Source organism: Manis pentadactyla, chromosome 3 (assembly GCF_030020395.1).
Source record: "Manis pentadactyla isolate mManPen7 chromosome 3, mManPen7.hap1, whole genome shotgun sequence".
NCBI classification, from domain to species: domain Eukaryota; kingdom Metazoa; phylum Chordata; class Mammalia; order Pholidota; family Manidae; genus Manis; species Manis pentadactyla.
The window spans coordinates 134,285,101-134,550,196 of record NC_080021.1 but is presented as its reverse complement, the minus strand read 5'-3'; the positions used below and the strand labels follow the sequence as shown (position 1 = coordinate 134,550,196).

Sequence of the window (265,096 nt, the reverse complement as noted above, 5' to 3'; positions counted from 1 at the left end):
TCCAACATTTAAAAATGTAGATCTGTTCTGATAAAGACATGAAAAACAAAAAAAAATTCATCTGAGTAACTTTTAAAGATTTTACTGGCTTTATTCAACAACTCATTGAATGGGGCAGCATCCCATCTAGCAGATAGAAAGGAGCTCCAAAAAGCTGTACAAAATGAGACTTTTACAGTGTCTTGCCAATGGGTTTCAGCCCTGGGCGAGTTCACTGTGGATTCAATGAGACTGAGGAATGACAATGGAACATTCTTGGGGTGAAAGGGTTTATACCCAACTTTATTCCCATGGTGGCAGGTCAAGCATTAGAATCCCATCCACTCAGAGCAAGTCTGCATGAAGCAAGCCAGTCTCTGCCCCCACAGCCATCTCAGTCTCTGTCTTCAGCACTGCCACCACTCCAGTCTCTGCTCTCCTGCAGCCATGCGGCCATGCCACCGTGTCACCCAGAGCACAGGGCAGAGTTCTTTATATAGAGTCTGTAACAACATATTGCCCGCACGTGTGTGTAGTGAGCTAGCTGACCAGGGCCAGGTGAGAATCCTGGCCATAGGAACCTTCACTTTATCCCCATACAGGTGAAGAGTGAAACAAGGAAGTTAGTAGCAAAGACTAGGTTGTTTGTGGCAAGGTCCCCATCCTTTAGGGGATGGCAGGGTTCTATCAGACAGATTAGCTCAGTGGTGCTGACCAGGTGATTCCAGAATGACTGGTGTAAGATTGCACTCTTGGGAGAGAGGTTGAAACTACAATTAAATTAGGTGTTAAGTCTCAGTTTGGTGACATAGGGCTTAGCACAAGTGACTCCATTTTTGGCCTGTTGTCTCTTTTTAAAAAATATATACCTCAGTGCTTCTCTTTAAATGTATTCTAAAGTTTCACTATTAAATAAAATCTGAATAAAACAAAGCAATAATTTTTTGTCACTTTGAAAACAGAATATCAAGTGCATTTGAAGCTGCTTGATTGCTGCAAAATCTTCTATCCTGATTAGTGTGGGAGGCTTAGCACAACATAAATCTTTTTCAATTATTTGTCTTCACAGCTAAAAGTGCAGGTAAAACAGCTTTGCAAATAGATGTCAATGAAATGGGATGTAATTGCCTGATCACTTGTTTTGAAATTAACAGGAAAATATTTTACCATAAAAATGCTCCAAAGCAAAAACTGAAGGAACAAAACAGCAGTAGACTCACAGAACTCAAGAATGGACTAACAGTTACCAAAGGGAAAGGGTCTGGGGAGGATGGGTGGGAAGGGAGGGATAAGGGAAATAAGAGGCATTACAATTAGCACACATAATATGGGGGGGCCTGGGGAAGGGCAGTAGCACAGAGAAGACAAGTAGTGACTCTATAGCATCTTACTATAGAGAGCCTGGGTCCTTCTCTCCCCAAGGAGGAAAATCACCCATTAATCAGAAACACTGCTTTTGGACTTAAGAGAAAAATTAAGTTTTTTCATGTTTGAGCCATCAAACATTTGGGAATTTATCTGTTTCAACAGTTGGAGTTACCATAATTCACTTGGAGAGATTAGAAAGGGGCTAAGAACAAAAGCCATCTATATCCCACTTATCCTGGACACTGAGAACTGAAACTACTTCACACACACAGTCACCCCCCACACACACACTTACCTTATTCTCTGCCTTAGCATAATTTTTTATTCCTCTATCTTTATTACTTTTCTGGGAGTTTCTTTCCCTGGGAAAGTCTTGACAGCTCATCACAGGAACTTCCCACAAGAAACTATCCAAAGGAAGGTATCAACAGGCAGTGTGTGCCCTATGATTTTGAGTTTCCACCGATCCTGAACTCTTATCTGACCCAGTCTGATCAAGTCCCTTTATTGAAAGATCTGCCTTAAGCCAAACTTCAAATTCTCAATAAATTCTAACCTGACCTTCCCTGCTTTGAGACTTTGCCAAAGCTCTGTGGTTCTCCCTCACCAGCATAAGCAAGACACTTAGCTTTATTTTATCAGTAGATTGTTTTGGTGATATTTGGGAGCCATCACCCAAGAGAGCTAACAAAATACTACTATATCCATAAGCTGCTTAGTAAATAGGGTGAGTAGAAATCAAATAAATTGAGAGCATACAATAATTTATGTGCTTGAAACTAGAAGGCTGAAATCATGACCTTCCCTCCTTCCTAGACAGCATATGACCTTGGCCAAGAACTTAATGAAGGACATACAAGCACAGAGCTTCAGCTGGTCTAACAGAGCTAAGGGAGCAGCCAGTAAAAGGCACAGTTTGTGGGCTAGCAATAGGGTGGTTTTGTTTTCCTAGAAGACTTGGCAGGTCATTATTTGAAAACAGTAGGGAAGGGGAGACAAGGGAAAAGAACCAATACTGCTCATATTATAATGTCTGGTGAATAATGTGCAGTTTCCATTGATCAAGAGGTGGCTTTTAAATCATGAGTCAGCAGGAAAATACTTTTCCTCTTCATGGTTACTTCACTACTTCAGAGAATTAAAATTTGTCCTTTGGAGATGGTATGATGAACGTGATAATGTATTTGAAGATGGTATGATGAACTGATAATGCTTTATCAGTAGTTAGCCTGGATAGTCCAGAGAATAAAAGATACGTTTAACTCCCACTAATGGAGAGACTTCCAGACAGACAGACTTTAGAGTTACCCACAGCTACTCTAAAATGCTTGAAACTTGGAGAAAGTGTTCTCTCATTCCCATGCCTAACTGTTCTGTAGGACGTGGGGGGGCCACCACCAACTCGTTTTCAGGCCCTCTTCCCTGGGGTGTGATTCTGATCCAGACTGAATAACTCATACTTGAGGACTTAACTGCTAGGAGAATGTGTAGATCCTGGGAAAGACCAGTCCTTATGTGTAGGGACTAGGGTTTCTTGAAAAGTGGCTGGGGCAGGGGGGCACCTGTCTGATAGGGTTGAGAAGGAGGTACTTTCACAGGAAAAACATGGCTTTGACAACAGAGAACCCAGGGATTTGAACAGGAATGAAGAATGCCTGTGGAGCATTGACTTCCTGAGTCATACCTAGGACATGAGGAAAGTGACATTTAGTTGCATCCTTTCTAGTTTCTCCTCTCCTGTGCAATAATCCCCAGCATTCCATAAGACTGGGACATCCTCAGAGGCATATGTGGTAGTCTGAGGGACAGTAAGGGACAAGGTAGAAAGGGAAGTCTGGCTGGCCCCTCGCTCACTCTCTAGGCCTGTGTGGAGAGAGCAGCATTCCATCCAAGAGTCCAGGAGTTCCCGGTGGTGACTAGCAGAAAAAAGGACAGAGCTGATGGCAGGGAGGGACAGCAGATGAGGACAGCTCAACACGGCTTAAAAATAAGATCCCTACCTATAATAAATATTCTTTTATATTTTAACTGTGCATGTATAACTGAATAGATAGTTGAAAAAACAGGTTGGTGAATGGATTACATATTTAGTTGAAGATCAAATAAGTTATGAAATCAGACATTATTTGCAGAGGAAGACATCAGGAGGGTTCCACAATGCTATAAATATTTTGTGGTATTAAACTGCCCTTTTTACAAATTTTTAGAGACAGAAAATAAATTAGTGTTTTGACTTGGGCCAGAGGTGGAAACAGGATTGACTGCAACTGGGCAGAGGGGCCTTCTGTGGGGGAAGGACAAGCTCCTTGGGTTATAGTGATGAGTACACAACTCCATAAATTCACTAAATTGAATTGTGCACTTAGACCAGAAGAATTTTGTGGCATGTAAATTATAGTTCAATAACATGATTTTTGACAAAACCCCAAATTGCCCTTTTCAGTTGAAAGGGGTACTTATTTAAAGCCTTCATATTATCATATTAAAACCTTCATATGCACATGTATCCTAAGAGCCCTGGCCTTCAGAGAGGAAATTAAAGAAAAAGATAATTCCAGACATTCCACTTGAGGTGTCAAATTAATGATTTAGCTGAAAATACCATAATACATACCAACTTTTAAACAAACAAATAAATCACACCCACTTCTGCCATCAGTTGTGAAACATCTACTGATGCAGAAAATTGTCAACTATATATGTACAATTTGTTGTTAAAGCACCTCTAAAATGAACTGTTATTAACACTATGATTTTTTCAGGCCTTGGGAAACAGCTAATGCTGATGTTATCTTTGAAGCTGCCTCAACATTTTTCAAAGCATGTGGTCTGACTTGGTTCTTCTCTCTGTTGCCTGTCCGGACTGTCCTGGCTGAAGCTGACAAAGCCAGGAGCAGAATGTGGAAGCGGGTCCGAGAGAGCCAGGCTACAATGGAACAGGTATGTTGATGGGCCGTGCGGCAGTGGTCTGCCACTTGGGTGGAGAAGAGAAAGAATCAAGAGAGAAGACAAAATCCAATCCACAGAGCCCACCAAGGGTTGATCTGGAAAGGATGTGCTTCATGACCTGCCCATCGCCCTTCAGCTCCCAGAGGCGGAGCCTTTTCTGAGGCCCAGCTGCATTTCCGCCCAAGGGTTCCAAAAGACACCAATGTTTCTGCTACTTGCAGCCAAGAAGTCCTAACTAAAGCAGAAGTGTAACTACAACATAGGACCAACTGGGAGGATGGAAGACAGTCACCCAAACAGCAGCACTGGTTCTTTCCAGACAGTCGAATTGCTGCTGATATTTATTTTCTTCTTGTGCTTATATTCATTTTCTATAATCAAAGATTACTAATTTGTAATAAGGTTACATTTTGTATTGTAAAATACAGATAACATAAAACTGACTGTTTTAATCATTTGACAGTGAACAATTCACTGGCATTTAGTACACTCACCATGTTGTGCAGCCATCACCATGACCTAGTCCCGAATATTTTCCATCACGCCTGTAGGAAACCCAGCACTCGTGAAGCAGGTCCTCCCTGTTTTACCCCCTCTCCCTAGTCCCTGGCAAGCATTCCTCTGCTTTCTGTCTCTGTGGATTTGCTATTCTAGAAGGCTACTATTTTTTTTATAAATTCTAACATGTATAAAAACATTAGCTGACCCCTGCAGGTTTGTGGCTGCCTTGCTAACCTACACCCAAACGCCTCTGACATTCAAAAGCACCACTGTGGAAGTGTCTGATCTCTTATAACATTACCTTTATATTAGGTGTTAAGTTTCAAAATTCTCTAAGTAGAAGGCACAGAGTGAAAGAATGTTACAGGTAATTTAGTGTCACACTTATTTTCAAATGTACACAAGCCAAAAGAGGAAAAATTATTTCCTAAAAGTTACATCGCAGACTCTTTTTGAAAGACCTTTGTCTGTACTGCCAACACTTGTGTGGCTTCATGGAGTGGAAGCTTTGAGCTTAATAGGCTTTATGCTATTGTCTTTTGTCTGTATCTGATTTAAAAAGTATATGACATGCTGATGGACAGTAAATGTAATGGGGGGAATCTAGTAACCATAATGTTGCTCATGTAAGTGTATATTAAGGACACCAAAATAAAATAAATAATTAAATAAAATAATGAGGTGCGGAAGAAAAAAAAATATGACAAAGTTTTACTGTTATTTAGAGGTTCTAAGAGTTTTCTTTGGAATCAGTAGATTCATTAAAAGGACTATATAGGGCAATATCTAAGTTTCAAGGGAAAAAATAGAATGATTTAACAAAATTTACAGTAATAAGAGACACAAGAGAAAACCATTTGCTTAAATAAACCTTTAAAATAAAAAGCAAAGAATTTCATTAACATGTTAATCATCAAGCCTATTGTATGGCAGCAGTTCTTCTACTTGTAAAGAGAATTTATATAAGTGAGCAGACACCACCACTAATTTAACTCTGAAATATGGTCTTCGTGCTAGAAACTCTATAAACCCTGGTTACATAGAGATGAAGTAAGTAGACAATTCCTGGTTTTTAAAAAGATTCAGTAGCAATGCACTTCAGTTTATCATGACAAACCAGAAAATGCTTATTTATTTAAAGCAATCCAGTTATACTCAAAAGACATTTCAGGAAAAAACTAATGCCTACCTCAAGATTGTATGAGGAATAAATGAGATAAAGTGTGTGGATTTTGGTACAATGAATAGCTTTTAAAAGTAAAATCAACTCTCTTTTGCAAGTCCTTGCATTCTACATAGCACTGTATGCAATACTCTTCAGTGAACACGTGACTTAACTATATAAAGCATGCCAGAAAATTATGAAGTAACATACAGTGTGTCACATAATTGAAATTCTTTATGATGTTAACAAATTCTGCAATCAGGAATGATTCTGGTATGCATAAAAGATCTTGCTGATGGTCTATCTAAAATATATTTCCTTTCATTTGTTTTTATGAAAAAGTTTTTATTGTGGTAAAATATACATAACATGAAATTTACCATTTTAACCATTTTAAGTGTGTGATTCATGGGCATTAAATATATTCACAATTTTATTCAACAATCAACACTATCCATTTCCAGAACTTTTTGATCATCCCAAACAGAACCTCTGAACTCCATTCCTCTGTCCCCAGCCACTGGTAACCTTTCTTCTACTTTCTGTCTCTGTGAATCTGCCTAATCTAGGCACCTCACAAAAATGAAATCAGCTTTCATTTGCTTCTAACCAGAGAAAAGAAAAATAACCAATGTGGTCTTCCTCCCACAAATCCATATTCCTACTCTAACCATGGGGAAAATATCAGACAAAATCCAATAGGAGAGCATCTTACAATATATTTTTCCAAAATGCTTCAGAAATGTCACAGTCTCTAAAAGACAAGGAAATTCTGAGAAATTGTGACAGCCAAAAGAGCCAAGTTTCCTTGAAATGATAATTAAGTGTAATATAGTATATTGGATGGAATCCTGGAATGAAAAGAACATTAGGGAAAAACCAAGGAAATCTATTTAAATAGACTATGGTCTTTAGTTAATAATAATGTATCAATATTGGCTTATTAATTGTAACAAATGTGTCATACTAAGAATATAAGATGTTAATAATAAGGGAAATTGTGTGCAGTATTTTGAAACTGTGTACTGTCTGCTCACTTTTCTTGGGAATATAATACTGTTCTAGACATTAAAATCTATTAATAAAAAATACTATTTGCAATAACATCAGAAACATGAAATGTTTAGGATTAAATTTGACAAAATTTATGCAAGACCTATACACTGATAACTACAAGACATTGTTTATTAACATTTAAAAATTTTGAAATTTTGAAAAAACTTTCAGAAACAAGAAATGGAGACACTGAGAAAAACAAAAACAGCATTTTACACTTATTTTAGGCAGTTTACAAGTAAGCAAATTACATTAAGACATAAGGATTGCTTTTCAAGCATCCAAATGAAATGGTGGGAGGTAGAGGGAATAGTGATCTGCATATAATTAACTTGTGTTTGTGGACTGTTCATTCAATAAAGATTTTTTAATTTTCTCTAAAAAGCTTAGAAACATAACAGATTATGATTACTTTACTTTCCCAAGATTCTGGGGTTAATACATACTTAAGAACTAACCAAAAGAGGAATATCTATGAGTGGTCGCCAAAAACATTTACTAGAAAGTTTTTTAATGTTATGGCTGCCAGAGGTGACAGTTAACAATTAAGTGTAATGTAACAGTTGGAGCAAACAAAAGACTACCCAAAAAGCTTAAAAGGGAAGGCTCAAAAGTGAGATGTCCATACAGACTTTGAAGCTCTCTGGGGTTCCTGGGAATCTAGAAGGTCAGGCAAATGTGCAAAGCTGTGTACATGGTCAGGAAAGACCTGAGAAGACTTAGGTTCTTCACCTCTGTCTAACTTTGAGCTTTCATAAGCAGAAAGTGAAGCCTAAGGCAGAGTGCTAAACTTCATGACAGAGTGTTGAAGGTATGCACCAACACACACAGTCTCCTTGGTAAAGATTGTAGATATGTTGGTTCTAGGCATTTAAGAAAATCTCTGTCCAATCATTAACTGATCACAAAGCTAACTGAACAGAGGCTTCAGCAGCCACATGTGACAGAGTACACAGACTTTATAGAATCCACTCAGGAAAGTCACTAAACACACAACAACTAAAACAAGTAGTAGCAACAAAAACTCTGGGGAGGTCTGGTTCACAGAGTTATCACATTATTTTAAATGTCTAGTTTTCAATAAAAATTAAGAGATAAGCAAAGAAACAAGAACATATGGCCCATTCATGGGGGAAACAAAACAATCAATAGAAACTCTCATTGAGGATGTACAGATGTTGAACTTACTGGACAAACACTTTAAATCATCCATTTTAAATACGTCCGAAGAGCTAAATGATACCATGTCTAAAGGATTAAAGGAAAGAATAATGTCTCACCAAGTAAAGAATAAAAAGAGATTGAAATTAAAAGAAAGAACCATAGAAATCTGGAGCTAAAAAGTACAATAACTGAAATTAAAAACTCACTAGAGTCCTTCAACATTAGATATGAGCTGGCAAAAGAATCAGTGAACTTGAAGACGGTCAACTGAAATTATGCAGTCTAAGAAACAGAAAGAAAAAAGAATGAAGAAAAATAAACAGCGTAAGACACCTGTGGACAACAATCAAGCATACCAACATATGCATAATAGAAGTCCCCAAAGACAGAGAGAGAAAACTGAGCAGAAAGAATATCTGAAGAATTAATGGTCACATTTACTGGAAAGCATTAAATCCACGCATGTAAGAAACTCAATGAGCTACAATTAAGATAAACTCAAATATATCCCCACCTACACATATTGTAATTGCACTGTCAAAGGCCAAAGACAGAAAGTCTTGAAAGTAGCAAGACAGAAGTAAATCATCATGTTAAAGGGATCCCCCAAAACATTAATGCTGACTTCTCATCAGAAACCATGAAAATCAGAAGGCAGTGGGATGACATTCAAAATAATGAAATTAAAAATGGTCAACAAAGAATTATGTGTCTGACAAAATGATCCTTCAAAACTTTAGAAGAAATTAAGACATCCTCCAATAAACAAAAATTGAGAGAGCTTGTCACTAGCAGACCTATAAGAAACACTGAGTAGAATAAAATTTACTTTCTCATAACTACTTTTTTCCTGACTTAAAAGACAGCTTTATAAAGTAATAACTATAAATCTATGTTGATGGACACATAATGTACAAAGATGTAATTTTTGACAGCAATAACATAAAGGGGGAGGGATGGAGGTACCCAGAAACATATTTTTGTATAAAATTGAAATTAAGGAATTATTAATTAAAATTAGATTGCTATAAATTAAAATGTTAATGTACATGTACAGTATGCTGTAATGTACAGTAGGGTGACTATAGTTAATACTCTATGGCCTATTTGAAAGTTAAGAGAACTTCAAAGTTTGCATCACAAGAGAAAAACTTCTGTAACTATGAAAAAAATGTTGATGGTAATCCCCAGGGTGACCAGTAAGAAAATTACTCAAGATATATAGTAAAAGAAATGACAAGGGAATCAAGTAGGTATACTAGAACTATTTAACACAAAGGAAAGCAGTAATGAAGAATTTGAGGAATGAAAAAGATATGACATAGAAAACAAATATCAAAATGGCAGACAAAAATATTACCTTATCAGTAATTACATTAAATCTAAATGAATTGAGCTCTCCAATTAAGGCAGACGTTAGCAGAATGAATTGTAAAATGTGATTCAACTATATGCTGTCTACAACTGACTCCTTTTAGATTCCTCAACATAAGACTAGCAAACCAAATGCAGCAACATATAAAAAAGATTATTTACCAATGCCAAGTAGTATTTCATCCACAAATTCAAGGAAGAAAAAGATTATCACATGATCAGATTCTGATAGGCACAGAAAAGGCATTTGACAAAAGCAATTCCTGTCAAAAACAAAATTAAAACAAAAAAACCTGACAAACTAGGACCAGAAAGGAGCTTTCTCAATCTGATAAAGGGCACCTACAAAAGCCCCTTGGTAATATCATACTTAATGGTGAAACACTAAAAGCTTTCTCCCTCAGACCAGGAATGAGATATGATTATTCACTACACCTATTTTTATTTATCATTTATACTAGGGGTTCTAGCCAGAACAATTAGGCAAGGAAAAAATAAGATTGGACAGGAAGAAGTAAATCTCTTTTTCAGATGATATGATCTTATATATAAAAAAACAAATTATCCACAAAAAAAACTGTTAGAGCTACTGAAATGTTAAGCAATATTGCAAGATAAAGGTCAGAATAATGCAAAAATCAATCATTTTTCTGTAATTAGAAGTGAGCAATCAGTGTATGAAATTAAGAAAATAATTCCATGTGTAATACATCAAAACAGCAAGACAATTAAGAATACATTTAATCAAAGAAATCCAAGAGCTGAACATTGAAAACTACAAAACTTGTTTTGTAACACCTTTATTGCTCACATACCATAAAATTCAGCCACTTAATGTGCATAATTTAGTGGTTTATAACATAATCACAGTTATGCAACAATCACTGCAATCAATTCTAGAACATTTAATCACATAAAAAAATAAAATCCATACCCTTTACTTATCAACCCCAATTGTCTATCTTATCCCCACTTCCCAGTTCTAAGCAACCACTGATCTACTTTCTACATCTATAGACTTGCTTCTACTGAATATTTTATATAAATGGAATCATATAATATGTGATCTTTTGTGGCTGGCTTCTTTTACTTAGTAAAATGTTTTCAAGTTCATTCAAGTACAGCAGGTATCAGTACTTTATTCTTTTTATGCATGACTAAGAATGCATTCATACACCACATTTTGTTTATCTTTTTATCAGTTGATTGACATTCAGGGCATTACAAATGATGCTATTATGAACATTTATGTGCAAGTTTTTGGTGGACATATGTTTTCATTCCTCTTGGAGTGAATATATACCTAGGAGTGAAATTTCTGGGTCAAATGGTAACTTCATATTTAAATTTTTGAGCAACTGCCAAACTGTTTTCCAAAGAGGCTGTACCATTTTATATTTTCACCAGCAGTGTATGAGGGTTCCAATTTCTCCACACCCTAATTAACACTTGTTATTGTCTGAATTTTTTTATTATAGCCATTCTGGCAGATTTGAAGTGGTATTTCCCTGTTGACAATATTAAGCATCTTTGCATGTGCTTATTGGATATATCCCCTTTGGAGAAATATCTATTCAGATCTTTTGCCATTTTAAAACAGAACTGTCTTTTATTATTAGTTGTAAGAGTTCTTTATATTATATATATGTCCTTCATGAGATAAGTGATTTGCAAATATGTTCTCTCATCCTGTGAGTTGTCATTTACTTTTTTTGATAGTGTCTTTTGAAGCACTTAAGTTTTTAATTTTGATGAAGTCCAATGGTGAATTTAACCATTTTTAAGTATATAGTTCTAGTTATATTAAGTACTTTCATATTGTTATGCAAACAATTGTAGAATTATTTTCATCTTGCAAAACTGAAACTCTCTGTGCATTAAACAACAACTCCTGATTACCCCGTCCTCCCAGCCTCTGGCAAGTACCATTCTACCTCCTGACTCTTATCAGTTTGGCTACTCTGTGTACTTCATGTAAGTAGAATCACAAAGTATTTGTCATTTTGCAACTGGCTTATTTCATGTAGCATAATGTCCTCAAGGTTCACCCATGTTATAGCCTGTAGTAAAATTTCCTGCCTTTTTAAGGCTGAATAATATTCCATTGCGTGTGTGTGTGTGTACACATATATATACACATCCAATATAATCTCACATTTTCTTTATCCATTCATCCATCAATGTATGGTTAGGTTGCTTTCACATTTTGGTTATTGTGAATAAGGTTGCAATGTACAAAGATACACAAATACCTCTTTGAATTCCTGCTTAAATTCTTTTGGGCATATACCCAGAAGTAGAATTGTCAGATCATATACTCATCCTATTTTTAACTGTTTGCAAAATTGTCATCCTGTTTTCTGTAACAGCAGCACCATTTCACATTCCCACCAAGACTGCACAAGAGTTCTGATCCCTCCACATTGTGACCAAAACTTGTTATTTTCTGAAACCACCCTAATGGGTACAAAGTGGCATCTCCTCCTAGTTCTCACTTGCATTTTCCCTAGTGAGTAGGTAAGTGGAACATATTTCCTTATACTTGTTGGCCACTTGTCCATCTCCTCTGGAAAAATGTCTATTGAAGTCCTTTGCTCTTTTTTTAATTGAATTGGGGTTTTGGAATCTAATTCTGGTTGTTGATGAGAGTAGGAGTTCTTCATATATTCTGATTAATAATCCCTATTAGATACATGATTTTCAAATATTTTCTCTCACTTCATAGGTTGCCTTTTTGCTCTGTTGATTGTGCACTTTGATGCAGAATTTTTCATTTTGATCTAGTACAATTTATCTATTTTTACTTCTGTTGCCTGTGCTTTTGGTGTCATATTTAAGAAATAATTGCCAAATCCAATGTCCTGACACATATTCCTCTATGTTTTCTGCCAAGAGTTTTATAGTTATAGCCCTAACATATAGGTCTTTAATCTATTTTGTTTAATGTTGTATACAGTATAAGGTAATAACCCTATATTTTCTTTCAAGAGTTTCATAATGTTAAGACCTAAATTTAGGACTTTGATCCATGTTTCATAACTTTTTTATATAATGTGAAATATGAGTCCAGCTTCATTCTTTTGCAGGTGGATAACCAGTTGCTCAGAAGTGTTTGTTGAACGGTCTCTGTTTTCCCCACTGAGTGAATGGTTTTTGCACCCTTGCTGAAAACCGATTATGTTCCGTTGATCTATGTGCCTATCATTATGCCAATACCACATTGTCTCTATTACTGTTGCTTGGCTGTAATTTTGAAACCAGGAAGTGTCAATCCTCCAACTTTGTTCTTCATTTTGAAGATCATTTTACTATTCTGGGTCCATTGAGTTTTCATGTGAATTTTAGGATCAGCTTGTCAGTTTCTACAAAGTAACCAGCTGAGACTCTGATAGGGATTGCATTGCATCTGTTTGCATCAGCTGGGGGAGTACTGCCATCATGACAATATTAAGTCTTCCTGTCCAAAACCATGGGATATCTTTCCACCTATTTGAGATCTTTAAGTTCTTTCAATAATGTATTTTCGGTTTTTTGGGGGTTTTTTTTGGTAGATAACTATTTTTTATTGAAGGGTAGTTGACACACAGTATTACATTAGTTTCAGGTGTACAACCCAGTGATTCAACAGTTATATACATGATAATTCTAGGTACCAGCTGTCACCATACCAAGCTGTTACAATATTTTGAATATCTTCCTCATGCTATACATTACATCCCGGTTACTTTTTTATTTTACAATTGGAAGTGTGTACTTTTTGTTTGTGAGGTCATCTCTCATATTTATTGATCAAATGATTGTTAACAACAATAAAATTCTGCATAGGGAAGTCAATGCTCAATGCACCATCATTAATCCACCCCAAGCCTAATTTTCGTCATTCTCCAATCTTCTGAAGCATAATGAACAAGTTCTTACATGGAGAACAAATTCTTAAATATTGAATAAGTTACATGGTGAGCAGTACAAGGGCAGTCATCACAGAAACTTTTGGTTTTCCTCATGCATTAGGAACTATAAACAGTCAGTTCAAATATGAATACTCATTTGATTTTTATACTTGATTTATATGTGGATACCACATTTCTCTCTTTATTATTATTATTTTTAATAAAATGCTGAAGTGGTAGGTAGATACAAGATAAAGGTAGAAAACATAGTTTAGTGTTGTAAGAGAGCAAATGTAGATGATCAGGTGTGTGCCTGTAGACTATGTGATAATCCAAGCTAGACAAGGGCAATAAAACATCCACGCATGCAGAAGATTTCTCTCAGAACAGGGGGGGTGAGGTTCTAAGCCTCACCTCTGTTGATCCCCAATTTCTCACCTGATGGCCCCCCTGCGACTGTGCCTGTCTTAGGTTGTTCCTCCCTTGAGGAATCTTACCCGTCTCTGGCTAACCAGTCATCTTCCGGGGCCATACAGGGAAATGTAAAGTTGGTAAGTGAGAGAGAAGCCTTACTGTTTGAAAAGGTTAGCTTTTTACTTCTTTGCAGATTTATGCCCTGTGGCTTCTATGCCCAGCATTTGTCTTGAGGTATCTTTACCACTTGGAAGAATTATGATACTCGGTAAATTTGATATGAGGCACGAATTATATTTAAGGGTTGTAATTAGGAAGGAAGAAGAAAAGCTATACAAGTAGCAGGCAGAAGAAAACATGGGAAGATTGATTATTTCTTTGACATATCTTCTTGTAGAGTAACTTCAGCATGTATAGGTTTTAAACTACTAATTAAACTGCGCACACACATTAACATAATAGGAGTATAGTTACATAACCAAAGCATACCTGTAATTACCAGCCATCTCCAGTGAAACGAAGAAAACCAGTTAGGCATCTTAGGCATTTGTGAAAACTTATCTATGATATGGTGGATATTGTCCAACTGAGCTTGAACAGTCTGAGAGAAATCAGACAAATTAAAACAACCCATTCCTGGGGAATGTTCACATCCCATATGTTCTTTTAACAGTAAATAGTCTGTAGTTGTAAGATTTTGGAGCGCTACAGTTTGCACTTCTCCGAATTCTTGATTGAGTTCCAACAGTATAGATCCAGTCAAATTTGTTGTTTTACTGTATGCACAGGCCAGCTTAGATATCTCCTTCTTCATTCCCATGGCAAGTCCAGGAACTGGTGGGATGAGTGCATCTACAGCTGTAGCAGTGCGTGGATCTTTGTTGGGGTTTTTTGATGATCATCTTCTGGCATGAGTCTTCCAGACAGTGCTGATGTTGGAAGTTCTTTTTCATATCGTACCTTAGTTCATTTTCGGGGTAGCCCAATTAGGCTTTGATCCTCTGTATAAACACAAACAGACCCTTTGCCTACACTTTTATATGCCCTTTATACCCTTGTGTAGGACTCATTGGAGGTCTCAACACAGGAACTGCCTTTTTTTTTTTTTTGGTATCATTAATCTACACTTACATGATGAATATTATGTTTACTAGGCTCTCCCCTATACCAGGTCCCCCCTATAAACCCCTTTACAGTCACTGTACATCAGCAGAGCAAAATGTAGAATCACTACTTGCCTTCTCTGTGTTGTACATCCCTCCCCTTTCTCCCACCCCCCATGTATGCTAATTTTAATACGCCCCTTCTTCTTCCCCCCCCTTATCCCTCCCTACCCACCCATCCTCCCCAGTCCCTTTCCCTTTGGTACCTGTTAGTCCATTCTTGAGTTCTGTGACTCTGCTGCTGTTTTGTTCCTTCAGTTTTTCCTTTGTTCTTATATTCCACAGATGAGTGAAATCATTTGCTATTTCTCTTTCTCTGCTTGGCTTGTTTCACTGAGCATAATACTCTCCAGCTCCATCCATGTTGCTGCAAATGGTAAGATTTGCCCTTTTCTTATGGCTGAGTAGTATTCCATTGTGTATATGTACCACATCTTCTTTATCCTTTCATCTATCGATGGACATTTAGGTTGCTTCCAATTCTTGGCTATTGTAAATAGTGCTGCGATAAACATAGGGGTGCACTGATCTTTCTCATACTTGATTGCTGCATTCTTAGGGTAAATTCCTAGGAGTGCAATTCCTGGGTCAAATGGTTAAGTCTGTTTTGAGCATTTTGATGTACCTCCATACTGCTTTCCACAATGGTTGACCTAATTTACATTCCCACCAGCAGTGTAGGAGGGTTCCCCTTTCTCCACAGCCTCGCCAACATTTGTTGTTCTCTGTCTTTTGGATGGCAGCCATCCTTACTGGTGTGAGGTGATACCTCGTTGTAGTTTTAATTTGCATTTCTCTGATAATTAGCGATGTGGTGCATCTTTTCATGTGTCTGTTGGCCATCTGTATTTCTTTTTTGGAGAACTGTCTGTTCAGTTCCTCTGCCCATTTTTTAATTGGGTTATTTGTTTTTTGTTTGTTGAGGCGTGTGAGCTCTTTATATTCTGGATGTCAAGCCTTTATCGGATGTGTCATTTTCAAATATATTCTCCCATACTGTAGGGTTCCATTTTGTTCTATTGATGGTGTCTTTTGCTGTACAGAAGCTTTTCAGCTTAATATAGTGCCACTTATTCATTTTTGCTGTTGTTTTCCTTGCCCGGGGAGATATGTTCAAGAAGAGGTCACTCATGTTTATGTCTAAGAGGTTTTTGCCTATGTTTTCTTCCAAGAGTTTAATGGTTTCATGGCTTACATTCAGGTCTTTGATCCATTTTGAGTTTACTTTTGTATATGGGGTTAGACAATGGTCCAGTTTCATTCTCCTACATGTAGCTGTCCAGTTTTGCCAGCACCACCTGTTGAAGAGACTGTCATTTTGCCATTGTATGTCCATGGCTCCTTTATCAAATATTAATTCACCATATATGTCTGTGTTAATGTCTGGATTCTCTAGTCTGTTCCATTGGTCTGTGGCTCTGCTCTTGTGCCAGTACCAAATTGTCTTGATTACTATGGCTTTATAGTAGAGCTTGAAGTTGGGGAGTGAGATCCCCCCTACTTTATTCTTCTTTCTCAGGATTGCTTTGGCTATTCGGGGTCTTTGGTGGTTCCATATGAATTTTTGAATTATTTGTTCCAGTTTATTGAAGAATGTTGCTGGTAGTTTCATAGGGATTGCATAAAATCTGTATATTGCTTTGGGCAGGATGGCCATTTTGACGATATTAATTCTTCCTAGCCACGAGCATGGGATGAGTTTCCATCTGTTAGTGTCCCCTTTAATTTCTCTTAAGAGTGACTTGTATTTTTCAGAGTATAAGTCTTTCACTTCTTTGGTTAGGTTTATTCCTAGGTATTTTATTTTTTTTGATGCAGTTGTGAATGGAGTTGTTTTCCTGATTTCTCTTTCTGTTGGTTCATTGTTAGTATATAGGAAAGCCACAGATTTCTGTGTGTTGATTTTGTATCCTGCAACTTTGCTGTATTCCGATATCAGTTCTAGTAGTTTTGGGGTGGAGTCTTTAGGGTTTTTTATGTACAGTATCATGTCATCTGCAAATAGTGACAGTTTAACTTCTTCTTTACCCATCTGGATTCCTTGTATTTCCTTGTCTTGTCTGATTGCCGTGGCTAGGACCTCCAGTACTATGTTAAATAACAGTGGAGAGAGTGGGCATCCCTGTCTAGTTCCCGATCTCAGCGGAAATGCTTTCAGCTTCTCGCTGTTCAATATAATGTTGGCTGTGGGTTTATCATAGATGGCCTTTATTATGTTGAGGTACTTGCCCTCTATTCCCATTTTGCTGAGAGTTTTTATCATGAATGGATGTTGAACTTTGTCAAATGCTTTTTCAGCATCTATGGAGATGATCATGTGGTTTTTGTCTTTCTTTTTGTTGATGTGGTGGATGATGTTGATGGACTTTCTAATGTTGTACCATCCTTGCATCCCTGGGATGAATCCCACTTGGTCATGGTGTATGATCCTTTTGATGTATTTTTGAATTCGGTTTGCTAATATTTTGTTGAGTATTTTTGCATCTACGTTCATCAGGGATATTGGTCTGTAGTTTTCTTTTTTGGTGGTGTCTTTGCCTGGTTTTGGTATTAGGGTGATGTTAGCTTCATAGAATGAGTTTGGGAGTATCCCCTCCTCCTCTGTTTTTTGGAAAACTTTAAGGAGAATGGGTATTATGTCTTCCCTGTATGTCTGATAAAATTCCGTGGTAAATCCATCTGGCCCGGGGGTTTTGTTCTTTGGTAGTTTTTTGATTACCGCTTCAATTTCGTTGCTGGTAATTGGTCTGTTTAGATTTTCTGTTTCTTTCTGTGTCATTCTTGGAAGGTTGTATTTTTCTAGGAAGTTGTCCATTTCTCCTAGGTTTCCCAGCTTGTTAGCATATAGGTTTTCATTGTATTCTCTAATAATTCTTTGTATTGCTGTGGGGTCTGTCGTGATTTTTCCTTTCTCGTTTCTGATACTGTTGATTTGTGTTGACTCTCTTTTCCTCTTAATAAGTCTGGCTAGAGGCTTATCTATTTTGTTTATTTTCTCGAAGAACCAGCTCTTGGTTTCATTGATTTTTGCTATTGTTTTATTCTTCTCAATTTTATTTATTTCTTCTCTGATCTTTATTATGTCCCTCCTTCTGCTGACCTTAGGCATCAGTTGTTCTTCTTTTTCCAATTTTGATAATTGTGACATTAGACCATTCATTTGGGATTGTTCTTCCTTTTTTAAATATGCTTGGATTGCTATATACTTTCCTCTTAAGACTGCTTTTGCTGTGTCCAAGAGAAGTTGGGGCTTAGTGTTGTTGTTGTCGTTTGTTTCCATATATTGCTGGATCTCCATTTTGATTTGGTCATTGATCCATTGATTATTTAGGAGCGTGTTGTTAAGCCTCCATGTGTTTGTGAGCCTTTTTGCTTTCTTTGTACAGTTTATTTCTAGTTTTATGCTTTTGTGGTCTGAAAAGTTGGTTGGTAGGATTTCAATCTTTTGGAATTTACTGAGGCTCTTTTTGTGGCCTAGTATGTGGTCTATTCTGGAGAATGTTCCATGTGCACTTGAGAAGAATGTGTATCCTGTTGCTTTTGGATGTAGAGTTCTGTAGATGTCTTTTAGGTCCATCTGCTCTACTGTGTTGTTCAGTGCTTCCGTGTCCTTATTTACATTCTGCCTGGTGGATCTATCCTTTACAGTGAGTGGTGTGTTGAAGTCTCCTAGAATGAATGCATTGCAGTCTATTTCCCCCTTTAGTTCTGTTAGTATTTGTTTCACATATGCTGGTGCTCCTGTGTTGGGTGCATATATATTTAGAATGGTTATATCCTCTTGTTGGACTGAGCCCTTTATCATTATGTAGTGTTCTTCTTTATCTCTTGTTACTTTCTTTGTTTTGAAGTCTATTTTGTCTGTTATTAGTACTGCAACCCCTGCTTTCTTCTCGCTTTTGTTTGCCTGAAATATGTTTTTCCATCCCTTGACTTTTAGTCTGTACATGTCTTTGGGTTTGAGGTGAGTTTCTTGTAAGCAGCATATAGATGGCTCTTGCTTTTTTATCCATTCTATTACTCTGTGTCTTTTGATTAGTGCATTCAGTCCATTAACATTTAGGGTGACTATTGAAAGATATATACTTATTGCCATTGCAGGCTTTAAAGTCGTGGTTACCAAAGGTTCAAGGTTAGCCTCTTTAGTATCTTACTGCCTAACTTAGCTCGCTTATTGAGCTGTTATATACACTGTCTGGAGATTCTTTTCTTCTCTCCCTTCTTATTCCTCCTCGATTCTTCATATGTTGGGTGTTTTGTTCTGTGTTCTTTCTAGGAGTGCTCCCATCTAGAGCAGTCCCTGTAAGATGTCCTCTAGCGGTGGTTTGTGGTAAGCAAATTCCCTCAGATTTTGTTTGTCTGGGAATTGTTTAATCCCACCATCATATTTAAATGATAGTCGTGCTGGATACAGTATCCTTGGTTCAAGGCCCTTCTGTTTCATTGCATTAAATATATCATGCCATTCTCTTCTGGCCTGTAGGGTTTCTGTCGAGAAGTCTGATTTTAGCCTGATGGGTTTTCCTTTATAGGTGAACTTTTTCTCTCTAGCTGCCTTTAAAACTCTTTCCTTGTCCTTGATCTTTGCCATTTTAATTATTATGTGTCTTGGTGTTGTCCTTCTTGGATCCTCTCTGTTGGGGGTTCTGTGTATTTCCGTGGTCTGTTCGATTATTTCCTTCTCCAGTTTGGGGAAGTTTTCAGCAATTATTTCTTCCAAGATACTTTCCATCCCTTTTCCTCTCTCTTCTTCTTCTGGTACCCCTATAATACAGATATTGTTCCTTTTGGATTGGTCACACAGTTCTCTTAATATTGTTTCATTCCTGTAGATCCTTTGATCTCTCTCTATGTCAGCTTCTATGCGTTCCTGTTCTCTGGTTTCAATTCCATCAATGGCCTCTTGCATCCTATCCATTCTGCTTATAAACCCTTCCAGAGTTTGTTTCATTTCTGTGATCTCCTTTCTGGCATCTGTGATCTCCCTCCAGACTTCATCCCATATCTCTTGCGTATTTCTCTGCATCTCTGTCAGCATGTTTATGATTCTTATTTTGAATTCTTTTTCAGGAAGACTGGTTAGGTCTGTCTCCTTCTCTGGTGTTGTCTCTGTGATCTTTGTCTGCCTGTAGCTTTGCCTTTTCATGGTAATAGGAATAGTTTGCAGAGCTGGGACGAGTGACGGCTGGAAGAACTTCCCTTCTTGTTGGTTTTTGGTCCTCCTCTCCAGGGAGAACAGCGACCTCTAGTGGCTTGTGCTGGGTAGCTGCACACAGACAGGGCTTCTGCTTCCTGCCTGGCTGCTCTGGAGTTAATCTCCGCTGTTGCTGTGGGCGTGGCCTGGCTCAGGCTGGTCCTCCAAAGTGGTGGAGTCGTGTTGGAGGGGGAGCGGCAGGGAGGATATTTATCTCCATAAGGTGCCTCCCTGCTCCCTGCAGCCCAGGGGATTAGGGTGCCCAGAGATCCCCCGATTCCCTACCTCTGGATTAAGTGTCCCACCCTGGCCCTTTAAGACTTCCAAAAAGCACCCTCCAAAACAAAACAATGACCACAAAAAAAAATTTTTTTTAATTAAAAAAATAAAAGATAAAAATAAAAAATGGCTGCTCGTTTTTCTTTATTCTCCAGCACCAGCCTCAGTCATCTGCTCACCGGTCTTGCTGCCCTGTTTCCCTTGTATTGGGTTCCCTGTCCCTTTAAGACTTCCAAAAAGCGCTCGCCAAAACAAAACAGCAAGAAAAAGAAAATAATAGGCCGCTCACTTCTCTTTTGTTTTCCAGCGCCAGCCTCTGATACCCGCTCGCTGGTATTGCTGCCCTGTTTCCCTAGTATTGGGTTCCCTGTCCCTTTAAGACTTCCAAAAAGCGCTCGCCAAAACAAAACAGCAAAAAAAAAAAAAATAGGCCGCTCACTTTTCTTATGTCCTCCGGTGCCAGACCTCCGGTACCCGCTCACCGGTCCTGCTGCCCTGTTTCCCTAGCATCCAGGGCCCCGCGCACGCATTGTGTCTGCGCTCTGGCCTGGATGCCTGCAGCTGGGTGTTCAGCAGTCCTGGGCTCCGTCTCCCTCCCGCTCTGCCTCCTCTTCTACTGCCGGGAGCTGGGGGGAGGGGCATTCGGGTCCCGCTGCAACGGGCCTTGTATCTTACCCCCTTTACGAGGCACTGGGTTCTCGCAGGTGTGGATGTGGTCTGGATGTTGTCCTGTGTCCTCTGGTCTTTATTCTAGGAAGAGTTGTCTTTGCTATATTTTCATAGATATATGTGGTTTTGGGAGGAGATTTCCGCTGCTCTACTCACGCCGCCATCTTGGCTCCCTCTCAATAATGTTTTATAGTTTTCCAAGAATAAATTTTACACTTGTTTTCCTAAATTTATTCATGAGTATTTTACTGTTTTGATGCAACCCTAATTTCATTTTAGGGTTGTTCATTGCAAATGTGTAGAAATACAACAAATTTTGTATATCTCATCATGCAACCTTTCTTTCATTTTTCTTGTGTAGATATCTAGGAGTGGAATGGCTGGGCTATGTGTAAGCACATATTTGGCTTATTTAAACAACTGCCAACCAGTTTTACAATGGGCTTATCTATTTTACATTCCTACCATCAATACAGTCGAGTTTCAATGTCTCCACACTCTTGCCAACCTGGTGTAGTCAGTCCTTGTATTTTCATTAGGCTTTTTACTAAATATATAATGGAATCCCACAGTGGGCTTAATTTATATTTTCTTAATGACTAATGATATTCATAATCTTGTCATGTGTCTATTTGCACCCATAGATCTTCTTTGGTGAGGTGTCTTCACATCCTTCCCCAATTTTATTGTGTTGTTAGTTTTCTTATTTCGTTTTGAGATTTGTTTATGCATACTGGACACAAATTCTTTGTCAGAAGTGTGATTTGTGTTTTCTTCCCATTCTCTTTTTTAAAATTCAGATATAATTGACGTAAAAACATTATATAGTTTCAGGTGTGCAACATAACAATCTGATACTTGTACACACAGGCAGACCTCAGACACTGCAGGTCTGGCTCCAGACCACTGCAATCAGACAGATGTCTCAACAAAGCAAGTCAAATGAATTTTTTTGTTTCCCAATGCATATAAAAGGTATGTTTACACCACACTCTAGTCTATGAAATGTACAATAATAGCATTATGTCTAAGAAAACAACATACATTCCTTAATTTTAAAATCCTGCTAAAAATGCTAACCATCATCTGAGCTTTCAGAAAGTCATAATTTTTTCCTGGTGGAGGGTCTCGCCACCGCGTTGAAGGCTGCAGACTGATCAGGGTGGTGACTGCAGAGGGCTGGGGCGGCGATGGCGATTGCTTAAAATAAGAACAATGACAGTTGCCACACTGATGGACTCTTCTTTCTAAAATGATTTCTCTTTAGTGTACAATGCTGTTTGATAGCATTTTGCCCACAGTAAAACTTCTCAGAATTGGAGTTAGTCCCCTCAAACCCTGTGGCTGTTTTATCAACTAAGTTAATGGAACATTCTAAATCCTTTGTTGTCACTTCCACAGTCTTCATAGCACCTTCACCAGGAGTAGATTCCATCTCAAGAAACCACTTTCTTTGCTCTTCCATAAGGAACAGCTCCTCATCTGCTCAAATTTTATCATGAGATGCAGCCACTCAGTCCCATCCTGAGGCTCCACTTGAAATTCTAGTTCTCTTGCTGTTTCCACCACATCTGCAGTTATTTCCCCCACTGACGTCTGGAACCCCTCAAAGTCATTCATGAGGACTGGAATCAACTCCCCCCACACTCCTGTTAATGTTGATATTTTGTCCTCTTCCCATGAATCATGAATGAATGTTCTTAATGACTTCGAATGAATGTTCTTAATGGCTTCTAGAAGGTTTTTAATTGGTTTTGCCCTGATCCATCAGAAGAATCACTGTCTAAGGGAACTATAGCCTTATTTCTTAAATAATAAGAGTTACGAGTTGAAATTATTCCTTGATCCATGGGTGGCAGAGTGGACATTGTGTTAACAGGAATGCAAACAACATTAACCTCATACATCTTCACCAGAACTCTTGCGTGACCAGATAAATTGTCAATGAACAATAATATTTTGACATGAATCTTTTTTCTGAGCAGTGGGCTTAAACTACTCAGTAAATCATGTAAACAGCTGTGCTGTCATCCAGGCTTTGTTGTTCCATTTACAGAGCACAGGAAGCATAGATTTAGCACAATTCTTAAGAGCCCTTTTTGTACTTTTTGGACTAGTAAATGAGCATTGCCTTCAACTTAAAGTCACCAACTGCCTTAACAAGAGAGTCAGTGTGTCCTTTGAAGCTTTGAAGCGAGGCACTGACTTCTCATCTCTAGCTAGGAAAGTCCTAGATGGCATCTTCTTCCAATAGAGGACTGTTCAGTCTACACTGAAAATCTGGTGTTCGGTGTGGCCCCTTCATGAATGATCTCAGCTAGGTATTCTGGATAACTTGCTGCAGCTTCTCCATCAGCACCTGCTGCTCCACCTTGCATCTTATGCTATGGAGATGGCTTCTTTCCTTAAACCTTGTGAACCAGCCTCTGCTAGCTTCCAGCTTCTCCTCTGCAGCTTCCTCACCTCTCTCAGCCTTCATGGAACAGAAGAGACTCAGGGCCTTGCTCTGGATTAGGCTTTGGCTTAAGGGAATGTCTGGCTGGTGTGATCTTCTGTCCAGACCACTGAAACTTTCTCCATTATCAGCAATAAGCCTGTTTGCTATCTTATCATTCACGGGTTCCCTGGAGGAGCACTTTTAATTTCCTTCAAGAACCTTTCCTTTGCATTCACAACTTGGCTAACTTAACTGGTGTTAAGCCAGTCTCACTCACCATTCCAAAACTTGTCTGTTTGGCACAAAAGACTTAGCTTATGACTTATCTTGGCTTTCAACATGCCTTTCTAGCCAAGTGTAATCACTGTTAGTTTTTTATTTAAAGTGAGAAACATGTGAAAACATGCACAACATTTATTAAGCTCACTGTCTTATAGAGGGCCTGGCTCATAGTGTCCCAAAACAATTACAATAGTAACATCAAAGATCACTGATCACAGATCACCATAACAAATATAATGATGATGCAAAAGTCTGAAATATTGCAAGAATTACCAGAATGTGACACAAAGACACAAAGTGAGCAAATTCTGTTGGAAAAAAGCTGCCAATAGACATGTTCATTACAGGGTTACTGCAAGCCTTCAGTCTGTAAAAAACACAATATCTGCAAAATGCAATAAAGCAAAGTTCAGTAAAACAGGGTATTGCAAAATGATCCCCACAATAAGTCTAGTTAATATCTGTCACCATACATGGTTAATATATTTTTCTTGTGATGAGAACTTTTAAGATCTATTCTCTTAGCAAACTTTCAAATATGCAAAACAATTGTTTTAACAATAGCCACCATGGTGTACATTACATCTCCGTGACTTACTTATTTTACAACTAGAAATTTGTACCTTTTGACCTCCTTCACCCATATTTGCCCACTTCCCATCCCCCATCTCTGGCAGCCACCAGTCTATCCTCTGTTTCTATGAGCTCAGGTTTGTTTGGAGATTGGGGAGGATGCTGTATAATATTCCTGTGTGTGTGTGTGTGTGTGTGTGTGTGTGTGTGTGAGTGAGTGCTCTACACCAAAATATCTTTATCCATACCAAATTTGCTTCCATGTCTTGGCTATTGTGAATAATGCTGCAATAAACATGGGGTCCATGTATCTCTTTCAGTAAGTGTTTGCATTTTCTGTGGATAAATACCCAGAAGTGGAACTGCTGGGTCATATGGCAGTTCTATTTTTAATTTTATGAGGAACTCCATACTGTGATGCACAGTGGCTGTACCAGTTTGCAATCCCACCAACAGCGTCCATGGGTTCGCTTTTCTCCACATCCTCTCCAACACTTGTTATTTCTTGTGCTTTGGATAGTGGCCATTCTAACAGGTGTGAGGGGACACCTCAGTGTGGTCTTGATTTGCATCTCCCTGAAGTTCAGTGATGTTGAGCACCTTTTCTTGAACCTGTTGGCCATCTGTGTGTCTTCTTCAGAAAAATGTCTTTTCAGGTCATCTGCCCAACTTTGAGTCAGATTGTTTGGGTTTTGTTTGTTCTGCTTCGTTTTTGGTGTTGAGCTGTATGAGTTCTTCACATATTTTGGATATTAATTCCTTATCAAATACATGGCTTGCAAATATTTTCTCCCACCTGGTAGGTTGCCTTTATGTTTTATTGATAGTTTCCTCTGCTGTGCAGAAGCCTTTTAATTTGGTCATCCCACATCCCACTTGTTTATTTTTGCTTTTACTGCCTTGGCTTTTGGTGTCAAATACCAAAAAATAATTTGTCACTGATAACAAGAAATTTTTTCTTCCAAGAGTTTTATGGTGTCAGGTCTTAAGTTCAAGTCTTTGATTCATTTTGATTTAGGTTTTGTGTGTGGTGTGAGATGGGGGTCCAGCTTCATTCTGTTGCATGTGGCTGCCCAGTTTTCCCAACACTATTTATTGAAGAGACTGTCCTTTCTCCACTGTATATTCTTGGCTCCTTTGTCATAAATTAATCGACCATTTCTGTGTGGGTTTATTTCTGGCCCATTGACCTGTGCATCTGCTTTGGTGCCCTTGCTGTTTTGATTACTTGAGCTTTTAGTATACTCAGAAATCAGGTGTGTGGTATCTTCAGTTTCTCTCTCTTAACAGTGTATTTTGAAAGAGTTCTTAATTTTTATTATGTCTAATCCATGTGTTCTTTTATGAATTACGGTCTTGATTTTATACCTAAAACCTCTTTACAGAACCTAGGGTCACAAAGATTTTCTTTTGTTTTTATCTAGAAATTTCATTGAGAGTCCCTTTGGCTTTTTTATTTTTTTTTCTTTGATTTCTGCTTCATTCTTTATTATTTCTTCTTTTTTGTTTGCTTTGGGTTTTGTTTGCTCTTCTTTCTCTGGTTTTGAAGTGGAAGCTGAGGTCATGCAGGTACATTTAGAGTTGGAAAACTTCATTTTGATACTCAACTAAGACCAATTATATTACTAGCATTGTGTGTGTGTGTGTGTGTGTATACCAAGTATTTACACCTTCTGCTCATCTCCATTCTGTTTTTTGTAAAAGGACAGGGAGGATTTCAGAGAAAGAGGAATAGTAAATGTCTTCGCAAGTCTGTTTCATAACACACTTATTACTTAGGGGATATTTGGTTACCAGTCACTGGTTGCTGGACATTTGAGTTATTTCTACTTCTTGGCTATTATGAATAACGCCATGAGCATTCACACACAAGTTTTTGTGTGAACATATGTTTTCAGTTCTCTTGGATATACGCTTAGGAATGGAATTGCTGGGTCATACGGTAACTCTACAGTTACATTTTAGAGGAACTGCCAAACTGTTTTCCACAGAGGCTGCACCATTTTACAGTTCCACCAACAGCATCCCAATATTTTCATATCCATACCAACACTTTTTCTAATCCTATTTAAAGCCATCCCAGTAGGTGTGATGTGGTATCTCACTGTGGTTTTAATTTGCGTTTGCTTGATGGCTAATGATGTTGAGCACCTTCTTGTGTGCTTATCAGCCACTTCTATATCTTCTTGGCATGCAGTATTTCTCAATCAGTAAAGTTAGGTCTCTTCCTTGCAATACATTAAATAGTAAACGTCTAGTGCTGGAATTGTCCTTGCCGTGACCTCAGACCCAGTACATTATTGTTGAGATGGAAACATAAAAGTCTGTATGATGTGCATTTTAGTTGGCAAATAGAAATGAGGACCTATTACAAAGAGGAAAATATTATATTAAAGTCTCTTGCAGCTTCTTGCAAATAAATCATGTACTAATTCAGCAAGAGCCCATAGTGGGCTACAGAGAGAATGCAGGTAGGTCAGGTTTGCAGGCTGGCCTCAGCACTAAACTCACCTAGGTGGAAGTGGTGCTGAGCCTTGCAGAATCAGCTCTTCTGAGGATAGCTCAGTGCAAAGCAGCAGTAAACACAGGAAGTTGAGTATATCAAGCCAGCTACCCTCCAGAGGAAAGTGGACTGGAAAACTGGCTCATAATGTGTGTGTGTGTGTGTGTGTGTGTGTGTGTGTGTGTGTGTGTGTTTCATTCATTCACTTGTTTATTTGTTCATACCTGAGTAAGAGAAACTCACTTCTATGTGTCTCCTTTACTCTCACATACTACCACACTCACAATACTTCTGACACCAGAAGTATTGTTTCCCCACACCACGCAATTCTGTAACACCAGCTGGGTGTTCTACAATTTTACTCAATTCTGACACTGTCTACCAGGAGATGTCCTGGATGTGACCTGTGCTCCTGACCCATGGGCTATAAGTCAGAGGTTCCCACAACTCCTCCTCAATTTCAATTAATTTGCTAGGGCAACTTACAGAACTCAGGGAAAGAGTTTACTCACTATTTACCAGTTTATTGTAAAAGGTTATGATACAATAGTTCTGTAACATCTTTCTATGCTCACATATAGTAACCAAACTAGTGGGGGTGAGGATTTAATAATGTATATGATTGTTGAATCACTATGTTGCATACTTGAAACCAACATAATATTGTGTATCAACTATACTTCAATAAAAAAAGAGAATAAGGTATGGGATACAGATACAGGATACAGAGAAAACATCCAGATGGCAGAGATGCAGAGGGCACAATGTGTGGGAATGGGAGTGGAGCTTCCATGCTCTCTCTGGGCCTGCCTCTCCCCCAGCACCTCCATGCATTCAACAACCTGTGAGCTCCCCAACCCCAGACTGCTGGGAATTTTATGGAGACTTCATCACGCAGGCATGCTCAGTTACCAACTCCATTTCCAGCCCCTCTCCCCTCTCTGGAGAATGAGGAGAGGGGCTGGAAATCTCAGGTTCTAATCATAGCTTGGGTTTTCTGGTGACCGGCCCCCACCGGGAAGCCCAATAAGTTACCTCATTAGAACAGAAGATCCTGCCTCAGGAAATTGCAAGGGGCTCAGGAGCTCTGTGACAGGAATGGGGAGCAGCCAGGGTCAAAGACTAAATATTAGAACAAAAAAATTCCCCTAGCATATATATATCTTATTGTTTCAAATTATTTCACAATATCTCAATAAAAAGAACTCTCTCAGGTAGACTAGAAGCCAATGAGTAAGGAGTTAAACTTCTAAAATAAAATAATATCATAGGTATTTGTAACAATTTTTCTAACTTCCAAACTTATGGACTTAAGATTGATGTTATGTTTCTATGTAAACTTCTTTCCTTGTCCACTAATTTTCTTGAACAAGACAAAGTCAGTCCAAGACTTCCTGCCCTCCCCACACAACCAGTAATAGCCCAACACACAGCCAACCTCTGAGCTCAGAATTCTCCCTAAAATCATCAGGAATTCTGACTGCAGTCTAGTTCCGGAGTCCCTTTCTGTCTGGACAGCACCAGCTGGTCTGCTGAGCACATCAACACCGCCATGCCCTTCCTATCTGTGCTGTGTCCACTGTGTATTTCTGTCCCGCTTTTTCTGGGACTGTGTCTTGACTTTTTCTCTGCTCACCTACCCTTCCCACCTCTCTCCATTCACTCATTTCTTCAGTTTTGTTTCTGGTCTCGCAACTCCTGTGAGACTTGATCTTCAAAGGTCATCAATGATTTCCTGATAGCAAATTCCAACGGCCTCTTCAGTTCACATCCCCATCCCCAGAAATAATCTTTGCTGTTAGTTGAGTAGTATCTTTCCAGACTTCTTAAAGCATACTTACAAACATGTGCATATAAAGATTCATAGTACATTTTGTGTCCTTTCTTAAAAACATAACTGAGATTAAACTGTTCTTAATGTTCTGCAACTTGCAGTTTCAGTTAGAAAAATACGTCCTGGAGAACTTTCCATGTTACACGTTGAGTTTTGCCTCATCCTTTTTATTCACTGCATTGTACTTCATGGTATGTATTAACAGCATAGCTTGACAGTATTGCTCCACATCACTCTTCTACTGATGGGCATTCAGAATTTTTAAATTTTTCTAATAATTTAAGCAATGATGCAATGAACAGTATGTATGCAAAAATGTTGATGGGTTGGAAAATTATCGTGTTGAAAACTATAGACAAAATTTAACTGATAGGTAGGGCCAAATTATCCTTTGGAAATACTGTGACATTTACATTTCCACCAATGTATAACAGAGCACCCATTTCCTCACATTTACTAATACTGAACATTATAAATGTGTTTTACTATTGCCAAACTAATAGGCTATTACTTATATTTGATTATGTTGCCTTTGAGCACCTTTTCAACTGAGTTTAAAATGGCATGTGACTACATACTCTAAGTAATACTAATCTGGCTTGTTAGAATAAAATCCAAAATAGATTTAAGTGAAGCAGTTTAATTAGGGAAGCTGATTAATAATACTTTAAACAAACACTTAAATCTCTTAAGAGGTCATTGAACTGACTCGGTATGCTTTCCATTTAGTCATACTTAAGATCTGGAGGGATGTTGGGTGCCCCAGTTATAAGTTGTAACCAAAGGTAACCAGTATATTCTGTATCTATGGAAACTTTCTGTTGTGGCTTTTCATCTTAACAATTGCCCCTTCCTTAAAGTAAGCAAGGAAAAACATATTTTTAGTTTAAGTTCTATTCCTCCTCACTTCTGGTATCAGAGTTTATCTTGGGAGAATGGGATCAATCATGGTTGATATTCTTTTTTTTAATTCAGAGCTCATATTGAATTTACAGAAAAGTTGCTAAGATAGTCCAGAGTTTCCATATATCCTTCACTCAGCTTCCTCAAATGCTATAACTTAGCCAGTTATCAAAACCAGGAAACTAACATTAGTACAATACTATTAATTAAACTACAGGCCTTAAAATTTCACCAGTTTTTTTCCACTAATATCCTTTATTTCTTCCAAGATCCTCTCTGGATCTCATAAAACATTAGGCTGTCATTCATCCCTACGTGCCTCCAGTCAGTAGTAGCTCTTCAGTGTTTCCTTGTTCCTCAGGATTCTGACACTTTTGAAAAGAATTGATTGGTTATTTTTGTTTGAACATCTCTGAAGTTGAATTTAAGACTGGCTTCTTTCACTTAGCGTGTTTTAAAGGTTTATGCATGTTGTACTATAAATCAGTATCACTCCTATTTATGGCTGAATAGTATTCCACTGCACAGATCTATGTCATGTTTGTTTTTTTCACCCATCAATTCATGTACATTTGGATTATTTCCACTTTGGAGATATTATGCAGAGTAGAGTTATGAACATGCACATACAAGTTTTTATGTAGCTGCATGCTTTTATTTCTTGTGGATAATACCTAGGAGTAGAATTGCTGGATCATATGGCAACTGTCTGTTTAACTTTTTGAGTAATTGCCAAATTGTTTTCAAAAGCAACTGTGCCATTTTACATTCCCTCCAGGGATGTAAGAGGACTCCAATTTCTTCCCATCCTTGTCAATCTATCATCTGTCTTTTTCATTACAGCCAACCTAGTGGGTGTGATGTCCTTTAATTTCTAAGAGTTTTTTATGTTTTAGAATATTGGCCTTTTGTCTATGGAGCATGTTCTGAATATCTTCTCCCAGGTTGTCAATTGTCTTGACTTGATTCATGGAATTATTGCTGTGCAACTTTAGTAGAAATTTAATCTTTACAAATATATGATTTCACTTATATGTGGAATCTAAAAAACAAAACAAAAACAAACAAAAAAGAAATAGACCCATAAATTCTAACAACAGATTTTTGGTTACCATAGGAGAAGGAAGTGGAGGGATGTGTGAAATGGGTGAAGGGGATAAAGAGGTATAAACTTCAAATTGCAATATAAATTAGTCATAGCAGTGGAAGTACAGCATAGAGAATATAACCAGTAATATTGTAATATCTTGGCATGGTAGAGGGAGTAATTATACTTACCATGATGAGCATTTAGTAATGTGTATAGTTACCAAATCACTATGCTGTACATCTGAAAAATACAATGTAAGATTGTATATCAACTATGCTGCAATTTAAAAAAAGAAATTTATCTTAAACTTAATGATTTGTGATGCTATCTTTGTCATACATTGTTTCCATATATATTTTGGTCTAATTCTAACTTTCTGGTCTATTTGCCTATTTATGTACCATACTGCTTTGATTATAGTGAATAATAAGTTTTAATTGTTTTAATTATATTGACTTATTTGCCTTAAAACCTAGTGAAGCTAGTCCCCACACAGTTTTTCTTTTTCAGTGTTTTCTTGGCTATTCTGGCATGCTTGTTTTTCTATGTGAACTTTACCGTCTACTTGTCTGACTCTATAAAAATGGCTTCTTGGTATTTTTATTGGGATTGTATTAAATTTATGAATTAACTTAAAGAGAACTTAAATCTCTATAATGTTCAGTTATCTTATCCAAGAACAGGAGATGCCTTTCTATTTGTTCAAGTATATTTTCATATCTTTCAGTATGTTTTAATATTCTCCTCACACAGCTCTGGCACAGTTTTTTGTAAATTTAATCTGAAGTTCCTAATCTTGTTTGTTGCCATGGTAAATGGGGTTGTCTCTAACACAATGTCTTTTGTTTATTGTTTGTGTATATAAAGACAATTGATTTTTGCTTTAATGTTATATCATGCTACTTCATTGAATTCTTTTATGTTTAAATTAATTTTATCATGATTTTTCTGGGGGTTTCCAGGTATACTATTATATCATCTGCAAATATAGTTTGACTTCACCTGTACCCATTCTGACACCTCTAATTGATTTATCTTGTCTAATTGTGTGGGCTAATACACCTATTACAATGTTGAATGGGAATGGAGAGCATGCATCCTTGTCTTGTTTCCATTCTAGAATAATTTTGCCTGCAGTGTTTGCCCACTAAAAGTAAGGTATCTATACAACATATATACACCATATATATAAATATTTTACCATATATATATACTGATATATTTATATTATATATAATATATGCCTAGTTATATATATATATATGTATATATATACCTAGAATACATATATTCATTCTATCATGTCAAGAAAGTATGCTTTAATTCCTATCTTCCTGAGTATTTTTATGATAAATAGGTATTGATTTACACAAAGGCTTTCTCAGCTTCTATGGGGATATATGATCCTTTTTCTTAGATTTATTATTATGGCATATGACGTTAATTTATTTCTAGATATTAAACCAGATTTGCATTTCTGGAGTAAATCCCACTTAGTCATGGCATTTTATTTTCTTAACATAGTATTAAAGTCTTTTTGCTAATATTTTGTTTAAAAATTTTTGTCAGTATCCATGAATGATATCAGCTAATAGTTTTCTTTGTACTTTGTTTAGATATCAGTGTTATATTTTCTTCATAAAAGAAATTAGGTAGTTTTCCTTCCTTTTTTGTTCTCTAGATTAATGGTTGGTAGAATTCCCCTGTGAAATAATCTGGGACTGGTCCTTTTTCTTAGGGAAGTTATATAATAATTTTCTGTTTCCTCTATGGAAATTGGTATCCTTAAATTTTCTGACTCTAATGGGTTTGATTTTTCTAATCTGAATTTCCATAAGAAATTATCAATTTGCTCTGTTTTTCAAATTCATATGTACAGTAGTCTGCAAAGTAGTCTCATACAGTTTTAAATTTTTTCTTGTCTCAATGGATATTTCCCCCTTGTGCTATTCATTTAAAGTGTATTTTAAGAGAAACTTAATGTGATGGGTGAAGGAGTGGAAGGAGGCTTTCTTCTTTCTCTTGATACATTTCTATATGCCACTTCTTTTCCAGGTGAAATATTCATGTAGTACTTACATAATTTTTTTAAAAGCAATATGGACAATAGAATAAAGCCCAAAAGAACACACACATACAGAGTGTTCTCTAATTGATCAGTGTCTACTATACGGGGGTCTATGGCTCGTCAAGTCCCCTTTGAGATAATTAACATGTCAAGCTACAATTTGAGTCAGCCAAGTCTTTCAAAATCTGCAATTTGGAAATGGTTGTGTTATTAGTTAGATGAGAAAACTTTTAATGTGTGAGCTGCCCTCTCTCCCTCCAGCTAAATGGAAAACCTCTATGTGAGCTTAGGTGTAGACTTCCCCCACAGCTCCAGCAGAATCTGCTGACATGACTGATTGTTACTTTGGCATAATTAGAACACCTTACATTTTCATGATCCTTTTCAGATGTTCAAAGCACTTCTTCATATTTTCTTATTTGACCCTCATGATACCAAGTCAGGTAGACTTGGCAGGGTATCTGCATTTTCCTGCCAAAGAAAAAAATCTCAAAGAATTAAGAGGCTCTGCTAAGGCCATGTGGCTGACGTGGGATGTGATTAGGATGGGCACTAGGTTCACCCCTCTTCCCTTTATGCCACAGTGCATAGCATACAGCCTGACTTCTCCTAGAATGCATTTTAATGGTATGCCCATCACAGCATGTGCTGGGATGTAATGATAATAGCAGAGATGTTATATAGGCAAAACAATTTAGAGATTACACTTTTAAATGCTCACTCAGCCTTAACAGGGTAATTATATAATGACTTAGGAAATCAATCACTTTACAAAACTTATGATAATGACAGAAATGATCTTGGATGCTCAGCAAAAGAGTCAAACACACTGTATTGCTGAGTCTTTCTTTTTAGCTAAAAGTACAGGTTTTTAGACATTCTACCCCCATTCATTCAAAAAATAATTATTGAGTGCCAGGTATGTGCCAATCACTGTTCTCAGCATTGAAGATATGGCAGTAAAGAAAGGAAAGTCTCTGTTCTCAGAGCTTATGCTCTAGTGGAGGGAGAAAAACAACAGACAAATGGAAATACATGGAGGAAGATAAAGAGGGAAATAGGATTTTATGCGGGCCAGTTGCGGGAGGTCTCTCTGATAAGGAGACATCTGAGCAGGTAGGCAAAAGAATTCAGGGAGTGAGTCACATTAGGAAAACAGCTCCAAGCAGACAGAACAAGTAGAAAGGTCCTGGGGCAGGAAAGAAAATTCTGTCTTTCTCAGAAGTGTAGAAGAGAAAACAAAGTAACTCATCTCCAGTGATGCACAGAGAGCCACCAGAGCCCAACACTTACCTAAGATCAGAGAATTAGTATGAATAATGTCTTGCATCTAAATGATTGCTTTTATTTAAAATAACATTTCTAAAAATATAGTAAAGACTGCTATGTCTCTGTTGCCTGAACAAAGTTAAATATTTTTTAAAAGAAAATATTGGCCATTTTATTTATTCACGTATTTTTATCGTCTTGTCTTCACCACATAGAGACTGTCTTTAGCTTTTTTTAAAAAATTAATTTAATTTCTACCTAAAGAATTTACTTAAGCTGCAGCTTGAGGCTTTTGAAAGATTTATTTGACCAGGGAAAACAACAGAAGAAATGCCTTTTTAACTGGACAGTTGTGGAGCCGAACTGCCCTTTGTGTTATGGAAACACTTCTCCTGTAGTAACATAACCTCTTTGGAATCATGATGGGTTTTTTTGCTTGGATTTTTGCTCAGATGTTTATTTACCTTCTGCTTATATTTTTCTCTGTGCTAGGGAAATATCCAGGATAGTTGGTGTCTGTGTTATTAAGCCCACAGCCTACTGCCCTCCAAGCCTCAAAACTCAGTGACTTAAAAGAATAACCTATTATCATCTTATGATTTTGTGGGCTAACTGAAGGCTGGGCAGTTTCTCAGGCAGTGACTGTCACATGGTTGGAGGGCTGTGGGTGGAATCATCTGGAAGCTCACCAGTGGTGCAAGAGTAGTTGAGTCTTTCTCCTTCCCCACATCCCCTAAGGCTTCTCCCCCTCCGTGCGGATTTCCCTCTGGCTGCCTGGGTTTCCTCACAGGGTGGCAGCTGGGCTCCAAGGAGAATTCCAAGCAGAGGCAAATGGAAGCTGGCTGCTGTTCCTCTCAAAGGCCAGGCCCAGAATTGACACAGCGTCATTTCCACTTCATTCAGTGAGTTAACAGGGTCAGAGCCAGTCCAGATTCAGTGACGGAGGGAGGGCACACTGGCAAACGTAGTCCATTGACAGCATCTTCAGAGACCAGTTCTAACACTCCCTCATCCTGCATTATCACCGTGTGTGTTTACTTCTGTCAGACAACCGGATGGAGAGACTGGAAGACACACTGGTGCAAAGCGCTAAACAAACACAGAAAAAGGAGTGGACAACACTTCCTGGTGGAAGAAAACGGCCTTGGAAGGAAGGAGACGCTCTTGTTTGAACAGGCATTGGAGCCCGTCTCCGAAGCTGGCTGTCAGGGAGCCGTGCCTCCTGGTATCTGTGCCCTGGAGCTGCCCCCTTGCCCACTGAAGCTGGGCAGGCTCTGGCCCTCAGCTAATTCACCACCACACCATACCTTGGTCTATTCTCATGTTGTACCCTGGGATCCTGGGCAAGTCACTTGGCTTCCCTTACCTTGGTTTCTTCTCCTGCAGTAACATAACCTCTTGGAATCATGATGGGAATAAACACATTCCTGCCAGAGCTGCCATAACAAAGTACCACACAGATTGGCCAGGGCAGCAGAAATTGTTTTCTCCCAGTTCTGGAGGCTACAAGTCCAAGCTCAGTGTGTGGGCAGGGCTGGTCCCTCCCAAGGCCTTTCTCCTTGGCTGGTCAATGGTTGTCTTCTCCTGTGTCCTCACTTGATCTTCCCTGTGTGTGTGTCTGTGTCCTAGTCTCTTTAACAGGGACACCACTCACATGGGATGAGGGCCCCTTCTAATGACCTCATCCTTAATTTAATCACCTCTTTGAAGATTCAACCCCCAAACACGATTACATTCTGGGGTGCTGAGGTTAAGGTTTCAGCACACAACCTGAAGGAGACACAGCTCTGCCCACAGCACATAGAGTGTTTGCAATGCACTAAATATTCAATAACTGAGCTATTACTGTTATTACCATGATCTTTTATATATATGATGAAGTATATTCAAGACATAGTTTTACCTGAAGAGAGTTGCTGAACAATGTTTGATATGATCCCCATTTGATTAATTATTTAATGAGTAAGCAAATAACACTGTGCACCTAGGGAAAACCTAATCTTAAAAAATGCCCATCTGAAGAGGCCACATGCAGTATGATTCCAGCTATATGACATTCTGGAAAAGGCAAAATGTGGGGACAAAAACGAGATCAGTAGTTGTCAGAGACTGGGGGTGAGGGATGACTAGGTGGAGCACAAAGGATTTTTAGAGCAGTACAACTATTCTGCACGATACCATAATGGTGGATACATGTCATTATGCATTTGTCAAAATCTGTAAAATGTGTAACACCAAGAAACCTAATGTAAACCACAGACATTGGGTGATAACGTAGGCCCACCAATTTGTAGACTACATTTTCTACTCTTCCTCTGTAATATATCCCAAATTTGTGAATCTAAACTGTTAATTTAAAAAAAGGTTTATTGAAAAATTTTAAAATAGGAAAAAAAGCCGAATTGTTCATGATTGTTTTTGGAGGGGGGAGGGGCTGAGGGACAAATAATGAGGATATTCCTGTTGTGTTTTTCCATGATGTTTGAGGTTTTTATTTTGCATGTCTGTAAATTTACAATCAGAAAAACATGCACAAGTAAAGGATAGCCAGTCCGTTTGGGATGAATCACCAAAGACACAGGGGTAGAACCCACACCCTGTGCTTCTGCCTCCTGCCGGGCCCTGACACACAGCTGATGGTCTGCAAAGCTAGTGAGATCGTCACTGCTGGCTAACAGTCAGCCAGCATGATGTCCCTGAGAGATGCTGGTGAAGGGAAGGGCCAGCCTGTCTGAAGCAGCCACTGTCTTTTGCCAGTAACTCCCAGCTAGTACTGAGCAGCCCAAAGGCAAGAATGGTGACTGAGGGACAAAGACCTCTGAGGGCCCACGGAGAGGTGTCCAGGTACCCAGAGGAAGGGTCCCTGAGGACAGTTAGCCACCAGGGAGGGGGTGGGACCGGGACTTCTGCAGGGGCCTGGAGAGGCCATGGGGAGGCTTTCTGAGCCTAAGCAGACTCTGCAAGCCTTCTGGGCCCTTTCCCCTGTGGCTAATACATGACAGCAGTGTGGACTGGACCTAGGGTCTGGTTTCCGATCCTAGCTTTACCACTAGTTACTTCTGTGACCTTAGATAAGTCCTTCATGCTTTTCCCCTATAATTTCCTCCATTAGAAGTGGATAAAATGGTGATGGTAACACCTATCTTGCAGGATCCTTCTAAAGATTCCCTGGCATAATGTGGGTGCTCAGATGATTAGTGGAGTGAGGTATGTCTGTAAGAAGTGAACACCCACAGGGCACATTTGAGGGATTAATAGGTAGGGTCTGTGGTGGGGAGGGGTGGGAGAGAGGAAGGACAGGGCTTCCATGCAGCAGACCAAGTGCCTCAGGCTTTTCATTCAGTTTTCAAATATCAATAAACAGGGAGTCCAACATAACAAGACACATTCTAAAATATTCCCAAGGAGGATAAGCACATCTCCCAAAGGTGAAAACAACAGACCTCTCAGGTGCCAAGTAAAGAAGGAGCTGGAAAGGCCCTGGGGTCCTGGGGGTGGCAGGTAAAGGTCTGTTACACTGGGGAGGCCTGAGTGGCCAAGAGCTTTGATGAGCACTCACAGATGGCAGCTGAGACCTGGGATATGGAAATTTCTTAAATAGAGGTTCTCCTGGGCAGCTATGGTGATTCTTTACAGAGCAGCTGTGGCCAACCCTGGGGAAAGCTGTTGGCCATGGGAGAGACCCAGGCCCCAGCTGATTGCCACAGCAGTTCCCCAGTCAACTATTGCTTTGATTGACTGATCCAAGAATGGGTTCTAAGTCTCATGTCCATGTCCTCGATTTAAAACTTCCTTCTAATAACCATTCAAGTGTAAAAATATGCCTGTGTTGAGTCGTGAATACCAACATTGTTGAAAATGGTGACACATAGGAAATACCGAATTATTCATCAGTAGAAATCTGATTAGGTATACTATAGTGTGCCAGTTGTTGACTTATGCCGCCCAGCTCCAAACTCATTCTTCATTGCCTGCTTAGCAAAATGGATCTGAGTCCTTTAAATCACTTCCTTTGCCAGCAGATGTTCAGCTCTGTCTGCTAGTCTTCTGCTTTTTCCAGCTCTCAACAGGGGCAGCGGCAGGATAGCCAGGCCCCAGAACGCAAGCATCTGTGTCTCTGCTCAGGTGGCTGCTCCCAACACCCTCTTCTCTGCCCCCTGAGTGCGCACACAAGGGCCCTGTCAGGCTGGCCATGTGGTGAGCCAGCCACCTGCACTTCGTTCCATGCAGCGTCCTGGAGCCTCCCCCACCCCAGCTGCACATAGTATGCTGGGTTCTACAGAGCTGTACTGCCCCCCCCCACCCCCTTTTCCAGCAGGGTCAACAGGGGCAGCTGAGTCCCTCTGCACACCTGCCCCCATTAGCCTTGACTCCTCTGAGCCCTGAGGCGTGGGCTCTGCTCTCCCAGGGATTGTGGACTGTGTCTGGCCTGACGACCCAGCAAACATCACCATCCAGGAGACTGTCACCTCATCTTCCTTGATGAAGTCTGAATTCCCTGCCTGCCTGCTTGGGCACTCTCCCTCAGCCCTAAGGTATCCTTTAGAATGATTTTTCCATCTCCATAGTTACTCTGCTATCATAGCTTAATAATTCTCTTTTATTAAGTTTCCCCTGTTTAACTTACTGTGTGTTTCTGTCTTCTGATTGGACTTCAACTGATATATAAAGTATTTATATAAAGTATTAGCATACAGTGGAATAGGGGGTGGCTATTAAAATGATGACATAGATGTATATGTCTATGATATTTTTGAGTGAAGAAAGATATATGAAATTATATGTGTGTAACTAGAAGGAAGTTTGGAAAATATCAGTGGTTATTTCTGAGCTGTGGAATTTCAGATGAGTTTTACCTTCTTTTGCTTTTTATAGTTTTCATTTCTTTCCATGAGATGTATAATTTCACCCCAAGCGATAAAGTTAATTCCTCTCAACTCTCATAAAAACCCTAGTGAGATGCCCTGGGTCTTTTGGTGATGGTACCAATCCCATTGTGGGTGGGGAGGGGTTCCCACACAACACCAAGCAAAGCTCCAGACACCAGCATTTAGGGGGTGATTGCAATGAGACAGCAGTGTGGGCTGGTGATCTGCACCTGGTTGATCAGGGAATTAAATGCCTTTTGCCATAACAACTAAGTTAAAGGTGTACCCATGACCCAAGACAGGCCAGCCATTCAATCCTGGGACTTCTGTACCAGTGTTGGCAAAAGTCCTCTTTCTATTCCTGCTGGACTTACAGCTCTAAGTCTTTAAACATGGCACTACAGGACCATCGATGGAGAGAAACTGGCCAAAGGGAAACCTACACAGAAGACAAAGTGGCGGTGGGGGGCACAAATCATGAGATCAGCTCCTGAGACGGTCTGTCTCGGATCCAGCTAAGCCTTTTTTCCTGAGCCAAAAAAAAAATCCTTTGTTTTACTTATTCCAGACCCATATCTGTTGCTCACAATTGGAAGGATTCAGAATAAATGTTGAACTAAAAAGCTCTAAATTCCAAATTATTCTATTCAGCCTTGGTTAAAGTTACAACCAAGATCAGTATTTTAATGTTAGGGACTCTGAGAGAATGAAAAACTTGTTTTAGCAGTGTCTGAGGCTGCTAAGAACTGTGCTATCCAGTAAGTAGCACCTCTCCATGAGAGGGAAAGTGGAAAGAACATCAATGACACCGAGGACACAAGTATTAGCAGGTCTCTTCTATGTCTGAATATTCTGTATCCGGTGGTCATGCATGGATTTTCTTTTACTGGAAGTTCTCCTGCTGCATCCTGGTTGTGAGTGGTTTATGGTCCCACAACCCCTAACTTGAAGACTGTGTACTTGTTTTATTCATTTGCTGTGGGAAACTGAATTTGAATTCACTTCTCAACCTTGTAACAACTACACCATGAACCACCATTGCATGAATCTCAGCGCAATTGACTCCACTGGCATAAGAGGCCAGATGCTTTTGGAGTCAGAAAAATATTTTGTTCTTTCATATATATATATATATATATATATATAAACAATTGTAAAATAGTGTAATCTTCTTTACCTTTTTCAATTTACTCTTTTGTCTTTCATTTTCCTGTCAACCACATAAGAAACAAGGACCACTTGCAATCATCCTAATTTTATAGATGAGAACAGGTAAGCCAGAAAGTAGCAGTAATCCGTGGCAAGTGGAAACGCAACTCTTTGGCAATTCACAAAAACTCACACCCTTTACAAGTCTGACTGGCCCCGCCTACCTGGCTCTCACCCAGGAGTTGCCCCCTGCGTGTCATTACAAGTAATAAAGCTACATGTTTCTAAATCCTCAGTTGATCTTTCTGTGACTTGTCCAAGTCAATCTGGGAGATTTTAATGTATTTTATTTTATTATTCCTAACAGAACTCACACACATTAAGTAACTCAAGGTAATTTACATTTTGTATGTAGTTAAACATCATGGCATTTCCACTGCTGCTAATAAATAACTGTGGAGGTGCTGGTGGCATTATTCAGCATCCACACCTCACTGATCCTTTGGTATGTTTTATTTTCTAAGCTATATGGCTGTGAGTGTGTGTAATTTTTTTTTCTGTTTGGTATTTGTGGATAAAATGAAAGTTCCTGTGGCCAGGATTCTCACCTGGCCCTGGTTGGCTAGCTCACTACACATGTGTGGGCAATATGTTGCTACTGACTCTATATAATAAAGAGCTCCACCCAGCAGTCTGGGTGACATGGTGGCACGGCTGCAAGGCTACAGGAGAGCAGAGCAGAAGCTGGAGTGGTGGCAGCACCGAGGACAGAGACCTAGAAGACAGCTGTGCAGGACTCCTGTGCAGGCAGAGAGGCCCAGAGGACGGCTGTGCGAGCAGAGAAGCCCAGAGGCAGAGACCAGCTTGCTGCATGCAGACTCGCTCTGAGTGAACGGGATTCTAGTGACTGACCTGCCACTGTGGAAATAAAGTTGGGTATAGCCCTTTCACCCCAAGAATGTTTTACTGTCATTTTCTTTGGTCATGATGAATCCATAGTGAAGTTGCCTGGGGCCAAAACCATTGGCAAGACAGTATTATAATTACTAAAGGTAGTTTTTATATTTCGGATTTTTAAAAGATCAGTCTATTAGCTGACCACATTGAACACTGTGTTGCCAATAATTCATGCTAATGTAGCGTTCTCTTTTAGGAATGCATTTAGGGGTGTGATCTTTCAGAAGAAAAGTGGTCGGGAAGAAATGTGAGGCTGCTTACTTAAGTTACCACAGAAAGTTCTACAGTAATCAATAGCCTTCTAAGAAACCCATGGCCAGCTGATACCAACTAGAGGTTACTCAGCTCTATTTCAGTGGCCCTACAGGCGTCCTTAATCCTGAAGCATCCAGGATTGGGCGACTCACAACTATTTTAGGCAGTTGTGACTTGGAGATAAGGATGGAATGCTCACAGAGCATGCCTTAAGAATTGCTGTGGTTGGCTAAGTTGAAAAGAAATAGGAGGAAAATGGAAGAGTGGGCTGTCTCCAGATGTCCCGTGGGAAGACGACAGGCCTAGCTCTTTGGTGGTAATGGTTCTGTGGTGGTGTGGCTTGGCAATGGGCAGCTTAAAGATGCCAGAGGCAAACATTGGCTTGAAGGAGCACTTCTCCAAGTATGCTTTCTGGGACATGTGGTGATTCTGGTGCAGGAAAAATCTTTGGAAATTTCATTTGTCTCATAATTATGAAGCCTTGTTATGATTCTATGCATCTTAAGCCTGATTCAAAAACATGAAGATGATCACCTGAAACTAATATAATATTATACATCAACTCTACTTAAGCAATGATGGTACTAGTAATGTTGATAATGACTGTTATTGAGGATATACTCTGTGCCAGCCACAGAGCTGCATGCTTCATGTGCATTGTCTGACCCTGTCCTCCTAATAACCCACTGAAGGAGGCACCATTATTTTTCTGTTTTACAGATGAGAAACCTGAAGCACAGCAATAACACACACCAAGGTCACAAAGTGAATCAGTAGCGGAGCCAGGGTTCAAACAGTGGTCTAACTCCAAAATGTACGCTTTTTAAAAAGTATGGTAAAATACATATAAAATTTATTATTTTAACCATTTTAAAGTGTATAATTCAGTGGTATTAGTACATTCACATTTTATGCAACCACCACAACTACCCAGTTTCAGAAAATTTTCATCCCAAAGACAACCTCATGCCCATTAAGCAGTCGCTCTTCATCCCCTTTCCCCTGAACCCCTGGCACCACTCATATGCTTTGTGTCTATGGAGTTCCCTTTTCTAGACATTTCTTATCAATGGGATCATACAATAGGAAGCCATGTGTGCTGTCTTCTTTCACTTGGCATAGTGTCTTTTAAGGTTCATCCATGTTGTAGGAGGCATCAGTACTTCATTCCCTTAGCCAAGTATTAATCTGTTGTACTGCATTTCGTTTATCCATGTATCAGCTGATGTACAATAGTGCTACTATTGTGAGTAGTGCTTCTGTGAACATACAGGTACAAGTTTTTGTTTGAACATCAGCTCTCAATTCTTTTGGGTAAGAAATACATAAACCTCTGCTAACTCCAAGGAGATGACCAAATATCTGAAAATCTACAGTCATTCAACAAACATGTACAGCTACCTAGAATGCTAAACATCATCATTGTCTTCCTCCAGAACAACAGGAAATTGAATAAGTGAGTAAACACAGATCTGGCAGCAGTTGGAGTTAAAGGTTCCTTTGCCATTTGCTATTAAAGGAAAGTAAAAGCCAGTAATGACAACCTGAGCAAGATGCTCTATCAGGATGCAAGAACCAAGGGACAACCAAAAGGAGATTAAACAATGATGGCATTTATCATCTCACCTAATAATAAGTTGACATAGGAAAGTTCCCAAGTGGGGTAAGTCAGCTGGTCAGACATCAAGGAACTAAGCTTTCTCCAATATGCCTGTTCTGCCATCCTCATAGTCCCAATAAGGGACAGCAACTCTATGCATCATGTCCTCCTCACATACAAGGACCAACGAACAGAAATGAGAAGACGGCAGAGCCCTTCTCAATCCCTTTTTAGGTACAAGGAAAATGCTCCCAGAAGTCCTCCAGATATATTAACCCTCAGGTCTGTTCTGCCAGATTTGCACCACAAGCCTATTCCTACACCAGTCATGGGCAAGGGAATGGAATTATAATTCACGATTGCGGACATTTTAAGATTGGGTGTGAGACTGTTAAGGCACCCAGCTTCCCCAGGGGTATACAGCCACCTTACACCCTAATGAAATTCAGGTTCTGGGAAAAGGTAAAAAGGAAAGGAAGGGATATAGCATAGGCAACCTTGAGTGCCTGCACCAGTGTGCAGGCAAGACTTCCTGGAGGACAGTGAAATTCAGGGTCCTCTGAGCTCCGGCCCCAGTTGAATTAAAAACAACAAAATCGAAACCTCAAAATGTCCAAGACTGAACTCATAATCATCATCAAAATGGTCTCTTCTAGGGCTCTATTTTCTTGTGCATAGCACCACCATTACCCCCGCACAATAGGAGTCATCATACCCTGATCTTTTGTCTTCATCGCTCATATCACCTAGTCCTGTTGAGATAACCTCAAAAATAGCTCCTCAATGTACTTCTCTCTTCACCTCCATTGCCACCATTCTCATCCAAGTCACTGTCAACCATTCCCTGGAGCTCTACAACCATCTGCTCGGTATCAATTCATCCATTTTGATCTCCCTCCAAACTAGTCCACCTTGCAGCTGGTGTGGCCTTCTCAAATACCCGCCCATGCTCAAAATTTGATTCCCACCCGAAGAATAAAGGCCAAAAGAAGGCCCTCCTCCAACTCTTTGCAATCAGTTCCATTGGTTTCCTTTGAGCTTGAATGAGTTCTGCTCCATCCCATCTCAAGACTCCTGCACAGACCCGTGGCTGCGGCCCCTGTCGTCCTTCAGATCTCCACTTAACCGTTGCTTCCTAGGGAAAGCCTTTCCAGGCTTCCCAATTAGACCAGGTCCCTCCGGACAGGCGCGAAGAGAAGTCTGCCTTTGCTTCAGGGCACTTTCTGTCTGCAGACTGTAAGATGTGTGAGAACAGGGAGCTAGGGACTCCTACAGTGTAACGCCCTGGCACATAGTGTTTACTCTGGGCTGCTGAAAGACTAACTGAATATAGAAACTTCAAACAATTGTTGCCAATAACGAATGAAGACCCAGTCCCAGGAAGAACACAAAAGACATCCACGATCCTCCGCGAAGAGGAGCCGCGGGGACCACAGGACTCGTTGCTCCTCCCATTAGCTCCGCCCCTGACTCCGCCCATCCCTGCTGTGTCGGGGGAGCGGCATAGAGGTCGCGTGACGTGACAGCAGCCGGCCGCTGATTGGGCTTCCAGGACGACCGGCTCGAGAAGGGGGCGTGTCCACGCGCGCTGATTGTTTGGCGGGCGGGCGCTGGGCGGGCGCTGGGCGGGCGCTGGGCGGGGCGGGGTCTGTGGGCGGGGGAGGGGCGGCCGCGGCGGGCGGGTTGGGTTCTCGCCGCCGGCTGTGCTGGGGCTCGCTCGCGTGGGCTGCGCGGCGGGCCCGCAGTGGCCGCGGCGGCATGAAGGGCGCCCTGGGCAGTCCCGTGGCTGCGGCCGCCGCAGGCGCTGCGATGCAGGAGAGTTTCGGCTGCGCCGTGGCCAACCGCTTCCACCAGCTGCTGGACAACGAGTCAGACCCGTTCGACATCCTTCGCGAGGTCGAGCGTCGGCGCCAGCAGCAGCTCCAGCGCAAGCGGCGCGATGAGGCAGCGGTGGCCGGAGCCGGCAGTCGAGGTGGTAGGAGCCCGGCCGGGGCCTCGAGCCACAGACCCGGCGCGGGCGGCGGCCGGAGGGAATCCCAGAAGGAGCGCAAGAGCCTCCCCGCCCCCGGCGCGTCGCAGCCGGACAGCCCCGGGGGCGGCCCGCAGCCGCCCGGTACGCGCTCCAGTGGGCGCGGGGGCTGAGGGCAGGGGGCGAGTCACGGAGGTCACCCCCTCGGCGCCTTGGGAGGCGGGGGTCTCGGTCGGTCCTATCCTGGTGGGAGCCCCGGGGAGGGTCCCCGCGGCCGAGGAAGGTGGACGGCGGCGGGCGTGTCACGCGCCTTCTGGCCTCGGCCGGTCCCTACCGGGCATGAGGAGCCCGGGCGCGGGGTCGGGGGCGCGGGGTCGGGGTCCCGGCCCCGGGGCGGAGCCTGCACAAGTTGGACAAAGTTGAGGGGTATCGCGGGGGTGCTGTGCGGATCTATGCACCAGAGCAGGCGGGGACCTTCCCCATCCTCCATCGCAGACTCTGCGGGATCGGGTCGGGAGGCCGAGAGCGGCCGGGAGGGCGCCGCGGGGGCGGGCTCGGGCCTGTGACGGAGGGAGGCCCGGCGGCCGCGGGGGCGGCTGTGACGTCAGGACCACGGTCCCCGGCGCCTCGCGGGCGCTGTGCCTTCACCCGCACTCGTAGCAGACAGCGGGTGCTGTGGACGGGGTGAAACTCGTTAACTCGGGCTGCTGTAAGAAAAGCGTAACCTTTTCAACAAGAACGTGCAAAGTTGCCCGCCGCCTGGTTAGCCAGAAGGCCGCTTGCATAGCTCTGCTATTCTGCTCTCTGCATTGAGGGCGGAGGGTGCCTAGGGGACCTTCCCCATCTGAATCGCATCAGTGGCATAGTCTGCAAGACTCCACCTGTGTTTCCTTTTTCTCTAAAATAAGGCAGCGGCCCTAAGGTTTCCCGAAAAAGTGTTAAAATTAAGATGTGCGTGGTTTGACCACTCCTGCCAGCGCTTGGCAATGTATTCAATTCGGTTTTACTGGCTTGGTTCTTGCTTGATAAAACTTGTGCATACCAGCCCAGATTTCAGTGTTGGGGCTTTGACTCCTGCAGCTAGGTAATGTTTACCTTTATCTGTGAAAAGTTCAGCAATAGCACTTTAGAGTCAGAAAATAAAGTCACTATAGTAAAGGTGTTGAAAATTATTTTAAATGCTATTGGATATCTCAAGACCCCTTGGTAGGCCAGTACGTTTATCAGCATGTTTAAACAGTAAGTGATACTGGAGATATGTTGTTCATTTTGTATTCTATTGTTTCTCAAATTTATTTAAATATAGTTATAAAAATTGAGGGAGGCTAAACTGTTCTCCCTTTTTTAACAAGTGAAAGTAATGTATTTTATCCTTTAGAATAGTGTGAAACTGCATTTAGTGCTGTTAATAAATTACTTTTTAATCTTTAATATTAAGAATTCACACATTTTGTTAGAAAAATTTTAACAGTTCAGAAATGTATATAGTAAAGTGAAATCCCCCTTTTTCCTTACTGTTAACATCTTGCATTTATATATGTAAATGCACAGAGCTATTTCTCTTTTTTCTAAATTTAAATGTTATAAACTCGTTTACAACCTGCTGCTTTCACTTAGAATTGTAATCTAGTATGTTTATAACTTCTTGTCTGTCAGCTCATGATCCAGGTGATCTGACTTTGAGATCTATATTAAAGACTTTCAGTTAATTTTGTAGTTAGAGATCTTGTCATTCTAGTTCTTTTTCCAGTATGTGTTATTTCAGCAGCAAACAGTTCATTAATTGTCATTTATGTAGTTACTGTACTAAATTTATAGAGAGCTACTCTCTCAAGGTTTTGTAGCCCTAATTGATAAGGACTGAATTTTTCTAGTACTCAAAATGTTTAGGATATTGTAAGTGAATGTTTAGAGACAAGAATCAAAGTCAAAACATGGTTGACATATAATGAAAACATTTATTAATCTCAAAAGGATGTGGAAATTATAAGAGTTTCCCCTGGAAACAGAGGTTTTTAATGTCCTTCACTATTTAGCAATATACATAGACCCTGGGTGAATCTTGCTCAGTAACTCATTCTTGAAGTTCTCAGAGGCTGTTTTAGTTCTCCTTTCCCTAGCCTTTCAGAACTGTTGTCTCTGAGTCATATCTCAACTTTTTTAGGAAATCTCACTATAAATTTTCTTGTACTCTGTTCCTTCATATGGGCGTAGGTTTAAATCAGTGATTGGACTGCATGTGTCAGCCCTTTGTTGGAAAGGGCTAGAGAAATTCATTGTTTGCATTATCTACTGGAAGCTGCTGAACCAGCACAAAGAACAAGGCAGGTTTGGTTGCAGTCTTGACCTCTTAGTACTCAGCTCTGGGGGAAAGTGGATGCCTGTTACCTTGTGTTTTGGATTTAGAGGGAGAATGAAATGTTTGCAGGGTATTGATAATTATTGAATAAGTCATAAAGATGGTCATATTTAATAGTTTTCACTTTACATACAAACCTGGGAAGAGGTTTTAATACAAAGTATTGCAGTAATGTCATTTAGGAGTTGAATGATGAATTCCAAATTTAATTGATACCATTCTAGAAGCAAAAAGAAGGTGGGATAAGCTCCTAAGTCATTCTATAGTTGAATGGAGAAAAAATATTTTTTTAATTAGTGATTATAAATAGGAAATTTGAAGCTGTATTAAAATAACTTCTTACATTGAAGGAAAAGTATTAAAAAGTGTCAGTAGTGTTGACATATTGCTAATGGCTGTGTGTCATAGTGTATTACAGTTCTCTAATAGTATTTTGCACCTTAGTTTTCAAGTACCTCTTCCAAATTTGGTCCCTGGTAGCAATATTTGTGCCCTCAGATCTGAGGTTGCATATTTCTGGGATGTGTGTCAGCCTGTTTTGTTTGTGCCATAAAAGCATAATGCTCTATGATACCATCTTCCCTATATCCTAAACATGTTCCAAGCTCAGACTGTGACTTCAGTACGGGGTGTAGGTCTGATTTAAGCATTTCTACGTTATAGGACATTAAGATTGAACTTAGATTTGTTGTGCAACTTTTCACATATGGAAAAAAGTACTTTATATTAACAAGTAGCAAATTGCACGATTTTATATTAGTGGTGTCACAAGTATGATTTTTGCTTTAGAATGAGATTGTGAGGTTTTGGAACTTTGTCAGTATTTACATGTGCCCAGTTTATAAAGTTTAGATGGAAAATATTAAGTAGGGAAAGAGAAAAATACATTCAGTGTGTTTCTTTAAAAGTCATGTTTATCTGTCTAAGTAGGAATCCAGCAGTTAAAAGAATACTCATAATTTTAAAATGTCTAATATTTTTATAGCCATAGAACCAATGTGAAGCCATAGAACTTTATACCAAGAAAAATCAAAGCTATATAATAAAAATTGGCCATCATATTTTGAGATGGAGACCTTTTAAGTGTATACAAAGAGAAGATAAACACTTTGGGAAGATGATTTAAGAAGTGACAAGGTTCTTCACGACATATCTACCAAGTATTAGGTACCTTCAAACATAGACTCTGCTTACTATTGTTCAAGGATCAGAACTAAAGAGGAGCACAGTGAGAGGGCAGACTGGGGTGGCCCAGCTGCTCCCATGCCCAGGCTAGTGCTAGCCTGTCCATGGCTTCTCCCTGGGCAAACGATGCCCCTTCCATGCTGACTGAGGGCATTGAAAAAGATAGCAGTACAAACTATTTAAAAACCTTGGTGGCTAATGATAAACCAACCTAGTTGGGGTTCTAAAAGTATGATGTGAAATGCAGGGTTTTTAATACTTTAGCTTTCTGGATGGAGCTTAGCTCCCATGTTTTGATAAAGCTGCTATTGTGAAATGTCGTTTGTTTAGCAAAGATGTATGTCCATAGCTGTCACAGGGTCCTTGGGAGATACCTATAATTATAACTTAGTTGGTATAGTATATCTTCTTATACTTTCCAGGACATAAAGGGAAACATGATTCAATAGTAACTTCAAAGTTCTATTAACAAGTAGTTCACTCTGGGCAGTAGTGTGAGCAACTTTTTCTCTTCTAAACTTTTCCAAATTTCCCAAATTGTCCTTTGTCACTGATGTCTAGGGAAGAGGGAAATTTACAAGTACCTGTAGCTGTGCAGGCGAAGACCTCATGTGCCTACTCTCCCTCTGATTTTTCACTGGCAGGCCAGAAGCGGACTCCAAGGAGAGGGGAGCAGCAAGGATGGAGTGATAGCCGGGGCATGGAGGTGACACTTGAGAGAGCAGAGCGGAGACCCTACAGGGAATGTCGACCCTATGAGACTGAGAGGCAGGCAGACTTTACACCTGAGAAGTTCACAGATGAAAAGTACGTCCTGCAGACCTTGGTGTGTGGGGGGACAGGCCCCAGAGTGTTCTCTGGGAGCTGCTAGCCTGTGGGACCTCTTGGTGGTACAGCCCTGGGAATATTTTGCCCATTTAAGAAGCAAAGCATCCTACTTCAGGTGACACAAGAAGGAGCTTTCATTTATCTCAGGGATGACCTTATGCCTTGATTCAGGAAATGATTGTAAGGGGAAAAGTGAATTAGTTATACCTAACAGAAAAGCACTCTCATAAAAATTACACTGGAGTATATTAAACTGGTTAGATAGTCTGTTGAAGCTTAGGCTAGAAATAAGTTATGTTTTTGGTTTAGCATTGCTAATTTAGACTACTAACAAACTTACATCTCTAGCCACACATCAGGTCCATAGGCCATCATGAAGGCATCCACAGGAAAACTAAAACAATGTGTAACCCCCATTTCCAGCTCCCAGACCTTCTCTGGGAAGACAGTGTGGGGCTGGTGCAGTCTGACACCCCTTCTGAGGGATGAGGCAGCGCACAGGCCGTGTGCCCCCTGACACACACACACACAGGGGTAGCAGTTTCTCTTGTCAGGCTTGGCCTTAACGAGACAGATGCTGGATGCCTGAAGCTTCTTTCAGTTGTTAAACCTGCAGAGCACTGAGTTTAGATTAAACTGAAACAGCTTGTGAATCACATTTAAAGGAAGATGAGGTAAAAAAAGCTGAGGGAGACAAGAATAGTGTACGATTTGATGTCAAGGGAGCCATGATACCCGAAGTCTTTGAACTTCCTGACTACTAATTCCGTTTAGGATCCTGGCTACAGGTTTTAACTAAAGAACATGGCTTTGTAAACCCGCACTCTGGAGTCCATTAAAACAAACTAACCCAGAAAGAGCCTGGCAGAGAAAGCTCAGTCCGGGAGAGCCACGCAGGTGGGGTCTGCAGATCATTCCCTAAGTGCACATCCACACATCAGGACAGTGGAGGGCCAGGGTCGGAGAACGACTGAGTTCTGCTGTGTGTGTGTGTGATTGCTTCAGATTTGCTGTGTAATGGCTGCAGTCTGCTTGGTTACAAAAAGCCTTCTGGGTCAGAGCTGCTTATTTTGGGAAGCATTTGTGGTTTTTTTCCTCCTTACTTAAGGGATTTATCCTGTGGAAATAAAGAAATTACAGCTCAAAAGCATGAATCCATGTTTCTAGTTTTTTTCATAGCAAAAACTATGAATCTCTTAAAAGGATAAGATAGGTCTTTATAAGTTAACATGAAAAGTTGCCTGTTAAGTGAAACCATACAGTGTATGAGAGGGTAGGGATGGGGTGGGATACAGGATTATGGAGGATTTCTTCTTTTTTCTTTAGAAATTCTTTCATATTTCAGACAATTGCAAGAATTATGTAAAGAATTCCCATATGACCTTATCCAGATTCCCACCACATTTGCTTTATCCTACCCCTTCCTCCCTCTTTCTTCCTCTCTCTCTCTCTCTCTCTCTCACACACACACACACACACACACACACACACACGTTTGCTAGGGTACCAGATGTCTCTTTATTCCCTGGATACTTTAAATGTGTTTCCTAAAAACATGGTACAATTATCAAACTCATTAACATTGCTATAATACTACAATTCTCCAAATTGTATGATCTACACACTAAGATTGTACCAGTTGTCCTAATGATGTCCTTTTAGAACAGTCCAGAATCTGGTTTTGTCTGTATCCACTCCCTGGACAGGGTTGTATGCTTTGCCGGGAACAACAGCACGAAGTCTGATGTCCTTCTCAGTGTGTCGCATTACAAATACACATTGGGGGATTTTTACTTTCGAGGAAATTTGAAAAATTTTTTGATCAGCCATGTGCTATCAGAAAAGGTATGTTCCTTAGTTTCTTAAACAGTACTCTTCTATTAATCAAGGTCCATAAGATCTTTAATAAAAATGAAGTTACTTTAAACAATTTAGAAAATACATAAAATATAAAGAAAATTAAAACTGTCTATTTACCATCTAAGATGATTACTCTTCCTATCTGGCCTATTTTCTTCCTTTCTTTTTTATACATAGGATGACAGTACATATACACTGAACACTTTATACTCTTTCTTCCCACTGACTTAGCAGAAGCCTTTTCCATGTCATTCACAATGTTTGGTAAGCATTTTAATAGTTCTTTTATGTCTGTTGTTTGGATGTATTATGATGTTACCATTCCTTTAGTGTTAGGCCTTTACTCAGCTTCCAGCTCTTTATTTTATAAAAATACCCAGTGAGCAGCTGTTTATATATGTAGGGACTTCCCTGGATGGAGATCTGGAAGTGGGAATCCCAATGAGGGTCCCAAAGCAGAGTTCCCAGCAGGGTGTCATGTACCCACATCAGTGCAAGGGCAGATAGGAATATATAGCATAAAAACAAAAATCAGGGCCAGGGGCTGCTGAGACCTAGTGACAAACACTATCCTGGTAATCTATTGACTTACTCTATCACTAATAATCTGTAAGAACATTTCTCATAGCACTGTCTTTAGACTTGAATATAATAAAGTTTGATCTTATTTGATAGTGAAAAATAGTACCACCTTGCATTTCTACGATTCTGTGTATGTTTATTGGACAGAATTATAGAACCTTGTCAGTCTTAGCAGACTAATTCAGTCCTCTTGATTTGTGGAGGAAACAAAGACCGAATGTTTCAGTAATGTCTACTCTGGTCACAGCCATGTGACACGGATTTTTTTCTGCTAAGGTGAAACGTGTTTTTTCACATAGAAGCAGTATCATAAATGGTGCTGAGAATAACTAGCCTTGTGGCTCAAGTGTGGAATCAGCCACATACAGTCTGGGCATGCAGCCCCTGGGCTTAATGCTGTAGGCATTTCCTTTAGGCGCCATATGATGAACTTAAGGGAACTGTCAACACAGACTCTTAGGAAGTTAGTCTGCCTCTGTCTAGATACATTTGGCTTTTTGTGTGGTTTACTGCTGGTCATTTCAAGTCATACCCAGTAATGCAGGAATCACTTATTAGGATATTTAAATTGTTTTCCCTCTTCATAAAGAAGCATTTTTCAAAATTGTAGTAAAATATACATAACATAAAATTTACCATTTTAACCACTTGACCAGTACAAGTCAGTGGCATTAAGTACCTTTACATTGTTATGCAGCAGTCACGACCTCCTGCTCCAGAGCTTTACCATCTTCCTCAGCTGAAACTCCTTACCCCTTAAACACTAGTCCCATTCCCACCCCTCTGTGAACCTCATTCCCTTTACACAAATAAAACAAGTACTTGTGTCTGCTTATTAGAATTGTGCCCTTGCAAAGCAGGACACTGGCTCAAATGCTGGTTTGCTTCTGTTTGCTTGTGAATATGTCACAAATAAAACTTGCTAAGTGTAGTACAGGATTCCCCAAAGCTCACCAACCTGTAAAAAAAAGAGGATATAACTTATGAGAAGACGATTACAAAGAAGCAATTGAGAATATGTTTAATTGGGGGTAAGGGTGGGGGTGAACCTGTGGAGTAAAGAAAAAGTGGTTTAAGGGATTAAAATACACTGGAACACACAGCTATTTGTAAGGTCGATTTCAATTACATTTTTAATGAATTTGTATGTTTTAATTCCTGATCTAGATTTCATGTAAATTTAAACCTGACTTTGATGGTTGGCATGGTTTTCCATGTATGTCTTTCATTTCCTCTCAGTTTTTAGGTAGACTTTTTTCTTTTATGGCCTGTCCAACTTCCTAGTTGAGAATCTCCTGTTCCTTTTGCCATTGTTTTATAACTCTGATTTAGATATTTACTGTAATGTGTAATAGAGTTTACAACAATTTCTATTTAAATTTTCCTTTTGGTCAAGGGGGTGTAGGAGACAAAAAAGCCAAGTTGGAGAATTTATTTAGGATGGTGCTTCTTATAAGAGACTAGGCTACAGTATGACCAGTGCATCTGAATTTATCTTTTTGAGCAAGGAGAACTGTGAGTTTTCTTGCATCTTTTTACTGGCTATCGTATGCTAGGTTTTTAGTGTAACAGTCTCATCCATAAAAGTAGATGTTTGGGTCACTAATGCCACTAGATTCCAGTAGGTCATTTGTTGTCATTTTAAATGTTTTTCAAAGCCTTGACAAATTGAAAAATATAATTCATATTATTAAACTACATTTATAACAATGAAAAAGACTGGTCCTCCCTCCAGGAACTTCATGTCTAGTGGAGGAAAGGCAAGTACTCATAGGAAGTGCTGGTGACCAGAGAGAGAAGTGGATGGGCCCTGGGTCCAGGTTATGTGGCAGGGAGAGGAGGGAGGCATGGGGAGGAGACCCGGTTCCCTTGGGTGCTCTTGTGTTGGGAATTAGGGACCATAGGAGAAGCAAGGGGTTGGTGTCTGGCATGCATCTGCAGGGGCGGGGAGATCCAGGAGGTAACTGGCTCTGTGGCCTGGAATCGGAACTCCCCGAATGAGACACACAGGGTCACATGACTGAGGATCATCTCGAATTAGTAAAGAGATGAGGACGATGTGTGCAAGGGGTGGGCAGTCAGGAATATGCCCCATAGCACTTCAGGACAAACAGGTCCAGAAGACCAGGGCAGTGCTGCGTGCAGAGCACCAAGACACAGGATGTGCAGACAACATTGGAAAATTAGGATGGTGCTTCTTAGAAGAGACTAGGCTACAGTATGACCAGTGCATCTGAATTATAGGTGCAGAGCTTCCCTTTGTGTGACGGAGCAGCTGCCTTTGAGGAGTGGAGGGTGACTTGAGGGGCAAGGGGATCTGGTGGTTTTTCAGTGTGTTGGAGTATTGCCTATCACAGAGTTAGTTTTTTGCAAACAGGCAGGGAAAGAAAAACCAGAGGGTTCAGAGGAAAATCAGTGGTCAGCCATGTCAGATGATGAATAGGGCTCCCATGACTTAAAGACAAACGTTGCTGCTGGACCTTTGGGAGATCCTTGGAAGTTTATGTGGAGCAACTGGGGTGGAAGGCAGGTTATAAGGTTTCCAGCCCCAGACATCAGTGACTGGTTGTATGTTTGGGAGAGGGAGATGGGCCTTAAGTATCAGTATTAGACGTTTCTTTACCTAACCTCCTCATTTTATGAATGAGAAACCCATCCTGAGAGGGGTGCCACTCTGCAGACAAGCAGAGACCTGCCCAGTCCCTGCTTCTCCTGCAGGCTCCCCTGCAGCTGCTGGGACCTGGGCAAGTCACCTACCTCCTAGGTGCTGTGGTTTGTGTGTGAGGTGCTCAGGACGACACCAGGGATAGTGTGCGTTTAGTAAAAGCTAACCATGAATTTATTACTCACACCACCATTCTTTCCAATACACTGTAGCCATAATGTCCTACTTTTTTTTTTCCTCAAAAAAGCCTTAGCCTTTCAGTCCAATTCACCACCTTTTATTGCACCCATTTCTTCCTAGACCAGGGGACAGGTTTGACCGAGAAAGACCACTGCGAGGCCGCGGAGGCCTGAGAGGGGGCCTGCGAAGCAGAGGCAGAGGTGGTCCCAGGAGCAGAGCTTTTGACAGTTTTGACCAGAGAGGGAAACGAGAATTTGAGAGATACGGTGGGAATGATAAAATGTGAGTCTCTTTGTAAATTTCTATTTTGCCTTTAAGATCTTGGTGATACATGTTATGAATCCGCTGCATATTCGTATTTAGTCGACTTTTTATTAGTATTTAGTTTGCTGTTCTTCCTAAGGGGGCTGATTCTGGGTCAGCTTTTCTGATTTGGAGCTTGGAGATCAGCTTCCAGCCTAAGGGAACATTCTTTATTTCTCTAGAGTAATCAGAGCTGAAGACAACTTGGGCGGATGTGGAGTTCGCACCTGGGGGTCAGGTAAAAATACCAGGTATGGTGCAAATGTGTGCCTTCTGTGAACTTACAATTAAACGGAACCCTCTGGATCTTTATCTGCTCTTCTTGAAAATTACATCCTCTGTGTTGTGCTTGCAGTGTCTTTATACTTATGTGCCCTTAAGCAGAGATTGATTTTAGACTTTTGTTTAGTATGATAACTTTTTAAAAAGTATTTGCTGTGTTGCAATTAAATTTGAACACTGCTTTTAAAATCCTTTTATTTTAGCCAAGCAGGTTTCTGTCTTTGCTGATGCACCAGGCACATAGCACTCCACATTTGCATATGCCTCAGAATAGTTTCTAAATTCCAGGCTAGTCTGTATTTTTCTATGACCTTCCAAGTTCTTATATACATTGCATTTTGAGTTTCTGAAATCATGGCCAGATTGAACAGCTCAATGACAAGTTTCATCTGAGGTACAAATTTAATGTTTCTCAGAGGCTTCCTGGTGCCTCAAATCTGTGCCAGTTTTTTTCCCTGGAGGAGGTGCCTGATTCTGCTGTTTCACAGCTGCAGAGACATGCCTTCCTGGTGTCTGTGAAGGAACAGGCAGGGCAGGGCAAGGAGTGGGTCCCCAGAATGTGTTTCCTGGCAGGCTTCCCTCAAGTTTGCAGGCTTGAGGGGGTCCAGAGTTCCACTTTCTTTCTTTTGAAGAACAAAAGCTTTCTGTAGGAACTTATTTTTCTTAAATTGTCTTTAAAGACTAATGTGCAAAACAATATCAAATATAATATTAAACTTACTACCATTGCACATATATGTTGTCCTTGAAAGGAAATTTGTTGAGTGTTTCTCAGTCTGGGGTTCCACAGGATCTTGATTACAAATCCTTTAATCTTGTTTTATTTTGCTTTAGAAGCCCCACCATCTGAATCATCTCATTTGCCCCCTTATCTAAAACTATCACTCCATATCAGTTTACATTTGAATGAAAAGTCATTTTGGCTCCAAATGCTTATGTACGTACCCTAAGGGGGTCATCACTGGCCTTATGACATGGAGAGGGGACCACATTTTCCTGGTGGACTGACATCTGCTGATGCCAAAATAATATATATCCTGTACCATTTGGATTGGTTTATGAATTACAAAGTCAAAGCTCTTAGGTGTCAATAATTTGTAATTGAAAATTTTTCATAGAATTAGACTTGAATTTCTTATTTTACACAGGCCTACCTTGGAGATACTGTGGGCTCAGTTCCAGCCCACCGCAGTAAAGCAGATAGTGCAATAAAATGAGTCAAATGAATTTTTGGTTATCTGGTGCATATAAAATTGTGTTTACACACTACACTCTAGTCTGTGAAGTATGCAATGGCATCATGTCTAAAAAACAATATATCTTAATTTAAAAATATTTCATTGCCAAAAAATGCTATCACCCAAACTTTGAATGAGTCATAGTCACTGATCACGGATCATCATAACAAATAAAATAATGATGAAAAAGTTTGAAATAGTGTGAGAATTACCCAAGCGACATAGAGACAGTAAGTGAGCAAATGCTGTTGGAAAAATGGAGCCAATGACTTGCTGGATTCCGGATTGCCCCAAACTTTCAGTTTGCAAACAGCACATTATCTGTGAAGCACAGTAAAACAAGGTGTGCATCTCAAGTGAGGTTTTGATTTTGGTCCCGATAACAGTGCCGTGTGGTGGGGTTATGTGGGTTATGTGCTCCATTTGATCACTGAGAAAGGAGCAGAGGGGAGCCTCACACAGTAAGTGATGTGTTCATGACTGGCAAGTCCATATGCTGCATGGAGCCTCATAGGTGTGAGGGTTTGGTCCACAGTTGGTGTTTCTGTTGGAAGGCATTGGCAGTGAGAGCTGGATTCGCAGACAAGATGCTAGCGGGTAGCGAGACCGAGCCAGTCCCTGCGTTACTGGTTTCTTTCAGCAGTTTGACAGCGAACGCCTGTGTTGAACACTGAATTGTCTCCATCCTCCCAAATTTTGCTATGAAGAGCAAGACAGGTTTATGCAGTAAGCAGGCAACATTTGATTGAAATCTGTTCTCTGCCATAGATTTGGTTAAGTGTGACATCTGATGGATTTGAGCTAGATAACAGAGCCTGGAGGTGTTTAACACCGTGTTGTGGAACATCTTGCACACACAGGCATTCTCAGCCTTAGCTTAACTGAACTCAAAATACAGACTTGGCCGCAGGGCTCTACTGCTCCAATAAATCCAACATGGGCAGTTTACATTCAACAGAGTAACAATCTGACTGAATTAATCGTTGCTAATTTTGAAACTTCATTTTTTTGTAGTTTTGGTCGTAAGAGCTGTAAGTACAACATTAATTTTATGTTAATTCATAAAATAACTAGGTCAGTGCAGGAGGAAAATCTGTGATTTTTCTTTTCTTTAAAATCAGATCCTCAAGATTAAGAAATTCTGGTTTTTATAGAATTTCTTTTATATTCTGCTGCTTTTTTCCTTCCCTATATCTTCATAGCCTTCTTATGATTTGAAAGCAGTGAACTGTGTTTTTATCTTCTTGGTTTATTGGGTGGCCAAGGGCATAAAGAGGAAGTCGGAGCAATTCAGCACCGCCAGCTGGACCTTGGGGCTTCTGGACGCTAACATGTCCCTGCCCGGCTCAGGCTCACATGCAGAGGCAGCCTTCATGAGTGGGCCTCGCCAGGCAGTCTTCCTAACAGAGTGCATTTAATTTAGGACCTTTCTTTGAAGTAAACTTTAGTCATTCAAATGTGTTAAAAGAACTGACTTTTTTTTTTGTAAGTCGATTACAATAGCTTTGAGTTGAGAATAAAACAAATTTTAATGTAAAAAAGTCTATTCCATTACTACAGTTCAATTTGTTACCTTTTTACAAAATCCTGCTTTATGAAGCTTTTTCCTGAAGCTTTTTTACTTTTCCTGACAAGTACCCGGCTCCATATGTAGAGTTTTGTTCATAAGATATGACCAAATATTTCTAATGGATATACTTATATTGAGTAATTTTAGCATTTCCTGAAAATGAGATTTTGCTGGGATAGTGGGTTTTTTTTTAAGTAATGCTCAGGTGAGATAAATTTAGCATATGTGGGTAAATTGTAATATTTCCAGAATATCCCTGCATATCCTCAGGGGTAAAGAGAAGTTCATCTCCATATCAGTGGGTAATTACCTGGGCAACCTAGGGCTTATGGGAACCTGAGAGGTTAGGAGGAGGTCCTTGCTTCTGCTGGAGCAGGAGAGAGAGACGGCCCAGACTGCAGTTTGTAAGCAATAAACAAGTTTTAAACTTTATTTCTCCCATTGACTGATTTTGGTTTTTAGAGGTATTTTGCCCTGGGATTTCCTCTCCCTGGGCTTACATCTGGTGTTAGTCAGCAGGATTCCACTGAACCTGAAATCTGTCGTAATGCATGCGACCTTTGGGAAGGCTGCTCCCACAGATGACGGGAGATGCCAGGAAGCCCCCCTGTGGATGGTGGAGAGGCCCCAGTGGATGCAGCAGTAGAGGTGGCAGCTTCACCTGTTATCCCCCCAGGTGTGGGTCTTCCAATTTGGGAGCCCCTAGTGGGGAATTGGTGTAAAGTACCTCCTGGAGGGGTGGGACCTTCCCAGAACTGGGGAAGGGTGGAACCACAGGAAGCTGCAGAATTAGCCCTCCCTGAGTTGGAAGACTGCTTGGAGACCTTAGGGGGCCATGTAGTAGCTGGCATTGTAGGGTCTCTTTTCATCGAGATAGTGGAAAATGTTGTGCAGGAAAAAGAGGATTATCAAGAGGGTTAGCGAGGAGAGAGAGGGACTTTGGCAGGAGAGAGACACACTAGAGCATCGCTTGGAGGAGCTGGGCGATAACCTATGGGATGCTGTTAAAGAAGAGAGACCATTACTGAAAAGGCAGGTCACACTCCTAGAAGATTCTTCAGCAGCAGTGAGGGGGGTGACAGGAAAATCCGCATTGCAGGAGGCTTTGGGGGAGGTGGAGGAAAGAGAGGTGCCTTCAGCCCCAGACATGGTGGAGGAGCTGTTCGTGGAGGAGCCCAAAGGAGAAGAGGAGGAGGCGTGGCCATGGGCGGATGCCATCCTCTCTGCTGTTTTAAAGGCCTGCCCAGCTGCAATTAAGAAAATAAAAAAGAAATAACTGAGGGCTCCTCAGGGGGAGGAGCCGCCCCCTCCCCAGGTTGTGGAGCACTCCATGCTCCCCCCCTTTACCCAGGATGAGCTGGTGGACATGAGCGTCTGGTATAGGCAGAGGCCATCGGAATCTCTGCCTACATAGCTTTTACATCTCTGGAATATGGGGGTGGAAAACATTGTTATGTCGGGTACTGAGATGAGTAGAATGGCTTCCCAGATGACTCACCCTTCCCTCTGGCAACGGTTGCAAAATGCCCATCATGCCTCAGGGAATCAGACACCCCTGGAATGACTGACAGCTGCCATCAGGGTAGTTTGACCTCATCAGGATGATTTACCATATTTTCCCAGTAGTTGGAAAACGTAAGCAGAGCTCCAACAGGTACTGCAGGAATTGGGTATGAAAAATGTCATCTCTAATATGGACCCCCAGGTCCCTGATGAGGAGGTGCACACTCTAGGAATGAAAAATCTGGTGCTGCATACAGCTCCCACATCTCTCTTTGAGTCCCTAGTGACTACTCTTGCCCCCCACATAGGGCAACCCATAAGTGAGACTACTCGTACTTTAGCAGATCTGGGGGAGGTTGAAACAATAAGGGCACAGAGGGAAGTGCAGGCCACTACTGAAAGGAGAAGTACAAAGGGCTCTGTGAAGGTCTCGAGGACCCAGATGTGTGTTGATTTGATAAGGGCCAGGGTAATGAAAGAAAAACTTGATGGGCAGCCCAATAGAATATTGTTAGAACTGTGGCAGCAATTTAAGCCAGAGCAGCAGTTCCAGCTGCTGAGGTCCAGGACCCAGAAACCAAAGTCAAGGCCTCAAGCCCGGCCTGTGTCCCTGTAAAACTTCCTGGGGGACAGTACTCAGGATTCGCCTGAGCCCTCATCCCACAGGAGGATGATTGGGCATTGCAGTTCGACTAGGGGGTAGTCAAAAGTCCCCACCTTTTGGGATGTGGTAGGGACTGGAGGCCACATGTAGAATTAGCTATTCATTGGTCCCCTGTGAATATACAATGTGTCCTGGTGCTGGTGGACACAGGAGCTGAGTGTTCTCTGATTCATGGCAACCCTGAGCGTTTTCCTGGGACCCCTGCTGTCTTAGATGGCTAAGGGGGTAAGGCAATTAGAGTGAAGAAAGCCCAAATCTCATTGGGGTTAAGGCGTTTACCCCCAATGGAGTATACTGTGTACATTTCTCCCATCCCTGAATATATTTTGGGGGTAGGTATCCTGCAGGGCCTGTGGTTACAGACCACTGCAGGTGAGTTCAGACTGAGGGTATGTGTGGTAAAGGCAGTTCTGAGGGGACATGCTAAATACCCACCTGTAGCTTTGCCTGTACCTCAGTGACTGACAAATATTAAGCAGTATAAATTGCTTGCGGGGCACAAGGAATTTGGAGAAAGTCTATGGGAGTTGGAGAGGGTGGGGATCATAAAGCCCAATCATAGTCCTTTTAATTCCCCAATGTGGCCAGTGAGAAAGCCAGACGGCTCCTGACATATGACTGTGGACTACAGGGAATTGAATGAAGTCAAACCCCCTTTGCATGCTGCTCTCCCCTCTATTGCAGACATTCTGGACACCCTCAGCCATGAACTGGGAACGTATCATTACCTATTAGATCTTCCTAATGCTTTCTTCTCTATTGACATAGCGCAGGAAAGCAAGGAACAGTTTGCCTTCACATGGGAAGGCCAGCAGTGGACAGTCACTGTCCTTCCACAGGGATACCTCCACAGTCCCACCATCTGTCATGGACTTGTAGCCCAGGTCTTGGCCACATGGAAGAAACTGCAAACAGTACAGTTGTATCACTACATTGATGACATTATGCTCACATCTGATTCCCTTTCAGATTTAGAAGGGGTAGTTCCTAGACTGTTGTAACATCTACAGGAAAAAGGATGGGCTGTGAACAGCACCAAGGTTCAGGGATCTGGTTTGTCTGTGAAATTCTTGGGGGTTGTATGGTTGGGTAAAACTATAAAGTTATTCCTGAAGCAGTCATAGACAAGGTCGAGGCTTTCCCCACCCCTACCACTTGTGGCAGTATTACAAGAGTTTTGGGGTCTGTTGGGCTGCTGGAGAGTGTTTATCCCATGCTTGGCACAGATTCTGAAGTCCTTATACCGGTTGGTACGAAAGGGCATCAGGTGGGACTGGGATGAGGCATGTGCAGCTGCTTTTACTGCTACCAAGTGGGCAGTCAAGACCCTACAGGCCTTGAGTGTAATGGACTCATCAAGGCCCCGTGAGCTAGATGTTCATGTAACTGAAGATGGTTATGGATGGGGTCTTTGGCAGTGGCTTGAACGGACACACCAACCTATTGGATTCTGGTCACAACTATGGAAAGGAGCAGAGGTCCAGTACACCTTGATAGAGAAGCAAATGGCTGCTGTGTACCACCCCTTGCTGGCTAGGGTTACAAAGCCCATTGCTGGGACAGCTCCAAGGTAATAACCATCTATCCCATTGTGGGGTGGGTGCAAGACTGGACCCAAAGGCCATGGAATGGCATGGCACAGACACCTACACTGGCCAAGTGGGGCGCATATTTACAGCAGCACAGTGCCCTCTCTACCAGCCCCTTATGTGGAGAACTCCAATGCTTATTGGGGCCAGTTACCTATACCAGTGAGAAGCAGGAAGAACTTGCTTTTGAGCCATTGGTAGCCGAGACTCCTTATCAGGAGGGAAAAGCCTCTATACCTGAAGATGCTTGGTACATAGATGGCTCCAGTCATGGGCAGCCCCCGAAGTGGAGGGTTGTGGCTTTTCATCCTAAGACTGAGACAATATGGATGGAGGATGGAGAGGGGAAGAACAGTCAATGGGCTGATTTGCAGGCAGTATGGCTCGTGATCACCCAGGAGCCTTCCCCCATAGTTGTCTGCACTGACAGCTGGGCTGTCTATTGTGGACTGACCCTGTCTGTAGCTACCAACATGGTATCATGCCAACTGGATGGTTGGTCACTGGCCCCTTTGGGGCAAGAGTTGTGGCAAGACCTACGGGCCTCTGGTCAGACTAAGACTGTTACCATATATCATGTGACTGGCCATTTGCTTTTGGCATCCCCAGGGGATGATGAAGCAGACACATTGGCCCAGGTGCATTGGCTAGAAGGAAAGCCTGCCTCTCGTGTGGCCCAGTGGCTACACCAGTCTTTGTTTCACGTGGGGCAAAAGACAATGTTGGACTGTAGCCCATCGGTGGGGCTTGCCATTGACCTTTGAAGAAGTCAGCTTAGCCCAGAAGGAGTGCCTGTGTGCTCTAAGAGGGACTTACACCGAGTTCCACAGCAACATGAGACAATAGTAAGGGGGCCAATACCCCTTGTCAGGTGGCAAATAGACTATATCGGGCCTCTGCCCATATCAGAAGGATATTGGTATGCCATCACTTGTGTGGACACAGCTACTGGACTATTGGTTGCTTTTCCTGCATGTCGTGCAGGTCAGCAAACCACCAAGAGGGGCCTGGAGGGTCTCTGCAGCCTATGGCTGGGCGGAGGTGATTGAGAGTGATCAAGGCACCCACTTTACTGGACAGGAGCTCTGAGCCCTGTGGATATGCTCACACACCTTGCTGCCTCTCCTATACAATTGTATGTCCAAAGCAAAGAACAGTTATTGAAGCCAGAATATGGCCAGTGGAGCAACATCCTGCTGCCAGTCCCTACTGCATTAAACCCTGGAGACACTGTTGAACGAACCTGGCCCTGGACATTTCGACACATGGTCCCAGCGATGGCTGGCCCTTCTGGCACCTTGGGGGAAAGGCCTGGAAGCTGGCCTCGTGTGTATTTCTGGAGTAACAGCTGAGTGGCCCTCAGAGATCATGGTAGTGTACCCAAAACGTCCAGGAGGTAAGAGTATGTTGCAGGGAAGTTTTGTTTTATCTTTATGGCCAGTGCATGTATCTCTCATAGCCCTGTATATTGACCCATCTGTAACTCCCACAGGAAGGGGGTGAAAGTGTGGTATACTAGACCAGGATGATCCCACTCCTGCCACTGTTGTATCACATGACTATTCTCTTGAATGTATCCTACCTGATGGACAAGATTTGCCTATGCTGGTGTCATTAAAGCAAGTATCTTATCGCCCTTAAGGTTATTTTCTCCTACAGTCCTGTGGCCTGAATGCGCCCCCCTGGCTGCAGCTGTTGCATGATGGTTGCTCTGAACCCTCGGCTACTGCTTGCCTATGGAATGGACAAGCTATGGACTTAATCTGCATAAGACTTTGAACCTAGCTGAATCTTCCAGTTTGAGGATTAAATCATTGAGCAATGATTTTATTGCTGTTGCTATTGTATGTCTTTAGTCTTGTCACAGTGCTCCAGTTTTCTCGCCCAGGGACCATTGCGGAAGAAGGGGAACGAGTAGATTGTAAGGCGAGATTTCTGGAGGGGTGGCCTGTGGCTAAAAGTGTAATATTTCCAGAATATTTCGCCTGGCTTTAGTGCATCTGCATATCCTCAGGGGTGGAGAGTTCATCTCCATGTCAGTGTGTAATTACCTGGGCCACCGAGGTTGTGTCTGAACCTGAGAGGTTAAGGGGAGAGGCTTGCTTGCTTCTGCTGGAGCAGGAGAGAGAGACGGCCCTGGACTGCAGTTTGTAAGCAGTAGACAAGTTTTAAACTTTATTTCTCCCTTTGACTGATTTCAGTTTTTAGAGTTATTTTGTCTGGGATTTCCTCTCCCCAGACTTACAGCATAAAAAGGAAAAATTAAGATCACATGTATTAAAATTCAAGTCGGGTTTTTTTGTGCCATAGTTTTCACACTCATTTTTGTGGGATGTTTCCACTTTCTGACAGTTTTCTAAAAGCTTGATATAGCATTTTGTAAGTCAGTTAACACATGTAGGGTGAGAATTTTTATGGTCCCTCTTAATGTTTAGAATTTCATAGGATAGCAAGAGTTTTGAGTAATTGTTCTAGCCCTTTACAGTCCATTTTTAATTTTAGGACATTCCTGGGTATGTTTTCTCAGCAGACTTTTCATGTTTTTTTAAATAACTTACATGGATTAGCAATTAAGAGTGTTTTAATTTTGATATGGGTCACCTGTATGTGTATGTAATTCCTTCAAGGATATTTACTTAAGAAAAAGGACATTGAGATGTGTGTTTTCCTACCTGGACCTATGAGGACACTGATGGGAACCTGTACCTCTCGCTCTCACTGCTTTTCAGTGCCGTGGAGCAGACGGCGCCGATGGAGGAGACCACAGCCGTGGACGAGTCCCCAGGCCCCCTGGATGAGGAGTCTCCAGCCAAGTGGGTGTTGCATTCATTTTCGCCATTGAATTGTTAACTCTTTCTCCTAAGATTCCTAAGAGCTCCTCACAGGAAGTTCAGCCTTTCATCATAACACGGAGAGTGATGTATTAATGAATATCTGATCTAATAATTCAAATAACTTCATGACTATTAAGTTTAGTTATTGAGTTAAATTCAAATATTCTGCCCTGTGCCCATGCCCCCTGTGGCCGTGTCTCTCATCAGGACTGTCTCTTGCCCTTACTGTTGGCATAGCCTCCCTATTTGCTTTGAGAGCTTTGGGTCCCTGGAACATGGCTAGCACCCTGGGCTGGTCTCTGAACAGCCAAACCCCCTGGCTCTTACCTGCCTTCTGCATGACCACTGAGCAGGGCTGGCAGGAGCCCTGCTGGGTCTGCGCCCCAGGACTCCACTGTGAGCCCTCAGCATGCCCAGCAGTCCCCACTCTTGGCCTCACTCCCCATCCCCTGCCATGTCACCTCGAAGCCCTGGCACTGCGCCTGCTCCCCCACAGCTCTTCCCTTCCCCCATGCCCCCCTGCACCTGTCTACATTTTCTGGGTGCAGCTTTGCGTCCTGTGTCACAGAGACATTGGGAGCCCAAGATGGGACTTGGTCATTTCCTGTCCCCAGAGGTACAAACCTGCCAGCACCTGCAGTCCCAGGAGATAAGGCCCGCCCTCCTGGCCCTCGGCAGGCGTGGTCCTGTGTCCTGCAGCCCTCACTCTGGCTCCCCCCTTCACGCCTTCCTTCCAGCCTGGCCTTCAGGCAGCATTTGGAGCCTGCGCAGGCTCTCCCTTCAACCCCACTCCCCCTTGCCGTGTTCTCACTGGGCTGCCTTGTCCAGGGAGTCAGGCGCCCTTTCTTCATTTCCTCCCCCTGCCTGGCCCCCACACCCCCGGACCTCCGTGTTCAGGTCTGCACCTTTCTGCACCCCTCAGAGCTTTGGACTGTTCATTTCTCCCTAAACACCCCGCCCATTGCCTTCTGTGCCCTCCCTGTGCTTCTGGCCTTCCTCTGGCCTCTCAACTCCTCTGCACACTTATCCTTCTTTCTGGTCTTTTTAAATGTGCAGCTCCTCAGACTCTGCCTCAGGCCCTCTTCTCTTTCCCTGGTATCTCTTTATAGGGTCTGATTGACCCTGAAACTTGAATTGTCATTTGCACGCTGACTCCAGAATGTTTGCCTCCAGCTCCAGCCTTCACCATAGGCTCCAGGGCTGTGTGTCCATCTGCCCACTGGGCACCTCCCTGGACATGCCAAATGCTCCTGGTGCTCAGGGCGCCCACCCAGAACTGGAGCTTCTTGCTGGGTGTCTCCACCGAGTGGAGCAACATCACCAGCCATCTGGCTGCACAAACCAGAAACCTAGGAGTCAGCCTGGAGACCTGCAGCTGCTTCTCCCCACAGCCAGTCTGTCACCCTGGCCTACTGATTTGTACCTTCCGGGGGCCGCGCACTCCACTCCCCACCCTGCAGCTCCTGTTAGTCTCATCTCTCACTGTAGCTGCTAACAGCCAATTCTTACCTTGGGCCCACCCGTTGTGCCCCGAGGTGCCTTTCACACTGGCATTGATCGTCATCCTCCACCCCTGGAGTCAACGCCCTGGGGCCTTGCTGTCCTTTTCCGGTCCTTGTGCTGAACCGCAGGGTCCACGGCTGTCCCAGCTTCTGTGCCTTCTCCGGGTTATGGTGGCTGTGCTTCTGTCCTCAGGCCCCCTTTCCCAGCCCTCCCTCACGCTGCCATAGGCCTGTTGCAGGTGCCATGACCTCCTTTGTGTGTGTCTTCTCCACATCCTCACCCTGTTCTTCCTTCTGCCAAGAGCAGGGTGTCTGTTGGTTAGGAGCACAGCCCCTGAGCCAGTATGCTGGGTTCACATCGCAGCTCTGCCACCTACTGGCTTGGGCAAATTAATCTCTCTGTGCCTTGGTTTTCTTCATCTGTAAAAAGGGAATAATAATAGTACCTCCACTAGAGGGTTGCGATGGATCTGTTGGGGTGTGTATGTGACATGGAGTGGGGCCTGGCATGTAGTTAGTGCCTTATAAACATTTAATCATGTGTCGAGATGCTACATGATTGGTGATTACAAAAGCTGTTGAATTACTACTCAGAACAACTAAGAAATCTGTTTAAAGAAATATATGAACAGTTAATATGAATATTTAGACAGTTAAGGTGATAGAGTAACAGTTTATAGGAATGTTGAGAAAGGGAGTTAGTTACCTTTAGGAAAAGTTATAACCTTTTTGAGTCAATAAGCCATTTATACAAGTTGAGGTAATATAAGGCAGAATAATAGAGGTAAATTATAGCATAATTTTAATCTATAGACTTGATTAAGGTACTCCTGCATTCATAATATTAGATAGTCTTTCAGTTAACCAGTCACTCTGAAAGAGAAAGCAATACATGGTGATCTGATGGCCTTGACCTGCCTCCAGTGTCCTGGCAGAGTGAGCCAGTGTCCTCTCTCCTCTGCTGACTGCAGTGGTGGGCATTAGAATGGCAGGAGCTAAGCTGTTGAGGTTGCCCGAGACCCTGGTGGCTAACTGAGCTGAGAAGTTCATGTCTGTGCTGCCTTGTCTGACTTTGAAAGTATTACTAAAATTTCTAGAATGCAATTAGTTTTTTGATAATCTCAAAATTAGGCTCATATTTGAGAAATAACATTTGATGATGGTGATGCTCTCTGAGCTCAAGCTTTCAGCATTCAGCCAAAATGTATGTTCCGTGAACCTCTTGGTTTAAGCATCTTACTAGATGAATTTAATGTACGTCACTGTCATCCAAACATACATGCCCAAGAGCCACATATGTTGCTGGGTCCCTGCGCTGTGCCCTGCCTTCCTTCCTTCCCCCTCCTCGCCTTATAGAAGTAGTATGTTCCTTGTCACACTGTTCTCTGGGTCTGAGGATGCCTTTGACAACTTCCTGTGAGTATATTGCTTTAAGAATAAACCCAGCATTTGTGTGCCAGGAACTGCTCTAAGTGCTTCCCTTAGAGTCACTCATTTAACCTTCTGCCGCCCATGTGGAAGACGACACCGTTACTCATACACTGAGAATGGTTGGCTGACTTGCTAACGAGAGGCAGAGCCAGACTTTGAGCCAGATACCGCGGGACAGACATTCTTGCTCTTAACCACGGTGAGTGGTGGGATGGCTACAAGTGCCACTAGACTAAACTAACCTGCTGTTAAGAATGGAAAAAGATGCTGGTTCTTTGAGCAGGGGAAGAGTTCCTTCAGTAACATGGAACGACAACTCCCGTCCTCAAGAGAAAGAACCATGAAAAGAGAGCGTTGAGGAAGCACTGTTACAAAGTACCTGCAGTGAGTGGTTTTCACTGGAGTTTGATTCCCAGTGTATTTCCTTAGATGGGGAAGATTGTTCTGCACTGTGTTGTTTTAAAGCAGGACAACACCTCTTTAAAATTTGTATAGCAAATTGTTAAGGAGTTCAAAGTGCATCATGAAATGCACTTCCCATTCAGTACCTTGGAAGGAAGTAGGAGGTAATTATTTACATGGTAGGTTAAATCTACTTGCCTCACCTAAGGATCCAGTTAGTAAACATTTATTTTTAGGACCCACTTTCCTTGATTCACTGCACCCTTTCATATATTCAGGTGAAAAGGTATTGCCTGAATGGAAATTTGGACCATTGAATTGACGTTTTGTTTATTTCCTCTGTCCATATCTTGTCTGTCTTCCATCTAAGCATATTCTCTAAAGAGCACAAGAAGTTGAATGTGGCCTTTGGAGATAGAATGACTGGTTGTGAAATTTGGCTCTTTTATTTGTTAGCTATATGACCTCTCCCAGCCTCTATTTCCTTCCCTATGAAATGGAGCTGTTAATGGGCTCTAACCTGGGGCATCAATTATCACGAGCAAATTAACATAAAGCACTTTGAGTAGCATCTGGTACCTCACAGGCTTACTAGGAAAGCACAAATATGAGCATTGTTAACCATTTATTTCTAAATAAAGGTAACTTGTTAAAACAGTTTTATTTCTTCTGTAATTTCACCCATTTAGAAACAGATGTATGACTATCAAATTTGCATGCAGCATTTTTCACATTACAAGTCATAGATTTGACCACCTTATACCTATTAGCAGCTCAGATGAAAAATTCTGCCCTGAGACTTTTGATAAGAAACCAAGAACTGAGAAGGTTTTTGAATTACTCAAAAGGAGGGTGTTAAAATTTAGAGTGATAGGAATTGTAATGCCTTTATAACTGTTGGAATTATACCTGCATTCATCTTTCATGGAACTGAGGGATTGGTTATATAACTTCCTATTGAATATCCAGTCTTTGCTAAAACTGCCAGTAAAAACTGCATTCAGTGCTAATTCAAATGAAATGGAATCAGCCTCACAGAACTGCCGTAGAACGTGTAATAATTTTTGCTCAGTGGGGAGTAAGGTTGAGGATCCTGTCCGTGGTGATTTTAGACTGCCCCCACCTGGCTTGTGGCAGCGCAGGTGATGCAGGAGAAAGCATGGAGCTGCTGTACATACACGGTAGGAGGAGGTGCCCTGAGTGAACTTTCAAGGAGGGTCTCACTTGTGGCAAATGCTCTATTCTGAACCCCACTGTCTGCTTTTGGGTGTCTGTGTAGCACTTCAAGGCTACATTTCTCACATACCTTGGGCTTGTTTGTTCTAGTTCTTTACATGTAGATAGGATGTTCTTTATGACAAGTAGGGTACTTTGTGGTCTTAACCCAAAAGTATTCTTATGAAACTTTTTGGAATTTATCAACTCCTATTAGGCTCTCTTAGTTATGAAAGAATCCCCAAATTCATAGCTTGAGTTCTAGAAAAGTGTCGAAATATAACTACATTATTTTCTATAATCAGAATATCATCATAGAAACCAGTTCTGCTGATTTCCTAATTCTGTCACAAATAGACGAAAGAACCTTTGATTCCTTAATACTTCTTTCTTTTTAGCTCTATATTAAAAGATTATATTATTGAAAAATGTATATAAAATAAGAATAGCATAATGAACCTCCATGTAAGTTATTAGCTTAAACTACTATCAAATCATGGCCATTCTTGTTTCAAATACTTTTCTACCCACTTCCTCTTCCCTTAGGATATCATATGTCATCCAGAAGTGGTTCAGAATATGATATCTAAGACAGTCTTTTGCAAAACAACTGGAATACTATTACCCCATTCAAAAATTTTAACAGTTCCTTACTATCACTAAATATTGAGGCAGCTTGGCAATTTCCCTTATTGTCTCAAAAACTTTTTTTTTTTTTTGTAGATAATTATTTTTTATTGAAGGGTAGTTGACACACAGTATTACATTACATTAGTTTCAGGTGTACAACATAGTGATTCAACATTTATATACATGACAATTCTAGGTACCAGCTATCACCATACCAAGCTGTTACAATATCTTGACTATATTCATTACATCCTGGTTACTTATTATTTTACCATTGGAAGTGTGTACTTTTTTGTTTGTTTGTTTGTGAGGGCATCTCTCATATTTATTGATCAAATGGTTGTTAACAACAATAAAATTCTGTATAGGGGACTCAATGCTCAATGCACAATCATTAATCCACCCCAAGCCTAATTTTCGTCAGTCTCCAATCTTCTGAAGCATAACAAACAAGTTCTTACATGTAGAACAAATTCTTAAATATTGAATAAGTTACATGGTGAGCAGTACAAGGGCAGTCATCACAGAAACTTTTGGTTTTCCTCATGCATTATGAACTATAAACAGTCAGTTCAAATATGAATACTCATTTGGTTTTTATACTTGATTTATATGTGGATACCACATTTCTCTCTTTATTATTATTATTTTTAATAAAATGCTGAAGTGGTAGGTAGATACAAGATAAAGGTAGAAAACATAGTTTAGTGTTGTAAGAGAGCAAATGTAGATGATCAGGTGTGTGCCTGCAGACTATGTGTTAATCCAAGCTAGACAAGGGCAATAAAACATCCACGTATGCAGAAGATTTCTCTCAGAACGGGGGGGTGAGGTTCTAAGCCTCACCTCTGTTGATCCCCAATTTCTCACCTGATGACCCCCCTGCGACTGTGCCTGTCTTAGGTTGTTCCTCCCTTGAGGAATCTTACCCGTCTCTGGCTAACCAGTCATCTTCCGGGGCCATACAGGGAAATGTAGAGTTGGTAAGTGAGAGAGAAGCCTTATTGTTTGAAATGGTTAGCTTTTTATTTCTTTGCATATTTATGCCCTGTAGCTTCTATGCCCAGCATTTGTCTTGAGGTATCTTTACCACTTGGAGGAGTTATGATACTCGGTAAATTTGATATGAGGCACGAATTCAATTTAAGAGTTGTAATTAGGAAGGAAGAAGAAAAACTATAGAAGTAGCAGGCAGAAGAAAACATGGGAAGATTGATTATTTCTTTGACATATCTTCTTGTAGAGTAACTTCAGCATGTAAAGGTTTTAAGCTACTACTTAAATTGCGCACACACATTAACATAATAGGAGTATAGTTACATAACCAAAGCATATCTGTAATTACCAGCCATCTGCAGTGAAACCAAGAAAACCAGTTAGGCACCTTAGGCATTTGTGAAAACTTATCTATGATATGGTGGATATTGTCCAACTGAACTTGAACAGTCTGAGAGAAATCAGACAAATTAAAACAACCCATTCCTGGGGAATGTTCACATCCCTTATGTTCTTTTAACAGTAAATAGTCTGTAGTTGTAAGATTTTGGAGCGCTACAATTTGCACTTCTCCTAATTCTTGGTTGAGTTCCAACAGTATAGATCCAGTCAAATTTGTTGTTTTACTGTATGCACAGGCCAGCTTAGATATCTCCTTCATTCCCATGGCAAGTCCAGGAGCTGGTGGGATGAGTGCATCTACAGCTGTAGCAGTGCGTGGATCTTTGTTGGGGCTTTTTGATGATCATCTTCTGGCATGAGTCTTCCAGAGAGTGCTGATGTTGGAAGTTCTCTTTCATATCGTATCTTAGTTCATTTTCGGGGTAGCCCAATTAGGCTTTGATCTTCTGTATAAACGCAAACAGACCCTTTGCCTACACTTTTATATGGCCTTTATACCCTTGTGTAGAACTCATTGGAGGTTACCACACAGGAACTGCCCTTTTTTTTTGTTTTGTTTTGTTTTGTTTTGCTTTTGGTATCACTAATCTACACTTACATGACGAATATTATGTTTACTAGGCTCTCCCCTATACCAGGTCTCCCCCATAAACCCCTTTACAGTCACTGTCCATCAGCATAGCAAAATGTTGTAGAATCACCACTTGCCTTCTCTGTGTTGTACAGCCCTCCCTTTTCTCCTACCACCCCATGCATGTTAATCTTAATACTCCCCTACTTCTCCCCCCCCTTATCCCTCCCCACCCACCCATCCTCCCCAGTCCCTTTCCCTTTGGACCTGTCAGTCCATTCTTGAGTTCTGCGATTCTGGTGCTGCTTTGTTCCTTCAGTTTTCCCTTTGTTCTTATACTCCACAGATAAGTGAAATCATTTGGTATTTTTCTTTCTCCGCTTGGCTTGTTTCACTGAGCATAATACCCTCCAGCTCCATCCATGTTGCTGCAAATGATTGGATTTGCCCTTTTCTTATGGCTGAGTAGTATTCCATTGTGTATATGTACCACATCTTCTTTATCCATTCATCTATCGATGGACATTTAGGTTGCTTCCAATTCTTGGCTATTGTAAATAGTGCTGCGATAAACATAGGGGTGCACTGATCTTTCTCATACTTGATTGCTGCATTCTTAGGGTAAATTCCTAGGAGTGCAATTCCTGGGTCAAATGGTAAGTCTGTTTTGAGCATTTTGATGTACCTCCATACTGCTTTCCACAATGGTTGAACTAACTTACATTCCCACCAGCAGTGTAGGAGGGTTCCCCTTTCTCCACAGCCTTGCCAACATTTGTTGTTGTTTGTCTTTTGGATGGCAGCAATCCTTACTGGTATGAGGTGATACCTCATTGTAGTTTTAATTTGCATTTCTCTGATAATTAGCGATGTGGAGCATCTTTTCATGTGTCTGTTGGCCATCTGTATTTCTTTTTTGGAGAGCTGCCTGTTCAGTTCCTCTGCCTATTTTTTAATTAGGTTATTTGTTTTTTGTTTGTTGAGGCGTGTGAGCTCTTTATATATTCTGGACGTCAAGCCTTTATCGGATGTGTCATTTTCAAATATATTCTCCCATACTGTAGGGATCCTTTTTGTTCTATTGATGGTGTCTTTTGCTGTACAGAAGCTTTTCAGCTTAATATAGTCCCACTTACTCATTTTTGCTGTTGTTTTCCTTGCCTGGGGAGATATGTTCAAGAAGAGGTCACTCATGTTTATGTCTAAGAGGTTTTTGCCTATGTTTTCTTCCAAGAGTTTAATGGTTTCATGACTTACATTCAGGTCTTTGATCCATTTTGAGTTTACTTTTGTATATGGGGTTAGACAATGGTCCAGTTTCATTCTCCTACATGTAGCTGTCCAGTGTTGCCAGCACCACCTGTTGAAGAGACTGTCATTTTGCCATTGTATGTCCATGGCTCCTTTATCAAATATTAATTGACCATATATGTCTGGGTTAGTGTCTGGATTCTCTAGTCTGTTCCATTGGTCTGTGGCTCTGCTCTTGTGCCAGTACCAAATTGTCTTGATTACTATGGCTTTATAGTAGAGCTTGAAGTTGGGGAGTGAGATCCACCCCTACTTTATTCTTCTTTCTCAGGATTGCTTTGGCTATTCGGGGTCTTTGGTGGTTCCATATGAATTTTTGAATTATTTGTTCCAGTTCATTGAAGAATGTTGCTGGTAGTTTCATAGGGATTGCATAAAATCTGTATATTGCTTTGGGCAGGATGGCCATTTTGACGATATTAATTCTTCCTAGCCACGAGCATGGGATGAGTTTCCATCTGTTAGTGTCCCCTTTAATTTCTCTTAAGAGTGACTTGTAGTTTTCAGAGTATAAGTCTTTCACTTCTTTGGTTAGGTTTATTCCTAGATATTTTATTTTTTTTGATGCAATTGTGAATGGAGTTGTTTTCCTGATTTCTCTTTCTGTTGGTTCATTGTTAGTATATAGGAAAGCCACAGATTTCTGTGTGTTGATTTTGTATCCTGCAACTTTGCTGTATTCCGATATCAGTTCTAGTAGTTTTGGGGTGGAGTCTTTAGGGTTTTTTATGTACAGTATCATGTCATCTGCAAATAGTGACAGTTTAACTTCTTCTTTACCCATCTGGATTCCTTGTATTTCTTTGTTTTGTCTGATTGCCGTGGCTAAGACCTCCAGTACTATGTTAAATAACAGTTGGGAGAGTGGGCATCCCTGTCTAGTTCCCGATCTCAGAGGAAATGCTTTCAGCTTCTCGCTGTTCAATATAATGTTGGCTGTGGGTTTATCATAGATGGCCTTTATTATGTTGAGGTACTTGCCCTCTATTCCCATTTTGCTGAGAGTTTTTATCATGAATGGATGTTGAACTTTGTCAAATGCTTTTTCAGCATCTATGGAGATGATCATGTGGTTTTTGTCTTTCTTTTTGTTGATGTGGTGGATGATGTTGATGGACTTTCTAATGTTGTACCATCCTTGCATCCGTGGGATGAATCCCACTTGGTCATGGTGTATGATCCTTTTGATGTACTTTTGAATTTGGTTTGCTAATATTTTGTTGAGTATTTTTGCATCTACGTTCATCAGGGATATTGGTCTGTAGTTTTCTTTTTTGGTGGTGTCTTTGCCTGGTTTTGGTATTAGGGTGATGTTAGCTTCATAGAATGAGTTTGGGAGTATCCCCTCCTCCTCTATTTTTTGGAAAACTTTAAGGAGAATGGGTATTATGTCTTCCCTGTATGTCTGATAAAATTCCGAGGTAAATCCATCTGGCCCGGGGGTTTTGTTCTTTGGTAGTTTTTTGATTACCGCTTCAATTTCGTTGCTGGTAATTGGTCTGTTTAGATTTTCTGTTTCTTTCTGGGTCAGTCTTGGAAGGTTGTATTTTTCTAGGAAGTTGTCCATTTCTCCTAGGTTTCCCAGCTTGTTAGCATATAGGTTTTCATTGTATTCTCTAATAATTCTTTGTATTTCTGTGGGGTCCGTCGTGATTTTTCCTTTCTTGTTTCTGATACTGTTGATTTGTGTTGACTCTCTTTTCTTCTTAATAAGTCTGGCTAGAGGCTTATCTATTTTGTTTATTTTCTCGAAGAACCAGCTCTTGGTTTCATTGATTTTTGCTATTGTTTTATTCTTCTCAATTTTATTTATTTCTTCTCTGATCTTTATTATGTCCCTCCTGCTGACCTTAGGCCTCATCTGTTCTTCTTTTTCCAATTTCGATAATTGTCACGTGAGACCATTCATTTGGGATTGCTCTTCCTTTTTTAAATATGCTTGGATGGCTATATACTTTCCTCTTAAGACTGCTTTTGCTGTGTCCCACAGAAGTTGGGGCTTAGTGTTGTTGTTGTCATTTGTTTCCATATATTGCTGGATCTCCATTTTGATTTGGTCACTGATCCATTGATTATTTAGGAGCGTGTTGTTAAGCCTCCATGTGTTTGTGAGCCTCTTTGCTTGCTTTGTACAGTTTATTTCTAGTGTTATGCCTTTGTGGTCTGAAAAGTTGGTTGGTAGGATTTCAATCTTTTGGAATTTTCTGAGGCTCTTTTTGTGGCCTAGTATGTGGTCTATTCTGGAGAATGTTCCATGTGCACGTGAGAAGAATGTATATCCTGTTGCTTTTGGATGTAGAGTTCTATAGATGTCTATTAGGTCCATCTGCTCTACTGTGTTGTTCAGTGCTCCCGTGTCCTTACTTATTTTCTGCCCAGAGGATCTATCCTTTGGGGTGAGTGGTGTGTTGAAGTCTCCTAGAATGAATGCATTGCAGTCTATATCCCCCTTTAGTTCTGTTAGTATTTGTTTCACATATGCTGGTGCTCCTGTGTTGGGTGCATATATATTTAGAATGGTTATATCCTCTTGTTGGACTGAGCCCTTTATCATTATGTAGTGTCCTTCTTTATCTCTTGTTACTTTCTTTGTTTTGAAGTCTATTTTGTCTGATATTAGTACTGCAACCCCTGCTTTCTTCTCACTGTTGTTTGCTTGAAATGTTTTTCCATCCCTTGACTTTTAGTCTGTACATGTCTTTGGGTTTGAGGTGAGTTTCTTGTAAGCAGCATATAGATGGGTCTTGCTTTTTTATCCATTTTGTTACTCTGTGTCTTTTGATTGGTGCATTCAGCCCATTAACATTTAGGGTGACTATTGAAAGATATGTACTTATTGCCATTGCAGGCTTTAAATTCGTGGTTACCAAAGGTTCAAGGTTAGCCTCTTTAGTATCTTACTGCGTAACTTAGCTCGCTTATTGAGCTGTTATATACACTGTCTGGAGATTCTTTTCTTCTCTCCCTTCTTGTTCCTCCTCCTGGATTCTTCATATGTTGGGTGTTTTGTGCTGTGCTCTTTCTAGGAGTGCTCCCATCTAGAGGTGGTTTGTGGAAAGCAAATTCCCTCAGCTTTTGTTTGTCTGGGAATTGTTTAATCCCACCGTCATACTTGAATGATAGTCGTGCTGGATACAGTATCCTTGGTTCAAGGCCCTTCTGTTTCATTGTATTAAATATATCATGCCATTCTCTTCTGGCCTGTAGGGTTTCTGTTGAGAAATCTGATGCTAGCCTGATGGGTTTCCCTTTATAGGTGACCTTTTTCTCTCTAGCTGCCTTTAACACTCTTTCCTTGTCCTTGACCTTTGCCATTTTAATTATTATGTGTCTTGGTGTTGTCCTCCTTGGATCCTTTCTGTTGGTGGTTCTGTGTATTTCCGTGGTCTGTTCGATTATTTCCCCCCCAGTTTTTGGAGGTTTTCAGCAATTATTTCTTCTAAGATACTTTCCATCTCTTTTCCTCTCTCTTCTTCTTCTGGGACCCCTATAATACGGATATTGTTCCTTTTGGATTGGTCACAGAGTTCTCTTAATATTGTTTCATTCCTGGAGATCCTTTTCTCTCTCTCTATGTCCGCTTCTATGCGTTCCTGTTCTCTGATTTCAATTCCATCAATGGCCTCTTGCATTCTATCCATTCTGCTTATAAACCCTTCCAGAGTTTGTTTCATTTCTGCGATCTCCTTTCTGGCATCTGTGATCTCCCTCTGGACTTCATCCCATTTCTCTTGCGTATTTCTCTGCATCTCTGTCAGCATGTTTAGGATTCTTATTTTGAATTCTTTTTCAGGAAGACTGTTTAGGTCTGCCTCCTTCTCTGGTGTTGTCTCTGTGATCTTTGTCTGCCTGTAGCTTTGCCTTTTCATGGTGATAGGAATAGTTTGCAGAGCTTGGACGAGTGACAGCTGGAAGGACTTCCTTTCTTGTTGGTTTGTGGCCCTCCTCTCCTGGGAGAACAGCGACCTCTAGTGGCTTGTGCTGGGTAGCTGCGCGCAGACAGGGTTTCTGCTTCCTGCCCGGCTGCTATGGAGTTAATCTTCCCTGTTGCTGTGTGCGTGGCCTGGCTCGGGCCGCTACTCCAAAGTGGTGGAGTCGCGTTGGAGCAGGAGTGGCTGGGAGGCTATTTATCTCCGTAAGGGGCCTCCCTGCTCCCTGCAGCCCAGGGGTTAGGGTGCCCAGAGATCCCCGGATTCCGTACCTCTGGATTAAGTGTCCCGCCCTGCCCCTTTAAGACTTCCAAAAAGCACCCACCAAAGCAAAACAACGACCACCAAAAAAAAAAAAAAGAAAAAAATTTTAAATTAAAAAAAAAAAATTTATTTTTGATTAAAAAAAAGGTGGTCGTTCGTTTTTCTTTATTCTCCGGTGCCAGCCTCAGGCCTCTGCTCACCGGTCTTGCTGCCCTGTTTCCCTAGTATTGGGGTCCCTATCCCTTTTAGACTTCCAAAAAGCGCTTGCCAAAACAAAACAGCAAAAAAGCAAAAAAAAAAAATGGTCGCGCGCTTTTCTTATGTCCTCCGACACCCGGCCTCCAGTGCCCGCTCACTGTTCTTGCTGCCCTGTTTTCCTAGTATCGAGGGCCCTGCACTCTGGCCCGGATGGCTGGGGCTGGGTGTTCGGCAGTCCTGGGCTCCGTCTCCCTCCCGCTCTGCCCACTCTTCTCCCGCTGGGAGCTGAGGGGAGGGGCGCTCCGCTCCCAGCGGGCTGGGGCTTGTATCTTACCCCCTTCGCGAGGCGCTGGGTTCTCTCAGGTGTGGATGTGGTCTGGATATTGTCCTGTATCCTCTGGTCTTTATTCTAGGAAGGGTTGTCTTTGTTATATTTTCATAGATATATGTTGTTTTGGGAGGAGATTTCCGCTGCTCTACTCACGCCGCCATCTTCCGCCCCCATTCTCAAAAACTTTTTTTAAAACAACTTATTTGTTTGAATTAATGAAATATACATCTCAATTGTTATGGCTCATCTCTTTTTAGAAGTTTTATTGAAACATAATTCACATCCAGAAGGTGACACATACTTAGTTTCATGAGCTTTGATATCCTCATACACTTAGGACACCATTACCACAATCAAAATAATGAGCACACCCATCAACCAAAGAGTTTCCTTCTGTTGCTTTATAATCCCTCCCTTCTCCTCTTTATCCCCAGGCAACCGCTGGTCCCTTTTTTTTGTCAGTAAAGATGAGTTGGCATTTGCTATCGTTTTATATAAATGGAATCATGCAGCATGTTTCTTGATCTGCATTCTTTCCCTGAGATACTGATTTTGAGATTCATCTGTTGCTACATGTGACAGTAATTCATTCCTGTTTTATGGTTAAGCAATATTCCACAGTACTCACAGGCCAGTTTATTTGTCTGTTTACCTGAAGATGGTCACTTGGGTTATTTCCAGTTTTCTATTACAAATAAAGCTGCTGTGAACTTTTTTGTTGTTGTTGTTATCATTAATCTACAATTACATGAAGAACATTATGTTTACTAGCTTCCCCCTTCACCAAGTCCCCCCACCAAACCCCATTACAGTCACTGTCCATCAGCATAGTAAGATGTTGTAGAATCACTACTTGTCTTCTCTGTGTTGCACAGCCCTCCCCATGCCCCCCCCACATTATACATGCTAATCGTAATGCCCCCTTTCTTTTTCCCCACCCTTATCCCTCCCTTACCTCCCATTCTCCCCAGTCCCTTTCCCTTTGGTAGCTGTTAGTCCGTTCTTGGGTTCTGTGATTCTGCTGCTGTTTTGTTCCTTCAGTTTTCCTTTGTTCTTATACTCCACATATGAGTGAAATCATTTGGTATTTGTCTTTCTCCGCTTGGCTCATTTCACTGAGCATAATACCCTCTAGCTCCATCCATGTTGTTGCGAATGGTAGGATCTGTTTTTTTCTTATGGCTGCGTAATATTCCATTGTGTATATGTACCACATCTTCTTTATACATTCATCTACTGATGGACACTTAGGTTGCTTCCATTTCTTGGCTATTGTAGATACTGCTGCAATAAACATAGGGGTGCATCTGTCTTTTTCAAACTGGGCTGCTGCATTCTTAGGGTAAATTCCTAGAAGTGGAATTCCTGGGTCAAATGGTATTTCTATTTTGAGCTTTTTGAGGAACCTCCATACTGCTTTCCATAGTGGTTGAACTAATTTACATTACCACCAGCAGTGTAGGAGGGTTCCCCTTTCTCCACAACCCTGCCAACATTTGTTTTTGTTTGTCTTTTGGATGGTAGCCATGCTTACTGGTGTGAGGTGATATCTCATTATGGTTTTAATTTGCATTTCTCTGATAACTAGCTATGTGGAGCATCTTTTCATGTGTCTCTTGGCCATCTGAATTTCTTCTTTGGAGAACTGTCTGTTCAGCTTCTCTCCCCACTTTTTAATTGATTATTTGCTTTTTGTTTGTTGAGGTGCGTGAGCAGTTTATATATTTTGGATGTCAAGTCTTTATCGGATCTGTCATTTATGAATATATTCTCCCATACTGTAGGGTACCTTTTTGTTCTATTGATGGTGTCCTTTGCTGTACAGAAGCTTTTCAGCTTGATGTAGTCCCACTTGTTCATTTTTGCTTTTGTTTCCCTTGCCCGGGGAGATACGTTCATGAAGAAGTCGCTCATGTTTATGTCCAAGAGATTTTTGCCTATGTTTTTTTCTAAGAGTTTTATGGTTTCATGACTTACATTCAGGTCTTTGATCCATTTTGAATTTACTTTTGCGTATGGGGTTAGACAGTGATCCAGTTTCATTCTCTTACATGTAGCTGTCCAGTTTTGCCAGCACCATCTGTTGAAGAGACTGTCATTTCCCCATTGTATGTCCATAGCTCCTTTATCATATATTATTTGACCATATATGTTTGGGTTAATGTCTGGAGTCTCTATTCTGTTCCACTGGTCTGTGGCTCTGTTCTTGTGCCAGTACCAAATAGTCTTGATTTCTGTGGCTTTGTAGTAGAGCTTGAAGTTGGGGAGCGAAATTTCCCCCACTTTATTCTTCCTTCTCAGGATTGCTTTGGCTATTCGGGGTCTTTGGTGTTTCCATATGAATTTTTGAACTATTTTTTCCAGTTCATTGAAGAATGCTGTTGGTAATTTGATAGGGATTGCATCAAATCTGTGTATTGCTTTGGGCAGGATGGCCATTTTGACTATATTAATTCTTCCTAGCCAGGAGCATGGGATGAGTTTCCATTTGTTAGTGTCCTCTTTAATTTTTCTTAAGAGTGTCTTATGGTTTTCAGGGTATAGGTCTTTCACTTCTTTGGTTAGGTTTATTCCTAGGTATTTTATTCTTTTTGATGCAACTATGAATGGAAATGAAATTGTTTTCCTGATTTCTCTTTCTATTGGTTCATTGTTGCTGTGAAGTTTTTGTGTATAAGTCTTTCTGTGGGTTCAGATTTTCATTTCTCCTGAGTGAGTGCAACTAGGACAGAGTGTTGCATTATGGCATGCGTATATTAACTTCTTAAGAAACTGCCAAACTCATTTCCAAAGTATTTGTTCTAGTGTTTATAATTTTTAGCTATTAAAATAGATGTGTATCTCATTGCAGTTTTAACTTGCATTTCCCTATTGACTAATGATCTTGAGCATCTTTTCATGGGCTATTTGCCATCTGTATGTCTTTAATAAGATACACAGTCTATCGAAATTGTTTTCCCACTTTATAATTGCTTATCACTCTGTTTCCACAGTTCCTCACATATTCTAGATTCAAGTCCTCTATCAGATACAGGATTTAAGATATTTTCTCCCAATATGTGGCCCATAATTACATTCTCTTGACAGTTTCTCTTGAAGAACAGAAGTTTTTTATTTTGATGAAGTGCAGTTTATCAGTTTTTTTCTTTTATACCTCATGCTTTTGGAAATCTTTGAACCTGGTATCACAAAGATTTTCGGTAAGTTTTATAATTTGGAGTTTTATATTTAGGTCGATGATCTATTTTTGACAAATTAATTCATATTTATATGATCTATTTTGATTTTTGTATGTAGTTTGAGGTATAGATAGAAGTTCCCTTTTTTTTGCATATGCAAATCTAGTTATCCCAGCATGTGGAACACCATTGTTGAAAATTAGTTGCCCTTGTATGTGTGGGCCTGTTTCTGTACTCTCTATTCTGTTCATTAGTCTATCTTACAGTAATATCACACTATATTGATTACCCTTAAATCACTTTTAATCTCTGTGTCTTTTCTTTTTCTTGTAATTCATCTGTCAAAGAAACAAGGTCATATGCCCAAAGAGTTTCCCAGAGTTGGAATTTTACTGCAGACAGCAGTGTACTGGTAAATAGCTAACATCTGGCTGTCTGAGGAAAAAAGCCTTGACCTGTTGCACTTGCTGGTTTCTGTGGTATAAATATTCCCACCATGGCTGATTTAAAACTACCACTATGACATCACTGAATGCCAATTTGGAAAGAGATGTGCAATAGTACACTATTATGTAGTATTTCTATATACAAGAGGCATAACTAACCCAAGAGCATAGACAAAGGTAAAATGTAGTGAAATAATTTAGGAATAATGAGTTGTATTTGTTACCTTTGTTTGAAACAAAAGTTTATGTATTTAATTTTTAACAATGACCATTTAACAGCTAGCTTACAAAATTCCTGAAAATTTAGCAATCAGCTGTTACAACTTGATGCAAGCCAGTTCCAGCACAACCTTGCTTATAGGGTAGTTGAACATGTTTTTCTCTGTCCCTTATATTTCTGTGTTTCCTGAAAATTAATAGAGAAATGCAGAGGTTTGATCAAATTCAGGTTCAGCTTTTCTTGCATGATTATTTCATAGGTTGCAGAAGGCCACTGATCATCCTTGCCTTTATCCATTAATTCATTAGGGCTGCAAATAGGTGATAGTTCTAATTCTGTCATTCTTTCTTCATTTGTTATCTGGGATGATAGGTAAAGAAAATCTTACCTAGAACTAGTCCATTATACTGGGGTATCAATTCATTTAGGAAATGCAGGCTAAATAAAAGGCATTTATTGCTTACCTTACATTTATCCATTTTTCAGAGTAATGAGTTAGCTTTCTAGCACACTTCAGAGGTGCCAATGACTTTTTTGATTTGATGTGTTTAGATCCACTGAGCTTTTATTCTTATGAGTGCTTAACCTGACCCAATTTTTTAGCTAGAAGTACCTTGTTCAGTTGATTTTGGATCCTTTACACAGACACTTAGTGGTTTTTGTTTCCTTGCTCCCTAGTAAGACACTTTGTTCCTGATTTTTCACCTGTACTTCCTACCCCATATTTCATACTTCACACCAAGTCATCTTCCCAAGATATATGCCTTTAACAGAATATGGTATTTAGAGACCATAGTTTGGACACAAGGGATGCTCACTGCTACTGGGTTCTTGATTGTTTCTAGGACATTCAAGTGGACAGAACTGAGTGCACACACACACATATTTTTAAGATAAAATATATTATGAGGTATTTCCATTTAAAATTTAGGACTGCAGGATTTTTAGCTAAACTTTCTCACATTTGTCTCTCTTTTTCTTTCATGTTCAAAATCCCAGTTATCAGTAATATTACTCTTTTGCTACACACACAACAGTCACAAATAACATTACCAACATTACCTCTGATAGTATGATTAATAAAAATGTATATATAGATGAGTAGTCAAATTCATATTTTAAAGGTACTTTACTTTCTTCTGATGAGTTATATCACCAACTTGATGAACATGTAAGTTAATTTGATTAATTTTGTTTTCAAATTTCAGAGATTAAGAATTTTAATTTAGTCTATTTTGTGCTTACATAAAACGTACATGTTTCCAAAGTTCAATCTGATATGATGTTTTCCAGCTTGCTTCTATCCCTGTTCTTTCCCTGGTTTATGTTACAATTTAAGAAAATGAAATGTATATGAGTTTCCTATGCTATCCAAAGTATAGTATTCCAATAAAACATTTTGTGAGCTGAAATAGCATAAAATGAAAAAGGAATTACCATTAATGTACATGGGCAAAAATTTTTTGGGGTTTCCCATTTCCCAAAAATAACCTCTCTTAGACTTTTCTGATACCTTAGGACATGTCTTGCTAAGAGATGCACAAAATAAATCAAGGTAAAGCACAGATGCTCATAAACTCAATTCAAAGCTATGGCAGCTTGATGCTGAAATGCTGAATACCATTCCCAGTGGTGCCACTCTCACTGTCCGGGGTGCGTGCTGCTTCTACAGTGGCTCACTGCAAAACGGGTGCTGAATGCTGTTTTCACTTTTCACCTTTTTTGATAAAAGCAAAACTTCGGATTCTCTCTGCAAAACAGGTACTAATGTAGGTCTTTTGTAAAAAAGACTGCCAAAAAAGGAGGACCTACCTGTATGTATTTGTAGGTCTGTATCTCTTAGGTGAATGGTAACACACATTCCACCTTGCTTTTCTATCAGTATATCTGAGGTGCTCCGTAGCAATATAGAGAGATATTCCTCATTACTTTTTAAGTTGCTTAATATTAATGTTTAACATTCATCATTCTTTTACCAAATTTCTCTCTAGATGAGTTTGGGTTTCCAGTATTTTGCTATTACAAAGTCCTAGTGTCTTCCTATTTTTGCCAATATATATTTGGGATATATTTTAGTATTAGTATTTTTCAACATTTATAAAAAATTTCAAATCCAGCAAAGTTTAAAGAATTTTACAACTATACCCACCACTTAAACTGACATAGAATTTTTGTGAAGCGTATAAAAATAAGTGTATATTCTTTGTTTTGACAAATGCATATACTTGTGAAACCCAAACTCCTGTCAAGATACAGAACATTATCATCATCCCAGAAAGTTCTCTCTTGCTTCTTCAGAAGCAACCACTTTGATGTTTTTTCTACCATCAGCTTAATATTTTAAAGTCATTTTACAAATGTGCCTATTTTGCATGCTCTATGATTAGATTCTCTCCTGATTTTGCTTATATTTTGCATATCATTAACCTGTAATATAGAACCTTGTTACATTTGCCCTTCAGTGGAGTATTATATAGATTTGATTCCCTTCCCACTGTTTTCTTTTAAACTTTACTCAGATATAATTCCAATACTATACAATTCAGCCACTTAAATTGTACATTTCAATGGTTTTTGACACATTATTAATTTTTTAATTGTAAAATATATAACAACAAAATTTGCCATTTTAACCATTCTTAAGTGTACAGTTTAATATGTATTAGTTATATTCATATTATATGCAACCATCACCAACCACCATCCAGCTCCAGAACTTTTCCATCATCATAAACAGAAACTCTGTACCCATGAAATAACTCCCCACTCCCCCACCCCTCAGCTCCTGGTAACTCCTCTTTTACTTTGCCTCTATGGATTTGTCTGCTCTGGGTACTTCATAGTGAGGTGGAATATAATACTTGTCCTCTGTCTGGCTTATTTCACTCAGCATAATGTGTTCAGGTTCATCATCATAGGATGTACCAGTACTTCATTTCTTTCTTTTTTGTATAGTATCTTTGGGGGAGGGGGGTAAAATACACATAAAGTTTACCATTTTAATCATTTTAAAATGTACAATTAAGTGACAGCCATTCACAGTGTTTTGTAGCCATCACCATGATCTAGTTCCAGAACATTTTTAGCACCCAAGCGCATTAAGCAGTCACTCCCCATCCCCTCCACCAGTCCCAGGTCACCACTAATCTGCTTTCTGTCTCTATGAATTTGCCTTTTCTGGATATTTCATATAAATGGAATCATACATAAGCATTTTGTGCCTGGCTTATTTCACTTAGCATAATGTTTTCAAAGTTTATTCATGTCATAACATGTATCAGTTCTCCCTTTCCTCTTACAGCCAAATAATATTCTGTAGTATAACTACACTATATTTTTTTTATCCATTCATCAGCTGATGGGCATTTAAACTGTTTCCGCTTTTTGTGCATTAATAATAATACTGCTATGAATGGCATTATTGAATACTTTTGCTATAACCATCATATAAGTCTTGTGTAAGTCTTCATGTGGGCATAAATTTTCATTTATCTTAAATACATACTGAGAAGTGACATTGCTGGTCAATTAGTAATTCTGTGTTTAAATTTTTGAGGAACTGTCAGACTTTTCCAAAGTGGTCACACCATTTCATATATCTACCAGCAATGTATGAGGTTCCCATTTCTCCACAGCCTCACCAGCAGTTATTAAATGTCTGTTTTATTATAACGATCCTAGTGAGTGTGGAGTGGTGTAAGTTGTTGTGGTTTTCATTTGCATTTCCCTGATACCAATGATGCTGAGCATCTTACTGGCTATTCACAGTATAGAGCTTCTTTGGAAAAGCATTTGTTGAGAGCCTGGCCTGTTTTTCACTTGCATCATTTCTTAACAGTTGTAAGAGTCCTTAATGTATTCTAGATGTAAGTCCCTTATCAGATACATGATTTACAAATATTTTCCACCATTCTGTGGGTTGTCTTTTTACTTTCTTGACAGTGTCCTTTGCAGTACAAAAGTTTTCGGTTTTGGTGATGTCCAGTTTATATGCTTTTTCTCTTGTTGCTTGTGCTTTTGGTTTCATATGTAAGAATCACTGCCTAATCCAAAGGCGTGAAGCTTTATGCCTATGTTTCCTTTGAAGAGTTTTGTACTTCTGGCTCTTATGTTTATGGTGTAAGGTAGGGGGTCCAACTTCATTCTTTTTCATGTGGATCTCTAGTTTTCCCAACACCATTTGTTGAAAAGACTGTTCTTTCTCCTTAACCATTTTTAACCATTGAATTGTCTTTGGCACCCTGGTCAGAAAAATTATTTGGTCTTAAATGTGAGGATTTATTTATGGACTCTGAACTCTATTCCATTCATGTGTATGTCTATCTTCTGTTTTCTTTTAAAAACTCATGAATTTAAAGAGGGTGTTTACAAAAGTATGTTTTTGCCCCATTGTTTTATAATCTCTGTTTGCTGTTTCCTCTATTTGTTTGGTCCCAAAAGCGTCTCCTATTTTCTCTACAATTATATCTCATTTTGTGCATAATGCCATCTGAGAAGGGAGTGCCTGGTGGGTAAGAGGAATGTTAATGTCATTGGGATGGTGAAGTTCCCATTTTTTTATAAAGACTGCTTGAACACAGGAATCTTCAGTTGGCAATAATGGCATAAAATGATTAAAATAAGGAAGCTTCTGGTTCCAAGACTTTCTTATCTTACTTAGATTTGAGATGCACTACCATGAAAGTATGCTCAATTAATGGTTATAACTTCTCTTTGAGAAAGTAGGCATTTCAGACCTGTCAAAACTTACGATTATACTCCTTTGCAGAGCTCCTGAGTTGGAGGTAGAAGAAGAAGCTCAAGTTCAAGAGATGACCCTAGATGAGTGGAAAAATCTTCAGGAACAGACCAGACCAAAGCCTGAGTTTAACATCCGGAAACCGGAGTCCGCTGTCCCTTCCAAAGCAGTGGTGATACACAAGTCCAAATACAGAGATGATGTAAGCATGATATTTTGTATCTGGAGGCAAACCTCACTGTTAACTTACTGGAAACCACCTGGACCTCTCCACTTCTGTTCTGAAAATGGAACATTGGTAGTTGGCATTCTAGTTTCTACCTACGAGTAATCGGAGATGATGTGTGCCTAATTTTACTGTACCTTCAGGGTTCATTAAGAAACAGAATTGAAGCTTGACTTACCAGCACTTAATACAGAGCAGTGGCGGAGCACACTCTGCCCAGCCCGGAGCTGTGCTGGCCTGGGCAAATGCTCTATGTTAACTGCATTTGTTTTGTCTCAGAAGAGGTACAGGATGTATTGTGAGCATTGCCATTTCAAAGGGTAACAATCAGCATTTTCATTAGGTTGCCTCTAGTTTTCATTCTTAATAAGAGCATTTACTTGGGAGTAGTGGATCCTTTTAAACTAGTCATAGTTCTGTGCTCCTTAAAGCCTTCCTGTGTATGGCAGCCGCTCTGCCCCTCCGCACGGCTGCCGGAGCCCAGAGGGGCGGCATGAAGAGCTGGCCGCAGGGTCAGGCTGCTCCGGCCAGCTGTTCCATCAGGATGCTCACAGGGTCCCTCTCTTGTGATGACCTTATTTTTCATGGTTTATGCTCAGCTCTTTACTGAAAGTCTCAGCTTTGAAAATATCTACCAGCAAAATGGATAAGGATGGTCACTGAGTGAGTAATTTAATCCCATTGGTTAAGTTACTGAATGGGAAGGTACACTGAAGCATTCTAATTTTGAAATTTAGAATTTGCATCATTCAGTCACAACTGCTTACCTCAATAGCAGTCTGTGAGCAAACTCCCTCTCTGTTGGGGTTACTTACTGATACCCCATGTGAAACCCAGGGAATTCATTCTGTGTGGACTTGGCTGTGTCCCACCGACACTTGGGCTAGTTGCAGTCTTTGAATGAATACTTTGACTAGAGGGTCACATAGGCTCCAGAAAACCCTCCCACCTGCCGTTTTGGGCAGTGTCCCTTAGCCTCACTGATATATTCTAAGCTGTTCCACTGCATAGGGTTTTTGTACACACAGGAGGCCAGAGCCATATTCTCTTGGCAATCTCTGTGAGGTACTTTTTACAAGCCTACAGATGCTAGCTGAGCTGTTCTCTTCTTCTCCATTTCTGTTCTTTCTTGTTTCAGGGCACTGTAAATAAAACTTGGGAGTAAAACAGATGTGCTGTCAGGGTGTGAAATGTACCGCTGACATGTAGGTAAAAACAGAAGCTGTTCTTCCCTAATCCACACCAGATTCACCTCCCTGGCTCTGGAGAGAGGTCTCCTGGAATATTTGAAGCAACCGGGTTAGTTGAGTCATCAGCCTTGGTCTCAGCAAAGTACAGATCTTTGATCCTCGTTAATCTTATGGCACTGAATCTTACAGCAGTTCTGCCAGGAATTGTCCTTAAAGCAACATAAGCCAAGTCTTGGGGTCACAAGTTGCTTTGCTCTGGACACTCTAAGAAACAAAAGCACTAGAATCCTACCTCTTTGGATTAGTAAGTTCAGACTCCTGGTAGCTCCGAGCAGGCTGTGGAGTTCCCCCAGCACTCCACGAGCTTCCCTGCTCAGGCACACGGAGCTGGCAGTTTATTACCTTGCCTGTATTTTTGTGCATTTCTACCAGAGTGCAGTTCTCCTAAATTGTTCTTCCCTTTACTTTCTTAGCTTCAAGAGTCCCTCTCCCTAACACCTCTGCTTTATTTCAGTGTGAAACAAGGAGACACAAATGTTTAGCATGAAAAGTGTAGTGAACATGCAGCCTCATGGGGGTGAGGTGCTCAGGGAACCATGGTTCCCGTTCCTGGGCGAGTCACAGGAATGTTTGACATGACGGTGCTGTGGAGTCTCATCCAGGATCACTGGCATGTTTCCTGTAGGTTTATATTTTACTTAAAAGCAGGGTTTTTTTTGTTTGTTTTATCCATTATTATGAAGTAAAGTCACATCAAATTTAGAGATTTATTTAATAATTTTTAATGAGATGAAACTTACTTGACCTCTTACAATAAAATGTATTTTCTCAAAGAACTTCAAAGAAAGCATTCTTAAAAAGCAGCTCGAGCTCTTCATGTAGCCTCACACATAGCCTCAGTAGCAGCTCTCAGAAAACCATAGTCTTGTTTTGAGTCAGAACTGTTCAGTGTAAATCATGCAGTTTTTAACATACGGTATTTGTACAGTCAGCACCCACATTGAAAGGAGTTTCTTCATCAAGTTCTATTCTAGGAAGGTAATATTTCCTTATTTATCAAAGCATTTGTGAATAAGCAAAACAAAAGGCAGAAATTAAAACTTTTTAATTTCAGCAAAATACACCTAGATATATAACATGTATCTGTTCATGTCCATCCACATAGCTTACCTTGCTAAACTGATAGAAATTTGGTCTCATTTGAATAGTATGTGCAGAGTCTTGAGTATGAGGACGTGTGGCTGCAGACCACGGAGGCCACCTGTGCTGGAACCAGGGTGGCAGCGCCGTGTCCCTCACCCACTCCCGGCCCAGCCCTGTAGCCCAGGGCCCATGGCACATCAGGGAGGCCACCTTCCAGCTGCAAGGCCATCTCAGCTCCACTGCAGTGTGGCGCTGGGACACTGGCCGAGTGAGCTTGCATGGAGACCGCCATGTGCATGTGCCTGATGCTGTGCCGTGTTTCAGGTGGTAAGGGATGACTGTGAGGATGATGCCCACATCTTCCGGAAAGCGGCCAATGACATCACATCCCAGCTGGACATTAATTTTGGTGACCTCCCTCGTCCTGGGCGTGGAGCCCGAGGTGGCACACGGGGAGGCCGGGGAAGGACCAGAAGGGCAGAGAACTATGGGCCCAGAGCAGAAGTGGTGGTGAGTGTATTCTAAGTCCTGGGCTATTTTCTAAGGGATGCAAGAGGGTCGGACACCCTGGGCCTACCCAGTCTGATTTGGGAGGGTCATCAGGGTTTGCTGCCCATCCTTCTGCCTAGTGTGGGTCTGAGGTTGGGTGTCTGGAGGGCGGTGTCAGCATCGTGGACATCGCTTGGATACAGACCGTCTAGTATCCCTGGCCTCTGGGAGGCCCACCGTGTGCTGCAAATGCACTCAGCGCTGGAGAACTCACTCCTGCCCAGACAGGTTTCCCCCGCGTGGGCTCAAATCAGATCGCCTGACAGTCGCCTTCTGACTGTGACCGGATGGCGTGCCACCTGCCCTTGTGCTGAATTTCAGGGAAGGTAGAACCCCTCCCCGGGCTCCAGTGTCCTTGGGCCTCTGTGGTTCTTCCCGCTCCTTGGCCAGCATGGCTCTGCCTCTAGTTCCACCGATGAGAGCGCCCTGCCCCGTGGGTGTGTGCACCTCTGGGCCTTCTCCACCCCTTTGCCTGCTGGAACCTAGAGCAACAGGTCCTCTGATCTCACTTCCTCAGGGAGGGCCTCTTTGGCCTCATTTCCTCCCACACCAGGTCACATTGCTTGAGCAAAGAATTTTATCTCTTTTCCTTGAAGCATTATCTCCATTTGTAATTGAATCCTTGCTGGTGTGATTATTGATCAGCGTCTGCCATCTTTCCAGTGGAGGCCATGCTCGTAGTGAGTTCCCCAATGCCTAGCATAATGTAAGCATATAGCTGGCACTTCACCTATGTTCTGTGAACAGATATATGGGTGCCTATTTAGTGGGAGTTGGGCACAATGCCCTGTTAGTAGAATGGGCCACCGTATAGTCCTGGAGATTCTGGGGCAGTCCCTGCTCTGTGGTTGGTCTTGGAAGTGTTCCCTTTGCTGCCCGATTCCCTCACTCCACAGGGTGGCCCCTGACAAGTGCCTCTACTTTGTTGCCCTTCAGCAAGACAAAAACACGTTTTTTTCTGGGTAGAATTGAGGCCAGGTTGGAAAAAGGATCTGTTGTGGAATAGAAAATACTCGCTCCTTTCCAATAGCAGTGCTCCAGCCTCCTGCAGTGTGTGGCCTGTGCAGCGTGGTGATCTGGTGCATCCCTGCCTCTCTGCTGTCTGTCCCTCCTGCCACCCCCCTGTGCCCCTCCAGCTCAGGACCACCCCACACCCAACCCCTCCTGTCACGCTGCTGTGATTCAGGGCTGTGTCCTCTTTGCTCAGGACTGAGGCTTATCTCCAGGACCTTCTCTTCAGAAAACTATACCTGACCGTGATGTGTACTTTACCACCATTGCAGAGGCCGCCCTGCTGTGGGTGCTCATTCCCAGGCCATCTGTGATGCTGGGCACACTGGAACTCTCAGTGTTTCCTCCCCAGCCCTGGGAGCTCCCCGAGGGTATGACCTGTCTTTAATCAACCATGTGTCTCCATATAGTAAACATGCTGTGGCATTCATTGGATGAGGGAAGTGCAGGTACAAAGGGTTACTCCGTAAGGACTGGAGTGGGGAGGCAGCGAGGCAGGTGCTGGCAGCCCTTTTGCAGAGGGGACAGCAAGCCTGAGAAGGGAGACACACCTCTGTGGCGTGCGGGCAGCATGTGGCTGCCGCTCAGAAGCAGCGCCCACGGGTGACCCTGTGCCTCTCTCCTTCCACAGGGACCTGCCTCTGCCCTGACTGTTCGGGCTGCACCCCGACTAGCTTCTCCCCTGGGTGAGGGCAGGCCCCGTGCCTCACAGGGCACTGTCAGAGTGGGAGTGGGTGAAATGGCAGTTGGTTTCAAAACTTTTCTTCTTTAGACACAAGACATTGCTCCAAACCCGGATGACCCCGAAGACTTCCCTGCTCTGGCCTGAGAGAGCCCTGCATCCCTGGCAGCTGACAGTAGCATGGGCCTACCTATGAAGAGACTTTTCTTGCTGTGGGGAAGAGAATCAGACTCTAAGAACAATAGATGTTGCTTTTTCCCCCTATAGCATGAATTGGTTGCACTTTTTTGGCCTGGGGGTGTGGACAGGGATTTCCCCAGATAAGGAGCAGCAGTTCCGGTCAGGGCCTTAGCCTGGCACTTTCCCAAGAAGATGAGGAATGGTGATTATTTTTTTATCTCAGGAATTCCAGTTGATATTGGGAATCATATCTAAAATGTGTGCACAGAGATTGTATTGACTCATCCACAGAAGTAACGTAATTTCTAAGATAGAACCTACTGACTCCATAAGTTGTACAGGGAATGGAAGGCTGCGTCCGTTAGCAGTAGAGGAGATGAATATAAATTGGACCATTAATTTAAAGCAGTCACAGCCTAGTTTTCAGAGACCAAGAAATAAAAATGCAGTTGTATTTACTGTTTACTTGTAAATGTTATCTTCTCCTATAATTTTTTGAGTTCTTGTTTTAATTTAACCAATAATTCTAAGCGGCTGTTTGCAGCTACTGGTCACCACTCTGTGACAGAATTGGGGAAGGACTCACTTTTTCAACAGTGATTTAAACCTCGTGGATCCTGTGTGTGTGTGTGTGTGTACACACACGCACACATGCTTAGTGTAAATGTGCATATCTAGTGTTGGGTGGATTTTAAGGTCAGCATTAAGCATATGATTTTTAAAATCACATTATTTAACCCACCAAATGAACAGGGTCCCCAGCAATATTACTACCAAATCCTTTTCTTCTTCTAAACTAGCATCTGAACTCAATAGGTATATACAAAGGCCCTCTGTCCGTGTCCTGGGCAACAGTGGTGGTTAGTGCCCAGCTGGCTATCACTGAGCACCTCGGTGTGTTCTCGCTGCAGCACCCGCAGTCCCCAAGGTTAGGGGCTTGGGGTCGGGTTGGGTAAGTCCAGAGCTCTCAGCACCACCCCTGTGAGGTGGCCAGCTGGGGGCCAGGCCGGGGCAGTTGTCACAGGTGCAGGAGTGGGGCCAGCAGCTCCCCCACTTTGCTTAAGAAACTGTGGGGAATGTTTGCCTGTCACACAGTAAACATGCCTGTTTGGAATCTGAAGCTTGGCCACAGGATCTATGCTTTTTCCAGCTTTGCTAAACTGTCTCAGATAGCTCTGAACGGGAACCTGAGTGTAAATAAAGGTTGGTATTTCCCTCCTAACTGTGTGTGTAGAAAGCTGAATCCTTTTCAATCACACCCAGATGAAGAGGAGAATGGGGGTAAGGCCCCAGTGAGAAGAGTGGTGTTTGTTGAATAGTCAGAGCTGAACCCTGGCTGTTCCAGCCCGTTCCAGACCTTTACTGTCTGAAACTGGGTGACAGTCTACTTTTGGACTATTGTTATTAATATCCAAGTACTACAGTATATCAACAGATTGTTTTATTCCCCCTCCCTGGAAAAGACAGTGGACCTAAGTCCCCTGATCTGAGTCTTAGCATGAATATGAATGTCAGGCTCAGCCACAATGATGAGCTGGTTCAACATGAGGCTGTCATCACCTGGCAGGCTCACAGCGTCACATTCAGTCGCTCCACCTCACCTTGGCTCTGAGGATGACAGAACATCCCTCTGAAGTCCCCTCGGGCTATAACACTTGAAAAGCCTGTGGCACTGGGTTCATGTATCTGCAAACACTTTGTCTTCCCAAACACACCGAGGGCTCCTGTACCAGGCAGCCGTCTTGGGGCCGGGTGTTTCTGAGCCTGCGGAGGGCTCCACTCGCCCATGAGGGCTACCCGTCAGGCTGGTGGGGCAGATGGATGGTGGGTTTTGTCCTGTGGGTGCCAGTCAAGACAGGAGAGGCAGAGCAGGGGAACCCTGATGTGCCGCAGGGAAAACCGGGCCGTGGGTGGAGCGTGTATTCGGGCTTCTGTGAGGCAAGGCCTTCCAGGCCCCAATGCCCCCCTGGGGAGGCCAAGCTCCTTGGAGGTGCTTGGGCCTTTGGGGCCACACTTATCATGAGGCAGGGCACATTTCCAGCTGGCAACTTACATTAAGCCAATTAGCCCCATAACAACGAGGCGGGCTCCAAGACTTGGAAAGCGAAGATAAGGATGTCTGAACTGCAAGGTCAGGTATGTGGGGCCCAAGGCTGATGTGGTCCCTCCAGAACCTGATGTCGCGCCGGCCCACCTGCCAGGGCGACAGTGCCAGGGCCTGGGCTGGGGGCGCCTCACAGGGAGGCTCCCTCCTGCCTGTGCAGGGCTGGCGATGGGGCGCCTCGGCCCTGGGGAGGGTATCTGTGTTGGAAGGTTTTACTGCCAGGCTGGGCTCCTTTGAAAAGTTCATCTTTGGCTCCGTGTTGCTGATAAGCGTTTGGCATTTGCATCGCGTGCAAGGCAAGCCCCTCACAGCCCAAGGAGCAGGACAGCTGCCTGTCCCTGGAGTGTGCACGTCTCAGTCCTTCTCTGCTCACCGGGACACGGGTACTTCGGAGGTGACGGCAGTCTTCCCCTGGCCCCACACCGTGTGGTGCTGGCAAGTCGTGGGGGCGGGCGGACCTGGGTCAGCAGCCGAAGGTCAGTCTCCCAAATAAAGCCGGGAACTACCGTCTCAGCAGCTGCTGAGGGAAGAGCCTGCCGCCCTCTCCTGGGGCACCAGCTTCCCAGCGGCTTTGCCCGGGGAGGGGCTGCCGCCGACCCCGCCCCGCCTCACCTGACCGACCCCGTCCCCCCACCACCAACGTGCTCAAGGAGAAGAGGCTTCGCCCGGCTCGGCACCAGAGCGGTCTGCATTTCTGGGGTAAAGAGCGAGGAAGGGGAAAGCAGGTATCTTTAAAATCTTTGTTGTAGAATACAGCGCAGACAAAACTTCCCGACCGCCAGCCCCTAGAAACCGCTCCCCGCGCCTTCCGAGCCCGGGCTGCACCCCCATTGGTGTTGCCCTCCGGGGTGCCTAAGCTGCCGAGCGGCCGCTGTGTGGTCCCCTTGCAGGCTGGGTCCCACTAGCACCCGGGCTGCGGTGGCGGGGAGGGGGCAGAAACCGGCTCAGCGCCCAGCCTGTGTCCTTGTCACATACCCTCAAACTTTCCAGTTCCGGGAGCAATCGCTTGGGGGAAGCGGCGGGAGAGGTGGGCAAGTCAGAGACACGTCCCTCTGAGGGGCCCTGAGCCCCCGAGCCTGCGCTGCTGTGCTGGCCACCCGGCAGAGGGGCAGGAGGGAGGCCACCCCGGCAGCTCTCCTGGAACCACAGTGGAATGAGGAGTGTCCTCAGGAAGCTTTACATGTCTCCTGCACATGCAGAGGGCACACTTCTGGGAACAAGAGACCAGGTTCAAGGTCGCCGGGGAGGAGCGGTGGGAACAGGACACCTGAGTTGAGGCTCTCTGGGGACCCCATGGAGCCTCGAGGCCCACCAGCCCCTGGGCCTCTCCCCACTCCCGCTGCTATGGGCGAGCCTCTTCCTTGGCCACCAGGTTAGCCGTGACTCAGGTGATAGGAAATCCCCAACAAAATGCCTGTCTGCTGGGAAGGAGAGGCATTGACTTGCACTTGAGCCTCCCAGGGGCTCTGCGGTCCTCAAACATCCTCAGACAGGGAGGTGGGAAATAATTCCTCAAGGACCTTCTTCCACCAGAGATGCTGCAGACCCTGTGGCCCAGAGCGTGTGCCCAGCCCTAGGAGACCTCACATGGCAGGTGACCCACACAACTGTGCTGGCGGCCCTGGCCCGCAGTCCCCACCCAGACACTGGCAGCATTCGAGCTAAGGAGGATGCAGCAAAGGAGGATGCCCTTTCTATGAGGGAGCTCTGAATTCTCAGCGACGCAAAATGATCGGAACTTGCTGGGTGGTGAGGGACAGCCAGTGGGAGTGGGCAGGGACCTTGAGGGGCTTGCGCAGCGGGAAAGCAAGGTGGGGAGAAGCAACGTGGTGGTCGGGGCCTAGCGAGGGCGGTGGGAACCTCCCCCCACCCCGCTCCACCTGAACCCAGGGGCCTGTGACCAAGGCAGAAGGGTCCCTAGGCCAGGAGGGCATCCCCAGGAGACTGGAGAACAGGCTCATTTACGGCTCACAGGCAGGGGGCGCCCTTCACACTGCATCTGCATGGACAGCGCCCCTAGGGGGCGCTTGGCCAGTGAGGCCCGAGAGGGTCTGTCTGCACCCTGCAGACATTTTCAACACTTCTGGGGAGACAGACCAGCTTCCTCCAGACACTCACAGGAGCCCCTACCTTGAGAAAGTTCAAGAAAGGCTGTCTCCCCAAGGGGCTTGGGGTTGAACACACTACTAGCGAGGGTGTCTTCCCAACCCAGGGCACCTACAGGCAGGCTCAGCCTTGGCCCTGGACTGAAACCTCAAAGAAACCCAGTGGAAAAACAAGGCAACAACTCTTTTACTGAGAGGCTGAGGTAGGGCCCTGAAACACAGGCTGCAGCTGCACGTTGGGAGAAATTCTGCAGCTGGGCGCCGGGCTGTCCAGGAGAGACCGTCTGGAGGTCTAGTCCCCGCGGAGTCCGAGCCAGATTAAAAGTCTGTCTAGAAAGGTGACAGCCCAGGACAGCCAGCCACCGCTGGAAAAGGGAGCAGATCAGCCCAGAAGCCATCTCAAGGGGTCACTGGGGGGCGAGGCCGCTTGAAGGGTGGAGAAGGGACCTCCCGGGGCATGCTCTGAACTCAGGAAGCTGCAGGTGTATTTGGGGTTGGCCAGAGCAGAATCACCCTGACCAACAGTGGTTGCCCTGCCCAACAAAGCTGACAGGCCTCCATGCTACTCAGGACGTGCCCGCTGTGCTGCCCAGCTCTGTCACAACAGAGTACGGAGACAGCAGGCGTGGGAACCCTCCAGGCTGCCACCTCAGGGAGATAAGCCAGGGCCAGCAGGAGGGCACTAGGCTTGCCCACCCAAGCTCGACCTGAAGTCTCGGGGACCCCAGTCTCGGAGCACTCATGAACCTTACTCCCAGGGTTGAGCCCTGCCACCTGCTCTGTAAGTGAAACCTTTCCTCCAGCCCCCTCCTCTGCCCACAGGGGCTTGGCCCAGAGCAGAACAAGGCGAGAACAGCACGCCCTTGAGCAAGGTCCCAGCAGTGCCCAGCAGGGGAAGCCCCGCCTCCTGGAGGGGGCTGCACATGTGTGGACACCGGGGTCACCAGGGGCTGGGGGACATGCCTGGTGCTGAGTAGGCGGCCCTGCTGGGGCCACAGACTGGCTGCATTCCCAGGAGAGCCCTATGCAAGAAATCGTCCTGCCTGAAACATCTTGTGTTATGTAGAGAAACCCATGAGAAGAACCAGTCGTTCTCCAAGTAAAACAATGCACAGAACATACTATCCTCTCCACTTTTCCCATCCAAAGCCTCTACCTGTTTAAAAATATGGGATTTGTGCATTTTAAGAATCTGTGGGGCCAAGCCCAGGACCCTGCTGGTAGCCAAGCCGCAAGCACAGGGCGGGAGGCCTCCTTACCTGGGTGTTCCAGTGTGGATGGAGCACCTGTCATCCTGAAGCATGTCAAAGTCATGCAGACTTGCTAGCAAAGAGATGAGATACAGTCAGACTCATGGAAAGGCAGCGCGGAAGGCTGTCCCTTTGTGGGCTGGGCCAGCGTCCCAGTGAGGGGCCTGGGGCTGGCAGAGGAAGCTGGGAGGGTTTGCCCAGAGGGTCCACCTACTCTCCCAGTAAGCTGAGCAAAATGAAGGGACACACCGTGCGACTACAAGACAAGAGACCCTAATCATAAGGGGGCAGCTAGAGCAGAGAGTGACAGCAACCTGGGACCCAGGGCCCTGGGGCGTGACCAGCTCATCTGTGTCTCAACAGCAGCTGGTGAGGGAGTACAGGGGGCTGCCCTTTGTCACAGTCCTGTGGGAGAGCCTTTAGGCAGTATTTGTATTTTTAAAAACACACACAATATGTGGTTTAGTATGTGCCAGGCACTTGTTCTTTGTAATGAACAAATATTAACTAATTTAATCCTTATACAACCGTATTAGCCCTAGTCATCCTGGCCCAAATCATATAGCTGATAAGCAGCAAAGGTTTGCACCCAGACAGTCTGGGTCCCGAACCCATGCTCTGAACTAGAATTCTACTCAACTGCTGTGACAGTGTACTTCAAAAGCTTAACAGTTTTGTGTATCTGTGACCTAGCAACGTCTTTTTAAAGACTTTGTCCTAAGAGGATAGAATTCCCTCAGCACCCAGTAGTTCACATCCAAGTACGGTCATGCAGCTCCAACAGTATGAAGTGAAGCCACCTACACGGGCAGTGATGGGCAGAGACTGACTGTTGGGGGTCATGGCATGAAGGTCAAGGCAACATTCTGGAGAATTCCTCCCACCACCCTGCCTTCTGATGTGCCACAGCCACACTGAGACACGTAGAAGAGAAGGACGCGGCAGATGGATGCTATGCTGCGCCCTGGCCCCGGGACCGTGCTCGGGCGCCCCACACTTTACAGCTGGACAGTGAGGGTCTGGAGGCAGATAAGGGATCTCCAGTCACAGAAAAACCAGAACTTGTCTGAGGGGGCACAGCACTGCTCCTTTTGCGTCACCTTGCTCTCACCCTACACTCGTGGGCCTCGTGAAGGGGCCTTTCCACTTAACCTGCACCCCCACCCTGCCTCCAAACAAACCACGCTCGAGACTTACCTGCAGCACCTGAGTTTCTCCCTTCAAAAAAAAGTCAAAATATTCTGACCTCTTTTAAAACACTTATACCATTACCCTTGCATGAAATTATGCTGCAGCTACCAAAAGTATCAGATACTGAGGGGCCATAATCTTATCAAAATCAGTCTTTACTAATTATCTAGAGAAAATGAATTTATCAAAAGCAATGTGCCAGATAGTTTTAAACATTTTGCATATATAATCTCATTTAATTCTCATACTGTTAAGAATTATTTTTATCCCCACTTTACTTAAATGGAAGCAGAGGAGATTAGCAAGTTGTCCGTGCAGTAGATGGGCACTGGATGGTGTGGCTGAAAACAGGAGGAAGCAAGGGGTCTCTGCAGCCTGCCCTCACACTGCACAGCCCTGAGGGCCCAGCCTGGGGTTTCATGCAAGCCTTACAAGTTTCAGGGCCCTCCAGCCAGCCTGCCTCTCACAGCACTCGTGCATCGAGCTGTGCAGCCCATGCCAACCCACTGAGCAGCAGCAGGTCAGCAGTGGACACACAGCCCATCGCCAGCCTTGGAGCAAGCCCTGGGGGAACTGGGAGATGCTGAGGCTCCCAACAGAGGGCAGAGTCTGCAAAGCACACTCTGGGGTGCTTATGCCTGGTGGGAGTGTGGACAGAGGTGGCACGGCAGGGCCCTGTGGTCTGTTCTCACATCCTGGCGTGAATCAAAGTTAACTTCCTTAGGGAACTGGACAGCTCTCCCTAACCGAACAAGCTCCTATGTCCTAGACACAACCTCTGTATAACGGTGTGGGCATCAGATCTTGGGTCCTGCCCAGTGAGAGCGCATCAAGGGGGCAGGCAGGTCAACAGCACAGTGGGTGGCATCCTGGGAAGACATGAGGACGTGGAGAGCTCCAGCCCAGTCCCCCCTTCAGTCCTGACCTTAGCAGGTAATGTGAAAGTGCCCCACCTATTATCTACAAGACCCCAGAGGTCTGATTTACACGTGTCTTGTCTTTAGGAACTGTTTCCGGAGAGCCAAACCCTGCTTGAGCAGGTGGTGGGTGTGCGGGAGGAGCCCCACCTCAGGCTTATCGGGGAAGGTGTCACAGAATGAACTATGTCCTCGACAATTCCTAGTGGAGGCCCTAACCCTCCACACCCCAGAATGTGCCCATATTTGGCGACAGGGCCTTTAAAGAAGTGATTAGTTAAAAGGAGGCTGTTAGGATGGACCCTAATACAATCTGCTTGGTGTCCTAAGACATGAGGGCAGACAGGGACTCCAGAATTAGAGCACAGAGAAGAGCCCAAGGAACAGGGCACCAGAAGACAGCCCCACTCAAGAAACATTCCTCTTGGATTTCCAGCCTCCCACACTGTGAGAAGACTAATTTCTGTTGTTTAAGCCTCCCAGTCTGTAGTATTTTACTAGCAAACTAACACAGAGGGTTGCATCTGCTTCGCATTTTAACCACTGCCCACATGACTCAGAATGGCAAGGCAATGAACCAAGACTGTTTGCTGAATACCTTTAATGTGATTATAATAACACAATTTCCACTGTTTGGTATTTTGTATAAAACCAGTTACAATACATAAGATTTTCAAACGTGACAATATGTATCAAACTACATAGATATGCAAAGTTTACAGGCCATTATGAAGCTTTTTCTTAAAAACACCTTCAGGAAAATAAACACTCATTCAACCAGGTCTCTCAGGTTTATAAAATATGATTAGAAATATACATTTTAATTTAAAAAATCAAGACATTAATTGATCAAATACTGATTAATCAGTTACATTTTAAAACTTCTAATAATCTGTACATGAGTGCAGGTTAGATAAAAGTCTGCAAATTATTAATATAAAACTGCAGTACAATATCAGATGAACTCATCTGCTGACAGTTAATTCTACTGGGCATGTAAGGAGGTAACTTCTTGCACAGAGCAGGTGAACTGTCCAGGCTCTGGAACACATCTGCGCATTTCCACTTGGTGACATGGAGAACACTCAGATTAAGGAGAAATAAGATCAGCGGCTGACCTCACCGGGACAGTTTCAGTGGGAGAGAACTATTAAAGAATTAAACCTTGTTTTTAAAAGTTGTTTTTGATAAGCACTGCTTTCCAAAATGCAATGATTACTTTTAAAAATATATGAAGAGATGCAGTCAAGCTACTTTCAGAACAAACATCAAAGGCGTGCACTGCTTGGCCCAGAGTGGGGGCTGAAGCATAGGGAAGGCCCCAGGGTTCCCGGCCACAGCGCCCAGGGACCCGGACGGGCTGCAGCACGCTCCAAGGGCAAACACATATGCCTTGAGAACACTTGGGAACTCATCCAAAACCTGTCTGGGCCCAAGAAAAGAGGTAGAAATCACCCCTTTGAGAGGGGGAAGAGGGCAGGGAAGGAAGTGGGTGGGTGACAGGCTAAGGGGTCAAGTTTAGAACAGAGAAATTCTGGAGACTAGAAGCACAGAAGGCCGCCTGGAAGCAAGTGCTGGATAAGGAAGGCTACTTGTAGCAAGGGCTGCCCAGGGCCGCCCCCTCTTCACGGACAGCTGGGAGAGAATTCTAGTTTTCTTCAGCATTATAAAACAGAAGCCTATCTGCATTTCTAGGTACCCAGTTTGGCAGACACTGGTCCTTTGGTCTATCCCCCACTTGTGATGATTTGAGCCCCCAAAACCTTCAAGGGCACCTAAAAATACTCCTTCTAATTTTAACTCCAATGGAAACTGTCTTGGGGTAGTTCCAAAGCTATTTAAGGCTCTTAAGTTTAAAGGAATCTCTCCATCTGCCAGGCCCTGTTCATATGCCACAGCAACAAGTCTTCTGTAACAAGGACTTGCAATTAAGAACCTCAGAAGATTCTGGGTGAGATGAAGTTTTGGTTGGAGGGAAAGCAAAAGTCCACTCGTGCACAGCAAGAGGAACTTCCCATTGTCAGGCCCGGGACTGCCTGGATTTGAGGTCTGTGCCGGGCAAGTTTAACCACCTACGGGATCGACACGCTGGAAGCACAATCTTAAGTCCTGTGTGTGTAAGGACTGAACACCTCTTTACCTAATCACTAGTTTCCTCTGACTCATTTCAGTGAGCCTGTTAAATACAAGCATTTTTAGAAAGAGCCACAGTGATAGGAATTCTGGCTGGAAATTTGAGCAGCCAACAAGAAAAGGCAATTTGTAAAATAAAAAGTACTGTGGTTAACACTGAAACCCGGATTTCTTCCTCTTCGCCAGGACACCAGTGGCTTATTCACCATGAGGGAGACAGTACACTGACTTGCTTGACATACGGGAAGGCCAACCGAGGATGGTTCCAACATTAGTATTTCAACCCAGATTATCTATGCAGGAGATGGCCTTTACAAGTGTCAAGGGAAGAAGAGCTGCCCTGAGAATGCAGTTTTATGCATGGGCACAGTCTGAGTATTTAGTATTGTCTCCCAGGACAAGTCAGAAAATGGAATGCTTCCCCTCCCACCCAGAGCTAAATAAAGGGCAGTTTTCCCATCAGGCAAGTGGGTCTTTGTGTCTATCCACTTCCAGAGACAGAAAACCACTGTTTCTCTGAGATCTGCCCTCAGTGTTTAAAAGCTGATGTGACCCCACCCCCACAGTGCCTGATGGGGGGCGCGGCTTGTCCGGCCAAGACAAAGGCATCTTCCACCTTCCCCGCAGAGCCAGCCCACCTTACAGTTCACTCCAGGAGGGTAAAGTCCAGAGGGAGCCCTGGCCTTTCAATTACTTTTTGCATTAACAGGCATTAATCTGTGTATTCCAGCCACTTGCTACTCAGCAGCTTTTAAAATGGAATTTCCAGCTGACCTGATGCACTCACCCCGTAATAGGAAGGCGTCTGCTCTCTACTGGCCATCAGATTGCACCAGGGCTGCCGCTGCCCGTTCTCCAGGCTAGGAGGACACACAGTCATGAACACCCTCCACTTCTTATGATGGACGCAGCCAGGGTAACTGCAAAATATTTTTGTATCTGGGGCCCACTTTTTTTAGCATCAAGTAGATTGTTTTAGCGCTTGGGTCCTGCCCAGCGAGAGCCCATCAAGGGGGCAGGCAGGTCAACAGCAGAGCGGGTGGCATCCTGGGAAGACATGAGGACATGGAGAGCTCCAGCCCCGGTCCTGCCCTTCAGACTCTGCTGTGCTTCGCACGGCCGAGGGGAGAAGACACTCTCCAGTTAGGAGCCACAGTCCCTGACCAAAGACAACGGGAGGCTCCACTGCAGACCCCTGGTACCCAGGTGCGAGAGACTCTCCCCGCAGCCAAAGGACCTGGGAACGGCTTGGGTCCATCACATAACAAGACAGTCCACAATACTGCAGAGAGACTTGAGAAAAAAGGCAGTAACTCGATTTTGTTTCCAGGGGAAACACCAACCAACAGTGTGGGTTTTTTTATGCATGGAAGAAAATGTGACTAATCTGTATGACTGGGCAACCGAAAATGGGCGGCCTTGGCGTTCTTCAGGCCCAAACCTCCCACTGGCAGCCGTGTCTCCCCTGGAGCCTCCAAAGCTCCCACTGGCACTCCTGCAGGTTCTCACTTGTATCCAACACGAGACAGTCTGAAAACACGGTTTTCACAGTCTTGTTAATAAAGCACTCTTTGGTGGAAGACAAGCAGCTTGGGTACCTCACAGTTACCATTACAACAGTATTACAAATATTACAGTGGAGATGATTAAACCAGACAGTTATCAAATTACACAAAGTACCGTTTCAGTAATGCCTGTTTTTCCTTTATAAATTTGGACACAGGGTGAACAGAAAATAAATACTTTAAAAACCTTCATAAGATCCTCAGTTCTTCTGAAGGCCAGCAGCTAAAATGATTGCCATCACAGGGACACACGTGTACCACGCAGACGAGTCGGCTCTCCTGGGAGCAGAGGGCTTTGATATTTACACCTGAGAATAAATTTACAACAGCTTTTCTCATCCTTTAACTGGAGACATTTTGACAAAAGGAGAGCTGGGCCTTCTCCAAGCCATCACTTGTACCCAAGCTCAAGTAGTTACTCAAACTCCAGTGGACACTGTCCTCATTGAATAAACTTCTTAGGTGGAAAGCAGCTAAGGCTTTTGCAATTTTGTTTGTTTCCAAATAAAGTGTGCCAAGTCCAGCTGTAGGTTTCTGTTCCTAGAATCTTCCTTCAGTTCTGGCCACAGGTTTCTACTTAACGCAAGACTGTTTTAGTCCTTGAAATGGAGGGACTACAGGAGGAGAAAAAAAAGGATTTTACCAGGAATGTCTTTAGTGGCCTGTATGTAATTATCAAAGACAAGGAAGGCAATGTAATAAAAATACTGACATGCTGAAGAGTCTACACTCGGTAAAATTCTTGAACAACAAATACTTTGGAAGAAACAGTACAATGTTGACCATAAAGTATAGACAAACGGGAGGAAGGCAGAGCAGAAAAAGGTTCCGTTCTGCAAAAAATAAAAATAAGTAACTAAAAGCAACAATGGGAGGGCAGGCAGAGCGGCAGAGCAATGAGAGTACCATAGTGCCAGTAAGGGCTTTGGTGGCAAAGCCTTCCTTGTCCTTCCTTCCCTCTGAGGAACCAGGCTGCGGGACAAGTGGGAAGAACGAAAAGATAAAGAAATGTTATCGAGGGTCCCCGAAGCAGAACTTGGTCACAGAAAGAGCTCTGGCCCCCAAAGCAGTTTGCAGGGGAGCAGCGTGCGAGAGGCCCCTTGGCTGCGCCTCACCCTCACCTCCCTTCTCCCCTTCTCCAGTTTGTTCGGTTAACGTCCAACTAAATAGCAACTCCCCAAGAAAAACTAAAGCAGAGGTGTCAGAGAAAGCCCTTCGAATCTGGAGGCGGCCCTCACGCTGCTGCCTCCGTCTCCCAGCACAGCTCATCTGTGTGGATCACTAGTTTGCAGAAACCCCAACGAAGCCCTGAGTGTAAAGGTCCAGGCAGCCGGTGGAGCCAAGCAGGAGAATTATCTGGAATTTCAGAGGGAATTATCCCAGAAGATCAGAGGTATGGATGTGCTCTGGGAATGAGACAGTAACAAAGTATTAAAGCGCATCTCGTGATGGAACAGACACTGAGATCCAAGACTCTGCAGGACAAGAGGCAGTGACAGGCATGGGGAGGTAGAAGTCACCCAGGAGACTTGATAAAGGCCAAGGATGCCCTGGGTGCAGCTACTCCCAGTGAAGAGCTTGTGAAGAGACTCACTTTCAGAAGCCACATAACGTGCCTGAGCATGTATCCTCCCCACGAGTACGAACGATTAGGTACGAATACCCCATAACAATGACCATAGGTCAGCCTGGCACGCAGAGCAGAAAGTGATGGTTCCCCATGATGCAACATGGAATAAAAGAGTCACCTGTGTATGACAGTTTTCACAGAAAATGGATGAAGTGGTACTTTTTAAAAAAGAAAAGACCACCCCAAATGAACAGTGTAAGCTTACAGCAATGTGCGTGCGGTGGGATGCGGCGGGAGGATGTGAGCTGAATGGAGTGACACCCCCATGAGGTGGAGGCAGGTTCTCAGCCGGAGATGATGAAGGAATTTTCGAGGCTCTCAAAGAGCTTTCCAGAGCATTCATGCAGCCACATTGAAAACTGGCCAATGCTTCACTGGGTTTACTCATTCCTCCGAGGAGAGACATTGAACGCAGACTCATAGCATCCCCAGCAGTGGGGGCGCCCACTTATTTACTTCTTTAGACCCGAGAAAGGGGGATGAGGCAGGGGCCACACAGGCCCTGTGCACCGAGGGCTGGCATTTCACCAGGCTTTGGCTTTAGATGTGGTTTAACTTGGTGGCCATGAGGGAATAGGAATAATCGCCCACCAGGAGAAATGGGGTGGCATTTTTTGCCAACAATAAAGATTTGTGACAATACTGGTATTTTTTCAGCCTCTACAGAACTGCTCTTTTAATGCATTTGTGGAGAAGTTCTCCAAAGCGAAGCAGGCATACCTCCAAGACCCTTCGGGGTGAGTCCCAGCATACTTCAGTAAGGCAGCCATCGCAGTAAAGCAGGTCAAATGAGATGATGTTTTCCAGGGCATATGAAAGTTATGTTTACAGACACTGTAGTCTGTGAAGTGTGCAACAGCATTATATCTCAAACAAATGCACTGACCTTAATTAAAAAACCCTTTATTGTTAAAAAATGCCAGCCATCACCTGAGCTTTTCAGCAGTCACAATCCCGGATCGCAGACCACTGCAACAAATAGAGCAATGAAAAGATCTGGAATATTGTGAGAATTGCCCAAATGTGACACAGAGACACAAAGGGAGCAAATGCTGTTGGAAAAATGGTGCCAAACAGACGTGAGCAGCCCAGGGTGGCCACCACCTCCACTGCAATGACGCATCATGAGATCAGCCTGCAGAGTCTCTCTGTGAACTGTCAAAATCTAAGGAGCCAAACTGGTGGAGGAGAGTTTAGGTGAGGTCTCCATCCTGGAAGCCTCTAAGGACAGAAGAGAAGCTGGAAGTGAAAGGCGAAGGCCCTATGGCAGATGGTGATGACCTGTGGCAGATGGTTCACGATGGTGGCCTCACAAGCGGGCCACCACATGGCTGCGTGGGCTCCCGTCACTTCCCAGAGGCAGGGAGAGGGGCCTGTCCACAAGGCATCTGCCTTTGGTGAGCTGTGCAGGCTCACAGGCAAGGTGACGTGAGCACAGGTCAGAGCCTGGCGGGAGACGGCGGCTGCCGTGCCCGGAGTTGGGGGGTGAATGCTGTGAAACCCAGCATTTTCACTGCTTTGCCCTCTAGAGCTCTCAAAGGCCCTCCTGGGACTTTACATGAAGTCTCTGTAACTGCCTGGAAACAGCTTTGGGCCATTTCAATACCCTGCCAAACACATGCAGTCTGGACTCTAGACCCCACAAAGCATCCATCCAGGGACCAGGGGCGATGCTCGTGGCCATCAGGAACCTCTGCAAGGGGCACACGCTTGGATTGCTGCATGAGACCCAGAGGGAAAGATGCACAGGCCCCGTCCCGCAGAGCCACGTGGACGGATGGCCCTCAAGGGCCTCCTCCTGGGCTCTGCCTCCTGTAACCTGAGGAGCACAATGCAGACAAGCGGAATTAAACGTACGAGACACACCCCGCTGCCACGAAGCCCAAGCCAACTGCCCCTGAACAGAGTGAGCCTGCCACTCAACAGTCCACCACCAGCAGCTGGCTTGTTCTATGGATTTTAGTGTCCAAGTTAAAATACCCCTAATTTCCCCCCATTTACTGTAGAAAAGTCAAGAGGAAAAAAAAAGGAAAAGAAAAATCCCCACTGTCCTAGCAACCCAAAGGCCTGTTAATACTATGGCATAGCTTTCTTTACTGAACTTCTGTACATATAGAGAAACTTATAACATGTCCATACATCTTGCATTTCTATGTACATAAACTATATCGTACACTTACAAAATTAAAGTACCACTTTGCTATTTTTGTGTGTCACTATTTCACTTACTACATCATGAGCATTTATTCAGGTCTTAAGATTTTCTTTAAAAATATGATTCTCAATTTTTTTAGCATGATTCCTCTTTCTCACAGTAACATTCTGCTTTTATGTTATAATGTACCTAAATCTTTGACTTTTTGTCTGTATTTCTTTTGTATTCTTCTCAAGTGGAACCAGTCATTAAAAAAAGAATAGGAACATCTGATACCTTCCTAACGAAAAACTTAAATTCCTCAGTCTTGGGCTGGTGCCCACTGCATGCTCACGTGTGTAAACGTATGAGGTTGCACAGAGGAGGAGTGAAGAGAGGAAACTGCAGAACTGAACAGTTCCTTCAAAAGCGCACAGAGCCTCGGGTACGTCAGCCTGTACCGGCTGCACCTACAGGCCCGCTCTGCCCTGAGACCACGGAGGACCAGGCGGCGAGGGCAGGGGAGCTGTGAAGGACACGTAAAGCCTGGCTCGGATTCTCTTCCAAGACGCTGGGCCCCGCGGGCCTTGAGCAGAGTGCCACACGGGCTGACCACACAAGGCGAGGATGCACTACCACCACCCTTGAGTTCTCACAGTCCCGTCACCACACTTGTTTGCTGCTGAGTTTGCACATTTACGCTGCATCTGATACACACACAGACAGACTTCCTCCCAGTCCTGACAGAGAGCTTTGGAAAACTCAAGAACTTCTAAGTACAATATTCTCAACTCTCCCACTGTATGACCCAAATACATTTCCAGTGTTGAGAATCACCTCTGAAAAATAAAACAAACCCTACATTAACATGGTCCAGATTTTCTGACATGACAGACAAAACATGTGATTAACTTCCCCTCTGAGGGCCTCTGTTTTCTCCTGTCTCCACGTCCCTCTCCAGAACATTAAACTGAGAAGCCACTGCTGGGAACTTTCCGGAAGAGGATTCTTTTCTCACCTTTTAAAACTGCTTTTCCTTGAAGCAGACCTGGTGGTCCTTTTAGTAATGCCTGCACTGCCAGAAATCTCAGGTTCAGGTGTTTTACAGCTCTGAACACTGGACTGAAGAATTACTCTGAAAACAGTTGGAAAAAAATAAGATTATATTCACTGAAACCATTTTCAAATACTTGACAGAGGAAGGCATTTTTTTGTACTTTGGTGCAAGTTATTTTACTGAGAATTCATAGGATTTTCCTCTAACACATCTGCCCAAAAAATCCAGAACACATTTTTACATCCAAGTCTTTTGAAATGAAGCATGAAGCATCTCGTTTCCCTCTGAAGGTCACGCCAAGACAACCAGAGTATCCTTTGCTTTTGGAACATAAATAACCAGGCATTTAAAGCAATTCCCACACCCAAAAAATCAATTAGTGAAACAAATGTTCATGTCCCTAAAAGTAGTTACTTGGAATTCTAGTCATGAAAACAAGAAATCATTTAAAAACCCTAAATTCTAAAAACTATGAACATAAATATCTACGTAATAATCACTCTTCAGAGCTGAAAGTATGAGCTTTTTATATAACATTTCAAATTTTAAACGTATATTCAAGCAAAAGTTGACCTTTGTCTAGATTATAACTACTTACTAAATCAGTATCAACATGAAAGTAAGACTTTAAATTTTGTGCAACCTGATTTAATTAAACACTAAAAAAACCTCCAAAAACTGATGATGATACGTATGGGAGCAGACCGCCCGGGAGGCAAAGCCCTGAGTCAGGAAGAGCACCCTCAGATGAAACCCACAGAGTGTCTTGTTCACAGTAGAGGGTATGTTTTACTTCCTCATCAAATTACCAGAGAGGGATACATCAGAAGATTTCATATGCAATTCTTTCCTTCATGACATAATGAGTGAAACCCTGAATTGCATAAACACACATTTTTATATACTCAACTTTTACTGAGTAAGAGACACTGACTTAAAAAAGACTTTCTCCTGTCATATCCCAACAGGAAGGTGAGTCAGCCATAACCAATCATGAGAACCCAGCTCACAAGAGTCAAAAGAAACCATTGCAACTAACAGGCGTCCTACATCCCACAGCTGCGTGGCCACCATGTTAGTTAGTAAACAAAGCCAGGTCCTTAAAATGCAGTGAAGATTGGTAAACTTGCAGCATCTCAATTATGACACAAAGCAGCATATCTGACACTTAGGGACATGGTAGCTTGTCAGCACTGAGAAAACCAAGGGTGTTATCGTCAGGGCTGGCATCTGAGGCCTGGGCTTTCCAACTGCTTGGGGAGCGGGGAGGCGGTGGAGGCTAGGTCCTCCGCCCCGCACCCCATCCCACGTGGTAGCTCTGAACACCGCATGAATCAGGCCTTCAACCTCAGAGGGAAACTGATCCTGTGAATTGGCCAAGGCCTGCTTCAGGATTTTTCACAATTCATCATCCTAAATATTCGGCGTTCTAGCAAAACAGAGAGTGTGCAGAGCCTGTGTGCAGAAGCAGAGGGGTACCAACTGCCCAACAAACTCCACGCCTGAAAACAACAACTTACTTTTCAGTTCTTTCTGATTCCATAGTGTGAGGGGGAAATATTAAAGTGAGTCTCCTTAAGGATGGGAATCTAGAATCTCTCGCAAAGAAAAATAAAATGGAAAAAAATGACCGTGGATGCGTCCCTTGCTGCTCTGCTTGTTACAGGACACAGTTTTTATCTCCACTTTTACAAATGGAGAATGTGAGACTCCATTTGGCTTTTTCTGAAATACCACACCTACTCTTCTAGTAATTTAAGGCTACTTATGGCCAAGAGTATAGACAGTTATCACACTGCAAGATCATTAATATGACCAAACATGCAAGCCCATATACTGCCTGCTTAGGGAACATTAAGTCCTCATTTCTTAAATTTACTGTTGACATGTTTGCACACTGGCCACACCAGATTCGAGGTGGAGGGGAAGCATCTTTTAAAAAGCATTTCTCTATAAAATTAGTGTAAATTATTCATATGAAGTAATATGACATTAATAGATAATTTATGTGGAATTTTAAAAATAAGAATATGAAAGAAATGTGGAAAGCATTCATCATACCAGTTGAGATTCAGGTCCTCAGCTATTTGTATTAAAAAGAGGGCAGTTGGTCCATCTGAAGCCTAAGCATCGATAAACTGCAAACAACGGGGCAGCTGCTCCCAGGTGAACCTGTGAGATCCTGGTGGGCGAGCTGGCCAGCTCCTGGGGTGCACTCCCACCCTGCAAGCCAGGCCAAGGCAGGCTTTGAGGAGCAGTGCTTAGCACTGACATTTGCCAGCAGTCCCTGACAGAGTCTCAGCCCTGCCCTTTATCTCCTGCGTGCTGCAGTTCACTTCCCACTCCGCAGTGGCTTCTGAGCCCTAATAATACTCAGATGGGTCACCTGCAACTTGAAGCCAACAGCAAAGCGACAAGCTGGCAAGCCAGTTCTCCCACTTCCCAAGCCCCAAAAGGCCTTGAATGTCAACATTCCACCCCAAGAAGAGAAGCTGTCAGAGCCACTGTGCACTATTCACACTGGCTGCCTACCACTCATACAAAACCAGCCTTACAAACAGCAGATGTGAGGCCGTGCAGCCCTCGGAGGCGCCTTTCCCACATCCCCCGGCCTGGGAGACTGACGCAGCCGGCGCTCCTGCTGCCACAGTCAAGCTGGCTGACACCGCACAGGCAATCATACATCACGTGCCCTTGAGGAGTCACCTATGAAGGCGACGATGAGGGCTCCATCTGCCTATGTCCTTGCTGCTGGCTGAAGCTTTTGTTCCTGTGCACTCCAGGTTCACCAGGCAGGCTAAGTGGAATACTCTGGTGTTCTAGGTGTAGAAATGCAACGGCAAATGTCAGTAATAACAGCAGAAAGGTTATACCTGACAGAGAACATTTTTCAACTTACCCTCAGAAAAACAATACATTCATGAAGTGCCCAAGTACTGTTAGCAACGACTCCACCTGTTTAGAACTCTACCCATTCACAGTATCTCTGCCACCTGGAATAGTCTGAGACCAAATCTGTGCACGTGTGATGCTTGCGAGTCAGAATGTGTAGAAATCTAAGCTTACTGAGGAAAGCGAAGGAAAAAAACACCCAAAAGGATAATCTGTACCAGAAATCCAGCATACCTGCTTGTGTGATCAGCTTGCAACAAGGAGATATCACAGAAAATGCCATAAATTGGAACATGTTAAGCAGCTTTTCCTTAATTTTGAAAAGAATGGAGTTGGATTTTTAAATCTTCTCCAGCCACCTGAAGACACTCAGTGAAATCACGGTCGGCCGCGGGGAGTTCTACTTTGGAGGACAGCCTTGAAGGGGTTTTGCATTCCTTTATAACTCCCAAGTCCAAGTGGGAACAAGAGAGGAGATCTCTGAATATATGAGCTAAAGGAGGAGTTTCAGAGAAGAAAGAACGCAGCCCAGACACGAGGCAGCAGTTAGCCAGCCTCCTGGGACAAAGCCTCCTTTCTGTGCTCTTGGTCTGAACCACCTGAGGTTCCCTGCGTACACTTCCTGCCACATTTGTCTGCCGAAGAGAAGTCTCTTCACTGTGGAGGTGCATCTGAGGATGAAAGACACCAAGGGAACACAAACCGTGCCTGCATGAACCTAACAAAGGCATCTGGGTTACTTCTGGGGAAGGAGGGAGTGAGGAGCACCCTAACATCAGGCAGAAGTGCAGGAAGGGGCTCCCACCTGCCCTGCTGCCCCCTTTTCCTTGCTCAAGTTTTGGAGACCGCACTTTGCTGTGTTCCCTGCAGGGCAGGGAGTGAGGTGAGGCGGAGAAGGAAACTCCGCATCCTCAAGACGGAAGGTGCCGCAGGGCAGCGTGGTGGCAGAGCACAGTCAGAGGCGAGCCTGGTACGGTCGGTGTTCACTAGGTGTCCTGGCCACAAAGCCAGGTATTTACCAGGGAATCAGTGGAAATGTTTTTCTGCTATTCTAGAAATGATAAAGATGTTTACTCCAGAAAACTAGAGGAAAGCTGAACAGGTAACTGATGAAAAGAAAACCACCCCAATTATCCCAATCTATTTTTTGACAAGAAAAACTATTTTTGGTGTCTTCATAAAACACTTTTCAAAAAATCTGTTAAGAGCAAGCAGAACTTAAGCATAAAGTTTGTTATTTTTCATATTCCTTGTATGGAAGGAATAGTGAAGCCCTCCCTCCCCGCCACCATCCCGTTAATGGAGAAATTTCAGAAAACAACCTTTGGACAAAGGAGAACCAGCAAGGCTGGGAGAGCTGAGTAAGAACGACATGCACCATGAGCGATAGGCTGGCGCCGGGGGTGAGCGCTAGTACAGAAACGGAAGTGGACACTTACACAACGGCTATTTGCCGAGGGGTCCTGATGGCTACTGTGTTCTTAAACCATCGAGACAGAATAGCAGGATGGGAAGAATGTAGTCACAAATAATCCACCAGATGACAACACTACACAGTGCAGAGGTCAGCACAGCTAGGGGACATCTGGAAAGGGGTGAAGGGAAAGAACAGACGTTCAGATTGGTAGGCCAAAACAATCAATGAAATAATAAGTAAATAGAGCCACAAGTGAGTTCTGGTCACCCTACAAGGTGTCTAAACAAGGATGGTGCCTCACCATGTTAGGTTGGGAGAAAATGCTGTCTTCAGTTTTAAACTGACTTGGTAATCAGTAACAAAAGATGAGACTCAATCTCTAGCCGGGTAACTGCCGCATGTTAATTGTACTGAAAATTTTAAAGAAGTATAAGAAATGCACACAGAGAAACCTCAGAGAAAGATGAGGAAAACCAAACAGAAAACAGCCCTGGACTGGTGAGGACAGCTAATGGGAGGCACAGTTACCAGTGCGCAGAGCACAGCAGAGCTACTCTCCTTGCAACGGAGGTGTGCTCTGACCATTTGGGAGTGTAAGCACATCGCACATTCTGAAAACCAGGGTACAGAAGCCCACATGACCCCACAACGGGCCACGGAGAATGAGGCAATTTCCCTTATGTCTAACACTACACAGGCTTCCTGAGGCGTTTTCCTCATGCGACCACACCTGGCTCTCACCTTGGTGTTTCTTAATTCACTGGTCCAGCCTCTCTGGTAAGGAAAGAACCTTTCCAGCTCTTACATATCCAGGTGGCCACCTGGACCAACTGTGACTGAACCAGAGACTCTACTGAACACTGGCTTTGTGCCAAGCCTCGGGCCTGATGTGGCTTCCTGTGCCAACTTCACAGCCGTCCTCATCACCTGATCACTGAACACTACGTGGCAGGCACCCTACACAGCGACAGGGATTACACTGAAGGCTGGGCCTGCAATCCAATCCAACCGCGCCCCCACAGGCTGCACCTCCACCATCTCACTTACTCCTCTGACAGGAAAACCCAATCTACTAACGTATGTTAAGATTACAGAGGCTTCATACTTACCCCAAATTGATAAATGGCCTGCAGAACTCTCCAGCCACCCCAATTTTCATTTACAGTTACTGATTTAACAGTTAGGAGATGAATGGTCAGAATATTCAGCTATCTGCCCTGTGATTTTTACTGGCTCCCCTCCTAAAGCTTATGGTCTAAGAATAATTTTCCAGTGATGAGACACACACCCATCTACACTGAACTGTTAGGGGACATTTAAGGGAGTCAATCAGGTCCACTAATGAGACCTACATTTCGACCTCACTCCCATGCAGGGTGCACCCACTCTCCACAGACACCCCAGTCTCCCTAACCAACCCGGTGGGAGGGAGCCGTCTGCAGAGGCCGGCAAGCACGGGTGGGGTGAGAAGTCCCACCAAATTCACTTTAGCACAGTCTTCCATCCACTTGCCATCTATCACACTGGAAGACCCTTTGAGGTTGGGGTGCACACAACTGACTGTCTTCAGGGTAGTCGGGGACAGACAGGCGCTCCGAGAAAATGACTGTTTCACAATTTCTACGAAACAACTCTCCCCCAATACTGACTACTGACTATTTGTAACAGAGAAACTAATAATAGTAATGATATTTTATTTGTGTACTTTCCTTTTCTTAAGAATCGCCCATACTTACATATTTTTCACTAACCTTCTCTCTTGGGAGTATTTATCTGGCTAAATAGCAGTAGCAGAGCAAGTAACTTGCCCGCAGTGAGTACGAGTCCAAAAGGGAGGACTGGAACTGAATTTCGATCTCACCCACGCTGCTACTGGAAGCTCCCTCTGAGGGGACTTATTTCTAAAGTAACAACAAAGATTTGCAAGGGGAAGGGAATCTCCAGGAGACCTCCTCTCCTGGAGCCAAAGAGCCACAGAGCAGAGCAAAAGAGATTCCAACAGCAAAGAGGGTTGGGGACAGTTGGAGGGCTACGCAAAGGGCTGTGGAGCAGGAAGGGAAATCAGCTGGGTGGGACCTGCACCCCCAGGGTCTTTACACAAAGAGTTTAGAAGAATTTTGACATTTTGCTTTTTCTTTAAAAATGTGCCCTAAAAGTTTATTAACTGTGTGCATGGGAGGGGGGACGGTTTGGGGGCTAGTCTATCATTTTTAGGATTACAATTACAATTAAAGGGGATTTTGAAATAGCTTGTCCTTTTTTCTTTCGTTTTTTACCTCTACCATTTTGCTTGATTTTAAACTTTCACCAAGAGTGCTACAGAGCAAAGAGCCAGTGTCCGTTACTTCTTCCAGCTGTAAAGTGGGGTGATGACACAACAGACACTACGGGTAGCCAGGCTGGTCTTGCCCTGTTACTTTTCATTCAACCGTTGCTGATCAGGTTTAGCTTTCATCCTGGGAGCCTCATACGCCAGGTGAATGTGACAGCATCTAGTGTCATGGAATTTCGTTCATTGTTTTCTACTACATTACCACAAACCCATGAGCTATGAAAGAGGCTTTTCTAGCCTCAACTGCTCTAGAAAAAAGTACCAAGTAATCTGAACTCTCTAGAAAACATATTCGAAAGGTAGCAGACTGAGTAACTAAAGGAAATTTCACATGAACCGTTCTCAACAGGAACATTAGACTAAGCAGACTTCCAGACTCCCAACTTGACTTAAGAACAGAATGTGAAAAGTGATTGAGAAATAAAATGACGCTGCAAATTCTTAAAAGCAAGATAAAAGCAAGACAAAAGCATGGGCATGACTAAACACCACCACAAAACCCCACATTTTCTAGGCCTTGCAAGTCAAAGTGTGGCCCCTGGACTAGCAGCTTTGGCAACACTGGGAAGCCTGCTAGAAATGCAGACTGCAGCCCACCTGAGATCCGCTACTATAACCTGCACCTTACAAGCTGCTGAGGAGCCGAGGAGCCCCGGAGCAGTGCAGGCAGAGAGGCAGGGCTGTGGGGCATGCCCTGTGCCCATTGCCATGTCCAAGACTGGTTTCAGAATGACGGCCCGGAGGGACCATAGCACTTCTAAGGTCTAAAAAGCACCATTAGACCTTGGATGAAGACTTTTAATGAAATTAAAACCAAAATGGCACCTGCAGTTAAATTATGTAAAATGTACCATTCTTAAGGCAATCTGAGTTAACTAAAGCACCACTAAGCTGCAAAGAACACCCATATAATGCCTATAATCAGTACTGACACCTGTCTTTCATGTGGCACTTCATATTGGAAAATTCCATCCTTGCCTCTGGGTCTTTTAAGAAACTCTCAAGGCAGCAGCCCCGTGATCGTATGTATTATTCTACTAAGAACTTTTGATTATGAGGAACTATCTGTGAAGAACCACCTTTAACTAAAAAGAAGGCCTGTTCTTCTCTGCCAGGAACTTCTGATCATCTCTGCCATGTTATGGTATCAGTCCCTTCCCATATCACAAGATGCTCACTGAAGAAAATGACCCGCTGCCACACACACACAAAAAGGGTGGGGTGGGGGGCCTAGAAATTTGCTAACCTACAATGAAATGGAGGTTGCCTGCAGGAAGGAATCCAATGGCATAGGGAGGAGCATTCACTGAAGAATAACCTAGAAAAAAGTACACTGGCTATGTTTTTGGATTCTACATATTTTTTGAACAATCTAGTCATTATAGGAGATTGAATCCCAAATAACACACAAGCCAAGCCCAAGAGGACACACACACACTTAGTAACTATAAAATTTCCTATGCCCATGCTAAGCCCTCTTCTGTAACTTCAAATGATTCCTCAAACATTTAATACCAAAAATATTTAATCACTGTCACCCTAAAGTAATGACATTAAGCCACTGTGTTACCACTGATTAATTCTGCAATATCAAACCATACTATCTGCAATATGGTAGTGAACTGAAACTCACAATTTCAGTAACTATGGGCAAATCCATTATTCTGCAATTTACATCTGCTGTCACTCTCTTGAGGGTGTCACATGGCGACTATCCACGGAGAAAAAGCATCCCTAATATTACTTTTCTGTCTATATAGACTAGTGAGCTTACAATAAGGGGTGGAGATAAACAAAGGAGAGCTAAGAGCTTCTTAGGTAACACCCCTAGATTTTAAATTACGTGAAGAATCATTTCAAAGTGGCATAATGGGCATGCAACTACGCAGAAAGTGTACAGCGAAAAAGGTTCATGAAGGACCTCACACGCTAAATACCATTGACCACACAAAGGAAACAAGACTCACGTGAGGGGAAGAGCGTTTGGTTTCGATTGTCTTCTGCTTTTCAGGGCCCGAAGTCTGTCCCCTTGTGTCATGCTACTGACTTCGTCATCGTCACTGTACTGTGTAAGTAAAGAAACAGTGAGCTAATGATTTAAGTTGGGCTCATGGATGCAAAAACAGCATAGCAGCTACATTATGTACACAGACACATACAAATGCACACTTCGCCTTCCTGGCTATCTTTAAAATATTTTGCTTTGGAAACAAAGCTACAGGTCATGTTTCAAAACAGCTTAACGTTGACTCTCTCAGACACAGAACCCAACAGCACTCTTGCTATAAAACATCCTGACAGTGAAGAGGTTTAATGGGTTTTCAGTATTTAAAACAATCTTTTTTAAAAATTTCATAATCTTCTTACCACCACTTAATAGGGTACGGCTACCCCCTGAACTTTTTTTTTTAAGGTTTTCCATTTGCCAACTGGTTCCCTAAATCAGCTGTCCCAAAAGGGGCAAAGGCAGGGGAGAGGGAGCTTCCCGGTCCACTGCAAGAGCCTACGTCACACGCCTCTTTTCTCCACCAGTGCTTAGTAAGTAAAACAACTAGTTCCATGGACACAGCCTTGTTGCAGAAACTGTACAGCATAAAAGGTTTATGAAGGACCTCACAAGCATAAACACATCGACCACACAAAGGAAACCAGACTCACATAAGGGGAAGAGTGTTAGGTTTGAGTAAAAAGTTCCTAGAGAGGGCTCTGTAACTATGAAAAAATTGTGATGATAATCCCTTGAAATGTGCTTTATTATTCTGATCTACAACCTCTCCATTCCCTACAGTGCCCAAAAGCATCTACAGCCATGACACTAGCATGGTGGGGGCAGCTCAGTTACCAGTTCAGGTTCCTGCTTGTCTTGATTCTTGACCCCACTGATTGAAATGTCATCAACAGCCAAGAGGAGTTTTGAGACAGCGACTCTGTGTTTTCCATTCTCCTGACCCCTTAACTTTTGACGAAAATAGTCACCTTCCAACCAGAGGCTCGTCTGTTTCCTAGAGCATTTAGATAACAACATCAAGACACAGCTTTCCAGGAAGATACACATGAACAACTTTCCCCTATTAAACTATGTGTTCTTCCTGGAGACTAAGAAAACTACTCCTTCCCCTCACCTTCCAGACCCGTGTGTCAGTCACACAAGCTCTCCGTCTACTTACATCACCAGAAACTGCTGCTGAGGCCCGATCACCGATCCAGGTCTACAGATTCTGACCCACGCGATGGTCTCAGCGGCCGTCATCCTGTAGTGCTTCATGATGTAGCAGGCAATCAGAGTGCCCGTTCGTCCAAGGCCAGCTAGGAAAACAAACAAGCCAGTGAGCCCTGGTCTCAAGCACTCCAGAATTTTGTTGGGTATGTAGAATTTTTTTTAAAAGGATTCCCATGATTCTGCTTCCCTCTACAGGGTTCTCAAGTCTGGATGCAATCACCTGGAGAGTTTAAAAAAATACCGGGTCTCACCTCCAGAACTCTAACTTAAAGTAGTACACGATCTAGACTGGACACAAGTGATCCCCAAAATACCCCAGGTAAGTCTATGATGTAGCCAAAATGGAAAATCACTTTCTAAGTGATAATTCTGAAGAAGTACAGTGTTTTCTACTGAGTTTTCCATAAATGGTACCATCATCTTTCCAAAAACACAAGCTTAAAATCTTGTACTTTCTCCCTCAGCCAACAGTTTTTCTACTGTTATATCCATTTTCATACAGATTTCTTTTTACTCTACTGCTGTCCTCCTTTACTCTCATCTCTCATTACCTCCTGGGATGGTTATTTTTACATGTCAACCTGGCATGCGTTATTTGAATAGGATTGACACAAACTGGTGGACTTTGAATAAGCAGATTGTTCTCCAAAATGTGGGTGGGCCTCTTCCAATCACCTGAAGGTCTGCACAGAACGAACAGACTGGCCTCCCCAGCAGACTGTCTTCTGATCATCTCTACCACTGGCTCTCCTGCATCTCCTGCCTGCCCACACTGTGATTCGGTGCCTGCCAGACTCCATGTTCATTTGAGTCAATTATTTAAAGAAATCTTTGTAGATACACGTCTTACTGGTTCTGTCTGTCTCTGCCTCCCTGGAAAGCCTTCACTGACAAGAACTGGACGCCGTGAAGCAGACTGCTATTGCAACAATATGGGAGTGGCTTTAGGACTGCGATTGTCAAGGATGCTAAGAGTTTCAAGGTCCACACTAGAAGAAGCTGAGAGTGCCGTGAAGGGGCTGTTGAAGGAATATGGACAGTAACAGTATTTCTGGCACAGACAGAAATAAGGAATGTGTTACTGGAAACCAGAAGAAAGGCAATCCTCACTGCAAGTGGCAGAAGACGTGACTGAACTGTGTCTCAGAGCCTTACGGAAGATGGGACTTGTGACAACCTTGGGTGTTTAGCCAAAGAGATTTGTAAGCAAAGTGTTGTTGGTGTTGCCTGGTTTCTCTTTGCTGATTATAGTAAAATGTGACAGGAGAGAGATACATTGAGAAAGGAATTTATTAAGCAAAAAAAGAACCAGAAACTAAAAATTTAGAAAATTCTAGGCCTATCCAAATTGAAAGAAGTGAGAAAGCATGCCCTGGTGAGAACACCAAGAACATAGCCAGAAAACCAATTCCATAGAGATTATCCATGGATTTAAGCAGACATCTCAACAGAGGCCAGAAATGGTGGTGGATCATACCAGCACACAGCCTAGACTACAGGAACAGATACAGATGAAATAAATGCAGGCTTCTGAACTGCTAGGATTCTGTGGACTCAACATGCCTCCTGTGTCAAGAAAAGGGAAGCATGGCTACACGGGTGATGCCGGTTGGCAGGACCACCAGTGCCACCGCAGGCCTGGGGGACAAGGCCTTCTACTCCTCAGCTTCTTGGGGCAGGGCCCATGACTGTGGGGGTGGGAGGCCACCCAGTGGGCCTCAAACAGAGAATGGCACCAGATAGCACTATTCCTGAGCCTTATGATCTAATGGCATTTGCCCTGCTAGGTCTTAGATTGTGGGGCATGCCACCCCTCTCTTTCCCATCTCTCAGTTGTACTGGGAGTGTCTATTCCCATGCCTGTCCAGTCTTGCATTTCAGAAGCACATAAACTGTCCAGTTTCACAGGTTGACAGGTGGGGAGGGACCGTGGCTCAGGAAGAACTGTATCTGGAGTGTCATCTGTACCTAGTTAGGCGACATTTAGATGAGACCTTGGACTCGGAACTGCTGCAGGAATGGGGGAAGACTTTTGCAGCTGTTGGGATGGGGTGGATTATTTTACAGGTGAAGATGTGAGTACTGGGTGACTGGAGAGCAGGAGATTGTTGCCTGAACTGGGTGCCCCCAAGCCCCTACATTTAAGTCTAACTCCCACTGTGACTGTCCCTGAAAGAGGACCTGTGTATGGAGGTGAAGCTGAGCTGAGGTCATGTGGGGGAGGCACCTGATCCAAACTGGTGGTGTCCTTGTAAGAGGAGGAAGGGACAGGAGTGCACACAGAGGACCACGAGCAGGCAGCTGTCTGCAAGTCAGGAGAAGCAGCCTCACCAGAAATCCCACCAGCACCTTGAGCTCGGACTTCTAGCCCCCACAACTCTGAGAAGATAAACTTCTGTTGTTTATGCCTAAAACCAAGATCTAATCGTATCAATCAGTCCTCCTTGGGTTTTTAACTGGTCATTCTGTCAACTTTAGGATTTCTCAACCTTAGTGCTACTCACATCAGGGCTGCCTAATTCTGTGTTGTGGGGCTGTCCTGCACACTTTAAGATGTTTAGGAACATCCCTGACCTCCACTCACTGGATGCCCATAGCACCCTCCCCCTAAGTTTTAAAAACCAAAATTGTCTTCAGACAACGCCCAGCATCCCCTGGGCCAATATACCCCAAATGAGCACCTCAGCTGAGACTCACCTCAATTGCTTATTACAATGAAAAAAGGAATAGCCAATATTCATAATGTCCAATATAACAAATGTTCGCTTTTGTTGTTTTTTAAATTACAGTAAAAAAAAAAAAAGACAAAATTTACCACTTTCACTATTTTTGTTCATGCATCATTTTCCAGATCTCATTTACTTCTCCACATTTCCTTTTAGCTCACTGAACACTTTTAAGACAGCCTTTTAAAATTCTTTATCAGGTAACTCCTAAGGTGTGTGTTTCTTGAGTCAGTTTCTAGAGATTGTTTTCACCGCTTTTAAGTGTGCGGTTTGACGGCAGTAACCAGTGTCAGCACAACCACCAGCACCCTGTTCTGTGTGTATGTGGGACAAATATGTCTTCTGTTGGGGAACAGAGCATTCTGTATGTGTCTGCTAGATGTAGTTGGTTTATTCTATTGTTCAAGCCCTCCATTTCCTTATCTTCTGGCTGGTTGTTCTATCCATTCTTAAAAATGGGAAATTGAAATTTCCAACCATTACCATACAACTGTTTATTTTTCCCTTGAATTCTGACAATGTTTCCTTCCTATATTTTGAATGTCTGTTATTAGGAATGTAACATGTTTATAACTGTTATATCTTCATGATGGACTGAACCCTTTATTAATGCATAATGTCCTTTTTTTGTCTCTTGTAATCTTTTTTGATTTAAAGTCTGTTTTATCTGATATTAGTATAATCACCTCTGCTCTCGTTTGGTTACTATTTTACATCAAGTATCTTTCACTTTCCTCTCACTTTCACACTATTTGTGTCTTTGGATCTAAACCGAGCCTCTTTTAGGCATTATATAGTTAGATTATCTTTTATTTTTAAGCCATTCTTCCAATCTCTCTTGTTTGACTGGAAACTTTACAACTGAAGTTACAATCCTCCCAGCCCCTAGAGTGGTCCCTGTATTTACTTTTACCAGAGATCCTGATTTCTTCATACGGCTTCAAGTTATGGTCAATTGTCCTTTCATTCAACCCTGGCTCGGTACTGCTTGCAGGGCAGGCCTAGTGATAACGAACTCCCTTGGCTTCTAGTTAACTGGGGATTTCTTAAATTCTCCCTCATTGTTGACAGTTTTGCCAGGTACAGGATTTGTGGTTGACAGTTTTTTCCCTTCAGCACTTTGAATGTACAACCCTCTGGCCTCCAAGGTTTCTGGTGAGAAATTTGCTTATAACCTTACTGGCATCCCTTGTATGTGGTTAAGTTGATTCTCCCTGTTGCTCTCAAGATTCTCTTTGTCTCTACCTTTAGACTGATGGACTGTAATGCACCTTGGTGTGGGTCTCTTGAATTTACCCTGCTTGCAGCATGTTAAGTTCTTTGATGCGCACATTCATGTCTTTAATCAAATCTGGAAAGTTTTCAGTCATTACTTCTTCAAGTAATTCCTCATCTCCTTTCTCTCCCTTCTCCCTTTGGGACTCCTACCTCCATACACTGGTTTGCTTTAAGGTCACAGAGGTTCCCTTGGGTTTGGTTTACTTTCCAATCCTTTTTCTTTCCATTCCTCATACTTGATCATTTCAACTATCCTATATTCAAGTTCACCGATTCTTTCCTCTGCCTGCTCATATCTACTTTTGAATCTCACCAGCATAGTTTCACTTCAGCTACTGTACACTTCAGTTCTAGAAATTCTTTTTAGTTCCCTATTTACTATCTGATATTTCCATTTTGTTACACTGTTTTCTTCACTTTGTCCACATTTGTCTTTTAGCTCCTTAAGTATCTTTGAAGACTGTTGTTTTAATATATTTGTCTACTAAGTCCATTACCTGGTTTCTCTCAGGAAGTTTCTCTTACTCATTTTTTTCCCTTAGATTTGATTTACACTTTCTTGGGATTTTTTTATGTGATTCTTTCGGTGGAAAACAGGCATTTGAATCTTGTAACGTGCTAACTTGGGAAATTAAATTTTGGCTATTCCCAATGTTTGTTTGTTTGTTTGCTTTTTACTAATGTTGGATTTTTCTTAACAAAAAAATATTCTTTGTCTTCTTAATCAACTAACAAAAGGAGAAAAGTTAAATAAATCCTAGCATATTCACAGTGTGTTCCTACACAATCACCATTCATTCAATATTTATTAAGTGCCAGGCACTGTTTTAGTTGCTAAAAATACAGCAACTTCTTAGAATATAAACTCCACAAAGACAAACTCGGAGCATCTGCTTTGCTCACTGACATGGTAGAACCTACCAAACAGCGGGAACTGAACAGATACCTGGTAAGAAGTGAATGCATTTCAACGTGATAAGCCTTTGTGAGGTACTTATGAATACAATTTAATTTACTATACTTTTCATATGACATCAGGGTTTTTTAAAAGCGTTCTTTAGAGATTCAAGATGGCGGTGTGAGAGGTGAGACAGAGAACTCCTCCCAAAACCACATAGAACACGGAAATATAGTTAATACAATTAATCCTAAAAGAGTAACATGTAAAAAGGCTGAGCCAGACTGCATATACCCGTAGAAAAGAGCGGAACTCACGAAACGGCAACATACCAAAGCCTTGATCTGGTGGGACCCCAGCCCTTCCCCCTCCCCAGCTCACCAGCAGAAGGAAGAGAAACAGAATGGGGAGGGGGTGGAAGCCTACGAATGTTGAACACCCAACTCTGGAGATCTGCTTTGGGACCACAAACCTACACTGCATGGTGCTTTGGAGAATAGTGGGGTTGGAAACCTACGACAGATGGAATACTTGGAGACTGAGATTCCAGCCATTTGTGGAACACAGGGATCCACATCAGCTCCTCTGTGACAAAGGAAAGGCGGGCGGTATGACAGGCTTCCTAGCAGCAAGAGGGCTGCTGAGGGGGCGGGGTTGCCCAGAGCTTGCTGCATGGGAGAAGGGCTAGGTGGAAAAGGCTGGCAGGACGCATTCTGCCAAGCAGGTCGGAAACTTTCGGGAGCTTCACATGCTCCATTCCCCTGGCTGGATACTTAGCTCCAAGGACCCCCCACTGTGATACACAGCCTGCTGCACCTTCCTCTTAGCTGGCCAGCACCAGCTAGCAAACTGGCAGTCCTTGCCCTGGCAACAGGCCAGTCAGAGGGAGGTCCCGCCTACGGCAGCTGCAGATACAAAGCACAGAGGCTTACACCTGTGTGCTCGGCCCACTGGTTCGACAGTGAAGACAGGCATAGCAGCCGGGAAGCAGGAAACAGCTCATTCCTCCCCCCAGGCACCAGTGCCACTCCCTTGCAACCCCAACATCAGTCCAGGGGCTGAGCAGCTCCAGAGACTGGAGTTTCTGGGCACTAGAGGGCACCACATACAAATATGAAACGCCAAAGGAACCTGGTCAGATCAAAAACCTCACAAACACCAGAAAAAGGCCCAAGTGGAACTGAATTCACCAATCTTCCTGAAACAGAGTTCAAAATAAAAATTATAAACATGCTCATGGAGGTACAGAAAAATGTTCAAGAACACAGGGGCAAATTTAGGACAGAGATTTAATTATTAAGAAATTCCATATCTGAAATGAAATGTACAATGGAGGGATTTAAAAGCAGATTAAATGTACTAGAAGACATGGTAAATGGAAGAGAAATTATAGAAGAGGAATACAAAGAAGCTGAGGCACAGACAGAAAAAAACATCTCTAGGAATGAAAAAATATTGAGAGAACTGTGTGACCAATCCAAATGGAACAATATTCGCATTATAGGGATACCAGAAGAAGAACAGAGAGAAAAAGGGATAGAAAATACCTAGGAATAAACCTAACCAAGCCCAGAAGAGAGGGGCACAATATATTTAATGCAATGGAACAGAAGGGCCTTGAGCCAAGAATACTCTATCCAGCAAGATTATCATTTAAATTTGAAGGAGGGATTAAACAATTTTCAGATAAGCAAACTCTGAGAGAATTTACCTCCCACAAACCACCCATACAGTGCATTTTGGAGGGACTGCTATAGATGGAAGTGTTCCTAAGGCTAAATAGCTGTCACCAGGGGAAATAAACCCACAGTAAAGAAAGTAGAACAATTAATTACTAAGCAGATGCAAAATCAATCAACCACCCCCAAAGTCAATCAAGGGATAGACAAAGAGTACAGAATATGATATTTAATATATAAAGAATGGACGAGGAAGAAAAATGAGGGGAAAAAAAGAACCTTGAGGTTGTGTTTGTAATACCATACTAAGTGAGTTAAGTGAGTTAAATTAGAGTGTTAGATACTATGGGAATTACCCTTGAACCTTTAGTAACCACAGATCTAAAGACTGCAATGGCAATAAATACATACCTATCGATAATAACCCGAAATGTAAATGGTCTGAATGTACCAATCAAAAGACAGAGTCACTGAATGAATAAAAAACAAAATCCATCTATATCCTGCCTACAAGTGACTCACTTCAAACCCAAAGACATACACAGACTGAAAGTGAAGGGATGGAAAAAGATATTTCATGTAACTTTTAGGGAGTAAAAAGTAGTAGCTGCAGTACTTGTATGAGACAAAATAGACTTCAAAACAAAGAAAGTAACAAGAGACAAAGAAGGACATTACATAATGATGAAGGGGTCAGTCCAACAAGAAGATTAACTATTATAAATATCTATGCACCCAACAAAGGATCACCTACATAAGTGATACAAGTACTAACAGAATAAAAGGGGGAAATAGAATGTAATGCATTCATTCTAGGAGATTTCAATACTCCACTCACTCCAAAGGACAGATCAACCAGACAGAAAATAAGTAAGGAGACAGAGGCACTGAACAATGTATTAGAACAGATGGACCTAACAAACATCTACAGAACACTTCATCCAAAAGCAACAGGATACATTCTTCTCAAGTGCACATGGAACATTTTCAAGAACAGATCATATACTAGGCCACAAAAAAGAGCCTCAGTAAATTCAAAAGGACTAAAATTGTACCAACCAGCTTCTCAGACCACAAAGGTATGAAACTAGAATAAATTACACAAAGAAAACAAAAAGCCCACAAACACGTGGAGGCTTAGTAACATGCTCCTAAATAACCAATGGATCAATGACCAAATAAAAACAGAGATCAAGCAATATATGGAAACAAATGACAACAATTCAACACCACAAAATCTGTGGGACACAGCAAAGGCTGTGCTAAGATGGAAGTATATAGCAATACAGGCCTACCTCAGGAAAGAAGAACAATCCCATATGAACATTCCAAACTTACAATTAATGAAACCAGAAAAAGAAGAACAAATGAGGCCCAAAGTCAGTCGAAGGAGGGACATAATAAAGATTAAAGCAGAAATAAATAAAATTGAGAAGAATGAAACAGTCAAAAGAATCAATGAAAGCAGGTGCTGGTTCTTTGAGAAAATAAACAAAATAGATAAACCCCTAGCCAGCCTTATCAAGAAAAAAAAAGAGTCTACACATATAAACAGAATCAGATATAAGAAAGGAAAAAATCACTACAGACACCACAGAAATACAAAGAATTATGAGAGAATACTATGAAAAATTATATGGTAACAAACTGCATAACCTAGAAGAAATGGACAACTTTCTAGAAAAATAAAACCTTCCAAGGCTGACCCAGGAAGAAATGGAAAATCTGAATAAACCAATTATCAGCAACAAAATTGAATTGGTAATCAAAAAACTACCTAAGAAGAAAACCTCTGGACCAGATGGTATCAGTGCTGAATTTTATCAAACATTTAGTGAAGACCTAATACCCATTCTCCTTAAAGTTTTCCAAAAAGTAGAAGAGGAGGGAATACTTCCAAACTCATTCTATGAGGCCAACATCACTTTAATACCAAAACCAGGCAAAGACACCACAAAAAAAGAAAATTACAGACCAATATCCCTGATGAACACAGATGCAAAAATACTCAACAAAATATTAGCATACCGAATTCAAAAATACATCAAAAAGATCATCCATCATGATCAAGTAGGATTTATTCCAGGGATGCAAGGATGGTACAATATTCGAAAATCCATCAACATCATCAACCACATCAACAAAAACCACATGATCACCTCCATAGATGCTGAAAAAGCATTCGACAAAATTCAACATACATTCATGATAAAAACTCTCAACAAAATGGGCATAGAGGGCAAATACCTCAACATAATAAAGGCCATATATGACAAACCGACAGCCAACATCATACTTAACAGCGAGAAGCTGAAAGTTTTTCCTTTAAGATCGGTAACAAGACAAGGATGCCACTCTCCCCATTTTTATTCAACATAGTTCTGGAGGTCATAGCCACGGCAATCAGACAACACAAAGAAATAAAAGGCATCCAGACTGGCAAGGAAGAAGTTAAACTGTCACTATTTGCAGATGACATGATATAGTACATAAAAATCCCTAAAGAATCTACTCCAAATAAAACTACTAGATCTAATATCTGAATTCAACAAAGTTGCAGGATACAAAATTAATACACAGAAATCTGTTGCATTCCTATATACTAACGATGAACTATCAGAGAGATAAATCGGGAAAACAATTCCAATCACAGTTGCATCAAAAAGAATAAAATACCTAGGAATAAACCTAACCAAGGAAGTAAAAGACCCATAGTCTGAAAAGTACAAGGCATTCATGAGAAATTAAACGAGATACTAATAAATGGAAACACATCCTGTACTCATGGGTAGGAGGAATTAAAATGTCAAAATGGTCATCCTGCCTAAAGCAATCTACAGATTCAATGCAATCCCTATCAAAATCCCAACAGTATTCTTCAACAAACTAGAGAGAATAGTTCTAAAATTCATATGGAACCACAAAAGACCCCGAATAGCCAAACCAATCCTGAGAAAAAAGAATAAAGCAGGGGGAATTACGCTCCCTGACATCAAGCTCTACTACAAAGCCACAGTAATCAAGACAATTTGGTACTGGCACAAGAACAGACCCATAGATAAATGGAACAGACTAGACAGCCCAGATATAAACCCAAGCATATATGATCAATTAATATACAATAAAGGAGCCATGGATATAATACAATGGGGAAATGACAGCCTCTTCAACAGCTGGTGTTGGCAAAACTGGACAGCTACATGCAAAAGAATGAAACTGGATTATTGTCTAATCCCATATACAAAAGTAAGCTCAAAATGGATCAAAGACTTGAATGTAAGTCATGAATCTATAAAACTCTTAGAAGAAAACATAAGCAAAACTCTCTTGAATATAAACATGAGCAACTTTTTCCTGAACACATCTCCTCAGGCAAGGGAAACAAAATAAAAAAATGAACAAATGGGACTTCATCAAGCTAAAAAGATTCTGTACAGCAAAGGATACAATCAGCAGAACAAAAAGGTGTCTTACGGTATGGGAGAATATATTTGTAAATGGCATATCTGACAAGGGGTTAACATCCAAATATATATAAAGAACTCACATGCCTCAACACCCAAAAAGCAAATAACCCGATTAAAAAATGGGCGGAGAATAGGAACAGACACTTCTCCAAAGAAGAAATTCAGATGGCCAACAGGCACATGAAAAGATGCTCCACATCACTAATTATCAGGGAAATGCAAATTAAAACCACAATGAGGTATCACCTCACACCAGTTAGGATGGCCAACATAGAGAAGACTAGGAACAACAAATGCTGGCGAGAATGCAGAGAAAGGGGATGCCTCCTACACTGCTGGTGGGAATGTAAGCTAGTTCAACAATTGAGGAAAGCAATATGGAGGTTCCTCAAAAAACTAAAAATAGAAATACCATTTGACCCGGGAATTCCACTCCTAGGAAGTTACCCAAAGAAAACAACTTCTCAGATTCAAAAAGACATATGTACCCCTATATTTATTGCAGAGCTATTTACAATAGCCAAGATATGGAAGCAACCTAAGTGTCCATCAGTTGATGAATAGATAAAGAAGAGGTGGTACATATACACAATGGAATATTATTCGGCCATAAGAAAGAAACAAATCCTACCATTTGCAACAACATGGATGGAGCTAGAGGGTATTATGCTCAGTGAATTAAGTCAGGCAGAGAAAGACAAGTACCAAATGATTTCCCTCATTTGTGGAGTATAGCAATGAAGCAAAACTGAAGGAACAAAACAGCAGCAGACTCACAGACTCCAAGACTAGTGGTTACCAAAGGGGAGGGGTGGGGCAGGGTGGGAGGAGAGGGAGGGAGGGAGAAGGGGATTGTGGGGTATCATGATTGGTGTGTGTGGGGTCACAGGGAAGACAGTGTAGCTCAGAGAAGACAAATAGGGACTCTATGGCATCTTACTACACTGAAGGACAGTGACTGCAATGGGGCATGGGGGGTAACTCGATAATAAGGGTGAATATAGTAACCACATTGTTTTTTTTGTGAAACATTCATAAGAGTGTATATCAATGATACCTTAATTTTTAAAAAAGCATTCTTTACAGGTACAGGTTTTTCATGTCAATTACACCTCAATAAAGTAGTTCTAAGAAACAAGTAACTGACCAAAAAAGAAGGCATTCTTTAAGAAAGAAAGAAAGTCAGCTTCATGTGTTCTGGCACATAAGGTAAATGAACATGGCATGTTTCTATATAATTACACATACATGTTTATTCTTTTTTTAGCTTTTAAATTTCACTATTTTTTCCTTAGTAACTAAAAATTGTTTCTATTGAGGTACATACAATAAAATGCACAAATCTTAGTGTACAGCTTGATGGATTTTGACACATGTATACATGTGTAAACCTTCACCCCCATCAAGATACCAAGCGATCTCACTGATTTTTCCCCTTCACCTATTGCGCCCCCCTCCTCCCGTTCCTCCCATGGCCACCTCCAGTCTGTTCTCTGTGTTTGAGTCCACTAACATTCACCAGTATTTAACCAACCTTAGAGACATACCTTTGCAATGTACTGCAATGGCACCTTCGGCATTTTCACAAATATCCAGAAATTCTTTGACTATCGAATCTGTGGGGGTGCTGCCATCCGCAAAGAAAAGGTCATAGTGATCGAAACCAGCGTTCGTAAAGCGTTTGGCATCATACATCCTTTTATTCAGGCGAATAACAGTAGTGATGTTGTGAGTCTTAAAATATGGAATATAAGCCTCTGGAGAATGTTGGTGGTAACCTACATGAAGAAATACACCAGATGAAAAAAGCAATAAGAAAACAATGGATAACAATTCTACCTGCAACTGGGTGGAAAGAGTATCTGGCCTGGGGACTGAATACCCATTTGATTATACGTGTAAAAAAGTACACACAAAAGTTAAAGTCCAGGCAGAATAACATAATAAAATGGCCCAGTATAGGTAAATCATCAACACAGAAGCTCAGTTTAAGCCTTCAGCCTCTTTCAAAAGAAACTACAGGATGGATATTTTTAATACCAAAACTGTACTCGTCATGTATTTTCTATTTTCACATACCACTTTCAAGCCTGGTTCTTGAGTGAGGACCACAGAAGGCAATAAATCGGTCTGGTATTATCCAATTTAAATCTCCATTTTCTGCTTTCTGCAAAGGGAAGACCAGCACAATTAGTTTTTAGATATAATTTCCTCTCCATATCCCTTTCTCAATACTGAGCATCTGAAGGACTTCAAATCCATTTGCTTTAGCACAAAAGCTGTTTATAAATGACCACAATTTAGAAGCTAAAGTTTAGCTTCCTCTCAGTATTCCCAGGAAATAATTAGTTAACTTTCTTTTAAGAGTTTCTCTGTGAGGGCAGTCAGCCTTTGGAAAACAGAACTGCCTGCTGCTACCCAAAATATACCTCAGTACTTTGGTTATTTTACCTGAGTAAATCCTCAAATAATTGCTGTTAATTAATAAGAAAAACAAACTTTTCTATTATGAGGGATCTAGAAACTCCCCGGCTTTCCCTGTTTCCCTGGCTTCCAATATGAGCAATCTTGACTCCTGCACTCAGAGAAAAAAAATATATATTTAAGTTCCTGGCTTATAGACAGATATTTCCAGAGACACCTTCCCATCATTTGGCTAGCTATTTAATAAATAGTAATTTTATATTAAATTTATTTAATAAAGATTTTCACTAAGCCCACCAGGAAACCTGAAATTTCAAGTCTACTGCAATCACAGTATGTCTCTAGCAAACAAACACGAATATAAACTGAAATTTAAAACACTTCCTGTTACTAAGTCCTTTGGACTGCTGAAACGTAAACACAATTCACAGTTAACAGAAATGGATACACACAGACTTAAGCAGGAAGCAGAAGGCACCTGAGAGTGAAGGAGAGAACAAGTGACAGAAACAAGATTAGCTTTGTAATCAGGGTGTGTACTGTGACACATGTGCAGGACACTAAGTAAGGAATAGGCTGAGGGGTGCTTGAACACCTACAGGCCAGGCAGGTAACGCAGAACCTGTTTACTTGTCTTAATTATCAGCGAGGAGAATTGGTAAGCTGCGCTCCAGGCAACAAGGCCCACACAGGAAAGGAAGACATGTGTGTCCCTTGTTCCAACTTTAAAGAAAAACCAGAAATCTGGAGTTTTTAATGAGAACCTTGTGGTGAGATTTCATTGAGACATAGGCATCATAGATTCCTCCTGAATTCAGAGATGTTAAAACAAGATAAAATGGGCATCATGCAGTCAATGAAGGACACCAGTCCAAACTTTCTAAATACACTGTAGGAACTAAACACAACTACCCATCGTCTGCGGCAACCTACACAGTTCCCTGTTTCCACACAATCTCACTGAAAGTAAACACCACTTGTGGGTGACGCTACTACTCCCCACAATGCCACAATTTCTTCATTAGTGAGCAGAAGGCAATTAGCACCAATATTCTTCCCTAGTAAGCATAAAGGACAGCAACGTAAAGAATAGTTTATTTTAAATATTTAACTTTGTAAGGACAAGCACCAAAAAATGGTTTTTATAATTAATTATATTCAGCAGTTTAAGATGATAATGTAATACATACTGCCAAGGAGTAAAGATAGGGCTGGACCTAATGAACTGCACAGTATGCTTTTTATATCTTTGGTACATCCAAATACCGTGGATCCTAACTCAACCCAATTCATCAGTGCAACAGTTCATTATACCTAAGAGTTTAAAAAAACAGTTACTTTAGAATTTGATTGTGAAAGAACAGTTATCTGAGGACTCAAGATACTGTGGCCTAAAGTTATGGCACCCTCCATTATTAGAGTATCTATTCAGGTAACTATAGCAGGATAACATGATACTACATGTATTGTCGGCCAAAAAGACCTTTAGCAGAGACAGCATCTGACTCATCTACTTGGAGGGTGGAATGGCAGAATCAAATTGCTTTCTCTAAAAAACCGCAGGAAAACCCCACTGCATTAAAAAATGTAGAGGACATCTGCCTGCTTGGACACTTTCTCACTCTCTCTCTTTGGTATACATGGTTTGATAGGGCTGATCGGAGCTCCAGCTCCTGGGATGGCCTGAGTATCCTCACCCACCCACCCCTAGGCATGCCAGGAACACAGCCTTGTTCAGGGCTAAGGGCATGATCTATAAACTCTCTTTTCTGATGAATGGCCCTTTGGCTGGAGCCATAAATGCTTTTTTCTGATGAGTTTGCTGAGCAGGTAAAACAAGCTGCTGGCGACCACTATCTGGGGAGGGCTGGCCTGGGAACAAAGTTTAATTAAGCTTTAGCCCAATTTCTGGCCGGTAAGTGTCTGAGTACTGGAATTGGTTATGCATTCAGTTATATCTGCTCCTGGACTTTTTATTTATGTAAGTCAATACATTTTCCTTTTCTCATGTAAGCCATTTGTGTTTACTTTCTGTCATTTGCAACGAGAAGTGTGCTGACTCCATATAAGCAAAAGGTTATGATAAAACAGACATATTCCAGAGGTAGGTAGATGTATAATGACTATTCACCTCATCAGATCCTTTGGTAAGGGCATTACTAACATTACCTCATTTAATCACTACAGAAAGTCATTAATACTAAAAACCTGAAGCAAGCATTAAGGAGCACTCACACTCTGCAGAGGTGCAGCAAATGCAGAAATCACCACCAAGAACTGGACTTCAGGAATGGGTAAGAGGATAAGGACTTGACTTTCCTACTTTATACACACCTAAATTCAACAAGGTTATTTCTGTAAGTAAAACATGAATTAAAAAGTTAAATGTGATATCCTTGAAAACTTACTTCATAATGTTCATATTCATCAAGGTTAAATGAGTTGAAATTAAGGAAGCCATAGTGCAGTGCCTAAAATCCAAAGGAAAGCTTTTAAGAACAAAGGTGCAAATAAAACAATTACCAATTTCCTAATAAGAAACATCAGGAGGCACCCAAAAAAACATTATTATATTTAGATTATGTTCCACTGAATAGTTTTCAGAGGAGATGGGCTATGTCTTTTAAATGCTTCCATTATCTGAAAAATAAGTTACAACAATATTTTAATGAGATTTGGTTATTTTTCTGCATCAACCATTCTAATCATGCAGAGCTAAATAATCAAGCCTTCCAGGTAACCCTACTAACTTATTAGATCAACACCACTCAGGCTTCAAATATAACGCACACCACATGGTCCCTAAACAAATAAAAAGGAGAAACCATAGGTTAGTTTACCCCAAACAAATCCCACACATTCCATAAATATCTTCACTGTGAAATTCTTCTGTACAGTCTTGAATTAAGGATTACTATTCCCTAAAGACAGCCCAGAAATCAATACTAATATTCAATATTGTGAGGGGGAAAATTTCTTCTCATTAAGAAAAAAATACATAAATTTTCTGTTCTTCTCTGCAGCCTCCCTCTGGGCTGCATTAAGTGAAATAAGCAGAGCATCTATATTCTAAGACACGGACGAGCTGGTGGCCTCTGAGATGCGTTCTTTCTCCCTGTTCACTGCGCCAGACAGTATGGAAAAGCAAGAATTCTTGATCAACAAGGTATTCTTAGTTCAAAAGGGGTGACTCTGTAAACCCAGTCTTCAACACATGAACTATTGAAACATGAATGAAAAATAAGGCTACAATAACAAACAGAAAGCCCTGTTTAGAAAACATAGTTACTTAAGTTCTAATTCCAAGCCCAAACCCATGACCAACTTTCTTTCTTTGAATTCAATACTCAATACATCTCATGATATTTGGACGAGAGATGTTCCTGCCACAATAAAATGTAGTTTCAGGCAATATCTACTCTCCTTTGGATTTCACAGATACTATTCAGAAGCAGCACTAAAATTAGGACATATTATGTTTGTGTTTCAGACATGCAATAATATTCAAAATCAGTCACAAATAAAAAATGCTTAAACTGAAAAAATCAGAAGCTGTTGACTCATGAATAAAATTGAATAGAGCATGAAAAGAACAATCTTTGGCCTATATAGCTCCTGCTAATTAGACTTTGGTTATAGTATCTGTTTAAAAAAAATAAGCCAAGACAAAAATAGAAACTGCTATAGAACATTACTATACCAAGACAGTACACTATACTAATTAGTCCTATCATTTTAATTCATCCAGTTTCTGTCAAAATTCTCAGAAAGCCACCATGTTTCATTGCCCAAGAAAGTAAACCTGGGTTCTTCTGGCCTCTGAAAACCCAAATCACACAGAACTTGAGATGTTGTAGAAGGCTTCTGTGACCCATGAACTACTGATTCACCATTCACCTGTGCTCCCTGCCATTCTAGAAATATGCATGAGGGGACGTCATAACCAGGGCCTGCTCCATCACCCCGCTCCAGGGGATCCCTTTCATTCAGGTGATGCAAAGGGTGTGTCCTGGAGTCAAGCTCCAAGCAGCCCTGGGTATGAACAGGGTGAGTTTTAAATCCCTTGGACCAAGCAGGAGGGGCCCATTGAGTAACAAACTAAGGGGCTATTCAAATTCTTCTGCTGAACTAGAAACTGAATGCCCTGAACATACAAAGTGCTTGATGTTTCTGTTATGGAAACATCTGTTATAAAAATGATCGGTGGGTATAAGACCCATAAAGTACATAAATCAAAGAGAACATGGAAACCAGAAATCTACTTACTGTTTATTTTTCTTTGAGATCATAATACTCAAAACCAAGCTGGCTCTAGAATCCAATCACTTAGTGACTGTCTCTTACTGTCCCGGGCTGTTCAAGTGGCTCCTCCCCTCAACTCATGCAGAGAAACACTCAGAGCAGAATAAACTGTTTTCTGGTTTGGTGTTATTCTAACATCAGTTTGGGGAAATGGGGTGCCTCTAACATCACACAGATCCTGGAAGACCTTTGGGAAAGAAGGCCTAGTCTTCCCAGGACTGAGATTTCTTTTTCCAACACCAGGCACGCCCTCTGGGCCACTCACCTTCTGCACCGCATGGAAACAGTCGAGAAGTGTAATAAAGAAACTGCAGCTCCCATAGGCGGCATCTCTGAAATCCCAAAAGGACAAGGGACACAGGCTCAGTTAATTTAATTAACTGCAGTGTACTTTACCTCAACAACAAGCTGACAAGAATTTAACGTCAAACATGCACACAGGATCAGTCTTGAAAGAAAGAATTCTTGCCTTTTGCTCTGTATATGAAGAATATGACGCTATTACAGATATCACTGCAGTTTCTACCTACTTCAGTAGATACTACTTTATGCCTGTGGATCAATAATGACCACTTCCTAAATTCCACGTCTCTCTGTAGATCATTTCTGGTTTTGATGGCTAAGCTTCAAAAGTGCCTTAAGGTCAACTAATCAATAGTATGTACCTCTCCCCACAGAAGGGCAAGCCATTTGAACTTCTTCAAACCAAAAAATACCACATCAAACTGTTACCAGGAAACAAAGACTGCTTTTTGATTCTGTATACTGTGTGTGTGTGCGTAAGTATGCACATGCATTTGTCTCCATCCATGGAGAAAAAAAAAATTGGGAAACAAGGTAATATTTGAAATACTAGGTCTGAGCTAAAGAGCACTTTGCTCCTGTCATTATATATCATTTTACAAGTTTTAATAATTTAACTAGATAACTTAATTCTGACTCTTAAAGGACAACAGTGCCCATAAAGCCACAGGACCTAAGGACTCAACTACCTTTAGTAGAGCTCCTCTGCCCCCGGGAAAGCACTACAGCAGTTTACAGGTAAGTCCACCCAAAGATGCATGGCAACTAGCAGTGATCTCACTATAAATCTCTCAGTATCAGTTAAGATTTTGTTCATTAATGTAAGGCACTTCTCCACACGCACCTACTTCTCCTCTTTGGCTACCTTGACCCATTACACACTGAAAACCTTTGGAATTAGACAAGATAAAAATTAATTTAACTGGGATCATTCTAGGCATGCCTATGTGAATGGTACCTGTGTGGAACCAGGCAGCCACTGAAGCCATCATTAATCACTTGCCCTGGTTAGGTTTTCACCGACAAGTTATAGTATTATAGTATTACTTACCTGAAAAATTAAACTGCCCTTTATAATTTTCAATTCTTACACAAACCTTAACAGACTCTTAAAGCAACATTAACTGCCAAGGGGGAAAAAGGCATCCTTTTTAGCTACACCATTTTAGATGACTGTCTGCGCTGGCTCGAACAGCTAAGGTATGTTAGCCTCATGAGAACCGGACACAAGGTCTTACAACATGCCTTTTTTGCTCCCTATTTTATTCTGAATTTAAAAGCTGTTCTAAGCTAAAAAGGGTGTCAATCCAGCCTAGAAGAGGCTTTGCCAGTAGCTGATTGGCCATTGACAGGACGGAGGAAAACATGGCCTGTGGCAGCTGTCAGGCCATGTCCCTGGGGGCATTGGCCTCACCTGCACCAAGATGCCCGTTCTCGGGCTTCACGCTAGACCTCCATCAGAAGCGCCAGGGTGGAGCCGACCAGCTTTGTTCTAACAGGCCCTCCAGACAACTGTGACACATCGTTACGTTTGAGAACCACTGACCTACAGAATCAATGTGAATACATACTATGCAGGAACACTTTTTTCATGGAATAAAGAAACATTTTATAGAGAAGCTGAGGTAAGCCAATGAAGTAGTTTACCTGAACCAAAATAAAAATTACCAGTGGAAACAGGGAGAACTTTCAAATTACACCCCAATGCTTTTAACCTTGTCTTCTCAGCTTTAACTATCTTCTTAACCTGATCATTCTTTTCCAACCAAGTTAAAGGCATATCAATTCAGTCTTATGACTTGATGCATTTACTCAATGCATACTTTTTAAGAACCGACTGCAGGCCAAGCCCTGCTCTAGTCAGTGACGGTTCGACAAGCCTGGATCCAGGCTCAGCTAAAATTCAGTCTCAAACTCACACTATCTAAACAGACAACAAGAAGCTTTGTTTATTCACTCATGTTTATTTCATGAACACCTCCAACTTTAAACACACCCGCACCTCCCCAACCCCAAGCACTCAGGTTAGACAGAAGAGCAGCTATGAATCTGGATGTTAAGTAGGCCCGTGTAGGGTGGGGGACCTTGTCACCAAGATCACCTAACAAACTTAGAAAAGCTGGCAAGGCTCAGGGAAGGAGCACTACTCAGACACTGCAAAACAATGCCAAATACTAGTTTAGAAAAATAACAGCTTCCACAACACCTTGTATTTCCAATAGCCAAACATTGCAAATAACCCAGGCATCCAGCAAAAAGCCGACAAGCAAATAAGTTGTGGGACATTCACAGAATGGAACCGAAGCAGTAAGAGGACCAGCTCCTGACACAACACAGGCAAGTCTTGCAGACATTATGCAGGTGGGTCCCAACTCTGCAGAATGCATATACTGCACAGTCCCACTTGTGATGTTCAAAGGCAAGGAAAATGGATCCACAGTGGCAGAAGTCACAGCAGTGGTTACTTGGGGAGTGGCTACTGATTGAAAAGAAGCTGAAGAGCCTCGTCAGGGGTGCTGGTGATGCTCCTGAGTCTAACCTGGATGGTAGCTACATATAAAAGTTTACTGTGCTGCAAGAACAGACCCATAGACCACTGGAACAGAATAGAGAGCCCAGATATAAACCCAAGCATATATGGTCAATTACTATACAATAAAGGAGCCATGGATATACAATCGGGAAATGACAGCTTCTTCAACAGCTAGTGTTGGAAAACTGGACAGCTACATGTAAGAGAATGAAACTGGATCACTGTCTAGCCCCACACACAAAAGTAAACTCAAAATGCATCAAAGACCTCAATATAAGTCATGAAACAATAAAACTCATAGAAAAAAATAAAGGCAAAAATCTCTTGGACATAAACATGAGCAACTTCTTGAACATATCTCTCCAGGCAAGGGAAACAAAAGCAAAAATGAACAAGTGGGACTATATCAAACTTAAAAGCTTCTGTACAGCAAAGGATACCATCAGTAGAACAAAAAGACATCCTACAGTATGGGAGAATATATTCATAAATGACATATCTGGTAATGGGTGGACATCCAAATTTTATAAAGAGCTCATGCACCTCAACAAACAAAAAGCAAATAAGCCAATTAAAAAATGGGCAGAGGATCCAAACAGACACCTCTCCGAAGAAGAAATTCAGATAGCCAACAGGCACACGAAACGATGTTCCACATTGCTAATCATCAGAGAAATGCAAATTAAAACCACAATGAGATACCACCTCATACCAGTTAGGATGGCCAACATCCAAAAGACAAACAACAGGGCGGAGCCAACATGGCGGCGTGAGTAGGACAGTGGGAATCTCCTCCCAAAAACATATATACTTTTGAAAATACAACAAACACAACTAGCCCTAAAAGAGAGACCAGAAGACGCAGGACAGTGGCCAGACTGCAGCTACACCAGCGAGAACCCAGCGCCTCGCGAAGGGGGTAAGATACAAGCCCCGGCCCTGCGGGACCCGAGCGCCCCTCCCCCCAGCTCCCGGCGGGAGAACAATAGGCAGAGCGGGAGGGAGACGGAGCCCAGGACTGCCGAACACCCAGCCCCAGCCATCCGGGCCAGAGCGCAGACACAGTATATGCCCAGGGGGCCCTGGATACTGGGAGAACAGGGGGTAGACCTCAGAGCGGGTGCTGAAGCTGATGCCCCTGTGACAAAGAAAAGCGGGGGCTTTTTTGAAAGTCTTAAAGGGACAGGGACTTAACAGCTTGACGGAAACAACCCAGGTCACAGTACAGCAGCTGGAAATTACAGGGAAAACCGGGTGCACTAACCCCCTGGGCAACAGCTCTGAGACCCCTCACGGAGGCAAACAGTCAAGCAGCCCCCCCATCCATCACCCCACCGGGCGCTGCGAAAGCAGAGAAGCAGCCTGAGACAAATTCCGCCCACAGAAAGGGAAATTTCTCCCTTCCGGCCAGGCAAGACACAAAGACCCACTCTACACGCAATTACCCAACACAAGCCACTAGGGGTCGCAGTTGCCCCAGTAAAGAAAGGCCAGTAGTAAGTGAAAATTTTGGCCCTCCCAGCTGACAGTCAATAGCACCTGTCAACATGAAAAGGCAAAAAAATATGATTCAGACAAGACTAACCCAGACAGCTTCGGCATCTGCTACATCTTCCCCTGAGAAGGAATCTGGGGAGATAGATTTAGCCAGTCTACCTGAAAAAGAATTCAAAACAAAAGTCATAACCATGCTGATGGACTTGCAGAGAAATATGCAAGAACTAAGGAAGGAGAATTCAGAAATAAAACAAGCTCTGGAAGGACTTCAAAACAGAATGGACGAGATGCAAGAGACCATTAATGGACTAGAAAACAGAGAACAGGAACGCAGAGAAGCTGATGCAGAGAGAGATAAAAGGATCTCCAGGAATGAAAGAATTTTAAGAGAGCTGAGTGATCAATATAAAAGAAATAATTTAAGAATCATAGGCATTCCAGAAGAAGTAGAGAGAGAAAAGGGGATAGAAAATGTCTTTGAAGAAATAATTGCTGAAAATTTCCCCAAACTAGGGGAAGAAATGGCCTCTCAGACCACAGAGGTACACAGAACTCCCATGACAAGGGATCCAAGGAGGGCAACACCAAGACACATAATAATTAAAATGGCAAAGATCAAAGACAAGGACAAAGTATTACAAGCAGCCAGAGAGAAAAAAAAGGTTACCTACAAAGGAAAACCCATCAGGCTATCATCAGACTTCTCAACAGAAACCCTACAGGCCAGAAGAGAATGGCATGATATACTTAATGCAATGAAACAGAAGGGCCTCGAACCAAGACTACTGTATCCAGCACGAATATCATTTAAATATGAAGGAGGGATTAAACAATTCCCAGACAAGCAAAAGTTGAGGGAATTTGCCTCCCACAAACCACCTCTACAGGGCATCCTACAGGGACTGCTCTAGATGGGAGCACTCCTAAAAAGAGCACACAACAAAACACCCAACATATGAAGAAGGGAGGAGGAGGAATAAGAAGGGAGAGAAATAAAGAATCATCAGATTGTGTTTATAATAGCTCAACAAGCGAGTTAAGTTAGACAGTAAGACAGTAAAGAAGCTAACCCTAAACCTTTGGTAACCACAAACTTAAAGCCTGCAATGGCAATAAATTCATACCTTTCAATAATCACCCTAAATGTAAATGGACTGAATGCACCAATCAAAAGACACAGAGTAATAGAATGGATAAAAAAGCAAGATCCATCCATATGCTGCTTACAAGAGACTCACCTCAAACCCAAAGACGCGCACAGACTTAAAGTCAAGGGATGGAAAAAGATATTTCAAGCAAACAACAGAGAGAAGAAAGCAGGTGTTGCAATTCTGGTATCAGACAAAACAGACTTCAAAATAAAGAAAGTAACAAAAGACAAAGAAGGACATTACATAATGATAAAGGGCTCAGTCCATCAAGAGGATATAACCATTATAAATATATATGCACCCAATACAGGAGCACCAACATACCTGAAACAAATATTAACAGAACTAAAGGAGGAAATAGAATGCAATGCATTCATTCTAGGAGACTTCAACACACCACTCACTCCAAAGGACAGATCCACCAGACAGAAAATAAGTAAGGACACAGAGGCACTGAACAACACACTAGAACAGATGGACCTAATAGACATCTACAGAACTCTACATCCAAAAGCAACAGGATACACGTTCTTCTCAAGTGCACATGGAACATTCTCCAGAATAGACCACATACTAGGACACAAAAAGAGCCTCAGTAAATTCCAAAAGATTGAAATCCTACCAACCAACTTTTCAGACCACAAAGGCATTAAACTAGAAATAAACTGTTCAAAGAAAGCAAAAAGGCTCACAAACACATGGAGGCTAAACAACACGCTCCTAAATAATCAATGGATCAATGACCAAATCAAAATGGAGATCCAGCAATATATGGAAACAAATGACAACAACAACACTAAGCCCCAACTTCTGTGGGACGCAGCAAAAGCAGTCTTAAGAGGAAAGTATATAGCACTCCAAGCATATTTAAAAAAGGAAGAGCAATCCCAAATGAACGGTCTAATGTCACAACTATCAAAATTGGAAAAAGAAGAACAAATGAGGCCTAAGGTCAGCAGAAGGAGGGACATAATAAAGATCAGAGAAGAAATAAATAAAATTGAGAAGAATAAAACAATAGCAAAAATCAATGAAACCAAGAGCTGGTTCTTCGAGAAAATAAACAAAATAGATAAGCCTCTAGCCAGACTTATTAAGAGGAAAAGAGAGTCAACACAAATCAACAGTATCATAAATGAGAAAGGAAAAATCACAACAGATCCCGCAGAAATACAAAGAATTATTAGAGACTACTATGAAAACCTATATGCTAACAAGCTGGGAAACCTAGGAGAAATGGACAACTTCCTAGAAAAATACAACCTTCCAAGACTGACCCAAAAAGAAACAGAAAATCTAAACAGACCAATTACCAGCAACGAAATTGAAGCGGTAATCAAAAAACTACCAAAGAACAAAACCCCCGGGCCAGATGGATTTACCTCGGAATTTTATCAGACATACAGGGAAGACATAATACCCATTCTCCTTAAAGTTTTCCAAGAAATAGAAGAGGAGGGGATACTCCCAAACTCATTCTATGAAGCTAACATCACCCTAATACCAAAACCAGGCAAAGACACCACCAAAAAAGAAAACTATAGACCAATATCCCTGATGAACGTAGACACAAAAATACTCAACAAAATTTTAGCAAACCGAATTCAAAAATACATCAAAACCATCGTACACCATGACCAAGTGGGATTCATCCCAGGGATGCAAGGATGGCACAACATTCGAAAGTCCATCAATATCATCCACCACATCAACAAAAAGAAAGACAAAAACCACATGATCATCTCCATAGATGCTGAAAAAGCATTTGACAAAGTTCAACATCCATTCATGATAAAAACTCTCAGCAAAATGGGAATAGAGGGCAAGTACCTCAACATAATAAAGGCCATCTATGAAAAACCCACAGCCAACATTATATTGAATAGCGAGAAGCTGAAAGCATTTCCGCTGAGATCGGGAACTAGACAGGGATGCCCACTCTCCCCACTGTTATTTAACCAAAAGACAAACAACAACAAATGTTGCCGAGGTTGTGGAGAAAGGGGAACCCTCCTACACTGCTGGTGGGAATGTAAACTAGTTCAACCATTGTGGAAAGAAGTATGGAGGTTCCTCAAAAAGCTCAAAATAGAAATACCATTTGACCCAGGAATTCCACTTCTAGGAATTTACCCTAAGAATGCAGATTCCCAGTTTGAAAAAGACATATGCACCCCTATGTTTATCGCAGCACTATTTACAATAGCCAAGAAATGGAGGCAACCCAAGTGTCCATCAGTAGATGAATGGATAAAGAAGAGGTGGTACATACACACACAATGGAATATTATTCAGCCATAAGAAAAAAAATCCTACTATTTGCAACAACATGGATGGAGCTAGAGGGTATTATGCTCAGTGAAATAAGCCAGGCGGAGAAAAACAAATACCAAATGATTTCACTCATCTGTGGAGTATAAGAACAAAGAAAAAACTGAAGAAACAAAACAGCAGCAGACTTACAGAACCCAAGAATGGGCTAACAGTTACCAAAGGGAAAGGGACTGGGGAGGATGGGTGGGAAGGGAGGGATAAGGGGAAAAAGGGGCATTACAATTAGCACACATAATGTAGTGGGGGTGGGACACGGGAAAGACAGTATATACAGAGAAGCCAAGTAATGATTCTAGCATCTTACTACACTGATGGACAGTGACTGTAATGGGCTATGTGGGGGGGACTTGATAATAGGAGGAGTCTAGTAACCATAATGTTGTTCAAGTAATTGTACACTGATGATATTAAAAAAAAAAGTTTACTGTGTGTGTTGCACACATAAGATTAGTGGATTTTTTAACTACATGTAAATTATACATCAATTTTAAAAAGAAAACAAAATAAGAGTGTTCAACAAATGTTAGCTAAGGACAGCCACTATGCCAAGTGTTTTATATGAGGATATTAATTCATCCTCACACCCCATTAGGGAGACACTACCATTGTCCCCATTGACAAACCAGGAGACTAAGGTTCACATGTGTAAAGAAGCACAGAGATACTAGTAGCAGAGACGAGAGTCAACCTCCCATCTCTCTGGTGTTAACAGCCAAGCTATTAACAACTATGCAATACTACCTACCTCTCCAGAAAACAGAAAGCAGAGACAGAAAAAAGACCAAAAAAGGTAAACTTATAGGTAATATCAAAGGACAGAAGTACATGCTCTTCATAACAGTGACCTTAAGGTATCAAGAAAATACTGAATATTTTATACTATCTTTTTGCTTAGAAATATCTAATTAAGAAATCATATATATGTATATATACATATTAAACTCAGTGGTTGAAGAATTTTATCTAAGTTGAATTAAACTAATTACATATTGCTATGGAGCATAAAATACATTTTTAACTGTAAATGAATGCTATTCTTGCACAATTCCCTGTTAGCAATTATACTTATGCACTTGAAATGGCAAGGATAAAAAGACTATATTGTAACTTCTTTCAAAATATTATCAGGCTCTATGAATTCTGATTGGCCTACCTTTTAATTAGTAAGTTCTATAGAACATTAAGGGGTGGTGAACCACCAGATTAAATCTGCCACAAGCTGATAACTTCCGAAAAATACAATAATGTTGTACTATTACATACCCACAATAATGTAAAAACCTTATTTTTGTAAATAAAAATAAATTGCTAGAAAGGTGGAAGGAAAAACACATCAAATAAGGCCCAATTCAGATTTCTCAGAAATAGCCTGAAATAATAAATTATATAAAGACTTTAAAATCTTACTCTCAGCTCCCGTACTTATCACAGGTTGGTAACAAAAAGTTCACAAACCAGGAGACCAATTCTTTACATGCCATACTTGGAGAAACAATGCTTTAGATAAATCAAGTTTTTGGCATGTGTGACTGAGCAGATTCAAATTTCACAAACCTCAACTATTTCTAGTGATGTCCTGTTTTTCTGGAGAATTACTGGCTTTTGCTCCTGGGACCAGAAGTAACCAACTTCTTAAAGAAGAAGACGCTTTAAGAACTATAAACCCAGGTATGGAGCCAGCAACACTTACCCTGGGTTTTGGTCTCTGTATTTATCAATGCAAACCCTCTTTTACATCTACAGTGTTTCATGGGTCCTTATTGGCTTAACTGCAATGTGTGAAATGCATCCTGATTGCAGGACCTTGTGTTATAAACTTTAAGAATTACATTATTGTAAAGGATTACCAATATAAAGAAGAGTTCTGTAGAACAAAATTATCACGGTGTATCAATGAATGTGCCTCTGACTCAGAGACCACAGACAAAAGCATTTCTTCTAAAGGAAATACATGGTTACTGTAATTTTATAAGTTGAGAAGAAAAATGAAGCATTCTCCAGCTTTGAAAATAACCATGGCTTCCTACCCACCACATGTAACAGATACTCACAATGATCTATGTGCTAGGGAGAAACGGAGATGCCAGGTCCACAGAATTTCTTCTAATTTGATAAACTACTAATAGACAGTCTTCACTGAGCTGAACTGAACTCTGCAGAGTATGTAACTTAACTCTGCAGACTGTCCTAGCAAATCTCTATTTCATGGAGCCCACGGACTGTCCTATGGAGTACTTGAGGAGGAGATTCTGCCTAAGGTTAGGGAGATCCACCCAAAGCTTGTTTGCAATGAAGCCAGATTCATAACCTTACATTTGAAAGGCAAGGCCATACCTTCAGAATCAGACCCTGGAAGTATATGCAACAATCCTAAAACTATCAACTAATTTATAAGCAGAAGAATAATGCAGTATTTGAAATGATCAATATAGGATGTAAAGAGTAAAACTGCTTCACGCATTTATTACCCATTAAATACCATACAAATATTTAGATTATATAGCTAAGTATTTTGAAAGGCATGTAGAGAAACTTTTATATTGATTTAAAGAAAAACAAACCTAAGTTTTTCCCAAAATACCTTCAACACAATCACTTATAAAGTCTGAGATGAGGATGAAGGTGTCATCCATTTACGTAAAGACATCCCCTGCCTCCAACCTCTGTGACAGGGACATTTGGTGTTTCTAGTAGTTGCTACCTTACCAACCTCACCATCTATACTGGCTGTGTCTCTAGGAAAAAGAGGTTCGTTCTCATCCCAGGAAGTGACTCCTGACTGTGGGGAAATCTTACTTACTAACTCCTCAGGACCCAAAACTCTCAGCAGTAGCTTTGATACCTTAACTCCAGGACTCTTATCTGATCAAACTGCTCAGTTTCCTTCCATGGCGGTGGTTCTCATGTGGACCAATTCGCCACCACCATCACCAGGGGCAGCTGGCAATGGCTGTGGAGACATTTTTGGTTCTCACGATTCACTTTGTGAGGGCAGAGGTCTAACAGGCATCTGGTGGGCAGAGGTCAGGGACGCACCTGAACATCCCACAATACACAGGACAGTCCCCACACAGAATGCCATCTACAGCATTGTTTGCACCCACCCTGAAATGATTACTCACCAGATACTCTTTTTTCAGAAACAACTACACCAAGATATTTCTGGCAAGAGCCCGATTAAATGAATCCACCATATCATTCTTATATTTACCTGAAAGGAATATAGGATGTATCTCCAAACATTAATATTCTATATGTTTCTTCTGGAGTTCTCCCCAAATATATAACCTACATTTGAAAAGAAAAGAAAAAGGAATTTACTTCTAAATGAAGATATGGTGCTGGCCCTGCAAGTTTTTATACAATTTCTCGCCAGTCAATTGAGGCTGGTTCCCCAGCCCTCCCAAGGAGCCCAAAGGCTGCCTGGCACCCCGTCGGTGAGCTCCCGCTTTGTAGAAATCTGCCACAGCAGCTCTCTGATGCCTGCAGTGACAGCCCTGGCCCCAAACTTCACAACCACCTTCTGTGGTAAGAAGTACAGAATTTTAAAAGTCACATATGCTTTTACCTCACCTGCTTCCTGAAAACAGCTGAAATGACAGTGAAGAAGTATGTAGGGGATGGACTGGGACTGGGGCTGGCCTGAGGTGAGAAGATGCATAAAAGCAGAACAAAGGTTTTGATCAACTCCATCCATTTAGATTTAACTACTTATAATAAATATTGCCCGGATTTCCTATAAAACTGCATTTGTGTCCCAGTCTCATTTGCTTCATTTATCTTCAGAACAACATTATGCTTCAGTTTTCATCTTCGAGGAGATTCTTTGGCATTTGAGGCCCGTGGCTGGTATTCCTTTCATTTCCCCAAGTTTGTTTTCTGCCCAGACATTTACTGACTGTATGTGGTCTCTGACTGGCAGGCCCCTCAACAGCTGACAGATGTCTACCGCCTTCTCATCTCTGGCGGTGTACGTGTATTTTACTGGGCTCATCTCCTCCTACTCCTTCTTATAAGTAACCCATTCAGCAATTTCACTGGCATCCCTCTAAGTTTGCTGGGACTTTCTGATCCTCATTCTGTCTGAAGGCACAAGTCTTCTCCCACCTCAGAAGCTCCCTGCAGGTCAGGGCACTTTCAACTCACATATGAAGGGATGGGAGGGGAGGCATGTGCATTAGATCGGGCACATGGATCACCAAAATGAGATTAAATTCTAAAGCACACTTGGGGGTAATGAACTTTGCGTTTTGACTAGATAGGAGCTGTTTCCTTAACGAAACTGTGAGCACTCTAAAAATTCCTGGTACATATGTTATATACAGGTCCTGATTCAATGCTTAATGCACTGAACCTAAACCAACTTATAATAGTTGGGAAATTTTTAAATAACTGATAAAAGCTTGACATAAATATAAAAATATCACTGGACTAAGAGAAATTATAGAAATAAAAGGTCCAGGAGTGGATTCAAGATGGCAGCATGAGAGGTGAGATGGAGAACTCCTCTCAAAACAACAAATAGTATAAAATGTAGTTAATTGATACAACTAACCCTAAAACAGCAACAGGAAAGAAGGCTGAACCAGACTGCATACAGACCTCATGAATAGAGCAGACCTCACGGAACAGGGTAACGGACCAAAGCCTTAATCCAGCGGGACCCAAACCCTTCCCCTACCCCAGCTCACTGGTGGGAAGAAGAGAAACGGAGCAGGGGAAGGGGTGGAAGCCTGGGACTGCTGAACACCCAGCCCTGGAGATCTGCTTTGGGAGCAGAAACTTACACTGTGTGGTGCGCTGGAGGTTGGGGAGCTCGGACAGGTGGAGTGTTTGAGAGACAGATTCCAACCATTTGTGGAGGACGGGATCCACATCCAATCACTCTGTGTCAGAGGAAAGGCAGGCGGTCTGAGAGGCTACCTATCTGAGAGAGGGCTACTGAAGGGACAAGGTTTGCACGGAGCTTGCTGGGCACGGGAGGGGAGAGCTGGACAAGGTTGTCTGGGCATGCTCTGCCCAGCTAATTGGGAACTTTGAGGAGCTTCAGGCGCTCCATCCCCCTGGCTGCCTACTCAGCTCCGAGGCCCCCCACTGTGATACACAGCCTGCTGCGCCTCCCTCCTAACCTGCCAGCACTGTTTTGCAAACCTGCAGTCACTGTGCTGGTGTCAGGCCAGCCAGAGAGACACCATGCCTACAACAGCTAGAGATGCAAAGCACAGAGGCTTACACCTGTGCGCTTCGCCCACTGGCTCTGACACCAGAGACAGGCACCACATACAGAAATCAGGAAACAGATCTTTCCTCCCCTCAGGCACCAGCTCTGCTCCCCTACAACCCCCAACCTCACTCTAGAGGCTGAGCAGCTCAAGAGACTGGAGCTTCTGGGCACTAGTGAGCACCACACAGAATTATGAAATATCAAAAGAACATGGTTCAGACCAAAATCTCACAAACCCCAGAAAGAGGGTCAAATGAAACTGAACTCACCAATCTGCCTGAAAGAGAGTTCAAAATAAAAATCGATAACATGCTTATGGAGGTACAGAAAAATATTTAAGAACTCAGGAATGAATTTAAGTCAGAGATTCAATCATTAAGAAATTCCATATCTGAAATGAAACATACAATGGAGGGATTTAAAAGCAGATTAGATGTAGTAGAAGAGACGGCAAATGGAATAGAAATTAGAGAAGAGAAATACAAAGAAGCTGAGGAACAGACAGAAAAAAGAATCTTTAAGAATGAAAGAATATTGAGAGAACTGTGTGACCAATCCAAACGGAACAATATTCACATTATAGGGGTACCCGAAGAAGAACAGAGAGAAAAAGGGACAGAAAGTGTCACTGAGGAGGTAATTGCTGAAAACTTCCCCAATCTGGGGAAGGAGATAGTCTCTCAAGCCATGGAGGAGCACAGATCTTCCAACACAAGGGACCCAAGGAAGACAACATCAAGACATATAATAATTAAAATGGCAAAGATCAAGGATAAAGACAGACTTTTAAAAGCAGCTAGAGAGAGAAAAAACATAACATACAAAGGAAAACCCATCAAGCTATCATCAGACTTCTCAACAGAAATTTTACAGGCCAGAAGGGAGTGGCATGATATATTTAATGCAGTGAAGCAGAAGGGCCTTTAACCAAGAATACACTACCCAGGAAGGTTATCATTTAAATTTGAAGGAGGGACTAAACAATTTTCAGATAAGCAAAAGCTGAGAAAATTTACCTCCCACAAACCACCTCTAAAGTGCATTTTGGAGGAACTCCTATAGATGTAAGTATTCCTAAGGCTAAATAGATGTAAACCGAGGGATAGACAAAGAGTACAGAAAATATGATTCAAAACATACTAAGAAAATCAGATTGTGGGAGGGGCGGAAGATGGCGGCGTGAGTAGAGCAGCGGAAATCTCCTCCCAAAACAACATATATCTATGAAAATATAACAAAGACAACCCTTCCTAGAATAAAGACCAGAGGACACAGGACAATATCCAGACCACATCCGCACCTGAGAGAACCCAGCGCCTCGCGAAGGGGGTAAGATACAAGCCCCGGCCCGGTGGGAGCCGAGCGCCCCTCCCCCCCAGCTCCTGGAGGGAGAAGAGCAGGCAGAGCGGGAGGGAGACGGAGCACAGGGCTGCCGAACACCCAGCCCCAGCCATCCGGGCCAGAGCGCAGGGCCCTCGATACTAGGAAAACAGGGCAGCAAGAACAGTGAGCGGGTGCTGGAGGCCCGGTGCCGGAGGACATAAGAAAAGCGTGCGACCATTTTCTTTTTTTTTTGTTTTTTTGCTTTTTTGCTGTTTTGTTTTGGCGAGTGCTTTTTGGAAGTCTTAAAGGGATAGGGACCCCAATACTAGGGAAACAGGGCAGCAAGACCAGTGAGCAGTGGCGCGAGGCTGGCACGGGAGAATAAAGAAAAACGAGCGAATACCTTTTTTTTTAATTAAAAAAAAAATTTTTTTTTTTTATTTAAAAATTTTTTTCTTTTTTTTTGGTGGTCGTTGTTTTGTTTTGGCGGGTGCTTTTTGGAAGTCTTAAAGGGCCAGGGTGGGACACTTAATCCAGAGGTAGGGAATCGGGGGATCTCTGGGCACCCTAATCCCTTGGGCTGCAGGGAGCAGGGAGGCACCTTATGGAGATAAATATCCTCCCTGCCGCTCCCCCTCCAACACGACTCCACCACTTTGGAGGACCAGCCTGAGCCAGGCCACGCCCACAGCAACAGCGGAGATTAACTCCAGAGCAGCCAGGCAGGAAGCAGAAGCCCTGTCTGTGTGCAGCTACCCAGCACAAGCCACTAGAGTTCGCTGTTCTCCCAGGAGAGGAGGGCCACAAACCAACAAGAAAGGAAGTCCTTCCAGCCGTCACTCGTCCCAGCTCTGCAAACTATCCCTATCACCATGAAAAGGCAAAGCTACATGCAGACAAAGATCACAGAGACAACACCAGAGAAGCAGACAGACCTAACCACTCTTCCTGAAAAAGAATTCAAAATAAGAATCATAAACATGCTGACAGAGATGCAGAGAAATACGCAAGAGAAATGGGATGAAGTCCGGAGGGAGATCACAGATGCCAGAAAGGAGATCGCAGAAATGAAACAAACTCTGGAAGGGTTTATAAGCAGAATGGATAGAATGCAAGAGGCCATTGATGGAATTGAAATCAGAGAACAGGAACGCATAGAAGCAGACATAGAGAGAGACAAAAGGATCTCCAGGAATGAAACAATATTAAGAGAACTGTGTGACCAATCCAAAAGGAATAATATCCGTATTATAGGGGTCCCAGAAGAAGAAGAGAGAGGAAAAGAGATGGAAAGTATCTTAGAAGAAATAATTGCTGAAAACTTCCGCAAACTGGGGGAGGAAATAATCGAACAGACCACAGAAATACACAGAACTCCCAACAGAAAGGATCCAAGAAGGACAACACCAAGACACATAATAATTAAAATGGCAAAGATCAAGGACAAGGAAAGAGTGTTAAAGGCAGCTAGAGAGAAAAAGGTCACCTATAAAGGGAAACCCATCAGGCTAGCATCAGATTTCTCAACAGAAACCCTACAGGCCAGAAGAGAATGGCATGATATATTTAATACAATGAAACAGAAGGGCCTTGAACCAAGGATACTGTATCCAGCACGACTATCATTCAAATATGACGGTGGGATTAAACAATTCCCAGACAAACAAAAGCTGCGGGAATTTACTTTCCACAAACCACCTCTACAGAACATCTTACAGGGACTGCTCTAGATGGGAGCACTCCTAGAAAGAGCACAGCACAAAACACCCAACATATGAAGAATCGAGGAGGAGGAACAAGAAGGGAGAGAAGAAAAGAATCTCCAGACAGTGTATATAACAGCTCAATAAGCGAGCTAAGTTAGGCAGTAAGATACTAAAGAGGCTAACCTTGAACCTTTGGTAACCACGAATTTAAAGCCTGCAATGGCAATAAGTACATATCTTTCAATAGTCACCCTAAATGTTAATGGGTTGAATGCACCAATCAAAAGACACAGAGTAACAGAATGGATAAAAAAGCAAGACCCATCTATATGCTGCTTACAAGAAACTCACCTCAAACCCAAAGACATGTACAGACTAAAAGTCAAGGGATGGAAAAACATATTTCAAGCAAACAACAGTGAGAAGAAAGCAGGGGTTGCAGTACTAATATCAGACAAAATAGACTTCAAAACAAAGAAAGTAACAAGAGATAAAGAAGGACACTACATAATGATAAAGGGCTCAGTCAAACAAGAGGATATAACCATTCTAAATATATATGCACCCAACACAGGAGGACCAGCATATGTGAAACAAATACTAACAGAACTAAAGGGGGATATAGACTGCAATGCATTCATTCTAGGAGACTTCAACACACCACTCAACCCAAAGGATAGATTCACTGGGCAGAAAATAAGTAAGGACACGGAAGCACTGAACAACACAGTAGAGCAGATGGACCTAATAGACATCTACAGAACTCTACATCCAAAAGCAGCGGGATATACATTCTTCTCAAGTGCACATGGAACATTCTCCAGAATAGACCACATACTAGGCCACAAAAAGAGCCTCAGAAAATTCCGAAAGATTGAAATCCTACCAACCAACTTTTCAGACCACAAAGGCATAAAACTAGAAAAAAACTGTACAAAGAAAGCAAAGAGGCTCACAAACACATGGAGGCTTAACAACACGCTCCTAAATAATCAATGGATCAATGACCAAATCAAAATGGAGATCCAGCAATATATGGAAACAAATGACAACAACAACACTCAGCCCCAACTTCTGTGGGACACAGCAAAAGCAGTCTTAAGAGGAAAGTATATAGCCATCCAAGCATATTTAAAAAAGGAAGAGCAATCCCAAATGAATGGTCTAATGTCACAATTATCGAAATTGGAAAAAGAAGAACAGATGAGGCCTAAGGTCAGCAGAAGGAGGGACATAATAAAGATCAGAGAAGAAATAAATAAAATTGAGAAGAATAAAACAATAGCAAAAATCAATGAAACCAAGAGCTGGTTCTTCGAGAAAATAAACAAAATAGATAAGCCTCTAGCCAGACTTATTAAGAAGAAAAGAGAGTCAACACAAATCAACAGTATCAGAAACAAGAAAGGAAAAACCACGACAGACCCCACAGAAATACAAAGAATTATAAGAGAATACTATGAAAACCTATATGCTAACAAGCTGGGAAACCTAGGAGAAATGGACAACTTCCTAGAAAAATATAACCTTCCAAGATTGACCCAGGAAGAAACAGAAAATCTAAACAGACCAATTACCAGCAACGAAATTGAAGAGGTAATCAAAAAACTACCAAAGAACAAAACCCCCGGGAGAGATGGATTTACATCGGAATTTTATCAGACATACAGGGAAGACATAATACCCATTCTCCTTAAAGTTTTCCAAAAAATAGAGGAGGAGGGGATACTCCCAAACTCATTCTATGAAGCTAACATCACCCTAATACCAAAACCAGGCAAAGACCCCACCAAAAAAGAAAACTACAGACCAATATCCCTGATGAACGTAGATGCAAAAATACTCAACAAAATATTAGCAAACCGAATTCAAAAATACATCAAAAGGATCATACACCATGACCAAGTGGGATTCATTCCAGGGATGCAAGGATGGTACAACATTCGAAAGTCCATCAACATCATCCACCACATCAACAAAAAGAAAGACAAAAACCACATGATCATCTCCATAGATGCTGAAAAAGCATTTGACAAAGTTCAACATCCATTCATGTTAAAAACTCTCAGCAAAATGGGAATAGAGGGCAAGTACCTCAACATAATAAAGGCCATCTATGATAAACCCACAGCCAACATTATATTGAACAGCGAGAAGCTGAAAGCATTTCCGCTGAGATCGGGAACTAGACAGGGATGCCCACTCTCTCCACTGTTATTTAACATAGTACTGGAGGTCCTAGCTACGGCAATCAGACAAAATAAAGAAATACAAGGAATCCAGATTGGTAAAGAAGAAGTTAAACTGTCAATATTTGCAGATGACATGATACTGTACATAAAAAACCCTAAAGACTCCACCCCAAAACTACTAGAACTGATATCGGAATACAGCAAAGTTGCAGGATACAAAATCAACACACAGAAATCTGTGGCTTTCCTATATACTAACAATGAACCAACAGAAAGAGAAATCAGGAAAACAACTCCATTCACAATTGCATCAAAAAAAATAAAATACCTAGGAATAAACCTAACCAAAGAAGTGAAAGACTTATACTCTGAAAACTACAAGTCACTCTTAAGAGAAATTAAAGGGGACACTAACAGATGGAAACTCATCCCATGCTCGTGGCTAGGAAGAATTAATATTATTAAAATGGCCATCCTGCCCAAAGCAATATACAGATTTTATGCAATCCCTATGAAACTACCAGCAACATTCTTCAATGAACTGGAACAAATAATTCAAAAATTCATATGGAAACACCAAAGACCCCGAATAGCCAAAGCAATCCTGAGAAGGAAGAATAAAGTAGGGGGCATCTCACTCCCCAACTTCAAGCTCTACTATAAAGCCATAGTAATCAAGACAATTTGGTACTGGCACAAGAGCAGAGCCACAGACCAACGGAACAGACTAGAGAATCCAGACATTAACCCAGACATATATGGTAAATTAATATTTGATAAAGGAGCCATGGACATACAATGGCGAAATGACAGTCTCTTCAACAGGTGGTGCTGGCAAAACTGGACAGCTACATGTAGGAGAATGAAACTGGACCATTGTCTAACCCCATATACAAAAGTAAACTCAAAATGGATCAAAGACCTGAATGTAAGCCATGAAACCATTAAACTCTTGGAAGAAAACATAGGCAAAAACCTCTTACACATAAACATGAGTGACCTCTTCTTGAACATATCTCCCCGGGCAAGGAAAACAACAGCAAAAATGAGTAAGTGGGACTATATTAAGCTGAAAAGCTTCTGTACAGCAAAAGACACCATCAATAGAACAAGAAGGATCCCTACAGTATGGGAGAATATATTTGAAATGACACATCCGATAAAGGCTTGACGTCCAGAATATATAAGGAGCTCTCACGCCTCAACAAACAAAAAACAAATAACCCAATTAAAAAATGGGCAGAGGAACTGAAGAGACAGTTCTCCAAAAAAGAAATAGAGATGGCCAACAGACACATGAAAAGATGCTCCACATCGCTAATTATCAGAGAAATGCAAATTAAAACTACAATGAGGTATCACCTCACACCAGTAAGGATGGCTGCCATCCAAAAGACAAACAACAACAAATGTTGGCGAGGCTGTGGAGAAAGGGGAACCCTCCTACACTGCTGGTGGGAATGTAAGTTAGTTCAACCATTGTGGAAAGCAGTATGGAGGTACATCAAAATGCTCAAAACAGACTTACCATTTGACCCAGGAATTGCACTCCTAGGAATTTACCCTAAGAACGCAGCAATCAAGTTTGAGAAAGACCAATGCACCCCTATGTTTATTGCAGCACTATTTACAATAGCCAAGAATTGGAAGCAACCTAAATGTCCATCGATAGATGAATGGATAAAGAAGATGTGGTACATATACACAATGGAATACTACTCAGCCATAAGAAAAGGGCAAATCCAATCATTTGCAGCAACATGGATGGAGCTGGAGGGTATTATGCTCAGTGAAACAAGCCAAGCGGAGAAAGAGAAATACCAAATGATTTCACTTATCTGTGGAATATAAGAACAAAGGAAAAACTGAAGGAACAAAACAGCAGCAGAATCACAGAACTCAAGAATGGACTAACAGGTACCAAAGGGAAAGGGACTGGGGAGGATGGGTGGGTAGGGAGGGATAAGGGGGGGAGAAGTAGGGGGGTATTAAGATTAGCATCCATAGCGGGGTGGGAGAAAAGGGAGGGCTGTACAACACAGAGAAGGCAAGTAGTGATTCTACAACATTTTGATATGCTGATGGACAGTGACTGTAAAGGGGTTTATAGGGGAGAGCCTAGTAAACATAATATTCGTCATGTAAGTGTAGATTAGTGATAGAAAAAAAAAAAAAAAAGGGCAGTTCCTGTGTGGTAACCTCCAACGAGTTCTACACAAGGGTATAAAGGACATATAAAAGTGTAGGCAAAGGGTCTGTTTGTGTTTATACAGAGGATCAAAGCCTAATTGGGCTACCCCGAAAATGAACTAAGATACGATAGGAAAAAGAACTTCCAACATCTGCACTCTCTGGAAGACTCATGCCAGAAGATGATCATCAAAAAACCCCAACAAAGATCCACGCACTGCTACAGCTGTAGATGCACTCATCCCACCAGTTCCTGGACTTGCCATGGGAATGAGGAAGGAGATATCTAAGCTGGCCTGTGCATACAGTAAAACAACAAAATTGGACTGGATCTATACTGTTGGAACTCAACCAAGAATTAGGAGAAGTGCAAATTGTAGCGCTCCAAAGTCTTACAACTACAAACTATTTACTGTTAAAAGAACATATGGCATGTGAACAGTCCCCAGGAATGGGTTGTTTTAATTTGTCTGATTTCTCTCAGACTGTTCAAGTTCAGTTGGACAATATCCACCATATCATAGATAAGTTTCCACAAATGCCTAAGGTGCCTAACTGGTTTTCTTGGTTTCACTGCAGATGGCTGGTAATTACAGATATGCTTTGGTTATGTAACTATACTCCTATTATGTTAATGTGTGTGTGCAATTTAAGTAGTAACTTAAAACCTGTACATGCTGAAGTTACTCTACAAGAAGATATATCAAAGAAATAATCAATCTTCCCATGTTTTCTTCTGCCTGCTACTTCTATAGCTTTTCTTCTTCCTTCCTAATTACAACCCTTAAATAGAATTTGTGCCTCATATCAAATTTACCGAGTATCATAATTCTTCCAAGTGGTAAAGATACCTCAAGACAAATGCTGGGCATAGAAGCCACAGGGCATAAATATGCAAAGAAGTAAAAAGCTAACTTTTTCAAACAATAAGGCTTCTCTCTCACTTACCAACTTCACATTTCCCTGTATGGCCCCGGAAGATGACTGGTTAGCCAGAGACGGGTAAGATTCCTCAAGGGAGGAACAACCTAAGACAGGCACAGTCGCAGGGGGGCCATCAGGTGAGAAATTGGGGATCAACAGAGGTGAGGCTTAGAACCTCACCCCCCCGTTCTGAGAGAAATGTTCTGCATACGTGGATGTTTTATTGCCCTGGTCTAGCTTGGATTAACACATAGTCTACAGGCACACACCTGATCATCTACATGTGCTCTCTTACAACACTAAACTATGTTTTCTACCTTTATCTTGTATCTACCTACCACTTCAGCATTTTATTAAAAATAATAATAATAAAGAGAGAAATGTGGTATCCACATATAAATCAAGTATAAAAACCAAATGAGTATTCATATTTGAACTGACTGTTTAGAGTTCATAATGCATGAGCAAAACCGAAAGTTTCTGTGATGACTGCCCTTGTACTGTTCACTATGTAACTTATTCATTATGTAAGAATTTGTTCTACATGTAAAAACTTGTTTGTTATGCCTCAGAAGATTGGAGACTGACAAACATTAGGCTTGGGGTGGATTAATGATTGTGCATTGAGCATTGACTCCCCTATACAGAATTTTATTGTCGTTAACAACCATTTGATCAATAAATATGAGAGATGCCCTCACAAAAAAAAAAAAAAAAAAAAAAAAGGACAGACTCCCAATGGTAAAATAAATTAGTAACCGGGATGTAATGTATAGCATAAGGAATATAGTCAAGATATTTTAACAGCTTTTTAGGGTGATAGCTGGAACCTAGAATTATGTATATAAATGTTCTACCACTGTGTTGTACACTTGAAACTCATGTAATGTAATACTGTGTAAAAAAAAAAAAAAAAAAAAAAAGAAATAATTGCTGAAAACTTCCCCAAACTGGGGGAGGAAATAATCGAACAGACCACAGAAATACACAGAACCCCCAACAGAAAGGATCCAAGGAGGACAACACCAAGACACATAATAATTAAAATGGCAAAGATCAAGGACAAGGAAAGAGTGTTAAAGGCAGCTAGAGAGAAAAAGGTCACCTATAAAGGGAAACCCATCAGGCTAGCATCAGATTTCTCAACAGAAACCCTACAGGCCAGAAGAGAATGGCATGATATATTTAATACAATGAAACAGAAGGGCCTTGAACCAAGGATACTGTATCCAGCACGACTATCATTCAAATATGACGGTGGGATTAAACAATTCCCAGACAAACAAAAGCTGCGGGAATTTACTTTCCACAAACCACCTCTACAGAACATCTTACAGGGACTGCTCTAGATGGGAGCACTCCTAGAAAGAGCACAGCACAAAACACCCAACATATGAAGAATCGAGGAGGAGGAACAAGAAGGGAGAGAAGAAAAGAATCTCCAGACAGTGTATATAACAGCTCAATAAGCGAGCTAAGTTACGCAGTAAGATACTAAAGAGGCTAACCTTGAACCTTTGGTAACCACGAGTTTAAAGCCTGCAATGGCAATAAGTACATATCTTTCAATAGTCACCCTAAATGTTAATGGGTTAAATGCACCAATCAAAAGACAAAGACTAAGAGAATGGATAAAAAAGCAAGACCCATCTATATGCTGCTTACAAGAAACTCACCTCAAACCCAAAGACATGTACAGACTAAAAGTCAAGGGATGGAAAAACATATTTCAAGCAAACAACAGTGAGAAGAAAGCAGGGGTTGCAGTACTAACATCAGACAAAATAGACTTCAAAACAAAGAAAGTAACAAGAGATAGAGAAGGACACTACATAATGATAAAGGGCTCAGTCAAACAAGAGGATATAACCATTCTAAATATATATGCACCCAACACAGGAGCACCAGCATATGTGAAACAAATACTAACAGAACTAAAGGGGGATATAGACTGCAATGCATTCATTCTAGGAGACTTCAACACACCACTCAACCCAAAGGATAGATCCACTGGGAATAAAATAAGTAAGGACACGGAAGCACTGAACAACACAGTAGAGTAGATTGACCTAATAGACATCTATAGAACTCTATATCCAAAAGCAATTGGATATACATTCTTCTCACGTGCACATGGAACATTCTCCAGAATAGACCACATACTAGGCCACAAAAAGAGCCTCAGAAAATTCCAAAAGATTGAAATCCTACCAACCAACTTTTCAGACCACAAAGGCATAAAACTAGAAATAAACTGTACAAAGAAAGCAAAGAGGCTCACAAACACATGGAGGCTTAACAACATGCTCCTAAATAATCAATGGATCAATGACCAAATCAAAATGGAGATCCAGCAATATATGGAAACAAATGACAACAACAACACTCAGCCCCAACTTCTGTGGGACACAGCAAAAGCAGTCTTAAGAGTAAAGTATATAGCAATCCAAGCATATTTAAAAAAGGAAGAACAATCCCAAATGAATGGTCTCACGTGACAATTATCGAAATTGGAAAAAGAAGAACAGATGAGGCCTAAGGTCAGCAGAAGGAGGGACATAATAAAGATCAGAGAAGAAATAAATAAAATTGAGAAGAATAAAACAATAGCAAAAATCAATGAAACCAAGAGCTGGTTCTTCGAGAAAATAAACAAAATAGATAAGCCTCTAGCCAGACTTATTAAGAAGAAAAGAGAGTCAACACAAATCAACAGTATCAGAAACAAGAAAGGAAAAACCACGACAGACCCCACAGAAATACAAAGAATTATAAGAGAATACTATGAAAACCTAAATGCTAACAAGCTGGGAAACCTAGGTGAAATGGACAACTTCCTAGAAAAATACAACCTTCCAAGATTGACCCAGGAAGAAACAGAAAATCTAAACAGACCAATTACCAGCAACGAAATTGAAGCGGTAATCAAAAAACTACCAAAGAACAAAACCCCCGGGCCAGATGGATTTACCTCGGAATTTTATCAGACATACAGGGAAGACATAATACCCATTCTCCTTAAAGTTTTCCAAAAAATAGAGGAGGAGGGGATACTCCCAAACTCATTCTATGAAGCTAACATCACCCTAATACCAAAACCAGGCAAAGACCCCACCAAAAAAGAAAACTACAGACCAATATCCCTGATGAACGTAGATGCAAAAATACTCAACAAAATATTAGCAAACCGAATTCAAAAATACATCAAAAGGATCATACACCATGACCAAGTGGGATTCATCCCAGGGATGCAAGGATGGTACAACATTCGAAAGTCCATCAACATCATCCACCACATCAACAAAAAGAAAGACAAAAACCACATGATCATCTCCATAGATGCTGAGAAAGCATTTGACAAAGTTCAACATCCATTCATGATAAAAACTCTCAGCAAAATGGGAATAGAGGGCAAGTACCTCAACATAATAAAGGCCATCTATGATAAACCCACAGCCAACATTATATTGAACAGCGAGAAGCTGAAAGCATTTCCTCTGAGATCGGGAACTAGACAGGGATGCCCACTCTCCCCACTGTTATGTAACATAGCACTGGAGGTCCTACCCACGGCAATTAGACAAAACAAAGAAATACAAGGAATCCAGATTGGTAAAGAAGAAGTTAAACTGTCAATATTTGCAGATGACATGATACTGTACATAAAAAACCCTAAAGACTCCACCCCAAAACTACTACAACTGATATCGGAATACAGCAAAGTTGCAGGATACAAAATCAACACACAGAAATCTGTGGCTTTCCTATATACTAACAATGAACCAACAGAAAGAGAAATCAGGAAAACAACTCCATTCACAATTGCATCAAAAAAAATAAAATACCTAGGAATAAACCTAACCAAAGAAGTGAAAGACTTATACTCTGAAAACTACAAGTCACTCTTAAGAGAAATTAAAGGGGACACTAACAGATGGAAACTCATCCCATGCTCGTGGCTAGGAAGAATTAATATTATTAAAATGGCCATCCTGCCCAAAGCAATATACAGATTTTATGCAATCCCTATGAAACTACCAGCAACATTCTTCAATGAACTGGAACAAATAATTCAAAAATTCATATGGAAACACCAAAGACCCCGAATAGCCAAAGCAATCCTGAGAAGGAAGAATAAAGTAGGGGGCATCTCACTCCCCAACTTCAAGCTCTACTATAAAGCCATAGTAATCAAGACAATTTGGTACTGGCACAAGAGCAGAGCCACAGACCAACGGAACAGACTAGAGAATCCAGACATTAACACAGACATATATGGTAAATTAATATTTGATAAAGGAGCCATGGACATACAATGGCGAAACGACAGTCTCTTCAACAGGTGGTGCTGGCAAAACTGGACAGCTACATGTAGGAGAATGAAACTGGACCATTGTCTAACCCCATATACAAAAGTAAACTCAAAATGGATCAAAGACCTGAATGTAAGTCATGAAACCATTAAACTCTTGGAAGAAAACATAGGCAAAAACCTCTTACACATAAACATGAGTGACCTCTTCTTGAACATATCTCCCCGGGCAAGGAAAACAACAGCAAAAATGAGTAAGTGGGACTATATTAAGCTGAAAAGCTTCTGTACAGCAAAAGACACCATCAATAGAACAAAAAGGATCCCTACAATATGGGAAGAATATATTTGAAAATGACACATCTGATAAAGGCTTGACGTCCAGAATATATAAAGAGCTCCATGCCTCAACAAACAAAAATCAAATAATCCAATTAAAAAATGGGCAGAGGAACTGAACAGACAGTTCTCCAAAAAAGAAATAGAGATGGCCAACAGACACATGAAGAGATGCTCCACATCGCTAATTATCAGAGAAAAGCAAATTAAAACTACAATGAGGTATCACCTCACACCAGTAAGGATGGCTGCCAACCAAAAGATAAACAACAACAAATGTTGGCGAGGCTGTGGAGAAAGGGGAACCCTCCTACACTGCTGGTGGGAATGTAAGTTAGTTCAACCATTGTGGAAAGCAGTATGGAGGTACATCAAAATGCTCAAAACAGACTTACCATTTGACCCAGGAATTGTACTCCTAGGAATTTACCCTAAGAATGCAGCAATCAAGTATGAGAAAGATCAGTGCACCCCTATGTTTATCGCAGCACTATTTACAATAGCCAAGAATTGGAAGCAACCTAAATGTCCATCGATAGATGAATGGATAAAGAAGATGTGGTACATATACACAATGGAATACTACTCAGCCATAAGAAAAGGGCAAATCCAATCATTTGCAGCAACATGGATGGAGCTGGAGGGTATTATGCTCAGTGAAACAAGCCAAGCGGAGAAAGAGAAATACCAAATGATTTCACTTATCTGTGGAATATAAGAACAAAGGAAAAACTGAAGGAACAAAACAGCAGCAGAATCACAGAACTCAAGAATGGACTAAGAGGTACCAAAGGGAAAGGGACTGGGGAGGATGCGTGGGTAGGGAGGGATAAGGTGGGGGAGAAGTAGGGGGGGTATTAAAATTAGCATGCATGTGGGGGTAGGAGAAAAGGGAGGGCTGTACAACACAGAGAAGACAAGTAGTGATTCTACAACATTTTGCTATGCTGATGGACAGTGACTGTAAAGGGGTTTATAGGGGAGACCTGATATAGGGGAAAGCCTAGTAAACATAATATTCATCATGTAAGTGTAGATTAGTGATACCAAAAACAAAACAAAACAAAACAAAACAAAAAAAAGGACAGTTCCTGTGTGGTAACCTCCAATGAGTTCTACACAAGGGTATAAAGGGCATATAAAAGTGTAGGCAAAGGGTCTGTTTGCGTTTATACAGAAGATCAAAGCCTAATTGGGCTACCCCGAAAATGAACTAAGATACGATATGAAAGAGAACTTCCAACATCAGCACTCTCTGGAAGACTCATGCCAGAAGATGATCATCAAGAAACCCCAACAAAGATCCACGCACTGCTACAGCTGTAGATGCACTCATCCCACCAGTTCCTGGACTTGCCATGGGAATGAGGAAGGAGATATCTAAGCTGGCCTGTGCATACAGTAAAACAACAAATTTGACTGGATCTATACTGTTGGAACTCAACCAAGAATTAGGAGAAGTGCAAATTGTAGCGCTCCAAAATCTTACAACTACAGACTATTTACTGTTAAAAGAACACAAGGGATGTGAACATTCTCCAGGAATGGGTTGTTTTAATTTGTCTGATTTCTCTCAGACTGTTCAAGTTCAGTTGAACAATATCCACCATATCATAGATAAGTTTTCACAAATGCCTAAGGTGCCTAACTGGTTTTCTTCGTTTCACAGGAGATGGCTGGTAATTACAGGTATGCTTTGGTTATGTAACTATACTCCTATTATGTTAATGTGTGTGCGCAATTTAAGTAGTAGCTTAAAACCTATACATGCTGAAGTTACTCTACAAGAAGATATGTCAAAGAAATAATCAAATCTTCCCATGTTTTCTTCCGCCTGCTACTTCTATAGCTTTTCTTCTTCCTTCCTAATTACAACCCTTAAATAGAATTTGTGCCTCATATCAAATTTACCGAGTATCATAATTCTTCCAAGTGGTAAAGATACCTCAAGACAAATGCTGGGCATAGAAGCTACAGGGCATAAATATGCAAAGAAATAAAAAGCTAACCTTTTCAAACAATAAGGCTTCTCTCTCACTTACCAACTCTACATTTCCCTGTATGGCCCCGGAAGATGACTGGTTAGCCGGAGACGGGTAAGATTCCTCAAGGGAGGAACAACCTAAGACAGGCACAGTTGCAGGGGGGTCATCAGGTGAGAAATTGGGGATCAACAGAGGTGAGGCTTAGAACCTCACCCCCCCGTTCTGAGAGAAAGCTTCTGCATACGTGGATGTTTTATTGCCCTTGTCTAGCTTGGATTAACACATAGTCTACAGGCACACACTTGATCATCTACATTTGCTCTCTTACAACACTAAACTATGTTTTCTACCTTTATCTTGTATCTACCTACCACTTCAGCATTTTATTAAAAATAATAATAATAAAGAGAGAAATGTGGTATCCACATATAAATCAAGTATAAAAACCAAATGAGTATTCATATTTGAACTGACTGTTTAGAGTTCATAATGCATGAGCAAAACCGAAAGTTTCTGTGATGACTGCCCTTGTACTGTTCACTATGTAACTTATTCATTATGTAAGAATTTGTTCTCCATGTAAGAACTTGTTTGTTATGCCTCAGAAGATTGGAGACTGACGAAAATTAGGCTTGGGGTGGATTAATGATTGTGCATTGAGCATTGACTCCCCTATACAGAATTTTATTGTCGTTACCAACCATTTGATCAATAAATATGAGAGATGCCCTCACAGAAAAAAAAAAAAAAAAAAAAAAAAGGACAGACTTTCAATGGTAAAATAAATAAGTAACCGGGATGTAATGTATAGCATAAGGAATATAGTCAAGATATTTTAACAGCTTTTTAGGGTAATAGCTGGAACCTAGAATTATGTATATAAATGTTTTATCACTGTGTTGTACACTTGAAACTAATGTAATGTAATACTGTGCGTCAACTACCCTTCAATAAAAAATAATTATCTAAAAAAAAAAAAAAACATACTAAGAATGGAGAATGAAGAAAAAGGAGGGGAAAAAAAAAAGTACCTATAGGCTGTGTTTGTAATAGCAGATGAAGTGAGTTAAATTAGACAGTTAGTAAGGGAATTACCCTTGAACCTTTGGTAACCAGTAATCCAAAGCCTGCAATGGCAATAAGTACATACCTACTAATAATCACCCTAAATGTAAAAGGTCTGAGTGCACTAATCAAAAGACACAGAGTCACTGAATGGATAAAAAAACAAGACCTGTCTATATGCTGCCTACAAGAGACTCACTTCAAACCCAAAGACATACACAGACTGAGAGTAAAGGAGTGGAAAAAGATATTTCATGCAACTAACAGAGAGAAAAAAGCAGGAGTTGCAGTACTTGTATCAGACAAAATAGACTTCAAAACAAAGAAAGTAACAAGAGACACAGAAGGACATTTACATAATGATAAAGGGGTCAGTCCAACAATAGGATATAACTATTATAAATATCTATGCACCCAACACAGGATCACCTACATATGTGAAACAAATACTAACAGAATTAAAGGGGGAACTACACTGCAATGCACTCATTTTAGGAGACTTCAACACACCACTCACTCCAAAGGACAGATCAACCAGACAGAAAATAAGTAAAGAGACAGAGACACTGAACAACACACTAGAACAGATCGACCTAATGGACATCTACAGAACACTCCATCCAAAAGCAGCAGGATACACATTCTTCTCAAGTACACATGGAACATTTTCAAGAATAGATCATATACTAGGCAATGAAAAGAATCTCAGTAAATTCAAAAATATTGAAATTTTAGCAACCAGCTTCTCAGATCAAAAAGGTATGAAACTAGAAATAAATTACACAAAGAAAATGAAAAATCCCACAAACACATGGAGGCTTCACAACATGCTCCTAAATAACCAATGGATCAATGACCAAATAAAAACGGAGATCAAGCAATATATGAAGACAAATGACAACAATAATTCAACAGTGCAAAATCTGTGGGATGCAGCCAAGGATGTGCTAAGAAGAAAGTATATTGCAATACAGGCCTACCTCAGGAAAGAAGAACAATCCCATATGAACAGTCCAAACTCACAATTAATGAAACTAGAAAAAGAAGAACAAATGAGTCCCAAAGTCAATAGAAAGAGGGACATAATAAAGTTTAAAGCAGAAATAAATAAAATTGAGAAGAATGAAACAATAGAAAGAATCAATGAAAACAAGAGCTGGTTCTTCGAGAAAATAACAAAATAGATAAACCCCTAGCCAGACTTATGAAGAAAAAAAGAGAGTCTACACATATAAACACAATCAGAAATGAGAAAGGAAAACTCACTACGGACACCACAGAAATACAAAGAATTATGAGAGAATACTATGAAACATTATATGGCAACAAACTGCATAACCTAGAAGAAATGGACAACTTTCTAGAAAAGAACAACCTTCCAAGGCTGACGCAGGAAGAAACAAAATCTGAATAGACCAATTACCAGCAAAGAAATTGAATTGGTCATCAATAAATGACAAAGAAAAAAACCTCTGTACCAGATGATATCACTGATGAATTTTATCAAACATTTAGTTAAGATCTAATACCCATTCTCTTTAAAGTTTTCCAAAAAGTAGAAGAGGAGGGAATACTCCAAAACTCATTCTACGAGGCCAACATCACTCTAATACCAAAACTAGGCAAAGACACCACAAAAAAAGAAAATTACAGACCAATTTTCCAGGACATTTCCCTGATGTACATAGATGCAAAAATACTCAACAAAATATTAGCAAACCAAATTCAAAAATACATCAAAAAGATCATCCATCATGATCAAGTGGGATTCATCTCAGGGATGCAAGGATGGTACAACATTAGAAAATACATCAACAGCATCCACCACATCAACAAAAAGGACAAAAACCACGTGATCATCTCCATAGACGCCAAAAAAGCATTCGACAAAATTCAACATACATTCATGATAAAAACTCTCAACAAAATGAGTATAAAGGGCAAGTACCTCAACATAATAAAGGCCATATATAACAAACCCACAGCCAATATTGTACTTAACAGTGAGAAGTGGAAAGCTTTTCCTCTGAGATTGGGAACAAGACAAGGATGCCCACTCTCCCCACTTTTATTCAACATAGTTCCGGAGATCCTAGCCATGGCAATCAGACAATGCAAAGAAATAAAAGGCATCCAGATTGGCAAGGAAGAAGTCAAACTGTCCCTGTTTGCAGATGACATGATATTGTACATAAAAATCTCTAAAGAATCCACTCCAAAACTACTAGATCTAATATCTGAATTCAGCAAAGTTGCAGGATACAAAATTAATGCACAGAAATCTGTTGCATTCCTATACAATAATGATTAACTAGCAGAAAGAGAAATCAGAAAACAATTCCATTCATAATTGTATCAAATAGAATAAAATACCTAGGAATAAACCTAACCAACAAAATGAAAGACCTATATCCTGAAAACTACAAGACACTCTTAGGAGAAATTAAAGAGGACACTAATAAATGGAAATTCATCCCATGCTCTTGGGTAGGAAGAATTAATATTGTCAAAACAGCCATTCTGCCTAATGCAATCTACAGATTCAATGCAATCCCTATCAAAATACCTACAGTGTTCTTCAGTGAACTAGAGCAAATAGTTCTAAAATTCATATGGAACAACAAAAGACCCCAAATAGCCAAAGCAATCCTGAAAAGGAAGAATAAAGCAGGGGAAATTACACTCCCTGACTTCAAGCTCTACTACAAAGCCACAGTAATCAAGACAATTTGGTACTGGTAAAAGAACAGACCCACAGACCAGTGGAACAGAATAGAGAGTCCAGATATTAACCCAAATATATATGGTCAATTAATACACAATAAAGGAGCCATGGATATACAATGGAGAAATGACAGCCTCTTCAACAGCTGGTGTTGGCAAAATGGGACAGCTACATGTAAGAGAATGAAACGGGATTATTTTCTAACCCCGTACACAAAAGTAAACTCAAAATGGATCAAAGACCTGAATGTAAGTCATGAGACCATAAAACTTTTAGAAAAAAACATAGGCAAAAATCTCTTGGACATAAACATGAGCAACTTCTTCATGAACATACCTCCCCAGGCAAGGGAAACAAAAGCAAAAATGAACAAGTGGGACTATATCATGCTGAAAAGCTTCTGTATAGCAAAGGACACCATTAATAGAACAAAAAGGCATCCTACAGTATGGGAGAATATATTCATAAATGAAAGATCCGATAAACACTTGACATCCAAAATATATAAAGACCTCACGCACCTCAGCAAACAAAAAGCAAATAATCCAATTAAAAAGTGGGAGGAGGAGCTGCACAGACAGTTCTCCAAAGAAGAAATTCAGACGGCCAACAGACACATGAAAAGATGCCCCACATCACTAGTCATCAGAGAAATGCAAATTAAAACCACAATGAGATATCACCTCACACCAGTAAGGATCGCCACCATCCAAAAGACAAACAAAAACAAGTGTTGGTGAGGTTGTGGAGAAAGGGGAACCCTCCTACACTGCTGGTGGGAACGTAAATTAGTTCAACCATTCTGGAAAGCAGTATGGAGGTTCCTCAAAAAGCCCAAAATAGACATACCATTTGACCCAGGAATTCCAGTTCTAGGAATTTACCCTAAGAATTCAGCAGCCCAGTTTGAAAAAGACAGATGCACCCCTATGTTTATCGCAGCACTATTTACAATAGTGGGGGGGGGACTTGGTGATGGGGGGAGTCTAGTGAACATAATGTTCCTCATGTAATTGTAGATTAATGATACCAAAAAAAAAAAAGTAAACTCAAAATGCATCAAAGACCTGAATGTAAGTCATGAAACCATAAAACTCTTGGAAAAAAATATAGGCAAAAATCTCTGACATAAACATGAGCAACCTCTTCATGAACATATCTTCCCGGGCAAGAGAAACAAATGCAAAAATGAACAAGTGGGACTATATCAAACTGAAAAGCTTTTGTACAGCAAAGGATACCATCAGTAGAACAAAAAGACATCATATAGTATGGGAGAATATATTCATAAATGACATATCCGGTAAGGGGTTGACATTCAAATTATATAAAGAGCTCACATACCTCAACAAACAAAAAGCACATAATCCAATTAAAAAATTGGCAGAGAAGCTGAACAGACAGTTCTCCAACAAAGAAATTCAGATGGCTAACAGGCACATGAAAAAATGTTCCACATTGCTCATCACCAGGGAAATGCAAATTAAAACCACAATGAGATATCACCCCACACCAGTTAGGATGGCCAACATCCAAAAGACAAACAACAACAAATGTTGGCGAGGATGTGGAGAAAGGGGAACCCTCCTACACTGCTGGTTGGAATGTAAATTAGTTCAACCATTGTGGAAAGCAGTACGGAGGTTCCTCAAAAAGCTCAAAATAGAAATACCATTTGACTCAGGAATTCCACTCCTAGGAATTTACCCTAAGAATGCAGATTCCCAGTTTGAAAAAGACATATGCACCCCTATGTTTATCGCAGCACTATTTACAATAGCCAAGAAATGGAAACAACCCAAGTATCCATCAGTAGATGAATGGATAAAGAAGAGGTGGTACATACACACACAATGGAATATTATTCAGCCATAAGAAAACAAATCCTACCATTTGCAACAAAATGGATGGAGCTAGAGGGTATTATGCTCAGTAAAATAAGCCAGGTGGAGAAAGACAAGTATCAAATGATCTCACTCATATGTGGAGTACAAGAACAAAGGAAAAACTGAAGTAACAAAACAGCAGCGGACTCACAGAACCCAAGAATGGACTAACAGTTACTAAAGGGAAAGGGACTGGGGAGGATGGGTGGGAAGGGAGGGATAAGGGGGAAAACAGGGCATTACAATCAGCACACATAATGTAGCGGGGGCCTGGGGGGGACTCAGGAAAGGCAGTACATACAGAGAAGACAAGTAATGATTCTACAGCATCTTACTACGCTAATGGACAGTAACTGTAATTGGGGTATGTGAAGGGGACTTGATAATAGGGCGAGTCTAGTAACCATAATATTGTTCAAGTAATTGTACATTAACGATATCAAAATAAAAAATGTACATACAAGAAATAAAAGGTCCAGCAAGGATCCTTGAGACTTAGAGAAGAACATATCCTAAAATGAGTTATGCTTCCAGAAGGCATTTACCAATTTTCTTTTTTAAGAGTCTTATATGGTAATTTTTCCTAATGTCTTGCCTGTTTCTCAATATAGTTTCATCCCATTTACTCTAAAAAGAACACAAAATTATAATTAATTCTAGTGGTTCCTCAAACATTTATCTGTCTGCAGAACAATACAAACAAAAGAAATGTGTAACAGTCCGTTCCAAGAATAAAGGAATGCTTGTTACCTAATATCAAGCAATTTTCAAGTACAGTGTTACAGACTCATGTAAGATTGTAATTTATCATGAATTAACCACAAGATCATCTATCATCTCACTCAACATATTACATTTGTCTATACATTTCTTACTCTACACATATCTTTTAAGCATCAACCTATCAACTTTCTATTTTATTACTATTTATTTGCAAAAACAGCATAATTATTTTAGGAAAAAAATTTTTAAATGTTAAATCCACCCTCTTCCACTTTTCCCTAAATTTATTCACTCGTTTTTAGTCCCCAACATGCTTCCTTTCTCTTCCAAGACTTACTAGGTAACATCCATAAAGTCTTTTCCTCAAAATCTACTTTAAGACTTCCTAGGAGACCCCCTCAAAAAAATACCTCTAAGATCAAACAAAAAAACACCTTGAGACTAATGAGAGAATAAGGTGTGTTTCATCTGTGTGTGTGAGTCTGAGTATATAGACGTAATTTAAATTAAATGAAACCAAGAGACCCCTTTCAGATTTTCCCTAAGTTGCTAATAGGACCTTCTTATTAGTATATACAAATTTCCCCTTAAGCACCAAATTAAAGATAATTCCTCCCCAAAACTGCAGTTCCTTGATTCTCTAATTACTAAAATAGCAATGGTTCTATTTCCTTCTAACTTTAAAAATAAAAAATAGTCTCTAATACATTAAATAACTATGGAAATGCAAGTTCAATCAAAGAACACAGAACAGTATAACATTTTTTTTCCAATGGGGCAACAAAACCTATATTCCTAAAGATGCACTTTTTAAAAAATATAATTTTTAAATTCAGTTGGAGACTGCCTGGACAGAAATTGATAATATTATGTACAATGAGATAATTTGTAGGAAACTTACAGATTCAGAAAAAGTGTATTTACATAATGCTCTAAGTCTGAATATTTGTGCCCATCCCCCTCCCAAAATCCATATATTGAAATCCTAAGTCCCCTATAGGTGATGGTAACAGTAGATGATGCCTTTGGGAGGTGGTGAGTCCTAAGGGTGGGGCCCTCATGAATGGGATCAATGTCTTATAAAAAAGGCTCGAGAGATCCTTGGGCCTTTCCACCTATGCGAGCGAGCCTTCACCTGACTAAGCTGGCACCGTGATCTCAGATCCCAGCCTCCAGAACAGTGAGAAATCAATTTCTGTGTATAAGCCTTCCAGTCTCTGGTAATTCACTGTAGCAGCCCAAGAGAACTAAGACACATAACTATCAAAGAAACATTACTAACAACCTAACAATTTCTTACTTTACACCCAATCATTTCCCCTAATCAAAAGGCCTTCACCAAATGAAATTACTCTGTATAACTTAAAGAGAATCCTATAAATGGCTCCTTTCTTAACACAACTTCTCAAATTAGTAAACTCGGAATCAATACAATTTTATGATCCAATTTGGAAGCTAGGTTGTTTCTCAAGTTTCTTTTGGTATAATTTCATGAGAAGCTACGTACACAGAATGGCCCTGGTAATTCCACATTGCTCTCTAAAAACAGGACACAACAAATGTGCAAGAGGGCCATTAACCAGCCATGGTAGCCGGCTTCCAGGGCAGCCCCAGTAATGCTCCATTCACGGTGTTTCCCTGCCCGTGTGGCTCCTTCCCACAATAAGCAACAGGATACTGCCTAAGTGGCAGAGTGACTCCAGAAGCCACACCATAAGAGACGAGGCTCCTGCCGTGCTTTCTCTTGTATTCCTCACTCAGGTGCACAGAGCTGTCATTCTGTGAGGGCATCAGGCAGCCCACGAGGCCTCTTTCTAAAGCCAGCACTCACCTGCCAGGCCTGTGAGTGGGCAACTTTGGCAGCAGGTGCCCAGGTCCAATCGAGCCTCTGGATGACTGCAGCCCAATCGGGCCGGAAGCAGACCCACCCCAGGCAGCCATCCTGGACACCTTCCCCACAGAAACTCTGAGAGCACGTTAGCTGTTGTTTCAGTCACTAAGTTAGTTTGAAAGGCAGCAACAGATAATAGATAGCACAGTAGACGGTGAGTAAGGCACTGATAATTCCAGTTTGTTAACGTGGATAAATAATAGATGACAAGTACAGAGATACACAGGAAAGGAAGCCTGTGGATTGGGAAACGCGGGGAGAGCTTGTCGTCACCTCCCTCTCTAGTGTAAGTAATCTCTGTGAAGCAGGACACAGAAATCTCATAGGAAGAATAAAATATTGGGCTAGATAATACTTGGGAAGTTGGCTGTTCTTTTCCAAGTCATGGTACAGGGTCTTTGCTTAACAGTACCATGGCCATTGCTAGGGCTCCTACCACCCCCATTTTTAAAATCACCTTCTGCCAGCCCAAGCCCCTGTGGAGACTTTGCCCTTGGGTCACTGGTCTATGCTGCAAAACCTGGGAGGTGCTCCAGCAGTGCTGAATGAGCTAGCAGACTGAAACAGAAGGATCACAACTCCATCACTTACAGTTTCAACCCTGACAATCCAGGTCTCAAATAAGACATCTCAATTATTTAGACACATGCTTCTTATTTCTTGGAACACTTTGAAGCTTAACTTATCTAGTTTAAAAAACCAAACCATTACACAAAGTCATCGTATCTGAGAGTTAAGAATAATGGTATGTAAATTCCACCGTCAGTATGGCAGCCTGATAAACCAGTAAACTATTTTCAAATATTCTTCATAGAAAGATGTCACAAATGTTTCCACTACTTCACTAATTTCACGTCAGCCAGATGACAGTCTTTCCTATGCCAAGAACTTGATTGATCTTTTTTTAAAAAAACACTCCCTCCAGATTAACACTGAATGTTCAGGAATCAATGTAAGTTGGAAATAAGCTTGAAAGACCCAACTGCTGAATAATAAAAAAGGTGAGCAGGGAAAAGACACAACTTTATGATAACATAAGTAAGATAAAATCACTTTCACAACTCCTACACAAATACTAGTAAAAAAAATCCTCAATCACATATAAACAAAATCAAATGGCCTTACATTTCAACAGTTTTAACTTTTTAATTACACACACACATGCACACACACACACACACACATACACACACACACTGAGTTGGTACAATTATCCTCAATTTAGATAGCAGGAAACTGGAAGTTCAGAGTGGCAAACATCTACAGCTTTCCCCGGCTACATGAAAATACAGCATTGCTAGGAAACCTCTCAAAGCTGAACAGGGATAAAAAAGAAGGGATGGCCATTAATTTTTATGGGAAAACATTTGCTTGTTCCTAAACCCGAAAAAGAAACTCTCTCGGCTTTTCTACTACATGAGGACACATCTTGCTAATGAATGAACAAAATAAACTGAGATGACGCACAGATGCGCAGACACAGTTCAGAGCTCTGCAGCAAGATGCTGAGTGAGGCCCCGGGAAGGAGCCTGGTGCCGCCACCCCCGTGCACAAGGCGGGCGCTGCCTCCACAGCTCCCAGCACAACCAATGCTAAATGCTATTTCCCTTTTTGCCTTTTTCTGTAAAAGCGGAAATCCTCTTTGAATTTCTTCCTGTTAGCAAAAGCAGGTAGGGCTTACTAATGTATGTTTTTCATTAAAGTGCAAATGGCATAATGTGAACTTTCAAAAAATGGGGGCTCCCTGCACCTGCCAAGGCCAGAGAGCTGCTAGGTGTGAGGGGCCAGCCCTGGGTAGAAGTGCCCATGGATATACCATGTGAGTGGAGTAACATTTTTTTAAGACCAAGTAAAAAGTCCTAGTCTTTCTGATGAAATCTCCTTACTTTTAAACACTGGCAAAAACAAACTACTACTTGAAAATACTTGTCACATCAAGTTATGTGAACTACTGCCCAACCTGTGGTGGTAACCATTCACTCGGGATCTCTCCAGTTGTAACTGATGGAAGAGTGCCCTACTTACAAGACAGGAAACCACACTTTGGCAAACAAGGCCTGAAACAAGGATAGGATCCAGAACTCCATGGAGCTCCACACATCCGCAATCCAAGATTGTGGATGGCCAGTGGGACATTTCTCTCTCCTTTCCCCCAACTAATACCACCGAGCAAATACAGTACCACGGGGTGGCCGAAGTGTCATCCATCAGGCTCCCAAGGGTGAGAAGGGACCTAAAGTGGCAATGGACTGTGGTGATTATAGCCGCTACCTCTGCCACAGGGCCTTTCCTGGTGGGACCCACGCTGTCCCCTTCTGGGACTCCAGCACACCTCGCCCAACCTGGTGCCATGGTCTACCACGACTGAGGGGCTACACCCTGGCTGCTCCCCACCCCGAAATCATCCTCTGGTCTCTGCTGGCCCATCCAGACTGACACGACATCCTCTCCCCTCAGGTCCCCTCACCTGAACTTCTCCTGACCCCCTCACCCTGCAGCGACACTACGCCAGCACTGACTACTCTGGATCTAAAATAATTAAGTTATTAAGAAAAAGTGGACCATGGGTTCAAAAGATCACCATTAAATAACAAATTAAGTCCCTGGGCTCTATCACAACTGTGGAAGCAATCTCAAGTTTTATGCAATTTAGGACTCAACTCACAGACTACTGAATATAGCCCTAAAATTTAACTAATATCATAACTTTCAATATAAATGTTTAGAAGCTAAGCCACTCTAAAGGCTATAAAAATGGCTTAAACATAAAAACAACAATACAGAGTGATAAATTTTGAATAGGGAATATACATGCTACCACAATTAGCTGTAACCTATTAAACCGAGGAGAAAAACAAATTTGCAGGCTAAATACCAGCAGTTTGCTTGTGTCATTTATCTTACACTCAGACTGCTTTGACCACAGAAAAATGTTAGAAAGGATGGTTAATTTTCCAGGCTAGTCCTCAAAAGTACATTTAACTTGTGAAAGAGCTAAATACTATATGTCTGCCAGAAAATATAAATACTGGGGCATCAAGATGTAACCAAAGTTGATACCAGTAAGACAGAAGGGCAACTTCCTTGTTTTTTAATATAAAAAGCAGATTTAAGGTGTAATAATGGCAGTTAGAACTAGGAAAAAGGAAGAGAAAAAGAATGACACTTACTGAATGCTCAATTCATGGCAGTTATTCTACCTAAACTGAAATTAAAAGGCAGCTCAGTGTGAACCTAGAACTTCTGAACGTCATCCACTATACACTGGCCTCTTCCAAATAACTGCTCTGCAACTGGAAATTAATGTTTGCACCTACTAGTGTAGTAACACACCACCTCCACTATAAAGTTTTATTATAAAGTTTATAAAAGTAAAATGAAAAAGCAACAATTCTATCTAAAACAAAATAGTATGCTAAAAAAACCCTCTGTTCACTAAAATTTAAGTAAGTTTAACAGTTAATGTGACTGAATATGCTTCGTTTTTTCAAATCTTGATTTAGAAGTCTAGTTGTAAGTTCAGCAATTGGATTAAAATCAAATTCTTCATTTTAACGTGTGGCATAACTAAAAAAGATACTTCACCATGAAATGTAAAAGCAAATGCAGGAAAGATTCACTCAATTTTTAACACCATCTGATAATGAGGCATGTTTAGTTAGGAAATTTCCAACTTCCCAAATGTTCATCAGATGTTAAAAACTAATGGCTAAGACTGCATACAACTGGAGAAAAGAGCAGACTTCACAGAACAGGGTAACTAACGTACCAAAGCTGTGGCCCGGCAAGAGGAAGAGAAACTGAGTAGGGAGTGAGTGGAAGCCTGGGACTGCTGAATACCTAGCTCCGGAGATCTGCTCTGGGAGCACAAACCTACATTTCATGGTGCTTTCATGATACTCTCGTGATTACGGGGTTGGAAAGCTGGGACAGGCGGAGTTTCTGGGGAGACTAGGATTACGGCCACTTGTGGAAAACAGGGATCCATATCTGGCTGTTCTGGGACAAAAGCTTATACCTGTGTGCTTGGCACACTGGTTCAGGCAGTGGAGACAGGCACAGGAGCCAGGAAGCAGGACTCTTTCCTACACCCAGGCACCAGTACCGCTCCCCTGCAACCACCGACATTGCTTCAGGGACTGAGCAGCTCCAGAGAGTAGAGCTTCTGGACACTAGAGGGCGCCATATAGAAATATGAAACGCCAAAGGAACCTGGACCAGAGTAAAATTATTAATACAACTCCCGAGAAAGATTTAAATGACATGGACCTCGTGACTCTTCCTGAAAGGGAGTTCAAAATAAAAATCATCAATATGCTAATGGAGGTTTGGAAAGACATTCAAGAACTCAGGAATGAATTCCGGTAGGAGATCCAATCGTTGAAGAACACAATGGAGGGTATTAAAAGCAGCTGGATACAGTGGAGGAGACAATAAATGAAATAGAAACCAGAGAAGAGGAATACAAAGAAACTGAGGCACAGAGAGAAAAAACAATCTCTAAGAATGAAAGAATATTGAGAGAACTGTGTGACCAATCCAAACGGAACAATATTTGCATTATAGGGATACCAGAAGAAGAAGAGAGAGAGAAAGTGATAGAAAGTGTCTTTGAGGAGGTAGTTGCTGAAAACTTCACCAATCTGGGGAAGGAGATAGTCTCTCAGGCCATGGAGGTGCACAGATCTCCCAACGCAAGGGACCCAAGCAGGACAACACCAAGACACATAGTAATTAAAATGGGAAAGATCAAGGATAAAGACAGACTATTAAAAGCAACCAGAGGGAGAAATAAGATCACATACAAAGGAAAGCCCATCAGGCTATCATCAGACTTCTCAGCAGAACCTTACAGGCCAGAAGGGAGTCGCATGATGTATTTAAAGCAATGAGGCAGAAGGGCCTGGAAACAAGATTACTTTATCTGGCAAGATTATCATTTAAATTTGAAGGAGGGATTAAACAATTTCCAGATAGGCAAAAGCTGAGAGAATTGACCTCCCACACACCATTTCTACAGTCTACCTTAGAGGGACTGCTATAGATGGAAGTGTTCATAAGGTTTAATAGCTGTCACCAGAGGTAATAAAACCATAGTAAAGAAAGTAGAACAGCTAATTACTAAGCAAATGCAAAATTAAACTAAATATTCTCAGAGTCAATCAAGGGGTGGACAAACAGTACAGAATACGATTCCTAATATATAAAGAATGGAGGAGGAAGAAAAAGGAGGAGAAAAAGAAAAGAACCTTTAGATTGTGTTTGTAACAGCTTATTAACTGAGTTAAGTTAGACTCTTAGATAGTAAGAAAGTTAACCTTGAACCTTTGGTAACCACGAATGTAAAGTCTGCGATGACAATAACTACATAGCTGTCAATCATCACCCTAAATGTAAATGGTCTGAATACACCAATCAAAAGACATAGAGTCACTGAATGGATAAAAAAACAAGACCCATCTATATGCTGCCTACAAGAGACTCACTTTAAACCCCAAAACATACACAGACTAAAAGTGAAGGAGTGGAAAAAGATATTTCATGCAACTAACAGAGAGAAAAAAGCAGGAGTTGCAGTACTTGTATCAGACAAAATAAACTTCAAAACAAAGAAAGTAACAAGAGACAAAGAAGGACACTACATAATGATAAAGGGCTCAATCCAACAAGAAGATATAACCATTATAAATATCTATGCTCCCAACACAGGAGCACCCACATATATGAAACAAATACCAGACAGAAAATAAGTAAGGACACAGAGGCACTGAACAACACATTAGAACAGATGGACCTAACGGACATCTACAGAACTCTACACCCAAACACAGCAGAATACACATTCTTCTCAAGTGCACATGGAACATTTTCAAGAATAGATCATATACTAGGCCACAAAAAGAGCCTTAGAAAATTCAAAAAGACTGAAATTGAACCAACCAGTTTCTTGGACCACAAAGGTATGAAACAAGCAATAAATTATGCCAAGAAAATGAAACATCCCACAAACACATGGAGGCTTCACAACATGCTCCAAAATAATCAATGGATCAATGACCAAATAAAAACAGAGATCAAGCAATATATGGAGACAAATGACAACAAAATTCAACACCACAAAATGTGTGGGACGCAGCCAAGGCCGTGCTAAGAGGAAAGTATATTGCAATACAGGCCTACCTCAGTAAAGAAGAACAATCCCATGTAAGCAGTCTAAACTCACAATTAATGAAACTAGAAAAAGAAGAACAAATGAGGCCCTAAGTCAGTAGAAGGGGGGACATAATAAAGATTACAGCAGAAATACATAAAATCGATAATAGAACAATAGAAAGAATCAATGAAAACAAGAGCTGGTTCTTCGAGAAAATAAACAAAATAGATAAACCCTAGCCAGACTTATCAAGAAAAAAAGAGAGTCTACACACATAAACATAATCAGAAATGAGAAAGGAAAAATCACTATGGACACCACAGAAATACAAAGAATTATTAGAGAATACTATAAAAATAATATGCTAACAAACTGGATAACTTAGAAGAAATGGACAACTTTCTAGAAAAATACAACCTTCCCAGGCTGATCAAGGAAGAAAGAGAAAATCTGAACAGACCAATTACCAGCAACAAAATCAAACTGGTAATATAAAAACCACATAAGAACAAAACCCCTGGACAAGATGGATTCACCACTGAATTTTATCAAACATTTAGTGAAGGCCTAATACCCATTCTCCTTAAAGTTTTCCAAAGAGTAGAAGAAGAGGGAATACTTCCAAACTCATTCTATGAGGCCAGCATCACTCTAATACCAAAACCAGGGAAAGACACCACAAAAAAAAGGAAATTACAGACCAATATCCCTAATGAACATAGATGAAAAAATACTCAACAAAATATTAGCAAACCAAATTCAAAAATACATCAAAAAGATCATCCATCATGATCAAGTAGGATTTATTCCAGGGATGCAAGGATGGTACAACATTCAAAAATCCATCAACATCATCCACCACATGAACAAAAAGAAGGATAAAACCACATAATCATCTCCATAGATGCAGAATAGGCATTTGACAAAATTCAACATCCATTCTTGATAAAAACTCTCAACAGAATGGGTATAGAGGGCAAGTACCTCAACATAATAAAGGCCATATATGACAAACCCACAGCCAACATCATACTTAACAGTGAGAAGTTGAAAGCTTTTCCTTTAAGATTGGGAACAAGACAAGGATGCCCACTTTCCCCACTTCTATTCAACATAGTACTGGAGGTCCTAGCCACAGCAATCAGACAACACAAAGTAATAAAAAGCATCCGGATTGTTAAGGAACAAGTTAAACTGTCACTGTTTGCAGATGACATGATATTGTACATAGAAAACCCTAAAGAATCTGCCCCTAAACTACTTGATCTAATAATATCTGAATTCAGCAAAGTTGAAGGATACAAAGATAATACACAGAAATCTGTGGCATTCCTATACACTAACAATGAACTAACAGAGAGAAATCAGGAAAACAATTCCATTCACAATTGCATCAAAAAGAATAAAATACCTAGGAATAAACCTAACCAAGGAAGTGAAAGACCTATATACCCTGAAAACTACAAGACACTCTTAAGAGAAATTAAAGAAGATATCAAAAAATGGAAACAAATCCTGTGCTCATGGATAGGAAGAAATAATATTGTCAAAATGGCCATCCTGCCTAAAGCAATCTATAGATTCAATGCAATTCCTATCAAAATACCAACAGCGTTCTTCAATGAACCAGAGAAAATCGTAAAATTCATATGGAACTGCAAAAGACCTCGAATAGCCAAAGCAATTCTGAGAAGGAAGACTAGAGCTGGGGGCATAATGCTCTCCAACTTCAAGCTCTACGACAAAGCCACAGTAATCCAGACAAATTGGTACTGGCACAAGAACAGACCCATAGACCAATGGAACAGACTAGAAAGCCCAGATATAAACCCAACAATATACGGTCAATTGATATATGATAAAGGAGCAATAGATATACAATGGGGAAATGACAGCTTCTTCAACAGCTGCTGTTGGCAAAACTGGACAGCTACATGCAAGAGAATGAAACTGGATCACGGTCTAACCCCATACACGAAAGTAAACTCGAAATGGATTAAAAACTTGAATGTAAGTCATGAAACCATAAAACTCTTAGAAGAACATAGGCAAACATCTCCTGAATATAAGCATGAGCAACTTCTTCCTGAATGCATCTCCTCAAGCAAGGGAAACAAAAGCAAAAATGAACTCATGGGACTACATCAAACTAAAAAGTTTCTGTACAGCAAAAGACACCATCAAAAGAACAAAAAGGCATCCTACAAAGGGAGAATATATTTGTAAATGACATATCTGACAAGTGGTTTACAGCCAAAATATATAAAGAACTTACACGCCTCAACACCCAAAAAGCAAATTACCCGATTAACAAATGGGCAGAGGATATGAAGAGACAGTTCTCCAAAGAAGAAATTCAGATGGCCAACAGACACATGAAAAGATGCTCCACATCACTAATTATCAGGGAAATGCAAATTAAAACCACAGTGAGATATCACCTCACACCAGAAAGGATGGCCAGCATGGAAAAGACTAGAACAACAAATGCTGGCAAGGATGCGGAGAAAGGGGAACCCTCTTAAACTGCTGGTGGGAATGTAAGCTAGTTCAACCATTGTGGAAAGCAATATGGATGTTCCTCAAAAAACTAAAAATAGAAATACCATTTGACCCGGGAATCCCACTCCTTGGAATTTACCCAAAGAATACAACTTCTCAGATTCAAAAAGACATATGCACCCCCATGTTTATTGCAGCACTTTTTATAATAGCCAAGATATGGAAGCAACCTAAGTGTCCGTCAGTAGATGAATGGATAAAGAAGATGTGGTACATATACAGAATGGAATATTATTTGGCAGTAAGAAAGAAACAGATTCTACCATTTGCAACTACATGGATGGAGCTGGAGGACATTATGCTCAGTGAAATAAGCCAGGTGGAGAAAGACAAATGTCAAATGATTTTCCTCATTTATGGAGTATAGCAATAAAGCAAAATTGAAGGAACAAAACAGCAGCAGACTCAGAGACTCCAAGAATGAACTAGTGGTTACCAAAGAGGAGGGGTGTGGGAGGGCAGGTGGAGATGGAGGGAGAAGGGGATTGAGGGGTATTATGTTTAGAGCACATGGTGTGGGGGATCACGGGGAGAACGGTGTATCACAGAGAAGGGACATAGTGGATCTCTGGCATCTTGCTGCACTGATGAACAGTGACTGCACTGGGGTATGGGTGGGGACTTGATAATATGGGTAAATGTAGTAACCACATTGTTTTTCATGTGAAACATTCATAAGAATGTATATCAATCATACCTTAATAAAAATAAGTAAAAAAAAAAAGTGTCTGAAGTGTAGAACTAATAACAATTATATTTAGAAATAAAATGATTTCTTACTGTGTATGTATAAATGTATGGGCTTAAAGGTCATTTTTTGATTTAAAAAAACTAATGGCTAAGTGCTGCATATATTAAAAACATATAGCAAATGCATTCAAAACCCACTGAAACTCTGTTTAGATTATTTTAAAGCAGGCTGTAAAATTTTGTTTTGTGGCTATTAATGTAACACATTACTTTGAAAACTAGTTACTAAAGAGAAATGACTATTCATTCTACCTTTTCAGTTGGAAATTTGCTTTTAGGGTAACCAAAGAGCCCCACCTAGATGAGAGAAAGCTCAATCCCCATGAAAGAACACCAGCTAATAAATGGATCATGAAATCATTAGAAAAAGATTACAATGAAACCCTAATAAAATTGCTTTATTTAAGCAAGTATTAATAACTGTTGTTGAAAATACTAGATGCATAGTTGATGGCAAACCGAACATATGTATAATTCTAAAATAGCACCACACAGTGTATTTCAAGTCACAAGGAAAAAAACATACATTCAGGGATTCAATTGCAAGCGCCAGATCCAGTGGTTATTTTTAGCATAATTAATGGAAATTTAGGAATTCTATGATTTCTGAAGGGATACAACATATACTACTAATGCGCAAGCCTGTAGATACAATTTCCATCCAGTTCACAAGAAATCTAAGTTTTAAAATGCCAGAAGGAGCCAGAGATGGGTAAGATTCTTCAAGGGAGGAACAACCTAAGACAGGCACAGTCGCAGGGGGGCCATCAGGTGAGAAATTGGGGATCAACAGAGGTGAGGCTTAGAACCTCACCCCCCCTGTTTTGAGAGAAATCTTCTGCATCTGTGGATGTTTTGTTGCCCTTGTCTAGCTTGGATTAATACTTAGCCTATAGGCACAGACCTGATCATCTACATTTGCCCTCTTACACACTAAATTACGTTTTCTACCTTTATCTTGCATCTACCTACCACTTCAGCATTTTATTTAAAAAAATAATAATAAGGGAGAAATGTGGTATTCACATATAAATCAAATATAAAAATCAAATGAATAATCATATCTGACTTGATTGTTTATAGTTCATGATGTGTGATCAAAACTGAAAGTTTCTGTGATATAACTGCCCTTGCACTGTTCACCATGTAAGAACTTGTTCACCATGTAAGAACTTGTTCACCATGTAAGAACTTGTTCGTTATGCTTCAGAAGATTGGAGACTGTTGAGAATTAGGCTTGGGGTTGATTAATGATTGTGCATTGAGTCCCCTATACAGAATTTTATTGTTGTTAACAACCATTTGATCAATAAATATGAGAGATGCCCTCTCAAAAAAAAAAATGCCACAAGGAAGAAAACCAGAGAAATTCAAAAGGTGGAATATTCAACAAGGTTACAGGTCTGGTCTCTTCAATAAATCAGTGTTGGTGAAAAGGGCCCCTGTGTGAGAGAGATGAAGGGCACAACCCCACCTGCAGTGTATGGCCCCAGCTCAGGTACTGGTATGGACACTTTGGGTCAACTAGGGAAATAAGAATATGATGTGGGTATGAAGATAGTAGCACACAGGCACCCCAATGGAAGAAAAGATCACTGACTGGAAAAACACAGAGGACAAACTACTGGTGAACTAAAACATGCAAAACACACATGCACAGGCAAGTGCCTGCTTCTAAAAGGGCAGGTTTTTTCAAGCAAATTTTTCTAAATTTCTCAAGGGTACAAATAGGGGTTTGTACATGTCACCATTACTTTACAGCAAAACGACAGAACAAGTTTCCAGCTTTTATTTTCAAAATACCCTCTTAGTCTTCCTAACCAAGGAAGTGAAAGACCTATACCCTGAAAACTACAAGACACTCATAAGAGAAATTTTAAAAGATATCAATAAATGGAAACACATCCCGTGTTCATGGATAGAAGAATTAATACTGTCAAAATGGCCATCATGCCTAAAGCAATATAGAGATTCAATGCAATCCCTATCAAAATACCAACAGCATTCTTCAACAAACTAGAGCAAATAGTTCTAAAATTCATATGAAACCACCAAAGACCCCAAATAGCCAAAGCAATCCTGAGAAGGAAGAATAAAGTGGGGGGGACCTTGCTCCCCAACTTCAAGCTCTACTACAAAGCCACAGTAATCAAGACAATTTGGTACTGGCACAAAAACAGACCCATAGACCAGTGGAACAGAATAGAGAGTCCAGAAATTAACCCAAACATATATGGTCAATTAATATACGATAAAGGAGCCATGGATATACAATGGAGAAATGACAGCCTCTTCAACAGCTGGTGTTGGCAAAACTGGACAGCTACATGTAAGAGAATGAAAATGGATTATTGTCTAATCCCATAAATAGAAGTAAACTCAAAATGGATCAAAGACTTGAATGTAAGTCATGAACCCATAAAACTCTTAGAAAAAAACATAGGCAAAAATCTCTCGAATATAAACATGAGCAACTTTTTCCTGAAGGCATCTCCTCAGGCAAAGGAAACAAAATAAAAAAATGAATGAATGGGACTACATCAAACTAAAAAGCCTCTATACAGCAAAGGATACAATCAACAGAACAAAAAGACATCCTACAGTATGGGAGAATATATTTGAAAATGACATATCCGACAAGGGGTTAACGTCCAAAATATATAAAGAACTCACACACCTCAACACCCAAAAGGCAAATAACCCGATTAAAAAATGGGCCAAGGCTTGGGGTGGATTAATGATTGTGCATTGAACATTGAGTCCCCTATACAGAATTTTATTGTTGTTAACAACCATTTGATCAATAAATATGAGAGATGCCCTCTCAAAAAAAAAAAAAATCTATTTCACCATCACCCCCAGTGCAGCTAGATGGGGAAGGACCACCAAGGTGGGCAGAGGGCTTCTTGAAGAAAAGAGTCTCAAGGTGTCCATGCCTTTGGGGAAACTGTGACATGCTAGAAAGAGCAATGGACATATGGAGTTGGGGCTAAGTTTTTGTCACACCTGTGTCACTTATTCTTTGTGTGACCATGGAGACTTAACCTCTCTGGATATCAGTTTCTTCCTATGTAAAAACATTTTTAAATGCCTTTCTCATTTTTTCATTCAACAGACATTTATAAAATTGCTAAATGTCAGTCATTTGCATATTGAGTATTTGAATCCACCTCCCCTAGAAAAAGGGGGAGCAGGTGGCCTGCCCCACTGTGCTGCTGAGCTAGAGTTAGAGGGCGAGTCTCTTGACTGAATCCTCAGGGCTCACTTCCCCTGCACCAAAATATTTTTTTTCATTACCTGGATTGTTTTACTCCTTTTTCTTATACAGCCTAAACTCCTACAATGTAAACATTCATTTGAATTAACAAGAATGCCAATTGTAACATGGAAATAATTGAAAGAAGAATATTAGGCAGTATCTTCTCTCATCCCTACATTTGTGTGAATTAATTAAATCATATCTTTCTTAATCTAAATGTCTAAATTGAGGTACATTATAAGAAGATTTGATGAAAGGAACTGTGATCCTCATTTGGAGCATGGAACCCTGTGAGGACAAAGCAAATTCTGTGGATTTCTTACATGTTGGCTTGAGGACTCTGGGTCTTAGCAAGGAAAAGGATATGGGGGGCAGAGGGGGAGATCAGGAACTGAGGTCAGAAGAGCTAAAATTAAACTGTCCCAATTTCAAAGTTTGCTCTAGGCTCTGGCCTGCATCCAAGAGCTATATAATAGTTATGACAGAAAAATGTTTTCCGTTCCAAACACGTTTATACAAATTTAAAATATAATTCTGTGCTCAACAGGAAGGCTAGATGTGTCACTTAATTGTAGTCACTCATTCATTCCAACACTTACTCAGTGTCTACTGTGCCCAGGCACAGGTGGTGGAAATGCATGGATAATTAAGATGTATGGTATGAATGAATTAATATAATCAATTGGTATATGTATTACGGTGGAAAAGGAGGTTAAGGAAGGGAGTAGAGATGGTTAGGGGATGCTTCATTGAAGAAATGTCTTTGAACTGATATTGAACAGTATGTACTAGGAAAAGGACAGTGGGCAGAAAGGGAAGGCGAGGTTGGAATTTTAGATAGATGGAGCCATAGAAGCAAAAGAATGAAAGAGCATGGCACATGAGAAATTGCAATGAGTAGAGCATGACTGGAGGGTAGAATAGGAAAGGGGAAGAGAGAAATCTGGATAATTATGTGCTTTTATATAATTTTACATATAATCATTTCTAGAAAAGAAAAATTTGGTTAAAAACTGAAAAAATGAGCTAAATATCTGATACATAGTTGTCCTACATCATGTTTTCAAATTTTCATCTGTTTTTAAAGATATTGAATGGTTACAATCATGTGGCAGAGTTGTAATTTGATGGTGATTGAATCCTCAAACCCAAAATTTTGTTACGTATACAATTTAAAAAACTCAGTAGTTTTTACTTTGTATTTGGTTAAATATTTTATTTTAAACATACTTAAAAACTTTTATAAAAACATATCTCTTCATTTTGTTAAAATAGCAGTTGTTAATAAAAAAAAAAATGGGCCAAGGATAGGAACAGACACTTCACCAAAGAAGAAATTCAGATGGTCAACAGGCACATGAAAAGATGTTCCACATCACTCATCATCAGGGAAATGCAAATGAAAACCACAATGAGATATCACCTCACACCAGTTAGGACGGCCAACATAGAAAAGACTAGGAACAACAAATGCTGGCAAGGATGTGGAGAAAGGGGATGCCTCCTACACTGCTGGTGGGAATGTAAGCTAGTTCAACCACTGAGGAAAGCAATATGGAGGTTCCTCAAAAAACTAAAAATAGAAATACCATTTGACCCAGGAATTCCACTCCTAAGAAGTTACCCAAAGAAAACAACTCAGATTCAAAAAGACATATGCACCTCTATGTTTATCGCAGAGCTATTTACAATAGCCAAGATATGGAAGCAACCTAGGTGTACATCAGTAGGTGAATGGATAAAGAAGATGTGGTATATATACACAATGGAATATTATTCGGCCATAAGAAAGAAACAAATCCTACCATTTGCAACAACATGGATGGAGCTAGAGGGTATTATGCTCAGTGAAATAAGTCAGACAGAGAAAGACAAGTATCAAATGATTTCCCTCATTTGTGGAGTATAACAATGAAGCAAAACTAAAGGAACAAAATAGCAGCAGACTCACAGACTCCAAAAAGGGACTAGTGGTTACCAAAGGGGAGGGGTGTGGGAGGGCGGGTGGGGAGGGAGGGAGAAGGGGATTGTGGGGTATCATGATTGGTGTACATGGTGTATGCGGGGTCACAGGGAAGACAGTGTAGCTCAGAGAAGATAAATAGGGACTCTGTGGCATCTTACTACACTGATGGACAGTGACTGCAATGGGGTATGGGCTGAACTCGATAATAAGGGTGAATGTAATAACTACATTGTTTTTCTTGTGAAACCTTCAGAAGAATGTTTATCAATGATACGTTAATAAAAACAAAAACTCTCTTAGTCTTGAATTTATTTTGAAAAGCATCTACTTTTCCACTTAATATTTCACCTTTATTGCAATGACAGGTTAAGTACCACTACCCCCAAATCTGGCCAATGTATCACCCACCGACTTACTACAGCAGGGTAGCAAGCTTATCATTTCATAAAATGACAGGGTTCACTAATATTTTTGTAAAAGAAAAACTCAGTCACCTTGTATGTTCTGCAACTCTTCTACATGAGTGGTATGAAAGATTTACAGCTTCACCCTAATTTGTTACTAAAGGTTCTCCCACTGCTGAGAGCTGGTGGTAAATCCACTCACCACGCCACCTAATGTGTAATACTCGGAAAACAGGCTAAGGACCAACAGATAGTCAGCAGGTCTTCTCTCTTCTTAGACCACACGTGGCACCTGGCCACCTGGCAAATGGAACTTTGCTGGCCTGTGCATGTCAACCTGCTTTAAGGACCTGAGTGCTTGTCAGTATTTGCAAGCGGTAACCTCTTCTGTTTTTAAAATAAAAAATAAACCAAAATACTAACCCTTTAGTCTCACACCCCCTCCCCACCCCATGTGAGCACACAAGGACGGGAGCTGACTGCTGTCAGAGGCCCAGAGTTTAAAAGGACAGAGAGATACATGGGGTCAGTTCACTTGGAATCCTTCCTTCCTGACAGCTTTTCCCCAGATTCGTTGTTTCTGTTTTAACATTACCACACCACCCTCCACGTCAGTCACTAAAAATCACACTACTTCCAAAATCCTTCAACAACTCCAGAAAAAGTATTAAGGCTGAAAATCAGTTCTTAGGGAATTCTTACTCATCTCCACAAATTTTTAATCAGAGGATTCAACAGACTTCAACCAGATCACACCTTTGCTTACAAACTTTAATTTTAATCTTTTGAGGAATCCCTATTATATCTTGATACTCCTTTACTACTATTAATAAATTTCCTGTTCTTAGAAGTGTTTCTCCTGTTTTGCCACCTAGCTCGTTACAGCTCCTACACTAGCCTGCCAGTTATGGCTGCCAAGACTTTTGCCACAGCCAAGAACTGTCAGCCTCCTGCCAAGCTGGCTTCCAACAGAGCAGAGAGGTACAAATTCAAGTCAATGTCCAAACTGCTTACCTGGCATTTCCCTAACCAATCAAATCAGGGCTCACACGAGAGCATAAAATCCTGGAAGAGTTTCTAAAACTATATTAAATATAGAAAAATTAACTTTTGCATGACAGAACACAACTATAAACAAAGTCAAAAGGCCAACACCAAACTTAGAACAAATATTACAACAAATTCTCAATCAATATGCCAAGGGGTTATTTTTATTCAACTAGCAGTAAAAAACAGCAACAAGATTTAAAAAGAGAGGTTCCTTCTTTATGAAATTATCAAGTGTTTTGTTTTTGTTTTTAAGATAACCCATTTCCCACCATGCCCGCAGCCACCCTCTGAGGTGAAGTCACTTCGCACACTGACTCACTATGTCTGGCTCCTCAAACCCCTCTCCCCCCATCTAGGGACATCTCATCTGACTGAAAAGCAGGACGGATAGAACTGTGTGCGTTCTACTGTGGAGCACAGTCAGATGGACTGCCAGAGCCACCCAGATCTAGGCAATGCGAAGACTTTCAAGTGTCACACCAAAGGCCACTTCTTCAAGGTTCCCTTTATGAACCCCAAGAATTCTGGCTGCACCCCTTTTCTGTAAAGCTGTCATGATTTCCTCTAATCCATGGGGTTCCTCTCCCTTGCGACTAGTCACATAATGGGCCAGATAAACAGCCACCTCTACATACTCTTTCTCGGGACCCTGCATAGGCTCTTTTTCTCCCCAAGGATTTTTGCTGCTATGCACAATAAACACCAAGGGAGATGGGAAGAAAAAACAGACAACAAAGAAAAATAGTGAATCTGGGTAAGCTTAAGGGATCAAATTTTATTACAGACATCATCTATAAGCCATTCATCCATTCAGAGATGATAATAAAACTTAAGTTATCTCAGAAACATTTCTCTCAACTGCTTTTGTGAGCACAAATAGGAAAGCAGGACCAAAAAAGGCCTTAAGCATTATTGTTAATGAAATACCTTAAACATAGAAGAGGAAATTATTAAATTTGGGAATGCAATTTCATTAAGAACCACCAAATTTTGGCCTAATCATTCTAAGTTCCAGGTTATCATACTATATACCAGAAAATAATTTTAAAAGGGTGAAAAGCATGCCATAAGCAACCAGAGCAAGCTGGGGGAAGAAAGAACTTAAACAACTCCAAAAACAATCCACCGAGGTGGGTGGGAGCAGAAGAAACATCCACTCACTCGCCTGGACTAGAGGAGCGGGTGCCCCGCCCACCAATCAGAGGAGCTAGCATCCACACCACCACAAAGGTTAGGGACCTGCTCTGGAGGAGCTCTTAGCTCCCTCAGGAGAAATTCCTGCAAAGGTGCTCCTGCGGATGAATGCACTAAGTACTGGATAAAACTTGACTCTAAAAAAACAAAGGTCTTCCATGATTTTTACAAATAAATGAAATTCGTAACTTGTGTACGTACTGGCCATTCCAAAGCACATTTTTCAATGACCAGATAGACCACTCCACATTATATTATAATCTACGCAGGGTGCCACCCCTTTTCCTACAATACTGACAAGCCATATCCTCCTGCAAGATGATCTAATGAGGATGGAGATAACCTTAGGAGCCCATCTTAGTTAGGAAAAAATTGCTGTAGTTAAATTACAAAGCACTGTTATTTCATGTGATGCACTTTGATATTTGTCTAAAAAAATCAATTATTGGTCCTGCCTCCACTTTCAGAACCTCAGTAAATGGATCATGAGTTAATAAAAACACAACTTTGGGGGCATTATTTTCTAACTTTAAGTGCCATAACACGTATCACAGTGGTTGGTTAATTTTCTTTTAAACAGACATTTTCTGGTGCACTTTTTGGTTCAGAAATGCAAAACTGATTAGAAGGTACAGAGATTTCCCATATACCCCTTTTTCCCCAATTGTGCACAACCTTCCCCAGCTAGTCAATTTTGAAAAGAAAAATGTTCTTTCCAGAAAGAAATTAAGACATTATCTTAGACTACCTTTATCTTACATCTACCTACCACTTCAGCATTTTATTAAAAATAATAATAATAATAATAAAGGGAGAAATGTGGGATCCACATATAAAACAAGCATAAAAATCAAACGAATATTCATATTTGACCTGATTGTGTATAGTTCATAATGCGTGATCAAAACCGAAAGTTTCTGTGATGACTGCCCTTGCACTGTTCACCATGTAAGAACTTATTCACTATGTAAGAATTTGTTCACCATGTAAGAACTTGTTCGTTATGCTTCAGAAGATTGGAGACTGATGAGAATTAGGCTTGGGGTGGATTAATGATTGTGCATTGAGCATTGACTCCCCTATACAGAATTCTATGGTTGTTAACAACCATTTGATCAATAAATATGAGAGATGCCCTCTCAAAAATAAATAAATAAATAAAATTGAAATAAAAAAAAAAAAAGACATTATCTTAGAAAAAAAATTTCACAATTCCAACCACATGTGCACATTTTCACTAATATGTTAGGAAAATAGTTAAACACTTACCATATAACATCCGACAAGGAAAGCAGCATTTGCCTGTTTTCTCTGATCAGAACCAGTAAAGTGAATAATCTTCTTCCTTATCATAGTAATGGACTGCATAAACACAAAGAGCTGTTAGCATTTTCTTTTAATTTCAGGTTTTCTAAAACTTTATTTTGTGAAGATCAATTCCAAGTCTCATCATTTATATGCATTTGTATTAACAAGACCTTGAGATTAACTTTGACCCCCAAAAATATCATGTATCTTTCCCTAAAAATACATTATTAGATTAGGATGAGTACAGTTAAAGAGAACAGATAATATCTTTAAACTAAGACTATCTCTGAAAGAATATGTAAGTGGCTGGAAAAGGGAGGGGAAACCTTCACTTTCCTTTTCCCACTGTCTAATTAAAAAAAAAATCTTTTCCCCAAACCTTTAAATTGAAATAAAAGGGTATTAAAAAAACAGGCAGAAGTAACTCTTTGCTAGAAATCGGGATAGTGAATGGGGTAGGGGGACGGGGTGAGAGTGGAACGGAAATAGCTCAGAGACCATGTTCTGGTCTTGATTTGATGATTACCCATGTATACTCTGTGAAAATCCACTGGGCTGTATACTCATGATCTATACATGTTTCTGTACAAACATTACATTTCCCAAAAAGGTTAAAAATAAAAAGATATGGAATTTAAAACTCAAAGGAATACATAATTATTTAGCTCTTCCTCACCCATACTTCATTAACAGGAGTAGAATTGAATTCAGGTAACTTAAATAAGAACAGGATATATTCAGGCATTAAGCCCATATTCTTTGGCTTCTGTGAGTCAATGATGAATGTGTCCATATTTTCCTTTAGCGTTTACATGGAGTGAGAGATCCCAGTTGATTTTTAAAAGCAAAAACAAAACCCAGCCAGTCACCAAGCGATATAGGTGCAAGACTCACTGCCCGCACAATTCCTCACTATTACTTGAATAAGCAGCAATGTATCAATCAGGTTAGATGGTCAGGGCTTTGCACGATAAAGTTTAAAATAAAAACAAAAAAGGAAAAATACATTCTTGGTTGACCCAAAGGATAAAAGCCCATAGATGGCAGAGTAGCAGGAAAACTTCCAAAATTAAAGCAAAGGAAACAAGGGAAGAGGAAATTATTTTTAGCTTCCTAGCCCTCTATGAACAAAAGACCTGTCACTGGCAACTGGAAAAAAAAAGTGGGTGGGTGGGATAGCATAAATACACATGGCCACAAATGCTTATATTCCTATTCAAGTCCAGAAAGAATAATCTCCATCTCTACATAAATCTGTAGTGAGCACATATATAATACAGAAGGAAAGGCTATGCTACAACTGCCATTTTAAAGATTAGTAATTCATGTGGCAGGTGCTTCTAACATACAATATGGAAGTTTAGGTCTAATGTCCAAGGAAAAAATATCTGCCTTACCCATGAATTTTTAATATAATTTAATTTTTTAACTGAAAATGAACTATTTCTTCCATGAAGTAGTATGGTATGTAATCAAATTAATTAACTTCTTTTTAACAAGGACCTGCACCCAAATCAAGTATTTTCTACTTAAGAATTTACAGTGACTAACTCGAATTGCTAACAGTTACATAAACACTTCTTACTATGCATAATCAGTAATTCAAAGTTTTTTTAAATAAAGGAATGGGGTTTAAGTTCAAACTAATAAGAGTGTATTTTTGCACTTTTCAGTGATACAGCCTTGAAGATACGCTGTTTGCCTTTGCTTTCCCTACTCCTCCATTGTATGTGTAAAAGGTCAAAGGGAAGAGCCACAAGTGGTACCACATCACAGGAGATTAAAGATGGAATGAGAGAGAGTAGGAGGAGCCACCCTCTCTGGATTCCTTAGCTGGCACTCCTATCAGAGCGAAGGCAGAAAGCACCATGACTAAAGAAAACATGGGAAGCTTCTGTTAGGTCACACAATTAAGAGGTTCACTTTATCAACCAGTTTTCACTTTGGCTTTGCAAGTATCTGAGCATCTCTAATTCAAACCAGAACCAAATGATCCTAACTTAAATCATGTAGTCAAATCTCTGGAAAACAAACATACAAACACCAAGACTTTATGAAATAAAAAAGCATGTGTACGTCCCAAACATCACTGCAGTGAAAAATATGACAATCTCCTTTGAAAAACAAGATATGTTTTCCTTACTTTACCCTCCCCAAGATCAGACTAACAATGATTACTTAAGTCAAATCTTTAAAAAGACTTTACCTTCAATTTCTTATTTATCTTGCAACAATATCTGTAGACCATTGCCAGATTGAGTGGTCCAAAATCTGCATAGAAGCTTGAAAAATGAAAAATGAAAACATGTACATTCTACATGCTCCACATACAAATGCCTTTTTGGAATTACAAGATCAAATTAGTATAAGAAAGCATACACAAATTGTTACCGATCGTACACCTTAGAGGTATTGCTTTAGTACTGGAAGAAATATTCCAGTAAACAATCCCTACAAAAAATGGGACAAGTGCTACAATGCCTAAGTCTAACCTCAAACATATGAAAATACCTTCTGAATTAAAAGGCATTCAACATACATCTTTACACTAGCAAAAGACATCTTACTTTTAGTACAATAATTTATATCTCATTGTATTGTAAACTGTTTCAAATGTAAATTGTTAAATTTAGAAAGGTTCTTTCATTTTGAATTTTTCCCCTAAGGATCTATTTTATTACCAAGGATTTAAAAAGCATCTTGCAATTATCAATCAACAGATTTGTAATTTTTCAAGGCTACAGTATTTTAAAACATACCTCCAGATTCTTCAAAAAAAAAAAGTTACTAGCAATCTTTTCAAAAGCAATACTTACTTCTCATATTCAAGTTCATTATCTATGCTGAAATAATGTACATTTGATGAACTCTTTGGTCTGCTGTAGAGAATGGCAAAACAAAGGCGATCTGAAATGGAAAAATTGCAATGTTCCTTCCTTCAGGTTATTAAGAAACATTTCATATATCATGATGCAACTCTTTTCAGATACAATTGTTTATTTTTTTCTATGCATGTTTCAGATGGTAAGGGTGCCAACAGATAATTTCAAAATGTTCTATTTGATCAGTAAGAGTAAACACGCAATTTTTTTACAGGAGAAAGTGCCTTTAACTGTAAGTCTCAAGCGATAAGTGCCTTTCCACATAGCAGTATGTTCTGATCCCTGGAGGATTAGTTCCCCCGGATTAAGAAATCTCAGCAAATGAAAGCATGTATTTGATAACTAGCTATCAGTCTAGATGACTTTTGCTCTGTTTTACTGTTTTCAAAACATCCTAAAAAGTCACTTCAGTAAGAAACTTTTTTTAAAAAAAATAGGGAAACGCTATCAAAATTGCTTCAAAATTAACATTTACGGCTGTTAAATACAAACAAAACAAACTCCTGCTCTTAGGAGTAACTACTTCTGCAGTGACTTTGACAATTAGACAAATCGCCACAACAGAAGAGAGGTTTCCACACCGTGAGTGTGATATGACCTTGTGATGCGTAAATGCGGAGGTTCGGCAAGCCTCGTAACCAGTCCCGGGATCAGAGGCTCCGCCCTCCCGCCCCACCCCGCCCCTCTCGAAGTTGCCTAAACCGCCGGGGAAACCAGGTCCTCGCCGTCCCGGGCAGCACAGACCCGGTGATGCGCGCGGGACTGTCACTACAACTGTGGCGAAGCACAGCCTTTAAGACAGCAAGAAAGAAAGGAGGCCAGCTGGCACCCTTTCCCCAGACGTAGTTTAAACAATTTCTGTCTGCAATGCAACTCACGCACCGCTGCATGTACTTCCTGCGAACTCCCCCGCGGGCCGCCCAGCCCAGAGCGCCCGGGCGCCGGACGGGCTGGTCCCTCCCCCCGACCGCGGCGGGCCCGAACCCCGTGAGGCGCGGCTTCCGGGGCGCCCGCGGACCCCCAGACTCACCTCCGAGCACCTCGGCCACCAGCGGGGCGCGGGCGCGCGGCCGGCGCATGACTCCAGAGCATCTGACGACAGGCCGGTCTGGACGCCACCGCCGCGGGGAGAGGCGGCCACACCCGGACCTCCGGCCGCCCAGCGACGCCCCTCGGCCCCCACCCTAAGCGCCGGGCAGCGCGCCACCCCCGGAAGCTCAAAGCTGCCCGAGCGGCCCCGAAGGCGGCGGCGGCGGCGTGGGAGCCTCGGTCACCGGCTGCTCCGCCCCAACCCCGCTCCGGCTGGGATGCGCGGCTCGCAGCGCGGGGCTCGGGAAAGCCGGCAACGACTCAGGCCCCTGCGGGAGGAGACGGGCTCCTCGCGGACCCTACGCGCAACAGCCCGCGGCCCGCCCGCCGGTAGGGGGCGCTGCGGCCGGGGGAGGCGGGGCGGGCTCGCGGCGAGTGCGGCGTCTCCGTTAGAACTTCACGAGTTAGAGGCACGCCTACGGCCCTTCACTCCTTTTAACAGCCTCGTGCTTCAGCGCAGTAAATTATTGGGATGGCTGGAAAACACCGACACAATACTAAGAACCAGTTATTTTCTACACCTGTGTTCCTATGTTGGTCTCCAGTGAGGCAAAAAATTAAAGACATAGAATGAGGATGGTCCCAGTTTTGTCATATATAGTGATTATTATTCTTCCAAGTTTCCTACAGAAACGTGTTAATTTGTCAATAAATTTGTAAGGACTCTCCCTTAAAATGAAGAAGCAATACAGTAGCAATTCTTTCCCAACAATTATTTTATTTGTAATTTCTATCCATATATATAATATACACTATATATCACAATATATACATTTTTACCTCAAAAATAAACCTGCATACCTCCTAACCTTATTCTAAAATTCCACAAGGATCAAGGACTTTAAATGTAAAAAACAAAATCATGATTTATTTCTTGCACTCTCCAACTGGGGAAAGACCTTTCTCAAAGAAATAAACATTTTTTAGATGGTCTTCATGGCAACAAACACAAAAAAATTAAGAGATACACTAGAAAAATATTTTAAATGTATCTCAAGTTTGGCTGTGTTTGGAGATGTGAGGTCATAAGGGTGGGGCCCTAAACCAGCAGGGCCAGTGTCCTCATAAGAAGTGAACAGACACCAGAGCTCGCTCTCCCTCTCCACCCTCGTGGGGAAGAGCCATGTGGGGACACAGCAAGCCAGGAGGAGAGGCTTCCCCAGAAACCAACCCTGCTGGCAGCTTGACTCCAAATCCCAGAACTCTGATAAAAAGAAGTCCTTGCTGTTTAAGACCCCCAGCCTGGACATTGTACTGTGGCAGCCTGAGTGGGTAAATACAGACGGTAATATTTAAGGAAACAAACTGGGTTAAGAGTATGTGGAGTTCTCTGTACCTTCTTGGCAATGGGCCTGTAAACCTAAGTTATATGTTCATTTAAAAAGCAACTGACCAAGAAAAATTTGTAACTTCTATAATAAAGAATATACACTTTAATCCTATAAAATATCTTAAAATTGCAAAAAGTCCAATAAAATGTTGAGTCTAGTCAGAAAAATACAAACAATAAATATTTAACCTTAGTAGTAACTGGAAAAATAAAGATGACAGGTCATTTTGTTTTATGCCATCAATGGGAAAACATTTTAAATACTAGTATCAATTTGGGAAAAGCTGTGGGGAAATTGCTATGGAAGGTGGGACCGTCAGTGGATGTGGGCATCTGGAGAGCCTCAGAGTCCGTCTTGGGATTTACCCCTGAGAAATGTACCATGAGCACTAAGAAGCACTTATCGGGACGTTTACGGTAGCCCTGTCTGCAGTGGACCAACTGGAAATAACAATCATTATCAGTAGGGGATAGTGATATAAACTGTGGCAGTCGTACTGTGACTTCAAATTAACAAGACAGATCAATAAAAAATCTTTCCATAGTAATACAAAAGTAAGTAATTTTTTAAAAAGTAGATAAAACAGATGCATATGAAAACAGTAAAACATAATAAAGCTATATATTTCTATAGGTAAATATGTATGCATGAAAACAAACAGAAAAGCAATGGAAGAGTAATATACCACACAGTTAACCCAAAAATGGGATTCAGGAAGGGGGAAGAATTTCTACTTGATCAGTATTACTTGGGTTTTTAAGAACATCCTGGTGTAGCTGATAGCTGAAGATATATTCCTCTGAGGAGTAAGGGAGGGACAGCACAGGAAGCCTTTCACCTTTCAAGATTATCTCTCCCCGGCCCTGGGGGTCCTACTGCCCTGTTAACAGGAGTAGTGAAGCCACAGCTATTTCCAGCCGGCACAGGACAGGAGTTTAAATAAAGCATTAGTAGTCAGCACTCTGAAATGGGAGGGTGAGTAAATGACTCCAGCCAGTTACCTTTTACTATCCCTCTTTATCTCAGTCTACCCTTCCTGCCTGGGCTAGAGACTCAGCGTCTTTTGGCTCCCAGTGCATTTTATGGGGGGTAGCTAAGGGGTGGCAAAGATAAGAGAGCCGTGTCAGCTTTCAGTCCTTCTCTCTTAAAACAAGGGGCCCTGAAACTTTAAATCACTGGGGAAAATCTCTCCAGCTCTCATCTCACATGCTCTCTGGCCATCGGACAAAGAGCAAAATTAGAGTCCTAGACCCTTATGTTCTGTCACTGATGTATAATTCTCAGTTAATGACTCCTACCTAAGATTTCTAATGTATGTACAAACTCAGCTGATCAGAGTAGAGGACACCATCCAGACGAAGTCTTCTTACTTGTTTTATATAATGGGGCTGGGTTTTTGTAAATGTACTTTCAAACTGCAAAGACAAGGCTGAATGAAATGTATACGATTTTGTTTAAGCTACACTGGGGCTAAGAAGTTATCTGGGGGCAGCTGCTCTAATCAGAAACTCACTCTCCAGAGATGGACGCCTATTATTAAAACAGGAAAGTCACATAAGTCACATTCAAGAGATGGTACTGCAGCTTTTCTGTTATCCAGACATCTGGAGAATCTATATTTAAAATACTGACTGCCCACAATGGTTTTTTTTTTTGGTAAAATACTGTAAGTCCGGGGAGAGGAAATCCCAGGACAAAATACTTCTAAAACCCAAATTAGTCAAGGGGAGAAATAAAGTTTAAAACCTGTTTATTGCTTACAAACTGCAGTCGGGGGCCGTCTCTCTCAATCCCGCTCTGGCAGAAGCAAGGACCTCCCGCTAACCTCTCAGGTTCAGACACGCCCTCGGTTGCCCAGGTAATTACCCACTGACATGGAGATGAACTTCTCTCCACCCCTGAGGATATGCAAATGACCTAAAGCTAGTCGAGATATTCTGGAAATATTACAATTTTACCCACAAATATGTAGCTTGTACATTAGAATAAAAGTTGTTAGAAATGGGCTCTCGGTGGTGAAATGAATGGCTGTCAATATTGTAGACTGTTAAAATATTTTATCGACAGCCTCCACAGATTCTAAGAATCCAGTGAGACCCTTGTTAGGATTAGTGGTTTAGACTTAAGTCTAGACACCTCAACTGGCTCCTGGCCAGGTGCTGGTTCCTAGTGCCAACTTTAAGGTTAACAGAAGCCTCTAACTGGGATATTGTCATGTCTGCTTCAAGTGAGCCTTTCACAAAAGGAGTGGTCACAACATCTAGATACGCAGGAGCTAAACTCATCATTGACTAGTGTCTGCTTGCTAAGAATATTTAGTAAATGACTGTTGCGTGAAACAATTTTTTTTCTCTGAGACCAACTTTCATTATAGCCTGGTAGCAAGTTTGTGAGGAAGGAATTTAAAGCCCATCTACATCAAGTTCTCCTGCAGATACTATTACCTGTTAAAAAGTCCTAAGAGTTGTACGTGACCAGACTGGATCAGGTCAGTGTGATGCAGAGAGATTAGATCTGGCATCACTAACATGTCCTAAAACAGCTGGACCACAGTCATGGATGTCACACACACAAGGCAGAGGGACAAGTCATGCTAAAAGGCAGTCAACTCCAGCAGACGGAATTTTCTCCCATCCTAAACCAGGAAGCTTGATAGATAAACTCAAATTTATCTGCCTAAATAAGCATTTCAAAAGGGATGGGGGAGAGAATAAGTAAATGGTCTGATTAGTTTCAAATTTCTTGACAGTAAAGGAAAAAAAACCCACTTGAGTAAGTATTTTTAATATATAATTTACTTACCAGAAGCAAATTCTTATTCACAAATATTCATTATCTCTAATGGTCTTTCAAGGGCCTCCTAACAATATTCAGGACATATCACAATTCTAGACCACTAATTGTATCAGCAAGGAATTTTTTCTGTACAGAAACGTCTGTACAGAGTTTTAAAATTATGCCAACTTGGTTGTCATGCTTATGAAAAAGGCATTCAAAACATAGAAATGGAAATTAAAATAACACTGAACTACCATTTCACAACCACTAGAATGGCTGAAATTAGAATGACGACACCAACTGCTGGAGAAGGCAGAGAGCAGTTAGAACCCTCAAACATTGGCTAATGGAATGAATGAGTATCCTGACAGGGGAAAAGGTCAGTTTCATACTTTCCCTGTGACCCAGCCATCTTACTCCGAAATATATCCCAAGAGGAAGTAAAATGCATTTACAAAAAGGCTTGTACACAAATATCTGCAGAAGCTTTATGATAGCCAAAAGCTAGAAAAAACAAGTATGTTCATCAACAGGAGATCAAATCAACCGATTACAGTCTATTCACATCACAGAACACCACTCAGCAAAAACAAAAGAATGAAGTGTTGACACTCAAAATAAAATGGGTGCATTTAAACATGATGTTGAGCAAAAAGAGATACTACACAGTTCATACGCTATGATTCCAGATACGTGAAGTTCAAGAACAGGTAAAACTAATCTCTACTAACATTAATCAGAACAGTGGCTGCTTGGGTCAGGAAGTGACTGGGAAGGGCCCAGAGGGAATAGTGGCTCACAGGGGTAGATACCTGTTACAGTTCGAACTACACATAAATCTGTATTTTATTGTATACCAATTAATACTTCACTTTTTAAAGTGTGGGAGAAGGGAAGGAGTAAAAAAGGAATTTTGACTAATACCCATGAAAAGACTACAGAAATACTAAAACATTTTGTCTACAATATAATTAAGAATGATCTTGACCTAGTATACTATACAGTATAGACCGTGAATAGCAAATTGCATTGCAACCTAAAAAAAAAGACAGAGACCTACCGGAAAGGAAGTGTAGCTTGTGGATAAAATGAAAGTTCCTGTGGCCAGGATTCTCACCTGGCCCTGGTCAGCTAGCTCACTGCACATGTGTGGGCAGTGCGTTGCTACTGACTCTATAAAGAGCTCCCCCCAGTGTTCTGGGAGACACAGTGGCACAGCTGCAGGAGAGCTGAGCAGAGGCTAGAGTGGTGGCAGCACTGAGGACAGAGACTACGAGGACTGCAAGGGCTGTGAGGGCAGAGAGGACGGCCATGCAGGCAGACACCACCAGCTTGTTGCATGCAGACTCGCTCTGAGCAAACAGGATCTAGTGACTGATCTCCCACCATGGAAATAAACAACTTGGGTACATAATCCTTTCACCCCAAGAACATTCTACTCTCATTTCTTTGGTCACATTGAATCCACAGTGAACTTGCCGAGGGCTGAAACCCAATGGCAAGACAAGCTAATAGAAACATTCGTTCAAAAATTCTTGAAATATTATTTTTATCCTTCCTCAGTCTGTTAAAAAAAAAAAAGCAGTGCCTCAGGTCCTAAAATCTTCAAAAAGGAAAATTCACAGAAAGAGGGTCCATCGTTTAATAGAAAGGTTGTCTGCCATTCCTTATATTCTGTCAACCACATCATTTAAAAAGTATTCTGGATTCAGAATAAGGAGAACACAGTGACTCCGTTAACGCCATGTCATAGGGCTCCAAGTGTGACGTGCTTCATTCAAGTAACATAAATAGAGCAGAAAAATCTGGAGTTCTTCTTATATCTTGTTTTTCTTAAAACTAATGATCCAGCTCTCACACTACCTAGAACATTCCGGCCCAACACTTTTCCACCACTATGGAAATGTTCAGTTATCTGCTAATACATGGTTAGTGGTTCCTATAATGCACAGCACAGACCTAGAGGAGGTAAGTCCATCAGGTTCTAATCGACATCTTCCAACAAGTGGTTAGGAAGACACAAAAGGCCTCCACCGTCAGCAAACAACAAGGGAGCTATGGCTTTCCTTCCACTTTGAGGGCCTCTGGTTCCCAGGGTCCCGATCCGAGCATGGCCACAGCTCAGGCACAGTTAATGTTCTCAGCTGCTAGAGGGGAAGGCTGTCTCACCTGCGGACAGAAACACACCCGAGCTAGCACAGAGCCTGGGCCTCATCAGGCAGGCAGTGACACACCTGTGTAATGACCGCATGGGGGAAGGGGAGAGGCTGGAGGAAAGGGAAATTCCCACTTCTTCTGTACATACAGGCACGTTACACATGTCACCTGACTGATTTTTCCCGCAGTCTTACAACAGAGGGTCGCCAACCCACTTCACAGACGGAAGGGGCAGTGCCAAGGCAGAGACAGCAACCTGCACAGGTCACTGCACCGTGACAATGGGGTGAAATAAAGCTGGGAGCAAACATGACCAAGGTATCCCAAGTCAATTCATCCACAAGGAGCATTCATACCAGTTAACAGCCCTACAGCATTTTTTGTAAAACCCAGTTTCTCATTATTATATCAATGTGACTTCAAGGAAAGCCCACGGAGAAATAATCAGTGGCTCAGGTGACCTCCAAAACTGCTTATTTTATTTGCTTTTGGTTTAAATGGGATGGATGTACAAGCATTCTGTCAATGCTAAACATACATCCTAAATTTTCCTAAACAATTCTAAGTTCAAATACTCTGTCCCATTCCTAAAAGTAACCTTTATGTTTGTCAGACATACTTATGTGCTAAGATGAAAATAAAACATTCTCTGAAATCTGGATTCTTCATCTCTAAGAGCCTAATAAATTCCAGGAAGGAATACCTACACAAACACCAAGACTGGTCTGCAAACAGAAAGAGATGTGAAACTGAGTTTTTTAAAACCATAAGTATTTTGTATGTGTGCAAAAACAGCATAAAATGTACCATCTTTACCATTTTCGGGTGTACAATACAGTAGGGTCAACTACATGGACACTGCTGTGTAACAGATCTCTAGAACTTTCTCATCTTGAAAAACTGAATGTACTTACCAAGTCTACTTTTATGCCTACTGAACAGGAGCTCCCCTTTTCCCCCTCACCCCAGAACGGCAGCCGCTGTTTACTTCCTGTGTTTGACTACTTTAAATACCTTATAAGTGGCATCTTACAGTATTTGTCCTTTGTCACTGGCTTATTTCAATTAGCATAATATCCTCAAGCTCATCCATGTTTATTACATAGGCTGTGTCCCTTCTGAGGCTGAATAAGTCTACCACATTTTCTTGACTCATTCATCTGTTAGGCACATTGAGGTTGCTTCCATCTCTTGGCCATTGTGAAAAAGGCTGCTGGGACATGGGTGTGCAACTAGCTCTTCCAGGTCCTGTTTTCATTTCTTTTGGGTATATACCCAGAAGTGGGGTTACTGGATCATACATAGGTCTATTTTTTCTTTCTAAGAAGCCTTCATACTGTTTTCAAAAGCAGCTGCACCATTTTACATTCCTATCAATTTCCAATTTCTCCGCCAATTACTTGTTATTTTGGATTTTTGTTGTTGTTAGTGGGCATCCTAAAGATATGGGGTGGTATCTCACTATGGTTTGAATTTGCACTCCCCTAACAATTAATGGTGTTCAGCATTTTTTCATGTGCTTGTGTAAAATAATAAAAAATACACATATTGGTCTCTGCCCCCAGTTCCTCACACAGAGCTCATAAAACCCTTGTGACTTCTTAGTGCTAAGAACATTAGGAATATCTTTTGTTCTAGTATTTGGTCTTTGACCCCAATTTCTGACACAAGATACTAAATCCCCTGGAATTTCCTGGGTGACAGGAGCATCTCCTCTTCTAATAAGGCTAGTCTACTGGGTTCCTGAATGGCACCTGGAAGGGGGTTGGTTACCAGAAAGACAAAGCCATATTAGAATTAGAAGCTCAGGATTTTCAGCCCCACCTGGAATTCTCTAGAGGAGATGGCCTGGAAATGGAGTTGATACTGAGCATGCCTACATGATGAAGGCTCCATGGAGATCCCAGGGGTCTGGGGTTGGGGAGCTCACAGGTTGGTGAACACAAGGAGGTGCTGGGGGAGAGGCAGGCGCAGAGAGAGCACAGCTTTCAGGTCTGACATTGCTTTTTTTGTCTACTTTTGCTTCTAGTGCCAAAACAAAGAAACCACTACCAAATCTAATGCCATCAAGCTTTTTGCCTATTTTCTTCTAGGAGTTTCATAGTTTCTGGTCTTACATTTAGGTCTTTAATACATTTTTAATTTTTGTATGTGATGTAAGGTAAGAGTCCAACTTCATTCTTTTACATGTGGATATCCAGTTATCCACCACCATTAGTTGAAGAGACGGTCCTTCCCCTTTGCACAGCCTTGGTACCTTTGTCAAAGATCACTGACCACATACATCAGGGCTTATTTCTGGGCACTGTGCTGTCCACTGGTCCATGCCTAGCTTTATGCCAGGACCATACTGTTTTGATTACTGTAGCTTTGTTCTGAAATCAGAAGTGTGAGACCTCCAACTTTGTTTTTCTTTCTCACAATTGTTGTGTCTGTTCCAGGTCCTGTGAGATATCATATGAATTTGAGGATTTTTTTCTATCTCTGCAAATTATGCCATTGGGATTTTGATGGATTGTACTAAATTTGTGTACCACTTTGGGTAGTATGGACATTATAACAATATTAAATCTTCTGATCTACAAGCACAGAATATCTTTCCTGTCTCCTTTAATTTCACAATTTCAGAAGTTTTTAAAAGGCCATTTTGCTACTCAAGCAAATTACTATTTACTTATCAAACAAAAAACCTATTCAGTGAATATGATTCCATTATCTAAACTAACTTACTCTGCATTGTTCAAAAACATGTAGCTAAATAAGGATATTAACAGTCTTATTTATAAGGGCTCCCCCAAATAAGAGCATCCATGTGCTGTGGGACAGGTTAAAATGGCTAATATACAGGTAATTGTATATTAAGGGAGACAGGCAGAAAATTTTTAAAGTAATAACTGCAAACTTTCTAAATTGATGAACTCTATAAACCCATAGATGCAAAAAGTTCAATGAATCCCACACACAAGAAACATGAGAAAACTGTACCATCATCAAATTGCTCAAAACCAGAGATAAAGAGAAAATCTTAAACAGCCAGAGGAAAAAAGCACATATTATACAGGTAGAAACAAAGATAAGAGCATCATATTTCTTGCTGGAACCCATGCACAAGACAATAGAGAATATCTCTGAAGTACTGAAAAAAGAAAAAAAAATGCCAACCTTGAATTCTAAATGAAGCAAAAATCTTAAAAAAATTAAGGCATAATGAAGACATTTTTAGACATTCAGAAGATAAAGAATTCATCACTAGCAGACCTGCATGATAAGCAATGTTATAAAAACATCCTTCAGGCAGAAGAAAAATGGTACCAGCTGGTGATCTGCATCCATACAGAGGAACAAAAGGCACTAGAAATGACGACTATGGTAAATACACAAGACTTCTCTTATTTAAAAGAAAATCTCTTTAAAAGATGACAGTTTTAATATAGTTACTTAATAAAATAACAATGTACGACAGGTTAATGATATAAGTAAAATGTGGGAGCAAAACAGGATTAAAGGCCAGGACAGGAGAAATGGAAGAAACACATGAGAATTCCTTAATAAATTTGTGGAGTCCAGCTAGGACTTAAAATCCAGAAGCCTAAGAGAAAAGATTAGCAGGTTCACCTATAAATTTTGCATGACAAACACACCTCCCCACAGCTGTTAAGAAATTTAAAACACCAATGACAAACAGAAAACATAATTGCAAATTATCACAGATAATTTCCCTAATTTAAAGAACTAATGTACATAATTTGGAAACAGCCAGTACAGCCCAATAGAAAAACGGGCAAAGGGTATTATTTAGAGCCAGTTTTCAGAAATTCAACCTGTGCTCACAAGAGAAATACAAATGACATTGAGACTACGATTTTCTACCTGTCAGACTGGCAAAAATCTAAAAGTTTGGTAACCCACTCATTTGGTGAAGTTATAAACAAGTCCTCTCATGCACTGCTGGTGGTACTGTAAATAAATGCAGATAACATCTATCAAAATTAAAAATATATATAGCTCTAACTCAGCAGTTCACTTTTGAAAAGTCATCCCCTATACACATCTATACATATAGAATGACATATTCAGTACAGCATTATTTTTTATAGCTAAAGACTGAAAACAATCCAAATGAGTATAAGTAAGGGTTTGATGAACAATCTTATGTGCACTATAAAATGGAAATTCCATGCAGCTATGAAAAAAGAATGAGGAGGTCTCTATGAAATCAAATTAAAAGCTTTCCAAGATACATTCCAACCCATCAATACTAAGATGTATATTTTTCACATTTGAGTATCTCTGAAATGATGCTACATCTTAAAATCTGTGACTTAGTTATTATTGGCACCTTGTTTCCTTTCTTTGTAGTACTTAAAATAATACATTCTATTGTATTGTAGAATCAGTGAAATATGGTATCTGTCAAGAACAGCAAGGTTTAGAACTATATGGGTAGAATGTGCTATCTTTCAATTCAAAAAAATCTATTAAATCCAAGTATCCTGGGACAGAAAAAAGGTATTTATGAAAAATGTGGAGGAATCCAAATAAGGTCTGTAGTTTAGTTAGCAGTTGCATCAATGATGGCCTCTTGGTTTTGGCAAATGTACTATGGTAAAGCAGGGTTAATGTTAGGGGAAACAGGTGAGCTCTCTGTGTAATCTCTGCAAATCTTCTGTAAATCTCAAATTATCCCAAAATAAAAATGGTTAAAGTAATTTTTAAAAGAATCTGTATTTCATGCAAATGCATTTTTTAGAAATCAAGGTAAACATAAGAAACTAAAACCTCTGGGGGATAGCGGGCTGGAGGAAACTAAGACAGACATGGGCTGGGAGGGGCCGAGCAGAGGCTGTTCACTTTACATTTCTCTCAGAACCATGTGAATATATGGTTCTCTCCAAAACACCAAGTTAAAAAAATTGTAAGAAGGTACTTTATGAGAGGATGAACAGCATAAAGAAGGCTTATTCTAAATACAACTTATACGTACAACCTAGTACTGTGACAGGAATTCATGGCTTGGCTGGGGGAGGTCTACCACCTCTAAAATTATCTACCCAATTTTATGCAAATGAATGCATGGACATTTTCCTCAGTAGGGGAGCCACAAGGAAACAAATTATTATATATCTGTACTATGCAATATGATGCATCCACTGAGAAATATGTATGTGGACATGTATTTAGGACAATGAAAAATTCCATTATTGAATATGAAGTAGAAAAAACAACAGTAGTATTTATAGGGCTTACCTTGTTAATGTAAAAACATCTCTCTCTATAGAGATATCTACGTATATAAATACACACTGAAAAATCTAAAAAGCTAAATGTGGTAGACATTAATGCTTCCTGTTCACTAAATATTTCTGTCTCCCTGACTAACAGGGTACATTCCTGCCCCTCTGTGGCAGGATGGGACCCTGTGACTTATTCTGGCCAATGCACTATGAGTAGAAATGAGCATTTAATTGTTGGTTTAAGGCCCTCACAGCACTTTTTCCTCCGGCACAGGGAGCAGCAATATCAGAAAGGGCTGCTGCTCCACGGCCTTGGTCCCCAAGCAATTAAATAAGCAGAACCTCTTGCTCACCCACAGTGGATGTGAAAGAGAAACAGAATGAAATCTTTGTTGTAAGCAGCTGAGATTAGGGTGCTCGTTATCACAGTATAACCCAGTCTAAACTAACTGATAGAACATCCTTGCTAGGAGGATCACTGATCACTTTTCTTTCCTTTCTTTGTTGTCCTTTTAAAAACAATGAGCACCTCTACCTTAGGAAATTTTATTTGGGGGGTGGAAGGCAAAGACAGATCCTTGCATGGGCCTCAGCATGGAGCCAACGTTGACTACCAGCAGCTGTCACAGTCACATCTCCATCTAAAACAGCTTGAAAACATGGTACATGGGATCCTCCAGCTCCCTCTGTTTCAGTTCTGTGCTCCCTGGGCCAAGAGCAGTGAGAACAGCAAGGTACAGAATGATGGGAATAATGTGCTGTAATATGCATGAGGATAAAACAGACATCAGTCTATACATATATGTACAGATACAGAGAACATCTCTGCTAAGACATAGGTTAGTTACATCAACTGATGCTGAAGAGGGAAAATAGGTAGCCAGGTGACAGGCAAAAGCCGGGCTCTTACCCTGTGCTCTTGACTCTTTTGTATCTTTTAAATTCTGAAACATGTGCATGTATTACCTAATTAAAAAAAAAAACTTAATAGAAAAAAAACAAGCAACTCTAAGTGAAGGAGCATACTGAGTGTTGTTTGGCCATGTTTCAAAAACATAGAAAGCCTGCGAGAGGGGCTTGCACGGACCGATGGTGAACATGTCATGAACCCAGAATCATGAATGCGTGTCAAGAACACGGACCATGATTAATGGGAAAGATCACCAGCATCACTTTACTAAGTTTTAAGAGCTGCCACTGATATTCAAGGACATGAAGAAAAATTATCCCTAATGCTTCTAAGTCAAGGCTTCTATTACTGAATCTTGAGCCCATCTGAAAGCTTGAGCTTTGTTAAATTCCTCCTCTCACAAGGTTAGCAGTGTGATTTATTTTTTCCCCCTCCACTAAGAACAACAGGCTGAATTATTATTACCAGAGAAAAACGAAAAGGGACTCTGCAGCCTTTAATAATGTGGGAAAAGCATCCAAAAAGGATGCGAAAACGGCACTTCCTTACACCGCCTCTGGTAAACGGTTCTCCCTAGTTTATATAACTTTGTATACACACATGATAAAGAGATAACGAACTCCTGAGCATTAAATCAGTAGATTTCTCCATCTTGAAACATACCCAAGAATACCTAACACTTGTTATGAGGCCCTATTAGAAATAAATGGCACAAAGTGGTTGACTTCACAGATGCACAACTCCCTTTAGCTGGGGACGGTGTTCCTGGAAATGGAACTTGCTGGAATCCGCAGGTCTCCATGGAGATCCAGTCCCAGCATTTTCTGCATTGTCAGCAGCCCCACTCTTCCAGCCACTTCACATTCAGAAGTCAGGATTGTCTCTGGCCACGTTCTTCTAGATGCTAATCAAACAATTGTTAGTCAAACCTCCAAGCTACACGGATGTTTATAAAGCCTTTCATAAAAATCCACATCCAACCATCCTTAATTGCACACTGATCTTTACTCATTTCCTAGAACAGTTCCTCTCAGGGGGCTCATTAAGCTTGCATTTTAAACACCCAGCTTAGTACAGTCCCAACAATTCACTCCCACACGCCCACCCAGTCACGTGCACATCTCCTCTCAGCATGTGCTCCCAAAAAGGCCTCACCAGGGCACTGCACAGGGACAATAACACACTCAACTCGGGATAATGGCCGAGCGCTAACGAGCTAAGAACGTCCAGGAACAGCATAGGCGCCCACAGGAAAAGCTGACCCATTTAGTGATTGACAGGAGGCACTGTGAGACCTCCACCCAGGCCCCCCCATCAGCACACTACAGAGGCGCCCAGGTCTCCTGCAGGGCTTTCTACGGCCTAAAGAGCCTATGAGGGCCGCTGTCACAGCACTTCACTCCCACCCACTCTCTCAGTTACTGGTGTGCACATATCCCAGCCAACTCCCCCACCACACTCCTTTGCTCTATACTTTCTCAGGTTTCTCCTGTGGGAGCCTACATGCCTACTTATTCTCAGTAAAACATTTCGAAGACAATATAATTACAACAGAACAAAACGGACTAGGGTTACATTAAGTAGGGCAATAAGGACACAAAAAAAACTTAGTAATCCTGTTCTTAAATCTATTAGAATTACTTTTCTGAAATTAGTTTAAAATAGGGTCCTTAATCCAAAGCTTTTATTTTTTTTTAAAAAGCCCAGGTTTTATTGCTTAGCGTTCAGAATAACCCACATTTGGAAATGCCCAGAAGTGTCAACATTAAGGGGAAAAAAAAACCTTTTGCACTTTGCCTGGAAATGGTTATCTTCTGAATCCACAAATTTAGCCTCTAAAAAATGTATTTGATCAAAAAAGGGTCCTAACAGATAAAGGATGCATTAAGGTTTACCTTCCTTTTCCTGCCCTACGGGGTAAGAAAGCTGTCATTAAAGTGTTTTTTTCATCTTGGAGCAAAGCTGTTATTTAACTCAGGTTAATTACCCTGTCTTCATGCCTGTTACTGGTGGAACGCATGAGCACGTGGGACAGACCCTGGGGCCATGAAGATATCTGCCCTATGCTGGGGTGGAGTCCACTGCCAATTCCAGCAATCACCACCCCCCAACTGCCACTACACTAGGGGCACAGAGGCAGTCAGACCCATGTACTGTGACCAGGACCAGTTCCTGCTGGCTCTGGAGGGGAAAGATTATCTTTTCACATGTCAGCTCAAGCCTCCTTCCCTTGAATGAAGGATCCTATTCAGAGGCATGCAACTTGGAGTGTCCACGACACCCACACATAAGCTCCTCCATGTGACGCAGATACATACAGAGATAGATAGATCTGCACCACGCAGCTCCGTAGGCTGGTGTCACTTCCCAGACATCAGGGTCAAATTCGAATCTCCAGCAGCTCTTGCAGCATCCATGGCAGGGATGGGACTACATACAGTGCACTCAAACATATCCCGAGTGAATCTGTGCTTCAAGCCCTTTCAGTCACAATACTTTAAAATTAGACTATAGGAACAGTGAGTTACAAACCCAACCTCAGTTGTGTTTGCCAGCTAAACTCTAAGCTTTTTTGACAGTTTGCTGTCAAAAATGAAAGAAATGCGTGTTAAGATCTTCAGTTTCATCTATTAGGCGCTTCCAACAAGCTATCTAATAACAGTATTACAATAAAAAATCCCAAAAGCAGCTTGAGAACAGCTTCCAAAAATGTAAAACCTTAAATTAATTCTGTTATACATTCATGTCAAAGCAATTCTTCCTCAGCACCTATAAAAGAATGTGAAAATCAGAATGCTTTTCAGTTCAAGTCATACACACCAAATACACTTCTTAAAATATTTAGCAATCTTCATCTTTAGTGCCTTCAATTTAAGAAGCAACGCTCAGCTTACAAGGAGGGTGCTCTGTAGTTGCTTCTTACCAGTAAATCAGGTATTCTTAAGAATAAAAAGGTATCTGCATTTAAATTACATCTCCTCAAGTACTTTGAGATTCAAATTAGGTATGGAATTAATTGGAATGTAGACTTTTTGCTTTGGCTCTGTTTCAGTAGAGATAGGGTTTTCATTATATTATTAAGTACATACACACACACACACATACATACATATATATATATATATATATATAGTTAGTTAGTTATATACCAAAATGAGGATTCTTCCCCTTGTTTCTTTTAAAGGTACATACACACACACACACACACACACACACACACACACACACACACAAGGACACCATAAGACACAAAAATAATTCACTTTGTGTAGGAATTATCATGTGATATTTCTGCCACAAAATTCTTTCAAGCTGACACTGTTTAAACAAAGAGTACAACTACATAACAACTGACTCCTTCATTACCTGCCTACCCTGAGATGACGTAATAGTCTATTCCTTCTCGATCTTTCAGGGAGAAGGAGCATGCTGCTATGAATCTTCACGCCCTCTCCCTTCCTCAAAAAAACCTGGCCCAATCTCTTGCTCAAAGTAGTCAATCGATAAATAGTTACTGAATGGACACACTAATTAATTATCTAACAATTCACACAAATACAAATGAGTATAAATGCACAAAATGCAGAGAATGAGTCAGCCGAGATCGCCCTAGAATAAAGGGCTTTGCAAAATTCAGGGTATGTAGTGATATTAGAGCATTACGGATTGGCTATGAGAAGATCAATGTCATAAACTGCAGAGCAGTGCCAAGAAAGTAATTTTACTTTCAAATTAGAACTTGAAGGAACAATAAACACCATCAGCATTGGGAACAAGATGTTTTGCTACTGTGAAAGTACAGTGCCATCAAGCTTAATGGCAGAAAAGAAAACCACCCGAGAAATAAAGTCGGTATGGAACAGGACACAATCGGAGTGCAGTTACCCAGCCCAGCTTCCTTAGCTTTTCAGACACAGAGACAAGGAGACCCCATCTTTGAACCGCCTGGTGAATAAAGCCCCCTAAGGGAACTGCTCCTTTAGAATATAAATGATAATAAGAACTACAGGAGCTGAACAAAAGACCCAAAGAAAAAAGTCAGAATTTTTTTTTAATTGGAAATAAATACGTATTTTTATATGGGGCCATTCAGATTTGTTCTTTCAATAATCAGCCTTATTTGAGGAACTTGGAAATCAAAGAGAATCAATATGCTTTAATTTTTTTAAATAAAATATGAAAAAGCTTCTTCTCAAATTTCAAGTAGGCCTTTCATGAGATTTCCCTCTTGCCAAACAGTAAATAAGATATAAGCCTGTCCATCAAGGAAAAAAAAAAAAAAAGGCCTATAAAACCATAGTAACCTGGGGGGGGGGATTAAGAAAAATTGTTGTAGTTGTAACAACTTATTCTAAATATCCTTTCAGCAGGTGCCTATAAAAGGAAATTCAATTCAGACAAGTGAAGTATAGCATTACTAAAAGTATCCACCATCCAAAACACAACATTCATAATTGTCCCAATCAGGTATCACAGGAATACTTTCAGCATTACCAATACACAGAAACCAACAAAACTTTTCATATAAAGACAGATTTCAACTTGTCATAAACATACGAAAGATACTCTACATTATAGAAAACTTGAGTCTGTCTCTATAACTAAATTTAAGACAAGCAAACAGGAAGGGACAGAACCAGGAATCACAACTAACAGATTAAATCTACAGCTTTAAAATTATCAGAAAGAACTGCAAAGCAGAGTCAATGATCTGAATACCTTTGTTGCAGCAGAGTATCCATGAAAAGCTATAGAAAAAAGAGAGAGAGAGAGAAGGGCGTAAAACTTTCATATACACTGGAGAATCCAGATGAGATGTAGACATTCCAGTTACATATCCGTGTATTTAGGAAGTCAGAACCAACTTTATCTCGGAAAATATTGTCTAAAGTAATCCCTGCCTAAAATGGGAGTCAGTACTTCCAGACATTAAGGGACTAAGTTCAGAAGGTGGGAACCAAATAATGGATAGCAGTATTTGAAAACTGGTTGGCTCCTGCTGAACCAGATTCTGCCTCTAATACAATTAATCTCTCTACATTTTGCCTAGAACAACCCCTGCACCTACTTACCTCACCCACAAAGGTGCCCGTCCTAAGTGAGGAACACCTTTGCAATGTTCAGATCAACCAGTCTACTATGCTTTTCATTTCAACATACAGAAAACTATGCAGAAGTCATTTAAATATGAAGGACCTTAAAGGGCTTTCTGAGATTAAAAATATTCTGTAGCTAGGATGGGAAGAAAAAAAAACTGGCTTTTAAAGTAATTTTTTCCAGTGTAATAAAACAAAAATAAGATTCAAAGATACAATTTCTTACTTATGTCCAACTCCCACCCCTTCCAAATAAATTGGGTCTCTCTCTGTGCCACACACGGAGAGCCTTTTGAAAGTTAATTTGGTTTACCCAAAAAAGAACAAAAACAGAAAAATGCTCTGTCTGCCAATAATAAGCACCAGCAGTATCTAATCTTCTGGATCTGTGAAATACTCTTTTCAAATGGATATTCAAGGGCACAATCATACTTTAAATTAGCCACTCTGAAATATTTATATTCTATCAGTAAAGAATTTAATATATTTGCTTTATTTTCTATAACCTTCTACCTGAGGCTCTCCCATGAGGCCTTTACATCTTTACAAAACCCCCACATAAGCTTAGCTGCAATTTAATGTAAGGCAACATACAAACTCTTCAGTATAATGAAAATACATAACAATAGCCTCGAAAATAAAGGAACAGCTTTGGTTTATTCTTCCTCTTACAAGGAATCTTTAAAGAGAAACCATAATGTTCTTCCCAAGGCAGAAAGATGATCAACACAGTGCCAACCTCCTCCACCACTCGGACACAGATACTAAGCCACAGTCTCATCTGGAGCATTTCTGCCCTGAAGATCCCTCTTAGAAGCAGTCAGAGAAACACACGCATTTTCACTGTGCTGATTCACTGAACCTTTTGTGCAAGCACACATTTGGGGGAAATGCTTGCTTCTGAGTTTCCAAGCACCAAGACTGTCTCAGGCTGCCCTTGCATCCCCAGCCTCGCCTACTGCTGGCACGCCTGCTTTCTGGGGACCAGGGATGGAACTAGTCTGTCAATGAGGCCCCATGCAGGGCACTGCACGAGCATCCTCTTCATTTCATCTTCCCACAGCCTGTGGACCTTTTAAACAGATGAGAGAATAGGCTCCAAAAGGTGATTAATAATCCAGCTGTGTTCAATCCCTGTGTGGGCAGACACAAGCTTTCCCCAGTGGCCTCATGCCTAATCACTAGAATTAGCTGTTCACAAACTCTACCATCAAAGTTTCTCTTCCACAAGGATTTCAACCACAGTATGCTGCTACCCAAAACTAGTTATCTCTCAGACCCTCCAAGTTTTTTCTCAGTTAACACAGAAAACATAAACTCACAAGAGCAGGGACCATCTCCAGCAGTGACCTATTTTTAGCACTTGAGAAAGGAAGAAAAAAGCCTAGCAGAGTAGGTATTTATTACACATTTGTTCAATGAATGAACTATCTGGAAAATCCAGGCAGTGATGACAGCCAATGTGGAAGACAACATGAGCTCTGGAGGACTTGACTTGTGTAGTCAGTTCACTTTTCTCAATTGACTAAGCAATTATTCATCTCTCTAAATTCAACTGTACAGATACTACTTAGGGAGCATCAACTATGCCATAGTCTACTAGCCTAAGTACCACAGGACTAACTAGTAGATGTTTGGTAAATCATTTATGCACAACTCTTCAAAGTAGCTTTATCTGCCAGAAAGAATAAAAGTCAGGTAGTCTTGGCTTACCCAAAATGGAACTGCATCAATTTGGCCACACTTATTTACATCTGGTATTGGCCTCTTCAGAGAGGCCAAGAAAAATAAAACACTACAGACTTTGATGAGTTTCTGCTATCAAAACTAAATAATCTACTACATAAAACTCTTGACGAAAAATGAATTTATTTCCTCCTTGAATCAGTGCCCCAGGTAACAGCATTCCTTTTCTATAAAGAAAAATATATTTCTATCATTGCAAGTAATGCCTATGTGTGACTGTTTTACACAGTAAGCATTCAATAAATACTTCTTGAATTAATGAATAAATTTTCTGCATCTAATGGTGTTTAGAGTGAATTTTTAGAAAAAGGGGGGGTTGCAATGCTACAATTGCTTAATTTTATTTGGTGTCTAATACAACATTAATTTATGCTTTTAAATGATAGTCCCAACCTTGACAAGAGGGTCTCCAGTTGTTTACTGTTAAAATATAGGGTACAGTATCATAGAAGACACTGAAAAAAAAAATTTGTAATTTAAGACAAACCAGCAAGAATCTTTTTTGACCAGTAGTTATTGCCAATTTTCTTCATATTGCCAATTTCTTCAGAAATTTTTAAAAATTAAAAAATAAAATGAGTTTTGTACCAACTACTAAATCCAGTACATTAGCAAACACAGAGATGACACAGTGGTGTTACAGTCTTTAAAACTTGTTTCCTATATTAATAGAGAAGACAAGAGACTGTCCTTTCTATTATGTCCACCATCATTTTATGGGGGGCCCTATTTAAGGAACAGGAATATACAGATCAAAAAGATTCAGACCTCTGGAAGCGAGGAGGTTCACCAGGAAAACAAAAAACCTGACTGTGTCCAGTATTTTCTGCCACCTGGAGAGTTGCATAGTACCAAATCCAACTGAAACCCTCCTACTTCCCTTCCTCCCCAAGCTTCCTTGACTGGTAACAACTCATTGCAATCATATCTTTGCTCAGTATCTCTCTGGCATTAATATACACACTTCACAGTGTATCTACCAACTTTCTTGAACTGCAGGAATACAGTTCAGGAAAAAACGCATGTCACTGCACATGGCCAGAGCTAAGCGAATCATCAACCAAGGGGAGGTTGATGGGGACGAGTGGGAATAAAACCCCTATAAGTCTGCTCTGCCTAAGAAGAAATGTCCAGTGTAGTGGGGTGGCTGGCCAGACACTATTATATAATAGTGGGCACATAATACATGAGATGAAACTAGGCATTACACATCCCACGTTAAATGTACCCACATGAATTATCCTGGGATCTACAGTAATTCAACTTACAAATTAAACAAATTACAATTGCAATAAAAATGTTGAGCTAATGAAAAAAAGTAATGTATTTAAGAGCAGAAGAGGCAGAAATGATAATGTGCATTAATTTTTACAAACCAAACTCCTGGGGAAAGAATCTTCGCAGTCACAACAAGTATTAGGGAGGGTGTAGATTAACTGGTACATTGCTGGTGGGAATGCCGGCAGTGCCTCACAAGGTTAACTATGGAGTTACCACGTGACCCAGCAGGGCCACTCCTGGGTACATCCCGAAAGGAACTGAAAACATATGTCAACACAACAACTTGTACAAGCACACACTTACCTGCATTTTGCCTTACTATGCTTCACAGATACTAAATTTTTTATAAATCGAAGGCTGTGGCAACCCTGCAGCAAGCAAGGCTACTGGGGCCATTTTTCCAACAGCGTTTCTCACTTTGTGTCCCTGGGTTACAACCCGGTAATTCTCACAACATTTCAAACTTTTCCATCATTATTATATTTGTTATGGTGATCTGTGATCAGTGATTATGACTTGCTGAAAACTCAGATGATGGTATTTTTAATGAAGGTATGTGTATTTTTTTTTTAGACATAATGCTACTGCACACTTCACAAACTACAATATAAACATAACTTTGCACCAGGAAACCAAAATACTCATTTGATTCCCTCTATTGCAGTGGGCTGGAACCCAACCCACAGTATCTCTGAGATTCTCCTGTACATGAATGTTCACAGCAGCATTATTCAGGATCACTAAAAAAGCCTACAGCTGAACGGATAAACCTGTTTACTTTGGTCAGGCCTCTCTCTTCATTTCTAGTTTATTCCCCAGATATACATTCTATACACACGTAGGCAGACTGATACACTGCTGCCACGGCGACCACTGCAGGAGGGACTGGCAAGCCCCCAAATAACCGTGTACTTACTACCATTAAATACATGACAGTTCAGCCACACAAATGCGATACCATGGCAGCCATTAAAAAGAGGACTGCTGTTTCTGGTAGGGCACAGTTTGTAGCACAGTGAACACAAAGAAAACTGAAGGGAAAGAAAATATTACTGGGGAGGGAGATCAACTATATCTATGTACCTTCTCTGGTAACATTCAACTTTAAAAGTACGCATACCCTGCTTTCTAAGTTAAGAAAACAATAACTGAGAGCAAACACACTCAAAAGGACCAGCTGGGTTGCCATTTGCCTCAGAGGATGAGGCCTCCAGCCTCCCCTCCAAGCCCAGTAAAAAGCAGTTCACACCTGACATCCAAAATCACTTTGTCTTGTATATCACTCAGAATCACACTGACTTAATCACATTTTTCCAGGAAGCCCCAACTGTTACTAAGGGACACCTGGAGAAATCCCAGGGAAAGCAGACCTTACACTGGAGTTCTGGACTGCTAAGTCCTGGAGTGACCTTACACTGAGGCTGGACTGCTCCATTCCCTGTGCTTGTAATCTAAATACCATTATTTTGATTTTATGGAATGCACTCATTCCTCCGTATTCTGGTTGCCAATGTTTTCTGAAGTTAATTCATTGATCATACCTCAGGAAAGTCAGCCACATTGCATTTTTTTCTCCACAAAGGAGGAGAAAGATTTATTTACTCAATGACTTTGCTGTCAGAAACTTCCTTTTTTTGATTGGAGACAACCTAAATGTTCATCAATAGGAAGTTGTCTAAACAAGTTATAAAACAAATATGCATTTAAATCCACATACACTTTTTTATGGTTTTATTCTTTATAACCATATCCACTCTGGCCTAAGCAGTAATTAAATGAGTCAAGTTTTGCATGTCAAATGAGGCCATTTTGCATGTACTAAGAATTATCGCACAAAAACAGTGTGCAGAGCTCTATGCTGTCCGCTAACCCTGTTGGAGTCAGGTACAGAATATGTAGTAAATAAATGAATATGCACACTTAGTTTCTTTTCTGGAAGTAATCCCAAAAACCTAGGGACCTAAGTTCCCTCTGGGGAAGGACATCAGTGGCTGAGAACAACTTCTCACTGTACACTTCCGTGTGCCTGAGAACTGAAGAGTTCTGTACCATGTAAGTGCGTTACCTGCCCTAAAAGTATGCTATTAAACAAAGCTCCTCGGAAGGAGTACAAATAACGCGGTAAGCAATGTGTAGGTGCCCCCAGGCCCTCGTCGGCGGGGCCATCTCCCCGAGTGCACACCTGGGAAGACCCAGGTCTCGGCCTCAGCACGCTGGCTTCACCGCCCACCGCACCACGCGGGCCTAGGCAGGTGCCCACCAGGCAGGTACTCCAGGCGGCCCGTCCTCCTCCTTCCGGCCTCACCCAGGGCCGTCCTCCCAACGCTGAGAGACCTTCCGCTCTACTCTGAGCTTCGTCTACAACAGACCTCGGTTTCCAACTGTCCATCAACCTAGAAAACAATTTCCAAACACTTCCTAAGTTACTGTCTGACACTCCAGCGTCCCTGGCTTACAAAGGCTACCGGAGAGGAGAGAGCTATAAACCCACACGGCCAGATCCACACATTCCCAGCCACTGCAAACAGCACGCTCCGTCCACACCCTGGACCGCTATGTGTTGCCAAAGGTCTCCATAGTCACCACCTCTCATCATGCTTGCGCACGCCTCGCCGTCAGACTGCATTTCCGCGGCCTCAGGAAGTGTACGATCAGCCCTGACACCGCGGCTATCACGGGGCTGCTGTCTACCCGCTGCGGCGGCCGCGGTTTCTGACACTTCGGGGCCGTCGGCGTATTGACCGGTTCAGCCAGAACGGGCCACAGGCCCCAGGAAGGCCGGAGGCCGGGGTGGTTGGCGCGCTGGGACCCGGGCTGGCCTCTGGGCGGCTGCGGCGACGCGCCACGCGGGCTTCAATGCCCAGGCGCGCGGAGATCCTCCGGGCGACTCGCAGGCTCGGCCTCCCGCGGGCCCAGTGAACCAGAGGCCCCGTGAGGGAACCGACCCGAACTTGAGAAAAGCCCGAGGCGCCGAGCGGACGCCAGCCATGCAGAAGGTGACCTCGGCCCCGGGGACTGGGGGAGGAGCGCAGAGCGAATAAGTTAGAGCGCGCGGCGGGCGAGGAGCCGGGGTGGAGGCGCCCCGGGAGCCGGCGCCCGAGGGGGTGTGGTCGGCGGGGCTCTAACGGGGGACCCGCGCCCCGCCGCGCGCCAGTTCGCCGGCTCACCGGTGATGTCCAGGTACAGGTCGTCCAGCTGGTCCAGGCGGTGCAGCTCCTGCGACGCGGACCTGCGGCGCCTCTTCACGCCCGGCGGAGACGCCGAGCAGCGCCTCGAGCAGGGGGGTGCGGCGGCCCAACTCGGCCGCCGCTCGCTCTTCCGCTTCATGGAGGCGGCCGCGGCCCGTCCGGAGGCCACGACCATGGCCGCGCGCGCCCGCCCGCTGAGGCCCCGCCAGCCCTAGCGCGGGCGCCGCGGGGTCGGCAGCCGCCGGCCGAGCCCGGCAAGAGGCGGCCGCGCAGGCGGCGGAGGAGGCGCCGGGCCCACCGCGCCTGCCCCGCTCCCCCTGCGGCCGCCGCGGGACCCGCGCCGCAGCCCCGGCTGCAGCGCCTCCTGCCGCCGCTCCCAGGGGCCCGCCGCGCTGACGGGGCCTCGGCGCCGGAGCTGCGGCAGGGGGAGAGCGCGCGCCCGCCGCGACCGTGGACGCTGCTGCCGGACGCCGGAGCACAGAGGGCCGCGGCTCCGTGAGACCCCAGGAGGGCTGTTCCGTGGCGCTTCATTCACAAAAAAGGGCCCACAACCCTCCTCGGGGCCCGCAGACCGGGCCCCCTCATTGGCCGGCCTAGCGTGACGTCACGGAGACGGGGCCTTTCTACAGGCAGGTACCCGGTGACGCCATAAAGAAAAGTCTGAGCGGTTCCGCCAATCAAAGATAAAGTAGCTCCGACCCTCCGCCGGCCGTCAACTTTATAACTGCCCGGAGCGCGTGTGGCGCGACTCCGCGTCCCAGCTTCCTTCAGGGTCCCGTCCGAGCCTCCGCAACCACGCCCGAGGGACTCAGCAGCGCCCGGCTGGTCAGCTTTTTAAAGGGTTTCTTGGTCCTTGTAATCGCGCCCTGGCTCGAGTTATTACATTCTCCGCCGTAGACCTAAGGTAGAGCCCGTTTCAGAACTTAGGAAATATTCAAGCCAGCTACGGCCTTTTCATCGACCTGTGTCCAGCATTCAGACGGAGCCAGGGCTTCTTAGGGGGTCCAGCAAACTATGGCGGAAACGCGACGTACCCACTGGTTTGCACCCCTCAGTTTCTCATCTGGAAATCCAGGACCCCCCTAACGGCAATTTTATAAACTAGTTGCTGTGTTTTGTTGTTGTTTTTTACCTAAGGTGTGGAGAGGTCAATTATTGAAGTGTCGAAGCAAGCGGCGAATTTAATCCTTGAACGTTATCTTGCAAACTGTAGAGTCATAGCCCTTTCATATTCTCCTCGGTTAAAATAATGTCTGATCTTTCTGATCATTTTAGAAGGCCTTTAAACGAATGTCCATGGCAGTATCTACAAGGGTGAGATCGGAGGGGCGTCTGTAGATTGCATAGCCCAAAATTCTGTATCTTGCAAGCTATTGCTAATTTTTCACCCGCACTTTAATGTTTTATCCTGCAGTTCCTCAATGACCGCCAGCCTCTAGAAGAGAAAGATGAATGTGAGTCAATCCCCCTAGAAGCCTCTCAGAAATGCAAATTTTGTTGGAGTACCTCTCAGAGGGGCTATTTGACTTCTATTGTTGAAGGACTTTACCTTAAGCACTGCTAATTACGGAGGAAAGTGGGCTGGGGAAAGGGGGTTCTGGCTGGCAGTTCAATCGAACAATCTGGAACTGGAGATCAGCTGTGAAAGGAAAGCGACACACAGCAGCAATTCACCGGAGAATTCCGCTTTATTAGGGAAAGGTGCTGGGTTATATAGGAAGGGGCATGGGGTGATTGTGGTGTCACTTCTACGGGGCTGGTGGCTATTGGCTAGGTGCTGGGATTAGGGGGGCGAGGGGTGATTGGGGTTCAGGTGGCGCCGGCGGGAACTGAGGACCCGGAAGAGAAGCAGGAATTTCGCCATCTTATGGGTGGGGGGCCGTTCATTCCCCCCTTTCTCCTCTATGGGGTTGTGGACGTTGCTTTCTCTCTGACTGCTTCCTGCTGAACGGGGGCGGAGAAGGGAGTGAGGGCTTGAGGACTGGGAGGAAAGGGTTGATAGGACTCCCCACAGTAAGGACGAGTAGATGTGGACTTCTTCAGGTTGGAAATCAATGAAGGTTCCCTGTAACCATAGGTCGAGGACTTGTTGATTCTAATGGTGCCAAGAGGATATGGGTGCCAGAAGCCAGGCGTCTGCGGCCATTGTTTCCAGGAACAGTTTCCAGCGGAGAGAGGGGTCCATCTCAGTGTGTGGTGAGGAGGTTACGTGAGGGTGAGGGATCTTCTGTGGCTAAAAGCTGGTAGTTCCTGAGTAAAAGCTGGTTGAAAGTTTGATTAGAGATTTTACCAACTTGGGATTTGATAAACTTTACTATACAAGGTAAGAAGAGACAGGCGAGAAGAATGATTATTATAGGGCCTGCAATGGGCCAAAGCCAAGTAAGGAAGGGGTTTGTTAGTATTGAAGAGAATGGGTTGGAGGAGTAATACTGTGGGTACCAGGAGTTACCCATGTAGTGAATGATGCAAGACCAGTAGGGACATCCCCCGTAGGTGTCTGGCCATCGCCTGCAACAGGTTTGTTTTTGGTCATAGAGGAAACAGAGGTAGGGAGAATAAAGGTAGCTGCTAGTGAACACTTTGGTGAAGGGAGGAAAGTGGAGGTATAAAGGCTCGGAGCAGCCTTTCAGAGGGCAGTCTGATGTGGCAATGAGAGCAGTAATTTTTGTTTGATGCTGTGTATAAGTCTGTCTGACTTTGAATCGCCATACAAAGGAGGCTGGGGTGGTGGGGAAGACAATAGGAATGAGGAAAAAAAGTGAGAGAGAGCGAGGGAGCAGTAAAGGAGGAAAAAGTCATGATTTGGGTATGGATGGCAAAGGGGGTGAACGGGATTTTGGAGGAAAGAGGACAGTAAGGTCAGGAGTCTGGAGGGAGGGAGAGTCTGTAAACTTTTGTAGGTTAAGAGATCCTTTAGGTGATGTGGGGACAGAATGGTAAGGGGCGCCCCGAATGTCAGTTTATGAGCTTCCTTCTGCAAGAGCTGTCCAGTGGCTAATGCCCGTAGGCAGGGGGCCCATCCCCGAACTGTGGAGTCTAATTGCTTGGAAAGAGAAGCTACTGGGGCAAAGGATGGGCCATAATGTTAGCCTAGGACTCCTAGAGCTTGACTGGACTTCTCATGAATGTATAATGAGAAGGGCTTCAACAAATCAGGAGGATGGAGAGCTGGGGCTTCCATAAGGGCTCGACAGAGCTTAAAGAAGGAGTGTCGGGGTGAGGAGGATAATGGTTCTTCAGGGGGGCCCTTGCTGAGGTCGTATAGGTGTCTTGCCAACAGGGAGAAGTTAGGGATCCACGCTCTAAAATACCCAGCCAGGCCTAGAAAGGAAAGAATTTCTGTCTTGGTTTTGGGAACGGGCAGGTCAGAGAGGAGCCGTTTTCTGTCTAAGGTAATGGACTTTCTTTGTTGAGATAGAAGAAATCCGAGGTAAGTGACAGAAGGGGAAGAGATTTGAGCTTTGACAGGGGATACCCGGTAACCTCTGGAAGCTAGAAGGTTAAGTAGGGAGGCAGTGTGAAGTTGAGACTGTTCCCACGAGGGACTGCAGAGTAGAAGATCGTCCACGTATTGTAGTAAGGTAGACTCGGAGTGATCATGATGAAACTGTTTGAGGTCTTGAGCTAGGACCTGTCCAAAAATATGGGAACTATCTCGGAAGCCTTGTGGCAAAACTGTCCAAGTGAGTTGTTCAGAATGTCTTGTGTATGGGTCCGTCCAGGTGAAGGCGAAAAAATCTTGGGAGGAGGGGTCCAGAGGGATAGAAAAAAATGCGTCCTTGAGATCTAGGACTGAGAAGTGGGAGACTGAGGCAGGGATCTGCAATAAAAGGGTGTATGGATTTGGGACTAAGGGATGGATAGGGACGATGGCCATGTTGATGAGGCGAAGGTCTTGAACGAGGCGGAAAGATCTGTTGGTTTTTTTAACAGCTAATATGGGGGTATTAAATGGGGAGTGAGTGGGTCTGAGGTAATTTTTGTTTAAAAGATCTTGAATGATGGGTTGGAGGCCTATGAGGGCTGAAGTGGTTAGGGGGTATTGGGCCTGACAGATATACTGAGAGGGGTTACGTAATTTGATAGAGGCAGGAGGACATAGAGCCACGGAGGGGCTTGTAATGTCCCAAACTTTGGGATTTACAGGGTGTATGAGGGCGGAACTGGAGCTTTCATTGGGTAGAGGGGGGTCGTCGGCTATTAGGGCCATCAGAAAGGGAGTGCTGGGGGCTGTGGGAGTGGATATAGTTATGGAAACATGGAGGAGAGAAAGGATGTCCCGTCCTAGTAAGGGGATGGGACACTGGGGCATAACCAGGAAGGAGTGGGAGAAAGGTATGGGATTGTCTCGGATTGTGCATAAAAGGGGGGGGGGTTTAATGGGAAAATCTGTTTACCTCCTATCCCGACTATAGGAGTAATGGCAGGCGTGGTAGGGCCCCAGTATTCTCGCAAGACTGAGAAGGTGGCTCCTGTATCTAGGAGGAAGGAGATGGGGCGACCGTCTACTATTAAAGTAACCCTGGGCTCCTGTTTGGTGATGGAAATGGTTGGGCGAGAAGCCCCCGGGCCCCGTCAATGTTCTTCTGCCAGCCCCACTTTGGCGGGCTTAGGATGGGGGTTGTTTGTCCAGCCTCCCCTTCGGGTGGCTGGGCAATCAGACCCCCAGTGGCCCTTTTTGTGGCATCTGGGGCATGGGGTGGTAGGAGATCTGGGGGAGGGGCACACCCTTGACCAATGTCCTTCTTTTCCGCCCTTGAAACAAGCTCCTGGGGGCGGCTTGTTTGTAGAGGAGTGCCCAGGTTGTGGTTTTATCAGCTGGACCAACATTTGGAAATTGGCCTGATCAGCCTTTTGTTTACAGCGTTCTTTCTCCTCCTCCCGGTTATGGAAGACTTTAAAGGCCACTGTTAGGATCTCAGTCTGTGGGGTAGCGGGGCCCTGTTCTAACTTTTTGAGTTTAGCTTTAATGTTGGGGTAGCTTTGAGCTAGGAAGTATGTCATAAGGACCTGTCTCCCGTCAGGCGTTTCTGGGTCCAGGCTGGTATACTGTAATAGGGCTTGAGTGAGTCTGTCTAAGAACTCAGAGGGAGCTTACTCTTTCCTTTGAATTATTTCTTGGAGCTTTTGAAAATTGACTACTTTACGAGCTGCGTTTTTCATACCTGCTATTAAGCAGCCGGCGAAGATATCTCGAGAGCGGAGACCCACGGCGGTGGGGGACTGAAGGGTTCTGGCTCAGTCTGTGGGGGAGAAACAGGTGATGGGGGCAAAGATGGAGGAGGCTCCTGGGACTTAGAGGGGGGCTGCAAGGCTCAAGCTTGATCCGCAGGAGGGTGAGGTGGGGGAGGAGATGGTGGTGGAGGAAGGGGGAGGGGCTGTTGTAGGAGAGGAGGGGGAAGGGAGTGAACGGGAGGCTTCTGCGGGGGAGACGACTTGCAGGCTAGGAGAACTTGGGGGGATGCGGGGGGGGAGGAGGCGGCGGCGGCGGTGAGGGAAGCAGGAGGAGGAGGCGGAAAGCTTTGGTATAGGGAATCTCCTTCCATTTTTTCAGGCGCTGGCAGTAGTTAAAGAGATCGTGAGTGATGTTAGGATCAAGAGTTCCCCCTGTGGACCATTGGTTATTGTCTAGGGGGTATGTCCGCCAATCTTGGGAGCAGTATTTACGGATAAGTTTTGGTTTTATATCAGGCATCAGGGAGAGGGTGGCTAGATACTTGAGCAGGCATTCAAGAGGTGAACTTTCAGGGAGGGATGAGGAGGCTCCCATGGCTAAAGGACAGAGAAGGAGACAAACAGGGGAAGACGAACGGAGATCCTTGGACTGGGAACAAAATGCAAGGAGACAAAGGGCGTCCCCGATGATCCTTGGTGGTCTGCGGAAACTCGTATACGAGTCGGTTTCTTAGGAAGTGTGGGTCGTCACCCGGACTTCTCTAAGAAGGCAGAGTGCCGGAGTCCGAGGTACCTAGTACTAGGAGTTTTCGGCGGAAGGAATTTTCGGCGGAAGGAACGGAAGGAGGAGGGGGGGAAGGGAGCGTTCTCATCCGCAAAGGAGTCACCTCGTTTATGGCTGTTGGAGGAGGGGCCTGAGGGTCTGCCGCAGCCGTGAAGGCCTGAGGCGGGGAGAGTTCCCTCCTCGTTGGGGAAGAGCGGCCCACTCTGGGGGAAAATTTACCCAAAGGCCAAAGAGGAATGGTGAGTGTGAGGAGCCAGAACTAGAAAAAGAGGATGAGGGCAAGCTGCTGCTGGTGTAGGGGGGAAGACGGGGCCCAGTTGAGGTGTCCCGTCTTCCGGATTTCGGCACCAATGAAAGGAAAGAGCGACACACAGCAGCAATTCACCGGAGAATTCCGCTTTATTAGGGAAAGGTGCTGGGTTATATTGGAAGGGGCATGGGGTGATTGTGGTGTCACTTCTATGGGGCTCGTGGCTATTCGCTAGGTGCTGGGATTAGGGGGCTGAGGGGTGATTGGGGTTCAGGTGGCACTGGCGGGAACTGAGGACCCGGAAGAGAAGCAGGAATTTCGCCATCTTATGGGTGGGGGCCCTTCAAGCTGCATGGACCAGAATCATGCTAATCATTTTCACTCTTCCCATTTCCCATAAGGAAATCACTAAGGCTTTAAATTAAAAATGGTCCACGTGTTTGTCTGTCGGGGCAGCAGAGAAACAAGAGACTTGGGAGGCTGTAGATTGCTGTGCTAAGAAGTGTTGGTAAGCAGAAACCTATGGGCCCCAGAACTCCGTTTTGAGTGGAAACTCAAGGCCCTTCACGCTCAGCAGGAAAAAGGCCACCCTTTCCCAGATACTGAGATTTTACAAGAGGAGGTCTTGTGCTTTGTTTTGTTTTGCTTTGCTTATTGAAATATAACTGACATATAACATTAGTTTCAGGTGTAAACATAATGATTTGGTGGTTGTATATATTACAAAATGATCACCACTATTAGTCCAGCTAATATCCCAGTAGGTCTTGTTTTGATTAGGTATTTACAGGACAGTTCTCGGTGTGGCTCCCTGGAATTAAGAAATTTGAGAACTCCATGACATTGGATTTAGTTTAAAAATGAATTATGTATATGACTTATCAAACGAAAACTAAAGTGTCTCAAAGTTGACATATCCATTTCTCTCACCTTCAAATACAGTGTTTGGACTAAAAATTATAACAAAATGCATTTGGTTTAAATTTTTTAATATTGGAAGTATATACATATGATGGTACTATTTAAGCATCTTTACGTTTTACAAACATGTAATTTTGTGGTTTTGTTATTATAAATTCATTAAGAGAGAAGAAGGTACATGATTTCACTTTGTAATTATGCGGAAATATCTTCCAATCTTGGAAATAGGAAGTGAAGTTAAATTCTGGCGCCCTAAGACCCCCACCCCTTAAGATCCAATCTCCCAACGCAGAACACACCCTATCCCTACTCCTTAAAAATGCGCTTTCTCACCCACAAGCTGCTGCTCCCTCTCCCTGGCGGCAGCCATTTTTTCTTTCATATAATAAAATCTCTTGCTTGGGCCCTTGTCTCCTGAGTCGTTCTGGGGTAAGAAGGGTCACGGCGAGATACCCTTTCAGGAAGTCTCGATGGTAAGTATACACTGCAGTTTTAAACCCTGTTTATATTTTGGTTTTAGGTCATATTTAGATAGTGACAGAAGTGCTATTTCTACCAGAATTGGTTTGTATGAGGCACTTATGAACAGTTGGACTCTTCCCACTGTTCAATAGGCTGATGCCTGAGCCCTGATGATTGGCCACAGGAAATGCAGTTTTATTTGACTGCTTGCTCAGTTCATTGTTTGACCATTGATCACAGAATTTTAGAGTTTGGAAGCACTTCAGACAATATTTGGTCCAAGGCTGTCCTTTCACAGATTGGACACAGGGACCCACATAAGTGGCAGGGCTAGCCAAGATCCTAAACACTCTCCCCACGACTCTGAGTCATCTTTCCTGAGCTGTCTGAACTTAGAGAACAGAGGCATCCATTTGTCATCCTCAACATTATGGGCAGCACAGGGAAAAAGCAAGAAAGAGGGGGCAGGGGTTCTCTGAAATACTCCTTTCCCCTAGTAAATTCACCCTGAAAGGAAAACTGATGGAATGTGGTCTTTTATGTGTTTTAGATATTTCAGATTAAGTCATGGTCTGAAAATTTGAACCCTTACCCTAAAATTAGTAGAAACTGGTCAATAGATATGTGATGTTAATATGTAACATAACTAACTTGTGAAAGGTCAAATTTCCATGAAAACTAGAAGGTTTAGGTAGCAGGCATATGGGAAAATGGACACACATTGGTAACCTTAAAATAAAAATCAATTATTTTACTAACAAAAAGGGGTTTATTTGGGATTAGAGAATTGTAATTTAAGACAAGCAAGCTACCTCAAGGAAGGTCTGGAGGACAAAGAACTGAAAGCGCTAATACAGGAGAAAGGGGAGGTGGGAGGGCCTAAGTAAAACACTGAGTTCCAGACATGGCGGCCTCCCATTGGCTGAGTTGTAACTGTCTCTCATTGGCTGGGCTGTTATGGTCAGGAGTGGAAACCCTCCCTCCATAAAAAACTAGCTAAAAAAAATCTTAGCTGAGGAGCCAAGATGGCAGAGTGAGTAGGGCAGCGGAAATCTCCTCCCAAAACCATATATACTTTTGAAAATACAAATAATACAACTAATCCTAAAAGACCAGAAGGTACAGTAAAGCAGCCAGGCTACATCTACATCTGCGAGAACTCAGTGCCTCACGAAGGGGGTAAGATACAAGCCATGGCCCGGTGTGACCCGAGCATGCCCCCCACCCCAGCCCACCAGAGGGAGGAAAGGAGTCAGAGTGGGGAGGGAGTGGGAGCCCAGGACTGCTAAATAACCAGGCCTAGTTGTGCGCACTGGGAGCACAGACACACATTGTGTGGTGTGCTGTATATTAGGGAAACGGAACGGTAAAACCTGCGAGCAGGTCCCCTCAGCCAGCGCCCCTGGGACAAAAGAAAGGCGAGTGCTTTTTGAAAGTCTTAAAAGGACAGGGGCCTCACAACTGAACAGCAGCATCCCGGCACACACAGCCCAGCAGCTGGGAATCCCAGGGAACTCCAGGCACCCTAACCCCCTGGGTGACAGCGCAGCTCTGAAGCTCTTCATGGCAATAAACACCCTACCATCCATTCCCCCTCTGGCGCCACCCCGCCATACCAGGGGAGCAGCCTGAGAGCAGCCACTACCACAGCAACTGACCAGATCCTCCTCCACAGTCACCCAGGCCAGACTCAGAGGCCCTGCCAGTGCACGGCTGACAGGAACAGACAGAGGAAGCTGGGACAGGGCATGACAGGTCTCCTTTATCACAGCAGAGCACACCCGGCGCAACTGCCTCTAACCACAGGGCTCTGGGCTGCCCCAACAGCCGCCTGCACGCATGGCTCAGGAAATAAAAATGGAAGCTACACCCCATGTGCGGGACATTGTTCTCCCAGCTGACACATGTGCCAACTGCCTATGACTACCTCTATCGCCATGAAAAGGCAGAAGAATTTGATCCAGTCCAGAATTACCCAGACAACCCCTGAGAGGGAGCCTGGGGAGATAGATTTAACCAATATACCTGAAAAAGAATTCAAAATAAAGGTCATAACCATGCTGATGGACCAGCAGAGAAATATGCAAGAGCTAAAGGATCAAGTTAGGAGGGAGAATACAGAAATACAACAATCTCTGGAAGGACTTAAGAGTAGACTGGATGAGGTGCAGGAGGCTGTTAATGGAACAGAAATCAGAGAACAGGAACACAGAGAAGCCGATGCAGAGAGATAAAAGGACCTCCAGGAATGAAAGAATATTAAGTGAACTCTGTGGCCAATCCAAACAGAACACTATTCGCATTATGGGAGTACCAGAAGAAGAAGAGAGACAAAAAGGGATAGAAAGTGTCTTTGAAGAAATAATTGCTGAAAACTTCCCCCAACTGGGGGAGGAAATAGTCTCTAAGGCCATGGAGGACCACAGAACTCCCTACCCAAGGAAGACAACACCAAGACACATAATAATTAAAATGACAAAGATCAAGGACAAGGACAGAGTATTAAGGGCAGCCAGAGAGAGAAAAAAGGTCACCTACAAAGGAAAACCCATCAGGCTATCATCAGACTTCTCAACAGAAACCTTAAAGACCAGAACAGAATGGCATGATATATTTAATGCAATGAAACAGAAGGGCCTAGAACCAAGAATACTGTATCCAGCACGATTATCATTTAAATATGAAGGAGGGATTGAACAATTCCCAGACAAGCAAAAGTTGGGGGAATTTGCCTCCCGCAAAACACCTCTGCAGGATATTTCTGCTCTAGATGGAAGCACTCCTAAGGCTAAATAGATGTCACCAGAGAAAATAAAATCACAGCAAAGAAAGCACACCAGCCAAATACTAACTAAAGGCAAACAACAAAATCAACTACTCACAAAAGCAGTCAAAGGAAACACAAAAGAGCACAGAATAAAACACCTAACATATATATAATGGAGGAGGAGGAAGAATAAGAAGGGAGAGAAATAAAGAATCATCAGACTGTGTTTATAATAGGTTAATAAGAGAGTTAAGTTAGACGGTTAGATGGTAAAAAAGCTACTCTTGAACCTTTGGAAACCACGAATCTTAAGCCTGCAATGGCATTAAGTACATATCTTTCAGTAATCACCCTAAATGTAAATGGACTGAATGCACCAATCAAAAGACACAGAGTAATAGAATGGATAAAAAAGCAAGACACATCTATATGCTGGTTACAAGAAGCTCACCTCAAACCCAAAGACATGCACAGACTAAAAGTCAAGGGATGGAAAAAGATATTTCATGCAAAAAACAGGGAGAAAAACAGGTGTTGCAGTACTAGTATCAGACAAAATAGACATCAAAATAAAGTAACAAGAGATAAAGAAGGATATTACGTAAAGATAAAGGGCTCAGTCCAACAAGAGGATATAACCATTATAAATATATATGCACCCAATACAGGAGCACCAACATATGTGAAACAAATACTAACAGAATTAAAGGGGAAATAGAATGCAATGCATTCATTTTAGGAGACTTCAACACACCACTCACTCCAAAGGATGGATCCACCAGACAGAAAATAAGTAAGGACACAGAGGCACTGAACAACACACTAGAACAGATGGACCTAATAGACATTTACAGAAGTCTACACCCAAAAGCAGCAGGATAAACATTCTTATCAAGTGCACATGGAACATTTTCCAGAATAGACCACATACTACGCCATAAAAAGAGCCTCAGTAAATTCAAAAAGATTGAAATTTTACCAACCAATTTTCAGACCACAAAGGTATAATAAAACTAGAAATAAATTCTACAAAGAAAACAAAAAGGCTCACAAACACATGGAGGCTTAACAACATGCTCCTAAATAATCAATGGATCAATAACCAAATTAAAATAGAGATCAAGCAATATATGGAAACAAATGACAACAACAGCACAAAGCCCCAACTTCTGTGGGACACAGCAAAAGCAGTTCTAAGAGGAAAGTATATAGCAATCAAGGTATATTTAAAGAAGGAAGAACAATCCCAAATGAATAGTCTAAAGTCACAATTATTGAAATTGGAAAAAGAAGAACAAATGAGGCATAAAGTCAGCAGAAGGAGGGACTTAATAAAAGTCAGAGAAGAAATAAATAAAATTGAGAAGAACAAAACAATAGAAAAAAAATCAGTGAAACCATGAGCTGGTTCTTTGAGAAAAATAAACAAAATAGATAAGCCCTTAGCCAGACTTATTAAGAGAAAAAGAGAATCGACACACATCAACAGAATCAGAAACGAGAAAGGAAAAATCATGATGGACCTCACAGAAATACAGAGAATTATTAGAGAATACCATGAGAATCTATATGCCAACAAGCTGGAAAACCTAGAAGAAATGGAGAACTTGCTAGAAAAATACAACCTTACAAGACTGACCAAGGAAGAAACAGAAAATCTGAACAGACCAATTACCACCAACAAAATTGAATCAGTAATCAAAACACTACCCAAGAACAAAACCTCTGGGCCAGATGGATTCACCATGGAATATTATCAGACATACAGAGAAGACATAATACCCATTCTCCTTAAAGTTTTCCAAAAATAGAAGAGGACGGAATACTCCCAAATTCATTCTATGAAGCCAGCATCACACCAAAACCAGGCGAAGACCTCACCAAAAAAAGTTGTAGACCAATATGCCTGATGAACATAGATGCAAAAATACTCAACAAAATATTAGCAAACCGAATTCAAAAATACATCAAGAGAATCATACACCATGACAAAGTGGGATTCATCTCAGGGGTGCAAGGATGGTACAACATTTGAAAATCCATCAACATCATCCCCCACATAAACAAAAAGAAGGACAAAAACCACATGATCATCTCCATAGATGCTGAAAAAGCATTTGACAAAATTCAACATCCATTCATGATAAAAACTCTCAACAAAATGGGTATAGAAGGCAAGTACCTCAACATAATAAAGGCCATATATGATAAACCCACAGCCAACATTATAACAGTGAGAAGCTGAAAGCTTTACCTCTAAGATCAGGAAGACAGGGATGCCCACTCTCCCCACTGTTATTCAACATAGTACTGGAGGTTCTAGCCACAGCAATCAGACAAAACAAAGAAATACAAGGGATCCAGATTGATTAAGAAGTCAAACTGTCACTATTTGCAGATGACATAATATTGTACATAAAAAAAAATCCTGAAGACTCCACTCCAAAACTACTAGAACTAATATTGGAATTCAGCAAAGTTGCAGGATACAAAATTAATACACAGATATCTGTGGCTTTTCTATACACTAAGAATGAACTAGCAGAAAGAGAAATCAGGAAAACAATTCCATTCACAAAAAGAATAAAATACCTAGGAATAAACCTAACCAAGGAAATGAAAGACCTATACCCTGAAAACTACAAGACACTCTTAAGAGAAATAAAGAGGATACTAACAAATGGAAACTCATCCCATGCTCTTGGCTAAGGAAGAATTAATATTGTCAAAATGGCCATCCTGCCTAAAGCAATCTACAGAGTCAATGCAGTCCCTATCAAATTACCAACAGCATTCTTCAACAAACTGGAACAAATAGTTCTAAAATTCATATGGAACCACCAAAGACCCTGAAAAGCCAAAGCAATCCTTAGAAGGAAAAATAAAGTGAGGTGGATCTTGCTTCCCAACTTCAAGCTCTACTACAAATCAACAGTAATCAAGACAATTTGGTACTGGCACAAGAACAGAGCTACAGACCAGTGGAACAAAATAGGGACTCCAGATATTAACCCAAACATATATGGTCAATTAATATATGATAAAGGAGCCATGGACATACAATGGGGAAATGACAGCCTCTTCAGCAGTTGGTGTTGGCAAAACTGGGCAGCTACACATAAGAGAATGAAACTGGATCACTGTCTAACCCTGGATCACTTACTAACCACAAAAGTAAATTCGAAATGGATCAAAGACCTAAATGTAAGTCATGAAACCATAAGACTCTTAAAAAAATCATAGGCAAAAATCTCTTTTACATAAACATGAGCAACTTCTTCATGAACATATCTCCCAGGCAAGGGAAACAAAAGCAAAAATGAACAAGTGGGACTATATCAAGCTGAAAATTCTCTGTACAGCAAAGGACACCATCAATGGAACAAAAAGGCATCCTACAGTATGGGAGAATATATTCATAAATGACATATCTGATAAAGGGTTGACATCCAAAATATATAAAGAGCTTGTGCACCTCAACAAGTAAAAAGCAAATAATCCAATTAAAAAATGGGCAGAGGAGCTGAACAGACAGTTCTCCAAAGAAGAAATTCATATAGACAGCAGACACATGAAAAGATGCTCCACATCGCTAGTCATCAGAGAAATGCAAATTAAAACTACAATGAGATATCAGCTCACACCAGTAAGGATGACTACCATCCAAAAGACAAACAACAACAAATGTTGGCAAGGATGTGGAGAAAGGGGAACCCTCCTACACTGCTGGTGAGAATGTAAATTAGTTTCAACCACTATGGAAAGCAGTATGGAGGTTCCTCAAAATGCTCAAAATAGAAATACCATTCGACCCAGGAATTCCACTCCTAGGAATTTACCCTAAGAATGCAGCAGCCCAGTTGAAAAAGACATATGTACCCCTATGTTTATCACAGCACTATTTACAGTAGCCAAGAAATGGAAGCAACCCAAGTATCCATCAGTAGATGAATGGGTGAAGAAGAAGTGGTACATATACACAATGGAATATTATTCAGCCATAAGAAGAAAACAAATCCTACCATTTGCAACAACATGGATGGAGCTAGAGGGTATTATGCTCAGTGAAATAAGCCAGGCGGATAAAGACAAGTACGAAATGATTTCACTCATATGTGGAATACAAGAACAAAGGAAAAACTGAAGGAACAAAACAGCAGCAGATTGACAGAACCCAAGAATGAACTAACAGTTACCAAAGGGAAAGGGTCTGGGGAGGATGGGAGGGAAGGGAGGGAGAAGGGGGGAAGAAGAAAGGGGGCCTTACGATTAGCATGTATAATGTGTGGGGGGTGCACGCGGAGGGCTGTGCAACGCAGAGAAGACAAGTAGTGATTTTACAGCATCTTACTACACTGATGGACAGTGACTAATGGGGTATGTGGGGGGACTTGGTGAAGGCGGAAGTCTAGTAAACATAATGTTCCTCATGTAATTGTAGGTTAATGATACCAAAATCAAAAATAAAATAAAATAAAATAAATTGGTTCATTCTATGCATATTGTTCTGTGGATTGTTTTTTTCATTTAATACACATCTTGAAAATTTTCCCTGTCAGTTTTTATGACCCACTTCATTCACTGTAATGGATACCTGTGTTTCTCATGTAGGTTTTCCATAATTTATTTTCCTATAGATTGTGTTGCAGGGGGGCTACAATTACAAACAGTGTGGCCATGAATATCCTCACATGTTTATGTATATCCTCAGGAGATGGGCTCTCTGAATCAAAGGGTATTCATTTGTTTAAGTTTTGACAGACACCAACAATATTTTGGATACCTATTTTCCCCACACCCTTGAGATCACTGGATAGAATCAATATTTTAAAGTTTGAGAATAAAAAATGCTATCTCACTGTTATTTTCATTGCATTTCCCTGATCATAGTGAAGCTGCACATATTATAAAGTGCTTATTAAATGTTCGCTGTGTATTTTCTTAGAATTTATTATTCATGTCCTTTGCTCTTTTCTCTATTTGCTTTCATTTTCTTTTAGATTGGTGGCAGCTGTTGATATGGGTTCAGCCCTTCAACCTTTGTTGATTTTATCTATCTACTCTTTGTGGTATTACTCTATTCATGTTTCTATGAAAGTTTTATGTGTTTTAATGTCAAATCTATTTTTAAGGCTTCTACTGCTGTATTTTATTTTTCCCATCCCACTATTTGTAAAGTATTCTTTATTTTCTTCTATTTCTTTTAGAGATGTTTTATGTTCAGCTCTTTAATTCACTGGAATTTATTTGGAGGATATAGATTAAAATAGGAAACTTTTTTTTTCCAATACTTTTTATTACATTGCTAACATGTTCCCATTAATTTGCAGTGCTACTATTTTATATGCACACTTCTCATATATGCTGTGCCCTGATTCTAGTCTCTGTTATTTGTGGGGTTTTTAAAATCTTTTTGTCACTATTTAGATTATAGTAGCTTTATAGGATGGCTCAGTGTCCAATGAGGCAAGTTCCTCCTTACTGTTTTTCTTTTCCAAAAATATTTTTATAATATAGCTATTACCACCTTAAACCAGACATCAAAGTTTGCTGCCTTGGAGGGAGCCAGAAGGAGGTCATGTGCCTTGTGACTAACACAGCAGCGGGAAAGGATCAGAGCCAAGTGTTTACCCTGATCCTCATCAAGTCATGATATCTGACTTCAGTTTACAGGAAACAGGGAGTAGAGGAACAAGTTAAATAACTTATCATAAAACAATCTAACAAATCCAGAAGAAGGGCTCTCTTACATACTCTGTCTCTTCAACAGGTAAATGTCATGGAAAAAAACGGGAGGTCCAGTGGATAAGGGGACCTGTGGTAAATGAAAAGAGCCTTAGGAGGCATAACCACTTACGATGCATAGTCTCTGGTCTGAAGAAATCAACTACAAATGACATTTAGGACAACTGGGGACATTTGAACTGGACTGGCCATTAGATGACATTAGGGAAATATTGTTGAATGTTTGGGGTGTGGTAGTGATGTGGTTATGTAGGAAAGTGGCCTCATTCTAGTGCTATGGACTGAATTGTGTCCCCCCAAAATTCACATATTGAAGCCCTAGGCCCCAAAGTGGTGGGGCCTCTGGGAGGTAATTAGGTTTAGATGAGGTCAAGAGGGGGTCACCCTCAGGAGGGATGAGCTCCCTTATAAAAAGAGGGAGGGAAGAGAGAGCTCTGTCTCTGCCATGTGAGAACACAACTAGAAGGTGGTTGTCTGCAAGCCAGGAAGAGAGAGTCCTCACCAGGTCAGCCAGAACCTTGACCTGGGGCTTGCCAGCCTCCAGACCTGTGAGAAATAAATGTCTGTTGTTTTAACCACCCAATCTGTGGTATTTTGTTATAGCAGCCCAAGCCAACTAATACATCTAGGAGGATGCATATGGAAGAATTCAGCATAAACTGTTAGAGTGTGACACTTTAAAATGGTTCAGTAAAAGTACAATCTGTGTCTCGTTCCATCTGTATCTCATTGTATCTGTGTCTCATTCTGTCATTCTGTCTGTCTCGTGTCTGCAAAGTATCTATGGCAAAGTACTAAGAACTGTTGAATCCAAGTAATTTTAGTTTTTTCATGTCTTTCCACTTGTTTTCTGTTTGAAATTTTTCATAATCAAAGTCAATTTTTCTCTATTTTAATTAAAAGATAATTAATTCCTTTAATTAAATATAATATATTTTAATTAAAAGAAAAAGTATATCTTTCAATTTATGTAAGTACCATCACATCTTCAGCAAGTGAATCATCATAGGTTTATCATAAGGCATTGTGTGGAATTGCTGCTTGGGACTGGGCCTTTCATTCCCCCATTACAGTTTCTAGTTGGTCATTGCAAGTGACATGAAAGCCACTGAATTTGTGTGTTGTTCTATAGCCAACCATAGTTACAGGAGATACAACCTTATACATACTAAATGCAAACTGTGTTTTTATTGAACATAGATCTCTAAGCTTCTGTTCACAAGGGAGAGAGCATTTTAAATTATTGTCCAGATTAATTTCAGTTCCTCCTCTTGGCTTTTTTTTTTTTTTTTTTGTAGATAATTATTTTTTATTGAAGGGTAGTTGACACACAGTATTACATTACATTAGTTTCAGGTGTACAACATAGTGATTCAACATTTATATACATGACAATTCTAGGTACCAGCTATCACCATACCAAGCTGTTACAATATCTTGACTATATTCATTACATCCTGGTTACTTATTATTTTACCATTGGAAGTGTGTACTTTTTTTTTTTTTTTTTTGTGAGGGCATCTCTCATATTTATTGATCAAATGGTTGTTAACAACAATAAAATTCTGTATAGGGGAGTCAATGCTCAATGCACAATCATTAATCTACCCCAAGCCTAATTTTCGTCAGTCTCCAATCTTCTGAGGCATAACAAACAAGTTCTTACATGGAGAACAAAATCTTACATAGTGAATAAGTTCTTACATGGTGAACAGAAGTTCAGTTTTGCTCATGCATTATGACCTATAATCAGTCAGTTCAAATATGAATACTCATTTGATTTTTATACTTGATTTATATGTGGATACCACATTTCTCTCTTTATTATTATTATTTTTAATAAAATGCTGAAGTGGTAGGTAGATACAAGATAAAGGTAGAAAACATAGTTTAGTGTTGTAAGAGAGCAAATGTAGATGATCAGGTGTGTGCCTGTAGACTATGTGTTAATCCAAGCTAGACAAGGGCAATAAAACATCCACGTATGCAGAAGATTTCTCTCAGAACTTCCTCTTGGCTTCTTACAAGGCCCAGAGGACTACTGGTGCGAAAGGAATTACACTTATTACAGCCTGCCCACGGCACCTGGGATGCTGCTCTTTACCCAAGGCTCAGCAGAACATTGAAATTAAACTCTCTGCTTTTATTTTTAGTCCAGATTTGGGGGCAGTGCAGTCTCTCATCCCTTCATTTTTGGAAATGTACAGGAGGTCTTATGAGGACTTATTAGCCTCATGTTCACAGAACGTGCTGGGGGTTTGGTAAAATTGTGATGTCAGCTCCAGAAATTTCTGTTGTGTTTATTTCTAGTGGCATTTTAAAAATGGAGGTATAATTAACACACAGTAAAAGCAAACATATTAGCTGTTAGTTTAATGAGTTTTAAAATCATACACACCTGCGTAGTCACCACCCAAAATGATAGAGCCAATGTCCCTTTTAGAAATACCGTCCATGTCAGGCCCGTCTTCAGACCATCCCCCTTGCCCTTCCAATCCATGCCCCTGCCAGCTGCTCTCCATCTTGCCTCTGACACCCCTTTGGCACCATACCTCAGCTTCCAAAGTTTCCCTCCCATTCTGTCTCCTTGACTGAAGTGGATGAGCTCTGCTGGCTGGGGCCTCTGTCCTTTTCTTCAAATGGGACTAGGCTGTCCTCTCTTGACCTCTGCAGAATGTTCTGCAGACCCAAGTTGTCCCTCCCAGGCTTCCCCCCACCAGGGCTTGCCCGTGGTAGGACAGAGCAGGCTACAGGTAGTAATCAGTAGATATAATCTGATGTGGCTGATAGCCTCTTTCACCTTCACCACACACATTTCCCTTTCCAGTTGTTGCAGGACAAGAAAGACATCCTTGTCTGACTCTGCCTTTATCCACACTGTTAGAAGTAAATTAAAGACATCAATTTCAAGTCACTTCTGCAGTTGTAGAAGTGTAAAAGCAATTTATTCTTTACCTCCTGTGTGGCTGGGAAGAAAATTCCCTGCAAAGACTTTATTGACTTTGGAAGAGAACTAGCTGCCAAATCGAATATATGGGGTGATTTTTCTGTCTTTTTGTTAGGATGTTTTTTCCCATCTCAGGAAATCCTAGCCCAGTCCTGGTCCTCCACTCTCACCTACTATTTTTTTACAAGTAGAGAGGGCAGGAAAGAGGAAAATGCAGATTTATAGCTGTAAATTCTTACTTTTATTGTAGGAAGTTTTCACTATTCATGATGTTTTTCTACTCTTCAGTGATACCAGAGCACAAATGGGCAGATCTTGCTGGATTCTCCATTAATTTCCTCTTTCCAATTTTAAATGCAGATTCAAATGAGCAGTGAATTCGTTTATTATCCAAAGTAAGGGGCTAAACAAAAGATGAAAACAGAAGGCTGAAATGACCCATAATATAGTTAATCAGCTTCTAGAAATTGTCCATAAAAGCGAATTGTCACTTACTAGTATTTACTGAAAGAAAAGTAATTGTTCCCCATTTAATGTATTAATTCTTTTGTTTTGTGCACTGTTGAGTATTATATTTAAAAACATGTTTCTGACTTAAATCTAGCTGCCAAAATAACATTAAAATGTATTTAGAAAACCCAAGTGAAGAGTCTGGGGGTTAGATTTGTCCTTTGGCCAGCGTGACTATTTCCGAAACCATTCACCCTGCTTCCTCCTCGACTTCAAAAGAGCAAGTCTAATTGTACCACTTCATCAATTCAGGGGCTCTACAGCTGCCCCAGTTAGGGGGCGTCTTCTTAAATTTATCTTCTGGACCTTCCTACACATTTCTATGAGAGTCTTTATTACTTTTTTTAGCAGAAATCTCAAACCTACGGAAAAGTTAACATAGGGGAAAAAGTTTAATATCTAAACTACCTAAGGGTATTTTATAGACATCATGACCTGTATCTCTTGAGAACAGGGACATTCTCTTTAGTAACCGTAATGTCATTGTCAAATTCAGGAAACTTAACATTTCTATAATGTAACTACCGAATATTTAGTCCACCTTCAAAATTCTCCAATTGCCCCGACAATGTCCTTTATAGAATTTTTTCTCCTGAGGGTCCTTTTCCTAAGGATTTGCCTCAGGACAGGCATTGTTCCAAGGTACTCTGCTGCGGTGGTGGGTCGGATTAGGAGGCCCCAGGTGAAAGTTTGCCCTATTCTGTGTAATCACTGCGTTCACTAAGGTGTTGGCTTCCAGATTTTCTGCTGTAAAGCTGTAGTTTTCCCCTTTAATAAGTGATTGTGGGGAGATAGCTCGAGACCACAGGCTTCCATCCAGTGAAGTGCACTGATGGACCTAAGTCAGTAGTTACTGTAACGGCCCAGCCGGGTGTGTTTCGCATTGCTGCCTTCATTCCCTGGCCTTCCACAGGAGGAGCTTCTTCCCCTGCCCCCCTCTGTGTCCGGTGTACATAGGTGGGGGGATGGATGGATGATGGATTTTTCTACTATGGGCTATAATCCCTTAAGGTCGGTATGTATCCTGATGCTCACATTGTCCCAGGTTTGACTAGTTGGGGGCAGTTCTTAGTAGCCTGAGTCAACACATCCCCATCGATTTTCGGTCATTCCTAGCTTCTGGCACAAGATGTTCCTCTGCACCATGTCCTTTCCCGGCCCAGCTCTGGAACCATCCACTCCTCCAGGCAGGCCCAGGCCCCCTCACTGGGTGACGGCAGCTAGAAAGCACATAAGGCCTCCGCGGCTGGGCTCTGACCTCACCCGCAACATGTTCCCCCACTGATTCCTCCACTGCCTGCGGTGCTCAGCCCACCCCAGACCGAGTCTCCGGGGTGCTGTGCCCCCGCGCCTTGCTTTAGTACGTGCCGTGGCCTCTTCCTGGCTGCCCTCACCATTCCTTTCCTGTGTGGCTCATTCTTACTCTTTTTCACAACTCTTCAAGTATTAACCAATGTGTGGTCTTCTCTGACCGCCTCAGAATCCCATCCTGAGCTGAGGGCCTTGCAGCACTTAACTCCGGAACCCTTCTCACAATGGTAGAAAAACGGCATCGTGTTTTAATTTACATTTGCGTAATTACCAGTGTGGCCGAGCGTGTTTGCTTTGCGTGTGGGAAACAGAAACTAGCACTCTTCCAGGTAACATGAGAGCTGGGGTTCTAGAGCAGTGAGCTTGCTATTTATTCCACTGCATTTTTGTTGAATCTTCTGTAATCAGTGTCAAATAATGTAGAGAAGGTTATAGTGCAATTTGTATTATTACTACATATAAAAATAACTATTTATTTATTAAATAGATAATACATCTTCATGGCCCCAAATTCAGAAAGTACAAAGCAATAGAGAAAAAAATCTCTATTTCACTCATGTCCCCAAATCACATGGTTGCCTTCCTGGAGGTAAACAATGTTTTGAATTTTTTGAGTATCCAAATACAACCAGGCATACATGAGTATAGATATGTTATTATATACCCTGTGTGGGGTTCACTTTTATATCTTAATATAAGATGACCTAAAAAAACTTAACAAAATGAGTTTTGTAATGTTTGTCAGAGCTTTGTGTGATTACACCACAGCCCAGAGACTCTAAGCTAGTTTTAGAGTAATTTCTCAACATTAAGACAGGATACATTTTCTTTCCTAAAAAAGTAGCAGAAAGATACTTATTATTTGTGATCGCCTGTTTCTCTACCAGAATGCCTCTGGTACTATATATTCCTAATTACTAAATTTTTTATTAAGGTATAGCTGATATATTAGTTTCAGGTATACAACACAGTAATGTGATATTTGTATGTATTGCCAAGCCATCACTACACTAAATCCAGTTAAGACATGTCACCATACATAGTTACAACCTTTTATCTTGTGATGAGAACTTTCAAGACCCATTCTCCTAGCTACTTCCAAATATGTGGTACAGTATTATTAACTATAATCACCAAGCTGTGTCCTTCATCCCCATGACTTACTCATTTTATAACTGGAAATTTGTACCTTTTAACCCCCTTTACTATTTTGCCCACCTTCTACCTCCTGCCTCAGGCAACAGTCTATTCTCCATATCCATGAACATGGGATTTTTTGTTGTTTTGTTTATAGATTTCACATATGAGTGAGATATATGGTATTTATCTTTTTCTGCTTTATTAGCATAATGCCCTCAAGGTCCATGCATGCTATTACAAAGGGCGAAATTTCATTCTTTTATATGCTGAATAACATTTTTTGTTGTATACATATTTCTCTATCATTAATGGACACTTAGGTTGTTTCGTCTTGGCTGTTATAAATAGTGCTGCTGTATTGAACGTAGGGGTGTATCTATCTTTTTGAGTTAGTGTTTTCATTTTCTTTGGATGAATACCCAGAAGGCGAAATGCTGGATCATACAGCAGTTCAGTTTTTAATTCTTTGAGGAACCTCCGTACTAACCCTCTATGGCCGCAGGAGCAATTTCCTATACAGTCCCACCAGCAGTGCCCTGGGGCCCCTTTTCTCCATGTCCTCGCCAAACATACTCTTACCTTTTGGATAATAGTTAAGCTAACAGGTGGGAGGTGGTATCTCACTGTGGTTTTGGTTTGCATTTCCCTGATGATTAGTGATGTGGAGCATCTTTACATGTGCCTGTTGGCCATCGGTGTGTCTTTGGAAAAATGTCTCCAATATATTTTTTAAAGCATTTGCTTTTTGCTCTGTTTTCCTCTTATGTAGCAAACAGAATTAATTCACAAGAGGCCCTCATATTTGCCAATGTGGATGTTAGCAACAAAATATCCAAACCTGAGTTTTCAGTCCTGAACACCTCAGAGGAAGGAACTGCCCGGGTTTAAGCAGGAAGAAGGGTGGGTGTGGTACTTTGGAGAGATGTATGCGCATTGCTTGAAATTATGAAGCTATTCTTTATTTATGTCTGTCAAGTCAGTAGCATATGGCATTTGAAGTCTGGAAATGTCAGTGATTACAGGCTGCTGTCAAAGTGAAGCTAAATAGCAGGGCTGGAATGATTTCTAAAGAAACCTTAAAAATATCCTGAGTGCTTACCTATTTTTAAAAATGGTGTTGTTAAAAGATTGGCATAATATTTAAAATAATTTCCTAGAAACAAGTTTTGCCTCCAGAAGAGCTTTGATCAAATACTTCATCATGACGAATATAGTCAATTACACTTGTAGTCCTGTGAGCTGCTTTAAAAAATTCACGTGCAAATTTTCTTGAGCACTTGAATCTCCTGTTTCCCTCCCAGACGTTCCTCTAACCGCAGTGACGTTTACTGCCCCCTGCAGAGGGCTGTTCATCATTACTGTCCTATTTTGCCAGGTATCCTGAATTCTTCCTGCCCTCCCCAAATACATTCTGAGTGATGAAAGGCACAAATTCTGCTTTATCTGTCTTTTAAATCTCTCGTGATTCCTAAAACACAGTAGGCACTTAAAACCTCTTTTTCTCTATGATCAGACCACACCACCTGTAAGGCAGGACTAACTAGCACAGACCCCAAACAAGAAAGATGCCCATGGGTTATCATTCTACATGGGAACAGAAAGTAGAGCTTAGGAAACCTGCATGTACCAAAGATGTAAAATTGCTTTTCCACTTCCAGTGTATAAATGTAAAATTGTTCACTGCCCTTTCTTTCAATATTTAGGCTACAAAGACAATTACTGGGTAATAATATAAGATACAAACTAATTACTATACCTACAAAACAGGCTATGGGGTATATACATGTGTGTATATTACTATCATAAATCTTTTTATTATTATACATAATATAATATTTCATTTTTAAAAGTACTGTGCCCCATTTAAGAATACAAAGGCATGTTATGTACCCACTACTCCACTTGACGTTTATTATGTCTCCAGTTTACAGCTATGACAAGCAGTGTTGCCACAGATGTTCATCTGGTTTATTTAAGACTGACTCCTGAGCTGCACATTTTCCATTTTACTGGGTTTGCCAAATTGTTCTGCAGATTACTTCTCCGATTTACACCCTCACTGTCTGCATGGGAGTACTCATGACTGTATGTCCTCTACACTTGTTGTCATACTTATTTTTTGTGAAATTCCTGAACGTAAAATAGTATCTTGTTGTGGTTTTAATTTGCAAGTCCTCAATTACTAGTGAGGTTGAACACATTTTCATGTTTTTTAGCCATTAAGAAGTTTTCTCCCCATTAATTTGTGGTTGTATAATAAAGAATGTACTCTTTCCTTAAAAGAGGTCTGGCCGCTGTAAACTTCCTCTTCTTAGAGATAATCTCTAACCCCTCAGAATGTCAGGCCTGATAGGAGTGTCTTAGTTTCCCTGAGGCCTTGGGTCTTTCCAGATGCACCAATGCTGTGACTAACATTGTAATATGTGGTCCAAGCACTTTGAAAAACTCTATTGAGCTTCCTCAAAAAGTTAAAAAAAGATCTACCATACAACTCAGCAATTCCACTTCAGGGTGTATACACACAGAAAATAAAAACAGGATTTCAAAGAGATATATACACTCCCATGTTTGTTGCAGCATTATTCACAATAGCCAAGGTAGGGAAACATGTAAATGTCCATCCATGGATGAATGGGTAGGAAAGAGGTGGTATAATACATAACGGAATGTTATTCAGCCTTGAGAAAGGAGGATATCCTGCCATTTGCAACAACATGAATGGACCTTGAGCAGAAAAAGACAAGTATGGTGTGAGATCACATATACATGAAATCTAAAATAGTTAAGTTGATGCCAGGGTTCTTGTTTGCAGAGTTGAAGAATGAACTTCGCAAACACTCAAGGTAGGAGAGCAAGGCAGAGGCTTTTATTTAGAGATAAAGTGAGAGGACAGAGCTCCCGGCTCACGCCAGGAGGGGACAAGAGAGTCCTGGGGTGGTGTGTTGTCTGTGGGTGTACACCTGCTAAGTGGCCCCAAAATGTTTATCTTTGAAGAGACATTAAGTTTCTTATTAGTCTTCCTGGTTATTTACAAGAAATTTACTGCTCTGATTTCCTCCCAGGAGAGCAGCTTCCTGGTCAGAGAGCATATCACTCAAGACTGCCTGCTTTGCTCCCAAGGTGGGCTGTTTTTGTCTGTTTGCTAAAGAGTATGTTAAGAAAGTTACTTTTTAACAAATTGGGTTTTAAAATGCAATCTGATTTTCAAGATAGAATCCTTCCTGTTTGTTTTGGGCTTGCCTGTTAAATTGCCCAGGTTGCAAGTCACTTGACTAGGGCTGGAGGAAGAAAAGCAGCACCTGGGTAAAGTCAGAAAAATAAGCTGGGCCCTGTAGCAGGCCAAAGCAAATCCCACACTGGATTATCTTTCTTTATTTTTTCCAGAGGCCCTCACCCTACTCTGTCTAAGCCCGTGCTCCCTGTCTTCAAGTTAAAAAAAAAAAGTAAAATGGTGGCTACCAGGGAAGTGGGGGTTAAAATTGATATTGTTTAAAGGTGCAAGCCTGCCACAAGCAGTAAATAAGCCAGAGCTAATGAACAGTATAATGAATATAGACAATATAATCATGAAATGGGATAAATTCCCTTACAACAGCAATCATATTGCAACATACACATGTATTTAAGTGACATGTTGTGCACCTTAAATTTACACGATATTATGTGTCTAAATTCAACTTTTTAAATACATAACTTGTGATAGAAGTTTTGAGGCATGTGGTAGGAGCATAGCCTCTGGAGGGAAGGCACTGAGGAGGTCAGCCACGTGGGCAGTGCCCTCTGGACACCAAGGCCTGGGTGAGCTTCCCTGGTTGTCAGTGCCCCACACATGTGGTCATCACCATGCTGGAGAAGTAACACTGTCCTGAGGCCAAGGGTGTGGGCAACCGGAAACTCCGAATTTGGTCCTTCATGGACTCAGCCCTCGGTGCTTTTTATCTTCTCATTTTAATCTTTGCATGATTTTTAAAGACCTGTTGGTTTTAATCCTTTGCTTGTGATAAACTAACTGTGAGTAGAACAGCTCTCAATGAGTCTGTGAATCTGTTTGATGAATTATCAAACCTGAGCGTGGTATTGGGAACCCCTCAAGCTGGGGATTGGTGTTGGCAGGGAGGCGGGTCTTGGGAACAGTGCCCTCTAGTTTTGCAATGGTCGCTCTCTTTTGCCCATTTATCCTATTACATTGTCTTATTTAAAAATTGGTTTGTAACAATATGTTTTTATTATATGCGTTGCATATATCTTTCAAAATCAATTAATTTTATTCCTTTTTGCTGTCTATTGAGGAATAAAAGATTTTGATTTGATTGAATGTCTCAAATCTTTTCCATTATGATCTTTGCTTTCTTTACAATCTTGTTTAGGAATTCCTTTCCTACTCTAATTTCACAAAGCCATTCCCCAGTAGGAAATAAAAGTATAATGTTTTGTTTTCAGGCCTTAAATTCTTGTTGTGTTTATGCATCTGGTCTGAGTTAGGAATCTCTATCAAAGACAATTAGATTTGGCTAAAAACAATAGTGATTTGGGTATCAGTGGCTTACAAGTATCACATTAATGTATTTCTCTTTTCCTATGGTATTCAAATATCTCAGCATCATTTATTTGTTAGTACTCTGTCCTTTTTCCAATTTTCCGTAGCATGGACTTGGTCTATATCAAGTGTCTATATGTGTATATGTCTGTTTCTGGGCTTTCTGTTCTATTCCAATCCTCTATGTTTACGTCCTGCAATTCCACACCATCTTAATCACTGTGGCTTTATTCTGCGTTTTCATATCTCATAGAAAAGCTACTTCTTGCCTCTTGTTCTTCAGGAATGTCTTAGCTTTCCTTGGCCTTTTGCTCTTCTATATAAATTTGAGAACCAGCCTTTCAAGTTCTATGAAAAGCTGTAAGGATTCGGTTAGAAATCTGTAGATTAATTTGGGAACAACTAACATTCTTAAGTTAGAATTCTTCTCCATTTATTAGGTCTTTCAAAAGTTTATTTAATAAAGTTACATAATTTTCTTATAAAGGTGTAACATGTGTTAGATTTATTCCTGGATCCCTTGTCATTTTTGTTGCTCTTATAAATTAGGTTTTTCTTATTTATTAAGAGTACAAAGAAATGCAATTGAATTTTGAATACTGATATCATATACAGCCATCTCTTACTAATTCTAAGAATTTTAAAAATTGAAATGTAGTTTATATGCAATATTATCTTGGTTTCAGATGAATAAATGATTCATCAATTATATGCATTACTAAATGCCCACCATAATTTGTCATCATAGAAATTTACTACATTATGAGTTATATTCCTTATGCTATACTTCCATCCTGTGACCAAATTATTTTATAATTCGAAGTTTTTGCCTCTTTATCCCCTTTACCTATTCACAGGTCCCCGATCTCCCATGTTAACCAGCTGTCCATTCTCTGTGTCTTCTTTGGAAAAAATGTCTGTTCGGATCCTCCGCCCACTTTTTAATCAGATTATTTGTTTTTTTTGGTGTTGAGTGGTATGAGTTCTTTATATATGTTGGATATTAGTCCCCTATCAGATATATTGTTTGCAAATAAATTCTCCCATACAGTAGGCTGCCTTTTCGTTTTGTTGATGATTTTCTTGGCAGTGCAGAAGATTTGTACTTGGATGTAGTCCCTTATTTTTGCTTCCATTTCCCGTGCCTGGGGAGACATAGCCAGGAAAACAATTCTAATATTAATGTTCAAGAGTTTACTGCCTATGTTTTCTTCAAGGAATTCGATGGTTTCAGGTCTAATGCTAAGAATTTGTCTCTAGGTTCTCTTCGGTTTTGTATGCAGACAGTCACGGCCTATGTGACGAGTGAGGATCCCTCCTTCCCTTGAGGTGCTCATACCTGTATTGGGGCGGTGCGGGGCTGGCCGGAGCTCTGGCGCACCGGTGAGCACTGGGGGGGGGCAGTCCTCGTGCTCCTCTTGTCACACGGGTCGTCACATCGTTCCATTAAGTGTGATATTCTTGTGGATTTTTGTCAGCTAGCTTTTATTGGGTTAAGGAAATTCCCTCTTATTACTAGATGGTTTAAGGTATTTTCTCTAAGTATAAACAGATGCTAAATTTTATCATGTGCTTTTTCTGCTTTGAAATAACTATATAATTCTTTTCCTCTCCTTTACATATTTGATGTGGTGGGTTATAATTTTACTGTAAAATCAAATTTACATTTCTGGGATAAACCTTACTTTATTGTGTAAATAAATTTTTTTATATATCATTTGATTCCATTTACCAATATTCATTTTAGGAATTTTGCATTTGTTCATGGGAGAGTCCAAACTAAAACAAAGTAAGATTAGCCTCATTTTCCATTCTGAGGCAGTTTGTTTAAGATTGGAGATCTCTTTCTTGAAAATTTAGTAGAATTCCCTTGTAAAGCCCTCTTGATCTGGTGTTTTCTTCATGGGAAGAATCTGCTGATTTTCAAGTGATGGTTCAATTTTTAAATTGTTATAAGGTTATTTCAGTACTCTATTTCTTTTTAAGACTTTTGAAAAGGTACTTTTAAAATAAAATATATTCATTTATCTAATTTTCAAATTTATTGGCATATGTTCAGAATGTTTTTATATTTTAATCTCTACTATGTGTGTAGTTATGTCCCTTTTTATTGCTAATATTTGTACTTAGTGTCTTTTCTTTTTCATCAGATTTCCCACAGGCTTGTCTATTTTATTATGATGTTTTGCCCTGTTGAATCTTTGTTATTTCTTTGTCTTCTATTTAACTAATTACCACTCTTATTTTTCTTATTTCCTTTCATTTTTTATTAGCTTTTTTAACTTCTTGAAGACTTAGTTCATTAACTTTTAGCCCTTTTTTCTTTTCTAATATGAGAGTTTAACAGCATAAGTTTAAATAAAACCACTAATTTTGAAGAATTCCTCAAATATTGTCATTATTCAATTCTGACTAATTCTTAACATCTATCACAGTTTCTACTTTGTCCCATGAGTTTTCAGTGTTTTTGGTTTAATATCAATGAAGGGCTTTGTTTTGTTGTTTGTTAATGATTTCTAAAAAGTTGCCTTGTCTGCATTACATGGTCTGTATGAACTTGAGTCTGAAGTTCATTGAGATATACTTTAAGGGATAATATAAGGTTAATGTTTCATGTGTTCTTGAGAAGGATGGGTTTTTATTTACTTTTTTTTTTACATGCCAAAAGTAGTTTAAAAAGCAAAGTACACACTCAAGGAGAGAGCGTGTGTGTGCTCCAGAGGTAAGCAGTCAAGAAGGGTTTATTAAAATTTACATTTGTTCATTAAATCAAGCTTATTAGTACACTTTTGAACTATTCTTCATCCTTAATTACTGTTTTATTTATTTTAATTGCTTCACCCATTAATGAAGATGGCCAGTAAGGTGACCATATAATTTAGGGTCTAAGCCAGAACATTTAAGAGTTAAAAAAGGCACAAAAATGATTAAGATTATGTCATTCTTGAAATATTGACTGACAATTCTTTCAGTGTTAAGGGATGTATAGAATCACTTTATTTAAAAGCTATTTAGAAAAATAAAATTCTTTCTACAAATGTTTAAACTTTTTGTATTATCTGAACTTCAAAATATATATATATATATGTAAGCAGAATAATTATACTCAGCATGTATTTATATACTTCAGTCCATTTCAAGGGGCATCTGTCTCTAATGTCATGTCATCGGTCTTTTTCTGAAAACAAATTTTTTCAAAATGGTTTTTTTATTTAAAATTTTAAAATAAAATTCCCTGTGGCCTTCTCTAAAGTTGCACTTGATAGTTTCCTGACTTGGACTTGCAGACCTCTTCATTGGATTCTTCTTTCTAGTCCTCATTTCCAGTGGACAATAGTCTGTCTCTGAGGCACCTGAATCAAGACAAATTTTGCTAACTGGAGGATAGTTTCAATTCCAATTTTTTCATATTAAAAAGATATTTAAGCCCTAACATTCTCAGATTGTCTTGCCTCCACTGAAGAGTACCTTCTTCAACATATAATGAAACTCATCAAATAAATTCTCTATTTATAATTCTTCTGAATGACTCACCAAATTTTGATGCTGGAAAGCCATGGACCATTCTATTCCTTTGTTTTTTCTGTTTCATTCTTTTTTGATGCAGAATTCACATTTACCCAATTAAAAATAGGAGCTCCATCATAAGTTGAAAAACTGTAAAGCAGAGTTATAGAACTTTCAAAATTAAATTTTATCCTATTTGAGCTTCATTCTATTTATGTTGCTTAGTTTCCTTCTTAAGACCCAGATTTCAATGTCTTCCTATTTGTCAGGTTTGTTTTCAATTACCTGATTTGCTAAAAGCTTCAAAAGTTAAAGTGTTTTGGCACACTGTTCATCGAATAAGTTTATTAAGAATTTCCAACTTACTAAACAAAATAAATCAAAATATACAGGATTCATTTACCAAAGAAAAATTCCTTGTCATTGAGGACAATGCAGATTGTTACAGAGCAGTTCTTCAGCTTCTCAGACATCTGCTCAGTGGTGGACAATGAGGAAGTGCAGCCTGCCATGCTCATTTTTTGAGACTCACCAGGTTATCAGATATTTTGTTCTTTAGTTATTCTGTGTACACATATTAAGACTTTAAAATGTTTTAGTTTTGTAAAAACTACCACGAGTATCATTTCACACTCATTAGGATGGCTATTATTTAAAAACAAAAACAAAAAACAAAAAAAGCCAGAAATGACTGGTGGTTAAGATGTGGAGAAATTAGAACCCTGTGCATTCCTGATGGGAATGTAAAATGGTACAGCTGCTGTGGAAACCAGCATGGCAGTCCCTCAAAACGTTACATTTAGAATGCCCATATGTATGGCCCTGAACTCCATTTCTGCATATGTAAGAATTGCATAAAAGAATTGAAAGCAGATACTCAAACAGATATTTGTACACCAACATTGATAGCAATGTTATTCACAATAACCAAAAGGTAGAAAGAACCCAAATGTCCATCCAGGGATGAGTGGGCAAACAATATGTGGTCCATGCATACAGTGGAATATTATTCAGCCTTAAAAAGGAATGAAGTTCTGATACATAACATGGATGAGCCTCGAGTCCTTTATTTTAAGTCAGCCAGACATAAAAGGATAGTGTATGATTTCTTATATGAGATTTCTAGTCATCAGATTGGTAGAATAGCTGTCATTTCACTTGTTATAGGTGTACATGAAAACTTGAAAATGAGTAAAATTAGTTTAAAAGAACTGTTCTAGATGAAAAATCATCACAGAATGATGTGTCAATGTACCTTCTGCAACTGTCTGGAATAGTCTCCCTGCAGTAACTGTTCACTTTGGAGCAGACATTGCTTCTTTGGAAAGCCCGTCTTCCAGTTTTCACGCTAGTTACCACTTTGCCCCCCTCCCACCCCATGGGAGGTGGTAACCTAAACTTTTTATGCTCTAGGTCATCATCAATCTTGAGAAACAAAAACACTTGTTTAAATTAAACATGCACTTTCATTTTATGGGAATTGTTGACCCAGTGGTTCACTGCAGAAGGCTTACAACACATTTCCCCACTGGTTCTTTGGTTGGTGGAGGGATGTGACTGTGGCCCGTTCTCATTCAGGTATAGTGCTTAGGAGTTTGGCAGTGCCACCAGATAGTGCTCTTAGTTTTAACTCTACTGCTCACGGCCTTCGTGTCAGCCGAGGAACAACATCTCTAGTTCCCAGGATGTGCACGGGGCAGCCCGGCTTCAGTGCAGGGTCATCAGCCTGCCAGCCTTGCTTTCTGCTTCTGTTTTGGCTGGGGTAAGGTTTCCTTTAAGTTCAGCTTTAAAAGTTTCTTCTCTGTAAAATGGTGATGATGATGATAATAGCAGTCAATTCCAGAGCTCATGTACACAAAGCACTTGGAATAGTGTCTGGCAAATAATCACCACTGAAGTGATGGGTATTATTATCCAAAGATTTTTCAAAAATTGAGTCCAGTACACTATTTGATGTGAACCATGTTTATGTATTTCCTGGTACCTATTTTTACAAATAAGCTTTCTATGACGTTTGGACTGGCACTGCACTGCATTTATGTAACTGCACTTCGTGAAGCCACAGAAAGAACGTTTATTATCTTAGAAAAATGTGCTGTACATTTATAAATGTTTATTTTGTGAAAGCTATGATTCAGCAGTTTTAAGGCTAAAATCAGCAAAGGGATCTGGGTCACCAGTCTTTCCTTATTATAAAAAAAAAATCACAAATTTGTTGAATTTTAAGTTTTATGAGAAATTTCATTTTTATTGATTGAAAACATGATTGTGCATATATACATAAAAATACATTGAAGTATTTGGACTTTTTTTGGATATATGTGTATTTTGTGTGTGACTTAATATGCTTCATGTAAAGGTTTGTAAGTTCAAAGCAGTATTACACTTGCTGATAATTACCAATATTTTGAATTTGCTGTACTTTTCTGGATACTTCCCAAGTAAACATATTAAGAGTCTAGAAAAATAAAAGGTGGTAATAGTCCACTGAATAAAAGCAATTTGGGGGTGAGAACTAGAAGCTATCTAGGAACATACAACCAAGCCACAGTGTATGGTTAAGTGACAAAAGCTTTTTTAGTTTAAACAATTCCAAAAATTCCTTTCAAAAAGCCTATATTTAAAAAACATGTTAAAATATCTAAAACATACTTTTCTCCTTTTACTCTCCCTCGAACCCCAAATGCTAGTGAAATAGATAGTGGTGTGTGGTACAAGGTGCTTTGAAAGACTTGGTTTGCCGTATTTCCTCCCAAAAGAGTTAATTAGGATAGAAACATGGACTGTGGCATATCTAACTGCTTCTTTGTGGAGCTTGTCATCTGGAATATATTCTTCATATAATCTTTAAAGACCTTTTCATGGCCAAAAAGGTCAATCATGCTCATTACAAATAGGAAATACAGGTATGGAAAAGAAAATGAAACACCCGTAATCCTGCCACATAAAGATAACTACCTACTGGGCTATATTAGGGTGTATTTACTTCCTTTTTTTCTAAGCATACAAAACATAAACATATACATATAAAAATGTGATGATATTGTTTACAGACTTTAATGTTCTTTTTTCATTGGCTAAAATGGTCTCGAGTTGCTTACTCTTCCTCTTTTATGTTCTTCATAAGGATTTATTATTTTAATGGCCAATAGAAGCTTTCATTGAATGGACATACCATTATATAAAAAAGGTATTTGTAATTTTACAGCTTTTGAAGTTTTATTCTGTATAAATTAAGATTTTGTATAAAATTCTAAAAGCTATAAAATTGTAAGTATGTATCACATTTTTGACAATAGTGCCTCCCAGCAAGCAATGCAACTGGTACGTGGTCTCTTTATATTTGTTAACTCCTCAAAGGCTGAGAAGAGCAGACAAGGGGCCCCACACAGGGACACCATGTGCTGACAGCCCAGATCACAGCCAGGCCCACTGAAAGCAGCAGAGTCCGCACCATCACACGTGGATAACTGCAGGTCTTGTAAAGTCCACGTGCTCAACTCCTACCAGCTGTAAAACAGAGTTAATGGGTTTGTGATCCAATCTATTCCTATCACGGTGTATGAAATGGATGTTGTTACCTAGAAGAGAGTAAGAACAAAAAGCAGGGGTTGGCACATAGTATTGTGCATTAGATTTATAGCTTACTAGAATCAGGGAAGCCTTTTAACTTTTAATTAGTCCAGAGGGAAAAATTATTACCTGGAGTACATAATATTCTCTATATAATGCCATAATAATTTTTAATTAAGGTAATAAAGCATGACAAAGATTATGGTTAAATAAGGGTGATACTTAATGTTTTATGAGATCCGAAGGGAAAGATTCTTAAATTATACCCTTCTATTAGTTTTTATTAAATGTAATTAAATAAAATATCCTGTCTGACAGGCAGAATATGGAACTAATAGATTATCAAGCTAGAAAATCACCTGTTTCTTAAATGGAATAATGGAATAAATCACTCGCTGAAAAAAATTCACCCCCAAATACTGATTTAATAGGCTATCTGCATTATAACTATATACCAAAAGTAGCTGAAAAATAAGGGTATTAAGACAATCAGTTACAATATACTTAGAAGTCCACAATCCTTTTATCTGCTCAAATTTAAAAAGTTACAGTATATAGACTAGGTTGTTTAATTCTTGGATTGAAGACCAGAATTTTAACTTAAAATATTAGATTAAGTAAATATTATAAAAGGCATGTTTTCTGCCCTGTACCTATTTGCTGTATATGGTAATCACTGTAGATACAGTGTCACTAACTGGCTCATCAGTTAAGGCAATATCAGTCATAGTATACAATTGTCAAATCACTGTGTTGTGCACCCAAAACCAATATAATACATCAGCTATATTTCAATTAAAAAACAAGGCAAAATGAAATACTAGGTGAACCATGATGATAGACCTGTATTAGTAAGTACACCAAGTCTTTCTGTAGGGAAGCTACATTTTTTCCTGTGGGTGTTATCAAAATATTTCTCCTTATTAAGTGTATTCCTAACCTGGCACACACATGACTTTCCACATGCTCTTCATTTTGACATACCTGAACTGTGTGGTCCAATGATGTGAAACATGGAATAAGGGATGCAAAAAATAATGCCTTCCAAGTCTGAGGACAGAAGTAAGTCATCAGACATATGACTCAACGTCACTCTGGGCTCATTTACAGGACTCGTTCTCATAAAGCAGCACATATTTTGACTAGTTTAGTGTAAGTTCATAAGAGAGAGGGCAAGGAAGACTAAATGACAGATGTTAGCTAGTCATACTGTTCCAGCTGCAAAACGCCAAAACCTCATAATACTTGGTCAAAATCCTCCTCCTAAAAGACTTCCTTTTAGACATCTGGAATTTATTAAAGATTAATTTTGTAACTCCTGGAAGCTATGCTCACTAACATGCACAAGTTTAAAGAGGAAGAAGAACCACGCCCAATCAGTTTCCAACATAGTGTTTTAGGATGTTTGGCACGTCAGCTCTGAGTGTTTGTCCCTGACAGCAAAATACTAAATATGGTAGAGAGCCAACACTCAACCAGTTAGCAGAGCGGAGCTGAAGGACTTGCAGGTGGTCCAAACTGATCAGTAAAGCTATTCCTTGATGATTTTCTCCTACTTGGAAATTGCATTTCCATGAACCTTTTAAGACTTTCACAGCCAGCAAACCACCACTGAATTTCCCCACCCCAAACCCGTGCACTCACTCGGGCATGGAGTCATGGGCACATTCCATCCAACGGATGTCAAAATACACAGAAGCCTTTGAAAGAAAATGCTGCCCCTATGAAAGCCCAGAATCCTGTTTAATGTCAAATTGCCCATTTTTTCTTGTCTATTTTCTGAAAAAGGTGGCTGCCCTCTGGACTTCTCATAGGCCCAAGAAGTGTACTGCTGGACATGGACTTTGAGGCTTACCTGGACCTAAAATAAGGGTTCCACCTTGCTGAGCTGGGTCTCCTTGGAAATCAAAGAGCGGGCCAGTCACTGCCCGCCACAGGCTCCGAATGCTTCCTGAGAGTATGTTTGATTTTACGTGGGGGCTCTTTCCTGAAATATTGGAAATTGTCTTTAGATGTCATTTTATACTCAAATTAGATATCAGAAGATAATGTTAGCACTTCTATAAACACTCTTTCCCGTGTGTCACCTTACTCTCCACTTGTGTCTTTTCTCCCTCCAAAGAAGAGTGTCTCAGCCTTGCCCCACAGACCGCCGGGACCAGAAGTCTATCCTGTGCACCGTGGGGGGCGGAGCACCGTCCCTGCTCTGCACCCACTAGATGCCACAGCACCATCACCAGGTGTGACAACCAAAATATCTCCAGACAACACAGATCGTCCCCTGGGGCCCAAACTGTCCCTGAGAACTGCTGCTTTAAAGGAAGAGGTGATGATAGATCCCAACCATTTTCTGCCACATGAGAATGTCACCTACAGACTTTTCCCGCTGGTAGTCTTTCCTAATTCCCTATAGGTACTCTGTTTATCTTTCGCCTAACAGGTAACTACACTCTTTTTTAAGAGGCACTCTGGCACAGGCTGTTAGAAGTGGGTCAAAACCGTTTCCTCTTTCTGGGCCCACTGCTAAACAACATTCCCCACTCTTCCGGGCAGGCTGGTCTGGCCACGTGACTGTGTTCTAGCCAATGAGTGAAATAATGTGCCACTTCCAGGGCAGCTTCTAAAAACCCCTCACAAGCTAGGGGATTGTGGGGTATCATGATTAGTGCACATGGTATGTGTGGGGTCATGGGGAAGACAGTAGAGAAGACAAGTAGGGACTCTGTGGCATCTTACTACACTGATGAAAAGTGACTACAATGGAGACTATGAGGGGGGAACTCGATAGTAAGAGTGAATGTAATAACATTGTTTTTCTTGTGAAACCTTCATAAGAGTGTATATCAATGATACCTTAATTAAAAAAAAAAATCCCTCACAAGTGATTCTCCAGGTACCTTCTAAATTCTTGGAAGCCTGGGGTTGAAAATGGCAGAGCCACAGGATGGAAGGGACCTGGGTCTTTCCTTTTCCTACTATGTCCCTGAATTGCTGCTTGGAGGTGAGGCACCCGAAGAGATATGCCCATATTGAAATTTGAAAAACAAAACAAAACTCATTTCCTCCATGTTATGCTGCTGAGGCTTTGGGGTCCAGCTGTCACCCAGCTAACAGAGCTGCCATCTCTCCAAGGCTTTCAGTTTTCCCATTTCTCTTCTCCTTTTGACTAAAGAAACTCAGCCTCTACCTTCTTGTAACTTACCTTTCTCCTATTCTGGCCTTTTGTCTCCCTTTCAGCTTTTTATCTTGATGCTTAACCTGCCTTTGACCTGCCTGATTTCTTAGTATTTCCAGACACCTATTACTTCATCTCTCCTACTCTTCTATTTCTTTACGTTTATAATTCTGATGGATATCCATCTTACCAAGAAACATACAGGCTCATTAGCTTAGAGACATGGGGTAAAGGACTAAATAAATTCTATGGTTTTCTAGGATTCTATATCTAAAATAAATGCCCAGAAATCCAAACTATCTCATGTCCTAAAGAAAGGGTCATTTAATATTTCTGCAATTTTAGAAATTCAAAAAATTGACGGAGATTCCACAGCCTAGAATCTGACCATCTTTGCTGTCAAGGACAACCTAATTTTGCCAGTTTGAATTCAGCTCTTGTGTGTGAAACTCCTGTTTTTTAGTCTTCTATAAGCCCACTGCTCTCTTGCATTTAATGGCTTTATTTTCTTATTTTTTTTAACAAAGTGTCCATTATTTAAAATTTTTAAGTGTATTCTTTTAGTATCTTAATTTCAAGTAGGACTATTCTGAGACTGATTCTGAAATTTATGCTTTCTCAGGGAGAAATTTTTAAAAACTACTTTATGAATTGAAAAAATAGTATTTTCTGGTTAGAAGTATGGTACTTTAACACCAGTCAAAGTAGGTTAAAAGAATGGAAATAGCCTCTCTTATAACTACAGGCAGATATTTCGTTTAGAATTCATCTGTTTTCCTTGCAATTCTGTGTCTTCATTGTGAGGTGTTACTACAGTGACTCTCACAGTTTCCACCCAAAGTGCTAAATGGAAGACAGACTTTAAACAAACTGAGACAAGAGAAAACCATCTACTGAAAAGTAAGGTTCACAATCTGTACTGCAGAAAGTTCCTACACCCAGAAGAAAAAAGAAAAGAACAAGCGTTGTAATGCTAGCTTGTAGTTTGCTGTAATAAAGTTTAGGTTGCTTTCTTTAAAAAAAAGTCAGGGAAGGGGCCATGTTGGCTCCACCTCATCAACAGCCCCTGGCTCCATCCCCTCCTCCCCACGTCCACTGCAGGCAGGTTTCTTTCTGGCCTTGCCATGCACGCATCCCTGGCCGCAGTGTGGTGGTTCCAGTTACTCCTCCCCCTCTGGGTATGTGACTGTATCACCTCACTTCACATACTGTGTGAACCCCCAATGCCTCAGAACAAGGCCAAACTCATCATGTCACCTCAGACTGGGCATGAATCAGCCATGCTGTCCCTTGGCTCTCAGGATTCCCCACTGGCTCCTAGACTCCAGCCTGACCCAGGGCCCTGTTCACGTCCATGGGTTCCATTTGATCACACCTAAATGCTTCTGCTTGTGCTGTGAGCTGCACCCTTCACAGCCTACTCACCCAGCTACCTCCTTCAAATGTGAGCTTAGTCAACACCTCCTCTGAGAAGCCTTCCCAGATTCTCCTCTCCCAACGTCTACTTGGTGTAGGTGTTCCCAGTACTGCTCTCCTCTACTACAAGCCCTTAGGCTGTACTGTCATCAGCTGTTTGCTTCTGTCTGCCCGAGGAGATTATGGATTTGAGGCTGGGAGGGGCTGGTTATTACTGTCTTCCTGGGAGCCTCCAACACAGGGGGCATTATGGACAACAGCTCAACAACATTTGAGGACAAAGCTCTGAGGTCAGGTTGAGTTCTTACCTGGCATTTCAGAAACCAAGTTATTTCTACCTAAAACATACATGAACAGTTCCCCTAATGCTCACTAGACTCTCTTAATTATAAAGAATTGTGGTAAGGGCAGAATGTGGCTCATACAAAGATGAATAAAACCTGAAACTCTTGGACTGATGACTATACTACCCAGGCACCGTAAGCACAACACTAGCCCATCTAACAGAAGAACAAGGTGCCACTGAGGTATAATGAGGGGAGCAAGTCTGCTTGAAGAGCTAGTAAGAGCCCTTTTGAGTTGGGCTTCCAGTGAAAACTAAGATTTCAACTAAATAACAGTATTAAAAGAGATGGTGTTGAGGTAGGAAGATGTATTAACAAGCAATGTTACTTTCCATTACAAAGTAAAATACACTCACTGCCAGACCCGGGGGAAGCACTGCAGGACCTTGTAAAATCTTCTTCTTCATCACACACACACACACACACACACACACACACACACACACACACACTCTCTGCAGGACCTTGTAAAATCTTCTTCTTCATCACACACACACACACACACACACACACACACTATAGATCTTTATAGGAAAATGGTTATTTTCACACACACAGAATCATACTGAAAACACTGTTCTGCAACTTGCTTTTTTCATTCATTTAGTACCTGACAGCTTTCAATGATATTACACCAGGAAATGAATCTTTTAGTGTCTGGTGTATCTGGACTACTTAACGAGCATAATAAAAGTAGCCTGAATTAAGAATTTACCATTTGTCCCCTTGTGGGTATACACACAAATGCGTGAACACATTACCAGCATTTTCTACCTGAGACGGTCATGTCTTACCCGAGGAGGCAATTTCTTCACCTCTTTTCATTCCCAATCTTTTATAAATTTCTCTCTCAGGATCAACGTAGATTTCATAAGAATACCCAGTCAGTTTACAGAAAGGCTAAAAAAAGAATATTTGTAATTCTTGTAAGAAAAACTGAAAGAAAAGTAATGATAATCTAACTTTAGTAATTTAACGTACACTTCGTGGTTCAAATATTTTTGTCAGAAACACATTTCCTATGTTAGTTTCTCAATCTGCTACGTATTTACCTCAATATGATGGTAGGATGACTGTCCAATCACTATAAGGCTGACATTTGCTTCCTTTAGGAGAAATAAAAAGGACATGTATATATCTTTTACACAACTTTCCCCAATCCAACTCTTTTGTTCCATCCTAATGCCACCTCTAGGCTTCTAGAAAAATGGAATAGCAAAACTGTGTGAGGCAAAGCCAAAAAATGTATATTAAAATGTTCAATTCAGAATAATTTATCGCTAAGTAGAATTTCAAAATAATACAATCACTAATTCTCTATACTCCCTAAAGACACACATTAAAAAAGAATAAAATCTTATTACAGTAGGGTTCATTTTTTCACATCCCAATTGATATGGTCTGCTGAAAACGGATCTTAAGTTTTACAAACGCTGCCTAAAGCCTTCACTCAAAAGCTCACCTGGGGACAAACCTATATGAGCCCCAAGAAAAGCACATCATAGGAACATCGAACAGATTTTCACCTCAGATATATTCGTATTTTCCTATAATGAACTACTAATTGTTACGTTCTTCTTACAAAAAGAAGGGAAAGGAAATGCCAGTAATTTCTAGCATGTGTGTTTTTGGTCATGACAACTCAGCATTTGCGGATAGGCTGGTGACTAAACATAAAAATTACGGTTAGTATGTTTACGAGCGGGTAGTAAGGAACAAATTACATCTCCAGTGCGTGTGTCCCCTTTCAGAAGTGCTGGGCGGGGCGGGAGGCGATGTGGGTCCCCTCCCGCTCCGCACTCTTCACAGCGGCTGGTGACGCGCGAGGTGGCCCCGAGTAGGGTGCCCCCGCAGGAACCTCACCTGTAAGAAACTCGGGGGTATTTGGGCCAGATCCTCTACGTATTCCTTGCAGATGTAACACAGGAAATGCTGAAACCCCAACACGGCAACAAGGACGAGTCAGCCCGACGCTCTCGGGCAGAAGAGGCCGCGCGTGCCGATCGTCCACAAAGCACTCTCGGCGGCCTGAGGGGCGGGCGCCCCCTGCACCGAGGCGTCTGGGGGCAGCGGGAGGCCCCGGCCGGGCGCCCCACTCTCAGCCCGACCCTCCGAGGCCCGCAGGTCCCCAGCGAGGCCGGGAAGCCACCGCCATCCCAGCCTGCCGGCCCCCTCCCGCCCCGGGCCCGCTGCCCGCGCTCACCCGAACGAACACCACCACGGCGCGGCGCTCCCGGAACAGCGCGCCGAACGGCACCCGGCGCCCGGAGGCGTCCAGCACGGGCAGCTCTGCCACGGCGGCGGCCAGGGGCTGCCCGCGCTCGGGGCCGCTCGCCGCCGGGGCCGGGGCAGCGCGACCGCTGACCTGCCGCGTGACCGGGACCCGCGCTGGGGCGGCCATTGTGCCTCACACCCGCCGCAGGCGGCTCCGCGCCCCCACCCCAACTCCGGGGCGCAAGCGGGGCGACTGAGGCGGGGCCACCGGACGGAAGGGGCGGACCTGGGGCAGCGCAGGGACCGGGAACCCGAGGGGGGAAACCGGCGGGGGGGGAACTACCGGGGAATCGGGGAGGGCGGCCAGCGGGGAGCGTCGGCTGCGGGGACTGGAGACTTTTTATGACTCCGCCCCTTGGGGCGGGCAGAGGGAGGGGTGCCCTACCGGGCCCGTTCCGAGCCCATGTTTGCCTGCCCGTGGCCCTAGAGGCCAAGCCCCGAGAGCTGAGGACTGGAGAGCCGGGAGGGCCGCTTCACTCCGGGCCCGCCGGGGAGACAGACTGGTGGCCCGCAACTCCCCGAGGTGTCCGTGGGCGCCCGCGCCAGGAAGGGGCGCCTCGGGAGCCGGGAGGCCGCGAAGAGCCTCCGGCCGAGGGCACTGGCGGGCGTCCGGGAGGCTCTGCTCTCGGAAACCGCGCGGCGGTGGACGTCCTTTCTGCGGTTCCGGGCCCCCCAGGGCTGTTCCCGAAGCTGGGCTGGGCGCGGGGCGCGGTGGGGGAGCTCAGCCGGTTTCACGGTGGGGCGAAGCTTCGTGGGCGCTGTGTGTGTGTGTCGGGGGGGGGGCGGCGGTGAGTCCCAGGCGCGATCGCGGAGTTGCGGGAGGAGGCAGCACCCGCCCTCCCCAGCCGCCTGGGCCGCAAGTAGTTTCTAGCTAGTCAAGAAACCAGTTAACGAGCAGTTTAACAATTTTCTACTGGGGGCACCCCTATCTGTAATCCTATAGGTTTTTGTTTTTCCTTATATTCCTTTTTTAACCCTCTCCCCCGTTTCTGGCGTTTCTCCCCACGCCCCCCCCCCCGCATACACAAACCCCGTCTCATTAACATACAGAATAATGTACCGATTTTAAGAATAGTTAAATTTTATTTTAAAAATAAAATTTTAATTAAACATTTTCCAAATCTTATCATGGATATTTTTTTTTGAGAGGGGATCTCTTGTATTTATTGATCATATGGTTGTTAACAACCATAAAATTCTGTAAAGGGGACTCAGTGCACAATCATCAATCAACCCCAAGCCTAATTCTCAACAGTCTCCAATCTTCTGAAGCATAACGAACAAGTTCTTACATGGTGAACAAGTTCTTACATAGTGAATAAGTTCTTACATGTTGAACAGTGCAAGGGCAGTCATCACAGAAACTTTCGGTTTTGATCACGCATCATGAACTATAAACAATCAGGTCAATTATGATTATTCGTTTAATTTTTTTTTTTGTAGATAATTATTTTTTATTGAAGGGTAGTTGACACACAGTATTACATCAGTTTCAGGTGTACAACACAGTGATTCAACATTTATATACATGATAATTCTAGCTACCAGCTATCACCATACAAAGTTGTTACAATATTTTGACTATATTCCTTATGCTATACATTACATCCCGGTTACTTATTTATTTTACAATTGGAAGTGTGTACTTTTTTTTTTTATAGATCAAATGGTTGTTAACAACAATAAAATTCTGTATAGGGGAGTCAATTCTCAATGTACAATCCTTAATCCACCCCAAGCCGAATTTTCGTCAGTCTCCAATCTTCTGAAGCATACCAAACAAGTTTTTACATGGAGAACAAATTCTTACATAGTGAATAAGTTACATGGTGAACAGTACAAGGGCAGTCATCACAGAAGCTTTCGGTTTTGCTCATGCATTATGAACTATAAACAGTCAGTTCAAATATGAATACTCATTTGATTTTTATACTTGATTTATATGTGGATACTACATTTCTCTCTTAATTATTATTATTTTTAATAAAATGCTGAAGTGGTAGGTAGATGCAAGATAAAGGTAGAAAACATAGTTTAGTGTTGTAAGAGAGCAAATGTAGATGATCAGGTGTGTGCCTGTAGACTATGTGTTAATCCAAGCTAGACAAGGGCAATAAAACACCCACGGATGCAGAAGATTTCTCTCAGAATAGGGGGGATGAGGTTCTAAGCCTCACCTCTGTTGATCCCCAATTTCTCACCTGATGGCCCCCTTGCGACTGTGCCTGTCTTAGGTTGTTCCTCCCTTGAGGAATCTTACCCGTCTCTGGCTAACCAGTCATCTTCCGGGGCCATACAGGGAAATGTAAAGTTGGTAAGTGAGAGAGAAGCCTTATTGTTTGAAAAGGTTAGCTTTTTACTTCTTTGCATATTTATGCCCTGTGGCTACTATGCCCAGCATTTGTCTTGAGGTATCTTTAACACTTGAAAGAATTATGATACTCTGTAAATTCGATATGAGGCACGAATTCTATTTAAGGGTTGTAATTAGGAAGGAAGAAGAAAAGCTATACAAGTAGCAGGCAGAAGAAAACATGGGAAGATTGATTATTTCTTTGACATATCTTCTTGTAGAGTAACTTAAGCATGTATAGGTTTTAAACTACTAATTAAATGCTTATATTCATAATATAATGCAAATTCAAAATATAATGCAAATAAATGCAAAAAAACCCACACATTAACATAATAGGAGTATAGTTACATAACCAAAGCAGACCTATAATTACCAGCCATCTCCAGTGAAACCAAGAAAACCAGTTAGGCACCTTAGGCATTTGTGAAAACTTATCTATGATATGGTGGATATTGTCCAACTGAACTTGAACACTCTGACAGAAATCAGACAAATTAAAACAACCCATTCCTGGGGACTGTTCACATCCCATATGTTCTTTTAACAGTAGATAGTCTTTAGTTGTAAGATTTTGGAGAGCTACAATTTGCACTTTTCCTAATTCTTGGTTGAGTTCCAACAGTATAGATCCAGTCAAATTTGTTTTTTTACTATATGCACAGGCCAGCTTAGATATCTCCTTCTTCATTCCCATGGCAAGTCCAGGAACCGATGGGATGAGTGCATCTACAGCTGTAGCAGCGCATGGATCTTTCTTGGGGCTTTTTGATGATCATCTTCTGGTATGAGTCTTCCAGAGAGTGCTGATGTTGGAATTTCTTTTTCATATTGTATCTTAGTTCATTTTCGGGTAGCCAAATTAGGCTTTGATCTTCTGTATAAACGCAAACAGACCCTTTGCCTACACTTTTATATGCCCTTTATACCCTTGTGTAGAACTCATTGGAGGTCACCACACAGGAACTGCCTTTTTTTTTTATGGTATCATTAATCTACACTTACATGACGAATATTATGTTTACTAGGCTCTCCCCTATACCAGGTCCCCCATGTAAACCCCTTAATAGTCACTGTCCATCAGCATAGCAAAATGTTGTAGAATCACTACTTGCCTTCTCTGTGTTGTACATCCCTCCCCTTTCTCCCACCCACCATGTATGCTAATATTAATACCCCCCTTCTTCTTCCCCCCCCTTATCCCTCCATACCCACCCATTCTCCCCAGTCCCTTTCCCTTTGGTACCTGTTAGTCCATTCTTGAGTTCTGTGATTCTGCTGCTGTTTTGTTCCTTCAGTTTCTCCTTTGTTCTTATATTCCACAGATAAGTGAAATCATTTGGTATTTCTCTTTCTCCGCTTGGCTTGTTTCACTGAGCAAAATACCCTCCAGCTCCATCCATGTTGCTGCAAATGGTAGGATTTGCCCTTTTCTTATGGCTGAGTAGTATTCCATTGTGTATATGTACCACATCTTCTTTATCCATTCACATATTGATGGACATTTAGGTTGCTTCCAATTCTTGGCTATTGTAAATAGTGCTGCAATAAACATAGGGGTGCATTGGTCTTTCTCAAACTTGATTGCTGCATTCTTAGGGTAAATTCCTAGGAGTGCAATTCCTGGGTCAAATGGTAGTCTATTTTGAGCATTTTGATGTACCTCCATACTGCTTTCCACAATGGTTGAACTAATTTACATTCCCACCAGCAGTGTATGAGGGTTCCCCTTTCTCCACAGCCTTGCCAACATTTGTTGTTGTTTGTCTTTTGGATGGCAGCCATCCTTACTGGTGTGAGGTGATACCTCATTGTAGTTTTAATTTGCATTTCTCTGATAATTAGCGATGTGGAGCATCTTTTCATGTGTCTGTTGGCCATCTGAATTTCTTTTTTGGAGAACTGTCTGTTCAGTTCCTCTGCCCATTTTTTAATTGGGTTATTTGTTTTTTGTTTGTCGATGCATGTGAGCTCTTTATATATTCTGGACGTCAAGCCTTTATCGGATGTGTCATTTTCAAGTATATTCTCCCATACTGTAGGGTTCCTTTTTGTTCTATTGATGGTGTCTTTTGCTGTACAGAAGCTTTTCAGCTTAATATAGTCCCACTTGTTCATTTTTGCTGTTGTTTTCCTTGCCCGGGGAGATATGTTCAAGAAGAGGTCACTCATGTTTATGTCTAAGAGGTTTGTGCCTATGTTTTCTTCCAAGAGTTTAATGGTTTCATGACTTACATTCAGGTCTTTGATCCATTTTGAATTTACTTTTGTATATGGGGTTAGACAATGGTCCAGTTTCATTCTCCTACATGTAGCTGTCCAGTTTTGCCAGCACCATCTGTTCAAGAGATTGTCATTTCGCCATTGTATGTCCATGGCTCCTTATCAAATATTAATTGACCATATATGTCTGGATTAATGTCTGGATTCTCTGGTCTGTTCCATTGGTCTGTGGCTCTGTTCTTGTGCCAGTACCAAATTGTCTTGATTACTATGGCTTTATAGTAGAGCTTGAAGTTGGGGAGTGAGATCCCCCCTACCTCATTCTTCTTTCTCAGGATTGCTTTTTCTATTCAGGGTCTTTGGTGTTTCCATATGAATTTTTGAATTATTTGTTCCAGTTCATTGAAGAATGTTGCTGGTAGTTTCATAGGGATTGCATCAAATCTGTATATTGCTTTGGGCAACATGGCCATTTTGACGATATTAATTCTTCCTAGCCACGAGCATGGGATGAGTTTCCATCTGTTAGTGTCCCCTTTAATTTCTCTTAAGAGTGACTTGTAGTTTTCAGAGTATAAGTCTTTCACTTCTTCGATTAGGTTTATTCCTAGGTATTTTATTTTTTTTGATGCAATTGTGAATGGAGTTGTTTTCCTGATTTCTCTTTCTGTTGGTTCATTGTTAGTGTAAAGGAAAGCCACAGATTTCTGTGTGTTGATTTTGTATCCTGCAACTTTGCTGTATTCCGATATCAGTTCTAGAAGTTTTGGGGTGGAGTCTTTAGGGTTATTTATGTACAGTATCATGTCATCTGCAAATAGTGACAGTTTAACTTCTTCTTTACCAATCTGGATTCCTTGTATTTTTTTGTTTTGTCTGATAGCCGTGGCTAGGACCTCCAGTACTATGTTAAATAACAGTGGGGAGAGTGGGCATCCCTGTCTAGTTCCCGATCTCAGGGGAAATGCTTTCAGCTTCTCGCTGTTCAATATAATGTTGGCTGTGGGTTTATCATAGATGGCCTTTATTATGTTGAGGTACTTGCCCTCTATTCCCATTTTGCTGAGAGTTTTTATCATGAATGGATGTTGAACTTTGTCAAATGCTTTCTCAGCATCTATGGAGATGATCATGTGGTTTTTGTCTTTCTTTTTGTTGATGTGGTGGATGATGTTGATGGACTTTCGAATGTTGTACCATCCTTGCATCCCTCGGATGAATCCCACTCGGTCATGGTGTATGATCCTTTTGATGTACTTTTGAATTCGGTTTGCTAATATTTTGTTGAGTATTTTTGCATCTACGTTCATCAGGGATATTGGTCTGTAGTTTTCTTTTTTGGTGGGGTCTTTGCCTGGTTTTGGTATTAGGGTGATGTTGGCTTCATAGAATGAGTTTGGGAGTATCCCCTCCTCCTCTATTTTTTGGAAAACTTTAAGAGAATGGGTATTATGTCTTCCCTGTATGTCTGATAAAATTCCGAGTAAATCCATCTGGCCCAGGGGTTTTGTTCTTTGGTAGTTTTTTGATTACCGCTTCAATTTCGTTGCTGGTAATTGGTCTGTTTAGATTTTCTGTTTCTTACTGGGTCAGTCTTGGAAGGTTGTATTTTTCTAGGAAGTTGTCCATTTCTCCTAGGTTTCCCAGCTTGTTAGCATATGGGTTTTCATAGTATTCTCTAATAATTCTTTGTATTTCTGCGGGGTCCGTCCTGATTTTTCCTTTCTCGTTTCTGATACTGTTGATTTGTGTTGACTCTCTTTTCCTCTTAATAAGTCTGGCTAGAGGCTTATCTATTTTGTTTATTTTCTCGAAGAACCAGCTCTTGGTTTCATTGATTTTTCCTATTGTTTTATTCTTCTCAATTTTATTTATTTCTTCTCTGATCCTTATTATGTACCTCCTTCTGCTGACCTTAGGCCTCATTTGTTCTTCTTTTTCCAATTTCGATAATTGAGACATTAGACCATTCATTTGGGATTGTTCTTACTTTTTTAAATATGCTTGGATTGCTATATACTTTCCTCTTAAGACTGCTTTTGCTGTGTCGCACAGAAATTGGGGCTTACTGTTGTAGTTGTCATTTGTTTCCATATATTGCTGGATCTCCATTTTGATTTGGTCATTGATCCATTGATTAGTTAGGAGAGCGTTGTTAAGCCTCCATGTGTTTGTCAGCCTCTGCTTTCTTTTTACGGTTTATTTCTAGTTTTATGAATTTATGGTCTGAAAAGTTGGTTGGTAGGATTTCGATCTTTTGGAATTTTCTGAGGCTCTTTTTGTGGCCTAGTATGTGGTCTATTCTGGAGAATGTTCCATGTGCACTTGAGAAGAATATATATCCTGTTGCTTTTGGATGTAGTGTACGATAGATGTCTATTAGGTCTATCTGCTCTACTGTGTTGTTCAGTGCTTCCGTGTCCTTACTTATTTTCTGCCCGGTGGATATATCCTTTGCAGTGAGTGGTGTGTGGAGGTCTCCTAGAATGAATGCATTGCAGTCTATTTCCCCCTTTAGTTCTGTTAGTATTTGTTTCACATATGCTCCTTTCACACAGGTGCTCCTCTGTTGGGTGCATATATATTTAGAATGGTTATATCCTCTTGTTGGACTGAGCCTTTTATCATTATGTAGTGTCCTTGTTTATCTCGCTACTTTCTTTGTTTTGAAGTCTGTTTTGTCTGATATTAGTACTGCAACCCCTGCTTTCTTCTCACTGATGTTTGCGTGAAATATGTTTTTCCATCCCTTGACTTTTAGTCTGTACATGTCTTTGGGTTTGAGGTGAGTTTCTTGTAAGCAGCATATAGATGGGTCTTACTTTTTTTCCATTCTATTACTCTGTGTCTTTTGATTGGTGCATTCAGTCCATTAACATTTAGGGTGACTATTGAAAAATATGTACTTATTGCCATTGCAGGTTTTAAATTCCAAAGGTTCCAGGTTAGCCTCTTTAGTATCTTACTGCCTAACTTAGCTCGCTTATTGAGCTGTTATATACACTG

The 265,096-nt window shown here is 41.4% G+C and overlaps 3 protein-coding genes and 1 long non-coding RNA gene across 22 annotated transcripts; 1 reads left to right on the top strand and 3 right to left on the bottom strand.

Moving 5' to 3' along the window:
• Positions 1-44,602: 44,602 nt before the first annotated feature.
• On the top strand, positions 44,603-91,783 carry HABP4 (hyaluronan binding protein 4). Of its 3 annotated transcripts, none has more exons than XM_036904424.2 (8): positions 44,603-44,925; positions 49,111-49,273; positions 54,702-54,863; positions 55,067-55,135; positions 64,460-64,543; positions 86,360-86,531; positions 89,213-89,398; positions 91,221-91,783. In XM_036904424.2, the coding sequence occupies exons 1-8, from the start codon at positions 44,712-44,714 to the stop codon at positions 91,275-91,277; spliced, it is 1,107 nt and encodes a 368-aa protein (XP_036760319.1). In that variant the 5' UTR covers positions 44,603-44,711; the 3' UTR covers positions 91,278-91,783. The 3 variants fall into 3 exon arrangements, with proteins under 3 accessions (XP_036760319.1, XP_036760317.1, XP_036760318.1); XM_036904422.2 differs by having other exon boundaries at positions 44,603-45,066; XM_036904423.2 differs by lacking the exon at positions 55,067-55,135 and having other exon boundaries at positions 44,603-45,066.
• Positions 91,784-94,575: 2,792 nt separating this feature from the next.
• CDC14B (cell division cycle 14B) lies at positions 94,576-216,854 on the bottom strand. 14 transcript variants are annotated; one of them, XM_057498486.1, is made up of 16 exons: positions 216,653-216,668; positions 199,021-199,943; positions 191,798-191,888; positions 191,188-191,263; positions 188,943-189,035; positions 145,061-145,137; positions 134,297-134,363; positions 132,138-132,200; positions 129,385-129,472; positions 128,853-129,083; positions 117,205-117,343; positions 116,880-117,039; positions 116,005-116,102; positions 107,358-107,474; positions 103,482-103,547; positions 99,462-103,189 (listed from the first exon to the last, which is right to left on the bottom strand). In XM_057498486.1, exons 2-16 carry the CDS (start codon positions 199,037-199,039, stop codon positions 103,153-103,155), a joined length of 1,422 nt encoding a protein of 473 aa, XP_057354469.1. In that variant the 5' UTR covers positions 199,040-199,943; positions 216,653-216,668; the 3' UTR covers positions 99,462-103,152. The 14 variants fall into 14 exon arrangements, 12 of the variants coding, with proteins under 12 accessions (XP_036760311.2, XP_036760306.2, XP_036760307.1 ...); XM_036904409.2 differs by lacking the exon at positions 199,021-199,943 and having other exon boundaries at positions 216,653-216,854; XM_057498485.1 differs by lacking the exons at positions 199,021-199,943; positions 216,653-216,668 and adding an exon at positions 192,894-194,940.
• On the bottom strand, positions 202,623-208,476 carry LOC130682968 (uncharacterized). The gene is made up of 2 exons (XR_008996472.1): positions 207,681-208,476; positions 202,623-206,266 (listed from the first exon to the last, which is right to left on the bottom strand). It is a non-coding gene; the product is annotated as an uncharacterized LOC130682968 (long non-coding RNA).
• A 19,116-nt stretch (positions 216,855-235,970) lies between the features above and the next one.
• Positions 235,971-257,788, bottom strand: PRXL2C (peroxiredoxin like 2C). Of its 4 annotated transcripts, none has more exons than XM_057498488.1 (6): positions 257,444-257,788; positions 257,104-257,172; positions 256,293-256,346; positions 256,035-256,140; positions 252,161-252,292; positions 235,971-236,130 (listed from the first exon to the last, which is right to left on the bottom strand). In XM_057498488.1, exons 1-6 carry the CDS (start codon positions 257,639-257,641, stop codon positions 236,114-236,116), a joined length of 576 nt encoding a protein of 191 aa, XP_057354471.1. In that variant the 5' UTR covers positions 257,642-257,788; the 3' UTR covers positions 235,971-236,113. The 4 variants fall into 4 exon arrangements, with proteins under 4 accessions (XP_057354471.1, XP_036760322.2, XP_057354472.1 ...); XM_036904427.2 differs by lacking the exon at positions 235,971-236,130 and adding an exon at positions 248,944-250,313; XM_057498489.1 differs by lacking the exon at positions 235,971-236,130 and adding an exon at positions 248,944-250,242.
• Between the last annotated feature and the right edge of the window lie 7,308 nt (positions 257,789-265,096).

Coding starts and splice junctions, on each gene's coding strand:
- PRXL2C (XM_036904427.2), bottom strand. CDS start 257,641: ATGGCCGCCCCAGCGCGGGTCCCGGTCACGCGGCAGGTCAGCGGTCGC. Junction 257,173..257,443: donor CCGTGGTGGTGTTCGTTCGG/GTGAGCGCGGGC, acceptor TTGGGGTTTCAG/CATTTCCTGTGTTACATCTG. Junction 252,293..256,034: donor TGAAGAAATTGCCTCCTCGG/GTAAGACATGAC, acceptor CCAATATTTCAG/GAAAGAGCCCCCACGTAAAA.
- HABP4 (XM_036904422.2), top strand. CDS start 44,712: ATGAAGGGCGCCCTGGGCAGTCCCGTGGCTGCGGCCGCCGCAGGCGCT. Junction 45,067..49,110: donor GGGCGGCCCGCAGCCGCCCG/GTACGCGCTCCA, acceptor TTTCACTGGCAG/GCCAGAAGCGGACTCCAAGG. Junction 64,544..86,359: donor GATGAGGAGTCTCCAGCCAA/GTGGGTGTTGCA, acceptor ACTCCTTTGCAG/AGCTCCTGAGTTGGAGGTAG.
- CDC14B (XM_036904409.2), bottom strand. CDS start 216,848: ATGGTCGTGGCCTCCGGACGGGCCGCGGCCGCCTCCATGAAGCGGAAG. Junction 132,201..134,296: donor GTTTCCATGCGGTGCAGAAG/GTGAGTGGCCCA, acceptor TTTGGATTTTAG/GCACTGCACTATGGCTTCCT. Junction 117,344..128,852: donor CATTGCAGTACATTGCAAAG/GTATGTCTCTAA, acceptor TTGTTTTCCTAG/CTGGCCTTGGACGAACGGGC.